General features: G+C 40.6%; 7 protein-coding genes and 1 long non-coding RNA gene across 31 annotated transcripts; 3 read left to right on the top strand and 5 right to left on the bottom strand.

Annotated features, from left to right (window-relative positions):
• Window positions 1–8,203: 8,203 nt before the first annotated feature.
• cd99 (CD99 molecule (Xg blood group)) lies at window positions 8,204–66,852 on the top strand. Of its 3 annotated transcripts, none has more exons than XM_016992358.2 (11): window positions 8,204–8,469; window positions 47,714–47,752; window positions 49,512–49,556; window positions 51,058–51,090; window positions 51,943–52,011; window positions 54,768–54,833; window positions 56,655–56,678; window positions 57,799–57,834; window positions 59,640–59,750; window positions 60,842–60,895; window positions 63,215–66,852. In XM_016992358.2, exons 1-11 carry the CDS (start codon window positions 8,409–8,411, stop codon window positions 63,241–63,243), a joined length of 567 nt encoding a protein of 188 aa, XP_016847847.1. In that variant the 5' UTR covers window positions 8,204–8,408; the 3' UTR covers window positions 63,244–66,852. The 3 variants fall into 3 exon arrangements, with proteins under 3 accessions (XP_016847847.1, XP_008105356.1, XP_008105357.1); XM_008107149.3 differs by having other exon boundaries at window positions 8,218–8,469; window positions 49,509–49,556; XM_008107150.3 differs by lacking the exon at window positions 56,655–56,678 and having other exon boundaries at window positions 8,221–8,469; window positions 49,509–49,556.
• LOC103278323 (uncharacterized) lies at window positions 65,279–70,250 on the bottom strand. Its single transcript, XR_505956.3, has 3 exons — window positions 70,048–70,250; window positions 68,869–68,924; window positions 65,279–67,224 (listed from the first exon to the last, which is right to left on the bottom strand). It is a non-coding gene; the product is annotated as an uncharacterized LOC103278323 (long non-coding RNA).
• A 1,388-nt stretch (window positions 70,251–71,638) lies between these two features.
• Window positions 71,639–97,571, top strand: LOC103278324 (CD99 antigen). The gene is made up of 10 exons (XM_008107151.3): window positions 71,639–72,150; window positions 86,761–86,802; window positions 88,616–88,657; window positions 88,861–88,926; window positions 89,037–89,099; window positions 89,591–89,713; window positions 91,629–91,679; window positions 93,072–93,110; window positions 94,025–94,147; window positions 95,786–97,571. Exons 1-10 carry the CDS (start codon window positions 72,093–72,095, stop codon window positions 95,800–95,802), a joined length of 624 nt encoding a protein of 207 aa, XP_008105358.1. The 5' UTR covers window positions 71,639–72,092; the 3' UTR covers window positions 95,803–97,571.
• Window positions 97,572–103,082: 5,511 nt separating this feature from the next.
• On the top strand, window positions 103,083–127,058 carry gyg2 (glycogenin 2). Of its 7 annotated transcripts, XM_008107158.2 has the most exons (11): window positions 103,118–103,401; window positions 105,150–105,317; window positions 108,304–108,384; window positions 114,382–114,523; window positions 116,614–116,788; window positions 117,790–117,952; window positions 119,353–119,479; window positions 121,288–121,510; window positions 122,790–122,924; window positions 124,928–125,032; window positions 125,694–127,058. In XM_008107158.2, the coding sequence occupies exons 4-11, from the start codon at window positions 114,480–114,482 to the stop codon at window positions 125,853–125,855; spliced, it is 1,134 nt and encodes a 377-aa protein (XP_008105365.2). In that variant the 5' UTR covers window positions 103,118–103,401; window positions 105,150–105,317; window positions 108,304–108,384; window positions 114,382–114,479; the 3' UTR covers window positions 125,856–127,058. The 7 variants fall into 7 exon arrangements, with proteins under 7 accessions (XP_008105362.2, XP_008105360.2, XP_008105365.2 ...); XM_008107155.2 differs by lacking the exon at window positions 108,304–108,384 and having other exon boundaries at window positions 103,083–103,215; window positions 105,153–105,317; XM_008107153.2 differs by lacking the exon at window positions 108,304–108,384 and having other exon boundaries at window positions 103,107–103,215.
• Window positions 108,483–151,269, bottom strand: LOC100557683 (arylsulfatase D). 5 transcript variants are annotated; one of them, XM_062975316.1, is made up of 10 exons: window positions 145,740–147,143; window positions 143,400–143,537; window positions 141,757–141,878; window positions 139,653–139,775; window positions 136,715–137,138; window positions 136,166–136,302; window positions 133,875–134,009; window positions 133,362–133,524; window positions 131,756–131,877; window positions 108,483–108,511 (listed from the first exon to the last, which is right to left on the bottom strand). In XM_062975316.1, the coding sequence occupies exons 1-10, from the start codon at window positions 145,769–145,771 to the stop codon at window positions 108,498–108,500; spliced, it is 1,410 nt and encodes a 469-aa protein (XP_062831386.1). In that variant the 5' UTR covers window positions 145,772–147,143; the 3' UTR covers window positions 108,483–108,497. The 5 variants fall into 5 exon arrangements, with proteins under 5 accessions (XP_062831386.1, XP_008105366.1, XP_003218872.1 ...); XM_008107159.3 differs by lacking the exons at window positions 108,483–108,511; window positions 145,740–147,143 and adding exons at window positions 129,859–130,779; window positions 151,217–151,269; XM_003218824.4 differs by lacking the exon at window positions 108,483–108,511 and adding an exon at window positions 129,859–130,779 and having other exon boundaries at window positions 145,740–147,145.
• Window positions 151,270–157,650: 6,381 nt separating this feature from the next.
• On the bottom strand, window positions 157,651–173,537 carry LOC100554740 (arylsulfatase H). Of its 2 annotated transcripts, none has more exons than XM_003218809.4 (10): window positions 173,378–173,537; window positions 169,184–169,333; window positions 167,553–167,674; window positions 164,814–164,936; window positions 162,990–163,413; window positions 162,758–162,894; window positions 160,654–160,788; window positions 159,762–159,924; window positions 158,611–158,732; window positions 157,651–158,197 (listed from the first exon to the last, which is right to left on the bottom strand). In XM_003218809.4, exons 1-10 carry the CDS (start codon window positions 173,455–173,457, stop codon window positions 157,827–157,829), a joined length of 1,827 nt encoding a protein of 608 aa, XP_003218857.1. In that variant the 5' UTR covers window positions 173,458–173,537; the 3' UTR covers window positions 157,651–157,826. The 2 variants fall into 2 exon arrangements, with proteins under 2 accessions (XP_003218857.1, XP_062831383.1); XM_062975313.1 differs by lacking the exon at window positions 173,378–173,537 and adding an exon at window positions 170,068–170,090.
• A 3,763-nt stretch (window positions 173,538–177,300) lies between these two features.
• Window positions 177,301–196,060, bottom strand: LOC100554941 (arylsulfatase H). Its single transcript, XM_008107162.3, has 10 exons — window positions 195,903–196,060; window positions 193,423–193,572; window positions 191,409–191,530; window positions 189,311–189,433; window positions 187,681–188,104; window positions 187,450–187,586; window positions 185,787–185,921; window positions 183,332–183,494; window positions 178,849–178,970; window positions 177,301–178,150 (listed from the first exon to the last, which is right to left on the bottom strand). Exons 1-10 carry the CDS (start codon window positions 195,980–195,982, stop codon window positions 177,780–177,782), a joined length of 1,827 nt encoding a protein of 608 aa, XP_008105369.2. The 5' UTR covers window positions 195,983–196,060; the 3' UTR covers window positions 177,301–177,779.
• Window positions 196,061–214,009: 17,949 nt separating this feature from the next.
• Window positions 214,010–242,862, bottom strand: LOC100557882 (arylsulfatase H). 11 transcript variants are annotated; one of them, XM_016992364.2, is made up of 13 exons: window positions 242,570–242,861; window positions 239,538–239,671; window positions 237,844–237,924; window positions 237,480–237,549; window positions 235,758–235,910; window positions 229,480–229,601; window positions 228,576–228,698; window positions 225,736–226,159; window positions 225,112–225,248; window positions 223,571–223,705; window positions 221,102–221,264; window positions 220,233–220,354; window positions 214,010–216,229 (listed from the first exon to the last, which is right to left on the bottom strand). In XM_016992364.2, the coding sequence occupies exons 4-13, from the start codon at window positions 237,527–237,529 to the stop codon at window positions 215,862–215,864; spliced, it is 1,797 nt and encodes a 598-aa protein (XP_016847853.1). In that variant the 5' UTR covers window positions 237,530–237,549; window positions 237,844–237,924; window positions 239,538–239,671; window positions 242,570–242,861; the 3' UTR covers window positions 214,010–215,861. The 11 variants fall into 11 exon arrangements, with proteins under 11 accessions (XP_016847853.1, XP_062831379.1, XP_016847851.1 ...); XM_062975309.1 differs by having other exon boundaries at window positions 237,480–237,552; window positions 237,844–237,908; XM_016992362.2 differs by having other exon boundaries at window positions 237,844–237,908.
• Window positions 242,863–272,500: the final 29,638 nt, after the last annotated feature.

Raw genomic sequence — 272,500 nt, 5'->3', positions numbered from 1 at the left:
ACGTCTGGTGGATGAATGGCATAAGCACTTTGCATTGTTTTAAACTTTGTATATTGTATTTTATGACTATTTTATGACTGTTTTATGACTGTTTTAACTGTTTTAATCATTTTAGTTTATTGTATATCAGTGTAACGGCATTAATTGCCACTTGTAAGCCGCCCTGAGTCCCCTCGGGTGAGAAGGGCGGGGTATAAATAATTGAAATAAAAAAAAAAAAGTTTTCTATCTTCACATAGAAACATATAATATGTATATTCTATTTACTATTAGTAGAGCAATCTACCCCAACCCCAGCCATGTAGAAATACAGAACTAGGGACCTCTTCACGCGGCTAAAATACTGCAATGGGGTTTTTGCACTATTGCCATGGAGTCCACCGGCTCCCATCACACATTGGAAAAGTACTTCCAGGACAGCTTCCCCCTCTGTGATGAGGTAGAGGGGAAGCCGGGATGGTGTGAGGCGCAGGGTGACAGGTCCCCACGCTCCCTAGCTGGGTGCCACCAAAATCACCTCAACCTGCAGCAATATGTACACAGAGATTCTGGTGAGTTGTGTGAAAAGGTCCAAAGGCAATTCTGGAAGATGCCTACCCAACCTCTGTGTGAAGACTGCTATCAACACCTTCCGAAGCAGTCCATTCCATTCTCAAACAGCTCTTAAGTTAAAAAAAAAGTTTCTTCCTAATGTTTAGGTGAAATATCTTTTCTTGTAACTTGAATCCATTGATTCTAGTCTCCAGAGCAAACAGAAAACAAACTGGCTCCATCCAATTCTAATAGAAACTCTGTTTCTTGAAATCAGCAAAATTTTGCATTGCTTTTTCACAAATACACTTAGGCAACCTAAAACAAACAAAATCAAACGAAACACAACCAGTTACAAGACTTAAACAGAGTTAAAAAAAAACCCTGTTGTTTTAAAAAAACAACAACATTTCCTGCTGTTCTTCTCTTTTCCAGTGAAGCAACAGTTTAAAACCAGTATTATACCCACCCCGCCCCAATGAGTTGTTGCTAAGTGAAAATTCAACAATGCTGGCAACAGACTGAGAGATCAACATGATGCAATTAATAGGGCCCGTTAGCTGGGAAGAAAGTTAATAAAAACTAAATGGGGCACTAGTGCTGGTAGCTTTTTTTTCAACTTTGTTTTATATTCTGCTCTCTCTCCCTCGTAGGATGACTCAGAGTGTATAGGCTTTTTTGCCTATTCAAGCGAAAACATGCAGTATCTGCCAATAAGCACATGCTGATTGAATTAGCAAAAAGAACTTCAGGGCTTGTTTTTGTTGTTTATCCATCACATGCTCCTGTAAAGCTATCATGGGAACCCGTGCTTGCTTCTGAAACTGCTTTCCCAATCTTGTTCTTTCTAACGTGTCTTTCAGTAAATCCTGGACTGTCACTGTCCAATGCATTATATTTTTAGACGCCAATATACTTTGGAAACAGAGCTTGAGACTACAGTTTCAAAATATTATGGCTTGGGGGATTCTGGGAACTAAGTCACTTGCCTAACAGGTTTAGAATAAGATTACTCTTGTGCTTTACAGCTTTTCTCCAAAATTACTACAGGTTTTCTAAAATGCAGAACTTTCCCAGTTTAACTGGTTTTTTTCTAGTGCTAAAAATTGTGCTGGAGCAGTTGCTCCATTGGTTTTACACGTTAATAACAGAACCAAATCAGTAAAGGTAAAGGTAAAGGTTGTCCCTTGACATTAAGTCTAGTCTTGTCTAACTCTGGGAGTTGGTGCTCATCTCCATTTCTAAGCCAAAGAGCTGGCGTTGTCCATAGATGCCTCCAAGGTCATGTGGCTGGCATGACTGCATGGAGCGCCATTACCTTCCCGCCAGAGCGGTACCTATTGATCTACTCACATTTGCATGTTTTTGAACTGCTAGGTTGACAGAACCTGAGGCTAGCAGCGGGAGCTTATCCCACTCCCCGGATTCAAACTGACAACCTTTTGGTCAGCAAGTTCAGCAGCTCAGCAGTTTAGTCTGCTGCACCATCGGGGGCTCCAACCAAATCAGTATCAACTTTAAATCAGCTGCTGACTAGTTCATAGAATTAATTGCTGTCACTGAGCATTCCTTAAGGCAATGCAAAGGTGAGGATTTTGTTCTTATCAGCCAAGGGGCCAAATTCTAGCTTGGGGAAGGTGTTAAAAGGAAGTACATTGCACAGATAGAGTAGCTACACCCAATATGACGTGGCAGGGCTGGAAAAGGAAAGAAGCATCTCAAAAGCCTGCCAAAGTTCCAAATAACAAGTTCATTAGGAAGTGATGAAGCCCCTGTATAACAGATTCTGTTGCCAATTAATGTGGTAACTGAAAATGTACTGGAACTAAAAGAAACAAGGAAGCCAGATGTGGAAAGAGTAATGATTATTGTTATTACTGTTAACTCAATCAACATTTTTCAAATTACATGCCTTCTAAGAACGGGTTAAAACCTTTTCATTCCAAAACGTTCTAAAACATGTCTTTTTCAAAACAGGCTAGAAAGTGCTAGACTGTTTTAACTGGACTGTTGTAATAGGGTTTTTAAAAATCCTTTTAGTTGCATTTTATTCTTTTATCTTGAGGTTTGAATTCTTTTAATGATGTGATTCATTTAAGTCTATTTTAATGTCCATTTTGTATGTTGTTAATTTGTATTGTTCTTTTGCATAGTGAGTAGCTTTGATTCACAATTTGTGGGGAAGCAGAATACAAATATATGTAAATAACAACAACATGGCATATTTTCTGTGTAATATTAACTGCGGAAATGCTGAAGATTATGGGAAAAAATCAGAACAATGTGATATCTAGTCAGACCAAGTGACTCATTGTAGCTGGCAGTTGCTGAGCTGGTAGTTGCGTGCTTTGGATCCTATTATGCCAAATTTCTAAAACACACGGGTTAAGCATTGGGTGAATGCACAGTTTGTCATCTCTGATACATACTTCCTTTCCATTCTGTTTCTCCCCTTTCACAAAAGCAATGTTAACTTTCTTGGATAGACAATTATGGATTGGTGCAGGTGGGTTAAGAATGGGTCTTTCTGCATTCAGAGAGCTTCTGCTGATGGAGCAGTATGTTTGCCTGGGAGACCCTATGCCTCCTACTTCAGTCAACATGACCAACATTGCTCTCTATCCATGGTTATACTGGAGAGCATTTCCCAAAAGAGCATTCTGGTGAGCTTTTATTATAGGGGAAGCCTTGGATCTAATAGTTAAAATATTCCTGTGAATATCTGCATCTTTTTTTTGATTATGGGAAGCCTCATTTTAAACCAGTATAGCGCAAAGTGGATCTCGTGTTACATGGCGCAGGCATAAACTCTGTAAAATGCTATTTCCTGGTAGGAGAGGGGTGTTTAGCAGGAGTTTCCTTCACAGGCCATAAAATAACTACAGTAGAGTCTCATTTATCCAACATAAATGGGCCAGCAGAATGTTGGATAAGCGAAAATGTTGGATAATAAGGAGGGATTAAGGAAAAGCCTATTAAACGTCAAATTACGTTAAAGGTAAAGGTAAAGGTTTCCCCTGTGTTGGAAATCATCCTGGACTACACAAGTCTCATTTATTAGATAGGTAGTGGATAGAATAGACTGAGGAAATCCTCTCTATAATCCCATGCATGCCCAAATAGGCTTTGCTGTTTTCCCTCTTCCTATCCTGTTTACATCCACTCCCTACACCTTGTTGTTTTAGCAATGTGATCTCTTCAGGGATAAGGCAACTTCCTCTACGTAGATTGGAATTTTTATTGCCCCAAAGAGAAGGCACAGACCATGCGGTCGTTGCCATTCTTCCTCCTTTTGTCTTCCTACCAAGAAGGACACATTTTGCCATTCTCTTAGGCAAAATGTAGCTATCTAGATATCTTTGTTATTTTTACCTGCCTACCTACCTTAGAAGCTAGCTTAGACAGCTAGTTAGCTCCAAAACCTTTTCTATCTACAATGGATTTCTTTTTACCTTTTGAACTTTTAAGCTGACTTTGCAATCCTTTGCCATCCTAGAGAAGAAAGGCTTCCCTTAGCTCACCTCACATAAGTTTTCTGCTGTTTGGAAGGCGTGCTTCTGCACTCTGCTATATTTTTGGGAATCTACCTCACAAAGAGGGTTATTTTTGAGCCTAACAGCTCACAGATTCTCAACACTCTGATGTTAAGTCCAGTTGTGTCCGACTCTGGGGGTTGGTGCTCATTTCCATTTCTAAGCCAAAGAGCCGGAGTTGTCCATAGACACCTCCAAGGTCATGTGGCTGGCATGACTGCATAGAATGCCATTACCTTTTTGCCAGAGCGGTACCTATTGATCTATTCACATTTGCATGTTTTTGAACTGCTAGGTTGGCAGAAGCTAGAGTTAACAGCAGGCACTCACTCCACTCCCCGGATTCAAGCCTGCAACCTTTCAGTCTGCAAGTTCAGCAGCTCAGCAAATTAAGCACCATGTTTTATAACAAAACGACATAAAAAGCAGTTCAATACATGGTAACGTTATGTAGTAATTACTGTATTTATGAATTTATCACCAAAACATTGTAATGTATTGAAAACATTGATTACAAAACATTGATTACTAACAAATTGACTACAAATAAAGATAGAATTGTATAAAATGAACTTACAGTAACAACATTGTCAAAAATTAAATCCGTAAAACATTCAGTCCTTGCTTCCTAGAGAAACAGCTGTGGATCCAAGCGGGAGGCAGACTGTGTTGGATAATCCAGAATGTTGGATAAGTGAATGTTGGATAAGTGAGACTCTACTGTACAACAGAATCCACACCTACAGGAATCAAGTTAGCAGATCAGTCCACTTAGGGCCGATCTACATGGGCCAATTGATGTGTGATGGGGCAAGTGAACTTTGTGGGGTCCACATTATGCACTAAGCCACTGCTTCTTAAACTGTGTGTCTTGACCCCAATGTTGGAGGGTCACAAAAAGTATGGCAACTGTAAAATGTTTCTGAATGCCACCTAGTGATTGTTTTAGGCATTACATAAGCCTGTTAACCACAACGTGCAGTGTTTACAGCAGACTTTGCAGAACATGCTTCAGCTGTCCTTCATAAAAAGGAAAATCTGCCTAATTAGCAAGCCTTGAAAATACCAGGCAGGAATCGGCCAGGCTTTGACATTGCAAGGCTTTCCAATGCTAATCAAGGGGATTAATTGAAACATTCACATTTGCCTCCAACAGACAAGAGTTCTTTCTCCCACCTTGACTGATTCATGACTAGCTGGCCCTGATTGTTTCATGCCTGGAATTCCCCTGTCTTCTGAGTGTTGTTCTTTATTTACTGTCCCGATTTTAGAGTTTTTAAATACTGGTAGCCAGATTTTGTTCATTTTCATGAACAACACAGAAATACTAGGCCAATCTAACAACCACCATGTCAGACTACACAGAGAAGCCATTGAAATCCACAAACATGTGGACAATTTCAACAGAAAGGAGGAAACCATGAAAATGAAAAAAAATCTGGCTATCAGTATTTAAAAACTCTAAAATTTAGATATGTGATCTCTGTGTGTGTGTGTGTGTTTGTGTGTGTAAGGCATTGAATTTTGCCATTTATTATGTTGTAAACCACTTTGAGTCCCCTCAGGGGTGAGAAAAGTGGTATAGAAATGCAATAAAGAAACAAACAAATAAACATGGCCATACAGCCCAGAAAACTCACAGCAACCCAGATATCCTAATATGTTGACAGTTATCCCTTTGCTTAGAGCAGCATTTCTCAACCTGGGGGTCAGGACCCCTGGGGGCGGGTTGCAAGGTGGATGTCAGTGGGGTTGCCAAAGACCATCAGAAAACCCTACAACTCCCAAATGTCAAGGTCTATTTTCTTCAAACTCCAGCAGTGTTCACATTTGTGCATATTGAGTATTCGTGCCAAGTTTGGTCCAGATCTATCATTGTTCGAGTCCACAGTGCTCTCTGGATGTAGGTGAACTACAACTCCAAAACTCAAGGTCAATGCCTACCAAACCTTTCCAGTATTTTCTGTTGGTCATGGGAGTTCTGTGTGCCAAGTTTGCTTCAATTCCATCATTGGTGGAGTTCAGAATTCTCTTCGATTGTAGGGGAACGATAAATCCCAGCAACTACAACTCCCAAATTACAAAATCAATCTGTCCCCCAAACCCCACCAGTATTCAAATGGGGGTGTATCCAGTATTTGTGCCAGATTTGGTCCAGTGAATGAAAATACATCCTGCAGATCAGATATTTACATTATGATTCAAAACAGAAACAAAATTACAGTGATGACATAGCAACAAAAATAGTTTTATGGTTGGGGGTCACTACATGAGGGGAGGCCCTGCTCTCGATCTCACTATCTTTGCAAGCGCGACGGGTGGGGACGAGAGACAGGGCCTTCTCAGTGGCGGCCCCCCGTCTGTGGGACACCCTCCCTAATGAGATCGGACAGGCCTCCTCGCTCCTCTCCTTTCGTAAACATCTCAAAAGTTGGCTATGGGACCAGGCCTTTGGGTAATAGAAGCAGCACGAACTATTAAATGAAATTAGGATGAATAATGGACAGACCTGGATCATGATTTGTAATGCGCCCTTGAATGTATATTTATATGGATGTTTTAACTAATGCTATCTATTTTAACTTTTTATATACAGTAGAGTCTCACTTATCCAACATTCGCTTATCCAACGTTCTGGATTATCCAACGCAGTCTGCCTCCCACCGGGATCCACAGCTGTTTCTCTAGGCAGCAAGGACTGAACTTTTTACGGATTTAATTTCCAACAATGTTGTTACTGTAAGTTCATTTTCTGCAATTCTATCTTTCTTTGTAGTCAATTTGTTCATAGCCAATGTTTTTGTAGTCAATGTTTCCAATACATTGCGATGTCTTGGTGCTAAATTCGTAAATACAGTAATTACTACATAATGTTACTGTGCATTGAACTGCTTTTTTGTCAAATTGTTGTAAAACATGATGTTTTGGTGCTTAATTTGTAAAATCATAAAGTAATTGGACGTTTCATAGGCTTTTCCTTAATCCCTCCTTATTATCCAACATTTTCGCTTATCCAACGTTCTGCCGGCCTGTTTATGTTGCATAAGGGAGACTCTACTGTATTGTTTTATATTGGTTTGTTCAGCGTTTAGTGATGCTAATTGTAAAGCCGCCCTGGGGTGGAGGGGGTGAGAAGGGCGGGATATAAATGCCTGTAGTAATAATAATAATAATAATAATAATAATAATAATAATAATAAACAGACTGTGCAAGGAAGCTGATGAAACCATTGATCATATCCTCAGCTGCTGTAAGAAAATTGCACAGACAGACTACAAACAGAGGCACAACTATGTGGCCCAAATGATTCATTGGAACTTATGCCACAAGTACCACCTCCCAGCAGTAAAAAACTGGTGGGATCACAAACCTGCAAAAGTATTGGAAAATGAGCACGCAAAGATACTGTGGGACTTCCGAATCCAGACTGACAAAGTTCTGGAACACAACACACCAGACATCACAGTTGTGGAAAGGAAAAAGGTTTGAATCATTGATGTTGCCATCCCAGGTGACAGTCGCATCGACGAAAAACAATAGGAAAAACTCAGCCGCTATCAGGACCTCAAGATTGAACTTCAAGATTGACTCTGGCAGAAACCAGTGCAGGTGGTCCCGGTGGTGATGGGCACATTGGGTGCCGTGCCAAAAGATCTGAGCTGGCATTTGGAAACAATAGACATTGACAAAATCACAATCTGCCAACTGCAAAAGGCCACCCTACTGGGATCTGCACGCATCATCCGAAAATACATCACACAGTCCTAGACACTTGGGAAGTGTTCAACTTGTGATTTTCTGATACGAAATCCAGCATGTCTATCTTGTTTGCTGTGTCATAATAAAATAATAATAATGAACAATAACTGTAGTAACCACTGGCTTAGAGAGCTGAGCAATCAGTAAAAATAAAAATGGGTTTTTATTGACTTAGAGGCAAATTCTGGTTTTGGGACTCTGCTGCCTCCTCTGCGCCTGTTCCCTGGGGCGGCGGAGCCCCACCCGAGGTAGGCAGGCAGCGGGTTCCTTCCTATGCCTTTCGGGCGGGGCGCTGCGATGACTCAGTCCCTTGTGTCTTGTCCGAATATAGAGGATCCCCCTCCGCCTCCGCCGATTGGCCCTGGTCCCCCCGCGCCCTCTCCGGATTGGGCCGAAGCCCCCAAAGAGGCGGGTCTTTCTAAAACTTGGAGCGCGTTCAGCTTGGGGAGCTGGAACTTGGCGAGTTGTTGAGCTGGGGCAGGTTTGGTTTGGGCAAGAGCAAGAGCGGAGGAAGGCGCAGGGCCGGACCCGGAGCGAGCCCACATTCCGCGCAGGAGCAGCTGGCTGGTGAGGGCGGCGGGACCATGGAGCGCCTCGCCCTCTTTGTCTCCGCAGCGCTTTTGCTGCTGGCCTCGCAGAGCAGAGGTAAGTAAGTGCGTATGGAGTGCATATGTTTGCCCCATTGGCCCTCTCCCTCCCCTTCCCCTGCCAAACTACAGCTCTCAGGGTCGATAGCATTGAGTCACATGGGGTCAGATTGCATTAGTCTTAGAGTGTACACCAGGGATGGGCCAACCTGGGCCCTCCAGGGGTTTTGGACTTCAACTCCCAGCATTCCTCACAGCCTTAGGCCCCTTCCTTTTCCCCCTCGGCCGCTTAAGCCGAGGAATGCTGGGAGTTGAAGTCCAAAACCCCTGAAGGGCCCAGGTTGGCCCATGCCTGGTGTACATGCAGCCCTGGACAAAGAAACATCAGGAGGACGGTAGATAGGATAAGCTAGCTTTGAGTTCCTTATACAGGGGTTTCGAGCAGTCACGCCCTGTGATTTAGAAGACTTAGAAGCCTTTTGTGCCGCAATACCGGCTTGGTTCCCAAAGGAAAGCGCTCTGTGCATGCTCAGAGGCATTCTCCTCCGCCTCTACTGTCATTGTTTTTTTTAAAAAAACTGTAGAGTTAATGCAGGTGCCATGACTCAAGTCTAGGCAATCACTGGAGCTGCAGTTTTACAAGGTCTTGACCCTTCTCTGCTCAAGAGGGCTGGGGCCCTCACCAGACTACAACTCCCAGCCTTCCAGCGCCTCAATTCCTGTCAAGTTGCATTCATCCTACATGTAGATACTACCCCCATTGGTTATGTTTTTGTTAAACCCCCTAAGGACAAGCACCCAATTAGGTTCAGGCTAAGGGGGAAAAAATGAACAAGCGGCTGTGGAAGGGTTCATATACTTCACAACCTCTGAGGATGCCTGCCATAGATGTGGGCGAAACGTCAGGAGAGAATGCTTCTGGAACATGGCCATACAGCCCGGAAACACACACAACAACCCTAAACAAGTGGCATTTTGTGTTGTCGAAGGCTTTCACGACCGGAATCACTGGGTTGCTGTAAATTTTCCAAGCCGTATGGCCATGTTTCAGAAGCATTCTCTCCTGACGTTTTGCCCACATCTATGTCAGGCATCCTTAGAGGTTGTGAGGTCTGTTGGAAAACTATGCAAGTGGGATTTATATATTTGTGGAAGGTCCAGGCTGGGAGAAATAATTCATGTCTGCTTGAAGTAACTCTAAATAGTGCAGTTGGCCAGCTTGATTAGCATTGAATGGCCTTGCAGCTTCAAAGTCTAGCTTCTTCCTACCTGGGGGAATCCTTTGTTGGGAGGTGTTAGCTAGCCCTGATTGTTTCATGCCTGGAATTCCCCTGTTTTTGAGTGTTGTTTTTTATTTACTGCCCTAATTTTAGAGTTTTTTAATACTGGTAGCCAGATTGTGTTCATTTTCATGCTTTCCTCCTTTCTGCTGAAAATGTCCACATGCTTGTGGATTTCAGTCACTTCTCTGCATAGTCTGCCATAGATGTGAGCGAAACGTCAGGAGAGAATGCTTCTGGAACATAGCCAGACAGTCTGGAAAACTCACAACAACCCAAATAGCATTTTGTTTGGTTTCCTTTATTATTTTTATCCTGCCTTTCTCCCAGTATAGGGACTCAATGCATGAATAGGCATCTCCATTAGTCAGAAACAACTTAAAGGCCCAATCAACAACATGTTATCTGGAAAAACAGACAGTGTTATCTTCAAACCACATTTACAGATAATGAGAAATAGTTGGAGGCTATCTTCTATGTTTCTCAGGGTACATTTGTTGTAGAATTAATGCAGTTTGATACCACTTTAACTGCCATAACAAAAAAAAGGTATAAACACTAAACTAATCTGGGAATCTGCTATTGCAACACATCCAATGAAGTGGTTTTAAAACCAGTATAAAAAGGATTAGGACTGGACATGTCCTAGTCTACTTGGAATACATGAAGCTCATTCCAAAAGCATGTTTTAGAACTGGCCCAAGAGTCCAGAAGAGCCTTGACTCCCATGGTGACTATTATCCCACTGCCAAGGCAGTGGAATCCTAGGATTTGTAGTTTGAGGAGGCACCATCACTCATGTAAAGCTACAACTTCCATGATTCCATAGCCTTGAGCCATGGAAGTTAAACTGGTGTTAAACTGCATTAATTCTTCATGTCATAAAAATTGCCTTCAGGATATGTGTATAATGGGTACATGAAACATAAATGGATTTAATGTTTAGACTTGGGGGCCTTCTTCATGATGCCTCATTTTGTACATACATGTAAATACAGGTATTCCGAAATCTGGAAAAAAAATCCAAAATACTTAAGAGTCCCAAGCATTTAGAGTATGGGAATGCTCAACCTCTTACTAACAAGGAACAGAGTGATTTCATGTAAACTTTAGTTTTCTGACTAAAAGAGAAACAAATGAGTGATTTGCATGCTGGTAATCCAGAAACCCACTTCCGTCCTATTGTAAATGGGGATCAGCACTGGCTAGGCTGGATTAAGTGGGAAATGTAGAAAGAGCTTGAAATCTGTACTCTTTTCGGCTTTTGATTGGTTTAACTGGTGATACTCCTTGTTTGCTCCTTGTCTGGCATTGTGACCTTGCAGTTGTACATCTGGGATCATTGTGTCTTTTGTTTAATTCACAGAGCATTTCAATGTGGAAACACAGATTTCCTCTTGAATGACTGGAGCCATTGTTCTCAAACTCAGGTCCTTCAGGTGTTTCTGGATCAAGAATGTATCTACACCAGATATGGGCAAACTTTAGCCCTCCAGGTGTTTTGGATTTCAACCCACAGAAGTCTCAGCCAGCTAACTGTAGAATTACTGCACTTCGAAACCACTTTGACTGCAGTGGCTCAATTCTATGGTATCCTGGGAGTTGTAGTCTAGTGAGGCACCAGCACTGTTTGACACAGAAAGTAAAGTTCTTGTAGATGCACCCCCAGTCTACAGCCATTTCCCTGATGTCACATCCTCCTAAAGGCAATAGCTTGGAAAGGAAGAGTAAGCCAAAGGCTCTTAGCAAGCATTTTGAAGGGCTGGCTGAGTCAAAATCTTGGGACTCAGTCCAGCCAGTAGCAGAAACACCACCTGAGACAGCAAATCCTGTATTAGCTACTATCACTCACAGGCCTGCAAAACTGAGCCATAAAAACATTTTTTTTTAAAAAAAATGCTGATTTTATAGGAATCTGATGTTCTAAATCCAAAACCGACCTCAGATTTGCTCCATCACATACAGTTTTTTTTCACAAGTTCCTTTGGCATTTTGATTTTGTTATATGTGACTGAGTAAGATTTCTTGGGGAGTAAGAAGTAAACAGTAAGTCTTCTAACAGATTTTCAAACATGTTAATCATTTGAGATAAAACACAGAAACGTTTAAAAGCACTCGAAGAAACTGCACTGGAACATCAGCGTCCTCACTTGATCAAAACTGACTACAACTGAATTGATAAGAATATCAAATTTGGGAAAGAACAGCATGTGATGTTTTCATTGTGTCTCTTGATTTCAGCACCTAAAATACATTAAAAACAGTCACACTATTGAACAAAGTTTTTTTCATTGCAATACCTTTTTTTATTGGCTGAAAGGGACAGGCCTTAGGAAGGAGGGGCAAGACTTTATGGCCCAGAATTTGAGCTTCTGTGGGCAGGAGGTATTAATCGCCTGTTCTAAGTTTTGCCCTCAGGCAACTTGCTCAATGGATCTAATTTACAATTTGTCAGTTTAGGAGCAGGGAGTTTGAGCAGTGATAGCTTCTGTCCATGAGATGGTAGATCCATCCTGCAATTTACTGTTAATGTCAAAGAAGCTATTAAACTATTCTTCGATAGGTCTAAAATAGAAAGGAAATTTCTGTGTGTCTCATAAACATTTTTAATGTTGATTTTTTTAAAAAAAGAAACAATGTGTTGTATTAGATAAGGAATCTAGTATGTGCTGTAGGTAAAGGTTTTCCCCTGATATTAAGTCTAGTCATGTCCAATTCTGCGGGTTGGTGCTCATCTCCATTTCTACGCTGAAGAGCCGGCATTTTTCGTAGACACCTCAAAGGTCATGTGGCCAGCATGACTGCATAGAGCACCGTTACCTTCCCGCCAGAGCGGCACCTATTGATGTACTCACATTTGCGTGTTTTCGAACTGCTAGGTTGGCAGAAGCTGGGGCTAGCAGTGGGAGCTCATCCCACTCCCTGGATTCGAACCACCGACCTTTTGGTCAGAAAGTTCAGCAGCTCAACCATTTAACCCGCTGTGCTTTTTTTTTTTTAAAAGAAAAAAGTTTTTCTTAAATATGTTTCTCATTTGGCCAATTTTCTGCTATAGACCCATTTGTCTTTATATTCTCAGCAGATCTCCAGTTCCAAAGTTGGAACACTAGAAGGACCGTAAGACAGAGATGTTATTTTGGCAGGCGTGAACATTGGAGTCTGTGTGAGCACTTGCCAGATTGAAAAAAATGGAAAGAGTAGAGTTGGAGGATTGTGGAATAATAAGGGGAGTAATAAGATGCTCTGGCGAAAAAACAGATGTAGCTTTAATTTAGTCCTAAACATATGACATATATATTATTTATGTTATTAAACTGTGCTGTCTTTATGTTTACTCTTTAAGCTAAATAGGAGTCCCATAATTGCTCACTGGTTTTGCAGACCAGTGTAATGACTTCCTTGACTGAGTCCATCCATCTAGAAGGCAGTCTTCCTCTTTTCCTATTGTCTTTGATCTTACCAAGTATTAGTGTCCTTTCTACTGAGTCATGTCTTCTCATGATGTGGCCAAGGTACAACAGTCTGAGCTGCTAGCATTGGTGTTAAGGGCTTTGCATATCAAATCAAGCTAAAAAAATGTACTAAAATGGCATCTCTAGGGGCCACATCCTAAAGAGAAACATTATTTGAACATTTTAGCATTCAGGGTTGCCTCCGAGACCCTGGAGTGTCACCCACCCTTGTCAAAGAACTGCCCAGTTGAGCTTCCAAGACGTTTCTGGAGGTGTGATAAACCATCCTTCCCCATCGTCCAGCAGACTTGTTTTAGAATCAGGGATGTTTATTTCCCTGGGTCACTTCCACTTAAAAAACAAACAAAAAACCAGGCCTAAAAAGGCCCAGACAAGTAGGGGAAAGGGCTAAAATGGTCAGTCATGGCCACTAAAGACTTCTACAGGTATGGCTGGCCAGTATACTAGACAGATGTTGTTTGGAAATTGGAGTTTTCAAGGGCTATAAAAAAACCTTTGGTGCTCCATGTGTCCTCAGTGATGCTTTCAAATTGCTGTTAGTTCTAGTTGCACTGTTACTGTGGCTCTGGATGAATGTCACTGGCAGAGCAGTGGACTCAAGTCCCTGTTTTGCTTGGTCAATTGAGTAGATACAGGGGGGCTATACAAACTAAGAAGGTTTGCTCAGGAATAAGTACTACTGAGTTCTTAGGAACGTATCACCTAGTAAATATTTACAGAGGAGTAGACATATGGTAAAAGAAAATATGTTACCTTTGAAGCTGACAAACATATTACATTGTAAAGTTTCATGGACGACAGTTCATTTTTCAGAGACAGCTTTTGGGAGTTGTACAGAGTGAGGTCAGAAAGAAAGGAATTCAGGGAGTACAGACAGCAAGGATCATGTTATTAACAGTGGCCATTCAGAAAACAGAGGCCACACAAGATAAAAATGGACCTTGTTTCTTTGTGTAACTCAGCAGTCTCCCACTTTGTAATCACTTTTTCAACATTTCATTGTTCCAAAAGCAGAAATGTTCTCCAACTGAATTTTGAATGTTACCAGATGTCCCATTTGTGTCCATTTCAGAGCCTGAAAAGATTTTTGAAGAAAAAATGTATATAATAACATGATGAAACAATCCGTTTTTGTTGTTGCTGCTTTGGGTCTCAACCCTGGAAGAAAAGTGGAATGATGATGATAGTGTACCTTCAAGTCATTTCTGACTTATGGTGATCCTAAGGTGAACCAGCTGTGTGGTGTTCTGGGGCTTTGAGTGTGTAACTCATCCAAGTCATCCAGTGGTGTAGGGAATTGAATCTTTGTCTCCAGAATAGTAGTCCAATGCTCAAATAACATAATGCTGGCTCTGGAAGCCCTTTGAACCTGAGTACACATTCATGATTTTAGACCAGGTCCACTTTTCGCTAAATAATGCTATTGTTCAAAAGTGATAAAGGGTGGAAAAATTAAAAGAGGAATTTCCATACTTGTTCATTGGTTATGGGATGGTTTATATTAATATTTCTTTTAAATGTACAGAAATTAGCTAATTATTAAATGTATACACACTGTTCAGTTTGCCTATTTGGAAGATACATCATTAGGGTTAGAAGGCGTGGTACAGCATGAACATAATGCTAGGATTTTACCATTCTGAGCCATTTGAGTACTCTTCATGCCACAATGTTTTTGCTATTTAGAATTTTTTAGGGGGAAAACATATGCACACAGGTGTTCTGTAAGATATAAATAATTTTCTAATTGTTGGTAACTGAAAATAGTTCAAGGAAAGGAGCAGGAAATATATGTATATGTATGTTTGCGTGTTTCCTTCTTCTTTCCTTGAACTATTTTCAGTTACCAACAATTTAAAAGAGTTGCTTAATGGACATAATCAGTGTATGTTCAACAGCTATTAATTAATGGGTTTTAAATATGTACCCTAGTGCTCTCCTGGCTTCTGCTTAAACATTCTCTTCCTTTGAAGAAAGGAACTTCAGGATCTAACCCATTGATTTTTGTGTGACCAATAAATGCTTTTAAAATTAATGTATGTGTCCTGCATGAGAACATGAGCTGTGACATATATCAATGGAAAGCATATGAAGTGGGCAGGTCTGTTTTATACTTGCAACAACTATGTTTTAATTTGACAAGTAAAACAGTTTTCTTGAAAGCTGTTTTGGTATCCTTGTAGAATTAAAGTCCATTTTAGGCAGCAGCAGCTAGCTGTGATTTGACTTTGTCTTTAGGACAAAAGTAACCTTTACAAACAATGTGCATTCACCTTTTTTGTTTTGAGAAGAACATGTCTGGAATTGATAGTAAAGATCTAGCTTTGCAAGATACATAGTTGTGGTTTATTTGTTATTGTAAGTTTACCTGACAGTCTAGATTTAGTATCCAAGTACAGTATCCAAGCAATGGACTAATAAACGTTGCCTTGTATATTTATTTATTTAATGCATTTATTTACCTACCTAAGTAAATAAGTAAGTAAAGTAAGCCCACAGCCAAAAAAGTTCCTGAAAATGGCTTATACGATTTATTGCTTCAAGTTGAAACTGACTGATGGTAACTGTAGCATAGAGTTTTCTTGGCAAGATTTATTCAGAGGAGGCTTACTATTGCTATCTTCTGAATATAGCTTGCAGCACCTGGAATTTTCTCCCTTCCAAAGACTAACCAAGCCCAGCTCTTCTTAGTTTCTAAGATCAGTCAGGATTTTGTGCCTACAGTGCTTTTTGGATCTTACAATATTAGTGCCATTGATTAGTACCATAGTATCAGCTGTCAGGCTTATAGTCTAAATTTAGGAAATGGTACACAGAAAATGGGAGAATAAGGCAGGAGGAGAAAAAAAAAAGACCAGGTGGCTGGAAATGATGTATTCTTCCCTTTTTCGTTTGTGCATGAATCCCAGATCATTCTATAGCAACACAATTCCCGCCCTACCCCTTTTAAAATCACTAGCATGTCTCCTAGCAAACCAATTGAAAAGTTACATCTTACATTTTTTTAAGTACTTTACACCAATTTCTGTTCCAAATTAAGTATGTTACCTTTATGGAACTAAATGACTGTCACCCACATGATGGGCATTAATCATATCTTTCCCAACCACTGGCTACAAATCCTATGGCATATAGTGTATGATCTGTTGGTTAAGAATATACACCTAATAAGATTTTTATTGCATGTATGTAAGATTTCTTGTAAAAGTATGCAAGTAGAAATTATGAACTGGTGACATCTAATGTGTGTGACTGTTTGGTATGTTATACATGCCCATTGTACATCAGTGCAAATGGTGATAAATTTCTGCAAATGTTGAACCATGGGGAAAATGGTTTTCTTCATGTTTTTTTCTTTGAAAAATAGAATGGCATTTTTACAGAATTAAAGTTACTTTGTCACTTAAGAACATAAAACGCCTAATATATAACATGGTTTGATATAATTACAAACTGTATGATTACAAGAGTGTCATTACTAATGGAACTTTTTTTAAAAAAAAGTTAATAAATTTAGATAATGTCCTGACATGTAAGGAGTATTTTCCTTTTGAGGAACAGGAAGTGCTCAGCATTGATGTGCACATCTGTTAATCCCGTGAGGTTAGAAAATGGCATGTTATATAACTCTTGGTGAATAACAGGTTCAAGATATTATAGTACTAACACTTCTTGCACCGACCTTGTTTAACATCTTCATGAACGATCAGCCACAACCACCACTCACAAAGAGTTTTATATATGCTGATGACCTTGGCCTAACAACACAAGCAAAAGATTTTGAAACAGTTGAAAGCCAACTCACTAATGCCTTGAAAGATCTCTCCAGCTACTAAAAGAGAACCACCTGAAGCCTAACCCTTCCAAGACACAAGTGTGTGCTTTCCACCTACATAACCGTGAAGCCAACAGGAAACTGAAAGTTACCTGGGAAGCCAAGAGCTCGAACACTGTTTCCATCCTAAATACCTTGGTGTCACCTTAGATCGAACACTAACATATAGGAAACACTGCATGAACACCAAGCACAAAGTAGCTGCATGCAACAACATCCTGCGTAAACTTACTGGCAGTGCATGGGGTGCAGACTCACAAGTAATAAGAACATCAGCCCTGGCCTTGTCTTTCTCAACTGCTGAATACACCTGTCCTGTCTGGCACAAGTCTGCCCATGCGAAGCCGGTGGACATAGCACTGAACGAAACATGCAGAATAATCACAGGATGCCTTAAACCTACACCTGTTGATAAACTCTACAAGTTAGCTGGCATTGCCCTTCCTGACGTGTGATGGGAAGTTGCTGCTAACTGTGAGAGAAATAAGGTCGAACATTGTGAAAGCTACCATTGCATGACTATCAGTCTCCTCCCACCAGACTCAAATCAAGGAAGGGCTTCATGAGAACCACCACTCCTCTTAATGTTTCTCCAGCAACAGCAAGAGTGTCCCTCTGGGCAGCTAAACCAGGCAATCCCAACTGGATGCCCCCCCATGAGGGTCTTCCTCCAGGGGCAAACCAAGAATGGGCAACCTGGAAGCCCCTAAGCAGACTCAGAAGTGGAGTGGGCAGATCTAAAGACAACTTGGCAAGGTGGCACTACCTGGAGGTAGCGCCCAAACAAGAGTCAAAGAACATGAAAGGCACTGCAGACTAACTCAACCAGAGAAATCAGCCACAGCAGAGCACCTGATGAAAATGAACAAAATCTGGCTACCAGTATTAAAAAACTCAAAAATCAGAACAGTAAATAAGAAGCAATACTCTGAGACATGGTAACTAGGGGCAGTTAACAAAGAATGCCCCCAGGCAGAATGTAGCTAGTAGATTGTCAGGACCCAGGCTGCAGAGCACCAATAACCATACACAGAGGCCAGAATCTATCTAATATCTTTATTGTAGGAGTATATAAAGTTAATAAAAACAGGTGTAGGAAATAGTCCAGAAGTAGACCTTTCAGGAAAGGTCAGAATTAGTCCAAAGAAACAATGTCCAATATGAAATATTAAGGTCCAAAGTTGTAATCCAGTAACCAAAACACTCACTTTGCCAAGCAAAGTGAGGGGAGATGACAAGGTCCTTTAGTACATAAACTTAAGCAAGGCTAGGAAGTAAACTTGATTCTTGGAACACTAGGCTTAATTCAAGGCAACAAGAAACGAGGAGCAAGAACAGGATCCGTGGTAAATTCGTGGCGAGGTCCGGAAGGCAAGGCAAGGTCCGTGGAGCAAGGCAAAGTCCTGGAAAGCAAGGCAAGGCTGGAAACGGGAGCAAGGACGCGGGAGTAGCGTAGTCCACACACAACCTACTCCCGAAGCTGACAAATTGACTCCGCAAGATTCCTACGTGGGCAAAACACCTAAATAGGGTCTCGTTTTCCCGCCAAAGAACAATTCTCTGGGGAACCAGAACCGAAAGCCATTCTCTGTGTCCAGATGCATGACTCCCTAAAGTTTCCCATGGGAAGCAGGCTTAATCAGCTGAATGCCTGGCAGCAATTCTAGCGCTCCTGCGAGACGCCTCTTGAGCGCCTTTCTGTTGTTTATAATAATCACGGCGAGAAAATGGGGGAGATTTTGGCTCAAGGCTTGTTTGGCAGACTTCTGGAAGGCAAATCTCCTGCAGGTGCAAGGGCTCCAATTCTGGCTGGAAAAGCTCCAATTCAGGCTGAAACGGTGGGAAACCTAAGTTTTCCTCTTCATCTGTCACAACCGTGCCAGGAGCGGGACTACATGGCCCATGAGTCATCACACTATCCCCCTCCTCAAGGCCCCCCTCAAAAATGGGCTCTCTTCCCGAGGTGCGGGGCCGCGGCTTGGCGGGGTAGGCCTGGTGGAATCGGCGGGCTAAATCGGGGGCATGGACTGTGGAAGCGTCTTCCCAAGAGCGTTCTTCGGGGCCAAAACCTACCCAGTCAATGAGATACTGAAGGCGGCGGCGATGAAAGCGAGAATCCAAAATGTCCTGAACCTCGAATTCCTCCTCCCCATCCACCAAAACAGGAGTGGGGGCCGGTCGGTTTGCATCTGGGCGCACACCATCCGCCGGAAGGAGCAGGGAGCGATGAAACACTGGATGAATGCGCATTGAACGCGGAAGTTGGAGTTTGAAAGTCACGGGGTTAAGTTGCGCCACCACTGGATAGGGACCAATGAAACGGGCATCTAGCTTCCAGCAAGGGCGGTGGGAGGGCAAAAAGCGAGTGGACAGAAGAACCCGGTCTCCTACCTTGATTTCGGGGCCCGGCTGGCGATGGTTGTCAGCGTGGCGTTTATAGTCTTCCTTGGCTTGGTCTAGTTGCTGGAGCAAAAGTTGTTGCACCGCTGTGAGTTCTTGCAGCCAGTCCTCTGCTGCGGGAACTTCTGAGGTTTCAATGACAGAAGGAAAGAAACGTGGATGGAAGCCGTAGTTTGCAAAGAACGGGGTTTCTTTAGTTGAAGCCTGGACACCATTGTTGTAGGCAAACTCCGACAGAGGTAACAGGGAAGCCCAATTGTCCTGCTGATAGTTTATATAACAGCGAAGGTATTGTTCCAAGGTGGCATTGGTGCGCTCAGTTTGCCCATCCGTTTGGGGATGGTGAGCTGAAGATAAACGAGAGTCTATGCCCAATAGTTTTTGTAGTGCTTTCCAGAAACGAGAGGTGAATTGAGACCCACGGTCTGTGACCAAACTCTTGGGCAACCCATGTAATCTGAAAACATGCTGAAGGAATAAATCTGCAGTCTCTTTGGCCGTGGGGAGGCCATCGCAGGGAATGAAATGGGCTAACTTGGTAAAAAGGTCCACCACCACTAGGATCGTGGTGAATCCAAGGGAAGGTGGTAGGTCAGTGATAAAATCCGCAGAAATTATTTCCCATGGACGAGATGGAGTAGGAAGGGGATGCAGTAGCCCTGAGGGCTTTTCCCTTCTTGTCTTGGAGCGCTGGCATACCGGGCAGGTATTGACATATTTTTCCACATCCTTGCGGATCTTGGGCCACCAGAAATCTCTTAGGATCAAATGCATGGTTTTAAATAATCCGAAATGCCCTGCTGGCTTGCAGTCATGACACAGACAAAGTGCCTTTTCCCTGCCCGGTCCTGGAGGGATGTAGACGTGATTTCTATAGCAAAGCAACCCATCCTTAAACGAGAAGGGAAAATGTAGTCCTTGGCGAAGTTGATCTTGAGCCCAGGCATCCGCCTGTTGACTGGCCCTGATTTCCTGAGCGCAAAGGGGCCCTGGAGTCGAGGAAGTAGATTCAATGGGAGTGGATTTGGTGTTCCCCACTGTGAGCGTGGCAAAGTTCTCGGGCTGCAGTAATTGGGATTCAAAGGTCTCTCTGCGCCCTGCAGCATATTCTGGTTTCCGTGATAGAGCATCTGCTTGCTTGGTCTGAGCTGGGGTTACATAATGGATCTGGAAGTCAAAACGCTCAAAGAATAAAGCCCAGCGCTGCTGCCTCTGATTTAACTTGCGGGCAGTTCTTAGATGTTCTAGATTCCGATGATCAGTATGGACCTCAATGGGAAATTTGGCCCCTTCTAACCAATGTCTCCAAGTTTCAAAGGCTGCCTTTATGGCCAAAAGTTCTTTTTCCCAAATAGTGTAATTTCTCTCTGGGGCTGTTAGTTGACGGGAGTAAAAGGCACAAGGGTGAAGATGATCTCCCACTGGTTGCAAGAGTACAGCCCCAATTGCCACATCGGAGGCGTCAGCCTGCACAACAAAAGGGGTTTTAGGATCTGGGTGCTGAAGGATTGGCTGGGACGTGAATAATTTCTTTAGTTGCTGGAACCCTTTCTCTGCTTGCTCCGTCCAGCGGAAAGGCTGTTTCCCACGGATGCAGCTGGTGATTGGATCAGACCAGCGGGCAAAGTCTGGAATGAACTTGCGGTAATAGTTCGTGAACCCCAAGAAACGCTGCACCTCTTTCTTGTTGGTTGGCGCCCGCCATTCCAGTACTGCTGAAACCTTTGCCGGGTCCATGGAGAGCCCTAGTGGCGAGACACGGTATCCCAGGAAATCTACCTCTTGTAGATCAAAAGCGCATTTTTCCAGCTTGGCATAAAGTCCATGATCCCGCAATCGTTGTAACACCATTCTGACGTGGTTCTCATGTTCTGATTGTGATCTAGAAAACACCAAAAAATCGTCCAAGTAGATGATCAAGAACCGATCTAGATAATCCTGAAAGATATCATTGACAAAATGCTGGAACGTTGCGGGAGCTCCACATAAACCGAAATTCATGACCAGGGACTCGAATAATCCGAACTTAGTCTGGAAGGCGGTTTTCCACTCGTCCCCCTCCCGGATGCGAAATAGATTATAAGCCCCCCGAAGATCCAGCTTGGTGTAAACCTTGGCCCCTTGAAGCCGATCTAATAGGTCCGAGATCAAAGGCAGGGGATAGCGGTTCCGCTTAGTGATATTGTTCAATGCTCTATAGTCCACCACCAAGCGTAGGTCCCCTGACTTCTTTTTCACAAACATCACTGGGGAAGCGGCTGGGGATTGAGAGGGTCTGATGAACCCCTTGCGGAGGTTTGACTCTATGAACTCCCTGAGAGCTTCTTGCTCTGGTTCAGTCAGGGAGTAGAGGTGTCCTCGCGGGATCGGGGCCCCCTCCACCAAGTCAATGGCACAATCATAAGGCCTATGCGGGGGCAGTTTCTCGGCTTCCTTCTCATTGAAAACATCCCAAAAGTCTGAGTATTTCTTGGGCAAGGTGATGATGAATTCAGTGTCTGTGGCATGGCAGACCTTGGCTACCAGACAATGGTTTTGGCAATACTTAGAAGCAAACTGCAGTTCTCTGTTGGTCCAAGAGATGCTGGGGTCGTGGAGTGTCAGCCATGGAATCCCTAGAATCACAGGGAAATGAGGAACCTCGGTAACAAAGAAGGAAATCTCTTCCATATGTTCCCTTATCCACATTCTGGTGGGTTCAGTCCATTGGCTTACTGGACCTGTCTTTAGGGGACGGCCATCTATGGCTTGCACCACCCGGGCGTTCTTGAAATCGTGATATTGTAATCCCAGAGAGTCGGCATACTCTCTATCAATGAAATTGTTTGTTGCTCCTGAGTCTATCATGGCATGGATCATGACGGGTCCTTTTTTCGCTGACCACAAGGTGACCACTAGGAGAAATAGGACCCCGGTTGGCGGCTCTTGAGTGGGGTTTTTGACCGGGTTGGCGAGCCTCTCTACGCCCGGTCGTTGGCTTCCCCCGCCGGCTTCGCGCCAGCCGCCCCGGCCGTCTCCGACTCCACGGAGGACGCCGCCGCCAAACGAGCGGCGGGCTTTCTTTTGGCTGGGCACTCTCTGGCAAAGTGGCCCCCGTCTCCACAGTACCAACAGAGGTTTAAACGTTGGCGGCGGGCCTTCTCGGCAACGTCTAACCTGGGGCGCACATTGCCCAATTGCATTGGCACCTCCCCGCTTTCTCTGGGGTATGGGGCTGGTGGCGGGGGTCTCCACACTGGACGTGGTTGAACGCCGGCGGGAGCGGGAGGTTTTGCCCCAGCTCTCCCACTCTGGCCTCGGAGCCATTGTTTTCTGTTGGCAAGCATGACTTCGGCTCGTAAACATTGGTCAATAAGTCTTTCAAGAGAGTTCGGAGGATCCACCTTGGAGATTTCTTCCAACATCTCGATATTGAGACCCTCCCGAAACTGTCCTCTGAGGGCTATGTCATTCCAACCGGTGCTTTGAGCCAGCACTCGAAACTCGGCTATGTACTGGGACAAGGGCCTGTCCCCTTGAGAAAGGCGCCGGAGTTTGTGGCCGGCCGCCTCTAAATTGTCCTCGATTCCCCAAGTCGCCTTAAGGTGATTTAGGAAGTTTTGCGCGGAACTTAGGTGTGGGGAGGCTTCATCGAACAGCGCCGTGGCCCAATTGGCCGCGGGGCCGTCCAGGAGACTGTAAATCCACGCCACCTTGATGTCTTCTTTGGGAAACTCGGCATCACGGGCTTCTAGGTATGCCTGACATTGACGACGGAAAACGTGAACCTTGGAAGCTTCTCCAGAGAACTTGGTTGGCAATGCCAGGGCAGGGAGACGGATTCCGCGTTCCTTCAAGACCCGTATTTCTCCCTCCTGCGCATGGATCATATCACGGATTCTGTCCACTTCATCCTTGGCGATGGTGTAGCTGAGTGGCTGGTCTCCCGGCCCGGCTCCGGTAGACATTCTGGCCTAGGTTGATTGGTGCTTAAGGCGGCGGAGTCAAACTGTCAGGACCCAGGCTGCAGAGCACCAATAACCATACACAGAGGCCAGAATCTATCTAATATCTTTATTGTAGGAGTATATAAAGTTAATAAAAACAGGTGTAGGAAATAGTCCAGAAGTAGACCTTTCAGGAAAGGTCAAAATTAGTCCAAAGAAACAATGTCCAATATGAAATATTAAGGTCCAAAGTTGTAATCCAGTAACCGAAACACTCACTTTGCCAAGCAAAGTGAGGGGAGATGACAAGGTCCTTTAGTCCATAAACTTAAGCAAGGCTAGGAAGTAAACTTGATTCTTGGAACACTAGGCTTAATTCAAGGCAACAAGAAACGAGGAGCAAGAACAGGATCCGTGGTAAATTCGTGGCGAGGTCCGGAAGGCAAGGCAAGGTCCGTGGAGCAAGGCAAAGTCCTGGAAAGCAAGGCAAGGCTGGAAACGGGAGCAAGGACGCGGGAGTAGCGTAGTCCACACACAACCTACTCCCGAAGCTGACGAATTGACTCCGCAAGATTCCTACGTGGGCAAAACACCTAAATAGGGTCTCGTTTTCCCGCCAAAGAACAATTCTCTGGGGAACCAGAACCGAAAGCCATTCTCTGTGTCCAGATGCATGACTCCCTAAAGTTTCCCATGGGAAGCAGGCTTAATCAGCTGAATGCCTGGCAGCAATTCTAGCGCTCCTGCGAGACGCCTCTTGAGCGCCTTTCTGTTGTTTATAATAATCACGGCGAGAAAATGGGGGAGATTTCGGCAAAAGGCTTGTTTGGCAGACTTCTGGAAGGCAAATCTCCTGCAGGTGCAAGGGCTCCAATTCTGGCTGGAAAAGCTCCAATTCAGGCTGAAACGGTGGGAAACCTAAGTTTTCCTCTTCATCTGTCACAACCGTGCCAGGAGCGGGACTACATGGCCCATGAGTCATCACATAGATGTAGCCATTCAATGCAAATTAGGGTGATTATCTGCAACATTTACGCTGGCCTCCAACTGACAAGAGTTCTTCCCTCACCCTGGACTTCCCACAGATATATATAAACATTCCTTGCTTAGTTTCTCCATACCTCACAACCTCTGAGGATGCCTGCCATAGATGTGGGCGAAACGTCAGGAGAGACTACTTCTAGAACATGGCCATACAGCCCGGAAAACATACAACAACCCTACCTACTACAACTTTTGGCCTTTTTTTTTTTTTTTTTGCAAATTGCCACCTTTAAAAATCTCACACACTGCAGGCAGGGTATTTGCAGCTATTGTAACTTGCTTCATTTAACAAGGACAACACGAGCTGGAACATAAAAATAACTCAAATGATGACCTGTCATCCATTTGATATAAGGGACACTATTTTAATAGCCATTGTGTATAATGGGACCTAAGCATTCAAGGATTTTAGTCGCTACAAAGAGTCTTGGAGTAAAACTCGAGCAGATGCCAAGGGTTCACTGTATGTAGAAATATACTCCCTCTGATACTGGAAGTTATATATAGCCGGCCATCCTATCTGTTAGAAGACATCACTACATCTGGCATTATATAAATATATTCTGCTGTCAATGTAATTGTATAACTTGCCTGTTACTTTGCAAAGGCCGTCATTTTTGCAACGTGGTTACATGTGCATTATATGAGGAATTATTTATACAGGGGAGTTGAGAATTAATTGAAATAGTACAGAGAATACAGCTGGTAGGTTACAGGAGGAAGTGGTAAGTTCAATTTTTTAAATGAGTGGGATGAGTCTGACAACATCTGTTCTTGTGTTCACTCGGTCAGAACTTAAAATAAAACAACTTTCAAAAATATGTATTTTATTTTATACCCTGCCTTTTCCCCATGTGGACTCAAGGTAGATAAAATACTTCTGTACATTTCTCTGTTTCCTTACATCAAAGCTAATTGGGCATTGCTTGCCTGCATATTTGTCACGACCCAGGCTACAGAGCACCAATAACCATACGCAGAGGCCAGATTCTATCTAATATCTTTATTAAGGAAATATATAAAGTTAATAAAAGCAAATGTAAAAGTTAGTCCAGAAGCAGACCTTCCAGGAAAGGTCAAAATTAGTCCAAAGAAACAATGTCCAATATGAAATATTAAGGTCCAAAGTTGTAATCCAATAACCGAAACACTCACTTTGCCAGGCAAAGTGAGGGGAGATGACAAGGTCCTTTAGTCCATGAACTTGAGCAAGGCTAGGAATTAACTTGATACTTGAAAACAAGGCTTGAATCGTGGCACAAGGTAACAAGGAACAAGAACAAGATCCGTGGAATTACTTGGTAAAATCCGTGAAACAAGGCAAGGCTTAGTCCTGAAAGGCGAGGCAAGGTCCGTAGGTAAACAAGGCTGGGAAACAGGAACGAAGGCTTGAAAACAAGAACAAGGCTTGAACAGGAACGAGGCTTGGATCGGAGCGCGCTGTCCAGACACAACTCGCTCCGGAGGCTGACGAATTGACTCCGCAAAGTTACTCCGCGGGTAAAACACCTATATAGAGTCTAACTTTCCCGCCGAGAGCAGTTCTCTGGGAACCAGAAACGAAAGCTAATCTCTGAGACCAGATGTTTGACTCCTTAAAGATTCTCATGGAAAGCAGGCTTAATTGGCTAAATTCTTAGCAATTATTCTAGCACTCCTGCGCGAGGCCGCTTCCAAACCTCTCTGTTGTTTACAAAACTCATGGTGAGAAAACACAGGAGATGTAGCCTCAGTGTTTGTTTGACATACTTCTGGAACATAACCCTCTTGCAGGTGCAAGGTTCCCAGATCTGGCTGGGAAGAATCTGTCTGGGAAGAATCCAGTTCTGACTGGGAAGGTAAAAAACCCAAGTTTTCTTCTTCATCAGGCATCACAATGTCATGAGCAGGACTACAAGGCCCATGGGTCATCACACTATCCCCCTCCTCAAGCCCCCTCCCAAACTGGGACTCTCTCCCCGAGGCGCGAGGTCGTGGCTTGGCGGGATAGGTCTGATGAAAGCGACGGGTTAGATCAGGAGCATGGACTGTGGAGGCGTCTTCCCAAGAGCGTTCCTCAGGGCCAAAACCTACCCAGTCAATGAGATATTGCAGGCGGCGGCGGTGAAAGCGAGAATCCAAAATGTCCTGAACCTCGAACTCGTCCTCCCCATCCACCAAAATATTGACGGGGGCCGGCCGGTCTACATCTGGCCGCACACCATCCGCCGGAAGGAGCAGGGAGCGGTGAAACACTGGGTGAATGCGCATTGAACGCGGAAGTTGGAGTTTGAAAGTCACGGGGTTTAATTGCGCCACCACTGGATAGGGACCAATGAAACGGGCATCTAACTTCCGGCAAGGGCGATGGGAGGGCAAAAAGCGAGTGGACAGAAAAACCCGATCTCCTACCTTGATTTCGGGGCCCGGCTGGCGATGTTTGTCCGCGTGACGTTTATAGTCCTCCTTGGCTTGTTCCAGTTGCTGGAGCAAAAGTTGTTGCACCGCTGTGAGTTCCTGCAGCCAATCTTCTGCTGCGGGAACTTCTGAAGTTTCAATGACAGGGGGAAAGAAACGTGGATGGAAGCCGTAGTTTGCAAAGAACGGCGTTTCTTTTGTAGAAGCCTGGACTCCATTGTTGTAGGCAAACTCCGACAGTGGTAACAGAGAAGCCCAATTGTCCTGTTGGTAGTTTACATAACAGCGAAGGTACTGTTCCAAAGTGGCATTGGTGCGCTCCGTTTGCCCATCCGTTTGGGGATGATGAGCTGAAGATAAACGAGAGTCTATGCCCAATAGTTTTTGTAGTGCCTTCCAGAAACGAGAGGTGAATTGGGATCCACGGTCTGTGACCAAACTCTTGGGCAATCCATGTAGTCTGAAAACATGTTGGAGGAATAAATCTGCAGTCTCTTGGGCCGTGGGAAGGCCTTCACAGGGAATGAAATGGGCTAACTTGGTGAAAAGGTCCACCACCACTAGGATCGTGGTGAATCCACAGGAAGGTGGTAAGTCAGTGATAAAATCCGCAGAAATTATTTCCCATGGGCGAGATGGGGTAGGAAGGGGGTGTAGAAGCCCTGAGGGCTTCTCCCTTCTTATCTTGGAGCGCTGGCATACTGGGCAGGTGTTGACATATTTTTCCACATCCTTGCGGATCTTGGGCCACCAGAAATCTCTTAGGATCAGATGCATGGTTTTAAATAGTCCGAAATGCCCTGCTGGTTTGCAGTCATGACACAGACGAAGTGCTTTTTCCCTGCCCGGTCCGGGTGGGATATAAACATGATTTCTATAGCAAAGCAGTCCATCTTTAAGCGAAAAGGGAAAATGCAGACCTTGACGAAGTTGGTCCTGCGCCCAGGCATCTGCTTGCTGACTAGCCCTGATTTCTTGAGCACAGATGGTGTGATGACCCATGGGCCTTGTAGTCCTGCTCAGGACATTGTAATTCCTGATGAAGATGAAAACTTGGGTTTTTTACCTTCCCAGTCTGAACTGGATTCCTCTCAGCCAGATCTTTCCCAGGCAGATCTGGGAACCTTGCACCTGCAAGAAAGTTGTCTCCCAGAAGTATGTCAAACAAGCCCAGAGCCTACTTCTCCCGTATTCTTGCGCCGGGAGTTTTGTAAACAACAGAGAAGTTTGGATTCAGCTTCGCGCAGGAGTGCGAGGATTGCAGCTAAGAATGTGGCCAATTAAGACTGCTTCTCGTGAGAATCTTTGGGGAGTCTCACATCTGGTCTCAGAGTTAGCTTTCGGTTCTGATTCCCAGAGAACTGCTTCGGCGGGAAGCTAGACTCTATTTAGGTGTTTTACCCGCGTAGTAACTTCGCGGAGTCAATTCGTCAGCCTACGGAGCGAGTTGTGTCTGGACAGCGCGCCCCGGTTCAAGCCTCGCTCCTGCTCAAGCCTTGCCTTGCTATCCAGCCTTCGCCTTGCTTCCCAGCCTTTGTTTATCTACGGACTTTGCCTTGTTTCCCAGGATTAATCCTTGCCTTGTTCCACGGATTTATCAAGTTATTCCACGGACCTTGTTCTTGTTCTTAGTTACCTTGTTCCACGTTCAAGCCTTGTTTCAAGTATCAAGTTATTTCCTAGCCTCGCTCAAGTTTCATGGACTAAAGGACCTTGTCATCTCCCCTCACTTTGCTTGGCAAAGTGAGTGTTTCGGTTATTGGATTACAACTTTGGACCTTAATATTTCTTATTGGACATTGCTTTTTTGGACTAATTCTGACCTTTCCTGAAAGGTCTAATTCTGGACTATTTTCTACACTTGTTTTTATTAACTTTATATATTCCTACAATAAAGATATTAGATAGATTCTGGCCTCTGTGTATGGTTATTGGTGCTCTGCAGCCTGGGTCGTGACAGTTTGACTCCGCCACCCTAAGCACCAATTAACCTCGGCCAGAATGTCTACCGGAGTCGTACCTGGGCCGAGCGGCCAGCCGATTACCTACACCATCGACAAGGAAGAGGTGGACCGAATCCGTGATAAGCTCAATGCACAGGATGGAGAAATAAGGGGTTTGAAGGAACGCGGAGTTCGTCTTCCGGCCATGGCGTTGCCAACCAAGTTTACTGGAGAAGCTTCTAAGGTTCATGTCTTCCGTCGCCAATGTCAAGCTTATCTGGAGGCCCGTGCTGCCGAGTTTCCCCAAGAAGACATCAAAGTGGCATGGGTTTACAGTCTTCTAGACGGGCCAGCGGCCAGCTGGGCGACGGCACTGTTCGACCAAGCCTCTCCACACCTAAGATCAGCGCAACACTTCTTGGACCACCTCAAGGAGACTTGGGGAATCGAGGACAATTTGGAGGCAGCCGGTCACAAACTCCGTCGCCTTTTCCAAGGAGACAGACCTATGTCTCAGTATATAGCCGAGTTCCGAGTGCTGGCCCACAACACCGGCTGGAACGATGTAGCCCTCAGGGGACAATTCCGGGAGGGTCTCAACATTGAAATGCTGGAAGAAATCTCCAAGGTGGATCCTCCCCAGACCCTCGAGGCACTCATTGATCAATGTTTACGGGCTGAAGTCATGATTGCCAACAGGAAACAGTGGGTTCGAGGCCAGGGCAGTAGAGCCGGGGCAAAACCCCCCGCTCCCGCCAGCGTTCAGCCACGTCCGGTGTGGAGACCCCCACCGCCAACCCCATACCCCAGAGGAGGCGAGGAGGTGCCGATGCAGTTGGGCAATGTGCGTCCCAGACTAGATGCCGCCGAGAAGGCCCGTCGTCAACGCTTAAACCTCTGCTGGTACTGCGGGAACGGGGGCCACTTCGCCAGAGAGTGCCCAGCCAAAGGGAAGCCTGCCGCCCGTCTTGCGGCGGCGTCCTCCACGGAGACGAAGGCGTCTGAGCCGACTGGCACACAGCCGGCGGGGGAAGCCAACGACCGGGTGTAGAGAGGCTCGCCAACCCGGTCAAAAAATCCATCCAAGAGCCGCCAACCGGGGTCCTGTTCCTTCTCGTGGTCACATTATGGTCAGCAAAAAGGGGACCCGTCATGATCCACGCCATGATAGACTCTGGAGCTACCAACAATTTCATCGATAGAGAGTATGCCGACTCTCTGGGATTACAATATCATGATTTCAAGAATGCCCGTGTGGTGCAAGCCATAGACGGCCGTCCCCTCAAGACGGGCCCCGTAAGTCAGTGGTCGGAACCCACCAGGATGTGGATAAGGGAACATATGGAAGAGATTTCCTTCTTTGTTACCGAGGTCCCCCATTTCCCTGTGATTTTGGGAATTCCATGGCTGACTCTCCACGACCCTAACATCTCCTGGTCCAACAGAGAACTGCAGTTTGCTTCACCGTACTGCCAAAACCATTGCCTCGTAGCCAAGGTATGCCATGCCACAGACACCGAGCCCATCATCACCTTGCCAAAGAAGTACTCCGAGTATTGGGATGTATTCAATGAGAAAGAAGCCGAAAAATTACCCCCACATAGACCTTATGACTGTGCCATTGACTTGGTGGAGGGGGCCCCGATCCCGCGAGGGCATCTCTACTCCCTGACTGAACCAGAGCAAGAAGCTCTCAGGGAATTCCTAGAGACAAACCTTCGCAAGGGATTCATCAGACCCTCTCAATCCCCAGCCGCCTCCCCAGTGATGTTTGTGAAGAAGAAGTCAGGGGAACTACGCTTGGTGGTGGACTACAGAGCATTGAACAATATCACCAAGCGGAACAGCTATCCCCTGCCTTTAATCTCGGATCTACTGGATCGGCTTCGAGGAGCCAAGGTTTACACCAAGCTGGATCTTCGGGGGGCTTACAACTTAGTTCGCATCAGGGAAGGGGACGAGTGGAAGACCGCCTTCCAGACCAAATTCGGATTATTTGAGTCCCGAGTTATGAATTTCGGTTTATGCGGAGCCCCCGCAACGTTCCAGCATTTTGTCAATGACATTTTTCAGGACTATCTAGACAGGTTCTTGATAATCTACCTGGACGATTTTTTGGTGTTTTCCAGATCACAATCAGAACATGAGAACCACGTCAAAATGGTGTTACAACGATTGCGGGATCATGGACTTTATGCCAAGCTGGAAAAATGCGCTTTTGATCTACAAGAGGTAGATTTCCTTGGTTACCGCATCTCGCCTCTAGGGCTTTCCATGGATCCAGCCAAAGTTTCAGCAGTATTGGAATGGCGGGCGCCAACTAACAAGAAAGAGGTGCAGCGTTTCTTGGGGTTCGCGAACTACTACCGCAAGTTCATTCCAGATTTTGCCCGCTGGTCCGACCCCATCACTAGCTGCATCCGTGGAAAGCAGCCTTTCCGCTGGACTGATCAAGCAGAGAAAGGGTTCCAGCAACTAAAGAAACTATTCACCTCCCAGCCAATTCTACAGCACCCAAATCCTGGAACCCCTTTTGTGGTGCAAGCGGACGCCTCTGATGTGGCAATTGGGGCTGTACTCTTGCAACCGGTGGGAGATCACCTCCACCCCTGTGCCTTTTATTCTCGTCAACTAACCACACCAGAGAGGAATTACACCATTTGGGAAAAAGAACTACTGGCCATAAAGGCAGCCTTTGAAACTTGGAGACATTGGCTAGAAGGGGCCAAATTTCCCATTGAAGTCCACACTGATCATCGTAATCTAGAACATCTAAGAACTGCCCGCAAACTAAATCAGAGGCAGCAACGTTGGGCTTTATTCTTTGAACGTTTCAACTTCCAGATCCATTATGTGACCCCAGCCCAAACCAAGCAAGCAGACGCCCTGTCACGTAAACCGGAATACGCTGCAGGACGCAAGGAGACCTTTGAATCCCAACTGCTACAACCTGAGAACTTTGCCACGCTCACGGTGGGGAACACCAAATCCATTCCCATTGGTTCAACTTCCCCTACTCCAGGACCCATCTGTGCTCAAGAAATCAGGGCTAGTCAGCAAGCAGATGCCTGGGCGCAGGACCAACTTCGCCAAGGTCTGCATTTCCCCTTTTCGCTTAAAGATGGGCTGCTCTGCTATAGAAATCATGTTTATATCCCACCCGGACCGGGCAGGGAAAAAGCGCTTCGTCTGTGTCATGACTGCAAACCAGCAGGACACTTCGGACTATTTAAAACTATGCATTTGATCCTAAGGGATTTTTGGTGGCCCAAGATCCGCAAGGATGTGGAAAAATATGTCAACACCTGCCCAGTATGCCAGCGCTCCAAGATACGAAGGGAGAAGCCCTCAGGGCTTTTACACCCCCTTCCTACCCCATCTCGCCCATGGGAAATAATTTCCGCGGATTTCATCACTGACCTACCACCTTCCTGTGGATTCACCACGATCTTAGTGGTGGTGGACCTATTCACCAAGTTAGCCCATTTCATTCCCTGCGAAGGCCTCCCCACGGCCAAGGAAACTGCGGATCTATTTCTTCAACATGTTTTCAGACTACATGGATTGCCCAAGAGTTTAGTCACAGACCGTGGATCTCAATTCACCTCTCGTTTTTGGAAGGCACTACAAAAACTATTGGGCATAGACTCTCGCTTATCTTCAGCTCATCATCCCCAAACAGATGGGCAAACGGAGCGCACCAATGCCACTTTGGAGCAGTATCTTCGCTGTTATGTAAACTATCAACAGGACAATTGGGCTTCTCTGTTACCACTGTCTGAGTTTGCCTACAACAATGGAGTTCAAGCTTCTACAAAAGAAACGCCGTTCTTTGCAAACTACGGCTTCCATCCACGTTTCTTTCCCCCTGTCATTGAAATTTCAGAGGTTCCCGCAGCAGAGGATTGGCTGCAGGAACTCACAGCGGTGCAACAACTTTTGCTCCAGCAACTGGACCAAGCCAAGGAGGACTATAAACGCCACGCTGACAAACATCGCCAGCCGGGCCCTGAAATCAAGGTAGGAGATCGGGTTTTCCTGTCCACTCGCTTTCTGCCCTCCCACCGCCCTTGCCGGAAGTTAGATGCCCGTTTCATTGGTCCCTATCCAGTGGTGGCGCAATTAAACCCCGTGACTTTCAAACTCCAACTTCCGCGTTCAATGCGCATTCACCCAGTGTTTCACCGTTCCCTGCTCCTTCCGGCGGATGGTGTGCGACCTGATACAGACCAACCGGCCCCCCCTCCTGTTTTGATGAATGGGGAGGAGGAGTTCGAGGTTGAGGACATTTTGGATTCTCGCTTTCACCGCCGCCGCCTACAATATCTCATTGACTGGGTGGGTTTTGGCCCTGAGGAACGCTCTTGGGAAGACGCCTCCACAGTCCATGCTCCTGATCTAACCCGTCGCTTTCATCAGACCTATCCCACCAAACCGCGACCTCGCGCCTCGGGGAGAGGGCCCCAGTTTGGGAGGGGCCTTGAGGAGGGGGATAGTGTGATGACCCATGGGCCTTGTAGTCCTGCTCAGGACATTGTAATTCCTGATGAAGATGAAAACTTGGGTTTTTTACCTTCCCAGTCTGAACTGGATTCCTCTCAGCCAGATCTTTCCCAGGCAGATCTGGGAACCTTGCACCTGCAAGAAAGTTGTCTCCCAGAAGTATGTCAAACAAGCCCAGAGCCTACTTCTCCCGTATTCTTGCGCCGGGAGTTTTGTAAACAACAGAGAAGTTTGGATTCAGCTTCGCGCAGGAGTGCGAGGATTGCAGCTAAGAATGTGGCCAATTAAGACTGCTTCTCGTGAGAATCTTTGGGGAGTCTCACATCTGGTCTCAGAGTTAGCTTTCGGTTCTGATTCCCAGAGAACTGCTTCGGCGGGAAGCTAGACTCTATTTAGGTGTTTTACCCGCGTAGTAACTTCGCGGAGTCAATTCGTCAGCCTACGGAGCGAGTTGTGTCTGGACAGCGCGCCCCGGTTCAAGCCTCGCTCCTGCTCAAGCCTTGCCTTGCTATCCAGCCTTCGCCTTGCTTCCCAGCCTTTGTTTATCTACGGACTTTGCCTTGTTTCCCAGGATTAATCCTTGCCTTGTTCCACGGATTTATCAAGTTATTCCACGGACCTTGTTCTTGTTCTTAGTTACCTTGTTCCACGTTCAAGCCTTGTTTCAAGTATCAAGTTATTTCCTAGCCTCGCTCAAGTTTCATGGACTAAAGGACCTTGTCATCTCCCCTCACTTTGCTTGGCAAAGTGAGTGTTTCGGTTATTGGATTACAACTTTGGACCTTAATATTTCTTATTGGACATTGCTTTTTTGGACTAATTCTGACCTTTCCTGAAAGGTCTAATTCTGGACTATTTTCTACACTTGTTTTTATTAACTTTATATATTCCTACAATAAAGATATTAGATAGATTCTGGCCTCTGTGTATGGTTATTGGTGCTCTGCAGCCTGGGTCGTGACAGATGGGTCCTGGAGTAGAGGGAGTTGAATCAATGGGAGTGGATTTGGTGTTCCCCACTGTGAGCGTGGCAAAGTTCTCGGGTTGTAGTAGTTGGGATTCAAAGGTCTCCTTGCGTCCTGCAGCGTATTCCGGTTTACGTGACAGGGCGTCTGCTTGCTTGGTTTGGGCTGGGGTCACATAATGAATCTGGAAGTTGAAACGTTCAAAGAATAAAGCCCAACGTTGCTGCCTCTGATTTAGCTTGCGGGCAGTTCTTAGATGTTCTAGATTCCGATGATCAGTGTGGACTTCAATGGGAAATTTGGCCCCTTCTAGCCAATGTCTCCAAGTTTCAAAAGCTGCCTTTATGGCTAATAGTTCTTTTTCCCAAATGGTATAGTTCCTCTCTGGTGCGGTTAGTTGACGAGAATAATAGGCACAAGGATGAAGGTGATCTCCCACCGGTTGTAGGAGCACAGCCCCAATTGCCACATCAGAGGCGTCCGCTTGCACCACAAAAAGGGTTTCAGGATCTGGATGCTGAAGGATTGGCTGGGATGTGAATAATCTTTTTAGTTGCTGGAACCCTTTCTCTGCTTGATCAGTCCAGCGGAAGGGCTGTTTCCCACGGATGCAGCTGGTGATTGGGTCAGACCAGCGGGCAAAATCTGGAATGAACTTGCGGTAATAGTTTGCGAACCCCAAGAATCGCTGCACCTCTTTCTTGTTGGTTGGCGCCCGCCATTCCAATACTGCTGAAACTTTTGCCGGGTCCATGGAGAGCCCTAGAGGCGAGATGCGGTACCCCAGGAAATCTACCTCTTGTAGATCAAAAGCGCATTTTTCCAGCTTGGCATAAAGTCCATGATCCCGCAATCCTTGTAACACCATTTTAACGTGGTTCTCATGTTCTGATTGTGATCTAGAAAACACCAAAAAATCATCCAGGTAGATGATCAAGAACCGATCTAGATAGTCCTGAAAAATGTCATTGACAAAATGCTGGAACGTTGCGGGAGCTCCGCATAAACCATAATTCATAACTCGGGACTCGAATAATCCGAATTTAGTCTGGAAGGCGGTCTTCCACTCGTCCCCTTCTCTGATGCGAACTAGATTATAAGCCCCCCGTAGGTCCAGCTTGGTGTAGACCTTGGCTCCTCGAAGTCGGTCTAGTAGATCCGAGATTAAGGGCAGGGGATAGCTGTTCCGCTTAGTGATATTGTTCAATGCTCTGTAGTCCACCACCAAGCGTAATTCCCCTGACTTCTTCTTCACAAACATCACTGGGGAGGCGGCTGGGGATTGAGAGGGTCTGATGAATCCCTTGCGAAGGTTTGTCTCTATGAATTCCCTGAGAGCTTCTTGCTCTGGTTCAGTCAGGGAGTAGAGATGCCCTCGCGGGATCGGGGCCCCCTCCACCAAGTCAATGGCACAGTCATAAGGTCTATGTGGGGGTAATTTTTCGGCTTCTTTTTCATTGAATACATCCCAATACTCGGAGTACTTCTTTGGCAAGGTGATAATGGGCTCGGTGTCTGTGGCATGGCAGACCTTGGCTACGAGGCAATGGTTTTGGCAGTACTTTGAAGCAAACTGCAGTTCTCTGTTGGACCAGGAGATGCTTGGGTCGTGAAGTGTCAGCCATGGAATCCCCAAAATCACAGGGAAATGGGGAACCTCAGTAACAAAGAAGGAAATCTCTTCCATATGTTCCCTTATCCACATCCTGGTGGGTTCCGACCACTGGCTTACGGGGCCCGTCTTGAGAGGGCGGCCATCGATGGCTTGCACCACACGGGCATTCTTGAAGTCATGATATTGTAATCCCAGAGAGTCGGCATACTCTCTATCAATGAAATTGTTGGTAGCTCCTGAGTCTATCATGGCGTGGATCATGACGGGTCCCTTTTTTGCTGACCATAAGGTGACCACTAGAAGGAACAGGACCCCGGTTGGCGGCTCTTGAATGGGTTTCTTGACCGGGTTGGCGAGCCTCTCTACGCCCGGTCGTTGGCTTCCCCCGCCGGCTGTGCGCCAGCCGCCTCAGACGCCTTCGTCTCCGTGGAGGACGCCGCCGCAAGACGGGCGGCGGGCTTCCCTTTGGCTGGGCACTCTCTGGCGAAGTGGCCCCCATTCCCGCAATACCAACAGAGATTTAGGCGTTGGCGGCGGGCCTTCTCGGCGGCATCTAATCTGGGACGCACATTGCCCAACTGCATCGGCACCTCCTCGCTCCCTCTGGGGTATGGGGATGGTGGTGGGGGTCTCCACACTGGACGCGGCTGAACGCTGGCGGGAGCGGGGGGTTTTGCCCCAGCTCTACCGCTCTGGCCTCGTACCCACTGTTTCCTGTTGGCAATCATGACTTCAGCCCGTAAACATTGATCGATGAGTGCTTCAAGCGTTTGGGGAGGATCCACCTTGGAGATTTCCTCCAGCATTTCAATGTTGAGACCCTCCCGAAATTGTCCTCTGAGGGCAACATCGTTCCAGCCGGTGTTGTGGGCCAGCACTCGGAACTCGGCTATGTACTGAGACATGGGTCTGTCTCCTTGGAAGAGGCGGCGGAGTTTGTGACCGGCTGCCTCCAAATTGTCCTCGATTCCCCAAGTCTCCTTAAGGTGGTCCAAGAAGCGTTGCGCTGATCTTAGGTGTGGAGAGGCTTGGTCGAACAGTGCCGTCGCCCAGTTGGCCGCTGGCCCGTCTAGAAGACTGTAAACCCACGCCACCTTGATGTCTTCTTGGGGAAACTCGGCAGCACGGGCCTCTAGATAAGCTTGGCATTGGCGACGGAAAACATGAACCTTAGAAGCTTCTCCAGTAAACTTGGTTGGCAACGCCATGACCGGAAGACGGATTCCGCGTTCCTTCAAACCCTTTATTTCCCCATCCTGTGCATTGAGCTTATCACGGATTCGGTCCACCTCATCCTTGTCGATGGTGTAGGTAATCGGCTGGCCGCCCGGTCCAGGTCCGGCTCCGGTAGACATTCTGGCCGAGGTTAATTGGTGCTTAGGGTGGCGGAGTCAAACTGTCACGACCCAGGCTACAGAGCACCAATAACCATACGCAGAGGCCAGATTCTATCTAATATCTTTATTAAGGAAATATATAAAGTTAATAAAAGCAAATGTAAAAGTTAGTCCAGAAGCAGACCTTCCAGGAAAGGTCAAAATTAGTCCAAAGAAACAATGTCCAATATGAAATATTAAGGTCCAAAGTTGTAATCCAATAACCGAAACACTCACTTTGCCAGGCAAAGTGAGGGGAGATGACAAGGTCCTTTAGTCCATGAACTTGAGCAAGGCTAGGAATTAACTTGATACTTGAAAACAAGGCTTGAATCGTGGCACAAGGTAACAAGGAACAAGAACAAGATCCGTGGAATTACTTGGTAAAATCCGTGAAACAAGGCAAGGCTTAGTCCTGAAAGGCGAGGCAAGGTCCGTAGGTAAACAAGGCTGGGAAACAGGAACGAAGGCTTGAAAACAAGAACAAGGCTTGAACAGGAACGAGGCTTGGATCGGAGCGCGCTGTCCAGACACAACTCGCTCCGGAGGCTGACGAATTGACTCCGCAAAGTTACTCCGCGGGTAAAACACCTATATAGAGTCTAACTTTCCCGCCGAGAGCAGTTCTCTGGGAACCAGAAACGAAAGCTAATCTCTGAGACCAGATGTTTGACTCCTTAAAGATTCTCATGGAAAGCAGGCTTAATTGGCTAAATTCTTAGCAATTATTCTAGCACTCCTGCGCGAGGCCGCTTCCAAACCTCTCTGTTGTTTACAAAACTCATGGCGAGAAAACACAGGAGATGTAGCCTCAGTGTTTGTTTGACATACTTCTGGAACATAACCCTCTTGCAGGTGCAAGGTTCCCAGATCTGGCTGGGAAGAATCTGTCTGGGAAGAATCCAGTTCTGACTGGGAAGGTAAAAAACCCAAGTTTTCTTCTTCATCAGGCATCACAATGTCATGAGCAGGACTACAAGGCCCATGGGTCATCACAATATTTGTCTTGAAGAATACAGTTACAATTTATTTTCAGTTAAAGCTACACAGTAACCAGCCTTTAGGCTGTATGTACATACTATCTTAACACTATCTTCTGTTCTTAAAACGTTGTTTGCCAAGATGATGCAAATACAGGGGTCAGATTCCTAAATCATGATATGAAGGCACATGATGCAACCACCATCCTAAAGCCGATTTGTTGTGAATCAGATTCTAGTCAATATCTGCATTTCAGAACTACTACCTTGTGAAGGATTGGTAACTTGATACACTGTGTTACTTCTTGTTGTCAGCATGTGCTCTTTCTGTGCAGCCTTTTTTGGGCAATGTGTGGATTGCCATGATCTATGGTTTATTTCTCTAAGAAAAGAGGAACTACCAATTAATCTTCCTGTCTCTTACCAATCAAGCATCTTCCCTTACACAGCATAATTCAAATGTTCTGGATTGTTGTGTGCTACAGTCTAGATATCAGGACTGAGGCTTAATTAAACACAAGCAACATAATCCAAAGACCATATTTCATTTGTAAAGAAAATTAAAGTCTTAAGTCTTTCAAGGCCCAACTAAGATAAAACAATTCCACAAACTGATAATGGATGCCAAGATTAAGAGTCAAGACAAGCCAAGGGGTACCGAGTCATGTCAGGAACAACAAACAATAGGTAAGGTCACAGTCCAGTGACCTTGCCAGGAGTTCAATTGTCAGGTTCCATAAGTCAAAGGCTGGATATCCAGGAATACAAACCACAGTCAGAATTCAGAAGTCAAGCCAGAAGGTCAGGAAAACAAACTGAAGGCCAAGTCCATAGATCAAAAGCTAGGAATTCCGTTGTCCCCGTGCAGAGGTCAAAGCCAGGAATTTAAGAAACCAAGGTCAGGGCCCAGACATCCAACCAAGAAAATCATGGAATCATAGAGTTGAAAGAGACCTCATGGGCCATCCAGTCCAACCTCATGCCAAAAAGCAGGAAAATTGCATTCAAAGCACTCCTGACAGATGGCTGTCCAGCCTCTGTTTAAAAGCCTCCAAAGAAGGAGCCTCCACCACACTCCGCAGCAGAGAGTTCAGATTCCGGGACATATAAAGCTGTCTGCTTCACCAAAGCTACTCCACCAAGGCCTCTTTATTTAGAAGTCTCATCTGAAGCTTGTCTCATCCAGTCTCCACCTTTAATCACTGGGGCCTGTGACTCTTTCCTTGTTCCAAAGGCTGATTAACCCTTCCCACGTTGGCTGGAAATTCTGGGAAGTGCCTGCTTCTGCTGGAGATCAGCCCCCAGCAGTAGCTGAGCCAGGCCAAACAGACTGTTAGCCATGGCACCGATCATGTGGAAACAGCTCTGTCATCCGAATGATACAGAAATGCACTTGAGCCTAGTTTTTTTTAAAGCCTTTTATTTATAGTTATCACAATACATAAAAAAGAAGAAAGGCTAGGAGGAAGGCAAGTAAAAGAAAAAGCAAAGGAAAAGCAAAAAAAAAAAAAGAGAGAGAGAGAGAAGGTGACACACAAAGAAATGACTTGCAATGGGTCCTTGTGGTTTGGTTGGAGGATCCCATGTATTGTTGTTGTTGTTATTATTATTATTATTATTATTATTATTATTATTATTATTATTATTATTATTATTTATACCATCATTTTTCTCTCCACAAAGAAGAGTCAAAGTGGCTTCCAATAAAAAAACATTTCAATACAATTTAAATCTACAAATATACAAACATTAAAACAGAATTAAATCAATGTTATTTTTAAAAAATCAGTAAAAATGCATAAAAACTGAGTAAAAACATATTCAAAGCTAAAACCACAGCCCTCTCCCCCCGGACTTGATCTTAAAAAACTTCTGAATAAAATGTGGACACAAGTCCTTTATATACAATGATGTAGCAAAATCGTGTTTCTTATGTAAGATGGTAAAATCAAGGATTGCTTTGGGATTTTTTTTGGTAGGATTTTGGTGGTATTTTATATTTGTGGATGGTTGATTCATGGCTACAGAATCTGTGAACATGGAGGAATGACTATATGCTCTATTAATAAAGGGAAAATATGAGGCAGTGAAGATAAATGACACAATAAAACATCTTTTGGTTTGCCTAGAATGGATGGGAAACCTTAGTTCTCCAGATGTTTTGGACTCCCATCTCCCATAAATTCTCACCATGGTTATGATGGTTGCGGCTTCTGAGAGTTGAAGTCTGAAATATTGGTGGAGTCAAATATTCTGCATCCCTTTCCTGAGCAATCTCTTGTAACAAACAGACTTGCATGGAGAATCAATAGCATTTCAATGATCTAAACAACATCTTAGGAAAATTTGGAAATGTTGGAATATAACATCAATATAGAATATTTTCTGTTGCTTAATCGAGATGTTCATTGGTGATAGCTTTTGGAATGTTCACAAGGCTGCATCATTGTCATTCCTAAAGTGGTAAGGAATATTGAAGAAAGAAGCAAATAAACTTGGATTCCCTCAAAAACGTGAGACTTGGGATACGTATTGCTGAACGTATGGATTTAAGAGAAATTCTCTAATCAGCCTCCATATGTTGCTTTTTGTTTCTGTGGTGTAAAAAGAGAGGGAGGTAAATCTACTTAAATAGAAGAGGATGCAGGAATTGATTGTAGATAACCTGATAGTCTCTCCACTGAAAATTTCATTTCCATCATGGGATAGTTAGACAATAGCTCTTCCATCCATTTAGCTCTTGGATGGGAATAATTCAGCCCTCCATTTCTTGTTGAACTTCTAGCATCCCTCCCCATTATCTATGCTGACTTTCCCAGTGTCTACATAGACTGAATAAAATGTTCTCAGCTTGAGACCATTGCAGTCAGTCAAGATGATGTATGGCCAGTCCTGAAGCAGAAGTGTTTCTCCCAGCCTTTAATATGTCACAAGATGTACCATAAGTTACTCCAGAGCTTCCAGGAAACTCTGGAGTGACTCCCAGTGTTTTTGATGTGTGGACAGCCTGATAATTCTGAACCTGGGAAATCTAGTGGCCACACATTAAAAAGGCCCATTACTCTTTTGCTCACTAAAAGCAGCTGCCTCAATGGGACATCTTATGGCTGGATGTCCCATTGAGATCTCACCAGAAGCAATGTTACCACCAAGCAACATTGGTTCCCTCCAGGGGGAACAGGGCAATGCACTGTTTGGCCATCTGTACTGCCATATAGCTTTGGGGTGGGATCCAATATTGCACCTGGGAAAACTACTCCAGGCAGTATCAGTATTATTTTGCAGTCTAAGGCTTCTGCAAGTTTCAATTCAAAACTTTTGAATGGCCACACAAGTCACTTATCATCTATTTCAGTATTGTATATGCAATAAGTGTGTGTGTGTGTGTGTGTGTGGGGGGGGGGTTCATTGTCTCAAGCAGTGCATTTTTCCAATTCCTACCTTGAATCGACTGGGAAATTCAATCTGCCATACACAAAGGTGTGCTATACCCTCCTGCCCCAAACAGTTTTCTTTGTTTTTATTCCTTTGTATGAGATAAAACCATTTGGATTCTTGACTTAATAGAAACAATGTGAAAGGAAATGGATTACAAAGACAGGAAACAAGTTTATGCAGGGTAATTTGTAAGCTATGCACAATGAGCAAATTTTATTTTACAGTTTTTAAAACTTGATAGCAAGTTGGTCAAATATATATTTGAGAGGAGACAAAGCAAAGGCAGTTAGCTGTTTGTGGCTTCTTTCTTTCTTTTACTTGTGGGCTAGCTGTTGTGGCTGTAGTCTTCTTTTTTTTTAGAACAGAATGGCAGCAACAATATTTTTATTATAGGGAAAACTACAAACAAACTAACAGTACCATGACCCTCCCCCCCCCCAAAGAAAACACCCCAAAATTGTTTCGCCCCGTAAAACAGTGGCTTTGGGGAAGTGTTACAAGCAGATTACTGACTGGTTGTATGAACCTTTAGTCTGCATTATATATATTTAGGAATGTGTTATCTTTCAGATGTTTTAGAGCACCCAGCATCCCTGATCAGCTTAGCTAATGGTGATGGATGCTGTGATCTGCATTTCAGCATTTTCTATTTGGTCATATAGGAGCCCCTCGTGGCGCAGTGGGTTAAACCCTTGTGCTGGCAGAAGTGATGACTTGAAGGTTGGGTTGCTGACCTGAAGGTTGCCGGTTCAAATCCAACCCGGGAAGATGATCTCCCTCTATCAGCTCCAGCTCCATGTGAGGACATGAGAGAAGCCTCCCACAAGGATGGTAAAACATCACATATCCGGGCCTTCCTGGGCAACGTCCTTGCAGATGGCCAATTCTCTCAGACCAGAAGCGACTTGCAGTTTCTCAAGTTGCTCCTGACACAAAAAAAGTTGGTAATATTCTGGCCTGTCCTGGGAAGTATGAGACCAAGAATTTCTAGAAGGTCCCATCAGTCTCATTATAGTGGTTTTATCATAGATATCGTACAAGGCCAAAGAAGCCATATGTGTAGCTATAGAAGTTAACACATTAATTTCTTCTACAGCGTTCTTCATAAAATTTGAAGCAGTATTCATGGTTTTTTTCCATTTTGTTTTGTTCAACAATATCTGACAAGGTACAGGATTCCCATTCCTGTTTTGAGTGGATGATATTGGTTGCCAGTTGGGTACTTGTAACTTGGAAAGGTAGCTTCAGTTCCATAAACCCCATGGGTCTCTTCCAATGAACAGATCAGTTTGGGACATAGATCTGCACTCTGCCACTAATAGATCTCCAACACCAAGGTAATCATAAACCTAAGCCTGCTAGAAATTAAAATGTCATACCATATCCATGTTGTTTGTGTTGTATAAGGGTATTTCTGGTAACATTTAGAGAATATGAAAAACACTAACATACGACAAAATGTTGTTCCTGTTAATTAAATTTCATTACATTTTGAGAAATCCGTTTCAACATTGCTCTAATTAGTTACACTTGAGATATTCAGTGGGAAAAGAAAGGGACTATAATGAAGTTGCACACCATTTAGAAGAACAGGAATTCATGTGAGGTTTGGGGAAGAAAATGAATAGTGTTAGACAATTGCCACTATTGTTCTCCTCTATTTTTTGAAAAAGGGACTGAAAGGTTGTGATTGAAGCATTGTAAGAGACAGTAGGAGGAAATAGTGAAGATTTTTTTCCCTGTGGTTACATTTAACGGGCTGAAAAGTAGACTAGCAAAAGAGAAAAAATGAATAGTAGAGGCTGTTAGTTGAATTTAGAAGCAATTGATGATTGTAGCTATTGACTCTATAGCATAGGTGGGATTCCTGTGGTCTACCCATTCCTTTCTTGCAGCTCTTGAATCTTATATTGTCCAGATGAAATGCAAATGAAAACTAGGTCACGTGTGGCTAAGCAACATCAAAGTTGGTCCAAGATAGCAAAAATTAGTAATGAGCAAGGACACAAAAGCCAAGAGAGCCTGCAGCTGTTTGCTCTTGCCTGAGCCTAAGGCAAAGTGCAAGTTTATGTCCCCTTTTCTCCTCTTCCTCTGATGAGTTGAGTGCACACCCCTTTGCACACTTTGAAGTCAGTTTGCAACAACTGAAGTACATTGAAGATGACATAGGAAGGTGGGAGGAGGAGTGACAATACTGGAACATTTAAAATCAACGCAAAATGGGATGTTAGAGGAGTAATAAGGGTAGTCTGGACAGTTGTGGGGACATAGGCTTTCCTGAACTATCCCCTTCCCCTCAAAAAAGTTAGTTTGCCAGAAATATTTCTACTCATGGAAGTTTCTCAGAGCAGCAGCTTTGACTTTAAAACAAGGTACTTTCAAACACAACTTGTTTTGCCCCCAACGTCTCTGAATAGGATTTTTTACAAGTGACTTTTAACCTGTTATCTGTGGCCTTTCCTCCACTTCTGTAGGCTTAGTGTGGCCCTCTTTAGGTCTTGCAGCCTCCGAAGTGGTCCCTGGATCCCTGAACTTTGTCCAGCATGGTTCCACATTCTTGGTCCAGTGCATTATAGAAATTGTTAAAGGATTTCCCCAAAGATAAAAGTCTGAACTACTTTCTAGCTTGAGCAGTACTCCGAAAGAGGCCCACACATCCTGGTAACTGCAGAGCAGCGCTGAGTGTTCCTAACTTCATGATATGTTGCTGCAGAGCTAATTATAAAGGGCTGCTTGGCAGCAAGGGTAAACATCCTGTCAGAGTTTTGGCCTGACCAAGAAGGACGATGCCCACAAATTTCTGCGCAGTGTAAGATGACTCATGTTATTGCAAGCTGTCTGTGCTGACATGAGTCATACTTGTATTCCCTTCGATAGAGTTGTTTCCAATGATAAGACAACAAAAGACTTTCCAGCCTATTGGATATCGAAGAAATGTGTAATTTTTCTGACTTTTCATACCCAATAGATTTTGAGTTCTTTTACAGCAGAAGTAAGATCTGTCCAGCCCTCCTGCCGTTGGTGAATTCCCAGCAGATCTTGGCAACATGGTCAGGAATGCTGAGAATTATAACACAGAAAGAACTGGAAAACTGAATGCATTGCAGATGACAAATGAATTAAAGAGAAGCTAGTTTAACATCCAACCAAGATGTGGGGGAAAATAACTTCAGTGTGAATAACCATTTTGTTTTTCTCTCTCATTAGTTTAGTCTTTTGACATGCAAAAAGGAAGATCATTCCTGATTGCCCTTTGTGGTAGTATCATTGGCATGGTCCCCATTTTTTAAAGTGTTTTGGTTTGTTAAGGAAACACTTTGACCAAGAATGGAAATGCTGCCCAAGCATTTATCAAGTAGACATCTTGCTGTTATTGTTGTATCTTTAAACACATTTACAGTCTTGTGGCAACCCAGTCATTACCAGTACACAGACAAGACTCTCTTCTGTTTCCCCTTGAATCATTATAGTATTAATCACCCAGAACTCTAAAATAATAGAGTTGGAAGAGACCACATGAGCCATCCAGACCAACCCCCTGCAATGCAGAAAAAGCACAAAGTACCCCTGACAATTGGCCATCCAGCTTCTATTTCAGAGCTTCCACCACATTCTGAGGCAGATAGTTCCACTGTTGAACAATTCTTACTGTCAGGAAATTCTTCCCAATGTTGAGGTGGAATTTGAACCCATTGCTCAAGAGTCCTAGTTTCCAGAGCAGCAGAAAACAAACCTGCTCCCTCTACCTTGTGGCATCTTTTCACATATTTATACATGGCTGTAATGCCTCCTCTCAACCTTCTCTTCTGCAGGCTAAACATACCCAGCTCTTTAAGCCACACTCCTCATAGGACAGGGTTTCCAGACCTTTGATCATTTTAGTTGCACTCCTCTGGACACTTTTGTTTTTACTCTCAATCCTTTGTTATTACTCTGAACAAATGAAAAATCACTTTACCAACCTTATCAATGTATTAATTGGGGTTTTTTTTTACAAACACTTGCATACTGATTGTTTGAATGAAGCTTTTAAAACAACATGAGATTGGAGAGTGTGTTTGTCCAACCAGTGTACAAATTCTTGTTGCTGTTCAGCTGCTGTTTTCTTCACAGCTTTTGTTTGCCACTCTCTTATCTGCCTAACTCATGGAAGAAATAAACATTGATTTTTATGGGGGGAATTAAATTCAATTTGCGGCCACATCTTGGCCATCTGTTTTACCATGGATTTGTGTTTGGTGGGGACTGAAACTTCCAGAATTAAACTAGCTCAAACTTTAGTTAGAAGCATCTTACAAGGGCTTGGCTTCTGGACAAACACTATCACTACTGATATTGCAAGTTAGAGGTATTTTAGCCTGTCCACACTTGCTTCATTTCAGTAGTATCTTCACTGCATTAATTTGCTGAGATTTGGGTGATTAGATGGTTTGCTTAAGATATTTTTTTTGAAAGTAGTGAATACTGTGTCTATGATATTCAGAGGGTATATCAAATGTCCTCCCATCCTCTGCTTATTAGAAGCTGACCACAGAGTTGTCCTGGAGGACCTAAAGGTTCCTAGAGAGATAGACTGCTGTCAGAAGTTTACCATAGAGTTGCACTGGAGGTATCGAAGTTCCTAGATAGTCCATTAACTAAATCTGTCAGTAATGAAATCTGCAAACATTAAACCTGCAAATATAGAGATTGAGAGTATTCTAAGAGCAAACTAGTTACTGCCTAGTTGAATCTTCTGATTGCTTAGAACAAGTGTAATGTTTGCAGTTGACTGAACCAAAGTTCAAATAAAAGCTTTAGAAGCTCCTTTAAGCCCTATGAGCTAAGCATGCCTTTCCGCCTTGTTTTTTCTTTTATTCTGTTTGGCAATAGACCTATAATGATGTAAATATTTTCAATTGACATTCAACTAGATCTTTAATATATTCCAAAATAGAAAAACCTAATGAAACACCAAAGATGCCTAGTTGCGGAAGGCAGGGAAATGAACAGCAAATTGCCATGGCCCTTATGTCAGAACTCAGAAGTTATGAATAATAATTTTACCTGTAAAATTATATCCAATTTTGTAAACAAATGTGTAATTAAATTACAAGACCCGGAATGCTGTGATGATTTGAGCACTGGATTACAACTAAAGACCAGGGTTCGATTTGCTGCTCAGCCAGGAAACTTGCTGGGTGACTTTGGGAGAGTCACCCAATGTTAGCCCCAGAAACCCCTGGGATAGGTTTGCCGGAGGGTCTCCATAAGTCTGGAACAGCACGAAGGCATGTCTTGAAAATATTTTTGTTTTGTGTATATTTAGCTACATCCAACCTTTGTTTCATGTGGATACATGTGATCACAAAAACAATAAGAGCCACTTGTTTTTCTTCACCTAGACCAGTGGTTCTCAACCTGTGAGTTGCCAGGTGTTTTGGCCTACAACTTCCAGGAATCCCAGCCAGTTTACCAGCTGTTAGGATTTTTGGGAGTTGAAGGTCAAAATATCTGGGGACCTACAGGTTGAGAAGCACTGGCCTAGAAGCTCCAGTCAGAAAAACCAGTATTCAGGCATCCCAGTAGAGCAGTGGTTTTCAACCTGTGGGTTCCCAGATGTTTTGGCTCCCAACTTCAAGAAATACCAGCCAGTTTACCAGCTGTTAAGATTTCTGGGAGTTGAAGGCCAACACATCTGGGGACCCACAGGTTGAGAACCACTGACCTAGACACCTACCCGGACATTAGTGTGATAGTGCATATTACCAGCCTGAAAACAAAGTTGAAATGTTTTGTGTTTCTTTTAACTATTGCCAACAAACCAACTGCAATACAGCTATGCTGAGCCTATCATACTGGAACCATAATCATGTATTGCTATGAAATTAAGTCAATTATTTCCCAATTATTTACTATTAATATTGTCAGTTGCTTTTAATATGTAATTATTTGTAATACATTGTTTTGTATTTCATTATTTTGTTATTTATTATATTATCATTATACAGTTTTGGGCAATTTGTTTGTTTTATTTTAAATCCTTCTGATGTATTATATTTTTCTAAAGCATGTATTCAAATTAGCAATATATTCACATTAATAGATATTAATATATCCAAATTAATAATAGCTATTATTTGGCTAGGACAAGACTTCGACTTGGAAGATGCACTTTCAGATATTGGTATGTAATTACACTCTTATGAAACATACGCAAGTGTCTTACTGTGGGTTGTTTAGGTAATATTTCTCAGTATGATGTGGATTTTAGTTTATAGTACATCTTAAACTTCTTTGTGTGATCAGGCAAAATTGAAAGAGCTTATTCAGTGGTGAAACTTTTTACTACTTTTTTGGAACAAAATAATTATATTAAAAAAGGGAACAACATAGCTTTGATCTGAGTTATTTATTTATATATTTATACACATAATAAAAGTGAAAAATGGGTATGTGTGTATGTAGTGGAGGTGTCCACTTACACAGACAGCCTCCCACCTCCACAAACAGCTATAGTTCCCACTGAACTGGAAACACCAATAGCCCTCCCTCCACTGACATGCAGGTTATAGTAAGCGCCATGAACATGTAGCCCTAACCCTGCCAGTGTCCTCCACAAACACCATTCTGCCCCCCACCCAAGTGAAGGCTTTCATGTGGGGACAATTTCATCCTAGATGTTCTGCTTTTCCTCCAGAATGGACATTCCAGAGTTCCGTAATTTGCATGACCCCGCCCACTGCCTCTACCTTAACCCTTAACCCTTTCCTACCCCTTCCTATGGCACACAGTTAACAGAGGAATTGATCAGCAACTGAACAAGAAGTTTGGGGAGAATTCACCATGATTTACAGGAGTTGTACTTGACCTACATCCAGAGAGCACTGTTAACCCAACCAATGATGGATTTGGACCAAACTTGCCACGGATAATGGGACTTGCAGTACTTTCACTGATGCTGTGACCCCCACCAACAATGGACTGGGACCAAACTTGGCACAGAGAAGCCCCATGACCAACTGAACATACTGCAGGGGAATTGGGAATTGCCCTTGATTTTGGGAGCTATAATTCACATGCACCCAGAAAGCACTGAACCCAGCTGACGTCAGATCTGGAGCAAACTTTACACACAGACCCATCATGGCCAACTTAGCATACGGGCCTGGTTGAGGGCTGATTGACCTCAGATCTGGGAGTTCACTCTTATCCAGAGAGCCCTGAACCAGCCGACGACAGATCTGGACCAAACTTGGCTCACAGACCCAACATGGCTAACTGCGAATACTGGCAGGGTTTAGGGGTGATTGCCCTGGTCATCTGGGAGTTGTAGTTCACCCTTATCCAGACAGCACTGAACCCAGCCAAACTTCAGTAATATTACCTAACATCCCAAAACAAACAATACCTTCTTCTAATAACCCAGGCACCGCCGGGTCCCTAAGCTAGTTTGAAATAAAAAGATGCAAGAAATGCCACAGTCTTATTTTAGAAAGAAAAAATTGACTTACATGGTCATTTCATTTCTAGATACCAATCAGGTCCACATGTGCTTAGCTTCAACCCACCTATCCAGTGGGTCCTCCGAGACTACTTGGAAACTGGCCTGCTTTGACAACCAAATGCTAGAATATAAGATATTAGTTTAAACACACTCTGGCTTGACTTTTCACCAAGGAAAGGAAAGCCACTTACCGAGGCTGGATGCTTCTCTGTGCTCCATGGTGTGTTTGTGAGAGTTCTGAAGAAGGGAAGTATATTCCTCCACCAGAGCTCTCTTGCATCATTTAAATGTGCCTTGGAGCATGGAGAAGTGTCCAGCCTTGGTAAGAAGGTTTTTCTTGCTTTTTAATGGTGAAACTGTCACAAGGGAGGGGAGAATGGCACTGGTAGCTGATTGCTGTAACATATATTAACTTCTGTGTATGTGTTTTTTGCAGCAGAGCCAACAAAAAAGCCTACTCTTCCTACCAAACACACACCACTACGTGAGTATAAGTATTGTTTTCACAGGAACCAGATTACGAGTATAATAATGCTGTATGAGATCCTTGTGCAGTTATTCTACAGTATATTTGAAGATGTGTACAATATATAGGTTTACGCGTAAGCCTGCTATCCTGCTGGGGTTGAAGTGCAGGAATCCTACATAAGTGGAAAAGGGAAAAACATTAATTTAAAGTGGGAAACCCATTAATTAAAATGCCTAATTTTACCTAAGAGAATACTTCTTATATTTATTTATTAATTTTGTTTCTATCCCACATTTCTTTCTATAGGGGCTCAAGGTGGCTAACAATAACATGACACCAATATAATTTTAAAACAAGGCCAATACAGAAATTTAAAAATAAATAAATATTTGTCCCATGGATATAAAGTTAAAGTTAAAATCCAATAAATACAATTAAAATTACATTTAAAGCTCACCATCCCCCCAAAAATCCCACCCACAACCCCCCCACCCCCCCCAGCCTGCACTTCCTTAACCCCCAAATGCCTGGCAACAGAGATATGTCTTGATTTACTTGTGAAAACCCAGAAAACTCTAGGTCTTCCAGTGCAACTCTGTTGTCAACTTCTGCTAGACTTTGACCATAGAATTGCGCTGGAAGATCCACAAATGCCTATAGATGTGTTCTGTCTAGGGATCTCTAGCTCATCCCCTGTGACTGTGATCAATCTCTGACAGATGCTGACCTTTGAGTTGCTTTGGAAAACCTAGAGATTCTTTGAGGAAACATATTAATCAGATCTGCAAAGGTTAAACCCACAGATGTGGTGGGCTGACTGTTATTTAAAAAGGCTTCGCTCTGATTTTGATAGATTTAATAGGTGTCAAATATACCTTTTTGTTTTTTGTATTTTTGTGTTTGCTAATGGTTGTGTGAAGATTTTCATATTTGTCTGTAATTCCGTGTATAGTTTATTTGTTTAGGAACTAAAATATAGTTGTTATTACACTTGGTTAAATAGTCATTTGAAGCAAATTGCATAATGCAATAGAATCCACTGTGTGAAATACTCTTTTCCTTGCTTTAGGCATCCTCTTATGATTCTTAATTTTCATGTTGACAATATTTGAGGATTCCCAATATAGTTCAGCCTATTATGTATTGCATGTATAATGTGGATACATTCACATTATTTATTTTTTCCTTGTAACTGTTTTGAAATTAAATGTAAATAATCTTTATGTATTTATAAATAAATAATGTATTTGGGATTGGTAAGCTATCAGCATAGTAGTATTACAATGCACTCTTGTAAAGGAAATAAGTAAAATTGTTCCTTCATCACCTAATTGCTGTGTATGTAAATAATTTTATCCATGCTCCCACCTCTTCTCTTATATGTGCAGATTTCTCTATGTATGACAGTAAAGCCTTTTTTTTTCGTTTAAAGGAAGAAACATTATGTATTTTTTTTTAAATTAGAGATTCCATATTTCCTATTAGATAAAGATTTATTGTTTTTTTTCCTGTTTAGTTGATGACCTTGACTTAGGAGATGCTGTGATTGGTAAGTCTTCCAAAGTATTCCCAAATGGATTCTGTAAAGTACAGAAGGATTTTTTTTTAATGCTGCTTATTGTAGACCCTGAAATGGGTCCCAATCAGTGTTTAGTGATTCTTGCTCTGAGTTTTCAAATCACCTGGAATATCAAGGAGATGAAGGATATTGGCCATGGATGTTTTGGAGCAGTGCTATAGATGGCTTCAGTTATTTCCCAATTCCAGGAATAAAACCACATTTGTGTAATAATATTCCTGGGAAATTGAGAAGACATCAGTTTCCATCCGTCTGTAAATTATTTTATTCTGTTTAATTCTTTGTCTTTCCAGAGTGGCCTAGTATAACAATGGCTTCAAACTACAGGAAAGGAGATTCCACCTGAACATTTGGAAGAACTTCCTAACTGTGAGAGCTGTTCAGCAGTGGAACTCTCTGCTTCAGAGTGTGGTGGAGGCTCCTTCTTTGGAGGCTTTTAAGCAGAGGCTGGATGGCCATCTGTCAGGGGGTGCTTTGAATGCAATTTTCCTGCGTCTTGGCAGGGGGTTGGACCGGACGGTCCACAAGGTCTCTTCCAACTCTATGATTCTATATCGAACATATTCTTTAATGTATGTGCATACATGTGCATATGACAGACAGGAGGAGAGAGGCTATGGAAACTGATGAACATAAGACTAACATAGCAACATGGGTGTGTTACACATGTTGGGTATACACAAGTCTTTACCGTGGCTTTGACTTGATTCCTTTCTTTGCCAGTGTGAATGCACTTGCCCAGTTTATTTTACTTTATAGATGGGAGTAATGTCAGACTGTTTTTCATATTTTGAGTTTATTCTGATTTTTGTCCATCTCTAGGGGAAGACCCCCACAAACCAGACCCACCAAGGCCTCAGCCAAACCCTGGAACTCATGAAGACACTGGGGGTAAGATTCTCTAGACACACTTGTTGAGGGCTGTTCAGCATATTTTATGGGTTTCTTAATTTTTGTTGGTATATCTCTGGGTAGGAAGTTACTCTTTCTCTCTCCCTATTGCTCTCTTTTCATCTATTGCTTTGAACAATCTCATGAGACCTCTCCCAGCAGTGCTAACAAATGCTGAGGCTTAAGGATTATGTTGTGGATGTTGTGATGCTGTAAAAACAGTGGTGAATTTTAAAATTTGTCATTCCTTTCCGAACAGTGGTATTCCCGCAAATGTAGCACGCAAAGTGTTGAGAACTTTGTGCCACTTTCCCTACCCACCAATACTGGAATATATTTTTATACATTTTTCTTTATATATTTGGGGAGGGGGGACAGAGGCTAGATGGCCATCTGTCGGGGATGCTTTGAATGTCATCTTTCTGCTTCTTGGCAGGGGGTTGGACTGGATGGCCCGTGAGATCTCTTCCAACTCTATGATTCTATGATTCTATCACAGCAGCAGCCTGCAGGAATATTAACACAGTGGTGGCTCAGTGTCTGAATTAGCCTCTGGTTCCATTATGTGAAAACTTTTATCTGAAAAGAGAGGTGCTTATTTGAATAATTAAAAGGTTTGAGCATGCTTCAGTTGCCTTTCATCTCAGGAAAGCTAGGGAAGCTTGGCATAATATGGAAAGAATGGGGGGCTACTAAGATTGTTACTCTGTATACAAATTTTGTTTAGAAGAGCCTGTTTAAAATTTGTATGAATTTAATGGGAAGCCAAGCCCAAAGGATCCTAAGAGATGTAGTCCAAAAAAGTTATTTTACCAAGTTCTGCTATATATAGGTAAAGGTAAAGGTTTTCCCCTGACATTAAGTCTAGTTGTGTCTGACTCTGAGGGTTAGTGCACATCTCAGTTTCTAAGCTGAAGAGCCGGTGTTGTCCGTAGATACTTCCAAGGTCATGTGGCTGGCATGACAGCATGGAGCACTGTTACCTTCCTGCGAAAGCAGTGCTTATTGATCTACTAACATTTACATGTTTGTGATCTGCTAGGTTGACAGAAGCTTGGGCTAACACCGGGAGCTCCCCCCCGCTCCCCAAACTGTTCAGCAACTCAGTGGTTTAATCTGCTGTGCCACTGGGGGCTCTTGCTGCTATATGTAGTATTTAAAATAAAACAATGTAGTCTGGTTTGAGTAAGTAATTCATTTCAGTTGCAAATATTTCCTATCTTGAAACCAACAGAAGTGTTGTCTCTGGTTTAGAAGTAGATAATCCATGGAATATCCATCAAACAGGTTTGACTGACCCAAGAAAAAACAGTAGGGTGCGACAGGAATGCCTTGAATTCCTTCTGGATAGGAATATCTGATTACAGGATCACAATCCTTGATCTTCTGGAATACCATTTGTTATACAAACAAGCAATTCCACAAGCTATACATGCTATTTGAGATTAGAAAGGCTAATAGGTTAATCTGTGCTTCATTCCTTTTAATGGCCCTATAAAATGACCCGTTTGAGGGTGGATGTTTGGAATGAGCATTCCCCCCACCTCTTTGATTTTGTGAATTTCCCCTATTCCCTTCTTTCATTGGCTTTGGAGATGGTGAAGTGATACTCTAGTCTTAACCAGGATTTGAAGTGGCTTGTGATACCAATTAAAGATAAAGCAGTATTGCTTGTGTGGCAAACATTCCCAAGGAAAGAGTAGGCCAGTTTGAAAAGAACTCCTGCAGCAGATGTGTAACAAAAGAATTAGAAAGGTGACTATTGTAATTTGAATAACATATTCAACAATCATAACTGGATTGATATCAACATTGTTGTGGAAGTCCATTGACATAACTAACTTTGTTTACCTTGATGAGTATTTGAATGTTAGTGCAATAATTAGTTGTAAACCAAACTCATGTAGCAGGAAGATCTGGCAGAAACAGGATTTTGACAGTGGTTGCAAAAGCTGGAAGGGCACCGGGCACCAAGAGTACCAATAGAATAATGACTGGCATCCTATTAGTGAGTTACACATTCCAGATTATGTCTGTGTAAGTTATTTTTGGGGTTATTGGTGAGGTTGGAAATCCCTGCTTGTCAGCTCACTACAGCCGCTCCTGAATGAACACACGAGACTCTCTGTGATATCACCAGAAACTTTACTGCAGGAAACATAAACATCAGAAAAGCCAAGAATGGGAGGCTCCGGCCAACCATCCTTTATATACCCTCCCCCTCATTTGAAAAGTCTCTTCCCGCTCAGCAAAACCCCGCGCAGATTCCCCGCCAAGTCCAGCAGCCGTTTCGTCTCTGAGTCCTGAGACGCAGGTGTCTTATCAATGTCAGTGACCCTGAAACTCAGAGCCACATCCAGGCTCTAGTAGCAGGGTTCTGACACTGCCAGCATTGAATATGACATCATCCAGCACATGCCCTTTCAACATGGCCAATATGGGGAAATGGCAGAGAGGCACATGTGTCCTCTGCGGCCACCAAATGACCACTGGGAAGTCACAGATAATACCTTGTTGTTTGTATCCTTCTATAGAAACACAAATGGACACTTCTTTTCCATCCCCCTTGTTTCTAACAGACAGTCAATGGCTGTGTTGGTTTGGGGGCCTGCACCATTAAAAGCTGGGTTTTATGAGGCCAAGGGAAGAAATATAATATACCTGTAGTTCCGTTTGAAAGAACATTTTGCCACATCTTTCTGGTCCATTTAATTTGAGATTATTTTAATTTTTTAAAACCATTTTCTGTTTTAAAGGACTAAGTGATGCAGACTTAGCTGATGGTGGGGTGCTTCCAGCTGACCCCCCAGCTGGCCCAGGAGGTAAGTTTCAAGCACATACTGTGTTCAAAAATACCAGTAGATTTTGTATTTCTGGGTTAATACTTTCTGTTTGCCTCCTTATGAGAGTGAACTGGTGAGATAAAATGTGGTGTTTTAAAAGTTTTTCTGCATATTTACACTGATTTAGTTGTGTTAGTCTCATATTTAACAAATAATACTACCACATGTGTTTTATATGCTGTAGGAAAACCTCTTTTTTCAGTAGACAAACAGCTGATGAATTGAGATTTTTAAATAGAAAATAAAGTGTACAGTACTGGTGGTTATTTTTAAACTGTTAAATTAAATTTAAATAAACATCATGTATATAAAGTGGTAGCAATGCAAATTAAATCAATTCCATATCCAGGCTTTAACACATCAAACTGTGTAAAAGTTTAAATCTGTATATGTATATGAATATGTCTGCGAGGCTCTTTGTATATTGAATTGAAGTCTTTGTTTTCATTCTCCCTAAATATAATGGAATATTCCCTATACTTTTAATGAATGTGCATGTTCAATCATTTAATCCTTTTTAATTTGGGGCTAATTTTTTAAATATATTTGCATTATAATCTGTATGGCGAGCGCTTGTAATGATCTTCTTCGGGTATGAAAGAATTGGAAATAAAGTAGCGTCTCTGTTATTTGACTTCCACTTATCTGACACTCCGTATTGTCCGACGCCCCAGGGCTGCCCTCTCTCGCTCACTCGCCCTCCCGGCTGGATCTGCATGAACAAGGAAGAGTGGGTGGCAAAGGTGGCAGCGGCGGCAGGAGCCTGGCCACTCCTTCCTGCCTCCTCCAGACCCTGGCTCTCTACCCCACTCGTCTCGGTGGTAAAGGCTGCAGCAGCGGCCATCACATTTGTCGCCCTCCTTCACTTGCTTGCTCACTCGCCCTCACTCACTCACCAGGCCGGGTCCTGGTTCCGCTGCCACTGCCTCCAGGACCCGGCCCAGTGAGCGAGTGAGCAAGGGCGGATGAGTGAATGGAAGAGGGAGGGAGGGTGGCAAAGGTGGCAGCGGCGGCAGAAGCAGGAGCCTGGAAGAGGCAGCCTGGCTTCTGCTGCTGCTGCTGCTCCTTTGCCACCCTCCCTCGCTCACCCGTCCTCCCTCCCTCGCTTGCTCACTCACCAGGCTGGGTCCTGGTTCTGCTACTACTGAAACCCGGGCTAATGATCAAGCGAGCGAGCGAGGATGGGTGAATGAGTGTGAGAGGGAGGGAGGGAGGGCGGCAAAGGTGGTAGCAGTGGCAGAAACAGGAGCCAGGATAAGGCAACCAGGCTCCTGCTTCTGTCGCTGCTGCACCTTTGCCACCCTCTCTCACCCACCCTCCCTCCCTCGCTCACTTGCTCATTTCCTGGGCCAGGTCTTAGCAGCAAAGTAGGCAATGGCAGCAGAACCAGGACCCAGCCTGGTGAGTGAGCGAGCGAGCAAGCGAGGGAGGGCGGGTGAGAGAGAGGGAGGGAGGGCAGCAAAGGCAGCAGCAGCTGCTGCTACCTTTACCACTGGGACAAGCAGGGTAGGGAACCGGGGCCTGGAAGAGGCAGAAAGGGGAGGCCAGCTAGCGAGCAATCACTCCCTATTATCAAACATTTTCACTTATCCGACATTCTGCCAGGCTGTTTATGTCGAATAACCGAGACACTACTGTACAACTAACATCAGTGTTGTCTGAACCAATCTTTGGTTTGATGCCCATATTTGCATGTACAGCTAAGTGATGCTAACAATTTGTCATTACTTTTTTCTGAGAATGGCATGAGCAGATTTTGTTTCTCATACTGCTATGCACAATTTTTGTTCCTTAACCTAGGCCGTGCTTCTAATCCCTCTAAAGGTATGTGGCCTGCGTCTGTGTTTCATATTGCAAAATAATTATCTAGATCAGTAGAATTTACAGTTTGTTGTCTTTTCTTGTTTTGACTTTGGATCGGTCCTGCAGCTTTGACGCTACTAATAGTTTTTGTGTTTTTAGGGGAGTTTCTGATACTGTTTTTCCTTTTGTTTTCAAAATCCACCCACTGAGATTGTAGGCTGATTCAGAAAACCATTGAGAGATCTAGGCTTTGGTTCATCAGATTTTAGGGATATATCTTATCATTGGTAAAGTAAAGAGAGTATCAGTTTGTGATGCCTGATCAGATTCTGCGAAATACATAAGGAGCTAGCTCTTCAATGAGAGCTAGCTCTTCAAAGTGAAACTATGGTGGGTGATGATAAGGGTTGAAATGAAATAACTTGCTATCTCTACAAGTTATTCAATAGATCTTTTTGAATAATCAAATCCTGGTTTTTTTAACCATCTTACATGTACACTCAAATGTTGCACCTTTGCTGCTGTGTTGTTCTTCCTTTCTTCAAGGCAAGTGAAGAAACTACTTAACCATTGCTTTGCATAGTTTGCAGGAGCCTGGAAGAGGCAGTCAGGCTCCTGCTTCTGCCAGAAACTACAGTTAATTTATTCCAAATGAGCCACATATAAACCATAGCTCAGTTTGAAGCTATTCATGAAACATACATATAACTGGAAGGTCTAGCCGACTGCAACATCCTGATGAGTTTTGCTGCAAAGACAATAGGCAAAGCAAAGTAGCACCACTGAATGGATGAGTTTTCAGCATACCCTGGGTTGTTAAACTAGGATTTAGTCATCTGAATAGTGCCAAGATATTTTAACACATTGTGAATGAGGACAGTTGGTGTAGGAATACCTGTGAAATAGGTTTACATTGAAAAGGGATGACTGAACTCAGTTTAAATGCTCTTGCTTGCTATGGCTGTTGCTTTAAAAGTACTGTAAGTGGTACAGATATAAAAGTTTGTAAAATTAAAAGGGACAGTTGTTGAAACATACAGGGCACTTAGGCTGCTTAAAAAGAAAATGTAAGAAAAATTATAAAAATGTGAAAACTCACAATGGGTAATAAGCACATCTAACAGAACTCGTATCTCTCTAGGTGGACATGGCTCCGGTTCCAATGAAAATGCAGAAGGTAAGCTTGCATACTCTCCCTGTTCTGCTTTTACAACTACTTCTGAAAAAGTTAAATATTTGTATCTCTATAACTAACTGTAGCAGCTGTGTCCTCTCCCATTTTTGTTGTTGTCGTCGTTCTTCTTTTTCTTCTTCATATCTTGCCTTTCTCAAGGTGACTAAATGGTAACCACACTTCATGGATATTTGTTTCTAGGTCTTCTTTTGACATGTATCTTTCCAGTACAAGACGTCTGACATTGACAGAAGTATTGCTAATATAACTCACTTCCAAGGGATAATGTGACAAAAGTGTCACATACTTTTGAGATGTTGCTATTCTGAGTTCAATGAATGAATGAATGAATCAATCAATCAATCAATCCTGTAATAAGTATTCCATTCTTTCCCCAACCCCATGGGTTGAATATATTTGCACCTGCATATTTTAAAATGGAAATTAGTCATAGGAGCCAAGGGGTAATTTTGTTTAGGCTCCTACCCCAAGAACTAGTTTTAGAGATCCTTGTCCAAAACCAGAAGTTATTTCCATTTTGAAAGAAATTGTCTGTATGCTTAAATTATGCATGGGCCATGCAAAAATCACAAGATTGGCTCCTCATGGTTTCTAGACAGTGTAAGGTGCCTCTTTCAGAAAACATTTGAAAAAGAGAATCGAGAAACATGTGGAGGGGAGTTAGGATACACCCAGATTTTGTAGGGGCTGTTTCTGGCTCCAGGACCTGGGGAAGTTGTCCAATTCTGCTCTAAATAAACTACAACGAGCAACTTCAGCTGGTCCACCAGCAGATGTCTCCTTCAAAGCCTTGCTAGATGCTGCTGAATTTTTACACTACATATTTGCTTAGAATAAAGGGGTGCAGGCAGTATTAACTATATTTGGAAGGACAGTTATATTTACTTGAATGTTATTTTTCTTTTAAATGAGACCCACGCTACCCAAACATACCATGCAGTGGGAAAGTGCTCCTACTTCCATCTCACCCTCTCCTGCTCCATAACTTACCCTGACTTTATTTTTATTACACCCACTGGGATTCAGTAACATACTATTCCTCCCACAAGGATGTTTTTAACCATATTATTTTTCCATATCTTCACCTCCTTGAGCAGTGAGTTTGTGAGCATTTCTAGGGGAAAAGAGATAATTTATGGATCTTGAACTTTCGGCATATTACTCTTGGTATCTCTGGCCACAATGTATATCTTTCTCTCCCTTTCTCTTTTTCTATCCATTACCTTGGCTGCTGTCATGAGTCAGCATATCTTGCCAATGCCAGAAAATGATGAGGATGCTGTCAAACTGGATGGGTAGTGTTTGATGTTAACATTTGCAATTGCTCACTTTTTGTGTTGCTTTCCCTACCTGCCTGAATTCATTGTAGTTTTGTTCCAAAGTGTGGGATTTTGAGCTAGATAAAATAAATATTGGTGCTAGAAATCACATTTAGCTTTCAATTTGAAAGGGAAAACACTCATTCTATTGTAGTCTTTTAAGCATAACTGAGTACATTGCTTAGACCTGTCTCTCAAAGTCCAATATTTGTTAGTGAATAATTTTCAGATGCTTCATAATCTAGTATTCACATACACTCAATTTTGCATATTGTCTATACATAGTTATGAGGGAAGAACCTTTTTTAAACACTGAGATTTCTTTTTGGGTCAGCATTGTGTTTTCTGTTTTAGTTGGCATCTTCTGTTATTGTGCTGTTGTTGTTTCAAAAGAAACCTTCCACAAATCTTTATAACCATATTTGAGACAGAAAGTTAGAATTATCTGGATGGAAAATCTTTTCACAGGTTCTCAAGGAATGCTGGCTGGTATCATTAGCTCAGTCGTAGTGGCAATAGCCGGGGCCGTATCAAGTTTTATAGCTTACCAGAAGAAAAAGCTCTGCTTCAAACAAAGTGGTAAGTATGGTGCTTGTTTCTGTGTTCAAGATGTTTGTCCACAAAGTCTCACTGAACTGTGACAGAAGTGGAAGTCAATGTGGAGGTTGAGCTAGGTAGAACTTTTTAATTTAGATCAGAGTTAGAAAAACGTTGACCATCTAGATGTTTAATGTCCAGTCTCCAACAACCGCATCCAACATGGTGAGGATTTGTGGATGCTTTCATCCGAAGAGCAGGACAACCAAATTCTTGTAACCTTACTGTCAACCAAGGATGGGAATCATGCAACTTCCAGATGTTGTTAGACTGTGACTCTCGGCAACCAGAGCCAGCATAGCCAGGATTACAGATTACAGATTACATGGCAACAACATCTGGTGGGCTACACAATTTTGGTTGTTTTTGACATGTTTTAATGATTTTTTTATACCCTGCTCTTTTAATTATTTCATTAGATTGTTATATGTATTATGTTTTTAACTGCGTCTTAGTTGATACACACTTATCCAACACTCACTTATCCAACGTTCTGGATTATCCAACGCATTTTTGTAGTCAATGTTTTCAAAACATCGTGATATTTTGGTGCTAAATTTGTAAAAACAGTAATTACTACATAGCATTAATGCTTATTGAACAACTTTTTCTGTCAAATTTGTTGTTAAACATGATGTTTTGGTGCTTAATTTGTAAAATCATAACCTAATTTGATGTTTAATAGGCTTTTCCTTAATCCTTACTTATTATCCAACATATTCATTTATCCAACATTCTGCCGGCCCATTTATAAGTGAGACTCTACTGTATTTTGTTGTATGCCTTGGGCTTGGTCTCACATGTAAGCCGCCCTGAATCCTTTCGAGAGATGGTGGCGGAATATAAAAATAAAGTTGTTGTTATTATTATTATTACTATTATTATTATTATTATTATTATTATTATTTACACAATCTTTCCTTTTCCTTTTCCATTACCCAGACATTGTACTTCTCAGTGCAGTTGGAGGCCTGCAGTTGAAATGCTTTCCATAGATTTTGATTAAATGTCTGAGCCAAATAGTCATAGGAACAAAAGTACTAGCGCCCTTATAACCATATTTGTGTTTGTAGATCAAGAGAATGTCAACATGGAAAGTCAACAAGGAGCACATGCAGAACCACCTGGTAATGACTGTCTTTTTAAACTATTATAATTCCTTTCTTATATATGTGTCCTTTCCTAAAGAGCTTAGTGTGGGCAACATGGGGGATTCCATGCCATGTCCCATCCCAGCAGTGACATACTTAATTTAGAAATAGAACTGTATCACCCCCTTTCACATAAGTGTTCTTTGAAAATCGAATCTATTGACCCTATCACCCTGATTCTTATGTTTGAAAACATTGCATTTGGATCAATCGCACCACAGAAGACTGGCTCTTCCCAATCCATTCAAATGCCTCTAATTCACCATTTTAATTTTTTTCTAATATTGCGCTGTAATGTAGCCTGGGAGTCTTCAACCACCATTCTCATGAGATTTTAGCTGACAGAATGCATGCTGATTTTACCATCACACATAAAAACAATGCCTTAGAAACATATTAATTTTTTTTAAAAAAAAACATGATTAGAATCACTTGTGCGATTACTTTGTTTCTGTGACATTGTGCAGACAGATTCCAATGGATTACTGATGGAATGGGACGTTATTGCGATGATCAGGTGTATGTGTCTAACCTAAAAGTTACAGGCTGAAGCCAGAACTAGTGTGCAGCTCAGTTCTTTGCCAGTCTATTCAGGAGTATTCAATGCATTTTAGGACTACAGTCTCAATTGTGGTGAAAAGAGCCTATATTGGCTCAACTGGCTGTTGGGCAGTGGAAGTGGAATGTGTTGGAAGTCTGACATCAGTGCCCTTAGTTTTGGATCATGGATTAGAACAATACAGCAGAGCTTAACAGGAATCGACATTGGGGAAATGTTCACAGAATTTGGACAGAGTTGAAATTGTATGAAAGCAAGCTGGAAGCAGGCAAGATTAACTATGCTGGTAAACTGTTGCGGAGAACAAAGAGGCTTCCTATAAAAGCACAAGGCAGCAAGTTTTCCTTTTGTTTGTGATCATTATGATGAGAGTTTCTTTTTCAAAGTTTACTTCATTTCCATAATGTAGGGCTACTGTAGCTGCCAAAAAAGGCTTGTGGGGCTTAAGATGGCTGAGGATTGATGTCTGTGATTGCAGGTAGCTTTGAGCTTTAGACTAGAGTGGTGACAAAATGCTCTCAATAAGAGTGATTTATCTGGTAAGCCAATCTGGATCTCTTTCTCCTCTTCCTCTTCTCCCTCCTTCTGGAATTGTGCTCCTTGAAGTTCTGGCTTAAACTTCTCTGTGGGCAATTGTACGCAGAGACCTCCTATGAACCCCAGGCTGTTCTAGTCAGTTTGATGGAATATGAAATTTGAGGATAACGTACCTTTTTCATTTAGCTCCCCATGAGTGCATTATTTGCTTGGGAGAAAAGAGATAAGGGTGAGATATATACAACTAGGTATGATGTGGTGAGAGTTTTTATGAAAAAGCTTTCCTATCTTCCTCACCTGGGATCATCAGCTGAAGCAGAATGGTGCAATATTGGATACCATTAAAAGAAAGAACTTCACACAGTTAGGTTTCACATGCTTAGACTATGGAATTCACTGACACAAGATATATTACTTCAGGGTCAGAGCCAGTATGCTTCTCAGTACCTGTTGTTGAGAAATGTAAGCGAGATGGTTGCACTCATGCCATGATTGTAGGATTCCCAGGGGCATATTTTGTGTCGCGACAGGAATACTTTGGTGTTTAGTGAGATCCAGCATGGTTCTTTCTTTGATCTCTGCAAGTACAGAACTATGGCAAGATATTGACTAGAATGCAGGATTTAAATCTAAGTTAAATTTGGAGTTAAATTCTGGGATTATGCTGTTTCCAAGCCTTAATTTACTGGGAAAAGAAAAGATGGAAGTGTCAGGTATTTTGCCTTGAAATCAGTAGAGCAATCTAATACCAGTCAGTATTCTTAAACAATTTATTTCTCAAAAGCAGTTCCAACTACAGACAACTTGCATCCTGTTATCTGATATCCTTTAAGGCAGTGATTCTCAACCTGTGGATCCCCAGATGTTCTGGCCTTCAACTCCCAGAAATCCTAACAGCTGGTAAACTGGCGGGGATTTCTGGGAGTTGTAGGCCAAAATACCTAGGGACCCACAAGATGAGAACCACTGCTTTAAGGAGATGAGAAATAAGGGTTAGAGATACTCCCTATTTGCTAAGAAAAGAGAGTTTTCAGTCCAGAGTAAGTCCCACCAAAAAAAACAAACAATTCAAATAGATATTCTTAGGCTATAGAGGGTTCTAGTATAGCATTTTTGATTTTTCACTCTATTTGAAGCATTTGTACCAGAAGAGAATGTAATGCCAGTTTTTTCCTTTCTTTTTCCCCTTCTCTTTTTAGTTCAGCGTACCCTCTTGCAGAAATCATAGTGAAATTTACGATGAAGAGAATACCAGAATCTGGATAGAGAATCTACCCGTCTCCCTGGAAAAAATAACAATATATTTCAGGCAACAAAACAATGAAACTGAAAAGTAGAATTAAAATAGTCCTGTTGATACATCCTTTGAAAGGAAGAAGACCGTTTTTAACAAATGAAACTACATGTATCTCTAGTTCATTCTTTAGAAACTCAGAAATTGCATTTGATTAATCATTGGCTTGAAAACATTCTGGTTGGAAATCATTGTCTGAAATCTTGGGTTTTTTTGCCCGATGGGAGGGAACTTTGAAAGGGGAGATACTAAAAAATATCATTTGGGAGATTAAGTGTTGAGGCAAGTCCTATTTGTTGCATTATTGCATCTTATGAGCTCACACATAAGATGCATCTATGTGTATATACTGACACTCCCAGAGTTAGCAACATTTTACTTATAAACAACTTATAGTTAAGAATGGGACTGAGACAATAGGAAGTGAGAAAAATCTACCCCTCAGAAGGGAAATTCACTCCTGAAAGAGTTATTGTGGGGAAAAGGTGTCTCAGCTGAAGTTTTATCGTCCATCTTTGTTTCCACAACAATCCACATTTTTCAAAATCCAATTATCATAGGGACAGAAAGTAAGGCAAAGTCTTCTGAACAGGGGCACAGACAGCAAAACAAACTCCACAGAGGTGTTAACCTTTCCGTATACTATTAAAAGATGATATATATGTATACACACTTTAAAATGTACCTGTTCCGACTACAAACAAATTTAACTAAAGATTGAACCTTCTTTAGGCCTGTACGCATTCATGCCAGGCCTTCCTTCAGGCCCCTGGTTTGTAATAGGCCACTTATTTGTTTGGAAAGGCAATACATGCTTGCCATTGCCTCATCATTCTCTCACTCCTAATTAGAGTATGTGGAAGCCTCCTCTTATACAGAGGAATTAGTATGCAAACTGATGTTATACACCTTTGAGATTGAGAGAAAGAAATTGTAGCATAACATTTCACAGACTTAGTCTAAGGAAAGCTTATGGTATAATTTCTTTTCCACAGTCTCAGAGGTATGCGACAAGATCCCCTTTCATACTGATATTCTCAACTAACATGTCTTTAAATTTTATATAGATTTTTATTTTTGCATTTGGGTCTATCTTTGGCAAAGAGCAGGCCAACCATAGATCCCAAAGCCAAATCTGGCCTTCCTGAAGTTCCAGTCCAACCATTTGCAGTGTTTGTTGTGGCCATGTTTTCTTTTTCATCTCACCATTTTTTGGTAACTATGATTTTTTTTCCTCTAAAAGGTTGAAATGCCTTTCCATTGTTGTAGTAAGATCTACAGCAGTCCTCTTCAACCTGGGGCCCTCCAGGTGTTTTGAACTTCAGCTCCCAGAATTCCTGATCATTGAACAAGCTGGTCAGGTCTTCTGAGAGTTGGAGACCCAAATATCTGGAGGGCCACTAGTTGAGGAGGCCTGATCTAAAGCAAGCAAATATTTTGAGTCCCAGTCTTTTGCCTCTGTCTTCCAACATTACTGGAATGTGACCTTTGAGAATGTCTCTAAACTTGGAAGTTGTGCCGGGTAACCATAACTATTAAGAACTGTCTCCGATTCTTTCTGAGCTGCTGCATCTAGTCTCTGTTCTCTGGTGTCACATTGAGAATATTTGGCAGATGTCTATAATAATGCATCTGTTGGCCTTATAAAGGAGTAATTAACTCAAATGGTTGTTTTCACTTTGAAGCCAATCTGACATTGTACTTTTGCCTTCCTATGCAGTACATTAGAAAATGAGGTTGTTGAAGTGACTGTTGCCTTATCATTTATCACTTGGAAATGATGTTCTTAAGAAACATCATGTCTTGTACATGTTGCACATGCGGCCTTTTAATGCAAAAATGAATTATTTTGTTAAAATATCTATAAAGCAATTCAAACACACTATCTTCTTCCTTGAGTGGTGTAATGGCTTGAGTGCCAGACTAGGACACTGGGAGACGGGGGTTTGAATCAGCAGTGGAAACCCAGTGAGTGGGCTTTAGCAAGTCAACCCTCTTAGCTTCAGAGTAAGGCAGTGATTCAGTTCCTCTGAACTAAGTTTTGCCAAGAATTTTTTTATAGGTTTGCCTGAGTTTTGCCTTAAGTTGGAAGCTATTTGAAGGCATGTGATAACAATAACAACCTCCTCTGTTTCCTTTTTCCCTCTTCTGATAATAAAGCCAATGAGACTGAATTGTGATGAAGTACAATACAAAAATTAATTGACATAATACAATTGCCTTTTAAAATTGTGTGAAGACATGTGCCTCTGACTAGTTGATTTACCTCTATGCTTCCTAAGTGTCCTGCCAGCTCTTTTTTTTGTATTTACAAAAAATGACATTTTTGTGACAACTTTATTCTTCAACAAATAAATAACAAAGTTCCAAAAATAAGCTTTATTACTTCAAATGCCTTAAGCAGTACATCCTGAAGTGCCATAAATTTTACCTGTAGCAAGTAATTGATCAAACCAAATATTACATGTATTATTCTATTGGCTAAGAAGAAAGACATACTAGTACTATTTTCATTAGATGAAATTATTCTCAAAAAAAAAAATCCCTGAATTCATGCTTTCACTTCCAAGGTTAGCATTTGCCAATGAAACCAGCCGTATTGTGACATGTTTGATTAAAACTGTTTTATTTTCTGATAATGCGTAATATCTAGCTAAGCACTATGTGGCTGTAAGTTAATCACATTATCATCCAGAATGCAATTTCTGTATGCATGGACTTCTGGAACAAAACAAAATTGTCTAGCAATTTCCTTTTTAAATTAGATAGAGGCTACCAAGTGACGCATGGATCCTTAAATTTGTCCTTTTTGCATTACAGTAATATGGAAAATAAAAAAATCAATTTTTCATCACCAATTTTAAACTGAGCTAGACAAATTCTGCAACAAATGTATGTCTTGATTGATACATTAAGGATATTTACATTTTAAAACAAATAAGATGATTGCGAATTGCTTTTATTAAGTAGCAATACTTTTTATATTACGCATTTTGTAACCCAGGAGGAATGCTAAACTTTAATATATAGGTGTTTCTGATGTCTCAAGATGTCCCTGTGTCATTTTTGAACCACCAAAGTTTTAACTCGGAACATAACTTATATTGTCTCGTGAAAGCTATGAGGCATATTTGAAATTTGTGCTCAATAGCCCAATCAGATGAGCATGTTTTATTTCCAGGACTGTAAATCTGTGTGTGCATCTGTTTGCTTATGTACACAAAATGGTTGTGCACATACACACAATTTGGAAATAAACTCAGTTGAAATTAGCAGTCAGCTCCATTGAAGGGATGTACATCTGTATAAACATACATATGATCAGGTTTTAATCCATGGAATGAAAATCACTATATCATAGATCATCCCAATGGTATGTTGTGTTTATCATATGGTAAACATGTATAGTGTATTTCTAGCTCTTTGGATGTGTTATGTTTTCAAATAGAATCATGGAGGTTTGGAGTGTGAAAGCCAAGAATTTGGAAATTAAAATTTAATAATTGTGATTTCTTTTTTAAAAAATAAACAAATCTAAAACCATTTCTTCTTTGTCATTGTGTTTTTAAGGAAATCATTCATCAAAATCAAAATGGAATAGTACATTTTTATAGTAGAGTTTGGAATTAAAAAATCAATGAATACAAGCATTGTTTTTGAGTTCTGTCTTATGGATGGACATTAGCACTCATATTGAAAATGTTGGACATAAATCCAACAATTGGCAGTATTTCAGTATAGCCTACCCCAATCTGTGTACATACACTGTAAAACTCATTTTTGAACCACAATTTCCGAAATCCCTCAGCCCTCAATACTGCTGAGTTGTACACAGTTCCAGCTTTCTCCATTCAAGCCATGTTGCAGATAATGCCTCAAGTTCTCTTCCACCTTTTCACTCAGGACTCCTTTTGGCTAGAGAAAATTTTATGTGACCACAGGTATAAAAGTATATAAAATGGGTATACAAACTAAACATTTACTGGTAATAAATCAGCATTTGCGAGGCCCACTAAACGATTGATTTTCCTTTTATAAAAGTACAGCTGAAACATCTTCTGCAGAGTCAACTAAGCAGCGCACAGAAGGTTAGTGGCATTGAGAAATCTTTGTTGTCAATTTTTGGGGGTCCCAACATTGATCTAAGGCAGGGGTCCCCAAACTAAGGCCCGGGGGCCGGATGCGGCCCTCCAAGGTCATTGACCTGGCCCCTGCCCTCAGTTTTATAATATGATATTTTTATATCAGTTTTAATAATATAATATATTGTATATACATATAATACTGATAATAATATTATAATGTTATACAATATAATAATAATAATACCATATAATAATATTAATTATATTTTATATGTTACATATAATATTACAGTATAGTGGTATAGTTCAAGATAGTAATATATAATGCTAATATTGTGCTATGCTAATAATATAAAATATTGTATGTACATACAGCTGCTCTGAGTGAGAAGGGCGGGATATAAATGTAGTAAATAAATGCAGTAAATAAATAATTAATGTTAGACTTAGGCTCGCTCAAAGTCTGAAATGACTTGAAGACACACAACAACAACCATCCTAATTAACTTGACTATCTCATTGGCCAGAAGCAGGCTCACACTTCCCATTGAAATCCTGATAGGCTTATGTTGGTTAAAATTGTTTTCATTTTTAAATATTGTATTGTTCTTTCATTGTTGTTGTTGTTTTGCACTACAGATAAGACATGTGCAGTGTGCATAGCAATTTGTTCGGGTTTTTTTTCCAAATGATAATTCGGCCCCTCAACAATCTGAAGGATTGTGGACCGTCCCTCTGCCTTAAAAGTTTGAGGACCCCTGATCTAAGGGAACCCCATATGGGATTGGGACCCACAGTTTAAGAAGCAGTGACTCAGAATCAGTGTTGTTCCTGCCCTGCCTTTCTTCCATCCCAAGTTTTCTTTGTGACAGCAAGAGGGATGGCTTGCCGAATAGGAAAATGTAAATGTCTGTTCCTTCGTGTTCTAAGTGTGCTACATGCTGGCATGTTTCAGATTCTACAGTCTATCATGGAAGATGGGCAGGTGTGCTATAAATATGCACAATCTGGTTGCAGCATGGACTGTGAGCCATCCAGAGTTGTGGCTACCTACTTCATGCCATCTGAGTCCAGAGCAAAGCACTCTCCCTAACAGTGGATGCTTGGTGTGTCTTCTGGTTCAGCATGTCACCACTATGCTGAAAGAGCCTCCCCACCCCAGTTGATGATACTGATCACAAGCATAGGGCAGACCATGCACCCTTGTCTTCCCCAGTGATTCTTGTCCCACCCATGTACCTTATGTACAAATTATGCTTCTGCCAAAGGTAAGGACTTGTAACCAGAAGATGAGTTGGCTGGATTTCATTTAACCCAATTCTCTTTAATTGAGTTTTTTTTTCCGTGTCAGGAGCAACTTGAGTTGCTTCTGGAGTGAGAGAATTTAATTGAGTTAAAAATAAAGAAAACCCAAAAGAATTCAGATGCTATTGAGATCTTTTATCCAATTCAATATTTAGCTCTCCCAACTCACCTTACTTGTACTGTTAGCTTCCTTGCTTTGGGGCTTTTCTGTAGGCTTCTGAAACACTAGGAAAAAAAACAGTCGGAAAAGCCATGTTATTAATGCTCATTTCTTTAGGAAAAGAAACAACAAACAACATGGTCACATAATCTATCCCTGTTTTCCAGCTATCTGATTTTGTCAACTATAAATAGACTTAAAACAGTGAAATCAATGAAATGCATCTGTGTGTGTAGTTGCACTATGATTAAACAGCATTCAGTGATATATGTGTAACAATATAAATATGTAAATAAACATGCAAATATATGTGGATCCTAGAAAAAGGTCAACATCTGAAGCACTGAAGGAGACGGAGGGAGAGCGATCTTGTTAGCAGCAGCACTTAGTCCATGGAAAGCTCTAGATCAGGGATGCTGGTCTATGATGTGGTATTTTGAGAACTATAGGAAGATGATTTTATTTTGCTAGGCATTGTACAAACTGGGTTGTTGTGAGTTTTCCGGACTGTATGGCTATGTTCCAGAAGCATTTTCTCCTGACGTTTTGCCTGCATCTATGGCAGACATCCTTAGAGGTTGTGAGGTCATTGGAAACCAGGCATGTGGGGTTTATATATCTGTGGAATGAGAGAAAGAACTCTTGTCTGTTTGAGGCAAGTGTGAATGTTGCAGTTAGCCACTTTAATTAGTATTTAATAGCCATGTAGCTTCAAAGCCTGGCTGCTTCCTACCTGGGGGAAATCCTTTGTTGAGAAGTGTTAGCTGAACCTGATTGTTTCCTGTCTGGAATTCCCGTTTTTTTAGTGTTGCTCTTTTTTTTATTGTCCCGATTCTAGAGGTTTTTTTAATCCTGGTAGCCAGATTTTGTTCATTTTCATGGTTTTCTCCTTTTTGTTGAAATTGTCCACATGCATGTATCAGTAAATAAAGAGCAACACTAAAAAAAATCAGGGGAATTCCAGACAGGAAACAATCAGGGCCAGCTAACACCTCCCAACAAAGGATTCCCCCCAGGCAGGAATGTTGTGGGTTGTAGATGATAGCTAGAAGCTTTTACGTGAGCCCAGAGTCACCCTGCAGAATTAAACACTACTCAGCTTTGCTGAACAAATAACACAGGATCTTTTACTAAATCCAAGAGATTAACAGAACAATAATATTTACAATAGTCCCTCTGATTGCTTACAGAAATCAGCCGTCTTAAGCAGTCCTTCCTTAGTCCATAAATCTGCTTAAGTGAAGATCAACAGCAAACAAGGCCTCAGAAATAGTCAGGCCTCTCTGAGTACAGAGACATCTTCTTTCCAGCCAGTACTCAGTAGACTCACACACACAGAAACCGGTTCAAACTGGTTCTCCAGCAGCAGGACAGCAACCGTTACAAACTGATTCCCCAGGTCCTTGCAAACTCAGCCAATCGGCTTCATGCATTTGATTTTTCAGTTAACACACATATATTATCATTGCAAACCATGGCAAGGAAGCAGCCAGGCTTTGAAGCTGCAAGGCTATTCAATGCTAATCAAGGTGGCCAATTTCAACATTCACACTTGCCTCAAACAGACCAGAGTTCTTTCTCCCACCCTGGACCTTCCACAGATATAAACCCCACAGACCTCACAACCTCTGAGGATGCCTGCCATAGATGTGAGTGAAATGTCAGGAGAGAATGCTTTTGGAACATGGCCATACAGCCTGGAAAATGCACAGCAATCCAGTGATTCTGGCTATGAAAGCCTTTGACAACACATTGTACAAACTGGTACTTTTGTATCTTAATATTTCCTTGCCTTTATGCTGGTTTTATTTTGATTTTATATGCTGTAACTTTTCTTACCTTATTGGTTTCATCATAACTATCTGCCATTACTCTTTCATTGTATCTTACATTTTTAAAATATACAGTAAAATCCTCGTACCTTCAGGAGATATTTTTGAATATTCCCCATTAAAACCAGAAACTATACTTAGGCCAGAAGCATACCATAAAATTTCACTGGAGAACCTATAGAGACCCACAGATACTTTTGGGCATATTTCTAATGTGGATAAGTGAAACCTGTGCTGTGAACAGACCAGAGAACTTCGGTTATAAACTGCACTACAGTGCCTTGGGCTGCAACTACACTATAGAATTAATGCATTTTGACTTCACTTTAACTGCCATGGCTCAAATCTATAGAATCCTGAGAATTGTAGTTTAGTGAGGCACCAGCACTCTGGCAGAGAAGGCTAAAGATCTTGTAAATCTACAATTCCAAGGATCACATAACATTGAGCCATGTCAGTTAAAGTGGTATCAAAGCACATTATGTTTACAGTGAAGATGCACCACAGGTCTCAACAACAACAATCATAATGCCTTTTAAAACAATGCTAATTAATTTTGTTGTTACTGTGTAAATGCCAATAGAAAGATATACGCTAGCATTCAATTTTACACCTCTCACACATTTTCAATTTCAGTAAAGAATGCCAACATCCAGACTAACTTATGCTTTCTGGTCTGCATTAGGGGGAAAAAATCAATTGAGAAGCAATTTGTTTTTGCTTTACAACAGCTGCGGATAGCAAGGCATGTTCTGGCACCTCTTTACTGGTAATGTGTGTGTGTAGTTTAGGATTTGACACTGATCTTGTTCCCCAAAATCGAACAAGAGAAGACCCCATTAACCATTGAACAATGTAGATGAGGTTAAGAGATCTCCAGGTAGAAATGTCAATATGTCAGTAGAGATCTTTAAGTAGAAAAACATAGCTTTGTTAACGATGAATATAAAGCGTAGTTACGGCACACCTTAGCTGTGTGTAATCATGTGATAATTATTGCTTTCTCGGTGGGACAGGAGGCAATTTGGGGAAAGTGTTGCTTCACGCCTTTTGACTGGCTATGAACAGTTGGCCTTCCCCATTTCTTAACCTGTCTGCCTCTTATTCATAGGTTCATGGATTTAAGAGGGTGTGTGCACCTATAAGTAAGTGTTGCATAATACAGCTGCTTCTTGTTGATCTAGGATATTTCTGAGTGAATTTTGATGCTTTCCCAGTCTTTTGCCTGTGATTTGGACACTTAGAACATCTGCAAGAGAGGAAATTGTTCGTATTTGAATGGGAAAAGGGACCTGCAAAGTGAGTTTGAAAAAGAAGAAAGAAAATCATTGAAGCTGTAGGTCTCTTTAACATCTTCAGTAGTATCTGGCGAGAAGAGACAAAGGAGAACATAACAAGGCCATGATGAAGTTGATAGCTGTCCTTTTGGGTGCTGGTTGTCTCCTGCTTTCAGTTTCAGGTAAGAAGATAACATGGCTCTTTTCAGTTTAAATAGTGGTGAGAGATGAAGTGTTCTTATTCCATGAGCTTGCTAATGTGTTAATGGTGCCGTACCTCAGGTGTTTAATTTCTGAAGTGAAACCTTTCTGAGTCTTACACAATTCTACTTCCTAATTTCATTTCTTTGTGTGCGAGAGAGAGTTAGGCACATTTTCATTCTACTAGAACTCTTTATTGTCACTAGCCATTTACAAAATTAACCAGTTACTATTAAAATTAAACACAAGTAAATAAGATATCTTAATTACTTTCTACAAGTAAATAGGATAATTTTAATAGTTACTGTTTTTAATGACATCCTTTTAATGTTTCTTGTTTATAGTTTATTTATTTATTTATTTCCCATACTTGTATCCCACTCTTCTCACCCCGAAGGGGACTCAGGCAGCACAACAGGCAGCAATTCGATGCCAAACATACACATTCCAAAAATAACAATTACAATTACAACCAAATATTAAAACACACATTATTAAAACAGCAATTAAAATCACACAAGTTCAAAATCATAGTCCAAAGTTAGCTCATTGGTCAATCATTTTAAATTATTCTCAGTTATTGCACTGCTACAGTTAGTGCTTGAATGCTTGGTCCCATAACCATGTCTTAAGTTTTTCCTGAAAGACAGGCTGGAGAGGGATGTTCTGATTTCATTGGGGAGGGAGTTCTACAGATAAGGGGCCACCACTGAGAAAGCCCTGTCTCTTGTCCCCGCCAACCACACCTGCGAAGGAGGTGGGACTGAGAGCAGGGCCTCCCCTGATGATCTTAACCTCCGAGGTGGGTCATAGAGTGAGATACGTTCAGATAGGTAAGCTGGGCCAGAACTGTTTTCAATGGATGTCATTTAGCTTTCTGTTGAAGCACTTTTATAACTGTTGGTATGTAAAGTGCTAGAGATGAGGTTGTCATAGAAAAGAAAATAATAGTGCTAGGAAAATATGGATTTTTTGGACTACATTTCCAGCATCTGCAGGCAACATGGCGACTGGCCATGCTGGCAGGAGGATTCTGGAAGCTATAATCCAAAAACATATTTCCAATAAAGTAAAGTGAGTCTGAAAAATCTCTTGCGTTTCATGTGGTACATTTACATATCTTCTTTTCTTTTCCAAATAAGGCAAAACGGGAAAAAACTGTTTGATGTTTGTAGTTCTTGCCTGTAAGAACAAGAGGCTAGTCAGTGCACCTTTGATGTTTTCAATTTTTAAAAAACTAACAAGCACAGCTGCTATATAAACTCTAATTTTATTAATCTTTGTACCATTGATCTCGGTGGCTTTCATATTTCATTCATTCAGATTCTTAATATCCTGGGCGATACAATCCAGCAAGGCACAGTTTTCCCATTGCCACTTGTGCAACATATATCTATGTATTCATGCATGTATTAAATAATAAATAAATACTTTATAGATCGCTCTCCCCCCCTTCCCCCAACGGAACGCAGGGCAGTTTGTATGTGCTATATTTATATGTATGTATAGCATTTATTTTATTTTCTCCTGAATGAGAATCAATATAGCTTACAAAATAAACTAAATCAGAACAGTTCAAACAGGACAAAGGTTTCAAAAATATGAAATAGTATTTAATTTAAACACTTTAAAAATTAAAATTAAACACAATCAAAACACTTAAAATATACCATGCATATGAAAACAACAGGTCCAGTTACTTATCATTTCAACCTGGCCAGCAAAGGCTGAAAGCCTGTTTACACAAGGTCTTTGCTTGCTCGTGAAAAAGACAACAGAGAAGGGGCAGATTGAACCTCCTTTGAGAGGGAGTTCCAAAGCCCAGGAGCAGCTACCAAGAAAGTTTTTCCCATGTTCCTGCCAACCAAGCCTCAGAGGATGGTGGGATGGAGAGAGAGGGACCTCCCACGAAGATTGTGGAACTTAAGCAGGTTTGCATGGAGAAATATAGGGGTTCCAATTGCCCAAAACTTACATCATATTAGCCTTTATAAGTCAAAATAAGCTGTTTGAACTGTGCCCAGAAGTGGACCAGAAACTGTTTTAGCAAGTGTGTTATATGCTTCCTATAAACAGCAGTTTAGCTGCAGCATTTTGAGCCTGCTGAAGTTTCCAAACTGTTTTCAAAGCCTCCTACAGGGTGCATTACAATATTCCAAACAGGATATAATCAAGGCATGTGTCACCATAGCCAGATGTGATGCTACAAGGAATGGGCATAACTGGCACACCCGTTTTAGATGTACAAATACTGCTGAAGCCTGAGCATTTAGGATTAGAGCTGAACATTTAGGATTTGTTAGGGAAGAAGACACCGTGAATGGTAATTACCCAAGTAAATAGGAGCCGCAGTGGCGCAATGGATTGAACCCTTATGCTGGCTGAACTGCTGACCTTAAAGTTGGCAGTTCAAATCCATGCGATGGGATGAGTTCCCATCTGTCAGCTCTAGCTTCCCATACAGGGACATGAGAGAAGTTCCTCAAAGGATGGTAACACATCTGGGTGTCCCCTGGGCAACATCTTTGAAGACAGCTGAGTTTCTCACACTAAAAGCAATTTGCAGTATGTTCTCAATTAGCTTCTGACATGCTAAAGAAAAAAAACAAGTAAATTGTGTTTACACAGTTAAGGAACCAGACAGAACTTTATTTTTGACTTTCACTGCAACATGGTTGGGAAAATGGGAGCTAACAAAAAATTGTAGGAAACCATACAGTGTCAATTATCTCAAAGGATATGTATCCTATAAAACCTGCTATTCCACATACAAGGTTGTCTCTGTGTGTGGGAATCAAATTCTCAGAGCTGCATAAAGAGGCTACTCCCTGTATGATATTTTCCAGAACTAGAAAGTCCACATTCCAGACTTAATGAGTGCTCTGTTTAGAGGCCCAGCATAGTCAAAAATAAGAATGTGGATGCATAAAATGACATAGATAATCAAACTTCAACAAATTCAAATTCAAATTACTCCACTGTCATATCGATTATCTTGATCCATTTAATCTGTCTTCAAGCCTAGCTATGGGACAGAGACAGCTTTGTCTACCTTGGTGGATGACCTACACAAGGAACAAGATGAAGAAATCCGTTCTGTTAGTTCTTCTCAATCTCTTATCAGCTTTCCAAAGTATCAACCATGGTAGCCTCTCTGGGGTGGTTCTTGAGAGCACTCTTTTAGAGTGACTCCATTCTTTCCTGGAGAAACAAATCTAGGAGATAGTGGTGAGAAATTTCTGTTCAGCACCCTGGCCATTGGCCTATGCTGTCCCTCAAGGCTCTTCCTTGACCTGTTTTCTGTTAACATATAAATGAAACTGCTGGGAGAGGTTGTACAGAGATTTGGGATTCATTGTCACCAATGTACACATGATACTCAATGCTATCTTTCCTTTTCATCTAACTCCGAGGAAACAATCTTGGTGTTAAACCAGTGTTTGTATCCAGTAATTGACTGGATATGGGAAACAAATCAAAGCATAATCCAGACAAGACAGAGGTGCTCCTGGTCAGTTAAAAGACTAATCAGGAAATAGGGATTCAGTTTGTGCTGGATGGATTACTTTCCCCTGAAATTTCAGATTTGTAGCTTGGTCGTGCTATTGGATTCATCCCTGAACCTGCATACCCAGTTTTTGATGGTGGCCAGAAGTGCATTTGCACAGTTAAAATAGTGTAGCAGCTGCACCAATTTCTTGAGCTACACCAACAGAAGTCTTCCTTACAGCTTGAAAGCCCTACACAGCTTGAGTTTAAACTTTTTGAAAAAACATTACCTTCCTATATTAGCCTGCCTATGTTCTAAGATTTGCAGGGGAAGACTTTCTCTTGGTCACATCACCATGTCTGATGAGGACAGGAGAGACAGGTTATGCCACAGGCTTTCCCAGGAGGTCTATTAGGCTCTCTCTTTGCTCTCTTTATGCTGGCAACTGTTTTAAAAAGCCTTTTCTTAGTGTACTGTGACAGATCTTTTAAAATGCGGATCATAGTAGTTTTATTTTATTATGCTGTGGCATCTTTCACTGGTGTTTCAATGCTGTTTCTAACTCACTTATACCTTATGTTTTAAAACAGAAATTTAGGTTGTGTGTGTTTTTTTATACTGTATAGTAGAGAAAGGCAGGATTTGAACCAAATAACTCAATGCTATGGAATCCTGGGGTTTGTAGTTTGATGAGGCACCAGAGAAGTTTGGCAAAGAGGGCTTAAGACAGTGGTTCTCAACCTGTGGGTCCCAAGGTGTTTTGGTCTACAACTCACAGAAATCACAGCCAGTTTACCAGCTGTTAGAATTTCTGGCAGTTGAAGGCCAAAACATCTAGGGACCCACAGGTTGAGAACCACTGGCTTAAGAACTCATAGAACTACAACTCCCATGATTGGATAGCATTGAGCCAGGGCAGTTAAGGTAATATCAAACTGCATTAATTTTACAGTGTAGGTGCACTTCAAGTTGTCAATGTAGGATCTCCACTTGAATTTACATATGCATACAAAACCCATCTAATTAGGTCGTGAGACAAGTTTGAGCTGTGGTATTGATTCCAACAATGCTTGGTCCATTAGCCCACAAGACAAGCTTAAGATCCTCCAAATAAACTGACCATTTCCTTATTGACCTCAGCTAGCTTGGAGCACAATATGTATTAAATCCATATCACTTGTATGATCAAGGTTTGATTTGCATGATGATGGCACCAGTCAACTGATTTAATCAACAAATGTCAACCCTAGTAGTTATTCAGATTTGCATATATAACATGGCAGCTTATAAAATTAGGGCATTCTCATTTGGGTGGATCAAAACACATTCTTCAACTTTTTTCTTCCTTTTAATGAAAGTTCAGTGACATGAATTTGATGATTCACTTGATAACTTCAGTGACTTCAGAGGCTGGGGAAAGTCTAGTAAAACTCTTATTTTGATGGACGCTTGGATACAAAGAATACATGAAAATGCATGCTGGATCACACTACAGGACTACCGTAATTCACCACATAATCGTCACACCTCACTTTTTGGCCCCCCAAAATTGGTATTTTTCCTTTCTTCATGTGCATTAAAGTTGGCTTTGTCTGGACTCTCCCTCCTCCCTCCTCAGAAGTAAGAGAGGAAAAGCCCCAGACTTAACCAGTTCCCTTTGCATTTCTTTTTAAAAACTGTCTTACATCTGAGGAGGCGGCTGGGTCTGGGGATCTCCCTTCCTCCTCCTCAGAAGTAAGAGAGGGAAAGCCCCAGACCCAACTAGCTCCCTTTGTATTTCCTTTTTGAAAACTCTTGCCTCTGAGGAGGATTCTGGATCTGGGGCTCTCCCTCTCTTACTTCTGAAGTGGCAGGAGGAAGAAGAGAAAGCTTCAGACCCAGCCTCCTTCTTAAAGGTAAGACTTTTTAAAAATACATACAAATGGGACTGGCTGGATCTTCTCCCTCCTTCCTCCTTGGAAGTAAGAGAGGGAGCATCCCAGACTCACTCTCCACCTTGGAAGTAAGCTAGTTATTAAAAAGAAATACAAAGGGAGTTGGATGTGTCTGGGGCTCTCCCTCTCTTGCTTCTGAGGAGGCAGGAAAAAGCAGGGAAAGCCCCAGACTCAGCCATCTCCATTTGTATTTCTTTTAAAAAACTGGCTTACCTGCCTTTCCATAATGGTTGCACCCCATAGTGAACGGGAATAAATTACAGTATATATTCCTGTAGTTAATTACGATATGTATTCCTGTATTCTATTCTAAGGTAAAAGTAAAGGTTTCCTCCTGATATTAAGTCTAGTTGCTTCCGACTCTGGGGGTTGGTGCTCATCTCAATTTCTAAGCCGAAGAGTCAGTGTTGTCCGTAGAGACCTCCAAGATCATGTGACTGGCATGACTGCATGGAGTGCCGTTACCTTCCTGCCAAAGCGGTACCTATTGATCTACTCACATTTGCATGTTTTCGAACTGCTATGTTGGCAGAAGCTGGGGCTAACAGCGGGAGCTCTCCCTGCTCCCTGGATTCGAACTGCCAACCTTTTGGTCAGTAGCTCAGTGGTAGAGAAGTAGGATACCTGAGCACTCTCCCATCCATTCTACCTACCTCTTGCTAACATCAGAATGCCAATTACCTGGCCAATTGCCATTGATATCCCTATCTTTTATGAAAAGGGAGAGAGGGTTGTGTATTGCTATCATGGTATGATGCACCTCTTTATGCAAAGACTTGTGCTATTTGTCAGCCAAATCTTCCTTAGCAATGATAATCTGATATGTGTAGAGATACTATGGTGTGGCATCTATGTCTATACAAACACACGATAGTCTATGTACAAAGAAAATGTGTCCACATAACATATATTATTAAAGTTCCCCGTACAAAGCTCAATTTGGCCGTACCAGACAAAATGAAAAGGAGCAACAGCTCTAACACAAAAGTTATTCAAGTCTGATATTGGTTCCAATGTATATAGGCTTCAGGGATACATAGTCAATGAAAATATCTTCCAAACAATTTAAACAGATGGTTGGTCGTGTTGCTGTATACTGGAATGAAGAAAATAATGATGGAGCACCGCTCTCAAAAAAGTCTTCAAAAATAAAGTCCAAATAAAGTCCCAAGTCTACAGGGGTCCCGGGTATTTTTGTACCCTGTTTTAGGGAGAAAATCCCCTTCTTCGGGAGTTTTCATTTTGTCTGGTACGGCCAAATTGAGCTTTGTATGGGGAACTTTAATAATATATGTTATGTGGACACATTTTCTTTGTACATAGACTATCGTGTGTTTGTATAGATACTTTACAAGTATTCTGGGATTTTGTATAGTGCCATCTATGTCTACATATGAGGAGGTAGACTTGGAGACCATCCGTACTGCACAATTATATCGGTTTGACATCACTTTAATTTCCAAAGCCCCACCCTATAGAATTTTTGGAGTTGTTGTCCAGGCAGTCATGCCAGCCACATGACCCAGGAGGCATTTACAGACAACGCCAGCTCTTTGGCTTAGAAATACAGATGAGCATCACTGCCCAAAGTCGGACTCAACTAGACCTAATGTCAAGGGGAAACCTTTACCCTTTTTAGTATGCTTGTGGCATCTGAGCTTTCTGACAGAGAGGGGTAAATTTCTCACAAAACTAAAAGTCCCAAAATCCCATAGCATTGGGCCAAGACAGTTAATGTGGCATTAAACTACAATTCTACCATGTGCTGGATTAGTAGTCTTGAGAGATCAGCAGTCCTGATCCAGAATACCATAGAATTGATGTCCACTGAATGACCTGGGATAAGTCATCCTCTCTCAGTTTTAGAGGAAGGAAATCCTGGCATATCTTTCCAGGAAAAAAAGACCTGTAATATCATTCCCAATATCAGTTTGAAAGTACATAATCAAAACAATCTGATATTGGCATGAACCCTCAACTACAGTGTTAACATTCCCAAGTAAAAAAACATACACTTTTAATGCAGATTAATGTACTTTGCAATAATATTAGGATAAGGAAAGAACCATCTTTCCCTCTGGTATATTCCAACCAATCAGGCCTGTGCCTATCTGTATAGCCCTATCCTTGAATCTGTTGCCTGGTTATCCTGAAATGTTAGGAACTGATGTTCAGTCATACAACCTACTAAATATCATTATGGTAAGAAGAGATAGGATTTGACTATCACAGATCAGTAGGGAAGTTGCACAATTTGAAGTGTAGGCACTTGTATAACAGTTCTCCAGTCACATGCTCAAGGAGGGCCATCTGGGCAACTGTATAGATCCATATCAACAAACTACTTCCGGTAGTTTTATATCAACCAGGAATTGGTCTCATGTAAAACTCATGGACTTTAATTGTACATTTGAGACTAAAAGTTACCCTGCTGACTACAAATATGGTATTTTGCACTAAATGAGTGGAATAGTTTCCAAGAATATGTTGGAAAATCCTGGTGCTTTGACCCTCAGAGCCTTGGGTCAACTATCATAAAGCTTCTGGAGATAACCTTTTATTTATTTGTTTATTTGCTTGTGTAGAACAGCTTTCAGCCAAAACAGATCCCAGAGTACCTTACACATTAATCTGACAATCCTCTGCTCTCAGGTTTATAATCATAAAGGAGGATGTTGTGGATGACAGTTCATAAAATCCTGGCTGCTCTTTTCCTCAAAAGATCCCAGTGGTCGAAATCGGTCTGAAGGTAGGGCTTATCATCAGTCCCTGGAACAAAAATACTTGGCCACATTTCTCTCCCTCAGAGGCCAGAGCAATGGGTCTCAGCACTGCTCAACAAGGGGGTTTTACAAGATATTTTTGCTTCAGTTATGACAGCTCTTCCTGCGGGCACCCTATGAATTAGGCATAAACAGCCCAGTGTCAGGCAGCAAGTTCTGCTCTCAGTGTGGCTATGTCACTGCGGCGTTCTGATTTCTTTCTCTCGCTCTCAATCTCTTCTGTCATTGAAGAAAAGCCATTCACTTATGTAAGAGAAAAGAAATGTCCAGGGATGACACTACTCCCTCTAATTATGAAGACAGGGGATGGGTGCTAAGAGACATGGATCCAAAATAAAGCAGCAGTAAGGAAGAGGCAAGGATCCTGAGGTTTGTAGAACACCACTGAAAAGAAAAGAAACCCAAAGAATACTATCAGCTCAGTGAAGGCTCAATAGGAAAGCTCCAATGGGACAACTGCTTTGTGCAATTAAAAATGGTGTTCACGTGTATGTGCAACAACACACTATCCCGAAGAAACATAGGAGCCAGATGTTAGGTGTCAGTTTCCTTGAAGAAGAGTGGATGCATAGAACTCAATCGTACCTCTAAGACTAAATGTTTTTCATAGTAGTAGTAGTAGTAGTAGTAGTAGGAACCCCATGGTGGTGCAGCAGGTTAAACTGTTGAGCTCTTGAACTTGCTGATCGAAAGGTTGGTGGTTTGAATCTGGCAAGTGGGGTGCACTCCCGCTGTTAGCCCCAGCTTTTGCCAACCTAGCAGTTTGAAAACATGCAAATGTGAGTAGATCAATAGGTAATGCTCAGGTGGGAAGGTCATGCCGCTCCATGCAGTCATGCCAGCCACATGATCTTGGAGGTGTCTATGGAAAACTCTGGCTCTCCGGTTTAAAAATGGAGATGAGCACCAACCCCCAGAGTTGGACATGACTAGACTTAATGTCAGGGGAAAACTTTTACCTTTTAAAATTATTATTACTATTATTATTATTATTATTATTATTATTATTATTATTATTATTATTATTATTATTATTATTATTTCTTACCTGCCTCCCTTAGTGGTTCGAGGTAGTTTTACTACATCGGTAAAACACATAATCATTACAAACATTCTATAAAATACACATATTAAAACACATTTCTACTAAATATATTTATTCAAACACACAGAACAAAGATTAAAACACAAGATGCAAGTTTAAAATTAATGATTACAACTGACAGGGTAGGCCTTTTTAAGGCATTAACCAACAATTAGCATTACTGGAGGGCTACTCTGGAGGGTACAGCAGAACAACTGGTGAGGCTGGCCTGGTTGAGAAGTCAACTAAAACTATTATAGAAGTTAGGAATCACCCCAAGGATTTAGCACAGTTGGGTGCCTCCCACTCGGTATTTCCTATATTACCCCAAATATACCAGATTCTTTCTGATGTTGGAAGTTATGCAGGGTCATCCTTGGTCAATTCCTGGATTGAGACCATCAATGAATTCCGGGTATTCCTTTCCTAAGAAAGCTCTATAAAATCCATAGTGTCACAATAAATTGACGGGATGATTACATTCATGCACAATGTAATTTAAATCACTCCACAATGATAGTTCCCACTTTCTTACTTCCTTAAATGTTGGTTTCTAGTGTTTTCCTGATAGAAGTTTGTGAGTATGCTTTTCAGTGCATACCAATATCTTAGCCCTTCGTCTTGAAGGCTGCTTTTCCGTCAGCTTCAGCTGTAAACCCACTTAAATAAAAAACCCACACCTTGTCATAGAATTGCCTGGGGATCACAGTGCAAAACTGGCAAGACAGCTGTGTCTAGAGGGAAATTAGCAATGAAGTATTTGAATTGGATTGCATCCCATTTCCCTCTTTAAAATGCAGACACTTCAGTGCAAAATTCAGCACAGGCCCAGAGGAATAGAATAACAACAACTTCTTTGGTTGCTCAGACTTTTCCTCTCAGCAGCCTCTCAGCTTGCTATCAGAAAACAAACTTCACCAGCTTGTCAAATTCTCAGGATAATTCCATTTTAGAAAATTAAACTGAAATACTTTTCACCCTGTCCAAATCAAACTTTTTGTCTCATTGGGACAAAGGTATGCAGTGAAATCACCTCTGTTAAAGAGAAACAGACAATTTTTTTACCCATTTGTTTATACTGCCTGCCAACAAGTCCTTAATTTTTCCTTGCTGCTTTTTGTATAGTGTGCTTCCTAGAATTTAGGTATTTCAAAGCTTTTACATGCAATTTACATCTCCTTTTTATCTCAGCATTCAGTGCAACTGTCCTTGAGGTGAATTCAGAATACTTAGAATAGGTATGGAGGTGATGTGACAGTTTATCATCCCTAGAAAGGGTTGTGTTGATTGGATGCACCACATGCTGAGAATGTAGCTCACCATTTTCTGTTGTATCTTAAGATGTCATAAAAATCTCAAAGGTATTGCTAAACACAATTTATTGGTTGCTGGTTACTGCCATCACCACTATTTCTTCACACCAGAAATACAATCAGGGATGACTTCAGTTGGTGATTCATCACAGTGAAGTGTTTTCAGCATTGGACTATGACTCTGGGTACCAGAATTTGAAGCCCGCTTGGCCATGGAAACCCACTGGGTGACCTTGGGCAAGTTAGAGAAAGCAAACCCTCTCTGAACAAATCTTGCCAAGAAAACACTATAACAGCTTTGCATTAGGATCCCCCATAAGTTTGAAATGACCTGAAGTTACACAATAGAAATTTTCCAGACACTATACAGATGCATTGAAAATTATTGCTTGTTGGGATGTGAGAAGCCCCAAATTCTATCATATGGCACCGGTTGTGGAATAGGGTTTAGATACAATATTTTCCCCCCTTTTGATCACAATATTCTGAGTTCTGCTAATCTAAAAGATATAGTTAAGTAACAATAGAGGAGAAAAATCTAATCTTATTATTTTTCTTCAATTTAAAATGAAAATAAGTACTACCCTGTTTCCCCGAAAATAAGACAGTGTCTTATATTAATTTTTGCTCCCAAAGAGGCACTAGGTCTTATTTTCAGGGGATATCTTATTTTTCCACAAAGAAGAATTCACATTTATGGTTGAATTTTTAAAAAATGAAAATTTATTATCTACTGTACAGTAGTTGTCATCACAAACCAGCATAACCAAACTCTGAATCCTTTCAAGAATTTCTGTATTATATTTTATTGCTATACTGTTTTTAAATTACTGTTTTAAATTTCTGTTCATATGTAAATTTATGTTGTTGTTGGGCTTGTCCCTGTGTCAGCTGCCCTGAGTCCCTTCTGGGAGATGGAGGTGGGATACAAGAATAAAGTTATTATAATATTATTATTATTATTTCTTGTTACTACCTTTATTTCCATGTACAACAATCTATGGAATGTACATTTACCGATCCTGCATGCTTCTAAACAAAAACTTTACTAGGTCTTACTTTCGGGGGAGGCCTTATATTTAGCAATTCAGCAAAATCTCTACTAGGTCTTATTTTCTGGGGATGTCTTATTTTCAGGGAAACAGGGTATTGGACAGTTACACACAGATGGCTCTACCATTTTGGGAGGAGAGGGAAATCAGTTCAGGGAAGATTGCAACAATGTAGCTAGAGAAAACTCTTGGCAGGATAGTTTATTTGATTTATTTATTGTGTCAGAAGCCAATTGAGAATAAAGTTATAAAAACACAAACAAAGTTAAAACTTGGCATTATACTACATTTCCTTTGATCAGAAGCTGGCCATTTTGAGTGCCTCTGGTGTGGCTGTAAGAAGGTCTTGCATTGTGCATGTGGCAGGGCTCAGGCTGCATTTTAGTAAGTGGTCTGTGGTTTGCTCTTCTCCACACTTGCATGTCATGGACTCCACTTTGTATCCCCATTTCTTAAGATTAGCTCTGCATCTCGTGGTACCAGAGCACAGCCTGTTCAGTGCCTTCCAAGTCTCCCAGTCTTTTGTGTACCCAGGAGGGAGTTTCTCACCCAGTATCAGCCACTGATTGAGATTCTGGGTTTTAATTTGCTGTTGCACTCCAAGGCTGGGATTCACCTCTGTACTTAACACACAATCCAGTCCAAAGTAAAATAGCAAAGAAGTTTATTGAAGAATATATATATATATATATATATATATATATATATATATATATGAAGCAATTCAGCAAAACAGTGTAAAAAACAAAGTCCAAAAAACAGGAATAAGCCTCAGAGCTCAGAGTACATGATATGCATCAAAAACCAGGAATACAAAAGCAGGATAAATCCGAAGCATGCACTACAGGAACAGTCTTTAGAAACTTGAAACATGAACACAAGGAAACCTGAAACTAGAAATGCCTTGGAAAACTTGACTTGGCAGGAGTTCTATTCTCTAACATCAGTGTTACCTAAACTGAGGAAATGATCTGCTGGTGTCTCGAATATAGACAGAAAATCGTGCTGTTTCTCTTGAGTGGCTGATAAGGGCTTTTTGGCTAATAAGGGACTTGATCTTTGTACTCTCTATTGAGAAGCTCTATGTTGATGGAACATAAATCTCCTGTCTAACTGCTGCTCATTAGCTCATCCACCTGGACATGTATTTTCCTCCTCTGAGCTCAGCTCTGTTTCTGACCTTGCATCTATAGGGAACTGCCTTTCTGGGATGTGGCCTCCTTGGGATAGAGAGCTCTCGTACTCATGATTCTCCTGCTGGTCTGCAGGCCCAGAATCCCCAGTGTCATCATCAGGTTGCCTAACAGGCCCAGAATCCCCAGTAAGATCAGGTACAGGCACAATCAAAGGATGGACTACAACATTTGCCACTTTTGGACTCTCTCTTCCTGAAGTGTTCCTGCGATTATCCCTGTAGATCTTAGAAAGCTATTTCTTGATTTAAGACATTGACATGCTGACTGATATCTGAACAGAGGATAAGCCAGAGATGTCAATGCCGTAGTCCTTTCATTACTGGCTGCTACTTCCCAATTCATATCAGATGGTGCAGTAATGGCTAAACAATATAATTTCTCCAGTGATGTAGGGCATAGACATCCTGTGATAATGTGGCATGTCTCACTAAGAGCCACATCCACTGTTTTAATGTGGTGAGATGTGTTCCACACTGGGCATGCATATTCAGTGGCAGAGTAGCAAAGTGCAAGGGCAGATGTCTTCACTGTATCTGGTTGTAATTCCCAGATTGTGCCAGTCAGCTTTCATATGGTATTATTTCTAACACCCACTTTTGATAATCAAACAGTGCTTCTTGTAAGTCAGAGCATGGACCAGAGTAACTCCCAGGTATTTTGGTGTGCTGCAATGTTCCAGTGGGATCCCTTCCCAGGTAATCCTCAGAGCTTGAGATGCTTGTCTGTTCTTAAGATGAAACGCACATGTCTGTGTTTTAGACAGATTAGGAATCAGCTCGTTTTCCCTGTAATAGGCAGTAAGAGCACCTAAAGCTTCAGAGAGCTTCTGTTAAACCAATTTCAAAGCTCCCTGCTTGAGCAGTGATGGCATGTGTTTATTTTTTCCATAATTCTATGCAGAATAAGTCTTTCCAGAACTTTATAAAGATGGCACAACAAGGAGATTGGTCTATAGCTTTTTGGATCATTACGGTCTTTGTCTGGTTTCAAAATGACTTTGACTCTTGCTTTCCTCCAGATTTTAGTGATCTGACACGATGCAATGCAGTTCAACAGCCAGCACTTTGCTTTTGGGGAAAGTTCTTTTTTTAAGTGTCTATCTCTTCATTGGTGAGCTGACTGCAGCATTTAGGCTACCTCACGGCCAATACAAAGAAACATTTAGCAGGCTTTCAAAAGCATTACTCCTGTTGATTCTTATAGTGGAATGATTTCATTAGCAAACCTTACACTTCAGACTATTGTGCATTTTCCCATCAAGACAGTATTACAAAGAACATCTTTCCTGTGATAGATTCTCCATGCATCACCTTGTATCATGCAATGTATGGGAGAGTTTCTGAGAGTTGCAGTACAAAGAGAAAGTAAATTTCTCAAACTTTGGTAAATACAACTTGGTACAAAGTGATGAGGATTCTGGAGGTAACATCATCATCAACAATATTTTCCAAGTTTTTGATAAGCTGTCTTATGGCATCACACATAGAATCTCCAACTCACTCTTGGACATTCTCAGTAATGGATAAATATGGAGAGAAGTTTCTCCATGTGAAACATATGCAGTGAAACATATAATAAGTTTATGCAGACATTACAGCTTGTCTGCATGGACCACATAAGGCCTGTTAGCAGCACCACCATGTGGACTGTATGATAAGTAAATCAGTTCAGTTATCACATGATGAAAGCATGCAAATTCTTTTTAAATCCTTGATTTTATGTTTGTGTTTTTTTTATAGGATATGATGATTTTGATTTATCTGATGCTCTTGGGATGACAGGTAAGTGTGTTGGTAAAAAATTAAATATAGTATTCTTTTTTATGCAAAGCTTCAGGCACAAGCTTTGTGCTGAAGTAATGAGATTAAAAGAAGAAAACAAATACTGAAATTGAAAAGAAACAAAAAGATATGATGCAACATGTTTATTTTGACTGGTTAGAGATTTTATTCTTCAGGCTGTGACCAAAAGGGACATAATAGTCATGTTTAAATATTGGAAAGTATGCCATATTGAACATGTAGCAGGCTTTAGAGACAAAGGGTGCATATACACTCCGGAATTAATGCAGTTTGACACCACTTTAACTCTACAGGTCAATAATATGGAATCATGAGCTGTATTTTGATCAAATTTTAGCCTGTCAAAGACTGCTAGTGCCTCATCAAACTACAGCTCCCATGATTCTATAACACTGAGGCACAGAAGATAAAGTATTGTCAAACTGCATTAATTCCAGAGTGTAGATGAACCCTAGGACACTGAGCAATTGATTCAAATTGCAGCAAAAGGGATTCTACATGAATATTAGGAAGGGCTTTCTGACGGATAGTGGAATATGTTGCCCCGGAGTGTGGTGGAGTCTCTTTTTCAGGAGGTTTTTAAGCAGACTTCAGCCACAGATATACTCTGACCACAAATTGTTTTTAGTCTGATATGCTGGAATATATATGCTTATGGTAGGTGTAATTCATCATATCTGGAGGGCAGAAGGATGGAGATTATTGCTTTAGAAGCTCTGAGAATACAGTTCAAGAGAAAAATGCAAGGGTGTGCACAGCTGAACCTTGGCCTAAGAACAGTGTCAGACTCAGGACAAATGAGGCCATGTGCTAGTGAAGTTATGGGGCCCCTTCCTTCCTTGGGTCCTGAAGAAGGTAAGCCCGGTAGGCCTACACTGTCTGCTTTGTGGCAAACTCCCATAGACTGTCAGCTCTATCATTATGTCTGGAATGCCTTCAAATTTAAAATTGCACCACATAAGCAAAATCCATCACACACAAAAATTGGAGACAGGAAGATGGGCCCCCCGGCCACATGGCCCTGTTCTTAAGTACCCCTAAGCACAGTGGCAAATCCGGCACTGCCTAAAAACCCTAAACATAATTTTAAATACACAGCCTTTTTTCAAATGTGCTGTCAGGATCTGTCCGTACCAGCTTGGGATGAGCTGCTCCGTCCACCCCATGTCATGGCTGTTGAGAGGGGGAGGCTGGGAGTGCATCTGAGATAAAACTCATCTGGATTGGGGGAAATAGAAACTGTAGGTTGTTGGTGGTATTGGAATGTAGCTAGTAGAATGTAGTTAGTGGGATGGATCATGGGTTACCAGAATGATATACACTGAAATTGGTGGGAATTGTTCAGAGCTGTCTTTCTATTGCCAGTAGCAAGAAGGAAAATAAAACTGTATCCAAGGATTTGCCTTTGTGAGCGTGCTTTTATTCCGAGAGCTTCCTGGTTCTGACATATGCAGAGTCATTTTTTAAAACAATTATTGATATTTTTCACAACAGAATCATGTTTTGAATGGCGCGTTTCAGCTCACAGCTACCCAACACTAATAATTACCTACCGTAATTAAAAATTACACAAAATGGAAACTGGGGAAAGCCACCTGAATTCTCCATACATGTTCTTCAGTGCATTTATATGCATACTTAAGTTCAAAAGGGCTTATTCCTTGGTAACTGTGGATCTAATTGCAAGTCAGAGATGTTAATAAAAACTTTAGTTATTTGATATTTAGTTACATTGTGGGAAGTTTTCTTTTGATAAGTTATACATAGACTGACTTTGATTTATCTGGTTTAGTTACCAAGCGGCCTAATCCAGCTACCAAAAGACCACCAGTGGGTGAGTATCAGATTATATTTGAGTATGAATGACTGAAGGCACCATGCTTATGCGTGTATGCAAGATCCAAAGTTACTAATGGAGCTATAAATGTAGCTTTCAAACTACATTTATATTTCTATATTTCATTTATATTTCTATATTTCTTTGTTAAAGAAAAAAACTTGATGACTATCATATTTGGAAATGCTTATAATCAATAGGTGGCAACCCCAGGCCCAGTCTATATCCTGACCTTCGACCGCATGGAGGTGGCCAGGGAAGTGATGGTATGATTTTTTTCCACTTAAAGATTTATAACATATGTGTTCATTTGGATTTCTATTTTTACTTCTGCTCATCAATGTACTGTATTTCTGAAAATATTTATCACAAACAGGTGGAAACTCTAGACCTAAGCTCTACCCTGATCTTAGACCGCATGGTGGTCATGGAAATGATGGTAAGAATGATTTTCATAGCTAAAATATAAAAATTAGATTTTTATTTTGTTTAATCGTGCTGTTATCAGCTATTTGGGGTAATATTTTAAGGTCCTCGTCCTCTTTTTCCAAAAGTTTGTAGGAATGTTTAGGTCATACCTTTTTTAATGAAAAAAAATCTCATTAGCATATTTTAAACTTCCACTTCTAAACTGTTGATGGGTTTTCCCCCTCTATTGTTGTTTATCTCCCTATTAAAAAGTACCTTAAACATCTGACAAGAACAGCGCAATTCCAGAATATATTACCCAGTGTTGTCATAGTATCACACGTTTTAGTATGATTAATATGAAACAGTATGGTAGGTCATTTGGGCATTAAGATATGCTGACTGTTGCAATTTAATGTTAATTTCTCATACTAATTTTAAAAATTATTTGTAGTTGATGTTGAAAACATTGGTCTCACTTCACAATAGTCATACATTTGCCACATGCTTCATATGTTCTAGATTCAGATTTTCATCTAGAGGATGCCCTTGGTGGTGGAGGGGGCAGTGCTGGAGGTGGCGGCAGCAGCGCCGGTGGCAGCAGCGGTAGCAGTAACAGTGGTGGTCATGGCAGCATTGGTGGTCGTGAGTATTTCCTTTAAAAGAAGTTTGATGTAAATTTAGAAATCAGTCGTCTTGAATTAGTTTATGCCAGGAGGGCTAATATCACTTAAATTAATATAAGCCAAATCTAAACTAATACATCTTGAGGATGCCTTATCCAAAATACCTGGGAGTTTTGGATTTTAGATTTTTCTTAGACCGTGGAATGCCTGTATATTTGTGTGTGTGTGTGTGTGTGTGTGTATGTGTGTCTATACACATATGGCTATCTTGGAAACACACTGAAGTCTAAACATGACATTTATGTTTCATATGCACCTTGTGCACAGAGCTAGAAGGTAATTTATACAATATATTTAATACTTTTGTGCATGAAACAAACTCTGTGTTTATTGAGCAATCATAATGCAAAAATGTCACTATCTCAGATTCCCTGGTAAACAATTTTGGATTTTGGAATTTCAGATAAAGAATACTCAATCTCTGGTTTAAATCTGAGTAATTGGGATTTACTTGTTTGTGTATCTGAGTTTAGATGTCTTTATGCATTTATGGTGTGATGTGGGGTGAGGCACACAGAACTGTGGATCTTTAGAGCATCTCCAACAGCATGGTCTGACAATCCTTTGTGTTCCCCACCTACCCATAATGCCCATGTGTCAGTCTCAAATTCTGTATGGTTAACCTGCAGGCATAGAGCTCTATGCATACTGACCTATTTTGTTATTGAATTATTTATATAACTATTTATATATTTTATATTTTCTGATGGATTGGGGTTTCTGTGACCTAATTTTACAAACCATGCATGGTACACAGAGGATGTGCCAAGGTGGACCATTCCTGTTGTTTTCTCTAAATGTGATCAGCTTTAGCAAGACAGCTCTATACTAGACACTATTTTGTGTGTGTGTGTGTGGGGGGGGCATCCTGCAATTTTATGTCATTCTTGTATTACCTGTGTATGTTTTTCCTTACCTCAGTAGGTGGAGCATACATTGGAAATGGTGGATGGTGACTGAAACCTTCAACCAACATGAAAAATCTCATTGCACAGTTGCATGAGTTTGAGTAGATAGGGAAATGATTGCATCCAGTCAGTGTTGTAGGTAGTGCCTGAATCCAGCAGCAGTTTGAGGATAAGGAACAGAACAGTGTGCTCAGGTGCCTAGCTTTTGCCCAATTGGCATGTCAACTCAGTGGTTCATGCAAGGAGGTTCAAGAGTGTGGGGAATCTACAAACACTCATGGAAATAGTGTTATGTCAGTCTTATGCTCCAGTAGGATACCGACTATGGTTGATTTCTTAAAAGGAAAAGCAGGTTTAGAATAGTGCTTGGCAGGGGCTGCTTAGCTCTTACTTTGTCTACTAGTTCAAGGCCTAAATTCAATTTTTCCATTGCTAGGTTTCACACTATGGACTCTTAAGTCTGATGGTAGCATGGCGGAGGAAGAAAGCCATATAGTAACATGCTGCAGATAGGGAACTATGTGTTTGCAAAAGTGTGAAGCACCCTGGCCACATAATACACATACATATAATACACAAATGCCTTATACCAAGTTAGATCTTTGGTCCATTTAGCTCAGTATTGCTGACACACCTTGAGAGAAGCAATCCAAGTTTTAAAACAATATTTTATAGATAGAAATACCGGTAGTTCAAGAGATTTTATCTGGGGAGTTCTATTTAGAAACATGGTAACTTATTCATTTTTAAAATACTGCTAAGCCCTTACAGGCTTTTTTCTAGAAAGGGAAAATGAGGATTGACTTACATTTGAACAGATGTTATCTGGTCACGTCATAGTTAGACAGATTTCATCTTTTGGAAATGAAGCAGAAAATTGTCTGCAAAAAACCCTGGCTTTTTCATGAGTGCTTAAAAGATAGTCTTTGAAACTTGGAGAGTAATGTCACATTTCCATCTTTTTAGATGCTTTTAACGACTTGGATCTCAATGATGGGAAACCTCTACCACCAGCAGGTATGGAATAGTTTTTCAGGTTCTTTCAACTAGTCTTAAGTGCCTTTCTGTGTTTTCAACATGATGTCATCTTTTAGATAGCCCTCTTTTGACCCATAACTCCTATGGTTGTTAACGTTCAAAAAAATTCCTATAGCTCAAGTTGGCCATTTCTGCCTTAGAGGATAAAGTAGTCTTTATTTTCTTTATATTCTTTATTAAATGTATTCTTTATTTTCATAGAAGATTGTTTCAACCAAGACTGCAATAAATCCAAGCAATGGAGAGGCATCTTTTCTGATTTCCTCCCCCCCCCCCCCCCTTCAATATCCCAAACTTGTTTGAGAGGTTGCTGGAGGGAGTGCAAATTAGTGTGGTAAAGAGAATTGTAAATAAAAGTAGCAGAAATGACCCTACTAATGGGTCATATTTGATTTTATTACTTTTGTACTGGCAATTCAGTCAATGAAAAAGGAATGGGTTCTGCTCCATTTAATAGCCTGCAAACATGATTAAGCAAATGTGAGGAAAAAAGGAAAAGCATGAATAAGTTTCATTCCCTATTTCTTACATCTAAAATGGGTTGATAGTCATTAACTGTAATTTGGTGAAGTAACTGCATTTTCATATTTTACTTTATTCTGTTAGACTAATGGTCTTTGGTTAATTTAAATTTTTATTTGGCAACACTCCATACCTTTGGCACCACACACTGCAGGTGGATGAAAGAGGGGCAATGATCCAGTTTGGAGCTACAAGGATGCAAGGGTCTTGATCAGGATTAGGTGTCTTCTGTTTGCTCTAGAGACCTCTTCTGCTTTGTAGCATCTTTTGCTTTGTAATCTAAAGTCTCATATAGCATGGGTGCCCAAGGTTCTTTGGGGTTTTGTTTTGTTTTGGGATGTTATCTCTTGTTGTTGGTTACGTTAGTCTGGTCCAAACATTTCAAATTAATTATATTGTTCAGTATATTGTGTCATGATAAGTTAAGTTTCTTCCCACCTCTTGAGCCAGAAGGGAGAAGCTGTACCAAACTTTGTTGTAGCTGCAATTATTTCATAGCCTATACAAAAACATAGCTATTAATCTGATAGTACTGTACGAACATCATTTTTATTTATCAATTACGTTAGAAATAAACATTTATTTTGTAAGTATTCTATTATTCTGTAATTTGAACTATTTGTCCTTTAAGCAAATAGTGTCATATATATCTCTATGTGAGGATGATGATGATAATAATACTTATAACTAGGCTTTTCTGAATCCAGTATTTAAGATAACTTTCAAATGTAAAAAAAGAGCTTTAAATTTCATATCACACACAAATAAAACATAGAATTAAACTAACAATAGCATCAAAACAGTTATACATTTTCCTGGGGGAAAATCATGTCATTGCTTCTGTTTCAGGCGAGCGACCACATGTTTCAGATCAAGGTGGAAATAATGGTAAGTCTGGTACAGAGCTTTCATTTTACATAATATTATGGACAAAACTGCACTTTGCAATATTCATACCTTTTAAAGTGTGACCTGGACCCCACCTGGAATGTGGTATTTACTCTAACCCAAAAGCCAAATGCAGGCCAGCCTCCATTGGCTTCTACAGTTGCAGTGTGTATGTAATCTACATTTCTGAGTGCAAATAGCAGCTGGAAATGGAGTAATGGGTAAGGAATATGCTGAGGCATCCTGGTTTGGATGCAGAGCATAATCTAGATTGTTGTACGTGAAACTGGTTTCACTCCATTGGACAGCTTAAAAACATTTTTCTTAAATATGGGTGTGTAATGTGATTATTTGGTTCCATCATATGGTTAAAATTAATTAATGTTAGGTCTTTACTTTTTTCTGATTATGCCAAGTGATTTCAATAGAATTCAATATAGGCAAAGAAGAGAATGACTGAACTTGACATATCTTAAGCCGTTTGCATTTAATCATGCTTGAGCAACCATCTAAATCTGGCCCCTTAAATCAGTCTCTCCTTTGCTCTTAAGAATTGCCTTTTTTTTTCATGAGATTGTCTGTCTGACCGTCTGCCTACCTAGCTATCAAAACCTCTAGGAGGAATCCAAATTTGTTCCAGTTTCAAAATGTTGACATATTTGCAATATACTCTAGTAAACAAGGGCCAAAGTGACAAAACACATCTGGAGAACCAGCTCTGTTAACTGTTGACCATAGAATCAGCTGGAGGTCTCAAAAGAACAGTTCTCTAGACGTTTTCTAGGTCCTCCAAAACAAGTCTATGGTATTCAGAGACCTTTGTGTATAAATGAAACTTCATATAACAAGCTCATAAATAAACGGGATTACTATACATATTTCTAAAAAATGTTGCTTTTTTATTCTCACCACAGTTGATGCTAGTTCAACAGCTCAGATTACATCCCCAGTTGTGGCTGTTGTGGTATTATTAGCTGTTGGGGCACTAGCTGGCTATACTTCTTACAAGCAGAAGCGATACTGTTTTAAACCAAGAGGTAAGACTCACTGTAATAAATTTTATATAACTAGTTATTATGACTTTGAAAGGAAATGAACTTTTAAAAATTGTTTTCACTGGATGAAGTGGCCTACAACAAAACTTCCAAACAGGGTACCAAGTAATTTAGGTTGCCAGGCTCTATCCATTTATCTGATAAGTACCATTGAATTCAACTGCATTTGCTTCCAGGTATACAGGTTGACAGGATTAACCAGTTTAGGTTGTACAAGGAGGAGGTGCCTAGTTACCATAAAATAAGTTCTGAAGTCTGTATGGTGATATCTTACTAAGCATGTCCCAGAAGGCTAAATATAGCAGTAGTAGTAACAACTTTAATTAAAAGCAGCATTCATGGAGAAATACTATTTTGTTTTTCTTTCAATTATTTGAAAGGAAGGCTGTTGTGGTGGTGGTGGTGGTGGTGTGCCTTCAAGTAATTTCCAACTTATCGCAAGGACCATGGGGCTTTCTTAACATGGGGAGCTTTCCCATCATGAAAGAGTGACTTGCCAATGAATTTCTCTGGTCAAGTGGAAAGTTAAACCCTTGTCTCCAGTCCTACTCCAACTCTCATACCAATATTTATTGACTATCAATTGCTCACCAGGCCATACACTTAATGGCTTTAGATCTGCTCCTAACAAAGGAGGCAATAAATAAAATAGGGCAATAAAATTTGGTTTTTTATTTGAGAATGCAAAGCACTCTCCCCTTTGAAATCTCAAATATGTTTTTATCCATTGTGATGCTAATTGCTCTCTTTGAAGGAAGAGAGAAATGAGTTCCTCAAGAAGCCTATTTTGTCAGGTTTGGGGGAAAAATAGGCCATGCTTGTGGTAAAGTTAGTAAATAGAAGCCAGTTTGAACTGCTTTACCATCTGCTTAAGGAATATTTACCCAGAAAATAAAGTATGCATTACAAATGGTATAGATTATTCCTTTTCTGTGTTGCTTAGCCTGGGACAGCAGGAAGAAAGAAAATCGAGGGTCAGGGCTTCCAGTATAATTTCATTCAAATCTACTTGGAAGCAATTCTCATTGTGTTCAGTGGAGCTCATTCTCCAAGAAAGTGATGAGAAGATACAGCTCTCCAGATGTTGTTGGATCAACTCTCATTCACTCTGGTCTGCATTGCCAATAGTGAGGAATGCTGGAAATTGCAATCTAACAACAGTTGGAGGATGGTACTTTTCCCACACTATTTAGTACAGTATAGTCTCGCTTATCCAACGTAAACGGGCCAGCAGAATGTTGGATAAGTGAATATGTTGGATAATAAGGAGGCATTAAGGAAAAGCCTATTAAACATCAAATTAGGTTATGATTTAATAAGTTAAGCACCAAAACATGATGTTATAAAACAAATTTGACAGAAAAAGTAGTTCAATACACAGTAATGCTATGTAGTAATTACTGTATTTACGAATTTAGCAACAAAATATCATGATGTATTAAAAACATTGACTACAAAAATGCGTTGGATAATCCAGAACATTGGATAAGCGAGTGTTGGATAAGTGAGACTCTACTGTATCTGTCTACACCCAAGTGAAATTTTGATAGAAGTCTAAAGTACTTTTGTTGGGTACATTTAATAATTCATTTCTGTACTTTAAAATCAATGTCATTTTAGGTGGAGCAGTTGTCTGAATCCACAGGAAACTGGGAAAAACTTCAAGAAGATTATCCAAGTTGTTGATGCACTATGTATATGATTTCTGTGTATAAATCATCTCATTGAGATTTTGTGCAATATGACCTTTTACCTTAATAAAAATAGAAAAATTATCTTTCTAGAACTAGAAGTCTATTAAGGTCTTTATGAATGTAACATAAATGGTTCTAATATACATGTTTTCTATGTAAAAACTGTTTTATACTACATTTTCTGTTTATGCACAGATGGTTGTAATTTTGGGTGTGGCACAAGAGCCCATTTGTCAACAATCAGAAAAACAACAAAAATGGCAATATGTAAATGCATATCTATCAATATACTAGTTTCATTCAGCAATTATTTCACTGAAGTTGCTGTATCATTAAAATGTCAATGAATCCCTCCTCATGCTTACAGCAAATGGGTAAACTCATGCCCAAACAGGAAAGCACAATAGTCCCATTCCATATGTATGGAGTCTCACCATGATACCATAAACCTTTTTTTTTAAAATACAGGCTTTCTAATCACATACAGTGCCTTGTGTGAAATGGAAACTTTGTTCCTCTGAGAATAATGAAACTGGAGACATTGGGGGACAGAACTGGCATGTTTACTTCATATGTTGATACAACATGCTTTCTAAACTTCTGGATAAGTAATCATAAGGCATCTGGACCTTGAGCAAATTTTTTTTGGGACTGTCTTGTCCATAAAATTTTATTTGTGTGCTAAGATCAAACACAAATGGATTGTTTTTGCGGTCCTCCTTCAGAAATTAGACAGGGTCTTTCAGTTGTGGCTCCATAAAGCGGGAATGTCCAGGCCGATTTCCCAGGTGCTCTCACTGTTATTTTTCAGGAGCTTAGCAGAGGTTGTTTTATTTCCTTCTGCTTTTAATAAAACTGAGATTTAAGATTTGTTTTTCTCTTTAATGGTGTTGGTGTTACGGATTTAATCATGTATACTCTCAACTTGCTTTGTAGTTTTGAGGTTGAATTAAATTAATGTCTCATTCATTATCCAATGTATTAATAGACTAAAGTATTAATATTGGCAACAAATTGATTTAATTAAAAGGAATGAGATTTGCTTTGAAGTAATGATCCAAAACCCATGTGGCAGGCCAGGATCCAATGGCTTGCTCAGCCATGGTGACCTTGGTAATACACACTTTCTCAGAGGAAGGCAATGGCAAGCCTCCACTGAGTAAACTGTACCAATAAAACCCTGTGACTTGAAGAAATTTACCAATAAGAAATCAACTTTAACTGTGTGCATTTACATGCAAAACCAGATGATCTGAATGTTATTTCAGTCCACTGGCAAAAAGCTCACCTCTGAGTCTGAAAGGGTGACCTGTTTTATTGTGATTGGCAGAGATATCTGTTCAATGTGAGTCATCAAATGTATTGAGGATGTTTTACATAGATAGCTGCCATGTCGAAGGATGTCTGGATTGGGGGCCATGACATTTAAAGGTTAGGTGATGGTCGATGGCTTCCACTGTATTTTATAATGATGTGGGTTTTTTCTTCAAATACGGAATGAAGAATTCATCTCAGTTTTCTATGTCTCCATTTTTAAAAACAAACCATAAATTGCCACTGTCATATTTGCTAGTATATCAGTAACAGGAAGTGGGTAGAAGTCTAGAAATCTTGGAATGAACTCATGTTCCTTTCAATTTTGAAGAAAGATTCCAAGTGTACTGGAAAATATATATTTCTATGCCACACATTGAAATAAAATGCAAAAAGCCTGTGGTGGATTTTTTTTGTCCATATTAATTCTTCTAGGAGTAGTAACTGAACGTTTGTCCTTTCCCCATCCCATGCATTTGATTTACCTCATATGTGAGCAGTTTACTTGTGTAGAGGCACCCTGATTTTCAAATGAGTCTCTGCAGGAATCCAGCACCCTGAATTTCAAACAATGAGTCTCCATGGTAAGGGAAGGCTCTCTTCCTCAGAAAGTCACCTTCCTCTTCCTCACAGATGTCATCATCATCATAGGTGATCCCTTGTGACCCAGTATGATTATCTTCTAGAACTAGAGTCTCTAGTTAACTGCAGACACCTACTCTGGATTGACATGGTCAATCAAAATGAAGACATCAATTTCCAGATGGAAGGTGCTCCTGACAAGGATTTGCTTGACACAGCTTACTCTTGGCACGTTTCTCCCTTTCCCCATCTATTCATGCCTCTTCACTGTTGGTAACATCCTACCTCTAGTTAGAACACTCAAGGGCCAGGGCTTTCCAGTTCTCTGTGTTTACGCCATATTTTTTAAGGTTGAAAATTTAATTTATCTAATAGTATAATGACCACGTATGAGCACCATGATACTGCTGTTCTAACAAAACAATATACATCTTATGTTAGTGCACACGAGTCAGCAGTGTGATATCGGAATGACAGATTGCATGGTAGCTGGCACCTGAATGATTGGGGAAAATAAATTTTGTGTGTGTGATCAAGATTTGATAGTGTGTGTGTATAGAGGGTGGGAGTTAGCCTGTAACAAGGAACACTTAACATGTTTTGTTCCACTTTTCAGATTAAAATCATACAGACATGCCAGGTAGGCCAAAACAAAACATTTTGCCTTCTTCCATGAGTAGAAGCCAGTTGAAATTACTAAAGCAATCTAGCTTAGGAGCAGACTTCATGATAAGCACAGCTTTGTTCTCCGTCACCTCATTGCCCATCTCCTGCCACTGAGGCACTGGAAAACACTGCCTCATGATAAGGCTGATCCTGCACACACATTAATTTTGTGTTGAGAAGAAACAGGAGGAAAGCACCATAGGTCCATTCATCTCAATAGGGCACCAATAATACCGTGTTTCCCCGAAAATAAGACAGTGTCTTATATTAATTTTTACTCCCAAAGATGCACTAGGTCTTATTTTCAGGGGATGTCTTTTTTCTCCATGAAGAATTCACATTTATTAGTGAACAAAAATTGAACATTTTATATATACTGTACAGTAGTTGTCATCACAAACCAGCATGACCAGACAAACTGAGAATCCTATCAAAAATTTCTTGTTACTACCAATATTTCCATGTACAACACTCTATGTTGTACATTTACCGATCCTGCATGCTTTGGTGTTCTGTTCGTTGGGCATGCTTCCAAACAAAAAGTTGGCTAGGTCTTACTTTTGGGGGAGGCCTTATATTTAGCAATTCAGCAAAACCTCTACTAGGTCTTATTTTCTGGGGATGTCTTATTTTAGGGGAAACAGGGTAGCAGCAGTTGTATAAGGGAAGGGGGAGGTTGGAGTAAAGGTGATCTTTAACATGATGTACTGAATCAAGTAAATCTGTCGGTACACATGGACTTTGGAATAGAAGACAAATGGACACAAGCCCCCAACAAACGGTGAGGAGAGAGCGGAGCACCCCTAAAATGATCTTGTGAAACTGGACCACAGTAACTTGTATATAATTGACACTCCCGAGGCATATTCATCAGGAATGTAATGTACATCAGAGCTTCTCATGCTATCTAATGGGGTACAGAGAACTATTTTTCCTACACTTGCCAGGAAGTGGAACTATATTTATGAACTTCCTTCCTGGAAAGTTTCAGGCATTTGCCATCATTTTTAAGTAAAATTGCACTTTTTTTAAACCTCTGGTAGGAATAAAAAAAGACTTCCTACAATCAATATGAAGCACATTGACTAAAGATGCATTCACACCGTACTTAGCTTGTTCTCTCAAACAGCATATCTACACTGAAGAATCAATGCCATTCAGGGCCGGTCGGAGATAAATTTAAATATTGAGCGGGGGTGCTGAAAAGCGCCCCCCGCCGGCCCCGCCTCCTGCGCCCTGGCCCCGCCTCCCACCCAGCGTGCCCTGGCCCCGCCTCCCACGCTGCGTGGGAGGCGGGGCCAGGGCACGCTGGGTGGGAGGCGGGGCCAGGGTTGGCCCCGCCTCCCATGCTATTTGCCCTGGCCCCGCCTCCCATGCAGCGTGGGAGGCGCGGCCAGGGTTGGAAAGAGGGAGGCTTCGCCGCCTGGGGAGGGGAGGAGGGGATTCCCTCCTCCCCTTCCCGGGCGGCGAAAGAAGGAGGCTTCGCCACCCGGGGAGGAGAGGAGGGGATTCCCTCCTCCCCTTCCCGGGCGGCGAAAGAAGGAGGCTTCGCCACCCGGGGAGGAGAGGAGGGGATCCCTCCTCCCCTTCCCGGGCGGCGAAAGAGGGAGCCACAAGGCCAGGGCGCACTGGTCGGGCGGCGGGGCACCGTCAGAGAGGTGCCCCGCCTCCCGCCCAGCCTGACGGCGCCCCCCGGGACCTGCGCCCGAGGCGGTGGCGTCACTGGCCTCTATGGTGGGGCCGGCCCTGATGCCATTTGACACCACTTTAACTGCCCGAGCTCAATGCTATGGAATCCTGGAAGTTGTAGTTCTACAAAGTCTTTCACTTCCTCTACCCAAGAGGACTGGTGCTTAACCAAACCACAGTTCCCACGACTCCACAGCATTGAACCAAATTGTATTGATTCTGTGTAGATGTACCTTTAGGGAGGGCTTCTTAAACTTTTTCCACTCAAGACCCCGTTTCACCTGAGAAATTTTAACATGACCCGAGATATATAAAATGGGGTATACAGACCAAAAATTTACTGGTAACACTATGCAACACATTTTTGTTCCTAAGTTATAAATGTCATTTCTTAATTGGTTCTATCATAAAAACATGCAAAAGGTTTATTAAACTGTAAAACTTTATTTTTGTGGGACAAAAATAAAATAAAGAGTCTCAACCAATTCAACAGAGTTTATGGCTGCCACAAAACAGTTTCTGGAATGTAAAAACTACTTTCAGAGTACCACACAATTAAACAGGAAATAACAATTTTAAACCAGAAACAGAATGTTTTTCAATTTTGGTTACATAATGTGTTGTCTCTTTGTCTCTGATATCCTTCCCTCCAGTGAGCAGCCAGGCATTATTTCCTGGAGGATGGACTGGTTGGATCTTCTTGCGGTCCAAGGCACTCTCAGGATTTTCCTCCAGCCCCAGAGTTCAAAAGCGTCCATCTTCCTTCAATCAGCCTTCCTTATGGTCCAGCTCTCGCATCCATAGGTTACTATGGAGAATACCATGGCTTTGACTATGCGGACCTTCATTGCCAGTGTGATGTCTCTGCTCTTCACTATTTTATCAAGATTAGTCATTGCTCTCCTCCCAAGAAGTAAGCGTCTTCTGATTTCCTGGCTGCAGTCTGCGTCTGCAGTAAATACAAAGTCCGTCACCGCCTCCACGTTTTCTCCCTCTATTTGCTAGTTATCAGTTTGGTTGCCATCATCTTGGTTTTTCTTTTGTTTAACTGCAATCCAGCTTTTGCGCTTTCTTCTTTCACCTTGGTTATAAGGCTCCTCAGCTCCTCCTTGTTTTCAGCCATCAAAGTGGTATCATCTGCATATCTAAGATTGCTAATGTTTCATAGTGTAATAGATCAGTATTCACAAGGCTTGTTAAACAGGCTGTGTTCTTACCATAGATCAGGGGAACCACTGGTTGTATAGGGAAGCTGATGAAGAAACTTAACCTAAACTATCTACAGGCCCACTAAGAAAATCCAACAAATGCTACATTCAGCAAAGGACAAGAGGGATCCTCTCACCTCTGCAGGAGTCTACCATATATCCTGCAGCTTTGGATAAGTCTACGTAGGGATCACCAAATGCAGCATTGCCCAAACATGAATCAAGGACCATGAAAGGCACTGCAGACTAATCCAACTAGAGAAGTCAGCTATCATAACAGAGCACTTGATGAACCAACCTGCACACTTCATATTACAGTAGAGTCTCACTTATCCAACACTCGCTTATCCAATGTTCTGGATTATCCAAGGCATTTTTGTAGTCAGTGTTTTCAATACATCATGATATTTTGGTGCTAAATTCATAAATACAGTAATTACTACATAGCATTACTGCATATTGAACTACTTTTCTTGTCAAATTTGTTGTATAACATGATGTTTTGGTGCTTAATTTGTAAAACCATAACCTAATTTGATGTTTAATAGGCTTTTCCTTAATGCCTCCTTATTATCCAACATATTCCCTTATGCAACATTCTGCCAGCCCATTTATGTTGGATAAGTGAGACTCTACTGTACTTGAGAACACAGAAATGCTGGACCACCATGTCAGGCTACACAGAGAAGCCACTGAAATCCATAAGCAGCCAGAAAATCTGAAGACAATTTCAACAGAAAGGAGGGAACCATGAAAATGAACAAAATCTGGCTACCAGAATTAAAAAAAACTCTAAAATCGGGACAGTAAATAAAGAACACCACTCTGAAAACTGAGGAATTCCAGACATAAATCAACCAGGGCCAGCTAATAAAGGACTTCCCCAGGCAGTAAGCAGCTAGACCTTGAAGCTGAAAAGCTATTCAATGCTAACCAAGGTGGCCAATTGCAACATTCACACCTGCCTCAAACAAATAAGAGTTTTTTTCTCCCACCCCGAACAATTCCACAGATATATTAACCTCACTTGCCTAGTTTCCAACAGACCTCACAACCTTTGAATCACAGAATCATAGAATAGCAGAGTTGGAAGAGACCTCATGGGCCATCCAGTCCAACCCCCTGCCAAGAAGCAGGAAATCGCATTCAAAGCACCCCTGACAGATGGCCATCCAGCCTCTGTTTAAAAGCCTCCAAAGGCTGCCTGAGGATGCCTGCCTCGGGTGTGGGCAGAATGTCAGGAGAGAATGCTTCTGGAACATGGCCATACAACCCTGAAAACTCACAGCAACCCAGTGATTCCGGCCATGAAAGCCTTCAACAACAGGCTGTTTTTCCTTTTCGTGGAGTACAGCTAAAGCATTTTCTGCAGAGCCCTCTGTAAACACTGCAGGTTGTTGCTAACGGATTTCTGCAAACGGGTGGCCTTCAGAAACCTTTTACTGTTGCCAATTTTTTCTGTAACTCAATGTCGGGATCACGATAAATTTGGCAGCAGCGGAAGGGGTTCGCCTTTGGGCTCGGGACCCAGAGTTTCCGAAGCAGCGTCCGGGAGGACAGCAAGGGCGTGGAGGGCGCTTTCAGGGCACCTTGTGCTTGGCCGCGCCTCCCTCTTTCCGGATGGCTGACAGGTAAGGGGACCAGAGGCGCCTGCCCTTTGGCCTGGCAAAAGGCCTGCGGCGGGACCACGGAGAGCCTCCCCTTCTCCCTTCTTTGCGGCGACGATGCGGGGCAACCGGGGGGGGGGGGGGCGGAGCCGCCTCGGCGTCCAATCAGGGCCAAGCCTCCGGCGCATGCAAGGTCGCCCTGCGCCGCTCCGGCTGAGTCCGCGCTGACAGAGGAGCCTCCGGAGAGCCAAGGGCGGCTGAGAGGACTGTGCTCGGCGCCCAGCTGCAGGGTTTGTAAGCCGCCAGGGGAACCAGGGAGGGGGGCGTCTACGCCGTGGCTCTTTGGCACCACTTTAACTCCCATTCTGGAATCCTGGGAACGGTAGCTTTGCAAGGTCTTTAGCCCGTGCGCTGTGGAAATGAGCGCTTCTGCCTTAGCCAAGGACAAAGTCCTCCATCTACAGCACAGAGCCCTGGTAGGTACAGTGGGGTCCAACTGCATTCCTGCAGCCCAGGAGGAGGATGGGGCAGAAAATAAAGGGAGAGAGGGGAACCACTCTGTCCAGATGGCAAAATCTGGCATGTCGCCTTGTTTAAACTCCAGTGGGCTTGCTAGCTGGGTTGGTCTGCCATGGGAACTCATCCAAATCCTGTCTCCTGATGCTCGACATCTGAAGGAGTAAGGAATGTCTCCACAGAAGCCTTACTGATGCAGTCAGTCCTTGGGTGCATCTACACCAGGCATGGGCAAACTTGGACCTTTTCCTCCAGATGTTTTGGACTTCAACTCCCACCATTCCTAACAGCCGCAGGCCCGCTTCAGCTGAGGGAGGAAAGGAAAGGGCCTGAGGCTGTTAGGAATGGTGGGAGTTGAAGTCCAAAACATCTTGGAGGAAGGGCCCAAGTTTGCCCATGCCTGATCTACACTGTACAAACAACATATCTTTGGCACCACATGACCTGCCATGGCTCAGTGCTATGGAATCATGTGGCTTGTGGTTTTGTAAGGTCTTTTGCCTTCTCTGCTAAAGAGAGGTGGCAGAGAAGTTACAAACCCCAGGTTTCTATTCCATTGAGCCCGTGTAGAACCACCCATCCTAAGCATGGTTCCCCAGTTGCAATTCCACTCCCACCTAAGAGCAACACAGAGCAAATGCGATTCAACTTGTTGGGTAAATGTATTTAGGGAGCACTCGTTGGCTCAGCAGGACAAACTACTGAGCTGCTGAACTTGCTGACCGAAAGGTCGGCGGTCCGAATCCGGGGAGCAGGGTGAGCTCCCGTTGTTAGCCCCAGCTTCTGCCAACCTAGCAGTTTGGAAACATGCAAATGTGGGAAGGTAATGGCGCACCATGCAGCCATGCTGGCCACATGACCTTTGAGGTGTCTGTGGACAACGCCAGCTTTTCATTTTAGAAATGGAGATGAGCACCAACCCCTAAAGTCAGATACAACTGGACTTAATGTCAGGGGGAAACCTTTATCGTTACCTTAAATCAGTGGTTCTTAACCTGGGGTCCCCAGATGTTTTTGGCCTTCAACTCCCAGAAATCCTAACAGCTGGTAAAGTGGCTGGGGTTTCTGGAAGTTGTAAGACATAAGCCAGGTTGAGAACCACTGCCTTAAATGCATTTAGGATGAAGGAGCCTGGTTGTGGTCAGATGAAGTGTGCAAAATCCACCCAGAGGAATCTGTTACAAGACTCACCCCTTGTGCTCTGCTTCCCTCCCACCCTTTCCTGCAAATAGAGAGGCCTGATAAATGGGGGTGACCATGAAATGGTTAATGTTTTGCTAGAGGAATCTGAAGCAGTGAACATGAAACCACTTGCTGGGCCTTCTTTTTGCTGGGGGATGGAAATATGTGTGTCAATGTGTATTTAAGCTCTGTATTTAAAGGGCTTGTTCTGAACGGTAAGCGCTTTTTCTTCCACTTACTTTTAAAAAGGCAGTGGATATCTAAAAGTAGCAAACAAAAAGAAAGAAAGAAAGAAAAGAACAATTCAGATTGTTGTTAATATCAAACTTTATTTAATCCCTACTCCCCTGTTCCCAAGAATTAGGACTTGGTTGCAATTGGGATCTTTGCCTTCTCCTTCCCCCTCTCAGTATTTTCACCCAAAACTGCTAAAAGCAAAAGTCTTGAATGAGGAAAACTTTAGAAAATGTGCACATGTAATGAATGAAGAGTGTATGAGTGTTTCATATAATTCACTTGTCTTCAGCAGGCAACAAAGAGGCTAATCCCATCTGGTAGTTTGTTGACTGAGGCAGATCTGCTGGGAACAAGCAAGGAGTAAGTGGAAGAGTTCCCTGCCTCCACTGTCGCCTCTTTCTCTGATACAGGCTTTACTGTGTCAGCAGCTTAGCCTGTTGGCTTTGAAGGATGCCGGGTAAGTAGATTCCTTCCTCTTGTCCCTCCTTCTGTTCTTTGTGTTCTGATTCTCTTTTTAGGGCAACGAGCTTCGTTTTTATGCACTTTCATTCATGATGCATAATATTGGGTATAATTCACCAAAAAAAAAAAAAAACAAAGAGAGAGAGAGAGAGAGAGAGAGAGGAAGAGATGCAGTCATGGAAGAGGATTATTTAAAGCATGTTTTTACCCCTTGTGCCAGGCTGCTCCAATGACAAAATAATTGGAAAACATAAACAGAAGTGGTTTAGATGTTTACATTTCTGGGCACTGTCAGAAGCTTTTGTTTTGTTTTCAGAGTTTGCGAAAGTTGTTTTACTCATTGGATATTTCTGGAGACTTCTGTGGGAATTGTGGTTTACCATTCTAGGTGATTCTGGAGTTTTGTGGGGTTTGGAAGGCTGCAAAACAGTCCCCAGAGAAGTTGTGTGCAGTCAACAGGGTGCTTTCCCTGCTAAATTTAAACAGATGACAAGTGGTTAAAATCCATTTGTCAGTCCCAACCAGAGTACACACATTATATCAATTGCTAAATAATAATGAACATGTATGTTAATCTAATCTGATTCATTGTGTCTATTAATTGGGACTAAGAATTGGATTTAAGCTTTTGCATATATAAAACACCAACAGAAGAGTTCTATGATATCTTTGAAATGAATATTATATGCTTTCAAGTAGCTTGTGGCTTATGTCAATTTATGGGTGTTTTTTTAAACAAGGGAGTTTGCTATTGCTTGAGGTTAAAAGAGTGTGGCTTGTTCACCTAGTGGATTTCTTGTGAATTTGAACCCTGATCTGAATGAATTGTAGTCCCACATGCAAACCACTAAACAATACTGGCTCAGATTCAATGATAATGCATCTATAGCTTGAACAGTTGTTAAATATAGACCAGTTTATCATATACATTCCCTAGGATTTCAGACACATATATACTGTATATGTATATTTATGCCTGTAGATAGAGAGAGAACATATAGTTAGAAATAGAATTGCTACTTGTGAGGTCCAGGGCGAATTAGATGTGTCTGTCTTCACTGACGACATGATCTAGCTATGATCTAGGTAGAGATAGGCAAACCGTGTCTCCTCAAGGCTGTTTGTGGCCCTTGATCTCGTCCCACTCTTCCTTTTTGACTAAAGGAATGAAAGAGATGAAGAGAGATAACATTGTTTTTCACATATTAAACACGTTTCAGTCCTTTCCTTCATTTTAATTTCAAAAGTATCTACATGTCCAAACTGGAAAACGACTTTGTGGTTTTGTGCTTCCTTGCTTGCTTGTTGCTTCAGGGATGAATTTTTGGAAATTTGAGTCTTGGAGCAGAAAATTGGCTACTTGATCTACCATCTGTCACAGTCTACCTCTGAACGAGATAATTCTCCATTGTTTCTGTGGATATTCCCAGTCATTCCAAGATAAGCATAATTCAAAACTGGCAGAATACAGAATTGTCTGTAATGAAGTAATTCCCCTGTTTAATTGTTAAGTGTTGTTTGATGAGCAGCACATCTGCTTTCAAAAATAAACATTCCTTTATTGCAGTGAAAAACCATTTGTCGAGGCAGAAAGAAAATTGTATGTTTTGCTTTGGTTCCTGATTTTAAGGTTTAACACCGACTTGTTTTCAAGGAGCAATTCATGCTAAACAAAATAGACTTAATGGTTCTTGATTTTTTTCCCCTTCACATTATTTACTTTTATAGCCATCACCAGATTGCAGTGTATGGGATGCTTTCCCCTTTTCAGAGCTATGCGTAGTAATTGCAATGAAGGAAATGTAGCCAGATCAGCATAAAGAAACTATATTACAAGAGTGGCATAACAAAATGATTACGCTGAAATGAAGACAAGTACAGATTACTGTTTGTGTATTATTGAATGAAGACGTCCGCTTGCTGAACTGCAATTCTTGTGACCCACAGCCAACACAGCCAATAGTAAGGATTATTGGGAATTGCAATCTGTACCATCCCCTTTTCTGCCCTGCTTTATTCATTCTTCTGCCATTTCCCTTAACCTTTCACATCTGCGTAAAGGTAAAGGTTTTCCTTGATATTAAGTCTAGTCGAGTCTGACTCTGGGTGGTGGTGGTTATCTCCATTTCTAAGTCGAAGAGCCGGTGTTATCTGTAGATGCCTTTTGGGTCATGTAGCCAGCATTAGTGCATGGAGTGCCATTACTTTCCCACAGAAGCGGTACCTATTGATCTACTCACATTTGCATGTTTTCAAACTGCTAAGTTGGCAGAAGCTAGGGCTAACCATGGGAGCTCACCCCTTCCTGTGGATTTGAACTGCCGACCTTCCGGTCAGCAAGTTCTACAGCTAAACAGTTTAACCCGCTGTACCATTGCGGCCCCATCACATCTGCATGGCAAGATGTATTTCAGCATATATTATCTCAGTGGCTTCAATCATAGTATTTAGGAGCTGGGCAAACTGGCAAGTCTCAATGGGAGGTAGATCCAGAAATGATGGGAAAGTGCCTAGCTACTGGTTTGCGGACTATAAAACCTAAATACATAATTATTTGTATTTGTCTACATTTCTGTGAAATAATATTGTTGCGCCAGTTTTGTAATAGTATTGTCACATGCTGCTCTGGCTACATATCTGTTATCACTGTACATTTCCTTTATTTACTGTTTGGTGCTTTTAAAAAAGGAGTAACTTTTCAGCTCCCAACAGATTGTGTTTGCCCAAAAAACCTTGGTGTCAAAAGAGGGAGGGACAGCAGCAGAAGAAAATGGGGCACAGGCACTGCAGTGACTCTGCCTTGCCAGATCCTAAAGAGCTGGTGAGGTAGCTTTTTCTCTCGACAGAGATAGCTTTTGCTGCTGGCACCCTCTTTTACTGCTGCTACATCTTGGTTATATTATACCAAAAGAGAACAGACTGTGGCTGATGTAAAGCCGCCAACAGGATTTCAACCACGGGCTTCATATTTTGTATCACAGTAAGCCCACCAGAATTGTCTTCAGAAATCATAAGAGGGTGTTTGGTGATCCAACCAATTGTGTGAGACACATGTTGCTGAGGTAAATATGGCAAATCTATTGCCTTGTTTTTTATAATTATTGTCAGAATTGATTACTGCTGTGTGATATTAATCATGGTATTGAGCTGGCTTCAGTATTTGAAAAACGTAGAATCATGGGTTGTAGACTGAAAGAGAAAAGAAATTGAGAAGTAAAAAAAGAGGAAAACGCAAGGAAGCTTAGCAATAAAAATGCCAGTCTCAAGAAATTTTAAACTTCATGTCCTGCCCTGCCCTGCCTTGCCTTCCTTGCCAAGATAAGAGTCTGGAAAACAAGCCCTATGAGGAGCAGCATGTTTAGCCTGCAGAACTGAAGGCTGAGAGGAGACATGATAGCCATATACAAATACGTGAGAGGAAGTCATAGGGAGGAGGGAGCAAGGTGGTTTGCTGCTGCCCTGCAGACTAGGACGTGGAACAATGACTTCAAACTACAGGAAAGGCAATTTCACTTGAACATCAGGAAGAACTTCCTCACTGTGAGGGCTGTTCGGCAGTGGAACTCTCTGCCCTGGACTGTGGTGGAGGCTCCTTCTTTGGAGGCTTTTAAGCAGAGGCTGGATGGCCACCTGTCGGGGGTGCTTTGAATGCGATTTTCCTGCTTCTTGCAGGGGGTTGGACTGGATGGCCCATGAGGTCTCTTCCAACTCTATGATTCTATAACATTGCCTCTGAATACTGCAGGTGGGCAGCTCTGTCCAGCAAGATCTGCAATTCCCTTATAGCAGTGGTTCTCAACCTGTGGATCCCAAATTTTGGCCTACAACTCCCAGAAATCCCAGCCAGTCTACCAGCTGTTAGGATTTCTGGGAGTTGAAGGCCAAAACATATGGGGACCCACAGGTTGAGAACCACTGCTTTATAGTATACTATGCCTTCTAGGCTACCAGTCTTAAGCCCTTCCCCTATTCCCAAGAAGTAATGAATTCAGAGGACCTTGGATATGAGCAGTTCTTTTTTCTTTCTTTTTTTCTGATAAGCAGAGCTTGAAAGTAATTCATCAGAAGAAGTACCACTACTAGTTATAAATTGCTTCCACTGAGGAAGGGCATAATGCTGTTCGGCTATATTTTATACACATCAGCCACAGGGCACAGTGGGTTAAACCTTTGTGCCAGCTGAACTGCTGACCTGAAGGTTGCCAGTTCGAATCCATGAGATGGGGTGAATTCCCGTCTGTCAAGTCTAGCTTGTGGGGACATTTATTTATTTATTACAAGCATTTATATCCCACCCTTCTCACCCCCGAGGGGGGACTCAGGGCGGCCTTACAACTAGCCATCATTAGATGCTAAGCAAACCAATATAAAACATTGTATATAAAAACAATTACAATTAAAATTAACAACATCCATTAAAACATCCATATAAATATACATTCAAAGGCGCATTCCGAGTCGTGATCCAGGTCTGTCCGTTATTCATATAAGTTCATTTTACAGATAATGCTGCATCTATTGCTCAAAGGCCTGGTCCCGTAACCAAGTTTTGAGTGTTCCATGGATGGGACATAAGAGAAGTCTCCCAGCTAACACATCCGGGCATTCCCTGGGCAACGTCTCTGTAGACAGCCAATTATCTCACACCATAAGCAACTTGTATGTTCTCAAGTTGCTTCTGACATGATAAAAAAGGCATTGCTTTTGAGCTCCTCGCCCAGTAATGCATTTTACATGTTACTCCAAGAAAGGGGGAAAGTTTATGTCTTTAATCTATATATATAAAAGGATAAAAAAAAATTCGGCCTAAGACAAAACAGCAAAACTACACATCCCAGAAACACTAAACTTGGCAACACAACCCCTCATCCATGCCTCTACGTTCATACAACAAAAAGAAAAGAAAAATAAAGTCCTAATTAAAGGGAGAGGAATAATAGTTTTTATCCAATTGCTGCCATTTAGAAGGCTAAACTCTGCCCACTTGGTCTCCTAGCAACCTACTCAGCCCAGGGGACAGGCAGAGTTAGGCCTCAGACCTTTTCCCCACTGCCTATAAGATACAGATTATCTGATTTGAACTGGATTATATGGCAGTGTAGACTCAAGGCCCTTCCACACAGCTATGTTACCCATTTATAATCTTATATTATCTGCTTTGAACTGGATTATCTTGAGTCCACACTGCCAGATAATTCACTTCAGTGTGCATTTTATACAGCTGTGTAGAAGGGGCCTCATATAATCCAGTTCTAAGCAGATAATATAAGATTATAAATATACAGTAGAGTCTCACTTATCCAACATAAACAGGCTGGCAGAACGTTGAATAAGTGAATAAGTGTTGATGTTTTAAAAGGTGTTTTTAAAGATGTTTTTAAGATGTTTTTTAAATTGTTGATTTTAGCTGGTTCTTGTAAGCCGCTCCGAGCCCTAGGGGAGTGGCGGCATATAAGTTTGAAAAATAAATAAATATGTTGGATAATCAGAAGGGATTCAGGAAAAGCCAATTAAACATCAAATTAGGTAATGATTATACAAATTAAGCCCCAAACATCATGTTATACAACAAATTTGAAAGAAAAAGTAGTTCAGTGCTCAGTAATGCTATGTTGTAATTACTGTATTTACAAATTTAGCACCAAAATATCACAATGAATTTAAAACATTGACTACAAAAATATTGACTACTAAAAGGCAGACTGTGTTGAATAATCCAGAACACTGGATAAGCGAATGTTGGATAAGCGAGATTCTACTGTAATATGAAATAATTACTGTGGTAATCCAGTCCAACCCAATTCTGCCATGGAGGACACAATCTAAGCACGCCTAACAGATGGCCACCCAGCCTCTCAATAATAATAATAATAATATCATACAATCATAAGGTTAGGAGACACCCCTAAGGATCATCCAGTTCAACTTCCTTCTACCATGCAGGACGACACAAACCAACACTCCTGACAGATAGCCATCCAAGATCTGCACAGTAATAATACAAATCGAATCATAGAATCAGACAGTTAGGAGAGACCCCTAAAGGCCATCCAGTCCAACCCAACTCTGCCATTGGACGATACAATCCAAGCATTCCCAACAGATGGCCACCCAGCCTCTCAATAATAAGAATAAGAATATCATACAATCCTAAGGTTAGCAGATACCCCTAAGAATCATCCAGTTCAACTTCCTTATATCATGCAGGAGGACACAATCCAACCACTCCTGACAGATGGCCATCCAATATCTGCACAATAATAATACACATCGAATCGTAGCATCAGAGAGTTAGGAGACACCCCTAAAGGCCATCCAGTCCAACCCAATTCTGCCATGCAGGACACAATCCAAGCACTCCCAACAGATGGCCACCCAGCCTCTCAATACTAATACTAATAATAATAATAACAACATCATCATACAATCCTAAGGTTTGGAGTGACCCCTAAGGATCATCCAGATCAACTTCCTTCTACCATGCAGGAGGACACAATCCAACCACTCCTGACAGATGGCCATCCACCCGCTACATAATAATGATGATGAAGATGATGATGATATAATAATAATAATAATAATAATAATAATAATAGAAGCATAGAATCCAAGAGTTTGGAGAGACCCCTAAGGGCCATCCAGCCCAACCCTTTCTACTATGCAGCAGGACACAATCCAAGCATTCACATCACGTGGACAATGTATCAATACTATACAATACTACACAGGAACATAGACCCCCTCTACCCTCACCACTTTCACAGTACACAAACAACCAAATGCATACTAAACATAAAGACAACCATACAACAGACATTTAATACCACCACTACCTCAACAATTTCTCACCAACACCACCAGACAATGCCACAGCAACGCGTGGCCGGGCACAGCTAGTATATGAAGAAATAATTGGTAAACGTTCCAGATTAGTAAGGATCCTATATCCCAGAATAGTCCCAAGACTTTGTCCCATCTCTTCTCACACAAACATAGCTCAGTTATGTTGGAGGAACTTTCTCTGATACAAGTGAGCATTGGAAGTGTTAGTGCAGTTACACTGTGACTTTTATCTTCATCCTCATATTTGAAAACAAGGCTTCTCATTGTGCTAGATGGTATACGACATTTAAACATGACAAGAGCACTACTTTGGATCTCCCTACTAAATGCGGAGACTATTGAAGTTGAGGAGGAAGAGCCTAGTTCACCAGGGGATTTGGGGAGTTGGGTTAGAGTATTCATTGTTATACCTATTTTGATCTCTGATTTCTGTTATTTGAAGAGGGCTGTTGTTCACTATCTATTCAGTGTAGATGAATGAGACTGTGAATAGTTGACATGCATATGCTGGCATGGTGACTCACATGTGCAAATTTGGCCTATAGATGTGCAAATATCCTTTTGGACAGAATGCAGGGGGATATTCTCTTGTCCTTGCATTCTGTCTCAAATTTTTCATTATTAGTTAGCTGTCCAGCCCTGTGGAGTCTTGGGGGGCATAAAGAAAAGGGGCCAAGCAGATTATTCAGACGATGACTTGGCTGTTCCTGATTCCTAGGGAAGGGAGAAGGCTGATATAATCCAATTGATAGCATACCTTTATTCCCCACCCCAAGTGAGCAGAGACTAGCTCCTTCTCCATTGTATGAACCATCCCACTGGTAAGTGACAACAGTAAGGGTCCCCTTCCAGGCCTTGATAGCTGCTGAATGGTGAAAGAACATGGAATTGTGCATGTGGAATTGTACACAGATATAGCATCTTATCCATATTAATAAAATAAAGCTCAGGTGCATTGACTTGCATATACTGTATTTACTTGAATCTAATGCTCCTCTTTTTTGACTAAATTACCTGATTTTATTTATTTATTTATTTACTTCATTTTTATCCCGCTCTTCTCACCCCGCAGGGGACTCAGAGCAGTGTACAACATATATTTAGACAAAAATGCAATGCCACATTATACAAAGCAAATAAAACATAACAAAAATCAATAGTAACAATCAACATATAAATATAATTTAAAACCAAAATACCTTCCCAAAATTAGGGTGTGTATTAGATTTGTGTAATATGGTAAATACCTTTTCTGGGTTTCAGGGTTTTGAAAATTGAGGTGCGCATTAGATTTGATGGCACATTCGATTCAAGTAAATATATTTGTCTTGACACATATACTGGCCCATTTACCCAGTATAACTGCCTTTCTTTCAATTACAATAAATTGCTTGAATGGACCAATATGCTCATTGTACATCAGGAGATAAACAGAAAGTAAAAGGTTGCTCTAGTACTGATTCACACAAGACTATGTGTGAGGATGGAACTAGATGTTTCAGAATATTCATGTTTGCTGCTAAAAACAGCACCACCTTTCCATATATTCTTCCACAAAGAAGTGTGAGACATGTTGTAATATATTAGGAGCCAACAAAATGCATCCAGCATATCCGTATATATATATATATATATATATATATATATATATATATATATGTGTGTGTGTGTGTGTGTGTGTGTGTGTGTGTGTGTGTGTGTGTGTGTGTGTGGAGTCTCACTTATCCAAGCCTCGCTTATCCAAGCTTCTGGATAATCCAAGCCATTTTTGTAGTATATGTTTTCAATATATCGTGATATTTTGGTGCTAAATTCGTAAATACAGTAATCACAACATAACATTGCTGCGTATTGAACTACTTTTTCTGTCAAATTTGTTGTATAACATGTTTGGGTGCTTAATTTGTAAAATCATAACCTAATTTGATGTTTAATAGGCTTTTCCTTAATGCCTCCTTATTATCCAACATATTCGCTTATCCAAGCTTTTGCCGGCCCGTTTAGCTTGGATAAGTGAGACTCTACTGTGTGTACGTACACACACCACACACACACACACACACACACTTTCTGAAGAGTTTGGGTAGCAAGAGAGCTTATTGTAGCTTGGTGTACTTTCATCGAAATCACAACATTTATGTTTAGTGGGATAAGACAATTGTCTCATCAGTTTTCTTGTATTTCATTAAGTGACCATTGTGAACACTTGTTTATAGTGACAGACCAGGCCTTTGTGACCCTTGCTACTAATGATGCTTATTGCCATGGTGCTTTGGTTCTTGGACAATCCTTGAGGAACCACAGAACAACTAGAATGCTGGCAATACTAATTACTCCTCAGGTCTCCAGTGCAATGAGGTAAGGCTGCATTCCCAGATGCAATTAGCATTGTAATGATAAAATTGAAATGTTGCTCAACCACCTAATTACAAAATAACAATAAGCAAACACTGTGTTGACTGTGTACCTCAGTTCCCCAGCTGGATAGTGTAATGAAAGCTACATGTAGGTTAACATGCAGACAATATGGTTGGCTTCTGTTTCAGAATTGTTTAAATGTCCTAAAAAGCACAATTCCATAGGAGGTGTTTTATTTTAATCACTTCATGTACAGAACTAAGCAGCGACTATAATGTGTATTTGTGTATAAGTCAACCTCATGTGTAAGTCAAGGGCATGTTTTGTGGCCAATTTTATGGATTTTGTTGTGACCTGTGGATAGGCCAAGGATCATTCTGCATATTGGTGAAAGTGCTAGTATTGCCTCAAAGGCCAGCTGTCCTTGGCTGCTGCCAGTTTCCTGTCCAGGCATTCAAAAAAGCCTTTTGTCACTCTGCTCAGGCTAACAAATAGTTCCTTTTTTGAAAAAAGTTAAGGTAAAGTACTTATACTGGTGCATGAATAAGCCAATCCAGTTTTTTGGGTCAATTTTTGTATTAACATTTCTAGACTTATTCACAAGTATATATATTATGAGTACAGTAGAGTCTCACTTATCCAACATAAATAGGCCAGCAGAATGTTGGATAAGTGAAAACATTGGATAATAAGGAAGGATTAAGAAAAAGCCTATTAAATGTCAAATTGTGTTATGATTTTACAAATTAAGCACCAAAATACCATGTTTTACAACAATTTCACAGGAAAAGCAGTTCAATACATGGTAATGTTATGTAGTAATTACTGTATTTACGAATTTAGCACCAAAATATTGCAGTGTATTGAAAACATTGACTACAAAAACATTGGCTACTGACAAATTGACTACAAATAAAGATAGAATTGCAAAAAATGAACTTACAGTAACAACATTGTCGGACGTTAAATCTGTAAAAAGTTCAGTCCTTGCTGCCTAGATAAACAGCCATGGATCCGGATGGGAGGCAGACTGCATTGGATAATCCAGAACATTGGATAAGCGAAGGTTGGATAAGCAAGACTCTACTGTATAATATATTTCAATAGCTGTGTGAAGAGCAGGGACTTGATTAAAGATTTTGAGGTCTTTAGGCATGCTACTTCCAAATGCATATTTTAACATATAACTATAAATAGCATTTCCCCCTCAAATATGTATAATTGGCTTCAGTGATATTTCCCCCCTGGTCCCATCCAATGTTCTTATTTAATACAGTTTATTGATCCCATACATAAGTAAAATATAAGGAAAGGCTGGAATATTTGTTCCAGTTAAGAAAAAGGCAGCCAGGGAAGCTATTTAAAATTTTGCATCATGTTGAAACAATGGATACAGAGAACTCATTTTCTCCACTCTCATAAAAGGATGGAGCTTTCTGAGTGATATAGATTGGCAGTAGGCTTTGAGCATATAAATGGAATTGTTTACTTTGCACAATTAATAATTATGACTGTGATTCCATGTACATTTATCTGGGAATATGATAGCTAACATTAGTGAGCCTCCCTTTGGAGTAGACATGTCTTATGATTGCATTGTACGTTGTCAAATTCACTAGGTATAAATAGGTCAAGAATAAATGACTATAACACTTATTAGATGATGGAGACTCAGTCTGTTGAGAGCCATTAGACATAGCAGCTTCAAACACATGAATTAAACAACTCTCTAGCATCATTTGGTTAGCTATTGAAATGTGGAATATTCAGATTGGAGGTGCTCTACAGTCTTTGATTCTGTGTGGAAGGTTTGGCTTGTTTGCCCAGCAGTTTGCTCCTAGAATTATATTATCAACAGACATTGTTTAAAATGTTTAAGATTGTATATTTGTGTTTCTGTTTTTCCATTGTGATTTTGGTCTCTTCTCTCTCCCCCCCCCCCCCCACCTCCCGCCCCAATCTTCCATCATTGGTCTGAATTTGTAATGAATACCAGTTCTCAGTTATTTTAACATCAGAACTTATCCCCTGCTTTTCTTGAAATTAGAGGTCATAAGGATTTCAATCTTGTCTTTTACTTGTTTTGTCAGGACTGCCCTCTGCACCATATTTGACTCAGTGGTTGATGTGAATGAAATTGATAGCAATGACGTGGTACACTTGGCTCTGCTGAAGAGGCTGGAACTGGGTGTAACCTTTACCAAACTACATTGCTGGACTCTTACTCAGTATAGCAAATGTGTCTTCATGGATGCAGACACTTTGGTAAGGGCCGCCATGTCCTAAATGCTTGCCATATTTCCTGAATGTATATGTGACAAACCCTTATACAGGCAGTCCCCGAGTTACAAACATCTGACTTACAAATGACTCATAGTTAAGAATGGGGGTGAGACCTTCTTTTCTCTTTTTTGGTTTTTTTAAAGCTTCTTTTCCTACTTGTCTGTTTCTAAAATGTTCTCCCACTTTTTATGTAAAGGAAATTCTTTCTTTTATTCTCAATAAAAATTATTATAAAAAAGAATGGGGGTGAGACAACAGAAAGTGAGAGAAATCTACCCCTTGGAAGAGAAATTCACTCCTGAAAGAGTTATCATGGGGGAGTGGTGTCTCAACTGGAGCTTTTTCACCAATCCTTGTTTCCACAACAAGCCAAATTTTTCAAGGAGTTACTTGCATACAAATTCAGCTTTAAGACGGACCTACAGGACCTGCCTTGTTCATAGCTTGGGGATTGCCTGTATCCTGAAATAGCTTTTAGAACTCTGTACGGCATCCTGAATACTGTGAAACACCCCTTATGAAGGGTTCGCTGGTAGAAAAAGTCATCTTTCTCCCTTTGATAAATCTCGCAATGCCATTGGTGGATATTTGTTTGTCGTTCTGGAATTTGAACAGAAGTTATTTAAGTTCAAACAACATTCTTTGATACCTACAGAAACATATGTATATGAATAGTATGGACACAGGAGGTAAAATATATCTTATTTCTAGTAGCAGGCAGTATGGTAGCTTAGAGTGCAGAATGTTCTATTGTGCATTTGAGATGGAATGCAATAGATACTCAATACTCCTCCAAGATGAATAAAAATGTATCCCATCGTTCCACATATGAAAACATATCACTCTGTTTCCACATATGAAAACATATCACTCAGGAGAATGGCGAGTGTTATGAGGCCATATAGTGAGTGACGAATAGTGGGTTTTTGAAGTTTGTATGGTAGACCATCTTTGGTAATTCAACCTTGATGTACCCTTTCTAGGTACTATGCAATATTGATGAGCTGTTTGATCGAGAAGAACTTTCAGCAGCTCCAGATTCTGGCTGGCCAGATTGTTTCAACAGTGGGGTCTTTGTTTTCCAACCTTCCATAAAAACCTTTAACCTCCTCCTGCAGTTTGCAAGTGAACATGGGAGCTTTGATGGTAAGCTAACAAGGCTTCCTGGCTTATTTAGATGGAAGTTTGTATTGATTCTTCAGAGGATGTGAACTTTTTAAACAAAAGCTTTCATGAAAAGTTTACAAGTTATGCAATACAAATATGAATTCTAAAATCAATTAACAAAAACTAACAATTGCAGTTGCACGAAAGAAGTGTATCATGTTGAGGGGTCGGAGACCCCAGTGGCACAGTGGGTTAAACCATTGAGCCAGCAGGACTGCTGACCGACAGAGCTCTCTCTGTCAGCTCCAGCTCCCCATGTGATGACATGAGAGAAGCCTCCCACAAGAATGGTAAAACATCAAAAACATCCTGGGTAACATCCTTGCAGACGGCCAATTCTCTCACACCAGAAGCGACTTGTAGTTTCTCAAGTCACTCCTGACATGAAAAAAAATGTTGAAGGGTTTTGGACAAAAGACAGTAAATAGATATTTTCCATAAATGAACCTGAATCTGAGTCATTTTAATCTGGTTTTCTCATACCTGCTATTGATCATATTACATACATCCTTGTATTTTTATTGCTTTCTTGACTGCAGTCTTCATTTCTTGTTCCTGTTTTTAGTTGAAGTTCATTTGGAACAAGTAATTGGCTGTATATGAACTGCTTTAATTATTTTCTGATATGCCAGTTTTTGCTGTGTTATTTCACCTTTTATCCTCAAAGAAAACATTTTAATGGCAACTATTCAGTATGCAATGAAAGCATCTGAATTATTTTTTAAAAAGATAAATGATATGCAATGTGCATATCTAAATAACAGGCTAGCCAAGTAACAGTGCAGTTAAGTAACAAGCTAGGGCCATAATACAGTTGTTGTTCCCATGTAGACTCATGAATCAATTTCAGAATTGAAAGTGAATACTTATTAAATTCCACTGATCTATTCCAGTTGAGACTAACATTTGGAGTTATGTAAAATAATTGGATAAAAATGTAGAGTGGCTTGCTGTGCTTTTTATAAACCACTGGATGGGGCTGTTGGTCATATTTAAATAAAAACAAAATGTATATGCGAAACTGCTAGGCCAGTGTTAAACCCTGGAAGACACCTAGTTACCACGTGTGCATCTTTTGTTTTTGCCAGCATGAAATACACAGACAGCGAAGGCCTGTTGTGAACTGAACATATCCATAAATAGTCAATTGCCAATTCTGGCTAGCTTGGATATCATAAAAGCCGCATGATATATTTTGTGACTAAAATTCACAGTATTCTACATATATGCATATATGTTCCTGAATCAGTGGAGAAACGAGCTAAAGAGCATCAGATTTCCTTTATTTAGTTCTGTGACATATTCTGTCTGCATTAGATCATGTTGGTGGATCCATTTGTTGATTCTACTTCTTTAAAATGTTCTTTTCATTTTTTCAGGAGGTGATCAGGGACTTTTAAACATGTTCTTTAGCAATTGGGCTACAAAAGACATAAGCAAACACTTGCCATTTATTTATAATCTAAGCAGCAGTGCTATCTATAGCTATGCCCCGGCTTTCCAGCAGTAAGTACTTAAAATATAACGTATTTGTATATTAGTGAACATTTGCATCAGTTCAGTGCTCTAAACTTGGTGGTCCATTCTAGTATGGGCAAATAGGTTTCTCTGAACAGCAGAAGAAAGCACCCCATATTCCATGGAATAATGTCAATCATTGCTAGTAATGTAAAATCTTGCTCAAGAGGTGTTTTTTTAAAAAAAATTGGTACAATACATTGATACTGTTTCAGAAGCAAACGTAGCACAGAATACGAATGTGGCAGTATAGTACGATCCCTGTGTTTGAGGTGGGGATTATGTTCCTGCACTTTGTGTGGATATGCAAAACCATGGATAACTGTGAGCCATCATGAAATGAAGGACCTTTTGTCCAAGAATAGCATAATTGCATTGAAAGACCTAGCCAATGCTGAGAGAAGACTTATTTTGTCTAATGTGGATGAATTAAACTGTGGATACAGGGTCCTTTTGCAATTTAATCAAAAAGAGTCAGTGAAGAAATGTGTAATATGTGTGGTGAATGTGAAGAGCCCAGTCTTCCCATAATTGCCAGAGGGTGATATGATGGGAGACTTGTTGATGGGAGAAGTGGGTAGTCAGAGAGAGAAATGAATGAGACTGAAATGTTTCTGGTGCCATTTATGATCCACTGACAGCAAATTACACTATTTTCGCCTTGGTCCTAGCTCGTGGAAAATTGTCTGTCCACCCCATTATAGCCTTCTTTGAGGAGGAGAAGAACAGGCAGGCAGAGCTCCATTTTGGGTTGGCCCCAGTGGCTGATTAAAGTCCCTTCCTCCATTACAGATACCACCAGTGTGGTCTCTTAAGGGAGAGAAGAACAGCCAAAATCTTCTGGACTTAATCCCCCTTTCCTTGTCTTTTTTAGACTAAACCTGAGAGAAGGGAACTGTCAAATTAGCAATTTGTAAGATGCTCTGTGAGATCTTTTGCCTGAAGGACAAGTTAAATTTTACATAAATAATTAAAACAAATATTCTATCTATTTCAGTGAAATAACATTCAGTGAAAGATCTTCCAGTGCTGCCTGTGGAGGCAAGGACTGGTAGTCTTCATTGCCTACCTGCATTATGCCTTTCTTCTTTTTAAAAGCTAATTCGCTCACTAGTATTTGAAGAAGGAGAAGCCGGTGTTTCTTCACTCCCTTTAAAAACATTGCTTCTCCATCCTTTTTCCCTCTTATAGACATGAGGGTGAAAGCAATTTGTCAGAAAGCAGTTAGCCAGAGGTCCATGGACCCTCTTTTCCAGGAATATCATCATGGCCAAAGGAAGACCTGGCCTCAGGCACTGGATGAATACTGAGTAATTGCAGGGGAGCTTGGTTTCACCATCCCTCCTAGTAAGAACTTTGGTGTCACTGTTGCTCAATGACAAAAAATAGAAATGAAGGGTACTTTGGTCCCTGCCATCAGCTGGAGGACCAAGGAAAAACAGTATCAAATGAAGACCAGTGAAACCTGCAACTAAATGTAGATGCTATATTTAATGCAATATAAAATTACTATTTAGAGCTAGCAGCAAATTTTCCCTTGCTTGTCTTATTTTTATTAATTTGTAAGTCTGAACACCTGATTTATTTTCACTAATGTGTAATGTCTGCAGTGGCATTCTGCTTTGAATTTTAATTGCTGTGAGACACTCATTTAATACTTTTTGAATTGAGTGAATGAATGGAAAAAAACAGGATTAGTTTCATGATGGCATTGCAGAAACATAGTGCATCAGTATTTTAAAATTGTGCATAACAGGGAACCTGTAGTTAAGACATTCTTTTATGTGATCTTGCAGTTTTGGCCAAGATGCAAAAGTAGTTCATTTCTTAGGACCAGCAAAGCCCTGGAATTACAAATACAATCCTCAGACAAGGACAGTTACGGAGGATGGTTCAGGCTCAGTATCTACAAGTCAGCTCTCATTCCTTGAACTCTGGTGGAAGATATACAGTTCTAGTATTTTACCATTGTTGAATAAAATGGAAAAGTCTTCTGAATCAAAAATCCAGAAAGAGGAGGTAAAATGATTTTTTGGAATAAGAAGGCATTGTTCTTGTTCTTGCCGTTATTATTAGCCAAGTTTCTAGGTCAGCCAATTTTCTGGCCTGGCACTGCCCTCTTACAAGCTTTTTGGGTAGAAGCTACTGCAAGTCATTGAGATTGGTTCTCCCTTTGACCAGGATGCAGAAGACTGATGTTTCCACTCCCTTCTGTGAGTGATCTCTGGTGTGACAGTCAGAAGAAGATTCTCTGTTGCATCTCTTCCTTGCATCAGAGATTGCTCATGGGAGCGTAGTAGAAATATCACTCTGCTATATCCTGATTGACAGGAGAATAGACTCCAATTGTTTTCAGTGGCTGACTTTAGCAGTCCTTACATATTCCTTTCATTATTGAATACACCTGGATCCCTATATATAAATCAGTTACAAATGTATACTTCTAGGTTAGCATTTGCAACTGTTCATGAATTCCAGCTATTATTTCCTTTCATATACTTTCAGTAACAGTGTTACAACCAAACTGTCATAATTATAACTGTTTTTCGTTTAAAAGAAGCAGTGGAAAAGGAGTGGGAAAACCTAGCGAACAGTTCTAACATGTAGTGGGAGGTCTTTGATGAAATGCCCTAGGTTGGCAAAGCCTTGATAGACCCTTGCCAGCAGCAGGAACATGAGAAAAATGCTCTTTCCACTCCTTTTTTTCTCTCCCTGGGCATATAATTTTTTTAAAAAATTACTTAATGTGTTCCCTCCCAGAGAAAGATCTAATCTAACTCCATGGTTTTCATGTACTGCTGACTGGTTTGATGGCATGTTGTGTACATGTTTGAAAGTGGGAGTGTCCACAGAGCAATCTGGATCAGCAGCTTCTCCCAGATTACCATCAGCACTTTCCAGGGTGTTTCCTTTCCCTTTTCTTATATGTTGAAGTTTTTTTAGTCAAGAGCTGCAGATGTTTCAATAGAGTCTTTAAAACAGCTACTATAAAAATAGTATCAGATTAGTGTAGTGGTTTGGGTATGGTAGTTTTGGCCTGAAATTCAAGGGGATTAAGATCTGAAGTTTTGATCAGTCATGGAAACTCAAGGGCAAGTCACACTTCCCCATCTTTCGAGAAAGCAACAGCAAGCCCCCTCTAAGTAAATCCTGCTAAGAAAACTCCATGACAGGTTCAACATAAGTCAGAATTATTTTAAGTCACTCAATAACAACAGCAACAATAAACATATGAGATTTCACTGATGTAAGATGTCAGTATTTCATTTCTTTTGTTTTAATTTGTTATCTATCATAGGCTGATATCATTGAGGATGAAGATAAACATGAAAGCGAAAATCCCAGCTTTAGCAATTCTTTGCCAGTTTCAGCACAGAAAGAACAGGTGTCAGAAATGCTTGGAAGTTTACTAGATGAATTATCTGCCAAAGATGTAAGTACTTTTGGGGATGTTTCTGCTAGTTATTCATTGTAATCTTGACTTTTAAAATGGTTTCAAAATGTTATGTTTACATATATTTCAACCATTGGATCTAAAATATTTTGAGATTTTATTTTTAACCATAGAAATCTTTTCCAATTAGTCTTTCAGCTGCAAATATATAAAAGCTAAAATGTGTTGTTTTGAATGAGACAGGTGGCAGAAATAATAATTACTTGTGTTGCCTTCATCAGATTTTTGCATTTGGGTCGTAGCTCAAGATGGCAAAACTTGAGAAGACCCTAAGAAGCACCACACTTTACAAAAGGCCAACCTCTTGTTCCAGCCAAATATCCATGGTCCACTAGCAGGGAATTAGTACAATAGTAGTTTTCTTCCTACTTGTGTTCCCATGACATTATAGTCTGTAGACAAGAGTCTTCTGTGAGGATGAATGACTCAAGTGTGGAGGTTTTATTTGGTGTTGTGTTTTCCATGTATTCAGGAGCCCTTCACACTTTACAAATATAGTCAGTGCTCCACATTTGCTGGGGTTAGAGGCAGAGAGCTCTTGTGAAAGTAACAAAAAACTATTTTTCTTTTGCTTGAGAGAACACCTCTCTGGAAATGTGTAGGTCTTCCCACACGGTTCTGTAGTCACCTTCTACTGGAAGGTGATTATAGAATCCCACTGGAGGTCCTAGAGCAGTGGTTCTTTCAGTCATGCTGGAGGTTCTAGAGATTTCTAGAGAAAATCTCTTTAGAATCTCTAGGACAGTGATTCTCAACCTGTGGGTCCTCAGCTATTTAGCCTACAACTCCCAGAAATCTCAGTCAGTTTACCAGCTGTTAGGATTCCTGGGAGTTGAAGGCCAAAACATCTGGGGACCCACAGGCTGAGAATCACTGTCCTAGAGATTCCTAAAGAGATTTTCTCTAGAAATCTCTAAAACCTCTCCAGCATGACTGAAAGAAATTGACCATAGAGTCCCACTGGAGGATCTGGAGATTCCAGAGAGATTTTAATCAAATCTGTGAATAAGTAATCTCCAAAAGCTTAAACTGCAAATGTTTATTGCACAGTTATTATACGGTATAAGGTAAAAGGATGTCAGCTACTTTCACACTGCACAATTTTAGTGCACTTTAGATTAACCTTTAACTGCCACAGCTTCATAGTTTCATTCTGTGAAATTATGGGATTTGCAGTTTAGGGAGAGGCATTTAGATTTCTCAACCAAAGTGCCTCTCCAAAATAGAAACTCTAGTATGCAGTTGTGGCAGTCCTAAAATGGAATCTCAATGCCAGAACTGAATGCATGGATAGAGTTAGTGTGCCATTTTTCTTCTATTCTCTATCTCATCCCTATATCTTTAATTATAGTTTCCAACTTCTGGAAGATGGGTAGGTTTTCAAATTATGGAGTCTCCTTCTAAACTGCCCTATATCCCAGGATCTGATTCCAGATTATCTTCTTATCTCAGATTATCTGGCAGTGTAGGCTCATATAATCCAATTCAAAGCAGATAATCTGGAATCAGATCCTGGGATATTCGTATAGAAGTAGCTAATATCAGTGGATCTGAATTCCATGTTCAAATTGCATTTCTTTTAAGAAAGGCAGCCTTATGCCATTCTTTCTAGAAGCCTAATTATACATATTTTGAATGATGTTCCTTGTATTTAAATACTTATCATTTATGAAATCATCTCTTATTATTTGCACACCATAGTAGTGAGGTAGTTGTTCTACGTCATATGATGTAAAAAAAATGAATGCATGCAATTCAACAGCATAAGCTGGCTGCTGTTCTTTTCTTAACATTAACAGAATTATTTTGAAGCCTTGGTTTATTTCAGCTTGGAAAATTATTTACATGGAAAAATAAGCATTGAGGATTATTAGGCATAATGAAGGTTGGCCTTGCCAAAATAATGTTCTTTTCTTCATAGTGTGTAACAAGGAAAAAATAGTAATAAGACAAAAACAAAAAAAAACCTTTTTCTTTTCCAGTGTTTACAGAAGGCTGAGTGCAATTTTGATGTCAACATTGCTGAGCAAAGCAAATCATCTGCTGCATCTTCTCCTCAATCTATTTTTCAGCCATCTGCAGAAATAGTAAATATTTTCTATGCTTTACTTTCACAATCAACCAATTGTGATTTTCAGGGGAAACTAATTTTACAAGACAATATATTTTCCAGCATTCTTCAACCTCAGGACCCTCCAATTGTGTTGGGTTATAATTCCTACCTCCTTAACCACTCACCATACTCTTGGGGGAATAATGAGAGTTATAATTTAACATGTCTGGAGAACACCAATTTGGAGAAAGCTGATACATTGCTTGTAAAATAAGGTTATACAGCTAATTAGCAACAAGACTTTATACATTTGTCCCATATTTTAATGTGAGTGGAGATGATTTACCCCAGATGCTTGAAATGACTTCCAGCAATTGAAATGGTGTAGGAGGAGTACACAATGCATTTGCAAATTACTAGAGATGTGGATGGAATATATTTCCTATAGAGTGTTATAGTGATTAAAGGTGTCTGATGTAATCTTATGTACATGTTCTTAGGAGTAAGCATCCTTTTGCACTTCCTTCAGGGCTGTCACCCAACTCATACATACTTCAGAGTTCACATTCAGTGTTTTGGGTTTTGACAGTCATCAGCACCCAAAGTTATGGTTAGCTGACTTTGTACTTAAGAGATTCAGAGCAAATAATGTCCATATCCTTATTCCGGCCTTCCTTCTTTTTGTTTTATCACAGGATATTGTTACTTGCTCTGCTTCTGAGCTATCTATTCAGCCAAAACCAGAAGAGCCAAGTGCAGAAGATGAACGAAGAAAATGGGAGGAAGGCCACATTGACTATCTGGGGAAGGATGCTTTTGAAAACATTCAAAAGAAGTTAGATTCTTTCCTGTTATAAGTCTTGCTTTTGCATTCATACGTAACCTGATCATTGTTTACATTTAAAAGCTCCAAGAACAGACCCTTGTGGCATTTTCAAAATGGCTGCATTTCCTAAACGGACCAGAGTAATGTACTGTGGCAAAGCTTAGTCTTGGAGAATGAAATGCATTTAATTTGTAAAACTGCCTTATCTGAGTGAGAGTATTGTTTCATCTCATTCATACGGATTATTCTGCTTGTCAGCAAGCTACATATTTTTCCCGGCCTTGCTGCCTGAGAACTATTTAACTGAAATACCAGTTTTAATGGGGATCTTTTTTCCCCAATGTATTGGACCAGTATCGAATTATTCGGGATTTATTTGCTTTCCCTTTTGGGGAGATCAGTGACTCATAGATTTTAATAGACCTCTTGTTCATTCATGAAGAGTGGCAATCCATTCTCAGCTAAATACAAAACCCTGTTTTTAAATGTCACAGTAAATACTGAGGAACCATGCAAGCACTGTATAATATTGATTTACAGCAAGAAGAAATTATTTTACCCCTACCAAAAATACATATTTTGTTTGTATTAAACTAGTTTAAATTAGTGTTGGTCTCCCTCCTGTATTTTTATCTTCAATTTTAATTTGGTTGCCATCCTGCTCATCAGTTAAGTTGCAATAAATTCAATGGTGCTTGCTTTGGTGTCGAAATTTACCCCTATATCATCCTGAATACACTAATTTCAACTGGGTTAGAGACTAAGCCACATCAGGTTTTGTTACTACTTTGGTGGGAGACCAAGATATAGTGCTAGGATTCACCAGATGAGTTTAGAAGACAATCCTGCCTGAAACTTCTGGAGGGCTGTTGGTAGAGTTGACAGTACTGGCTTACATAACCCAAGCATCTGAGGCAGTTTCCCATGTTCCTATGATGATGCTGGCATATTTGGAAAGGTCAGATTAAGAATGGGCACTTTGTTTTCTTCCTAATCAGGGTTTTCTTTAATAGTTGTTGGTGCTAATTTTACTTTTGTAAGCCAAAGGAAGAAAACACTCTTCTTACAAGCATCTGTGTTTTCCCATTAACACTAACTGTCCGGCAATTATGCTATGACATTGTTTGGTTTGATGAATATATGGCAAAGGTGGAAATTCTAGTTTTTTCCCTCGCTCTAGCGCTACCCATTTTATAACACTGTTTAGTATTGAATAAACATTTTATATTCTTAATTTCTTCACTGGCCTAATTTCATTTAACTAATCAGCTTGGGAATTGTATTCACCATTTAGAGATAGTATAATTAAACAGTGCATTCAGGCTATATTTTAATAAATTTACAGGGTTAGCTTTTTCAAGTAGGAATGACATTATGAAGACCATTATAACCTATGGGATTTATCTAGTTGCTGTAGGACTTTTCACCATAAAACGTGTTTGTGGATATTTCTATTATATTCAGCTTGTTGGATTCACTACTGTAGGTAGGAGGATGGGAAGAAAGTGGACAGGAAAAGAATCAGTCCATTTGAGATTTGGTGCTCAAGAAGAGTTCAACAGATATCATGATCTGCTTCAAAGACAAATAAATGTGTCCTAGAGCAAATCGTCTGAACTCTCCCTAGAAGCCATGATGATTAAACTGAGGTGGTTGTACTTCAGGCATACCATGAGAAGAAATGTATCAATAGAAAAGACAATGATGTTTTGTAAGGTAGAAGGCAAGAAAAAGAGGGAGACTACATTCCAGATGGATAGGCAATCAAGGAAGCCACAGCACTGAATCTACAGTTGATTATGGAATAACATTGGGTTGTTGCAAGTCAAAGTTGACTTGATAGCCATTAACAACAAACAGTGTTGAATAGAAGAAAGATATACACATCTTCAGATCTGAAATGCCTGATTTGGGGGAGCACATTGGTCTCTAAAATTAATGCCTTTTTGGAAGGGAAATTGTAGCATTAAATGTGAATGTGGTTTTTCTTGCTTTTCTCTTGTAGTTCTACTACATGAGAAAAGCAGGAAAGATGCAGTAATTACGGTGTTCCATTTCCTAGGATGATTGTGTAGAATATGGAACTTAATGAAGAGTTAACCAAAAATATTTAAGGAACCAATTTTCCTGAAATATTTTTATATGTAGCAAATGTCTACTAAAACACAATATTGAATAATGAACTATTGTATGAAGTGAATTCTCTTATCCAAATCAAGCATGCATATAATTGAATGGCCTTTATTTCATACTTAAATCAGATACATCACAGATCAAATAAGATTGTAAATTATGTCTGGATTATCTGAGTCATCACTTAGGTCAGGGGTCCCCAAACTAAGGCCCGGGGGCCGGATGCGGCCCATCAAAGCCATTTATCCGGCCCCCACAGCACAAGGGCAGAAGGGGGTTGGGCTAAATGACCCAAGGGGGTCTCTTCTTCTCTTACAACCACTATTATTATTATTATTATTATTATTATTAATAATAATAATAATAATATTGAGGCTGGGTGGCCATCTGTCAGGGATGCTTTGCTTGTGCTTTTGGTGTACAGAGGCAGAAGGGGATTGGATTCAATGGCCCAAGGGGTCTCTTCCAACCCTCTTTATTATTATTATTATTATTATTATTAATTATTATTATTAACATTGAGGCTGGGTGGCCATCTGTCAGGGGTGTTTTGCTTGTGCTTTCAGTGCACAAAGGCAGAAGAGGGTTGGACTCAATGGCCCAAGGGGTCTCTTCCAACCCTATTATTACTATTATTATTATTATTATTATTATTATTATTATTATTATTATTATTATTATTGACATTGAGGCTGGGTGGCCATCTGTCAGGGGTGCTTTGCTTGTGCTTTCGGTGCACAAAGGCAGAAGGGGGTTGGACTCAATGACCCAAAGGGTCTCTTCCAACCCTCTTTTTATTATTATTGTTGTTGTTATTATTAATACTATTATTAATTATTGCTCGGTGGCCAACTATAGTCTGGCCCTCCTATGGTCCGAAGGATCGTGAACTGGCCCCCTGTTTAAAAAGTTTGGGGACCCCTGACTTAGGTTGATTGATGTCAGAGAGAAGTTGTGTAAGCGTGGAGCAGTATCCAATGCACAAACTCTTCAAAGCTCAGCACAGTGGGGTTCCATTTAATCACTTCATCCTGGGAAGCCAGCCATTTATTTTAGGTGCCTAGCAACTCAGTGTAGATACCAGCTAAGCTGATATGAATAGAATGAAGCTCCTTTAGTTTCATCATCCTCAATGAAAATTAATAAGCTTACAACCAAGTACTTAGATTCAGCAGTGTTAAGGGCAGAAATGTTAAGTTGAAAGACAAAGCTTCTAGATGCAACGTTGTATACATTATATGCACTTGAAATGAATGGGGAAACGCCTGGCTGGTATTCCTCCACTTTATTTTGCAGAGCAATGAGTAAATTAGACAAAGCTGTTAAAAAAAGAAAATGTTTTTATGTTGGCTTACGTGTGATTTGGTCTTGGTCCATGGAATATTATTCCATGTGAAATTTTTGTGTGATTATGTGTAGTCAGGAACATGAAAAGAGTTTTGAGCAGAGGAAGTTACTTTTGTTCTATATCTGTTCTATGGCTGCAGTGGAAACTATTTCCACTGTTGGCCTCAAACCAGGGTAACTTCACAACTGGGTCCAACATTAGTGGAGGTAGAAATACTACTCAATCATCTACTAGAGAGATTGTGAGCAACTCCTCATTTATAAAATATGTGTGTATGTGTACATGTAAACACTTCCAACGGGTCTATTTTCTCAGACAGCTCAGCAGTATGTCTTCTGAAAGTAATCTGTATATATATTCCCTTAACAAGAAGAGCTCAGAAGTATTCAACACTACGCAGCTTGAGACTTTCACACTAGCTGTTCAAAATAGCTGGAGACTTTGGCAACTACCTGACCTGAATTTGTTAATTCTAAACAATATACAAAACATGATTATTTGATTTGTAAGAATTATTTGTTACATCCGCCTTTCCTCCCAAGAAACTCAAGTGTTCATGGTCTTCCTTCAACATTTTATTATTACAACAAGGATAGTAATGTAAGATAGGAAAATAGGGAATTACCCAAGGCCAGCCATGGAGCATTTTAACCTAGTTTTCTTCAGAGCTAGCCCTAAACAATGTCAGCTTTCACCTGTTAAAAGCATCACTTTTACAATACATTTTCAACACAAACAGATTTTTTTATTTAGGTTTTCCCATTCATATATCAAGGAGCTGTGTATGCACCTCAATTCATTGTCAGAAGAATGAAAGGAGAGAGCCAGAGTTGTGCAGTTGTTTGAACATTGGACTGCAACTTTTGAGATCATGGTTCAAATCTCTAGAGTGAGGAAAACCCACTGGATGATCTTGGCCAAGTCACACTCGGCCTCAGAAGATGCAAACACAAATCTACTGTTATCATATCTTACCAAAAAAACTCCATGATATGTTTGCCTTAGGATTGGCATAAGTCAGAAATTGCTTGAAGGCATGCAGCAAACATAACAGCATGAATGTTTGACATAGGAGATAAAACAGTTGCACTGGCAATCTATATCTGAATATTTATGGCATTGCTATCTGTTTCATCATCACACCAACAGAAAGGGAATGCTCCACAACATGGCTGGAGCCATGGCTTCCATATAATATTATATATATCAAGCTGTTCTGGGACAGGAGTGAGTGTTTTTTTATGTTCTCTTATAGCTCTTTCAGTGTGACTGAGAATCGTGTTAAACAGTGGCTCAGTTGTCGGTGACAAGGGATTGGCTTCAGAAGGGTCACGTGAGAGGTCAAAAAGCAAGGGAGGGTTGTGATGGGTAACACCATCTCCAAAACATGGGCAGATTTTTCTGTTATAACAGGCACTGGCCCCCTCCGGATGAAATTTGGGAGTCACATAATGAACTTTCCAGAGAGCACCACCTTAAGAGAGAACAAACAAGAGATGTAAGATTTCCTACTAAATACACAGCAGGTCCTTCTTAATTCCATTCCCAGTTGAAAGAGTTTTAAAAAGCTTGAACAGCGCATGCAGCTTGGCTATAGCTGAAAAATCACTAGCTCCTGCAGAAGGAATGGTTTTCTATGAGATGGGTCTGAGATTACAGTTCTAGAAATAATCTGGCAGTAAAATCTGTGAGGTGTTCAATTGACATATTAGAATAATATGGCAGTGGAGTCTATCTTGTTGAAGAAATGCTAGTCAAAATGAGAAAAAGGAAATTTGAAAAAAATAGTTGGAAGTCTGAGAAATTATCAGCTGGAATTCTGATGTTGGCAGTTTGAATATCCACAAGTCTGTGAATATCCACAATCACAGACTGTGATTGGCTGTGTAGTGCACTGAGGCATTGCCAGCAATTCTGTCCTGGATTTAGTGGTCCATGCAGACATGTCCTTAATGAAAACTTATGATACCAGCTTTGTTCTCTCAGTCTCTAAGGTGCTCCAAGATCCCTTTTCATATTAGTGAATTGTATGTTTATGCATGGAAATTTTAGCCTCTATTTTAGCCTCTATATATTCTGTCTTGCCATCCACAGGGCGGATTTTGTTGTTTCTTAGTTTTATGGCCAACACAGTTACCTCTATAATGTTGTTTTTAAAATTTTTAGCTGCAAACAGAGCTACTATACACAAGGAAGAGAGTTTGGCGCCATATGCCAGGAACACTTTCTGAGGAATAACCTCTTTAACTCCAAGTAAAGCAACTGATTTGGATTCAATGGATGGATTTTCTCTCCTCCTGTATTCGTACAGACTATAGACTATTGTATTTGTATAGACGATCTGCCTTCTTTCACCAGAGTAACCATACAAACCAATTGACCATGTTCAGGCTAAGTGAAATGTTTTATTCACCGATATACATGAATGAGCTACAACATTTTGTACTCACTCTCTTTCTGGTACCAGCGCACTGCATGCAAGTATGCTCCACAATAATGAAACAAGAATTCATGCTCTGAGTGTTTCACTTCTCCCTGAAGTAGAGCTATCTGGTTTTTGCCATCAATTACTCTAAGATGAAAGGGAAAATAAATTTAATCAAATGCTTTATTGATGATTGCTAATACTTAAAATACGGTTAAGGGGAAAAAAATTAAAATGGGATCTTTTTCAGTTGCAAAAACTCCAGTGTGCTGAGAAATTTCCCACACATGGAATAGGAATTGAACTATTGAATCAAACTATTGAAGACAATAGTTTTGTACAAATAAAAGCACACATTGATTGAAATCAGCATAACTTCCTAACAGGATTACTTTTCTGTAAAAAAGGGAAGATGATTTTGTAAATACAGTAGAGTCTCACTTATCCAAGCTAAACAGGCCGGCAGAAGCTTGGATAAGCGAATATCTTGGCTAATAAGGAGGGATTAAGGAAAAGCCTATTAAACATCAAATTAGGTTATGATTTTACAAATTAAGCACCAAAACATCATGTTTTACAACAAATTTGACAGAAAAAGCAGTTCAATACGCAGTAATGTTATGTTGTAATTACTGTATTTATGAATTTAGCACCAAAATATCACAATATATTGAAAACATTGACTACAAAAATGGCTTGGATAATCCAGAGGCTTGGATAAGTAAGACTCTACTGTATTTGTTTTTATCTGGAGAAACACATTACAATTTAACTGGAATATACATAGTTTTTGTGGCTGTGGGTCTTCTAATAATTTATGCATTATACATATGAGTAACTCAAATACTTTAGACAGGGCGAAGGGTTGCCATTGCCTTTCTTTTGAAGCTGAGAGACTCTAACTTGTCCAAGGTCATCCAGTATATTTCACAGTCAACTGGGGCTATGAACCTTGGTTTCCTAGTTATCTAGTCTAACACTAAAATGATTACCCCATATTTTCACAATTATATCTATTCTGCAGGGACTAAAATATTTCATTAACTTAAAGTCAATCATTGAAAAAGGGCAGCATTAGAGATGAAAAGTCACAAAGAGCTCCATCAACAGACATAGCTGCAATGATAAAGTCTGTCATTGTAGTTACTTCTGCTGATGCCGCTCCACCCCATATCTATCTCTTGCACCAGGCACTGCCCCAACTGAGGGGTTTTGAGGGACTGAAAATCATGGTGCTGGGAAATGATGACCCGAGCACTCTTCCAGTCACAAGGTGCATTGAGATAAGCAGACATTTGTCTCAACAACAATAGAAGAGTACAGCAGTCTTCTTTTCCCAGCATACTGATGTGCAGTGCCGCAAAACACCTTCAAGTTGAGGCCAAGATTAAGAGATAGTTGTGGGCTTTTTGTGTGGTGGGGTCATAGTTGGACATTGGTGGTCATACATGTGAATTCAAAGTTATGAGATCATAAGTGTAGTTTACAATCTTGTTAAACTTTAACAGGATACTAGCCAAAGATGCTGAAAAATTAGACTATGCTGGAAAGCCCATATAATGGATTAGATGAGATGGACTGTGTTTTTATTGTTGAAATCAAATATTTACTTTTAAATCAATATTCTGTACCTGTCCTGTGGTACTGATGCCCCGGCTAGGTGCACCACTGTGGGATAAATATCCATCAGACTTATGGGTTCATCAATGGAAATATTGACAGGGATCATTCCTGGCCATCTAACTATTCCAGGTACATGGATTCCTCCTTCCCAGCCTCCCATGCCTTTCCCACCTGCATGGAGAAAGCAAAATATGACAGATATATCAGTCAGATTAATCCTACAGTTCAGAATTTATGCTAGTTAGCTGCTTAAGGCATACGAAAGACCTCCTGCTGACTCAGAGAGCCACAGAACCTAAAGACTACTTCCACATGCTTAATCCCTTGCTACATTAAAGGCCTTCAACATGGGATTCCAGATATGTAGTTGGGTCATTACAGTCAGCTGTATTCTATATTTGCTTTTATCGTATAAATGTTCTGCTATCACTGGCCACATGTTCATGTTATCATTGTCACTAGCTATCATGTTTGTTATGTAACAGAGATTTTTGAGATCATAATGAAGCAAATTATTGTACCTTTGTATATACTGTTCCAGCCACCACACTGAGTGCTCCCTTCTCTGAGCTCCAAAGATCCTCCGTTGTCAGAAGTAAAGTAAACAAAAGTGTTGTCCCGTAAGCCCTCTTTGTCAATGGCAGTAAGTATTTTTCCTACATAGATAAGGATGGAAACATGGTTAGTTACAGCCAAGCAGAGCCTGTTTTTGTAGAATTGAGTTTCACAGTACAGGTAGTCCTCAACTTACAAACAAGATAGGTTCTGGAATGTTGTGTGGTTTCCGGGCTGCATGGCCATGTTCTAGTAGCATTTTCTCCTGCATCTGTGGCTGGCATCTTCAGGGGATCGTGAGTCATCTTTCCTTCTTCCATGTTGCATGAATCAAGAAGGAGGATGAAGAGGGATGGAAAGTCTCCTCTTCCATTCACATCCTCCTTTGTGAATCATAAGACATAGAAGGAGGAAGGATGACCCCACAGGATAAGGTGGCTGGCTGGCTGTCTTGCTGCTGTAGTGACACAAAGAGAGGAGGCGCGAGGGGGCAGCCATCCTGTATCTCTGGGCTGCCTAAGCACAAAAGAGCACAGGATGGCTGTCACTTGGAACCAGCAGCAGCTATCTGGACAGACTAACTTGAGGAAGAATCTGACTTCTGCTTCAGGAACTGTGCTCCCTCTGAACTAACTTAACCTAACTCAGGGGTGAAAGCCATGTTAAGTGGCCTTCTCTGGATTAAGCCTGATCAGTTTTGTAGTTGTCCACAGGCTGATCCACTTTCATACTTGTTGGAAGTCAACCGCACATTGCTTAAGTCTGCAGTCCTCTATAAGGAACAATTAGTATTAGCCTCCCACAAGGATGGTAAAAACATCAAAACATCTGGGCGTCCCCTGAGCAATATCCTTGTAGGCAGCCAATTCTCTCACATCAGAAGTGACTTGCAGTGAGAGGCGGTCCAACAAATTAGGCAGCCGCCTGTGGCGCAAAACATACGGGGGCGCAGTCGAGACTGCTTTTTCTGTTGATTTGTTGTAAAACACGATGTTTTGGTGCTTAGTTTGTAAAATCTTAATGTAATTTGATGTTTAATAGACTTTCCCTTAATCCCTCCTTATTATCCAACATTTTCGCTTATCCAACGCTTTTATTTTTCAGTGATTGGTTGGGGGGGGGGCACCAAAATTCTTTTCGCCTACACTTGAAAAATACCTAGGTCCGGCTCTGCTTGCAGTCTCAAGTCATTCCTGACACAGAAAAAAAAGGCTAGGCTGAGGGAATCCCTCCCGCTCTCAGACTCCTGAATGTCTGTTAATGTATCTATTTGTTCTCTTTCTGTCTTTTTTTTACAGCCAAAACACTTCACCTTCTGCGTGCTGTGAGCTGACTGCTCAATTAAAGATTCTGTTTGTATTTTGGGTGCTCTGCATAGATGAGGGCAAAAGTGAAGTGTCTCGTATATGATTAAAAGTGTTTATAGTGGAATTCTTTCAGAGCGATAGGACATTTTTGATATTTATGAATCTTTGTTTCCAAATGTTTGCAGATCAGGTGCTATAGTAAATATTAGGCTTCCATAGACAAGAAAAATATATCAGGAGATTGCTGTATGTGGTATCTCTTTGTTTTAAAAAATATTCAAGTAATATTTTATTGTCCCAGACATTTTTCTGACAATTATCAGTATTTGCTATGACATTCTATTCCCACTTCAATGCCTTTTTATTTGAAGACATATAAAAACAATATGTTCCTTTCTGTTGACTTTCTTCCTTCCCCCTTCCTATCTTTCTCTCTGTCATACACATGCCATTTTGCACTGAAACTTACAATTCTTTCATAAATACACACATTAGAGCGGAGGGTATTTTCCCTTCAAACATAGGACAACTTCAGCAAAAAACGTCCAATTTTAAAACAAAGGACAAAAACTTTAAAAGTTGAAATGCAAATAACTACAAAGAGCCCTTCCTCTGAGAATGGAATGAATGGACACAGAAGCAAAAACAATAAGCAAAACTTGGTAAAACCCAAGGAACTATATTATGAGAAATCATGCTTCTTTAATCAATCATAGAAAATCCCATCAAAAGTGAGAAAAGTACAACTTCAGGGGAAAAAAATGGACTCCAAGAAAGGTTTTACTTTGGTCTAAACAAGTCGCTAATCACAATCACTGTAGATTCATTGAATCAATGGGATGACTTTCTGGACAGCAATTGATTTAATCCACCTACAGCAGTTGAGACTAAAATTTGGATATTGGCATTATTTCCTGGATAAATATAATTAATTTTAAAAGGCTACTCACCCACCATCCAATCCATTTCCTCCACATTGTCTCCATATAAACCATGCCTACTTTTTCCATTAAATAGCTCTGTAGTGTAGCATGGAGTGTGGACATGTAAGAAAGAAACGAAGAGGAGGAATAGTCCTTGTTTGTTTCTGAAAATAAAAAGAATGCCTTCAACTCATTAAAAATACAGATTGAGGGATGCAAGTGATCTATGAGGAGTGGCCCTTTCACATTATAATTACAGCAATATAATTCCATTTTAGCAGCCATCGTTCAATCCCATGGAATCCCAGGATTTGTAGGGATGGTATTATTACTTCCAGGTATGGGAAGAAAAGTACAGAATAAGCTAGTACAAATATGTACTAAAGATCCTAAAGATACAAGTCAATATTAATTAGTGCCTGGAAAGCATACTCATGGTAATTTAAAATCTGATTCATACAGAAGTAGGCTTGGACTCACCTTAAGCACTAACTTGATAAATTTTTCTAAATCTGACCACTTCTATTAAATGCACAAAGCATATTTACATGTGAAATATAAAATTTAATTAATTACCTTTCAATAAACGAGATAGCCTCCTTCAGTATCTTGAAGGTTACATTCTCTGCTTTTATTGGTTGTTCAGTAACGATGTGTTCTTTCATCAAGATACAGTCCCAGTATCTTGAAAATCCATAACAGGAAAACCAGGTGATAAAAAACAAAATGCCACACACAGCAACAAAGGCAATTGCTTTCCATTTCAGAGAGGTCATGCCAGAAATGTTCCCCAGCAAAAGAGTGAACACCAAGAGGGAAATCAGATGTGTATAAGACCAACACGCAGCTCGTAATTGTTGACTTATCTCAGAATCCTTGCCAGACTGACATTCATTCAGAAATGATAAAGGGGTGCCATAGAAGTAATCAAAGCCATGATTCAAAGGATGGTGGCAATGATCATTGCGGGATTTGCAGCTCACACCCTGGTGCCACTTTCCTGGAAAAATATACTTTGATATAATTAAAGCTGTCATCACTTCAAAAGTGATGTAAATTGGAAACTGGGAATCAAAATAAATTTTTTAAAAAGATATTTTTGACTTCTGGTTTGTAATAGATATGCATGATTCGAGGTTGATAGAACAACTTTTGCTCCCTTATCACACTGGGACTTTAGCGAGGGCAAAATTTCTGATGTGAGCAGAATTCTGTGAAATGTAGTTTAAGGTGGGGCCTTTTGAATGCTGTGCTACATTTCCCAGAATTCTGCTCATGCCAAAAGAACGGGGCTGCCCGTGTTAAAGCCCTGGTGTGATAAGGCTGTTGGAATGAAGTACCATATGTCTGCCTCTAGTGGTTCAGATAGTTGAATACAAGAATGCCAAGGCCAAAAACATGCTGATATCCACCTTGAACCTTAATGAATTTATTTGTAAAATGTGACAGAATGATTGAAAGAGGTGCACAAAAGGCAAGCTTTATGGTTGCTCTGCCTTATTAGATGGGGTGGGAGAGAAAATCAGCAGGTAGAACCTCAGCATTTTTGGTACATAAGGCTGTTTTACTGCATAACAAATATTCAGGGATTGGTCTGTTGGGAGCATGACTGGTAAGAACTCTCAATAAATCAAGATGTGCTGGATTTGGGAATGTACCATATGGTTCTAATGTAGAACTAGACTCCAATGCCCCAAATGTGGTATAAACCACAGAAAACAGGACACCTCAGAACCCTCAGAAGTCTAATTGTTAGTCCCAACTAAACTAGATACACTAAATAGAATAGAATAGTTTTATTTGTCATTGCGTGATTGCACAGTGAAATTACATGCTCCCCCCCCCACACACCACAATCAACACACCCATCCCTCCACACCCCCACTACCCCACACAGCCCCCAATGCCACATCAGTGCAAAACCACAGAGTTCAACATAGCCACAGCTGTAGGATAAAAATTATCCTTCAGTCTGTTTGTCTTTGTCTTTGTCACCCTGTACCATCTGCCAGATGGCATTATTTCAAAAAAAAGAATATGCCGGGTGAGATGGATTCTCCAGAATGCTCTGAACTTTCTTAAAGCAGCAGGAATTATAAAGTTCTTTCAAAGTGGGGAGAGGGCAACCAATGATTCACTGTGCAAAAGTGGTAACCCTATCTGCCACTGTGCAACTACCAAACCATGCGCAAGTGCAGACGGTTAGGACATTCTCTATGGCACAGCAGTAGAAAATCAGCAGTTTTTCATTCAGGTAGTACTGTGTCTGCTGGGCCCTCTTAACCAATGCTGCTGTATGGGTGCCTCAGGTCAGTTCCTCCCTACAATGACACTCAGGAACTTAAAACTGGCCACCTGCTCCACTTGGTCTCCATTTATGATCAAGGGCTGGATTTCTGATCTGTTCTTCCTATAAGTTGTAATATTGCAATTTATGAATACTTATATTGTTATGTCATTTTAATTGTTCTAAGTAATTAATTGTTTTGTTATTATATTGCCTATTGCAAATTGGTTTCTGTATTGTGTTGTCGAAGGCTTTCATGGCCGGGATCACAGGGTTGTTGTATGTCTTTCGGGCTGTGTGCCCATGTTCCAGAAACATGGCCACACAGCCCGAAAGACATACAACAACCCCGGTTTCTGTATTATTTGATTGCTATAAGCTGCCTTGAGTCCCTATGGGAAGAGGGGGCGGAGTATAAATAAAAGTTATTATTTATTATAATCCACTATGAGCTCCTTAGTCTTGTTGATGTTAAGAAACAGATTATTGTTCCTGTACTATGAGAGCAGCCAATCCACCTCACCTCATCCCAATAGGCAGTCTCATCCCCTTCAGAGATAAGCCCCACCACGGTCATTGGAAATTGAACACTAACATATATTCCATTAATTCAGTCTTCTCTAAATCGTACTAGTATGGTAATTGGATTTAAGTCACAAGACTTACTTCTGGTTACACATGTAGTAGAGAGCAAGGGTGGTATAGTGGTTTGAGTTGTTGTAGTATGATATTTTCAACTTGCGGTGATGCTAAGGTGAACCTATTACAAGTTGTTGGTTTTGTTATTGTTGTTGCATGATCTGTTTAGCGAACTTTTGTCTTTGTGATTCTCTGAAGCTGACAAAGTATGATGACCAAGGTCACCCAGTGAGTTTACATAGCTGATCAAGGAGTCGAACAATTAATCCACTTCTCAACACTGGTTCTCTGAAAGATGGGCTAGTACTCTGGAAAACTAAAGTTCAAATCCCTGCTTGGCCATGGGACACAGTGGGTGACCCCCTGGACAAGTCACACTTTCTCTACCTTCATCTGAGCAAACTTCATCTGAGTAATTTTTTTCAGGACAACGCTATGATATGTTCATGTCAGTGTTACTCAGTCAGAAATCACTTACCTTTTGATGAATCATTTCTGTAGAAGACCATTTTGTAAAATAGGTGGATCTGAAACTTCAACTCTAGTTTTGCAATGTCTATGATGAATAGTGACATCCACATACTGTACCTATAAGACCAGTTGTATAGCCTTGCTGCTGTAGTAACTTAGCAAATGTTGTTTCATTTGGAGGGAGACCACCTGAACTCCCAGTTCGGATGAAGACTCGGGGCTCAGTTCTGGCTGACATGCCTGAAATTCAACAGGGGTAGAAAAATTAAATTTGTCTCAGTCTAATCCGGTTTTAGGACTTCATCCCATGCCATCTTCTCTTTGTCTTCTCACTGTTTCTCTTTGCTGCTGAAATGAGGTTCCACAGAGGCCATCACATGACACAAGGCCACTTTTAATGGTTGCCATGGGAGTCCTTTAGGGTGGTGCAGAGAAACAGAGAGAAAACTATGTTTTCAGGAGTCAGGTGATATCCAACTCCCAACTACAGAAGATGGAGAGAACATGGAAAGAAGCAGGGAAAGGCAGGGAAAGGACATGGGATGGCTGCCATCCCTAAAGATGGAAAGGCACGAGTCCTCAACAATAGGGAATGAAAGAAGATGGTTCCCTCTGCTTTCTGAAGTTTTCCACACTTTCATGTGATGAGGTCCACATCCTTCTTGATGGGAACAGTGAGTGAGGGAGATATTTTGATCTTATGAAGTTATCAAGTAAGTTGCATGAGTATTGGTTTACCTCTGTGGATGGGCAAACTGGAAGATCTGTGCTGTACTTGTTGGCTGAGTTCACAAAGAGAGGGAGAGCTGAAGCTCAACAGAACCCCAAGCAGAGATACAATAGCTGTATGAAGTATCTCTTTGAAAGCCATATAGGCACCAACATCTGTTGTTTGTTTGTGGGCACTATGGACCCATTCTCCACAATCTATCACCTCACAGACTTTGGGATGCACAAAAGACTTACCACACTTCCCTTGTTGTTTAGTGATGTGCACTGCCATCATAGGCCTTTGCTTTGTGTATAAGATGGCCTTCACTGTTTTCTCTTGAATGTCATCAGAACTGTAACATGGATTAATTCACCCAGGAACTACATCAGGGTGACAACATAATCATAGACCAAATGTATTTACCCACACTCTAAGTTAGCTCCCATTTTCTTCATTGGCCAACATCAGCAAATTATGCTGGTGAAATCTGGCACAATCACCAACCCAAATAAAACCAAAAAACTGTTCTGATCTCTCCTGTACCAAAGAAGACTTTAGTATGCAGTTGGTTTTCTAGTGGGTTTCAAGAAGGTGCCAACACAGCTCTCCCAATCCCCAAAGTTGCCTAGCTCAATGTACTTCAAAATGGGTCGTGTTTGTGACTAAGCTGTGCCCTCAGTGCAGGTTTCCCTCTTTATGCATTAGGGTATAATTCTGCAGTCCCCCAAGCCACATGCCCATGTATATTGGTGTCACTAGCGGGGTGTGGACTGCCCTGAGTGACGGCTTCAGAGTTCTCCACCACAGAGAAAAGGACAAAACATAGCAAGGAGGCCGTCAAAGCTTCATGGATGGCAGGACCCAGCTGGCCTCCCAGCTCTCTCATAGGCTGGCTATGCTCCACTGTTCCTGTTACCAGTCCGGCTACAGTCCTTGGACAACATCAGAAGAGAGCCAGAGTGGGATGAACTGGGTGCTGAAGCAAGGACAAGCATGTGTATGTGTGTGTGTGTGTTTGTGTCTGTCCATGCATGTGTTCACAATCTCAGAATGTAGGAGGGATGGGGGTACAGATATCTCAAGACTGAACTCCTTTCCCTAAGTATACCTGTCTAGGAACTGAGATCTGTAAATGGGCAGGACACATCTGTGTGTGGTCTGGTACACAAGGAAATCCGTGAGGCTGACTTACAGCCATGGATGACACCAACCCTAGTATTGCCACTCTCCATGCAATGATTTTGTAAATGAAGATTTTCACCCAAGAAAGTATTTGAGGGATGGAATACTTGTTTTAAACAAGATCCATTCTCATTTTTTATAAACTCCCAAATACCACAAAATGAAACTAGGAGTGAGCAGGCCTGTTGGATTTTGTTAGAAACCAGAAAAATGTTTCATGAGGAACCCAGAATTGATGGGCAGTAGGGTGAAGTTGACCATCCAGAACCCCCTAGTACTGTCCATCCTTGGTGTGCATGTAGATAAATCATTGAAGATGCTGCCAACCTGATCTGATGGGATATCTGCCAGTCAGAAAAGCTGCTCTGCTTGGAGTACAAAGTGGAGCTGCTGCAATGTGCTGAGTAAGTTTCACTCCTTCCTTTGCAAGCTGGTCGATATTCGGGGTCCTAAAAAAAGGGAATTGGTAACTTCTGATGTGGTAGTATATTCTTCTCTTCAAGATAATAGCAATGAAAGAACAATGAAAGCAATGGGAAACTATATAAAATAGATTCATATAAAAAAGTTAATAATGCTGTACAAAAATGCAAGTTTCTTAATAAACAAAAGGCTTCAATCTCCTCCCAGAATACTGTGATAATACTGTGGGACATGATTGATTCGCCGATAAACAACCTTGCTGTGAGGAAGACATAAGTCCACAATGAACAAGCCCTTAGAAATGTGAGTAAAACTTTCCCAAGTCATCCTTAGTAGTAACTACAGGGAGCCTTGCAGCTATAGCATGAGGAAATTACTGAGAGGTGACACAACAGTAAGTACAGTAGTGTCTCATTTATCCAACACTCGCATATCTAACGTTCTGGATTATCCAATGCATTTTTGTAGTCAATGTTTTCAATACATCATGATATTTTGGTGCTAAATTCGTAAATACAGTAATTACTTCCTAGCATTACCATGCATTGAACTACTTTTTCTGTCAAATTTGTTGTATAAGATGATGTTTTGGTGCTTAATTTGTAAAATCATAATCTAATTTGATGTTCAATAGGCTTTTCCTTAATGCCTCCTTATTATCCAACATATTCGCTTATCCAACGTTCTGCCGGCCCGTTTATGTTGGATAAGTGAGACTCTACTGTATGTGAAGGAATGTCATATAGAAGAAGGAGCAAGTTTATGTTCTGCTGCTCCAGAGATTGGAGCATGAAACCATGGATTTAAGAAAAGAGATTTCACTTAAATATCAGGAAGAACCTTGTGGGCCTTTCCAATGATTCTATGATCATCTGGCAGCTATCTTGTAACCATAGAAAGATGAAATAAATGTCAAGTGAGGGAAAAAAGGTAGGGAAGTTAGTGATGACATTAAGAAAGCTTGGGTAAGGACCGCAACTCATAACACAGGTTCAGATCAAAGGGGAAAACATTTCTCATCAGGCCCAGCCTTGAATTCCTTCTAGAATATCAACCAATCTGGTTAATATTTCAAAAAATGTTCTGAGTAACAACACAGCCCTATGCCACTACAGCAATAGTCCCATACAATATTCCCAATGCCCACTTTCCTCTAAACCAGTGGTTCTCAACCTGTGGGTCCCCAGGTGTTTTTGGCCTACAACTTTCAGAAATTCCAGCCAGTTTACCAGTTGTTAGGGTTTCTGGGAGTTGAAGACCAAAACATCTGGGGACCCCAGGTTGAGAACCACTGCTCTAAACCTATAATCACCTGTTGACCATGTTTGATTGCTAATTACTATTACTAATAGTAATTACTAATTGCTTTATTTCAGCGGTGTCTTTCAAAGTATAATGACTGTGTGTATGTCTATTTTATTTTTGAATTTCTGTGCCATCTTGCTTCCTTTAGTAACCTTTGCAAATTTTCTTATGTGGATGCATTTCCTTACTTCCTTCTTTGGAACTACAGGACAGCCTCGGCTTCTATTTAAGATGAGACTTACCTGATGGTATCATTTCCAAAGCATCCTAAATCACCATACCCAAGATCATCTGCCATTATCAATAAAATATTGGGTCTTGAGACACTCAATCCATATGATTGAAGAAAGAAGGAAACTAGCACAGTAGCTAGGCTGCATCTAGAGAAACAGCATTAAACCATTTAGATAATAGCTTCCTAAAACAAGTTTATCTAAAAATTAGGCCTTATTTGCATAAGGTCCCAAGATCAGTAGAAGTAACAAAATTCATCAGGAACTATGGAGACTATTTGTCTATAATACTACAAGAGATTACATTAGATTAACTAATACATTCATTTAGTATAACTTCTTATGGAAGTTATCCTCTCTCCTTGTCCTAGTATTCCCTTTCATTATAAATACTAATGTTTCATTTGGACAGTCTATTAAATTTGGCTATGAAATACCCATTCAGGATACTCTTATTTTCACTCACAAATAAATCAGTCAATTGCCATCAATAAACATGATACACCAATTTTGTTTATAAATTAACCTATAAATTAAGATTAGCAAAAGGAGAACTGAAAGGAGATCTATTTGATAAAACTTGGAAACCATTTATTAGTTTCATGTGTAAAAGCAATGGTGAATTTAAACCACCAAATGTCCAAGAAAGATTGTGGTTCAGTAATTTATGAATAGGTAAAGGTTTTCCCCTGACATTAAATCTAGTCATGTCTAACTCTGGGGGTTGGTACTCATCTCCATTTCTAAGCCAAAGAGCTGGTGTTTTCCGTAGATGTCTCCAGGGTCATGTGGCCAGCATGACTGCATGGAGTGCCATTACCTTCCCACCAGAATGGTACCTATTGATTTACTCACATTTGCATGTTTTCAAACTGCTAGGTTGGCAGAAGCTGGGGCTAACAGTGGGAGCTCACCCCGCTCCCTGGATTCGAAACACTGACCTTTTGGTCAGCAAGTTCAGCAGCTCAGCAGTTTAACCTGCTGTGTCACTGGGGGCTCCAATTTTTTAAAATACATTACAATAATTATATGTAACAGATAAAATTAGAATTATGTAGAAATTTTTAAATTGACAGTGTTGTTTTTTTTGTAATGCTATATAAATAATGGGAGGGTTGGGGAGGTATTGATCTGGGAACTAAAGGTGAGATGAGACATTCATTCGTATTATGTTTCAAATGTTTAAAGTATGTATTTAATAAAATAAAATAAATAAAAATAAAGAAATAAAAATAATGGTAATTAACCAGCAAGGATAGTATGTTCCCTTAAAGATGTTAAATTATTGTTTGAATACTACCATCGCCATTATTTTATTTATTTATTTGCCCCATTTATACCCTGCCTTTCTCACCCCAGAGGGGACTCAGAATTTTCTCAGAAAAGGAAATCGGTATTTGCATGCTACCAGAAAACCCAAACAAAGCCATAGTTTCACTGTAAATTATTCTGCAGTTGCGTAGTCACTCATTTCAACCCTAAAAATGGGTAAGGATAGAGACGTGCATAAGATAGTCAGTCACATTGGCTATAATTAACCCTCTTTTAGCATCAGTTCCCTTTCAAGTGAGCCAGAACTTGATGAATTATCACAGAAACCATAATCGTATGTGTAAAAATAATCCTCATTAGACTTTGGCTTTTCATGCTAAAGCCAAGATGAGAAAGGTATAGTCTATGGGTTGCAGATAGCATGTGTACCACATGAGCCTGCTAAGAATCCTGACATTTCTAGAACTCCATTAATCATTTGGACAGCTGAATGTCTCCATGTCACCACACAAAAAAGTCACCAAAAATTGATGGTGTGTATTCCCTGCCCAACACAAAACCTAGATTCTGAAAAAAATACTGTTTAAAAAGATGTCCTTTTTGACAAGTTCTAGAACCAGAAGTAGCATGATGTCATTGGTAGCTATGTCAGAGGTGATGTCAGAGAGGAGAAATAGTTTTCCCCTTCATCACAAGAACTCAGATATAAATCCTTGATCATTTATAAGGATAGTACTCAAATGCTCCTTCAGAAAAAGCCCAGTGCCTTTGATGCAGGACTGGGATCCTTTCTTTGTATGCTGAAAAAAAATTAGCTCACTTTTACTTAAAAAGGCTGTATATCATCAGTTTCCATATTTATCACCGAAAGATGGGAGACTAAGGGTAAAAGAGAGAGCATTTTTATACTTTTGGGATTTACCTGCATAGCACATTAATTCATGAGCCAGGAACAACTCCTAAAAATACAAGAAATCTCTGACAGCATAACTGAGAAGACCTAACATTGGTTACCACTTAAAAGAACTGCAAATATTTGCCTTTAAAAATAAGCATAAGAAATAAACCCTTTCTTACCTGAGAGCCCCACACTTCAACCTATTAAGCATAATTGGTAATTGGTTGTTTAAAAGTAACAGCTTTAAAGTTTTCCCTACATTTTTGAATGCTTTCTGTTTTCCACATAAGTTGAGTGACAATATTCTGGTTAAAAATTGACAGGAAATCCTAAACCGTGTCGTACAAAGTCCTTCCTTTGAATGCTCACTATGCTGTACTAATCATGTTATTTCACCTATTCAATCAACTTTCCCTGGTTTCTCATGCTCTTTTATTCAATCACTTTAAGAACTGTTTCACTTCAAACCCATGTTATGTATTGTGCAATGTAAGCATTTTGTACTCAAGATGCAGACTCATCCATTTCTGAATCAGTAACCCTTCCACTGATCTGTTTTCTACTTTACATACTTTACTGCAACTAATGGAATATTTTCTCATTACTTTAAAATTCCAATGTGTGGCATCCCTAAATTTTAAATAAAAACTAGGTGGGGAAGGGTTTGGGGTTTTATCCTACTGCTAGCAATCCAAATTGAGGCTGCATTCCTATTGCAAAGATAAACAAAAAACATGTGACTTGTCTTGTGCTGCACACTGAGCATTTAGCATAGGTTATAGCGAATAGGCTACTTGTTCTCGAGGCTAATTGAATTATATCTGCTGCAATTATTTATCATTGTTGTTGTAACTTTTACACTTTCAACAGTGATAAAAAGTGGTTGGTGGTAATAGAGGGAATATATTGTTTCAGTATATTAGAGGCAAAGATGAAGTACTTTGGCCACATAATGAGAAGACAGGAAAGCTTAGAGGAAGATAATGATGCTGGGGAAAAGGAAAAGGAAAAGGAAGAGGAGCTGACCAAGAGCAAGATGGATGGATAGTATCCTTGAAATGACTGGCTTGTCCTTGAAGGAGCTGGGGGTGGCCACTGCCGACGGGGAGCTCTGGCATGGGCTGGTCCATGAGGTCATGAAGAATTGGAAGCAACTAAATGACAAAATATGTTTATACGATCTGAAAAGAAACCAGAATTAAAAAGAAATCCACAGAGAGATTAATAAAATGTTGCCAGAAAATTGGCTGGCATAATAATTAAAAAAAAAAAAAAACTTCCGGAGAATCACAGCAATGAATACTGAACCCTCCCCAATACACTTACCCTTTCCAAAGGAAACCATATATATATTTCCGTGCTCTCTTTCAAAATTGTTTTCAAGGTTGATACACACACACACACACACACACCCTAATGGTTTTATTCTCAGAGCATCCAGACTGCCACCCCCAAGATCATCTATCATGTTCATTAAAATGTTAGGTCTTGACATGTTTAGTTGATAAGCTTGAAGAAATAAGAAAGAATCTGTGTTGTCAAAGGCTTTCATGGCTGGAATCACAGGTTTGTTGTGTGTTTTCTAGGCTGTATGGCCATGTTCCAGAAGTATTCTCTCCTGACGTTTCGCCCACATCTATTGACAAGTCTACATAGGGACCACCAAACGCAGTGCCCAAACACGAATCAAGGAACATAAAAGGCACTGCAGACTAACTCAACAAGAGAAGTCACCCACAGCAGAGCACTTGATGAACCAACCTGGACACATATTATTTGACAACACAGAAATGCTGGACGACTCTAACAACTATCATGTCAGACTACACAGAGAAGCCATTGAAATCCACAAGCATGTGAACAATTTCAACAGAAAGGAGGAAACCATGAAAATGAACACTATCTGGCTACCAGTATTAAAATATTCTAAAATCAGAACAGTAAATAAGGAACAACACTCTAAAAACAGAGGAATTCCAGACATGAATCAATCAGGGGCAGCTAACAATTCTGAACAAAGGATTTCCCTCAGGCAGGAAGAAGCCAGGAGATGAAGCTCTTCAATGCTAATTAAGGTGATTAATTACAATATTCACACTGGCCTCCAACTGACAAGAGTTCTTCTCCCACCTTAGACTTTCCATAGATATATAAATATTCTTTTCTTAGTTTTCCCATATACCTCATAACCTCTGAGGATGCCTGCCATAGATGTGGGCAAAACATCAGGAGAGAATACTTCTGGAACATAGCCATACAGCCCAGAAAACACACAATGAACCCAAAGAAAGAATCTAGTTAAATAGCTAGACTACATCTAGATGAACACAAGAAAATCTATCTGGATTATAGCATACTTCGTGTGCAAAGGTATGAGTTTCAATCATTAACATTTATAGTTAGTGTCTTGAAATAATCTGACAATGCTCTGCAAGACTGGACAGTCCTAAACTGATGTAAAGGTAGTTACCTTTTAAATCTTTCCCCTAATATTTTCCTATGTTGAAGATTTTGTAGGATTGTTAACTTCTTTCCCAACAAACATTCATATCCCGCTTGGGCATCACCAGGTTGAATGACAATTAGGAATACTAATAAGTCAGCAAGAATTTTGCATAATTTTCTCCTAGTACAATAGAGTCCCACTTATCCAAACCTTGCTTATCCAAGCCTCTGGATTATCCAAGCCATTTTTGTAGTCAATGTTTTCAATATATCGTGATATTTTGGTGCTAAATTCATAAATACAGTAATTATAACATAACATTACTGCGTATTGAACTACTTTTTCTGTCAAATTTGTTGTAAAACATGATGTTTTGGTGCTTAATTTGTAAAATCATAACCTAATTTGATGTTTAATAGGCTTTTCCTTAATCCCTCCTCATTATCCAAGATATTCGCTTATCCAAGCTTCTGCCGGCCCATTTAGCTTGGATAAGTGAGACTCTACTGTATTTGAAAATCCTAAAATGTAGCAGAAAAATAAATGTGCAGTGAATAAATTTTGGGTGTAGAAAAACTATTTTTCTCTACAGAACAATTTCTTTCCAACATTTTGGGATGCTACAATATGGGAAGAATACTGCAGAGGATTTGCTTGCTCTCACAGGGCAGAAGGAACTACCATAATTATTCACTCCAATATTATCCATATTCATGAAGCAAAAGCTTCTTTAGTGAGACCATAATTGGGAAAGTCTCATATAAGTTGCTACCTAAAAAGAAATAGCAGTGATTGTCTTCATAAATATTTTCAGGAGATTTTCTTTTTGTGTCAGTGACTTGAGATACTTCAGTTTGCTTCTGGTTTGAGAGAATTGGCCGTCTGCAAGGACGTTGTCCAGGGGATGTCTGGATGTTTGATGTTTAACCATTCTTGTGGGAGGCTTCTCTCAGGTACCCACATGGAGAGCTGGAGCTGACAGAGGGAGCTCACCCACTCTCCCCAGATTCAAACTGCTGACCTGTTAGTTAACAGTCCTGCATGCACAAGGGTTTAACCCATTGTGCCACTGGGGGATTTTCAGGAGAACTCTTGTGGAAGGTTTTTCTGTTACCTGGAGACCCCATTGTTCCACTTGTTAAGCATCACTAATCCTTTAAATCAGGGGTCCCCAAACTTTTTAAACAGGGGGCCAGTTCACAATCCTTCGGACCGTTGGAGGGCCAGACTATAGTTGGTCACCGAGCAATAATAATTAATAACAACAACAACAACAACAATAACAAGTGGGTTGAAAGAGACCCTTTGTGCCATTGAGTCCAACCCCCTTCTGTCTTTGTGCACCAAAAGCACAAGCAAAGCACCCTTGACAGATGGCCACCCAGTCTCAATGTTAATAATAATAATAATAATAATAATAATAATAATAATAATAATAATAATATCTGCCTAGAAGATCAGGGGGCAGAGGACTCTTACAAGTAAAACAAGCAGTCAAAGAAGAAGAACATGCCCTGGCAGAATATGTCAAGCAAAGTGAAGAACCTGCTTTGATTGAAGTCAAAAATCAGAAACTCCTCAAAACACAGCAGACAAAAAACCAGTACAAGAAAACCGCACTACAAACTAGAGCTGACAGCTGGCACAACAAAACACTGCATGGAAAGTTCCTTGACAAAATTGAAGGAAAAGCTGATAAGGAGAAGACCTGGCTCTGGCTCACGAATGGGACCCTGAAGAAGGAGACAGAAGGCCTGATCCTTGCAGCCCAGGAGCAAGCCATCAGAACAAATGCTATTCAGGCCAAGATCGAAAAATCAACTGATGACCCAAAATGCAGACTGTGCAAGGAAACCGACGAAACCATTGATCATATCCTCAGCTGCTGTAAGAAAATCGCACAGACAGACTACAAACAGAGGCACAACTGTGTGGCCCAAATGATTCATTGGAACTTATGCCTCAAGTACCACCTCCCAGCAGAAAAGAACTGGTGGGATCACAAACCTGCAAAAGTATTGGAAAATGAGCACGCAAAGATACTGTGGGACTTCCGAATCCAGACTGACAAAGTTCTGGAACACAACACACCAGACATCACAGTTGTGGATCATTGATGTTGCCATCCCAGGTGACAGTCGCATAGATGAAAAACAACAGGAAAAACTCAGCCGCTATCAGGACCTCAAGATTGAACTTCAAAGACTCTGGCAGAAACCAGTCCAGGTGGTCCCGGTGGTGATGGGCACACTGGGTGCCGTGCCAAAAGATCTCAGCTGGCATTTGGAAACAATAGACATTGACAAAATCACCATCTGCCAACTGCAAAAGGCCACCCTACTGGGATCTGCACGCATCATCAGAAAATACATCACACAGTCCTAGACACTTGGGAAGTGTTCGACTTGTGGTTTTGCAAAACGAAATCCAGCATATCTATCTTGTTTGCTGTGCCATACAACGTCGTTGTGTTGATAATAATAATAATAATAATAATAATAATAATAATAATAATAATAATAATAATAATAATAAAGAGAGTTGGAAGAGACCCCTTGGGTCATTTTGTCCAACCCCCTTCTGCCTTTGTGCACCGAAAGCACAAGCAAAGCATCCCTGACAGATGGCCACCCAGCCTCAATGTTAATAATAATAATAATAATAATAATAATAATAATAATAATAATAATAATAATAATAATAGGTTATAAGAGAAGAAGAGACCCCTTGGGTCATTTAGCCCAACCTCCTTCTGCCTTTGTGCCGTGGGAGGCGGATAAATAGCTTCGATGGGCCGCATCCGGCCCCCGGGCCTTAGTTTGGGGACCCCTGCTTTAAATGATAGGAAATAAAAGGAGTGGAGCAACCTTTTCCCTTCACCTTCTGATTGCGTAATATCTTGAGAAGTGCATAATTGTACTTAGTATTAATCCTGCTGCAGAACATTGCAACATTAAACCTAGAATAGAATAATATAAATTCCATTCTCTGAAATCTTACAAATCTCTAGTGATTTTATTTATTGACTATATTTATACCCACCCTCTCTCACCCCGAAGGGGACTCAGAGCAGCTTACAAATAGGCAACAATTCAATGCTGCATAAACAGACATAAAATAAAATAGACATATACATTAAAAACCAAAAAGTTAAAGAACATCTAGCAGTAAAATCAATTATGATTTCTTTTGTTCATAGTATATACTCACCTAGCCTCTAATAATTTTACTGACTTTGATACCTAACAACCCTAGGAAATTATTTCAGTGTTGCAAAGGTTGGTGAGCTATTGATTCTTGAAGTATCTAAAGTTCTTGGTTATGCTTCTTAATGATTAACTTGCTGTTTTTACTTAACAGCTCCATCGCCTTTTCACACTGTTCTTTAAGACAGGGAAAGCCCTTTTCTTGGTTTTGAATATATTGTGAAGGTATAATCTATAAGGAGAAAAAACAAGCTAAGACCAATTTTCTCTCCTCTCTCCAAACATAGGACTAGCACTATATACTTAGTCCCTGTAACCTGTGAAAGCTAATGTGATTTTTGTTATTTCTCAAAGTGCCAAAGGATTTATTTCTAGGGTTGTTGTATGTTTTCCGGGCTGTATGACCATGCTCTAGAAGTATTCTCTCCTGACGTTTTGCCCACATCTATGGCAGGCATCCTCAGAGGTTGTGAGGTATAGAGAAACTAAGCAAGGAAGGTTTATATATATATGTGGGAAGTCCAGGGTGAGGGAAGAACTCTTGTCAGTTGGAGGCCAGCATAAATGTTGCAGATAACCACCCTAGTTTGCATTGAATGGCTACATCTACTACCTACTTTCTGCCTGGGGGCATTCTTTGTTAACTGCCCCTAGTTCCCATGTCTCAGAGTGTTGCTTCTTATTTACTGTTATGATTTTAGAGTTTTTTAATACTGGTAGCCAGATTTTGTTCATTTTCATGGTTTCCTCCTTTCTGTTGAAGTTGTCCACATGTTTGTGAATTTCAATGGCTTCTCTGTGTAGTCTGACATGATAGTTGTTGGAGTGGTTCAGCATTTCTGTGTTCTCAAATAATATACTGTGTCCAGGTTGGTTCATCAGGTGCTGTGCTATGGCTGATTTCTCTGGTTAAGTTAGTCTGCAGTGCCTTTCATGTTCTTTGACTCGTGTTTGGGCGCTGCGTTTGGTGGTCCCTATGTAGACTTGTCCACAGCTGCATGGTATACGGTAGACTACTGCAGAGGTGAGAGGATCCCTCTTGTCCTTCGCTGACTGTAGCATTTGTTGGATTTTCTTTGTGGGTCTGTAGATGGTTTGTAGGTTGTGCTTCTTCATCAGTTTGCCTATGCGGTCAGTGGTTCCCTTGATATATGGTAAGGACACCTTTCCTCTGGGTGGATCTTTGTCTTGACTCTCATGGCCTGTTCTTGGTCTTGCAGCTCTTCTGATGTCTGTGGTGGAGTATCCATTGGCCTGTAGAGCCCAGTTTAGGTGGTTTAGTTCACCTTGGAGGAGGTGAGGTTCGCAGATTCTTTGTACACGGTCTGTCAGGGCTTTGATTGTGCTTCTTTTTTTGACTTGGGTGATAGTTGGAGTTTTTATAAAGGTATCTATCTGTGTGTGTAGGTTTTCTGTAAACTGTGTGGTCCAATTGTTGATTGGGTTTGCGGATGACCAGAACATCTAGAAATGGCAGTTTTCCTTCCTTTTCCATGGTGAATTGTATGTTTGGGTGGATGCTGTTAAGGTGGTCCAGGAACTCACTGAGCTCTTCCTCTCCATGGCTCCAAATGGTAAAGGTGTCATCAACGTATCTGAGCCATACAGTTGGCTTTTTTGGCACTGTTTCTAGGGCTTGTTTTTCAAAGTGTTCCATATAGAAATTTGCTACTACTGGCCTGAGAGGGCTCCCCATGGCCACTCCATCTTTCTGTTCATAGAATCCATTGTCCCATTGAAAGTAGCTAGTGGTGAGACAATGGTGAAATAGGGCTGTGATGTCTTCTGGGAAGTTTTGTTTGATTAGTGTGAGGATTTATTTCTAGTTATGCTATAGTAGGGAGCCTCCAGTGGTGCAGTGTGTTAAAGCACTGAGTTGCTGAACTTGCAAACCAAAAGGTCGCAGGTTCGAATCCGGGGAGCAGAGTAAGCGCACACTATTAGCTCCAGCTTCTGACAACCTAGCAGTTCAAAAACATGCAAATGTGAATAGATCAATAGGTATTGCTTTGGCGGGAAGGTAACGGTGCTCCATGCAGTCATACTGGCCACATGACCTTGGAGGTGTCTATGGACAATGCCAACTCTTTGGCTTAGAAATGGAGATGAGCACCAACCCCCAGAGTCAGACACGACTGGACTTAACGTCAGGGGAAACCTTTACCTTTACCTTTTTATGCTATAGCAAGTATTCTCATTTCTGCTTTTAAATTTGATGAAATATGTCATAAGAATAGCCTGCCTGGTGTCTAACTTTGACTATTGAAATAAGACTGTGGGAGACCAGTGTCTGAATCCCCACTGAATCATAAAAATCAACTGGGTGGACTTAGAGAAGTCAGTCTTGCAGCTTTAGAGGAAGGAAATGTCAAACCTCCTACGAATTCATTTTGCTAATAAAACTTAGGACAGGCTTAATATAACTGGAATTGACTTGAAGGCACACCAGAACAACAACAGCAACAGCAACAACAGCAATGTGCAATTTTTTAATCCAAGAAATTTAAAATGTCACTTGAACAGCAAAAAAGTTCAGCAGGAGAAGCTTTTAGCAAAATCTATCATACTTCACAGTCAGGAAAAAAATCATCCCTTTCATTCCTACATCATGGAATGTTCTGTGTGCTATTATAGGCAAAAGAGCAGTAAACAACTAGGCAACTTTATTTCTGATAAAGGGGAAGAGAAAATACAAATATGCACCTCAAGTACTTATAAAAAGCATTACATAAAGTGATGGTTATGAAAGTCAGCTGTCACACAAAACACTGCTTAGATAATTTCCTATGAGTTCAACCTATAAGTCTGCAGAATTACTTAGATAAAGATGGGAAGTGAAGGGAATCTGATTCTCATCTCAAATATGTAAGGGCACTATTCTTCCTATGCAGGCCCGTAGCCAGGATTTTGATTTGGGAGGGACTGGGATTTTTGGTTCGGGGGGGGGGGGCTGATTCTGGGTGAGAGGGGATCTACCCTAGCAAACCTTTTGTATCCTTATCCCAATACCCCCATGCATATGGGATATATTGAGCATGGTGATCAGATCATGATATGAATAAACATAACAGTTTAAAAAATAAATGTAAGGTTTTTTCGTGAGTCTGCTCTGATGTCAGAATGAGGTGTCCAACCATGAGATCAATGATGAGGGACTTGATCACTGTTCTGTCTCCCAGGGGTTTGATTTGCATTCTCCCATGGTTGTAGGGAATAGCACCCTTTTTTTGTATTTTTTCCAGGGTTGCTGCAGACTCAGCAGCACTCTGACAGTTAGCCATTAGCAGAGATTTGTAACTATTCTGCAAGGCCTTTGCTGCTGAAAGCTTGCAAAGTATCGTTTTGTTCTTGAGACTGCTCCTTTTCCTGGGGATGAAATCTCCATTTTGAAAAGCCTTTTTGATTTTTACAGAAGAGAAAAGAACTCAGATGTGCTTGTGTGGCCAAGCCAGGCCAGCTCAGACAAGCCATCGTAAGTACTGACCTCTTGCCTATAAAACTGGTGCTGAGTTCAGATAGGGGAAGACCTGCTCTTTCCAAGATAGCAACTCAGCACTGGGGCAAAGAATATCCCAGGATTTCTTTGCTATTGGAAGAAGCTCTAATTACTTCGTCTCCAAGCTAGCTTTGAGCTTAGATAGTGAAAGACCTGCTGTTTTTGATATAGAAGCTCAGGGTTAGGGTAGAGGGGATCTCAGGATCTCTTCGCCTTTGGAAGAAGTTAACCCAGCAACTAAGGGGAAAAGCAAGAAAAGAACGTCCGCAAGGTTTGATAAGTTGACTATTTGTATTTGTAGCCTCAACAATTTGTGCCAAGTCTGCCAAGGACTTTGAGAAAATAAAATCTTGTTTGATTGTTCAACTTGAAGTGACTTTGGTTACTGGGATTCCTGAGCTTCAAAGTAAGGCCCCCGCAGTTCACCCAGGCAAAGAAAGAAGCACATCTTAAAGCTCTAAAAGGTGCCTGGGTGTGACGGCTGGGCTCAACTGGGGATTGTATGGTGGCCCTGAAGAGATGGGAAGGAAAAAAGCAGTTCCGATCTGAATTTGGGCAGGATAAATGTGTGGCAATCGATACAATTTCAGTGTGGTGTATTATCAGTAGGTGTGGAATTAAAGGATGAATCCAGGGCAGCTCTGGGGCAGAATACTCTGAATTGCAGCTGTGCTATTTTGGCAGTGTAGACTACTGCTTTTTAAACTAGGTCCCAACCCCAAATGAATTCCATTTAACTCAATGTTTGGGTCGTGAAAAATTAAACAACATTAAAAGGTTTCTAAATGCCACCCATTTATATGAATCTGTTTGCAACAATGTACAATGTTTAGAATGGACTCTGCAGAAAATGCTGCAGCTATACTCCCCAAAAAGAGAAACCAGCCTGTTCAGCAAGCCCTGCAAATATTGGTTTATTATCAGTAAATGTTTAACTTTTATACCTATTTTATATATCTATATACTTGCAGTCATGTAAAAATTGAGGAGTGGCAAGTGGAAAAGGTTTAAGAAGCACTGGTGTAGACAGGGCCGGCCCTAGGTAATTTTCAAGTGTAAGCGAACAGAATCCCCCCCCCAAACCAATCACTGAAAAATAAAAGCGTTGGATAAGCGAAAATGTTGGTTAATAAGGAGGGATTAAGGAAGAGCTTATTAAATATCAAATTACATTATGATTTTACAAATTAAGCACCAAAACATCATGTTTTACAACAAATCAACAGAAAAAGCAGTTCAATACATGATAATGTTATGTAGGAATTACTATATTTGCGAATTTAGCACCAAACATTGAACTGGGATATAGGGCAGTGTGGACTCAGATAACCCAGTTCAAAACAGATTTTGTAGGTTATTTTGCTTTGATATTCTGGGTTATATGGCTGTGTGGAAGAGCCCCGAGGGTCCTTCCACACAGCCATATAACCCAGAATATCAAGGTAGATAATCCACATTATCTGCTCTGAACTGGATTATATGGCAGTGTGGACTCAGATAACCCAGTTTAAAGCAGATATTATGGGTTATTCTGCTTTGATATTGTGGGTTATATGGCTGTGTAGAAGAGCCCTGAGGGCCCTTCCACACAGCCATATAACCCAGAATATCAAGGCAGATAATCCATAAGTATGTTTCAGTCTACTTGGAATACACGAAGCGTGTTTAAGAACTGGTCGAAAAGTCCAGAAGAGCCTTGACTGCCCATATGAACATCATCCCACTTTCTTTGCTAGTTAACTTGAACCCAGTATGCTTTATTATGCCAATTGTTTGCCTTAGATCAGGCATGAGGCAAACCTCGGCCCTCCAGGTGTTTTGGACTCCAAATCTCACAATTCCTAACAGCCTACTGGCTGTTAGGAATTGTGGAAGTTGGAGTCCAAACACCCGGAGGGCCGAAGTTTGCCCCATGCCTGCCATAGATAGTTGATAGAAACTTCAACCCAGAAATGAACTAATAACTCAGAAAGTATGTATTTCTATGCAGTCGAATCTTTTGAAACTGGCATGGTTCCCTTACTCTTATCTCTTAGTTGAAAGGTTTTGCCAATCTGATGTTCCAAGGTTCTAAACATCAGTATTATCTAGGAGACAGAGAGACATCAACATCCCCTTAAGAATATTGCAATTTCTGAATTTCCAGGAAATGTGTATAATATGAAATAATCACAAGGCTTTATCTCGTTCATATATTTGAGAAAACGATTCACTTTTGCAGTTATACCCCCCCCCCCCTTTTCAGGAGGTTCATCATATCATGCAGACATCTCAGTCTAGGCCAGGGTCCTTAAACTAAGGCCTGTGGGCCAGATGCAGCCCTCCAATGTCATTTATTTGGCCCCCACCCTCAGTTTTAGACTTAGGCTCGCCCTAAGTCTGAAATGACTTGAAGGCACACAACAACAACAACAATCCTAATTAACTTGACTATCTCATCAGGAAGAAGCAGGCCCACACTTCCCATTAAAATCCTGTTAAGTTTATGTTAGTTAAAATTGTTCTTATTTTTAAATATTTTTTTGTTCTTTCATTGTTTTTTTTTACTACAAATAAGACATGTACAGTGTGCATAGGCTTTTGTTCATTTTTTCCCAAACTATAGTCTGGCCCCCCAACACTCTGAGGGAAAGTATACCGGCACTCTGCTTTAAAAGTTTGAGAACCCCTGGTCTAGGCGAGGTAGATTTCCTATCATAGACATTACATAGCCAAGGCACATTATCTGCAGATGACCTTCCATATCAATGTATTCAATCATCCACAGCTCAAAAATATTGGAAATTAGGAAATCATTGTAGAGTTTATATATGCATCCTGAAGAAGGAAGAGCAATGCGGTTTTAGATGCTCAAACAGGCTTTAGTAAAGTAAAGGGAGAAAAAGAGGGCTAGAAAGCAAACGTTAAGTTTTGGGACACAGTCACATGTCATGAAACATACATACTGGCTCAGTTTTATTGAAGAACAGAGCAATGCAAGAACAGAACATCCATTTTAATCTCATAGATACATCTTTTATATTATTTCCTCCCATTTGAGAATCTTCAGTGAGTGTTTTCACTATACTGGTTGGCATTCCCTGTTCTAAATCATTTTTATTGCAGCAGGATGGCGTGACTAGCCCATAGGAACTGAAGATGTGCTTTCCTTGTCACACCAGCACAATGGGAATGTCCCACAACAAGGTTGTAGCCATGGTTTCCATATAATGTTGAAGAAAGACATCTGCTGTGGGACAGGAGTGAGGGTCCTCCGGTGCTCCTCCACAGCTTTCTCCATTTGTTTTATGACAGCGTGAAACATTGGCTCAGTTTGTGCTGACAGAGGCACCGCCTCTGAAGGGTCTCTTGACAAATCAAAGAGCAAGGGAGGGTCGTGATGAGTTACTCCTTCTCCATAACATGGACAAAGTCCTTTCCCATAACAGGCTCCTGCATCTTTTGGATGGAATATGGGTGTCACATAATGAGCTTTCCATAAAGCACCAGCTGGTAGGAAAAACAAAAACAAAACAATAATCCCTGATACAGTAATTATGAAGCTGATGGGATATGTCAGTTTTCCCCAAAATTGGATTTCATTAAAAATCCAGATAAAATTCCTTGCCAAAACTACAACATGCATACAAAAATTACCTAAAGGCCCTTTGTATTTGCCATATGGCCTAATTTTCCAAACTCAGAAAGTTGCCTTATGTGAAGTGAGACCACTGATCCATGCAGATCAGTATTGTCAGTTTAACTGGGAGCAATGGTTCTCCAAGGTTTAAGGCAGAGTTTGCTACCAATCTGATCTAGAGATCATTGGTGCTCCATGGTGGTCTTCCACCCAAGAATTAACCAGGTTTGGCTCTAGTTATCAAAGAAGAGACATTTACCCACTGAGGAGAGATTGTACTCACTGTCTTTCTGATGCCAGCGAACTGCATGCAAGTATGATCCACAGTAATGAAACATGAAATCGTGTTCTGAATGCTTGATCTTTTGTTGTAGCAAAGGGAAGAGATTCTTTCCATCAATTATTCTGTAATGATATAGAAAAGACTAATCATCAAGTAGAATATCGAGAAAACAAAGGAAGAGGATAAGAAGGAAGGAGAAGGGAAAGGAGAAGGAGATGGAATGTAAAAAAGTGATACATTCTTGGGAATGTCGTTCACTCATATCAATGCTTAGCTGTACACTGTAAAAGGTACTACAAAACCCTAAGAAAACTCCAATATGTGGTTAAATATAAAACCATGGTAGCTACAGTCACAAAAAGTAAAACATGTTAAAATAGTATTTTAAAAAAGAATAAGTCAAGCAGAACATTTCCAGAAACTCAGATACAACATATAGCTTTCCTAGGGTGCTTCCAGAAGGATAGTGTCAGTCCTGTCAATCACAATTAGCATATTTCTGTGGGATTTTAAGAATAGTGGTGGGAAATTACAGCAGAGTTATAAACATAATACAATGTTATCTGGAACATATAGCTGCTAAAGTTTGGAGTCTTTAGCAGAATGACTGCATAATGAAAGCTGTGACCAGAAGCAAAGTATTTTTTTTTAAAAAAGAAATATTTTAAAAGTATGTGAACATACTTGCATTTCAGTTCTGTATGAGGAGGGAAAGTTGTCTCCCATACCACCACAAGAAATATTTCCAGTGTTCACAAAACAGGACAGACAAGAAGGAACAACCAACAAAATCACAGATATAGTGTAAAAGGTGCTTATGACTTTAATGCAGCAATATTCCACAAAACACTAACAAACACAGTGAGAATGTAACATTGGCTGGGAATGTTGGTTTTTTCTGTTCAAAAAACTGTTAAAATTCACAATTTTCCTATAATAGGAATTGTAACACAAGAAAAGATGTTTGGGCCTTGTGCAGTAACACTAGTGCATAGATAAACAAACAAAAACAAGTGAGTAGGAAAAGTCATCCCAGAATAAAGATACTTGAATGGGAAAACATGGTTTGGCGAGGATTTTGGTTACACAAGGAATTCTGTTTACCTCAAGGTGCATTTTCCATAGTTTTAGTGAGAACACAAGCTCTATACCTGTCCTGAGGCAAAATTCCTCCAGCTAAATGAGTGATTGTTGGATAAATATCCATAAGGCTTGTTGGCTCATCCAGCACAGTGTTAGCAGGGAGCATTCCAGGCCATCTAAATATGCCTGGCACACGGATTCCTCCTTCCCAGCCTCCCATGCCTTTGCCACCTAGATTGAGATACAAGACAAATATGACCATTATGGAAACAGACAAGTTGATTTAAATTGACTTGAAGTTCCACATAGAATTACAGATGGCTGGGAATCTCACATTGCTTTCCCCCTTAGGCTCAGCTCTATGAGTACATTTTAGAGAACAAACATTGTTAGAGATGCAGCTGCAAATAACAAATGGTTTTATAATTGGAAAACTCAAATCTCACATTTTTGACAGATGTGCATAACAAACAGTTAGGGATACTGGCGAGAGATCTAAACATTCAAACTATCTGATAAGGATAAAATGTCTTATTTATACATTGACATCATTAATATGAATTTCCCCAAGGCATATTCATATTTTAAAAAATCCAGCAATATGGAGATGAACTCTGTGAGAACCTAGTGAGGAGTCTGTCAGAGATGTAACCTATCTTTGGAGGCTTTTAAATAAAGGCCGGGTGGCCATCTGTTGGATTTGATGGCCCGTGTAGTCTTTCCTGATCCATGATTCTATGAAACAGAAAATGAGAATTTCATAAAAGCAATTCATTCTGAAAGGGTCTATAGTTGTACTTTCGTGTTATTTGTTGCAAAGTTTACTTGAACTCATGGATCAAAGACCTTCATGAGCCAAGTGTAAGGAATGCTGGGAATAAGAGTCAGAAACATTTAGAGGCCACATTGTTTCCATCTGTGTTCCAGATGGACTAGAAGCTGTATTTGCATGCAGGTTACCTTTATATATGCCGTTCCAGCCACCTAGCTGGATTGAACCTTCTTGAGCTTCTAGCTGTCCTCCGTGGTCTGAAGCAAAATAGGCAAGTGTGTTGTTTCTCAATCCTTCCTTGTCAATCGCATCTAGAATCTGGCCTACACATTAAAGACATACTCATCAACAGGTTTACAATGGAAGCAAGATTTCAAATTGAACAGTTCATGTTAATCAATGTAAGGATGTTAGTGTTCTCTTTATTATACCCTTTCTTCAGAAATGTAAAAGTAATAAACTGCAGCACTGAGACAGGATAGAATCATGCACTAGCTATCATCCTGTGTTCTGAGCATACCGTAAAAACCACTAGCCAACACACATTTTGGTGCCTCAAATGTTAGTCCTGTTTCTGGGTATATTTGACCTGCTGATTCCAAAAATTGTTCCACTTCCCTTGAACAGCTCTAGTTTTTGAGATACAGAATTTATACCATCTACTAGTCACAATCTGCTCGCCCACAGAAAATCATGATAATGATATCTAAAAAACTAGAGCTACGTGGTCTACCAAATGCAATATTTTGAATCAGCAATCCTAGGAACAGGCCTAGAAACAAATGCACCAAGAATTATTTTTGTTGGGCTGTGTAATCAGCCTTGAATTTATAGGATCATGGAAGTTGTTAATAAATAACAACAACAACAACAATAAACGACTTTATTTTTAACCTGCCCTCTCTCCCCAAAGGGACTCAGGGGGGCTTCCAAAAACAAAAATGGTAAACATTCAATGTCATGTGCAATCATAAAATCAAAACATTTACACGTACAATTAAAACAACTTAAATGACTTACTAAAAAGATATAAATTGATCAGTCTGGCAACATGTACCTCTGTACTTGTCTGGATTTAACTTCAACTTGCTGGCCCTCATTCAGTCCATTACTGATGACAGGCAATTGTTCAGGACCAGGAGAGCATCCTTGGCTTTTGGTGGAAAGGAATAATAAAGTTGGGTGTCATCTGCATAAATTTGACACCGAACTCCTAAACTCCGGATGATCTCTCCCAGTGGTTTCATGTAGAAGTTGAACAGCACAGGGGACAGAATTGAACCCTGAGGGACCCCATAGGCTACCTGCCAGGGAGTCAAACAGGAGTCCCCGAGCACCATCATCTGGGACCAGCCCTCCAGGAAGGACCGGAGCCACCGTAAAATGGTGCCCCCAAGCTTCATCCTGGAGAGATGTCCCAGAAGGATACCATGGTCAATTGTATCGAACTCTGCTGAGAGGTCCAGGAGAACTAGCAGGGACACACTCCATCTATCTAGTTTCTTTGGCGCAGGCTGTTGAGCAGCTGCAATAAATCACTCTGACCATGAGGTCATGAGTTCGAGGCCAGCCCGTGGCGGGGTGAGCAGCCGTCAATTAAAAATAAAAAATAGCCCCTGCTCGTTGCTGACCTAGCAACCCCAAAGATAGTTGCATCTATCAAGTAGGAGATAAGGTACCACTTATAAATAAAAGTGGGGAGGCAAGTTTAACTAATTTATGACCTGGAATGAGGAAGTGCTGTCACAGTGGATGATGAAGCAGCTGCTCCCCCCTGTGGCCAGAATCAAACTTCCCCTCAGGAGAAGGTTAACTTGCCTCTGCGTCTGTTTGTCTCGGTCTCTGTTTGATGTGTTTATGGGCATTGAATGTTTGTCCTATGTGTGTATAATGTGATCCGCCCTGAGTCCCCTTTGGGGTGAGAAGGGCGGAATATAAATACTGTAAATAAATAAATAAATAAATAAATAAATAAATAAATAAATCATCCACCAAGGCGACCGATGCCATCTCAGTTCTGAAACCAGGCCTGAAACCAGACTGAAATAGTTCCAGATAATCAGTTTCATCCAAGAAACATACAAGAAACTTGCTGTTCTTTTCTATTAGAAAGTATAGCTTCCTTGTTAGCCAGTCTGTGAATTATTAGTGTCAAGAACTGAGTTCAAGACGGACACATCATGGAAAACGAAGCATTTTAACATTGCCCAAGCCGATGTTTTGTCTTCTGGAAATGATCAAGGTCTGTCCAGGGTTTTATTTTACTTTATTTATTTAAGAAATCCGACTCACCTACCAACCAGTCCATTTCTTCTACATTGTCTCCATATATACCATGCTGGCTTTTCCCAATAAATCTTTCAGTGGTAAACAAAGGTGTATGGACATGAAGAAAAGAAACAAAAAGGAGGAATGGCCTGTGTTTGTTGCTTCAAATAAAAAGAAGAAGAAAAAGAATGGCTGAGTAAAATTTAATACGCATTGCTAGTTTTAAAGTTGTGTTATCTCTGGAAACAGAAATTACCTCCGAATAAATGAAACTGCTTCCCTTAGGATTAGAGATGTTGTTCTTTCCAGTTTCATTGGTTGCTCCGTTATGTCATGGTTGCGCATCAAGATACAATTCCAGTATCTCACAAAACCATAGCTGGAATACCAGGAAGCAAAAAACAGGAATCCAAGCAATGCCAAGAAGAGGGGTGTCTTCCAAGTTATAGAGAACAGCCCTATAAGTTTTCCTATGGTAACTGTGAGGATGGCTAAGGCAACGAGTTGAGTGTAAAACCACAGTTTAGTCAGGAAGGCTACATAGGGCTCTGAACCTTTGTTTTCCTGGCAGCTATTTAGAAGCGAGAAAGGTATGCCATAAAAATAATCAAAGCCATGATTTAGAGGGTGATGACAATGATCCTTGGCAGAGTCACAGTTTACACCTTGATGCCACTTCCCTGGAAATCAAGGAAAGCAGACTGTCATTATTAGATGACACTTTTCTTTCCCATTAACAAAAAGAAACATACACAATCTGGCAGAAACAGTGGTCTCAAAATCTGAAGCATCATAAAAGTCACTGGGTGTCTGTGAAAGCAAAAGGTCTCATATTCAACCCTATTCACTGCAGTGCTCCCTCCCTACTTTGCGATTCACTTTTCTCTCCCTCCCTCCTTCATAGCTTTTTTCTGAGAGGTGTGCATGCGCAGAATGTGCCAGTTTCCCTTTTGTGCATGCGCCTTCCCTCTTGTCGGTGTCTAGCCGAGCCACTTTGGATGCCGACGAGAGGGAGGCACATACACAAAAGGGAAACTGGAGAGGAAGAAGCGCAGGAAGAAGGCTTGCAAAGGGGAGAAAGGCCACCTAACTACTAATATAATGTTTAAATATTGAAATAAATATAGTGCTCCTACTTTGCTGAATTTCACTTATTGCAGGTGGTCCTGGAACATAACCCCCACGATAAGTGAGGGAACACTGTAGTTCCTGGCATTCCAACAGGTAGCATAAAGCTGTTGAAGACCACTGTTTATTGCCTTAAAGTACCACTGTCAGCTTGACTATGGATACATCTACACTGTACAATTAATACAGTTTAATGCCCCTCTAACTGCAATGGCTCGATTCGGTGGAATCATAGGAGCTGAAGTTTGGAGAAGCATCAGTACTTTTTGGCAGAAAATGTATAAAAACCTTGTAAAACTATAATTCCCATGATTCTATATCATTTAGCCGTGGCAGGACTGCTGACTTGAAGGTTGGGTTGTTGACCTGAAGGTTGCTGGTTCGAATCCAAGCCGGGAAGAGCGCGAATGAACTCCCTTTATCAGCTCCAGCTCCATGCGTGGTCACGAGAAAAGCCTCCCACAAGGATGGTAAAACAGCAAAACATCCAGGCATCCCCTGGGCAACGTCTTTGCAGACGGCCAATTCTCTCACACCAGAAGCGACTTGCACTTTCTTGTCGCTCCTGGCACGAAAAAAAGTTCTACAGTGTATATGTACATTCCAGAGTACGTTCATTCTTCTCTCCTTTCTATCTTTCTTTTGCATCCGTTTTGCTATAGATAGAAATCTAAGAAACTCACGTTACTGATTAACCCCTCCTTTCTACTTCTGCTTCTAAAAGCCATTAGTGCAACCTAGTGAGTATGCGGTTCAGAGAAAAGTGTCACAGTTGCTAAGCTTTATGGCTGACTTAAATGGTTACTATATTGCAGGCTGGCTACAGTAACATCACTCAAAACTGCATTAGTCCATTGCTCATGTTAATTCTCAGACATTGTCATACTTTGAAGTACAAGTGCCAAGTTTGTTTTGCCACAATTACCACATCATTGCATAAATATCGACATACCTACAAGTCCTGTGGTATAACCTTGCTGATGCAATACCTTTGCGAAAGTGGTTTCGTTGACAGGGAGTCCTCCTGAGCCAGCATTCCAGTACATTGTCCGAAACACATTGCTTGATGCCATACCTGCATTGACCAAGGAAACACCCTATCAAGACATCACACAAACCATTTTTCATGTTGCCATCCCCTACTTAGTCTCCCACTGTGGAGGAAAGGCCCACATAGGAATAGCCTACATTGCAAGTACCCCCAGCGGTCTCTCTGAAGCATACAAGGAACTTGCATATCAGTAAGGGGGAAGTCTATGTAAGTTACAAGGATCAGAGCACATTAATGGAAATGTGTGCTCGAGGTGGGAGGAAATCTATATCATGATGAGTTGCCTGCATGTGGATGATCTTCCATAGATTTTAGTACCAGTTCGGTATCCCCTATCTCAGGTATGGGCAAACCCAAGTCTGGGGGGGGGGGGTCTTCATTCAGGTCCTCCTCTCTCTCACTGTCCTATCAGTCCTTTCCTGGCCTGTACCTTAGCCTCCATTGCCACAGAAGAATATGCTCCCTGTCAGCTACTCCCCTTCTTCTGGGCCTCCATTCCCGATAATGAGAAGGGTGGCTCTGCCTCATCCACCACCACTGCCATTGCCTTCCTCAAGGACAAGTTCCCTTCAGAAAGAAGAAGAGCAGGAGCAGGAGAGAAGAGAAGGAGCGCCCTGGGCAGGTGCATGTATCTGCGGGTGTGTCAAATCCTCATCTTGGCACACGGCTGCCTAGGACTCTCCTTCCCAAGGTTGGTGCTGAGGCTGCCTGGGTGCAGCTCGGGTGTGGATGCGGCCTTCGACCAGGCAACCAACCATATGTGAAACCCCCCTCCCCATGCACCAACCATCATGACTTCATGGCAACGCCCCTCCCCCCCCGCCTCCCAACCCCATGGCAACTGCTCTCAGCCTCCTCCCTGCCCCCTCCCTCTCTCCAGGCTCGACTCGCCAACCCCACTCCAGCCCGCCATGCGGCCCACAAGCTAAAATGTTTGCCCATGCCTGCCCTATTTAAAATGTTGGGAACCAAAGAGTTGTAGATTTCTCTTTTTGATTTTGGAATACTGGTATTTGTATATATTTACATGAGATATTCTGGAAATGGAACCCAAGTCTAAACATGAACATTATTAATATTTCATATATACCTTATATACATAGCCTGAAGGTAAGGGATTTTTTTACAACATTTAATTAATTTTGAGCATGAAAGAAAGTTTGTGTGCATTGAACCAACACAAAAACAAAAGTGTCACTATCAAAGCATCCACAAGATGTTTCTGGAGTATTTCAGGTTTTGGAATTCCAGATAAAGGATGAACTTGGATCTGTTCATTATATTGCTTTCAATAGCATTTATGTGAGCTATCTTTTAACAAGGTTCCAGTCAGTAACAACATGTGCAAGGTTATACATATGTTTTTCATGTTCACTATATATAAATATTCATGAGGGGGAAGCAAGCTGTGCAAGAACTTCTATAAAAATAAGTCTCCTTGGATGCTATTTTGGGAGAAAGACAGGATAAAAACTAAACATCAGTGATTAAATGCTAAGAAGTACGTGGGTAAAGCAGTTTTTTTCCTTCCCAGAAAAAAATGAATATGTGTCTCAGGTTGGACCGACAAAGTAAAAATAAAATAAAATTTAAGCTCCAAGTCAGAACAGAGCTATTACCAAAGGGACTGATCCTGAAGTCAGGATCTAACATGTCTTGCTGTGAACAACACATTCCACACTCTGAGTGAAGGTCTGTTATAACATCAACAGCTCAGACCAATCCCTCCTTACCTCAGCTAGGGAAACGTAACTTGACACAAAATGGTCTCACATATTACCAACAACAACAGTTGTATGTTGTATTAATTTGATATCACTTTAACTGTCATGGTGCCACCTTATAGTTCAGAAGTTTCTGTGAAAAAGGTCTACTGTGCTCTTCTGAACTAATAGCAATTTAATCCTCAGTCCTGCTTATCAAAGCATTTTAGGAGCAATAGCTCAAGTGGATTAAAGCAAAGAGTTTTAAATATCTGCAAAGAACAACAAGATGACTGCTTTGAAAGGAAATAACCTCTCCTGATTTAATCCATGATTTTCAACTGCTCCTCTTTGGTGTTCTTGCATCCTACACAATAAGAAAAAGGAATCTAAGCTAATTATGAGGATATTAAATAAATATTGTTTATAAAAATATATGAGAGTATCCACCTACTGTGTCCTGAACACTGTGTGTGTACGTACATCTTTTCATGAAGAACTAAATGCATTATTTGAAGTTTCTCAAGTCGTTCCTGACACAAAAAACAAAACAAAAACTGGGGTATGTGGCAATGTGAACTCAGCCCTGTTAAAAGCAGATATTGTGGGATTTTATTCAGCTGTGTGGATGGGGCTTAAGTGATCATGAGCAAGTCTCACTGTTTCTGTTTCAGAGGAAGGCAACCCCCTTTTGAACAAATCCTGCCAAGCAAAGCCAGTGATAAGTTTGCCTTGGAGTTGCCACAAGTTAGGCCCCTTCTACGTTGCCTTATAAAATTGAGATCTGTTTTGAACTGAATTATATGGCAGTGTACAAGGGGCCTTAGAAACAATAACAACTTGAAGGAACACAACGACAGCAAAGGAATACTTATATTGTTCTACTCTTCACACTGCTTTAGCTGTATATGTACCCACACGTTTCAAGAATACTCACCTGATCTGATGGGATATCTGCCAGTCAGAAAAGCTGTTCTGCTTGGGGTACAAATTGAAGCTGTTGCAATGTGCTGAGTAAGTTTCACTCCTTCCTTTGCTAGCTGGTCGATGTTAGGTGTCCTAAGAAGAACATATGATATATTACTATAATTAGATAGCAAAATATTAAATACAAGAGAACAAAGATGAGGTAGCACTCTATCACATGCAAGAAAGATACCAAACTCTGCTCCTAATAACTTGCTGAGTAAGAAATGTGTAAGTGGTTCCAAAAGAAAACAACATTTCTGAGGACAACAGCTATCTTCTACTATGCACATAGATCCTGTCTGTGAAATAAGTAAGTCTGTGTGGTGATCATTTGATTGAAAAGTGGATCTGTAAGGCAGCAATCCTTTAGTTGCTCAAATGATTTCATTAGATGTAAAGGAAATCTTTCACTTGAAGTACTGGAAAGTATATGTGGACACATCTTGAAAGCCTATTCCACATAGCAGTAAGAAGATGCTGTTGTTGCTGCATTAAGAAAAGTTACTTTTGGGACAGTCATTACCAGAATCCCTGGCTAGGGTATTTGGGGCATTATAATCCAGAACCATAAATATTCCAAGTGTTCATTTGCTGGCATTCTGGTGCCAGAATAGGTTAAAAAAAAGGAGACAACCTGCAAGTGGTTTGGATGACTACCTCCCAATGTGTATCAGTGACATCTAAAGAGGCTGGAGTTGTATGAACAAGACAGAATAAAAGAGAAGAAAGGAAATCTGTGTGGTTATAGTTGCAGTGTCTGGGATCTCAGATAAGAACATTATTTCTGAGGACTGCTCAGAAGGGGCCTAACTGATAAGTGGCAAATGTAAATACTGGTAAAATGAGATTCCTTATTTGTAAAATCTTAAATCCCTCTGTTGAAGTCCAGATCTGGTTAACATATTTTAAGATAACCAGTATCGCAGGGAAGGGGGAGAAACAAGTATGCAAAACAACTGGAGGTAATATATGACAATTGGTTTGAGATAGGGCCTCTGATTTGTAGTTAGGAGAGCATTGGAGTTCACATAATAGATACAAGCCATACAGATGTGAAATAGAACAAAAAGTCAGATGGATCTAAGCCTCTTTTTTTTTGACCAGGGACCACTTGACCAGGACTCACTTGAATAGGGACCACTTTGACCAGGGACCACTCTTCAAAATTAGTACCAAAAGGGTTACGAATCAGTTTTTGATCAACTTTAGATTTGGTTTGGTTGTTTGGGGTGCTGATTCAGAAAAATGCATTTGGACAGATCACATCAGCTCTAGTTTCTGATACAGAACATATGCCACCCAGTAGTTGCCATCTACTCGCCCACAGAAAACCATATTTAATAATCTAGAGCTGATGTGATCTATCTAATGCAAAGGTAAACTCTGGAAAAAGGAGCAGAAATAAAATAAATAAATAAATAAATAAATAAAGAGGAAGGAGGTTTGCGGACCAGATTCTTATTCTTGCAGCCACTGCTGGGCGGTGGTCCACAGGTTGAAAACCACTGATCTAAACGGTTAGAAATCTTTTCCTTACATAAATGGTTGGAGGACATAATTAGCTTAAACCGGTAGGAAAGTAAGATGAGAACACTTTACCTGATAGTGTTGTTACCGTAGCAGCCTATATCTCCAATCCCAAGATCATCAGCTAACATGAGAACAATGTTCGGTTTAATGTCAGGAATGGCAAACACTCCACAAGCATTTGGCAATCCAGATAAGGCCAGGCAAGTTACTGTAAAGAGTCTGTAATCAAAAATAATAAAACACAGATTTATGTTTGAATGAAATTGACAAGCCAGACGAAAGACCAAGAAAATACGTAGGTTGCTGTTGTTGTGTGCTCTCAAGTCATTTCTGACCTCAAGTCAAACCAATCATGGGCCTTTCTTGGCAGAATTTATTCAGAGGATATTTGCCCTCCTTGCCTTCCTCTGAGGGCCCTTCCACACAGCCAAATAACCCAGAATATCAAGGCAGAAAATCCCACAATATCTGCTTTAAACTGAGTCCACACTGCCATATATCCCAGTTCAATGCAGAAATTGTGGGGTTTTATTCAGATGTGTGGAAGGGGTCTGAGATTGAAATATTGTAGATTTATTTGCAGCATAGGCTGGAGCTACACTACCATATAATCCAGATTATCAAAACAGATAATCCAGATTATGTCATTTGAACTGGATTACAAGAGTCTACACTGTCATATAGTCCAGTTCAAAGCAGATAACCTGGGTTTTATATGGCAGTGTAGACGGGGCCTCAGGGTGCATTTAAACCAGAGCTTTTAGACATGAAATCATTTCACAATGCAGTAATTCAGTTTTATTAGTGTCACGGAGGTTGTAAGAGGTACAGACATACATAAATTGTAATAACAAAATGTATGACATATCTCATAAAAACCTTCCTTTCATTTATATTGTCTAAAATACATGATTTATTATTTATTTCACAAAGGCCCAAATCTTTCTTCTTACATTGGCATGACACACCTGCAGTCTTTAGCCGGCACACTGATGTGTCACTACATAGTTTGTAGAGCTTTTATCTACACTATAGAAGTAATACAATTTAACACCAGTTTAACTGCCATCTCAACTGAGCTGTTCTCCAAAGTTTTTGGAGACAATGAGCCCCATCCTTGGTGATGAAATTTGCAAGAGTGGGATTGATTGAAGAAATTGTTAATGTTTAATGTGGCTCATGCCTCCTTTCAGCAAGGTGTGGAACTGCTAGAGAACAAGGAGATAGTAGTATTGTCTTCTCTCATTGCACAATCTTTGCTAATAGGCAATAAATGAGCAATAGATATTCAGTTGTTTGATATTACAGTAGAATTCCAGTTATCTGACCTACAGTATTATTCGACGTGCCAGGCCAGGCCGTGTGGCCCAGGGTGATTGCTGGAGGGACAAGACGCAGGTGGTGCAGACTTTCCCTCCTAGCAAGCACCCAGTGCTGGAGAGAGGGTAGGCAGCAACATACAGCGGGCTTTTCCAAAGTGCTGGACCCTTGCCCGGAGGGAAAAGTCTCGTCCCTTCGGCAAACACTCGGCACTTTGGAGAAGCCCGGTGCGTGTTACTAGGCAGCAAAATGCCCCGGGCTTCTCTACACCGGTTGCTTGCTGGAGGGAGGAGGCTCTTCTCTTCTGCAAGCATCCAGCAATTTGGAGAAGCCCAACCAGTTTCCAGGCAGTCACACGGCCTGGGCTTCTCTAAACCAGGTGCTTGCCGAAGGGAGGAGGCTCTTCCCTTCTGCAAGTACTGGTACTTTGGAGAAGCCTGGGCGGTGTTGCTAGCCAGCAACACAGCCTGGTCTTCTCTTACCCAGGTGCTTGCCGAAGGGAGAAGGCTCTTTTCTTCTGAAAGCACCCAGCTTGCTGGGAGGGATAATAGTGCCTCCCTATTAACCAACAGTTCTGGTTATCTGACATTCGGCCCGCCCGTTTATCTGGGATAACCAGAACTCTACTGTATTGTCTTAGGAACACGGAAATGATTCAATTGGTTCTGTAACACATTATACACACACTTATTCACACTCAATACGTGAGTAGCCAGAATGAGAGGGAGGGGAAAAAAAGGAATATTTTAGGTAAAGGTTTTTCCCTGACATTAAGTCCTGTCGTGTCCGACTCTGTGGATTGGTGCTCATCTCCATTTCTAAGCTGAAGAGCCAGCCTTGTCTGTAGACACCTCCTAGGTCATGTGGCCAGCATGACTGCATGGAGCGCTGTTACCTTCCCGCAGAAGCGGTACCTATTGATCTACTCTCATTTGCAAGTTTTTGAACTGCTAGGTTGTCAGAAGCTGGGGCTAATAGCAGGAGCTCATTCTGCTCCCCCGATTCGAACCTTCAACCTTTCGGTCAGCAAGTTCAGCAGCTCAATGTGTTGTTGAAGGCTTTCATGGTCAGAATCACAAGGCTGTTGTGTATTTTCTGGGCTGTATGGCCATGTTCCAGAAGTATTCTCTCCTGACATCTATGGCAGCCATCCTCAGAGGTTGTGAGGTATATTGGAAAAAACTAATCAAGAAAGGTTTATATATCTTTGGAAAGTCCAGGGTGGGAGAAGAATGTCTTGTCTGTTGGAGGCCAGTGTGAATGTTGTAATTAATCACCTTGATTAGCATTGATAGCCTTGCCAGAATCATTTCCTGGCTTCTTCCTGCCTGGGGGAATCTTTTGTTCAGAGGTGTTAGCTGCCCCTGATTGATTCATGTCTGGAATTTTTCTGTTTTAGAGTGTTGTTCCATATTTACTGTTCTGATTTTATAGTTTAGAATGTTTTAATACTGGTAGCCAGATAGTGTTCATTTCCATGGTTTCCTCCTTCTGTTGAAATTGTCCAAATGTTTGTGGATTTCAATAGCTTCTCTGTGTAGTCTGACCTGGTATTTGTTAGAGTGGCCCAGCATTTCTCAAATAGTATGCTGTGTCCAAGTTGGTTCCTCAAGTGGTCTGCTATGGCTGACTTCTCTGGTTGTGTGAGTCTGCAGTGCCTTTCATGTTCCTTGATTTGTGTGTGAGCAATGCTGCGTTTGATGGTCCCTATGTAGACTTGTCCACAGCTGCATGGTATACGGTAGACTCCTGTAGAGGTGAGAGGATTTCTTGTCCTTCGCTGAATGTAGCATTTGCTGGATTTTCTTGGTGGGTCTGTAGATAGTTTGTAGGTAGTGTTTCTTCATCAGTTTGCTTATGCGGTCAGTGGTTCTTTTGATATATGGTAAGAACATTTTCCCTCTGGGTGGATCTTTGTCTTTACTCTCCTCCATTCTGTCCTACTAACTAGATTCTGAAAGCAGATAGATTTGTTCTTGTATTTGCAGCTCCTCTGATATCTGTGATGGGAGTATCCAGTGGCCTGTAGAGCCCAGTTTAGGTGGTTTAGTTCACCTTGGAGGTGATGAGGTTCGCAGATTCTTTGTGCACGGTCTGCCAGTGCTTTGATTGTGCTTCTTCTTTGACTTGGGTGATGGTTGTAGGCTTTCTGTAAACTGTGTGGCCCAATTGTGGGTTTGTGGATTACTAGAACATCTAGAAATGGCAGTTTTCCTCCGTTTTCTTTTTCCATGGTGAATTGGATGTTTGGGTGGATGCTGTTGAGGTGGTCCAGGAACTTGCCGAGTTCTTCTTCTCCATGGCTCCAAATGGTGAAGGTGTCGTCCACGTATCTGAACCATATAGTAGGCTTTTTTTGGTGCTGTTTCTAGTGCCTGTTTTTCAAAGTGCTCCATGTAGAAATTTGCTATGACCAGGCTGAGAGGGCTTCAGCAGCTCAGTTCAGGAAGTTCAGCAGCAGCTGCGCCACCCGGGGCACCCAAAGAATATGTTATCAAAGTCTAATTTAAGTTGATACATATATGCATGTACCTCAGTCTACACTATAGAGGTAATAAAACTGAATACAAGTTTAACTGCCCTGGCTCAATGCTATGGAATCAGGGGATTTGTAGTTTGGGGAGGCACCAGCACTTTTTGGCAGAGGTGGCTAAAAATCTTTGTCAACACCCTCCTCCCTGGGTTCTATAGCATTGAACCATGGCAGTTGGAGTGATGTCAAACTGCATTGACTCTCCAGCACAGATGAATCATCAGAAGCACTTTTTCTAAACGATAGACGTAAGGCAGGGGAAGAAAAAAAAAAAGCACTTCAATCAGGAAATCTTTCCTCCATTCTGTCCTACTAACTAGATTCTGAAAGCAGATAGATTTCTTGGGTAAGGAAGAGAGCAAATGGACCAGGGACCTACAAAGCCAATTAAAACTGGGGCAAGGACTCACCTTGGAAAGGGCAGGCAAATGCCCCTCCAGCGCCCCTCTTTCCCCCATCTGAAGGTGGACAAAGACTCCGAGGTCTCCATGCTGAAAGGAAGGGGCTCTGGTCTTGTCAAACAAGCAGCAGAGGCAGAGGCATGAAACGCCTTCTTCGAAAAGCTTGAACTTTCGCAAGAGGAGGAGGGGAAATTCCAGACTTCTGAAAAAAGTGTAGGGAAGGGTCTCTCTCCTCCTCCTTTTGCACACTCTTGCAAACACTATCTCCAAAAACATTCGTTTGTTGAAATTTCCTTTTTTAGAAATAGAAACAGGAAACACCTATTTTGAGGAATTCTCTATTCCAAAGTTTCCTGTAACTCTATCATGTTATAGCGCTATCATGCCACTTTAACTGCCATGGCAACATGCTGTGGGATTCTGGGGCTTGTAGTTTAAGGAGGAACAAGCTCTCTCTGGCTGAGAATTCGAGATGCCTTTCCCTAAACTGCAAATCCCAGGATGTTGCCAATAGTCAAATGGACTAATAGGACTATAGCAGTGTAGCTTGATGGGAACTGGGCAGCCCTGGCCCTTGAGCGCTCTAGATGGAGGTCAGCTGTGACCAGCAGTGCTGTGGAATCTGGAGAGGCACAAATGGAGGACGAAAGGGAGAAATGTGCCAGGAGGAAGGTGCGTCAAGCGAACCCTGATTGGGACCGCCTTCCACCTGGAATCCAATGTCCTCACTGGAAGAACATGCGGGTCAAGAATAGGACTCCACAGGCACCTACGTACCCACCGCCAAGTCACTACTCTTGGAGGACCATCATACTCAGATAACAAGGGATCGCCTAAGTAAGTAGCTAAAGTGTGATGGGGTCTTGTGTCTTGTGCTGGAGTGTGTGTTAGGGAAAGCATTTAATTTCGTTGTACAATGTACAATGACATTAATGTTATTGGGTTGCTGTGAGTTTTCCTGGCTGTATGGCCATGTTCCAAAAGCATTCCTCCTGACATCTCCCAATAAAGGATTCCCCCAGGCAGGAAGTAGCCAGGCTTTGAATCTGCAAGGCCATTAAATGCTAATCAAGGTGATCAATAGCAACATTCACACTTGCCTCAAGCAGACAAGAATTCTTTCTCCCAACCTGGATTTTCCACAAATATATAAACCCCCACTTGCCAAGTTTCCAACAAACCTCATCACCTTTAAGCATGCCTGCCATAGATGTGGGTGAAAAGTCTGGAGAAAATGCTTCTGGAACATGTCCATATGGCCCGAAAACTCACAGCAACCCAGTGATTCCGGCCATGAAAGCCTTCAACAACACAATAAAGTTATTCAGTTTAGTCTCCAGGAATGTTTTATGTCACCCCCCAGGTTTACTTCTGGGGTTTAGCTAAACAACTGAGCTGTTCTCCAAAATTCTTGGAGATAATGAAGCCCATTCTTTGTGATGAAATCGGCAAGAGTGGGATTGACTGAACAAATGGTTAATGCTTAATGTGGCTCATGCTCCTTTCAGCCAGGTGTGAGATCGCTGGAGCACAAGGAGATGTACTATCTTCCCTTATTGCACCGATTACAAATGGACAATAAATTAGCAATAGATAATCAGTTTTTTGATGTTATTGCCTTAGGAAAACGGAATTGATTTAATGGGTTCTGTAACACATTATACACACACTTATTCACATTCAACCCCTCCATTGGCAATAAGTGAGTAGCCGGAATAAGATGGAGGAGGAAAAAGAATATGTTATCAAAGTACTAATTTAAGTTGATACATACATGCGCATATGTGTGTCTATAAATAACTACGAGAGCCAGCATGGTATAGTTTTTGGAATTGTATGTTGCCGGCATCAAACTGCTGCCTGTTGTGAGGCCCCCTCAATAGTGTTTGAGTGTTGGGCTATGACTCTGGAAACCAAGGTTCAATTCCCTGCTTGGCTATGGAGACCCACTCAGTGACCTATTCGGTGAGCTATACACTCTTAGCTCTAGGTTCACCTTGTGGGGGGATGTGTAAAGAGTGGGTTGACTGGAAAAGAATGTCGGCAGCTGATTGGCTGAGCCAGTCAGGAGACAACATTCCGATTGGCTGCTGTCTCTAGCTTGGTGCTAAGACAAATGGTTTTAACTGCCACTTTCACCTTGGAGGGTGAAGAGAGCAATGACTGGAATTAGCTAGGGAAGGAAACGGATGCGAATTCTTCGAAGCCTGATTATTTATAAGCAGATGAGGCATATTTAATGACTGTATAAAATGACTGTTTATTCCTGTTTTCTGTGTGAATTCAGAGACTGCTGTATATATTGTTGCCCTGTTTGACCTTTTGAACTGAGGTAGAGTTACTGTTACTTATTGCACAAGCCTGAGTGATACTTTATTATAGTGCAGGGTATATCTTGGTTCTGTAACTGTGGTAATGCTTTTATTTATTTATATATACAAACTCTAATACACCTTAGGGTTGCCACACTGGTTTTTTGAATGAACGGAGACTGTTGTGCCTTGGACATATCACGAGAAGGCATAATTCACCCAAAAAAGCAACCATGTTTAGTAAGGATGTGTAATGAAAGCAAGGTGTGCTTTAACAGTAGTAGATTTATACGATCTGAAGAGAAACCATCATATAAGTATAAGGCAGTAAGAAAAGAGGAAGACCACATTTCAGATGGATAGACTCCATCAAGGAAACCGCAGTCCTGCGTCTGTAAGATCTGAGCAGGGATGTTGAGGATGGGGGTGACTTGGAGGTCTCTCATTCATAGAGTCACTATAAGTTGAAGTTGGTGGCAGCAGTTGACAACAACAAAATCATCAATATGCTATTGGTGTAGTCGGCGGTGACCCCGCCCCGCAATAGAAGATAGTTTATAATCAGGGAACTTATAGTTTTGCCAAGGACACCAGGATGGAATGACATAAGAGACAATTTTCAAAAGGGACCAACGACCACAATAAGGAACGCTTCCCATGTTAAAAATGAGTACATTTGACCAAGGTTTTATAGTCTACATTTTACATTTCATATATTTATAGCAGAAGGTCACAAGGGAAACCATGTCACAAAAGGTATTCTGACTTTTGCCAAGCTTGAGCCACAACAGAGCTAAGAATTTAACGACTGTTAATTGTTTCCTACTCGTCAATGGCTCTCATACAAAGGAACTGCCAGGTCTTTGTGGAAGGCTGGGCTGTGGAAAATTTACATTTCTAGGCTTTAGGCTAATATATTTCATAATCCTGCCCTTATTTCTCAAATTAGAAATGTATCCTTCTGTCTCTCTGTATCACCTTTGACACACATTTTTCTGTTTCCTTGATGCTTCATTCCCCCCTCTCTATCTCTAACTACCTAACCCATAATCCCCTCCCTTGTGCCAGATTCCCTATCCCATCACCTGTATGTTTTCCCTTGTCCCTGGGTGCGTCGCCCTAGAATGGTGCCTGGATGGTGCCTGCTGACCCCAGGGACCCCTCCTCACTATCCTTTTCTATAATTTCACATTTCTTCCACAGGAGGACTAAGGGAGATAGGAGCCTCTTAGAGAACCTCGTGCATCCTGATCTGTTTGCAACCCCAATACTCCATAGTGGGAAGCCTCTGCTCGTACAGGTATCCCTACCTTCTATGGATTCCTTATGTGTGATCCCATATTTGTATGATGTTATGATTATATGTATTAATATATAAAAATTAAGCACAATGACCCAGTTGTGAACTCTGACCAGCAATTCTAAGGTATGCAGTTTTCGATGCTAAAACAAGCTTTAGTAAAGGGAGGAAAAGAGGGACACAGACACATGTCATGAAACATACATACTACCGTGCTTCCCTGAAAATAAGATAGTGTCTTATATTAATTTTTGCTCCCAAAGATGCTCTAGGTCTTATTTTCAGGGGATGTCTTATTTTTCCATGAAAAAGAATTCACATTTATTGTTGAACAAAAAAATGAACATTTATTATATATTGTACAGTAGTTGTCATCACAAACCAGCATAACCAAACTGTGAATACTATCAAAAATTCCTTGTTACTACCATTATTTCCATGTACAACACTCTATGGGTAGGTACATTTACTGATCCTGCATGCTCTGGTGTTCTGTTTCGCAGGCATGCTTCCAAACAAAAACTCTGCAAGGTCTTACTTTCAGGGGAGGCCTTATATTTAGCAATTCAGCAAAACCTCTACTAGGTCTTATTTTCTGGGGATGTCTTATTTTGGGGGAAACAGGGTAGCTCAGTTTGGTTGAAGAACAGAGCAATGCAAGAACAGAACATCCATTTTGATCTCATAGATACATCTTTTATCTTATTTCCTCCCATTTGAGAATCTTCAGTGAGTGTTTTCACTATACTGGTTGGCATTCCCTGTTCTAAATCATTTTTATTGCAGCAGGATGGCGTGACTAGCCCATAGGAACTGAAGATGTGCTTTCCTTGTCACACCAGCACAATGGGAATGTCCCACAACAAGGTTGTAGCCATGGTTTCCATATAATGTTGAAGAAAGACATCTGCTGTGGGACAGGAGTGAGGGTCCTCCGGTGCTCCTCCACAGCTTTCTCTATTTGTTTGATGACAGCGTGAAACATTGGCTCAGTTTGTGCTGACAGAGACACTGCCTCTGAAGGGTCTCTTGACAAATCAAAGAGCAAGGGAGGGTCGTGATGAGTTACTCCTTCTCCATAACATGGACAAAGTCCTTTCCCATAACAGGCTCCTGCATCTTTTGGATGGAATATGGGTGTCACATAATGAGCTTTCCATAAAGCACCAGCTGGTAGGAAAAAAATAAAAACAAAACAACAATCCCTGATACAGTAATTATGAAGTTGATGGGATATGTCAGTTTCCCCCAAAATTGGATTTCATTAAAAATGCAGATAAAATTTCTTGCCAAAATGACAACATGCATACAAAAATTATCCAAAGGCCCTTTGTATTCTGGCCTAATTTTCCGAACTCAGAAAGTTGTCTTATGTGAAGTGAGACCACTGATCCATGCAGATCAGTATTGTCAGTTTAATTGGGAGCAATGGTTCTCCAAGGTTTAAGGTAGAGTTTGCTACCAATCTGATCTAGAGATTATTGGTGCTCTATGGCGGACTTCCACCCAAGAATTAACCAGGTTTGGCTCTAGTTATAAAAGAAGGGACATTTACCCACTGACAGGCCTGTAGCCGTGTGTGTGTGTGTGTGTTAGGGGTTCAAACCCCCTCCCAAAATTTTTCTTTCTTTTAAAAAAAAACCTGGTTTACTCATGAATTTTAACTGGTTAACCAAATAAGCATCCTAAGTCTATGAAACGTAAAAAATTAAGAGTCCCTCCAGGCACTATCTCAAGCCGATATTGACAGGTCTGTAGCTGGGGGTGGGGGTTGGGGTTCAACCCCCCCCCCCCCCCCCCGAAAATTTCTAAACCCTCCCCAAAATTTTTTTCTGGCTACGGCCTTGCTGAGGAGAGATTGTACTCACTGTCTTTCTGATGCCAGCGAACTGCATGCAAGTATGATCCACAGTAATGAAACATGAAATCGTGTTCTGAATGCTTGACCTTTTGTTGTAGCAAAGGGAAGAGATTCTTTCCATCAATTATTCTGTAATGATACAGAAAAGACTAATCATCAAGCAGAATATCAAGAAAACAAAGGAAGAGGATGAGGAGGAAAGAGAAGGGAAAGGAGAAGGAGATGGAAGGTAAAAAGTGATACATTTTTGGGAATGTCATTCACTCATATCAATGCTTAGCTGTACACTGTAAAAGGTTAATTTAAAACAATACAAATTCCTAAATAAAACGCTAATATGTGGTTAAATATAAAATCACGGGAGGTACAGTCACAAAAAGTATTAAAATAGTATTTTTTGCATTATTGAAGAACCCAGATTACAGATAACTAAATGGCTTGATAGCATTGAAGAATTTGGACAAGTTGCGGGTTTTGAATTGAATAGGAAAAAACAACAATATTGACTAAAAATATATCTAAAAAGGATCAGGAAAAACTGGAAGAAATCACAGGCATAAAAATTCTAACGAATATTAAATATCTGGGGATATGGATTACAGCTAAGAATAATCAACTACTTCAAAATAATTATCTACAAAAATGGAAAGAAATTAAAAAAGAATTAGAAAGCTGGAAGAACTTAAATCTGTCATTATTAGGTCGAATTGGCATTATAAAAATGAATATTCTACCTAAAATGTTATATTTGTTTCAAAATCTTCCCATAATTTGAAATTGAAAATATTTAAAGAATGGAATAAGGACTTGATGAAGTTTGTTTGGAAGGGGAAAACACCAAGAATAAAATATACTACAATGATAGATTCTAAAAAACGAGGAGGATTTGGTGTCCCGGATTTTAAACTATATTTCGAGGCGTGTACCCTGGTATGGATAAGAGACTGGATTAAACTAACAAAATCAAAGGTATTGACAATAGAAGGATTTGATTTAAGGAGAGGCTGGCACTCGTATGTTTGATACGGAAAAGCTAGTGCAAGAAAAATTTTGGCAACCACTTCATTAGGTTAGCCCTAAGGAGGGTTGGGAAAGATATAAAAGAAACTTTTACACCAAAACACCCAAATGGGTATCACCGTTGGAGGCCAATCAAAGAAGACTACTCAAATGGACAAAATGGCCATCCTATACAGAACTGCTTACAGGGAAACCCCCAGCATTGGAATTGAAAACACAACGAGAAATTCAGGAATGGTTCGAGGAAATTACTTGGTTACAATATCTACAGATTAAAGAGCACTTTAATTCTGATAAGAAAATAGGCTTCTCTGAGGACAATTTTTGGAATGGTTAAGAAAATTAAGGTATACATATGCCTCAGACCTAAAAGAAAATTGGCTTAAAATGCTACATCGTTGGTATATGACACCGGAAAAACTTGGAAGGATGTACAAAAATATGGACAATAAATGCTCGAAGTGTAAGGTAAATGAAGGTACATTTTTTCATATATGGTGGTCTTGTAAAGAATCAATGGCTTATTGGAAAAATATTCATGCAGAAGTATTATCTTTTGGGAATGTTTGACTCAGATCTATTTGCAGACCAAAATAAGGAAAAATTATTTACGTATTTTACAACTGCGACGAGGATGGTCTTTGTAAAAAGGTGGAAAATGGATACTATCCCAGAAACGAAGGACTGGATTATTAAAACAATGGAAATAAAAGATATGGATGAACTAACATTTTTGCTAAAACAAAATAATGGTAGAGGATTAAAGAACTTTTGAAAATTATATGTTGAAATACTGACGACTTGAGAGGGAAAGAAACTTTTTTTTGGTTGGGTTTATTCTATGAAGAAAGCTTATAATTAACAGAGGGATGAAGAACGAAAGTAATTAACTCTCTCCCCCCCTTTTTTTTCTTCTCCTTTTTTTCTTTTCAATTCTTGTTTCCTACTTTCCTTTATTGATATTGTTCTCCCACTTTTATGTATATATATAATCTCTCTCAATACAAATATTTTTTTAAAAAGTGATACATTATTGGGAATGTTATTCACTCAAATCAATGCTTAGATGTACACTGTAAAAGGTTAATTTAAAACACTACAAATCCCTATGAAAACACCAACATGTAGTTAAATATAAAATCATGGGAGGTACAGTCACAAAAAGTATTAAAATAGTATTTTTAAAAAAAGTCAAACTGGAGATTTCCAGAAGCTCAGTTACAACAGATAGCTTTCCTAGGGTGCTTCCAGAGGGATAATGTCAATCCTGCCAATCACAATTAAGAAGTGTTATGTGAACACACTTGCATTTCAGTTCTGCATGGGGGAGGGGGGTAAATCACTTCTGATACAAAAAAGTCTCCCATACCACCACAAGAAAAATTTCTAGTGTTCACAAAACAGGACAAAGAAGAAGGAACAACCAACAAAGCCACAGGTACGGCGTAAGAGGCCTATGACTCTAAAATAGCCGTATTCCAAAAAACACTAGCAAACACTGTGAGAATATAACATTGGCTGGGAATTTTGTTATTTTCTATTCAAAAAACTGTTAAAAGTCACAATTTTCCTATAACAGGAATTGTAACACAAGAAAAGATGTTTGGGCCTTGTGCAGTAACACTAGTGCATAGATAAACAAACAAAAACAAGTGAGGAAAAAAAGTTATCCCAAAATAAAGATACTTGAATGGGAAAACATGGTTTGGTTATCCACTAGGCTTGCTCAAAGAATTCGATTTCCCCGTTTGTCGTTACTAATTCGTTAGTTTTGTAACTTGTGAAGCAATATTCGACCTAGATTGTCCAGTCGTGTGGATCCCGCGGTTTCGAACCGCGATAGGCCCTTTTTCTAATGTCGTCGGTTTTTTTCGTTAGGAAAACAAGCTTTTGCAAATCACCCAAACTTGTTTCAGTGCACTGGGGCAACCTAGCGTGTTGTTTCCACTTTGTGGCCAATCAGAGAGCACGTTTAACTCAGGGGAGGGGCTTGTACGTCCTGAATGAAAAGAGCCAGCAGGGAGCCTCGTGGCTCATTTGCACCGGGGATCTGGAGTGGAGAGGGTGGGAGTGAGATTCCAGGCAGGCAGGCAGGCAGGCAAGATTTTATTGCTGCGTCACAGCTTCCTTGGCTGAGCTAAAGATTAGAAGACCAGGAGAAAAGGGTGGGTGGGTGAGGAGGAAAATGGGTGGGTGTTTGCGGAGGGTGTTTTTCCAAAGGGCCTGTGGGCTTTTTTCCCCACCAGCTTGGCGTTTGCCATTTGCCCAGCAGCCCTGCAACTTTTCTGCTGCGCCATATTGCCTGGTGCGGGGTGGGCTTTTTTCTTTCGGACAAAGAGGAGTTCAGCAGCTTTTTGGGCGTTTGATTAGGAAACTTTTCTTTGCATAGGCATTAAAGTGAGTTGCAAATAGAAGAAATCAAATTTACCAATTTTCATTTTGCAAAGTCTGGCAAAACTCCCCATAATCCACCGAAAAACAACTTGGGGAAAAGGGAGGGTGTATTGTTTTTCCCTCTTTCCTTTCTCTGAGCTGCTCAATTTGGGCTTGCAGCAAATCTTTCTCCTATCAACCCTAGCAAAGTCTGGCAAAAGGTAGCAAGTCCCATCATCCTCCGCAATACCACTTGGTTTGGGGAAAAGGCAGGGTGTATTTGTTTTTCCGTCTTTCCTTTCTCTGAGCTGCTCATAGGGCTGGCAGCAGTGACTCTCTTTCCCTATCAACCCTAGCAAAGTCTGGCAAAATGTAGCAAGTCCCATAATCCTCTGCAATACAACTTGGTTTGGGGAAAAGGGAGGGTGTATTTGTTTTTCCCTCTTTCCTTTCTCTGAGCTGCTCATAGGGCTGGCAGCAGTGACTCTCTTTCTCCTATCAACGCTAGCAAAGTCTGGCAAAAGGTAGCAAGTCCCATAATCCTCCGCAATACAACTTGGTTTGGGGAAAAGGGAGGGTGTATTTCACAGTGAAGGAACAGGAAATAACAATTCAAAAGCAGGAACAGATTTTTGCAATTGTTAAATAAAGTTTTTTAATATAAACTATGAAATTGCACAATAAATCTTAGGAAAGAGCAAATGCTCTGCAATTTGGCGAGCAAGCAGGGTGGATTGTGTTCTCCCACTGTACCAAATTTGACCAGTATACCTGAAAAAATGAGTGCAGGAGAGCCCCATAAAAGCCCCCCCCCATGGGCTGTTTTGGGCCACTGCGCATGTGCGTCCGCCATTAACAAATTACTTTTGAAACTAATGAATTTTTGTTAATTTTGAAAAATTTTGAGGGCAAAATTCGGAAATGACATCAGAAACGAAACGCTACCCCCCCTACTTTTGAAACGAGTTTAGAATCAATTTTTTTGTGGATCGCTCAAGCCTATTATCCACACAATGTGAGGATTTTGGTTACACAAGGAATTCTATTTACCTCAAGGTGCATTTTCCATAGTTTTAGTGAGAACACAAGCTCTATACCTGTCCTGAGGCAAAATTCCTCCAGCTAAATGAGTGATTGTTGGATAAACATCCATAAGGCTTGTTGGCTCATCCACCACAGTGTTAGCAGGGAGCATTCCAGGCCATCTAAATATGCCTGGCACACGGATTCCTCCTTCCCAGCCTCCCATGCCTTTGCCACCTAGATTGAGATACAAGACAAATATGACCATTATGGAAACAGACAAGTTGATTTAAATTGACTTGAAGTTCCATAGAATTACAGATGGCTGGGAATCTCACATTGCTTTCCCCCTTAGGCTCAGCTCTATGAGTACATTTTAGAGAACAAACATTGTAAGAGTTGCAGCTGCAAAGAATATAGAATCATAGAGTTGGAAGAGACCACATAGGCCATCCAATCCAACCCCCTCCCAAGAAGCAGGAAATCGCATTCAAAGCACCCCTAACAGATGGCCATCCAGCCTCTGCTTAAAAGCCTCCAAAGAAGGAGCCTCCACCACACTTCAGGGCAGAGTTCCACTGCCAAACAGCTCTCACAGTGAGGAAGTTCTTCCTAATGTTCAGGTGGAATCTCCTTTACTGTAGTTTGAAGCCATTGTTTTGCGTCCTAGTCTCCAGAGCAGCAGAAAACAAGCTTTCTCCCTCCTCCCTATGACTTCCCCTCACATATTTATACATGGCTATCATGTCTCCTCTCAACCTTCTCTTCTGCAGGCTAAACATGTCCAGCTTTTTAAGTCGCTCCTCATAGGCCTTGTTCTCCAGACCCTTGATCATTTTAGTCACCCTCCTCTGGACACTTTCCAGCTTGTCAACATCTCCCTTCAACTGCAGTGCCCAGAATTGGACACAATATTCCAGGTGTGGTCTGACCAAGGCAGAATAGAGGGGTAGCATGACTTTCCTGGATCTAGACACTATAGTCCTATAAAGGCCAAAATTCCATTGGCTTTTTTTGCCGCTGCATCACATTGTAGGCTCATGTTTAACTTGTTGTCCACAAGGACTCCAAGATCTTTTTCACACATACTGTTGTCGGGCCAGGCATCCCCCAAACTGTATCTGTGCATTTCATTTTTTCTGCCTAAGTGGAGTATCTTGCATTTGTCCGCTGAACTTCAGTTTGTTAGTTTCGGTCCATCTCTTTAATCTGTTAAGATCATTTTGAATTCTGCTCCTGTCTTCTGGAGTATTAGTTATCCCTCCCAATTTGGTGTCATCTGCAAACTTAATGATTGTGCCTTCTAACCCTTCATCTAAGTCATTAATAAAGATGTTAAACAGAACTGGGCCCAGGACGGAACCCTGCAGAACTCCACTTGTTACGTCTTTCCAGGATGAAGAGGAAGCATTGGTGAGCACCCTTTGGGTTCATTCGGTTAACCAATTACAGATCCACCTAACCATAGTTTTGCCTCACCCACATTTGACTAGCTTGTTTGCCAGAAGGTCATAGGGGACTTCATCAAAGGCCTTACTGGAATCCAGATACGCTACATCCACAGCGTTCCCCGCATCTACCCAGCTTGTAACTCTATTGAAAAAAGAGATCAGATTAGTCTAGCATGATTTGTTTTTGATAAATCTGTGTTGACTATTAGCTTTTCCAGAATCTTGCCTTGTATCAACATGAGGCTGACCGGACGGTAACTGTTTGGGTCGTCCTTTTTTCCCTTCTTGAAGATAGGGACCACATTCGCCCTCCTCCAATCTGCTGGGACTTATCCCATTCTCCAAGAACTCTCAAAGATGATTGCCAGTGGTTCTGAAATAACTTCGACTAGTTCCTTCAATACTCTTGGATGTAGTTGATCTGGCCCTGGGGACTTGAATTCATTTAAAGCGGCCAAGTGTTCCTGTACAACTTATTTCCCTATTTGGGGTTAGATTTCCCCTAATCCTTCATCCACTCCATGTTGCTGAGTTGAGGCTGGCTTTTGTGAGAAAACTGAGGCAAGGAAGGCATTAAGTAGTTCTGCCTTTTCCCTATCTGTCAGCATTACCCCATCTTCTCTCACGGAGGGATAAACCTTTTCCCTACAGGAGTTGGTTGTTTGTTTGAATTCTTCTTTGGTGATTTCTTCCCTTTCCCACTTCCAGCAATATGGAGATGAACTCTGTGAGAACCTAGTGAGGTGTGTGTCAGACAGGTAACTTATCTTTGAAGGCTTTTAAATAAAGGGTGGATGGCCATTTGTTGGGGCTACTTTGTTTGTGCCTTGCCTGCATAGTAGAGGGTTGGATCAGAGGGCCCATAAAATGAGAATTTCATAAAAGCGACTCATTCTGAAAGGGTCTATAGTTGTACTTTCGTGTTATTTGTTGTAAAGTTTACTTGAACTCATGGATGAAAGACCTCCATGAGCCAAGTGTAAGGAATGCTGGGAATAAGAGTCAGAAACATTTAGAGGCCACATTGTTTTCATCTGCGTTTCAGATGGACTAGAAGCTGTATTTGCATGCAGGTTACCTTTATATATGCCATTCCAGCCACCTAGCTGGATTGAACCTTCTTGAGCTTCTAGCTGTCCTCCGTGGTCTGAAGCAAAGTATGCAAGGGTGTTGTTTCTCAATCCTTCCTTGTCAATCGCATCTAGAATCTGGCCTACACATTAAAGACATACTCATCAACAGGTTTACAATGGAAGCAAGATTTCAAATTGAACAGTTCATGTTAGTCAATGTAAGGATGTTAATATCCTCTTTATTATACCCTTTCTTCAGAAATGTAAAAGTAATAAACTGCAGCACTGAGACAGGATAGAATCATGCACTAGCTATCATCCTGTGTTCTGAGCATGCCGTCAAAACCACTAGCCAACACACATTTTGGTGCCTCAAATGTTAGTCCTGTTTCTGGGTATATTTGACCTGCTGATTCCAAAAATGGCACCAGTTTCCCTTGAACAGCTCTAGTTTTTGAGATACAGAACATATGCCATCTACCAGCCATAATCTGCTCGCCCACAGAAAATCATGATAACCATTTCTAAGAAACTAGATATGCAGTCTACCCAATGCAATATTTTGAATCAGCTCATCAAATACAGTAATCCTAGGAAAAAAACTAGAAACTGAGGCACCAATAATATTTTTTTTGGGCTGTGTAATCAGCCATGAATATATAGGATTATGGAAGTTGATGTAATAATAATAATAATAATAATAATAATAATAATAATAATTATTATTATTATTAACCTGCCCTCTCTCCCCAAAGGGACTCACGGGGGCTTCCAAAAACAAAAATGGTAAACATTCAATGTCATGTGCAATCATAAAATCAAAACATTTACACGTACAATTAAAACAACTTAAATGACTGACTACAAAGATATAAATTGATCAGTCTGGCAACATGTACCTCTGTACTTGTCTGTATTTAACTTCAACTTGCTGGCCCTCATTCAGTCCATTACTGATAACAGGCAATGGTTCAGGACCAGGAGAGCATCCTTGGCTTTTGGTGGAAAGGAATAATAGAGTTGGGTATCATCTGCATAAATTTGACACCGAACTCCTAAACTCTGGATGATCTCTCCCAGTGGTTTCATGTAGAAGTTGAACAGCACAGGGGACAGAATTGAACCCTGAGGGACCCCACAGGCTACCTGCCAGGGAGTCGAACAGGAGTCCCCCAGCACCATCATCTGGGACCAGCCCTCCAGGAAGGACCGGAGCCACCGTAAAATGGTGCCCCCAAACTTCATCCTAGAGAGATGTCCCAGAAGGATACCATGGTCAATTGTATCGAACGCTGCTGAGAGGTCCAGGAGAACTAGCAGGGACACACTCCGTCTATCTAGTTCTCTTTGTAGATCATCCACCAAGGCGACCAATGCCATCTCAGTTCTGAAACCAGGCCTGAAACCAGACTGAAATAGTTCCAGATAATCAGTTTCATCCAAGAAACATACAAGAAACCTGCTGTTCTTTTCTACTGGAAAGTATAGCTTCCTTGTTAGCCCGTCTGTGAATTATTAGTGTCAAGAACTGAGTTCAAGACGGACACATCATGGAAAACGAAGTTGAAGCATTTTAACATTGCCCAAGCCCATGTCTTGCCTTCTGGGAATGAGCAAAGTCTGTCCTGAGTTTTATTTTACTTTATTTATTTAAGAAAGCTAACTCACCTACCACCCAGTCCATTTCTTCTACATTGTCTCCATATATACCATGCTGGCTTTTCCCAATAAATCTTTTGGTGGTAAACAAAGGTGTATGGACATGAAGAAAAGAAACAAAGAGGAGGAATGGCCTGTGTTTGTTGCTTCAAATAAGAAGAAAAGAATGATTGAGTAAAATTTAAAAAACGGTTTTAAAGTTAGTTTTAAAGTTGTGTTACCTCAGGAAATAGAAATTACCTCCGAATAAATGAAACGGCTTCCCTTAAGATTAGAGATGTTGTTCTTTCCAGTTTCATTGGTTGCTCCGTTATGTCATGGTTGCGCATCAAGATACAATTCCAGTATCTCACAAAACCATAGCTGGAATACCAGGAAAGAAAAAACAGAAATCCAAGCAATGCCAAAAAGAGGGGTGTCTTCCAAGTTATAGAGAACAGCCCTATAAGTTTCCCTGTGGTAACTGTGAGGATGGCTAAGGCAATGAGTTGAGTGTAAAACCACAGTTTAGTTTGTAAGGCTGCATATGGCTCTGAATCTTTGTTGTCCTGGCAGTTATTTAGAAGTGTGAGAGGCATGCCATAAAAATAATCAAAGCCATGATTTAGAGGGTGATGACAATGATCCTTGGCAGAGTCACAGTTTACACCTTGATGCCACTTCCCTGGAAATCAAGGAAAGCAGGCTGTCATTATTAGATGATACTTTTCTTTCCCATTAACAAAAAGAAACACACACAATCTGGCAGAAACAGTGGTCTCAAAATCTGAAGCATCATAAAAGTGACTAGGCCTTTGTGAAAGCAAAAGATCTCATATTCAACCTTTTCCATTAATTCCTAGCATGCCCACAGGTAGAATAAAGCTGTTGAAGACCTCTGTTTATGACCTTAAAGTACCACTGTCAGCTTGACTATGGATACATCTACACTGTACAATTAATACAGCTTAATGTCCCTCTAACTGCAATGGCTCAATTTGGTGGAATCATAGGAGCTGAAGTTTGAGGAAGCACCATTAGGAGAAAATGTCTAAAAACCTTGTAAAACTCCAGAGGCACTCCAAGTGGCCAGCTACTGGTCAAAGAACATTTAGTATAATGCCAGTTTTTTTTTTTTTTAAATTGCTTGTTTTTTTCAAATATATTACAATTTGTACAGTTTGCTTCTGAGATGATAAATAAATAAATACCTTGTAAAACTATAATGCACATGATTCTATAGCATTGAGCCATAGCATGACTGTTGACTTGTAGGTTGGGTTGCTGACCTAAAGGCTGCTGGTTCAAATCCAAGCCGGGGAGAGCTCGGATGAGCTCCCTCTATCAGCTTCAGCTCCAGGCGGAGACATGAGAGAGCCCTCTCACAAGGATGGTAAAACATCAAAACATCCAGGCATCCTTTGGGTAATGTCCTTGCAGACGGCCAATTCTCTCACACCAGAAATGACTTGCAGTTTCTCAAGTCACTCTTGACACACACAGAAAGGTTCTACAGCGTATATGTACATTCCAGTATACGTTCATTCTTCTCTCCCTTCTCCTATCCTTATTTTTCATCCATTTTGTTATAGATAGAAATCTAAGAAACTCACATTACTGATTAAGCCCCCCCCCCCACGCTTTATACTTCTGCTTCTAAAAGCCGTTAGTGCAACATAGTGAGTATGCGGTCCAGAGAAAAGTGTCACAGTTGCTAAGCTTTATGGCTGACTGAAATGGTTACTGCATTAGAAGCTGGTTACAGTAACATCACTCAAAACTGCATTATTCCATTGCTCATGTAAATTCTTAGACATTGTCATACTTTGAAGTACAAGTGCCAAGTTTGTTTTACCACAATTACCATATCATTGCATGAATATTGACATACCTACAAGTCCTGTGGCATAACCTTGCTGATGTAATACTTTTGCAAAAGTGGTTTCGTTGACAGGGAGTCCTCCTGAGCCAGCATTCCAGTTCAATGCCCGATGCGCATTGCTTGATGCCATACCTGCATTGACCAAGGAAACACTATATTCACTTTTCATGTTGCCATCCCCTTCTTAGCCTCCCACTGTGGGGAAAAACCCACATAGGAATAGCCTACATTGCAAATTTCTCCAGTGGTCTCTTTGAAGCACCCAAGGAACTTGCATATCAGCAAGGGGGAAGTCTATGTAAGTTACAAGGATCAGAGCACAGTATTGGAAAAGTGCACTTGAGGTGGGAGGAAATCTATATCATGATGAGTTGTCCGTACGTGGATGATCTTCCATAGATTTTAGTACCGGTTAAGTAAGAGAGGCCCTCCTCTCTCTCACTGTCCTATCAGCACGAAGTCATGGTGGCCCACCACATCCTCATACTGAGAGGAGGGCCAGGGCAGTCACACGTGGCCTCAGCACCAGCCATGCGCAGAGCCTCTTCCTGGCCTGAATCTTGGCCTCCATTGCCATGGAACTCAAGATGCTCCCTGCCAGCATGCTCCCCTTCCTCTGGGCCTCCACCCCCAACGACAAGAAGGGTGGCTCCGCCTCTTCCACTACCACCACCGCCATTGCCTTCTTCAAGGGCAAGTTCCCCCTCAGAAAGAGGAAGAGCAGGAACAGGAGAGATGTCAAGGACAGAACGCCACAAGGTTCAAGATAACAGAGTTTATTGGATTACAGAACTCAAAAATGCCCGTAAAATACAAGGGCCAGGCAGTATTAGCCTTTAGGAGCAAAAAGGGGCAAGGAAAAACGTTCAAAAGATAAACCGGATTAAACCGGAGTTTAATCCGGGTAAAAACAAACTGCTTGCTTCAGCCTGGGGATAAACAAAACAAAAGCCGAGGAACAAAAGATACAAAAGAATGCAACTAATTGGCAGCAGATTCCTCTCTGCTGCCAACACTGTGCTTAGAGTAACTTGCGTCGCTCCCACACACACAGCAGACAGGATTCCCAACACGAACAGATCAGCCAAGGATTGTAGCAGTAGAGTAGACCCAGTTCCTTTCCGTAGTTCAAAGCCTACGGAACTGATATCACTTTAACTGTCATGGTGCCACCCTAGGGATTCTTATAGTTCAGAAGTCTCTACAAAAAGGGTCTACTGTGCTCTTCTGAACTAATAGCAATTTGATCCTCAATTCTGCTTCCCAGGGCATTTTAGGAGCAATAGTTCAAGTGGATTAAAGCAAAGCGTTTTAAATATCTGCAAAGAACAACAAGATTACTGCTTTGAAAAGAAATAACCTCTCCTGAATTAATCCATGATTTTCAACTGCTCCTCTTTGGTTTTCTTGAACCCTACACAATACGAAAAAGAAATCTAAGCTAATGGTGAGGTGATTAAATAAATATTGTATATAAAATATATAAGAGTATTCACCTACTGTGCCCTGAATACTGTACATAGATAGAAATATACATACATACATCTTTTCATGAAAAACTAAAGACATTATTTTAAAGAGATAACAATAGGGGTTGGCGAGAGCCAGCATGGTGTCATGGGCCCCTTCTAAAATGTTTTATAACCCAAATGATCAAAGGAGATAATTCACATTATCTACTTTGAACTGAATTATATGAGTCTACATTTTGATATAGTCCAAGTTCAATGCAGATAATCTGGATTTTATATGACAGTGAAGAAGGGGCCATGTAATGAGTGTTGGACTACGACTATGGAGACTAGTTTGCATTCCTGCTCAGATGTGGAAACCCACGGAGTGACCTTAAGAAAATCTCATTTTTTCTGTTTCAGGGGAAGTCAACCCCCCTCTGAATAAATCGTGTCAAGAAAACCCAGTGAGAGGTTTGCCTTAGAATTGCCACAAGCTAGGCCCCCTCTACGCTGCTTTATAAAATTCAGATCTGCTTTGAACTGGATTATATGGCAGTGTAGAAGGGACCTCTGAAACAGCAAGAATTTGAGGGAACAGAACAACAGCAAAGGAATATTGTTCCATTCTTCACGTGTGTTCCAAGAATACTCACCTGATCTGATGGGATATCTGCCAGTTAAGAAAGCTGCTCTGCTTGGGGTACAAAGTGAAGCTGTTGCAATGTGCTGAGTAAGTTTCACTCCTTCCTTTGCTAGCTGGTCGATGTTAGGTGTCCTAAGATGAATATATGATATATTACTATAATTAGATAGCAAAATATGAAATACAAGAGAACAAAGATGAGGTAGCACTCTATTACATGCATATGAAATACCAAACTCTGCTCCTAATAACTTGCTTAGTAAGAAATGTTTTCAAACGACATCTCATGTGTAAGTGATTCCAAAAGAAAGCAACAATTTTGAGAACAACTACTGTCTTTCACTGTGCACACAGATCCAGTCCTTGAAAAATTAAGTCTCTGTGGTGATCACTGGATTGAAAAGTGGATCTGTAACGGAGCAATCATTTAGTTGCTCAAATGATTTCACTAGTTGTAAAGGAAATCTTTCACCTGCAGTAGTGGAAAGTATATGTGGACACACCTTGAAAGCCTATTCCATATAGCAGTAAGAAGGTACTGTTGTTGCTGCAGCTGTACAAAGGTAAGAAAAGTTACTTTTGGGACAGTCATTACCAGAATCCCTGGCTAGGGTATTTGGGGCATTATAATCCAGAACCATAAGTATTCCAAGTGTTCATTTGCTGGCACTCTGGTGACAAAATAGGTTAAAAAAAAGAAAAGGAGACAACCTGCAGGTGGTTTGGATGACTACCTCCCAATGTGTATCAGTGACATCTAAAGAGGCTGGAGTTGTATGAACAAGACAGAATAAAAGAGAAGACAGGAAATCTATGTGGGTTTAGTTGCAGTGCCTGGGATCTCAGATAAGAACATTCTTCCTGAGGACTCCTCAGAAGGGGCCTAAATGATAAGGTGGCCATGCATTCATATGACAAATGTAAATACAGTAGAGTCTCACTTATCCAAGCCTCGCTTATCCAAGCTTCTGGATTATCCAAGCCATTTTTGTAATCAATGTTTTCAATATATCATGATATTTTGGTGCTAAATTCGTTAATACAGTAATTACAACATAACATTACTGTGTATTGAACTACTTTTTCTGTCAAATTTGTTGTATAACATGATGTTTTTGTGCTTAATTTGTAAAATCATAAGCTAATTTGATGTTTAATAGGCTTTTCCTTAATCCCTCCTGATTATCCAAGATATTTGCTTATCCAAGCTTCTGCCGGCCTGTTTAGCTTGGATAAGTGAGACTCTACTGTATTGGTAAAATGAGATTCCTTATTTGTAAAATCGTAAATCCCTCTCTTGAAGTCCAGATCTGGTTAGTATGTTTTAAGATGACAACTATAGCAGGGAAGGAGGAGAAACAAGTATGCAAAACAACTAGAGGCAATATATGACAATTGGTTTGAGATAGGGCCTCTGATTTGTAGTTAGGAGAGCATTGGAGTTAACATAATAGGTACAAGTCATACAGATGTGAAATAGAACGAAAAAGTCAGATGGATCTAAACCAGTAGTTCCCAGCCTTTTTTGACCAGGGACCACTTGACCAGGACTCATTTGAATAGGGACCACTTTGACCAGGGACCACTCTTCAAAATTAGTACCAAAAGGGTTACGAATCAGTTTTTGATCAACTTTAGATTTGGTTTGGTTGTTTGGGGTGCTGAATCAGAAAAGTGCATTGGACAGATCACATCAGATCTAGTTTCTGATACAGAACATACGCCACCCAGTAGTCGCCATCTATTCGCCCACAGAAAACCATATTTAATAATCTAGAGCTGATGTGATCTATCCAATGCAAAGGTCAGCTCTGGGGAAAGGAGCAGAAATAAAATAAATAAAATAAATAAATAAAGAGGAAGGAGGTTTGCGGACCAGATTCTTATTCTTGCAGCCACTGCTGGGCTGTGGCCCACAGGTTGAAAACCACTGATCTAAACGGTTAGAAATCTTTTCCTTACATAAATGGTTGGAGGACATAATTAGCTTAAACCGGTAGGAAAGTAAGATGAGAACACTTTACCTGATAGTGCTGTTACCATAGCAGCCTATATCTCCAATCCCAAGATCATCAGCTAACATGAGAACAATGTTCGGTTTAATGTCTGGAATGGCAAACATTCCACAAGCATTTGGCAATCCAAATAAGGCCAGGTAAGTTACTGTAAAGAGTCTATAATCAAAAATAATAAAACACAGATTTATGTTTGAATGAAAGTGACAAGCCAGACGAAAGACCAAGAAAATACGTAGGTTGCTGTTGTTGTGTGCTCTCAAGTCATTTCTGACCTCAAGTCAAACCAATCATGGGCTTTTCTTGGCAGAATTTATTCAGAGGATATTTGCCCTCCTTGCCTTCCTCTGGGGGCCCTTCCACACAGCCATATAACCCAGAATATCAAGGCAGAAAATCCCACAATATCTGCTTTGAACTTGGATATCTGAGTCCACACTGCCATATATCCCAGTTCAACACAGAGATTTTATTCAGATGTGTGGAAGGGGTCTGAGATTGAACACTGCAGATCTATCTGCGGCATAGGCTGGAGCTATACTGCCATATAATCCAGATTATCAAAACAGATCATTCAGATTATATTCTTTGAACTGGATTCCATGAGTCTACACTGTTTTATAATCCAGTTCAAAGCAGGTAACCTGGGTTTTATATAGCAGTGTAGATGGGACCTCAGGGTGCATCTAAACCAGAACTTTTAGACATGCATCATTTCACAACACAGTAATTTAGTTTTATTAGTATCACAAAGGTTAAACCAATGCTTTGTAAGAGATACAAACATACATAAATTGTAATAACAAAATGTATGGGGACTTGACATATCTTATAAAAAAACCTTTCATTTATATTGCTTAAAATACATGATTTATTGTTTATTTCACAAAGGCCCAAAGCTTTTTCCTTACATTTGCATGACACACCTACAGTCTTTAGCTAGCACACTAATGTGTCACTATGTTTGAAGATCTCTTATCTACACAATAAAGGTAATACATAACACCAGTTTAACTACCATCTCAACCAAGCTCTCCTCCAAAGTTCTTGGAGACAATGAGACCCATTCTTGGTGATGAAGTCTGCAAGAATGGGACTGACTGAAGAAATGGTTAATGTTTAATGTGGCTCATGCCTCCTTTCAGCAAGGTGTGGAACTGCTAGAACACAAGGAGATAGTTGTACTGTCTTCCCTCATTGCACCATCCTTGTTGGGTCCAACTGATACTAATGGGCAATAAATGAGCAATAGGTATTCAGTTGTTTGATATTATTGTCTTAGGAACACGGAATTGATTTAATTGGTCCTGTAACCCATTATACATGCACTAATTTATACTCAACCCCTCCATAGGTGTAGAGGCGTGTACCTCTACATTGGTGGTTCTCTACCTTCCTAATGCCGCGACCCCTTAATACAGTTCCTCATGTTGTGGTGACCCCCAAACATAACATTATTTTTGTTAGTACTTCATAACTGTAATTTTGTTACTGTTATGAATCGTAATGTAAATTTCTGATATGCAGAATGTATTTTCATTCATTGGACCAAATTTGGCATAAATATCCGATACACCCAAATTTTAATATTGGTGAGAGGTGTGTGTGTGTGTGTGTGATGATTTTGTCATATGGGAGTTGTAGTTGCTGGGATTTATAGTTCACCTATGCTGAAAGAGCATTCCGAACTCCACCAACAATGGAATTTGGCACACTGAACAAACTTGGCACACAGAACTCACATGACCAACAGGAAATACTGGAAGGGTTTGGTGGCATTGACCTTGAATTTTGGAGTTGTAGTTCAGCTACATCCAGAGAGCACTGGACAATGATGGATCTGGGCCAAGCTTGGCACAGATACTGAATATGCCTAAATTTGGAACTGGTGGAGTTTGGGGAAAATAGACCTTGACATTTGGGAGTTGTAGTTGCTGGGATTTATAGTTCACCTACAATCAAAGAACCCCTTGAACCCCACCAGCGATAGAATTGGGCCAAACTTCACACACAGAACCCCCATGACCAACAGAAAATACTGGTCTTTGGTGATCACTCTGAACCCCTCCCCCGCCACCCACCCAGGGGTCCCGACCCCCCAGGTTGGGAAACGCTGCTCTACATTATAGTTAACACCAGTTTAACTGCCTTGGTTCGATGCTATGGAATCCTGGGATTTCTAGTTCGGCGAGGCACCAGCACTTTTGACAGAGGAGGCTAAAACCCTTTGCATAATTCCTCCCAGGATTCTGTAGCATTGAGCCATGGCAGTTGGTGTGATGTCGAACTGCATTAACTCTCCAAAGTACAGCAGATGCATCCCCAGAAGCACTGTTGCTAAACGATACGACATAAGGGGTGGGAAGAAAAACATGCACTTCGACCAGGAAGTCTTTCCTCTATTCTGATCTAGTAACTAAACTCTGCAAGGCAAACGGACTAGGGCTCTCCAAAGCCATCGGTCAAGAAAAACTGGGGCAAGGACTCACCTTGGAAAGGGCGGGCAAATGCCCCTCCAGCGCCCCTCTTTCCGCGCTCCGAAGGCGGGCGTAGACCCCGAGGTCTCCATGCTGAAAGGAAGGGGCTTTGGTCTTGTCAAAGAAGCAGCAGAGGCACTCGGACAGTGTTTGCAGAGGCATGACACGCCCTCTTCGACAAGCTTGAACTTTCGCAAGGGAAGGAGGGGAAATTCCAGACTTCTGAAAAAGTGTAGGGAAGAGTCTCTCTCCTCCTCCTTCTGCACACTTGCCTAGCTTTTCCAAACACCATCTCCAAAAACATTCGGTTGTTGAAATTTCCTTTTTTTAGAAATAGTAACACGAAACGCTGAATTAGTGCCTGCAATAACTATTTTGGGGAACTCTCCGTTCCAAAGTTTCCTGTAACTCTATCATGTTATAGCGCTATCATGCCACTTGAGCCTCCGATGGCCTAGGGCAGGGGTCCCCAAACTTTTTAAACAGGGGGGCAGTTCATGATCTTTCGGACCGTTGGAGGGCCGGACTATAGTTGGCCACCGAGCAATAATAATTAATAATAATAATAATAACAACAACAACAGCAACAACAACAACAATAATAATAAAAAAGAGGGTTGGAAGAGACCCTTTGGGCCATTGAGTCCAATCCCCTTCTGCCTTTGTGCACAGAAAGCACAAGCAAAGCATCCCTGACAGATGGCCACCCAGCCTCAATGATAATAATAATAATAATAATAATAATAATAATAATAATAATAATAATAAAGAGGGTTGGAAGAGACCCCTTGGGCCATTGAGTCCAATCGCTTTCTGCCTTTGTGCACCAAAAGCACAAGCAAAACATCCCTGACAGATGGCCACCCAGCCTCAATGTTAATAATAATAATAATAATAATAATAATAATAATAATAATAATAAAGAGGGTTGGAAGAGACCCCTTGGGCCATTTAGTTCTATCCCCTTCTGCCTTTGTGCACCAAAAGCCATTAGTATTGCCCCTGACAGATGTCCACTCAGCCTCAATGTTAATAATAATAATAATAATAATAATAATAATAATAATAATAATAATAATAAGGGTTGTAAGAGAAGAAGAGACCCTTTGGGTCATTTAGCCCAACCCCCTTCTGCCCTTGTGCCGTGGGGGCCGGATAAATGGCTTCGATGGGCCGCATCCGGCCCCCGGGCCTTAGTTTGGGGACCCCTGGCCTAGGGGATAAAAGCCTTGTGACTTGAAGGTTGGGTTGCTGACCCGAAGGCTGCCAGGTTCGAATCCCACCCGGGGAGGGCGCGGATGAGCTCCCTCTATCAGCACCAGCTCCATGCGGGGACATGAGAGAAGCCTCCCACAAGGATGGTAAAACATCAAAACATCCGGGCGTCCCCTGGGGAACGTCCTTGCAGACGGCCAATTCTCTCACTCCAGAAGCAACTCCTGGTGCTCCTGACACGAAAAAAAAATCATGCCACTTTAACTGCCATGGCAACATGCTGTGGGATTCTGGGGCTTGTAGTTTAAGAAGGGACAAGCTCTCTCTGGCTGAGAATTCAAGATGCCTTTCCCTAAACTGCAAATCCCAGGATGTTGCCAATAGTCAAATGGACTAATAGGACTATAGCAGTGTAGCTTGATGGGAACTGGGCAGCCCTGGCCCTTGAGCGCTCTAGATGGAGGTCAGCTGTGACCAGCAGTGCTGTGGAATTTGGAGAGGCACAAATGGAAGACGAAAGGAAGAAATGTGCCAGGAGGAAGGTGCGTCAAGCGAACCCTGATCGGGACCGCCTTCCACCTGGAATCCAATGTCCTCACTGGAAGAACATGCGGGTCAAGAATAGGACTCCACAGGCACCTACGTACCCACCGCCAAGTCTCTACTCTTGGAGGACCATCATACTCAGATAACAAGGAATCGCCTAAGTAAGTAAGTAAAGTGTGATGGGGTGTCATGTGCTGGGGTGTCTGTTTGGGAAAGCATTTAATTTCTTTGTACAATGATATTAAAGTTGCTGGGTTGCTGTGAGTTTTCCTGGCTGTATGGCCATGTTCCAAAAGCATTCTCTCCTGACATCTCCCAACAAAGGATTCCCCCAGGCAGGAAGCAGCCAGGCTTTGAATCTGCAAGGCCATTAACTGCTAATCAAGGTGATCAGTTTGCAACATTCACACTTGCCTTAAGCAGACAAGAGTTCTTTCTCCCAACCTGGACCTTCCACAAATATATTAACCCCACTTGCCATGTTTCCAACAAACCTCATCACCTTAAAGGATGCCTGCCATTGATGTGGGTGAAGCGTCAGGAGAGAATGCTCCTGGAACATTGCCATACAGCCCGGAAAACTCACAGCAACCCAGTGATTCCGGCCATAAAAGCCTTTGACAACACAATAAAGTTATTCTATTCAGTCTCCAGGAATGCCTTATGTCACCCCTCAGGTTTACTTCTGGGGTTTAGCTAAACAACTGAGCTGTTCTCCAAAATTCTTGGAGATAATGAAGCCCATCCTTTGTGACGAAATCTGCAAGAGTGGGATTGACTGAACAAATGGTTAATGTTTAATGTGGCTTATGCTCCTTTCAGCCAGGTGTGAGATCGCTGGAGCACAAGGAGATGTACTATCTTCACTTATTGCACCAACTGATTACAAATGGGCAAGAAATGAGCAACAGATAATCAGTTTTTTGATGTTATTGCCTTAGGAAAACGGAATTGATTTAATGGTTTCTGTAACACATTATACACACACTTATTCACATTCAACCCCTCAATTGGCAATAAGTGAGTAGCCGGAATGAGATGGAAGGGAAAAAATGTTATCTAAGTATTAATTTAAATTGATACATACATGCGTGTATGTGTGTCTATAACTATGAGAGCCAGCATGGTGTAGTGTTTGAGTGTTAGACTATGACTCTGGAAACCAAGATTCAATTCACTGCTCAGCTATGGAGAGCCACTCAGTAACCTATTTGCTGAGCTAGACACTCTTAGCTCCAGAAAAACCTGTGATAGATTCACCATAGGGTTGTCATAAATTGGAAACAAATTGAAACCAAATTGGTTTTTAAATAGACGGAGACTGTTGTACCTTGGACACATCACAAGAAGGTATAATTCCTCAAAAAAGGCAACTGTGTTTGGTAAGGTCATGAAATGAAAGCAAGGTGTGCTTCAACAGTAGAAAGCAATAAGAAAAGAGGAAGACCACATGCCAGAAGGACACACTCAAAAGGAAACCGTAGTCCTGAGTCTAAGATCTGAGCAGGGCTGTTGAGGATGGGGTGACTTGAGATCTCTTATTCAAAGAATCACTGAGTTGAAGTTGGCAACAACAGTTGACAACAACAAAATCATCAATATGCTATTGGCACCCAGTTCCAATGATCCCAGGCAGTTGCAGATGTATGAAACTAGTACTTCATATTACTCATGAGCTGGATTAGGATTAAGTGACTGTGGCTTTTGTGTGTGTGTGTCAGAAGCGACTTGAGAATCTGCAAGTTGCTTTTGGTGTGAGAATATTGGCCGTCTGCAAGGATGTTGCCGAGGGGATGCCTGGATGTGTGATGTTTTACTATCCTGTGGGAGGCTTCTCTCATGTCCCCACATGGGAAGCTGGAGTTGACAGATGGGAGCTCACCCTGCTCCCCAGATTCGAACTGCCAGCATGTCGGTCAGCAGTTCTGCCAGCACTCATTGCACCATCAGAGGCTCCACTGACTCTGGCTAAGACAGAGGTATTTCTACCAATCAGTTGGAAGGGGTTTAGTTTGGCTGTTCAACTATTGTTTTATATATTTTATGGTTTTAATATATGCTGGGAGTAAGAGTGTACTATAATAAATGTAGTAACTTTCATTTCTGGAATCTTCAGCCTGGCAGATTTGAGTGAATTTTGTCTTGTGGTTTTGTTCAAAAGATGCCTTAGGACAAAATCAAATTCCTGATTAAATGTGCCACTTGAAAATCGTAGTTGGAAGGGACTATAATGGCCATCTATTCCAATCACCTGCCATGCAGGAGTATATAACTACTGCACTTCTAAAAGAGGCCCATCCAACCTCTGCTTAAAGACCTCTAAATGACGAGAATCCCCTACCTTTAAAGGCAATCTGTTCCACTGCTAAACAGCTCTTATAGTTTAAAAAAATGTTCCTACTGGTTAGGTAATTTCTCCGCTTGTTATTGGAATGCTTTCTCAGATTTGGTGCTGCTGCATTTAAGACAAATAATGGATTCTCACTTGAGACAAACACTTACATAAATTTTAATTTTCAGATTCCCTCTCTCAGGGAACCTTTTAAGGACCACACTCCGTTTGTTATCAGTGGCATCATTACAATGTATAACAGTTCAGAATGATTTATTATAAACAAAACAATTCCTCCAACAACCTATTTGTGTAAATAACTGTTTTCATTTGGATTTGGATTACAGCAATGTTAAAAGTGACTCTGAGGTTGGGTTCAGAAGGGTCAAATGAATGGCCAAACAGTAAGGGAAGACTGTAGTAGGATACATCATCCTGAATAGCTAGCTTGGTAATGATTTGAACTATGGACTATGACTTTGGAGACCAGGATGCAATTCCCCGCTCAGTCATGGGAGCCCATTGGATTTTTGTGTGTGTCAGGAGCGACTTGAGAAACTGCACGTTGCTTCTGGTGTGAGAGAATTGGCCGTCTGCAAGGACGTTGCCCAGGGAACCCCCGATGTTTTTATGTTTTTACCATCCTTGTGGGAGGCTTCTCTCATGTCCCTGCATGGAGCTGGAGCTGATAGAGGGAGCTCATCTGCGCTCTCCCCAGGTTAGATTTGAACCTGGCAGCCCTTAGGTCAGCAACCCAACCTTCAAGTCACAAGGCTTTAACCCACTACGCCACTGGGGGCTCTAGCCCACTGGGTGTCCTTGGGCAAATCAGACTCTCTCAAGTCCCAGAAAACCCCATTACACTAGGGTTGCCATTTGTCAGAAATTACTTGAAGGCACACAACAACAGCAACATGGGCACATGGTTGTTATATAGTAAGCACCAGACTCCTGTGATTGAAATTTTGTAGTTATGTAATGGGTCTTTCAGAGCATCACCTTAGAGAAAAGAAACTAAAAATATAAAATTCAGTGTCTAGTAGTGAATGCTAGAGATGATAAATTGCTGGCTGCCTTGGAAGAATGCTTCTCAAAAATGTATTTTCAGTGTTCTTTCTCTCTCATACAATTGGCCTTAGAAATAGTCTTGGAGAGGCATGATTTATATTTAATAGAGTCTACCTTGTAGAGATTATTTGAAGGAAAATGTTACAGATTGTAGTCTAAAATAACTGTAGGTGTCAAACCTATTTTCACTGGGAGCCAAATCATCCTTATGACTGCCTTCAAAGGACCATTTGTAAGTGCCAGGCGGTATAACTGTGACTATCTTGCCCTGGCATTGAAAGCCTTGTGAGCCACATAAAATGATGTAGTGGCCAGATTCGGCCCATGGGTCTTGTGTTTAACACATGTGTTGTTGATTCTTTAAATCAACTAAACTTACTAGGAGCCCCCAGATGGCGTAGTGGACTAAGTGACTTGAAGGTTTGATTGCTGACCTGAAAGCTGCCAGGTTCGAATCCCACCTGGGCAGAGTGTGGATGCACTCCCTCTATCAGCTCCAGCTCCATGCGGGGACATGAGAGAAGCCACCCACAAGGATGGTAAAAACATCAAAATATCTGGGCGTCCCCTGGGCAACATCCTTGCAGACGGCCAATTCTCTCACTCCAGAAGCAACTCCGGTTGCTCCTGACACGGGGAAAAAAAACAAAAACTAAACTTACTTAGGTATTCCTGTTGTTTCAATATTTATTTGAACAAAGTCATTTAAGAATTTCTCACATCAAATCCTTATGAAGTTTTGCAGATGAAGTAAGCAGAGAAATCCTGTTATAGCCTGGAAATTCAGTGTTTTTCCTCATCACTTTCATAAACATATCAAACATTTTTCCCTTTGAGAAATCAATGGTATGGCCTTTGTTTATATTGCATTTCTTTAATGCTCTTTCCCCAATTACATTGAGTAAACAACTGGTATATAATTTTATCATATCAGGGTAGATCCCAGCTATAAGTACTACACATAATCTTAGGATCTGGTTGGCCAACTGCTCATTGTGTAAATGCACAAGCTTGAATCAGTGTTACACACAAAACAACAATTGAAGAATTATCACATTTTTAAATATCCAGTTCTGATGGAAATCTGTTTATTCAGTATTTATCAGGCCATGTTTATATGTAGCTTACATTTTATGTTTCTTGATGCTGAACAGATTTTGAAATCATAGCCAGATTCTCGACTGCATATTTGCTTATAAAAAGCTTGGCTATCTTTGCCCTCTAGTGGACTGTCCCATAATACCCACACAGTTTTTCAATTACAGTAGAGTCTCACTTATCCAACATAAACAGGCCGGCAGAATGTTGGATAAGCGAATATGTTGGATAATAAGGAGGGTTTAAGGACAAGCCTATTAAACATCAAATCAGGTTATGATTTTACAAATTAAGCACCAAAACATCATGTTATACAACAAATTTGATAGAAAAAGTAGTTCAATACGCAATAATGCTATGCAGCAATTACTGCATTTACGAATTTAGCACCAAAATATCATGATATATTGAAAACATTGACTACAGAAATGTGTTGGATAATCCAGAATGTTGGATAAGCGAGTGTTGGATAAGTGAAACTCTACTGTACAAGCTAAGCAACAAGAACAGGGCAACTCACTAGGCCAGGCATGTCCAAAAGTCCAGTTTGAGGGCCAATTGTGGCGCCTGTTTAAATTATCTATATATATAAAAGAGTGATGGAATTCCGGTGATGAACAAAACAACAAAACTATATACCCCACAACCTCAAAATTTAGCAGCGCAACCTCTCCTCCATGCCTCTAGGTTCATACAACAAAAATAGACAACAGGAACCACCACGGGGCCTAAAAAATCCAAAAAACAAAAACGCTCCATGTGTGCCTACATCAAAATGAACCCCAGGCACGGACAGAACAACCCCACCCCTCCCCTCAATGGGCGCTCCCGCGCGCTCCCCTTTTCCTGCCCCGAGGCACCGCCCGCCAAAAAAACCTCACCCACTGGCCCTCAACGTGGCACCAGGGAGGAGGGAACAGTGACGCCTGCACAGAGCCCCCATCTGCCGTCCTCCGGAAAGGCTTGGCCGGAACCGGGGCTGGGGGACACAGCGAGGAGAGGGCCCGGTGGACAGACCTCCTCCCCAGCCACCCTCCTCCGAGGCCTCCTCCTCCTCATTGTCATGAGGGAAACAAAGCCAGGAGGGAGGAAGGGAGGGCCTGGCCCACGTCGCCCCGTCGAACAGGCACACCGACGCCACCGAGGTATGGAGGGGCGATGGCCAGAAGGAGGAGGAGGGGGACGTAGGAAGAGTTCTCCCTCAATTACTTTCAGTTTCTCCTCCTCTACCCCTCAATTATAACAAAAACAATCACAACCACAAAAATAATAATCAACGCCTTCACAGGCAAGAAGCACCCAGGCACTGAAGCTGCAAGGCCATTCAGTGGTAATCAAACTCACCAATGGCAACGTTCACACTTCCCCTCCAAACACACAATACAGTACACTCTCACTCAGCCAAGCTTCACTTATCCAAGGCAGTCTGCCATTTAGTACTCAATGTTTTTGAACTAAATGTTGCAATGTTTGGGTGCTACATTCGTAAAAACAGTAATTAATACATAACATTATTGTATATCTTATGTAATAATTACTATGATCTAATAAGAAAACAGAACAATAGAATCTCCAAAATCAGGACACAAAATACAAAACAACACTCAGAAGACTGGGAAATTCCAGACGGGAATTCCAGACAGGAAACAATCAGGCCCAGCTAACACCTCCCAACAAAGGATTCCCTCAACCACGAAACAGCCAGGCCTCGATCCTCCAAGGCCATTCAATACAAATCAAGGTAACTAATTGCAACATTCATACTTCCTGCACTCAGACTATTCATTCCTATTCGACCTGGCCAACCAACAATTCCACAAGGTAGAAAGCAGCCAGGCTTCAAACCACCAAGACTACTCACTCCTCTTCAACCTGTCAAACCAATATTTCCCCTACATAAAAAAACCTCACGTTTGGAAGCTATCAGGCCACTCCGTTCCATTCAACCAGCCCAAGCAAGGAGGCCCCTATATAGAAAGCACCCAGGCTTAGAAGCAGCGATGCTATTCACTGCAATTCCAATTGGCCACAGCAGGGCAGGGCACAGCTAGTTTATTTATATATTTATTTATTTAGGGAATTTCTATGCTGCCTTTCTCCCAGTGGACTCAAAGCAGCTTACAACAACTTTAAAATATACAATGTAACATAAAACCATGAATTAAAACAACCTAAAGAGTTACATAAACGCTCCATAGCATCATCTGTCTTATAGTTCTCAACTTGTGGGTCCTCAGATGTTTTGGCCTTCAATTCCTAGAAATCCTAACAGCTAGTAAACTGGCTGGTATTTCTGGGAGTTGTAGGCCAAAAACATCTGGGGACTGCAGATAGACAATTTAAATTAAATTAAATTGAAATCCGGCTAAAATTCCCATATGACAATAAAGTGCTAGGCTTAGGTTAAGATTCAATCAAAAACTTTTTCAAACAGGAAGGTTTTCACTACTTTTCTAAATGACATGAGGGTGGGAGCTTATCTGATTTCTTTCGGCAGCGCATTCCAAATCTTTGGTGCCGACCCCCCAAAAAGTGCCTTCTCTTGTGATTTTTAACTGTAGGTTGTCCCTCTACTGAGTGGAGACGAGAGTCTCTTTATGCTAGACCTTTAAGCTCTGCCCGGTCTGCATGATAGGACATGGTGTCTCGAGTAGCCTGGACCAAAGCCATGTAGGGCTCTATAGATTTAACACCAGCACCTTAAATTGGGCCTGGAAACAGATTGGCAGCCAGTGGAGCTGTTTCAACAGGGATGGTGGTGTGCTCCTTGAAGTGGTGTGCTCCTTGAAGTTTCCAGATACTTTTTAAGGGCATTCCTACATGGAGTGCATTGCAGTAGTCCAAACGAGATGTAACCAGTGTGTGTACCACTCTGGCCAAGTCAGATTTCTCCAGGAACTGGCGCAATGGGCACAAATTTCCATTGGCCCTTTCTTTCCAGTCCTACCTCTCTTCCTTGACTCCCTTCCTTTTTTTTATTAATTTTTTTATTATTTTCAAATACAGTGCACATTTAAAAACGGGGATAAGTGCAGAAACATAAGAACATAAACTAAGAACGTATATACATATACATATACACACACACAACAAACTAAAGGGAAGGGAGAGTGAGGGTTGACAATCTACAAACAAAACCAACAAAACAAAAAAAAAAGAAAAAAAGGAGGGGGAGGGTTAGGAACAAGGGATAGGGAATTAACAAGAAAAAAAAACTCAGGGAACATTAATCCAAAGGGAAGTATATACTTCCATTCTACAAAAAACTATTATTTAACACTGTATTTAAAACTATCATTTTCCAAATTAAACAAGGTTATTAAGCATAGATTTAGTCAATTCTTAATGTATTCTTCCAGTTTGGTCCAATTTGTCCTTCTAACAGGCTTTCCTCTTGTTTCTTTCAAAAGAAATGTAAGTGTGTCCATGTTTTTTATTTCTTCTAATTTATAAATCCAAGATTCTTTTTTCGGGGTTTCCTCCAGTTTCTATGTTTTCGCAAAAGTCATTCTCGCGGCTGTAGCACAATAAGTAAATAAGATATCATCATTTTTATCAAGTTTGAACTCACTGTCTACAATACCTAATAGATAATATTCTGGTTTTAATGGGAACTTCAATTGTAATATTGACTGTGTTTCTTGATGGATCATTTTCCAATAACTTTTTGATTTTTTACATAGCCACCATAAGTGATAGAACAATCCTTCCTGTGATTTACCGATGAAAATTTTTTAGCCAATTTTCTTTCAAATCTGATGCATATGTGTACCTTAATTTTTTATTCCAAATCTCTTCCCATTCTACTAATTTAATAGGTCGTCCAATATTTTGTGCCCACTTTATCATACAATTTTTAATCTCCTCTGTTTCAGTTGCCCAATCCAGTAATATAAGATAGATTCTCGATATTGTTTTCTTCTTACTTGTCATGATTTTTCCCCAATGATTGTCTATCTCACCGAATCCAATTCTTTTATCCTTATTGAATTGTTCGTTAAGTTGGGCATATTGAAACCATGAGGTACCTGGAAATTTCTTTTTTATTTCTTCTTGTGATTTTAACATATATCCCTCTTTCTTTTTTATCAAAATATCCTAATATTTTGGCCAGGTTGACCACCCTAGAATGTTTCTTTGTACAGCTTCCAGGGGTGAAATCCACATTGGGATCTTATTGTTGTAAAATCGTAATTTGTATTTTTCCCAAATCTTTATTAGTGCCGATCTAATGAAGTGGTTACCAATTTTTTTTCAATTTTCCTTTTTTCATAGCCAATATATGCATGCCAGCCTCGTCGTAAATCCATTCCCTCTAGTGTTAGTATGCTTTCGTTTTCTAACGTTGCCCAATCTTTAATCCACTGCAACGCGCATGCTTCAAAATATAGTTGTAAGTTTGGTAGACCAAAGCCTCCTCTTTTCGCCGAATCTGTCAAGGTACTGTATTTAATTCTGGGTTTCTTATTTTTCCAGATAAATTTCATTAATTCTTTATTCCATTCTTTGAATATGCTATTATTTCTAATTATCGGTAAGTTTTGGAACAAATACAGTAATTTGGGAAGCACATTCATTTTAATAATTGCGATACGACCTAACAAAGAAATGTTTAAAAATTGCCATTGTTGTAAGTCTTTCTTTATCTCTATCCATTTTGTCCTATAATTATTCTCCAGTAATTTGGCATTTTTGAAGTGATCCAGATACCTAAATATTTCAATTTCGTCACAAATTTTATTTCCGTCATCTCTTGTATTTTTTCCTGATTTTTCTTACTAATATTTTTTGCAAGCATTTTTGTTTTTTCCTTATTAATGTAAAAACCCGCTAATTGACCGAATGTCTCAATTTTCTGGATCCATTTTTGTATTTGACTTTTAGGATCTTCAATTATACATAATATGTCGTCCGCAAAAGCTCGAGTTTTAAAGTTATGGTTTCTAATTCTCAGTCCTCTTAATTGCTCATCGTGCCTAATATCTCTAATTAATATTTCTATTGCAAAAATAAAAATTAAAGGCGAAAGAGGACAGCCTTGTCTCGTACCCTTGCCAATTTTAAAATCTTTTGATTGTTGTCCATTTATCAATATTCTCGCTTTTTGTTTATTATAGATTGACTCTAAGGCATTCAAAAAATAATATCCTAGATCTAGTTCTTTCCCTAATAATTTAAAAAAGTTCCAGTTCAACTTGTCAAAAGCCTTTTCGGCGTCCAGAGACATCTAGATTACTTCCTTTTGGTGATGTAATTCATAATATTCGATAGCATCAATTACACATCTAAGGTTGTCCTTTATGTTTCTTTCTGGTAAAAAACCATTTTGTTCTTTTCCAATCCACTCATTCAAAATTTTTTTAAATCTGTTAGCCAACACTGTTGTAAAAATTTTATAATCCGTGTTAAGCAGGGAGATAGGCCTAAATTTACATGTTTCCAATTCATCTCCTTTATCTTTAGGTATAGTTATTATATCCGCCTGCGACCATGATTCAGGTATTTTTTTCTCTCTCATAGCTGCATTCATTATTTTCACTAGCCAGGTCATCAGTTCATCTTCCAATACTCTATAAAAATAGATTGGAAATCCATCCGGCTCCGGTGCTTTGTTCGGTTTCATTGAGTTCATTGCTTTTCTAATTTCTTCTTTTATTATCTCCTTATTTAAAAGTTCTCTTTGATCATCTGTAATTTTCTGAAGTCTTTGGGCGCCGAGGTATTCCTCGATTCTTCCCTGATTTATGTTTTCTTCTTTATATAAATTCGTGTAATACTCCTCAAATTCATGAATAATATCCTTGTCTGTGGTAAGAATCACATTACCTTTCTTTATTTTTGTAATTGGTTGTTGTTGTTTTTTCTTTCTTATTTTACATGCTAGCCATGCTCCTGGCTTATTAGCGTTTTCAAAATTATATTGTTTTATAAATTTTAATTGGTTTGCAGTTTGTTCCAATTCTAAATTTCTTTTATTGTTTTGCAGAGATCTAATTTGTTTTACTAAGTTGGTATTTAACGGATTTTCCTTTAACTTTTTCTCGGTATCGTTTAAGTCTTTATTAATTTTGTTTAATGTTTGAAATTTTGCTTTATTTTTTCTCTGCTTTTTGCTGAATAAGATATCCTCTAATTACTGCCTTATAAGCATCCCAAATTATCTGGTCGCTAGTTTCCGGTGAGGTGTTGGCCTCAAAATATTCGCTTGTCAATTTTTTATTTCTAATAATATCTTCCTCTTTTTTAAGTAAGTTATTATCCAGTCTCCATCTTTGATTTTTTTTCTTATGATTAATTCTCATTATTATTGGATTATGGTCTGATTTATCTCTAGGTAATATGTTAATTTCCTCTTCTTTTGTACATAATGTTTTTGAGAGCCAGATCATGTCTATTCTCGACCAGGTTTTATGTCTATGTGAATAGAAGGTATAGTCTCTTATTTCTCTGTTGTTCATGCGCCAAATGTCTTTTAAGTTGAATTCTTCTTTTAATTTCTTAAAGTTTTGCGGAATTAATCTTGATCTCTCTTCTTTATTGTTTTTAGTCACCCTACTTGTATCCATCTTCAGTTCCATTATTCCGTTAAAGTCTCCTAAAATAATTAAATGGTCAAATTCGGTCTCTGTAATCTTTCTTCTCAATTCCTTTACAAATTTAGTCTGTGGCCCATTAGGAGCATAAATATTGCAAATAAGTATTTTTTGCTGATCAATTATAATTTGGACTGCAATTATTCTATCTTCTTGATCTTTAAATTGTAATGTCGCCGGAATATCATCCTTTATGTATAGTACCACCCCTCTCTTTTTTCTAGTATCTGATGAGAAAAATTCTTTACCGAGTAATTTATTTATCAGATGTGAACCATGTCTTTCAGAAATATGGGTTTCTTGCAATGCAATTACATCAAATTTTCCCTTTTTTAATTGTATCATTATTTCTTTCCTCTTGCTTGGTGTATTTAAACCATTAACATTGTTAGAGTAAAATTTTAATTGTCTGATAAGGTTACCTCTATCCATCTGTCGATTCGCCTATTTCTTTTGCCTCCTGTGGTTTCCTTTCCTTTTCCATTTTTTCTTCATCATCCGTAATTAAATCCACATCATCTACTCTCTCACTCTCTTCTTCCGCATCTTCGTCTCCTACATCTGATAGATCTGAGGTGGTAGTAGGAGCTGCCCCTTTGTTTCCTTTCACTTCTTTTGGAGATTGATGTCTCGCTCTCTTTGGTTTTTTTCTTTTAACTGATGAGGGAGGAGACTTTTCCGGCGATTCATATTTTTTCTCTTTCATTAACTTCTGGTAGAATTCTTTGGCTTTTTCCTCCGAGGTCAGCCAAAGTTTCTCTCCATACCACGTCACCATTATACCTTCGTTCCTCTCCCATCTGAATCTTATTTTTAGTCTCTTAAGTTCGTCCGTTAGGAAAAAATATTTTCTTCTTTTATTCAAGATCGTTTGGGGGAATTCTTTTAGTACAATTATTTTCTTTTCTTTGTAGTGCATTGGATTTCTATTATTATTTATCAGAACTTCATCTCTGACTTTTTTCTTCACAAAGTGTATAATAGTATCCTTTGTGGCCCTATTTCTTCTCGAAAAGTTTGTTTGGATTCTGTACACTTTGTCTATCTCATTTTCAACATATTCTTCTCTTTGTAGAACATCTGCAATCAGTTTTATTACAATTCTCCTGATATTTTCACCTGATTCTTCTTGAATATTTCGGAATCTTAATTGAAATTCTTTCTCATTTAATTCTATTTTTTCCTGTAACTTTTCCATTTTAGCATTTTTGTCTTCTAGTCCATCTACTTTCTTTTGTAATTTAAAATGTGATTTGGAAAGTTTCAAATTTTCAGATTTCAAATCATTGATATCCTGATGTGTTTTTGTCATTTCCCTTTTCAAAAATCCAATTTCTTCTTTAATCTCTTTCTTCATTTCTAGCAGTTCCTGACACATTTCTCTCTGTTGTAGGGCTTGTTTATCCAATTTCAATTGTGATTCTTTCTGATGTTCAATTTGCTGTTCAGCTAGTTTCTGAATTTCACACAAAATATCCTTAAGATTCACCTCTTCTGCTTGTGAGGGTCTTCTTCCAATTCCCAGTCCTTTGGCGTCTCTAATATCTTTTTCAGATTTTTGTCTGGCTCCCGCCATCTTTTAAATTTATTTCTCCTCTTATATCTAAGTACTGAACCACTTGTAATATACACTATTTTTAATTTAATTTTAAATTTCAATTGATTGTTTCACTCCAATCGTTATGAATTAGTATTTGGATTGGTATGAGATCTTTGTGTATTTATGTGAATATGTATTTAGTTTTAATGAGTTAATAAATTGAGCTACCTTTTGTCTAAATTGATTTCTATAGTAATCTCAAGATCTAATATAATATAAATTCAGACTTATTATTCAGCTATCTTACCTACTTAATTAATTTAAGTTTAAATTTAATCAGAAGTCTAATCAAAGTCTGTAACCACAATCTATCTCACACTTTTGGTTCAGTACTTCAATTTAATCAATTTGTCCTTTCCCAAAGTCCACTCTTCTATTATTCTTTAGGGCGCCACTCCTTTCTTAACATTCACCGCTTTCCGTTAATACACTCACCCACAGTTAGTCTTTATAGCCGATCCTTCGTTGTTCTGTCTTCTGCTGACAGTCGTCCATCAGGCTGAGCCTCTTTGCTTTTCTTTCCTTCCCGAACTTTATTATTATTTTTATTACAATTTATTTTGTAAACCCACCAAACTCTTGCAGACGGAGTATTAACTCTGTAGCACAGGTTTCTTTGGATCTGACCTCCCAGGTATATCAATGACTCGCTTCCGGAACGCTGGAGCCACGGGCTTCTTTGGTTGATACACCATTAAGGGCGCTGCGCTTCACTAAGCTACTTCCGCCCTTCTTTTGCCTTCCCCGATCTTCTTGGGCTCTTTAGTGTACCGTAGTTTTCCAGACAAAGGATTATCTACACTGTGAGGTCTTAGTCATAACAAGCCTCCATCCAAGGTTAGTGGGTTAGCTCAATCTTTTCCCATTTCAAATCCACTTCTAATTAATAATCGAATTTGCACATTAATTATTGCAATCAAGGTAATCTGGAGGACTCTTCTTCCGTTAGCGTTCCGTCGAGCCTTAGCTGGTACCCCACCGGTTTTTTACTCTCTTAATTTCTTTTATCCTCCAAGTACATCCAAAGTTTTTAATTAGATCTTTCTTTCCTTTATTTTCTTGGTAAGTCAAGTTAATTCATAATATTCACACCGTCCGGGAGCCCCGTCAGCCGGACCCGTTCCCCTCGGAATTTCTCCTGAGGGTCTCCCTTTTTCCTTTTCTCAATCTCTCACTGTTCACTCACTAAATTAAAGATTTTCAATTATTCGTTACTCACAGTTCCCTTCACAGCTGTTAGAGTTTTATTCCTTGATGATTAAAAAAAATGAGCTTGGCTTGCAGTAATTGCGGGCGCCATGTCTGCTGCTGTTATCACGATCCGCGCTCCCTCGGCTACCGGACCCGTTCACCCCACTTGAGTTTCAGGGTTCGGATCAACGGTGCTTTCCGGGCCTTGCGTCCCTTCTCATATCAATCCATGAGAAGAGGGGAGCCCAGGCTCTACCCGATCGTCAGATAACGGAGGCTTGCTGAGAGCTCTCAGCAAGTCCGTCCTGCCACCATAAAGCTCCACCGGAAGTCCCTTGACTCCCTTCCTTGTCCCCTCCCTCACTTCATAGAATCATAGGATAGTAGAGTTGGAAGAGACCACATGGGCCATCTAGTCCAACCCCCTGCTAAGAAGCAGGAAATCGCATTCAAAGCACCCCCGACAGATGGCCATCCAGCCTCTGCTTAAAAGCCTCCAAGGAAGGAGCCTCCACCACGGCCCCGGGGAGAGAGTTCCACTGTCGAACAGCTCTCACAGTGAGGAAGTTCTTCCTGATGTTCAGGTGGAATCTCCTTTCCTGTAGTTTGAAGCCATTGTTCCGTGTCCTAGTCTGCAGGGCAGCAGAAAACAAGCTTGCTCCCTCCTTGACTTCTTTCTTTGTTTCTTCATTCGTTCCTTCTTGGGAATCAGGGTCCCAGAAAAAGCAGGCTCCTTGAGAGGAGGAAAAGAGAGATGGCAGCCTTTTGCATCCCTTCACCCTAAGTGTCCTCTGGTAGCTCCGGCCTTGGGCATCTCATCCTAGTTGCCCCTTTCCCCCCATCACTCCCTACACAACATTTTCTTTATTTCTTTGCAAAGGAAGGCTCCCCAATTGTGCTGGCATTTGGTGCTGCTGCTGCATAGCCAGGAAGGGTGGGCTCTGGAGGCCAAGTGCCTGCCTGGGATCTCTTCCTCCCTGCCCCACCTTCTTCCTGCGTTGCTGCCCTGCATTTTCCAAAAAGGTTGCCCTTCACTACAGTTCCTTCCTTGGGAAGAAAAGGGGAGAGACAGGCGGGAACTGTAAGGCCTCCCCACCACAATCAAAGCCCTCCTGACAGATGGCCATGGCGCCTCTGTGGGAAAACCTCCAGAGAAGGAGACTCCCCTCAACTCTGAAGCAGCATATGCCACTGTCTGAAACGACTTGAAGGCACACAACAACAATCCTGATTAACTTGACTCTCTCATCAGCCAAAAGCAGGCCCACACTTCCCATTGAAAGATGGGTATGTTTATGTTGGTTAAAATTGTTCTTTGTTTCATATATTGCATTGTTCTTTGATTTTTTTTGTACTACTGCCTTCTGTCTAATGAGTCTTGTCTTCCTGTGACATGACCAGGTATGACAGCCTCAGTTTAATCAGCATGGCTTCTAGGGAGAGTTCAGGCCTGATTTGTTCTATGCCTGAACCATTCACCTTTATCAAATGTCATATCATTTCAGTTTGTATCCAGTTTTTGATCTATAACATATTGGACACAAACAAGATAGATGCAATTTTTATATTAGAAGGCAAAGAAAAGTGATTATATACAATTGGGTGGTATCCAGTCACTTGAAATATGGTTAATAGTGGACAAAATGATATATCAGTCATCAAAATGTTAATTTCCATCTTTGCTAATATTTCCATTCAAAGACTCTTGCTTCACCCCCATCTATCAGTTCTGATTATGATTACTAGCCTTCATTTTTTTCCCTATTAGGCTCAACATATCTCTACGTTAAGGCCAGGAACATTATTAGAGTATACCGTAATTCCCCTGCATTACACTTGAATGATTATAAGACAAGAAAAACATTGATTAATGTGCTTTTCTCTTGATAAACAGGATTCAATCTTTTTGCAAGCTTCAATGCATTTGGGAGATTTATATGATTCCCTAGAAAATTTCCTTGGTTTGATTTCCTCTTGACAGTAAGGAAAATGTTCTCTATTTTGCACGGAGCAGGACAATGCATTTAATTTTAGATTCCAAATTATGATAAAAATCTAGATTCTACTCTTAGTTTCCAAATAATGCATCTTGAATCTATGATATTCCATATCCATATAGTGTCGATGTTCATTTTGTTTGATGTTGTTGGAACTGTTATTGGAAATGGCACCAGTACATGCCAACCAGCTACTACATAGGCATGTTAAATTGCTATCACTATTGAGTAAATAGGGTAGATCTGCAATCATCCAAAATTGTGGGTTCAGAATTCATGGATTTGATTATTCTCAGATGACAGTATTTTCCACTTTTTTTATACATGATAAAAAAGTTCTCCCAATGCATTTGTAGGTCCACCAGTACAATTCCATGGTGAAATTCCAGTAGTTCCATTATGATTCCCATACTCTGTTTTTACAAAAGGTTATGTATATTGAACCATCACAAAAAAAAGTTGTTACTATTTCAGCCATCTATGGGGACAATTTCTAATTTTATTTCATATTTTGAAATAATGATACATAATAAAACTTTATTTGTATTCCGCCTTATCTCTCCAAGATAAGGGCGGATTCCAACATACAACGGGAAACATTAAATGCCTCCATAAAACAAACAAATAGTGACATAAAATCCCAGGAAAACCCCATATATGAAAACAGCAATTAAAACCTAACATCAAATTAAAGCTAAGATCAATGAATTGAACCTAACAGCAATAAATTAAACCAACATAGTCAGACAAAAATTATATAATGAACAAACGTCCAAACACTGGGTGGGGAATGTTGTATCTTGTACTACTCTGCAATTTTGAAGTCATGTTATTATAAGTTAAACTGAAATGTATTGTGTAATTGTCACCTCCCCCTCACACACTTTTGTTTTTTTTTAGAAAAAGATCAAAACATGTTTTCTGTGCATCCTTGTTGATACTGTTGTTAATTACAGACTCCGGGCAGTCTCCACCCTGGAAATGATAGCTGAGTGACTTGAGAACAGGGCAGAACCTATCCAGGGTCTGTCATCAACAACTATTTTGAAAGGACTGCACCAATATTTTGCATTTTCATAAACATTATAATGAGTGCCAAACAGCAGTGAAAATTCTTTCTTTTATATATTTTCATTGATGTTTTTCTTATCCAGATGTAATTTTCAAGTGGAACTTTCTGTAGATTTGGCAGTCCTTGTATTTACTTTTTTTTTTAGACCCAGAGGCTGTTTCAAAAATTCATATGAGTCAATGATACAGGCCTCAGGACTTGGCTGGAAGAAGTCATGAGCCAGGTGGTATGAGGGATAGGTATTAAAGGATACCCATCAAGGCTTGCACTACATCTGAGGCCTCACCGTCAACCCTGAAACCCCAAGCTTGGTACCGGTGTTCCTTGCTGTTGCTATCTGCTTACTTGCTTGATTCAAAGCTGGTGAAAAACTAAAATAAAAAACCAAAATAAAACCCAAGAATGTGGAGTAAAACCTGCAAGTGCCCCATGTTTTCCTTTGGGGAAATTGTTTGGATTATTTACAATGACATTGGACAAATGGCCATTAGGCAAATAATCAAGAAATGAGCCATTTAGAGGCCCTTCCACACAGCCATATACCCCAGAATATCAAGGCAGAAAATCCCACCATATCTGCTTTGAACTGAGATATCTGAGTCCACACTGCCATATATTCCAAAGCAGATAATGTGGGATTTTCTTCAGCTGTGTGGAAGGGGCCTAAGTGTTCTTGTTCGCAATGCATGGTATTTTCAAAGGTAATTTTTCTCTTTTTAACTCTATAAGGAATGGTTGATGGTTACCAGTAGAATTTTATTTTATAAATAGATGTGTCATAAAAGCTATTTTTAATTGTGTCAATAAACTAGAACAAATAGTTTTCACAATGAATTGTACCAGTATTCACCATCTCCAATAAAGTAGATGGGAAGTGAAATGTGTTTACTATTTACTGGTCTTACTTTGTTTGTCTTTCATATAACTCTGCTATGAATTCCCCGGACTCTGCTGCTTATATCAGATACGAGCAAATGACAGAGTCTTTAGCATTGCAAATACTGCATCAATACATTAACTTACTTGAATAATGTTACAGCTTTGCTGTCAGGCCTACTAATATGTAACACAAATACAAAGCATCATGATTCTTGGTCATTCCCTTTTTATTACCTTTTCTATTAACCATTGTCCCCGCTCCCAGCAGGTGGATTATGGGGCAGTGGGAAAGGGCAAGCATATTATTTGTTCTGAAATACTTCCTGTTTTAGTAGGCATTTTAATGGTCAAAAACACCTACTATTTCAACATGTTTAACTTTAAAAGTGTTCCCTCTTTTCCTTTTCTTTGTCACAGCCACAGAAGGGGAATGTCCCACAGCAAGGCTGCAACCACGGATTCCACAAAGAGTTATAGAAAGACAGCTGCTGTGGGACAGGAGTGAGGGTCGTCCGGTGCTCCTCCACTACTTTCTCTATTTTTTTTAAAACCATGTGGAACAGTGGCTCAGTCTCAGGCGACAAAGGGACTTCCTCTGATGGGTCTCTTGAAAGATCAAAAAGCAAAGCAGGATTGTGATGTTCTACACGTTCTCCAGAACAAGGACAAAATCTAATATCATAGCAACCACCAGATCCTTTGGGTTGAAAAATTGGTGTCACATAATGGGCCTTCCACACATTTCCACCTGGTTGGAAAGAAACGACATAGTTAAGAGTGGCCAACTATGCAAAATGGGATGGGTTTCTACCCAATAAGCCATTTGTATAGCTCTGGTATAGCTAACAAATACATAAAATCATATAAACATAGAGTTGGAAGAGATTACAATCCCCTCATATTGCAGAAGTAGACAAAGTACTCCATTTTGGTTTCCATCAACACAGCTTCTATATTCTTTGCTTTAAAACACATAGTTCTTTGTTGACTTTCATTTGCAATCTTATTTTATTTCTTTAAAAATAATTTTGTACGTCTATTTTGTGTAGGGAGGTAAACCACAATTACACAATTCCCACACAGGAATGAAAAGTTTCAAAAGTTTTCTCTCTGCTTTGTGAGACTACAAGAGGTGTTCAATGTATTGTCAAAGGCTTTCATGGCTGGAATCACTGGGTATACCTCACAACCTCAGAGGATCCCTGCCATAGATGTAGGTGAAACGTCAGGAGAGAATGCTTCTGGAACATGGCCATATAGCTCAAAAAAGTCACAGCAATCCAGACTACAAGAGGGTTTTGCACATTTCCAACAGCCAATTGTGTTTTGGTAAAAAAATATTTTGGTAATTACTTTTGAAAAATTTCTGAAGGTTTGCATGTGAGTATGCAAATCTCTGTGTGTAAAATTCAATCATTTTAGGTAAAAAAAACCCACTGTTTTTGAACAAAACAAAACATCACATAATAGGAAAAAACCAAAGGCAAAGAAAAATCTCACAGTGACCGATTCCCCCCCCCCCAATATTTTTCATAAGAGGAGATTTTATGAATGCCTTACATTCCCAATTCTGTATCTTTATCATGCTGTAGTCTATTTAGTTGGAACCAGGGAATGTAACACACCCACCTGTTCACAGCAGAGCTTCCAATTTCCCTCTTGTGCCTTTTGTCTTGGACCATGCTTAGACTTCATTTAATCCATCATCCTCTTTTCTTACATTATACTTGCTTTTTTTTATAATGTAAGTAGAACTTCATCTTAATGCATGAAAGTCTCAAAACCAGACACAGGAAATGAGATAAAAAAGTGTGGAGCTATCTCAAATACAAACCAAAGAGAAATGGAGAAACTACTGTTACCAAAGCTGAGGCATTCTTAAAACTAAATAAGAGATTATGGAATAATGACCCATTTACCAATCATGGGCAGGGTAGTCTACCCTTCCTCTGAAGAGCATACTGGGATTATTATGTAAACTGAAGAGAGACTTTAGAATCATTTCTGTCTGGGAAGATGTGGTTCCTTTAATTTTTTTTGAGGGATGTGGAGAGCACTTAGAATAACAATAACAATAATAATAATAATAATAATAATAATAATAATAATAATAATAATAATAATAGCTTTATTTTTGTACTCTGCCTCCATCTCCCCGAAGGGATTCAGGGCAGCTTACATATAGCACAAGGTGCCTAAAACAACACATTAAAATAAACACACAGTACAATATAAAATTAGAACCAGACATCCTGAGGAGGGAGGGTGAATGGGCCTTAAGAAACATTGTTAATAACAAGGCAGCAGCAGAGTTATTTAAAATCTTGAAAGATGATGCTGTCAAGGTGAATCATGCTAATTATTCCCCCACTTTTAATGTATTTTGAAAAGCATAAATAAAAATTAAAAAAGGTGAATCATGCTATATGCTAGCAAATATGGAAAACACAAGAATGGCCATCAGATTGGAAAAAATCAATTTATATCCCCATACCAAAAAAGGGAAATGCTAAAGAATGCTCTAACTTTTGTACAGTGGCACTTATTTCACATGCCAGTAAAGTAATGCTCAAGATCCTGCAAGGCAGACTCCAGCAATACATGGAGCGAGAGTTGCCAGATGTCCAAGCTCGGGTTTAGAAAAGGCAAAGGAACGAGAGACCAAATTGCTAATATCCACTGGATAATGGAGGAAGCTAGGGAGTTTCAGAAAAACATATCTTTCTGTTTTATTGATTATTCTAAAGCCTTTGATTGTGTGGATCATAATAAATTGGTGGTACAGTAGAGTCTCACTTATCCAAGGTTCTGCATTATCCAAGGCATTTTTGTAGTTAATGTTTTCAATATATCATGATATTTTGGTGCTAAATTCGTAAATACAGTAATTACAACATAACATTACTGCATATTGAACTACTTTTTCTGTCAAATTTGTTGAATAACATGATGTTTTGGTGCTTAATTTGTAAAATCATAACCTAATTTGATGTTTCATAGGCTTTTCCTTATTCCCTCCTTATTATCCAAGATATTCGCTTATTCAAGGTTCTGCCGGCCCATTTAGCTTCGATAAGTGAGACTCTACTGTATGAGGATACCAAGTCACCTTGTCTGTCTCCTGAGAAATCTGTATAAAGACCAAGTAGCAACAGTGAGAACAGACCACGGAACAACAGACTGGTTCAAGATTGGGAAAGGAGTATGGCAGGGCTGCATATTTTCACCCTCCTTATTCAACTTGTACACAGAACACATCATGCGACGTGCAGGGCTTGATGAATCCAAGGCTGGAGTTAAAATTGCTGGAAGAAACATTAACAACCTTAGATATGCAAATGATACCACTCTGATGGCTGAAACTGAGGAGGAGCTGAGGAGCCTTATCACCAAGGTGAAAGAAGAAAGTGCAAAAGCTGGGTTGCAGTTAAACATCAAGAAAACCAAGATTATGGCAACCAGACTGATTGATAACTGGCAAACAAGGAGAAAATATGGAGGCAGGGATAGACTTTATATTTCTAGGCACGAAGATCACTGCAGATGCAGACTGCAGCCAGGAAATCAGAAGATGTTTACTTCTTGGGAGGAGAGCAATGGCCAACCTTGATAAAATAGTGAAGAGCAGAGACATCACACTGGCAATGAAGCTCCACATAGTTAAAGCAATGGTATACCCCGCAGTAATCTATGGATGCAACAAGGAAGGCTGAGTGAAGGAAGATAGATGCTTTTGAACTGTGTTGCTGGAGGAAAATTCTGAGAGTCTCTTGGACTGCAAGAAGATCCAACCAGTCCATAGTCCAGGAAATAATGCTCGGCTGCTCACTGGAGGGAAGGATATTAGAGGCAAAGATGAAGTATTTTGGCCACATCATGAGGAGACAGGAAAGCTTGGAAAAGATCATGATGTTGGGGAAAATGGAAGGAAAAAAGAAGAGAGGCCAACCAAGGGCAAGATGGATGGATGGTATCCTTGAAGTGACTGGCTTGACCTTGAAGGAACAGGGGGTGGTGACGGCCAACAGGAAGCTCTGGCGTGGGCTGGTCCATAAGGTCATGAAGAGTCGGAAGCGATTGAACGAATAAACAACAACAACACAATATAAAATAAAACCACTAGTATATAAAACAACAATTTGAACTCAGAACAGCACCAATAACTTATAGTGTCATCTGTCATAAAACATGGCCAACTATAAACAAGAAGAAAAGAAAGGGATAGTGCAAGTTGTAGCCAAGGAACAACGGAATGGGATAGAAGTGCTGTGTTGTATCATAATTGCAGACCATTGGGCTAGATATTCTCAAAGGCTTGTCTAAACATCCAAATCTTCAATTCCCTCTGGAAGGAGGATAGGGTGGGGGTCTGCCTAATCTCCCTAGGGAGAGTGTTCCAAAGCCAGGGAGCAACCACTGAGAAGGCCCTCTCCCTCGTCCCCACCAACCATATTTGTGATGGTGGCTGAACCACGAGAGGGGCCTCCCTGGCAGATCTTAACACGTGTGTAGGTACATGGGGGGGGGGGGGATGCAATAGCAAAGATAGGCAAGGCCTGAACTGTTTAGGGCTTTGTAGGTGGTTACCTGCACATTGAATTGGGACCGGAAACTTATTGGCAGCCAGTGGAGCTGCCTTAATAGGGGCCTTGTCTGCTCCTTATAATTATAGAGTTGAAAGAGACCACATGGGCCATTTGGTACATCCCCCTGCCATGCAGGAAAAGCACAACCAAAAAACTTATACTTACTGTCCTTCTGGTGCCACCGCACGGCATGTAAAAGTATTCCACAGTAGTGAAACATGAATTCATGCTCTGAGTGCTGAACTAATCCCTGCAGTAAAGGCATCAAATCCCGACCATCAATTATCCTGAAAGCCAGAGAGATAGACGGATCATTTAAATTATTTAGCATTGAGTATTTGTTACATATTGAATGGTCATTTTTTTTTTAAAAAAAAATGTCTAAAATAAAATTGTTTGACTTTTTATAATGTGATGATAGTCCTTGGGGATTGAGAATCTGCAGATCCAAACTAATCTATATAGATTCTAAGTGATCTATCTATCTCTGTGTATGTGTGTACACACACACACACACACACACAAATTATTTTCAAAGATATAACTGCCAGTATATATCTCTTATTCCAAATCCTTGCATGTGTAGAAAGTTCTGGTGTGCACACATTTTTGACAGAAACATTTACAAGAGCGCGAAACAAATATTTCACTGAGAAAAGATTTACATAAATTGTCTTCAGGTTACCAATTTACAGAGCAATCCTACAGGAGAGGGGTGGAATCTTTTTCAAAGGATCCTCTTCTCCCCTAGGTCTGCTAGGTTGTACTGGCTAATGCAGAAAGCATAATATTTTAGTTTATCATTTTCCTTGTTCTCCTTCCTCTCCAAATTTCCCTTTCATTTGGAGAAGAAAATCACAATACCAGTCCCAGTGCTTTGGAAAAGTATTAGACTTTAGGTTCAAAGAAGTCTAGATACCAAATCTTGCTTAAACTTTCTGGAAATATTACCCATGTTAATGAAACAGTATCTAAAAATTGTCAATTGTTGCGCAATACTGTCAATTTGGAATTAACCTCAACAGTATTCTTACCTGTCCTGAGGTACTGTTCCACCAGCCAGGTTTACTAATGTGGGGAAAACATCCATTAAACTTGTAGGTTCATCAATAACCTTGTGCTCAGGCAGCACTCCCATCCATCTGAATAATCCAGGGACACGAATTCCCCCTTCCCAGCCTGCTATGGCCTTTCCACCTAGAGTTATCATACAACATTAGTCTATGTCCACGTCCAGATTGTCATATGATTCTAGTTTTCCAGAAGATGATATGTAGATCCTTTTTCGTATTTTATATAAAACATAATTGATTTTGCATGTCATTAGTATACATTTTCTACAACACAATGATACATCAACATACATTATATAAGTGTTCTGTACATTATCCTGAGTGTTAACTGAACACAGAAGTGATTTAGATAGATAGATAGATAGATAGATAGATAATGCTGAGATTAAAAGAGAGAGAGAGAGCGAGACAGAGAGCAAAAGAGAGGACTCTATCAATTCATCATTCAGAATTTGAATGTTCTATTTTTAAATTTAATGTTTCATTTAATACGATCATCTCACTCATTGTCCTTCATGAGAAAAAATAAATCTTCTGAAGTGACTCACAAAGTAATACAATAATCGGAATGATAAAATCACCAAATATTACTACCAAGAAATACTGCAAAAAATAAATAGGAACTGTTCTTGCTGTTTCAGTATAAGTTAGAAAGTAGTACGATGCATCTCAGATAGTGGGAGCATTGGGAAAGCTATACCAGCATGTTCATGTTGCATCCATGTTGGCATAAATGGTGCTGAAGGCACCCATCTCCAGAGCTAGGAAGAAATTCCCAAGATGAGCATGTTGATTTATACCTGGAAAAGGCCAGGGAGCAGTGCAGATATTTTATGTACCTATGACAGATGTTTCCATTGCTCAGTCCCAACTAGGAGCCTCCGGTGGCTTAGGTGATAAAAGCCTTGTGACTTGAAGGTTGGGTTGCTGACCTGAAGGCTACCAGGTTTGAATCCCACCCGGGGAGAGTGCGGATGAGCTCCCTCTATCAGCTCCAGCTCTATGCGGGGACATGAGAGAAGCCTCCCACAAGGATGGTAAAAAGATCAAAACATCTGGGCGTCCCCTGGGCAACGTCCTTGCAGGCGGCCAATTCTCTCACTCCAGAAGCAACTCCGGTTGCTCCTGACACACACACAAAAAAGTCCCAACTAACAGTTTAGTAGATATGCTTGGTACTAACTGTAAAATGCAGTACTTTTGTCACCAAGTCTTTTGATGATTTTCATTACAAAACCAGTACATGGTCCCAGTCTGGATCATGAGCATGTTCCAGATCAGAATCCTGTGCTTTTTCACCAAAATCGCAGTAACAGTGCTCCTTGGAATGGTGCTCCTAATCCACACAGCCTATTCAGGAGGAATTGCAAGCAATGGGGTATTAGCAATTTCATAAAAGTGGTAAGTAGAAGGAGCAATGAAGAGCAAACAATCCCCGGAGTTTTCCCCTCTGCAATCATTCCATAATACTTAGGGCTTTTGCCTCCTCTGACTTATTGCTTTCATTTTCCTTTTCTTTGAAAAGTGTGCATTCCTTTTTAGTCTCAGAAGGGAGCAACCATGGTTTTTAGCTTGCTCCAACATATGAGAACCAGATTTAAGACTTTTTGTCTTACTAGAACATTCTGAGTCTCAACATAAGCATCCTGGTTTTACCATAAGGTCAACTGCACTGGTCCATCACATTCTTGTGCACTCTCAGGTAGTTTCTGACTTATAGTAACCGCCAAAGAAAATCTATCCTATGATGTTCTTAGCAAGATGTATTCAGAGGGGGGTTGCGATCTTCCTCTTCTGAGGCTGAGAGTATGTGTCTTGCCCAAGGTCAATCAGTGTATTTCTATGGCTGAGCAGGGATTTTATTTCTGTTATCTAGGGTTGTAGTCCAGTGCTCAGACAACTCTTCCATGCTTTAAATCAGTGGTTCTCAACCTACAGGTCCTCAGGTGTTTTGACCTACAACTCCCAGAAATCCTAGCCAGTTTACCAGCTGTTAGGATTTCTGGGAGTTGAAGGGCAAAAATATCTGGGGACCCACAAGTTGAGAACCACTGCTATAAATAATATAAATAATGAATATGCGTAAAACGGGCAGTTGATGATATCAAAGTTTATCAAGAGATTTATCAAAATAAATGACACTCATTTTCTTCTTTTCTTTTTTCTCTTCTCTTCTCACTTAATATGCACCAGCTTTATATCTTACTTTCATATTGGCCATTTAAACATATTTTATATGAGGATTCCTTACAATCAAATAATTTGGTTACTTTCTCCATATTTATTCCTTCCATGCCTCAATGTTGTATGAACAGCTGGTGCCTCTTTGTGCTCAGATTTATTTTTGTTATTTCAGTATTTCAAAAGGTTTTTGATAACTTGAGGCATCCAATTTTTAGAAAGCAAAATGGAAGAATTTAAGAATATTACCTTTGTAAATGCCATTCCAACCACCCCATCGGGCATTTCTTTCTTGAGCCTCTAAGTGTCCACCATTATCAGAGGTAAAATATACCAGTGTGCTGTTTGTCAAGTTGTTGTTGTCCAGTACATCCAGAATTCTTCCTGAAACCAACAGTGATAGATTTGTATTGCCAAAGCATAAGAGCTGGAACATCCCCTTACACCAGACTTCTTGTTATAGCCTGAGCTGTTTTTATATATAAGCAATCAACCACTACACATACTCATATATTTCAAATTTAGATCAGATAATCTTTTAAAAACTTTTCACTCTATGAATCCCCTGGGAATGTAAAGTTGTGGAATAAGGCAAGAATAAGAAAATGCAAATGAGTCAAAGGTTCAATTTTGTGCTCTAGGAACTCACTGGAGGAGTTTCCTGACCGTAAGAGCTGTTTGGCAGTGGAATGTGTTGCCTCAAAGTGTGGTGGAGTCTCCTTCTCCTAAGGTTTGTAAGCAGAGGCTCAATGGCTATCTGTTAGGGGAGCTTTGGTTGCACTTTTCCTGCATGGCAGGGGGTTGGACTGGATGGCCCTTTGGTCTCTTCCAACTTTATGATTCTATGGCATCCAGGACTACTCTCTGAATATCACATTAAAATAATTTGGGCTGCTTGTTATTTTATGCTTATAGACGAGCCATTATGCAATGTAAAATCACTGTTCTTTTCAACTGTTGATTATTTGGAAGATAAACTAAAATGGCTTTCTATGCGCCAACCTCAAAAGATGTGTGGATCTTGCCATTGTGAATGATTGTTTACCTTATAGGAGGCTATACATAACTAATTAGCACCTATAATTTTTGAATTCTAATGCCTTTATAATCTTAAATTAACTTTGCAGCAGTGATTTAGCAAGAAGGTGAGAGCCCAGGGCTCCCATTCTCTGCAGATTCTGCTAGGGTAAAAGACGGAAATGCATTTCTTTCTCTAAATAAAGTTGGACCATTAATTCACTAGTCTGGTCCTCTAATTTCTCTACGGTTATAGGAGGAAATGTCCCCTTCACCTTCAAGATAGGCAGCTATATATGTTCAACAGCTTTATGTAAACTTCCAATCAATTTAAGTCTCCATATATAACTTGCATTGTATATAGGCTTGCTTAGTTGTGTGGTACATAATCCGTTAATAACACAATCCTGAAAACATTTGCTCGCAATTGAATTCCTTGACTTCCTCATCAGACTGTAAATCCAGTTACACTTGCCCATGTGCTCCCTTAAAATGAATGAAGACAGCACATGGAGCAGGGAGAGAGGAACTTTTCATTTTTTATCTAGAGCTAAAGATCTAACAAATTGTTTGCATAAAGAGAAGTGACAGGAAAGAACCACATGTCACTAACATTAAGATCCCTTCATCACTAGAATATGTGAGTGAAAAGTAACAGCTAGAAGGAAAACCATGATTGGGAACCTGTCTATATGTTTTAGATTTCAATAATCAGGACACTGATCATTAATATGCTAATAGTGATCTCATGTACAGTATTAAGATCGACTTACCTATCATAAAATCCATTTCTTCTACATTATCACCATACAGACCATGTTTGCTCTTGCCAGTGAATTTTTCTGTGGTAACCAATGATGTGTGAACATGCAAGAATGAAACAAATAAGAGGAATGGCCCTTCTTTGTTCCTAAAAACAACCATCATATGTTGCAATTAATAAGTGACCAAGGGTTAAAACAAATGTATACATCATTTTCTAATATTTTTGGCAATGCTTTTTAAAGTATTACACCAATAGTCACTGGGTCATCATAGCATTCCACTATAAGCTCTGTCTCATACTACCCTAAATTTTAAAAATATTTTTCCAGATAAGACAAATTAATCTCAAACATTCCTGATGAAAATGGTTATTTCAAATAAAATACCATACTGTCTGGTTATTCATTTCAGCAAGTAGCTTTTATCTCTGGAACCTAAAGTTCTGAGATTTTTATATACATCCGTGTTCCTTTTGTTTAAGGTAGTCATTCAGCAGATTAAAAACAGAGACCACTTGCTCCCATCTCTGTGGTGTACTACAACAGTCTGTGCATTTTAAAAATAATCAAGATGGCTACTTCCTTTCCTCTCACCCATTTTTAGATAATGCTCATGCAATTTTTTTTTCTTACCTTTCAACAAAAGACATGGCTTCCTTTAGCATGAGGGGAGCTGTTCTCTCTACCTTCATTGGCTGTTCTGTAATTTCATAATTTCTCATCATGATACAGTTCCAGTATCTTATGAATCCATAACTTGAGAACCAGGAAATAAAGAATAAAGAACCAAACAAAGTGAGAAGGAAGATAAATTTCCAGCTGATGAACACCAGGTGAGCCAGTTTTGCTGCTATAAGAGTGAAGACAGCAAGAGCAATTATCTGTGTGTAACACCAGAGCTTTATCCGCAGAGGCATATTCATCTCTGGAGGATCGGTTACGCGACAGTCACCCATTAGTGAAAATGGCATTCCATAATAATAATCAAACCCATGATTTAAAGGGTGATGGCAGTGGTCGTTACGATATTTGCAATTCACACCTTGATGCCACTTTCCTGAAAGACAAGAGTTGAAACTTGTTTTCAAAGGGGCATATTTTAATGTGTTCCAGTAGAATAACATAAAGTCTTCTAACATATTCAAGATTAGAACAAATATTTATTTAGTATGTGCTTTTGTGAAATGCAATTCACATATTCATGTATATATAATACAATATTAGGGTTTCAGGTATATATGTAGATAATAATGGTGTCTCAAGCATACATACACATAACATACAAAAGTGGTTGGGGTCAGAGCAAAACTGAATACAGAAAATGACAATTATTTATTGGCATAAGTAAAGTAACTGAACTGGAAGGAATGATGTCAATGTTGGATTTATTACAAGAACTGTTGGATTTTTAATATTGTCAATGTGGGATTTTTTCAAAAAACCTGTTTCTAAGCTTCTGAACTCATTTCGAACATAAAATATTCCCTTCTACACAATCTTTCAGAAACTTTCTTTATTATACATCTTTTTCTTGTTCCTAACTATGTTTGCTTTTGGATAATTTTAAGGTTGTCTTTCACAAACTCTTAGTACTTCTAAATAAAAGTTTATTATACAAAAAGTTATACATTTAGCATAAAAGTAGAACCAAGCCTGCCCCCAAAATCATTACATGGATATGAAAATCAAATCAAAATGTGATGGTTGAAAATTGAAAGGAAATGGTGTAGGTTAATTTTACAAAAGAGAGTTCCAAATGGGAGATACCAAAATAAAGACCCTTCCTCAAATAGGAACTGAACATGGTACAGAAATGGTGGTGTGAGAGGACAACCACGGCATACTGTAATGGGAAAGAGCATAATACTAGCATAAGGATTCTTTTTGGTACTGTTAGTGGGAGTAGCTGAGAGATAGTAAGGCGGTCGATTTGTTTTGGGTTTCAACCCAAATTTTAATGGAGCTATTCAAGATGCTGACACTGTTTGGGGAGTGGGTTCAGCCACTTGTGTAACTTTAGGTTCAGACTTAAACCTAGAGGGTTTGGACACTTCTTGCATTTGGAATACCAATTTTCAACACACTGAGGAGATCAAAGGGGGGAGGAGCGATTCCTCCTCTCCCCCTCTGCTTTTCCTGTCTCCTGGGCATGTTGGATATCATCATTCTGGGCAACTAGAGGTGTCTGATGCCATTTTGGTGTTTGGTGGGGAACCCCCAAGTTATGTCAGTGAGGGTAAGGTAAAGTTGGCAGGTAAGCGATAGAGAACCCGTTTTGGCATTGCACCCCCGATCAGCTGCCATGCAGCATGCCATACAGCTCCTCAGCTGACTCTGGGGTTGGCATTCTAGCTACTTGCCACTGATGCTGATCTGGAGTAGCTCAAGGTAATTGGTTTGTGGAGATGCATTCTCAATTGGAAACACATACATTGGGGAAACAAACTGAATTTGATGGGGTTTTACTAAAGGAACAAAATGGGTTAAAGAGAGGAGAGGAGGGAGTAAAAGAGTTGGAAAAAGATAGCTCTTGCTAGCACAGTGGGAGATGAAAAATGTGTGAAAGGTTCAGAGATTAGAATGACCTGGAAGAGACAAAGGAGGGGGAGTGCAGGAAAGGGAAAAATAATTGTTTTGCAAAGCAGAGACACCAGTGAAGGACACCAGTGAAGAAGGAAAGGGGGAAAGTTTGGTGTGTGTGTGTGCATGTTTATTCTACTCTGGTCAACTATAAAACACATGATGCAGATCAGTCTAGGGTGGCGCTCTTTCTATTGCACACCTCTTAGTGCTACTCTGCAGATTAAAGCTATTGTATTTTAAAATCTCCTTGTCTTTCGTGTCTGATTGGAAGAGATACTGAGGATTTAGGGACACAGAGCCTCAACAAAACAATGGAACCTTTGGCTCTAAATAGGAAATCTTGGTAGCAATATTTTGCACTAGCTATATTTTCTAGGTACACCAATCAATGTGGTGTAGTGCTTGGGGTGTTGAAATGGGCCTTTGAAAGACTAGAATCCAAATCCCCATTCAGCCATAGGATCTCAGTGTCTGATCTCGAACAAGTAATATTATCCCAGCTTTAGGAGAAGACAATGCAAAATTTCCTCTAAATAAATATTGTCAAGAAAACCCTGTGATAAGCACGAGTTGACTTAAGGGTACACAGCCACTACCACCATGACATTTTTCAAAGTCTTTCCAAAGACAATAGCTTTGTTTTTGTTTAGAACAGTGGTTCTCAACCTGGGGTCCCCGGGCCTTCAGCTCCTAGAAATCTTAACAGCTGGTAAACTGGCTGGGATTTCTGGGAATTGTAGACCAAAAACATCTGGGGACCCCAGGTTGAGAACTACTGTTTTAAAAGCTGCTGCCAAAGCTGGATTCAATATTGGTTTGAAAATAGAAATGAAGCCATTATAATGAAACACAAATCTTTGGCTAGAGTTAGTTTAACGGAAGAATCCTACCTATTAAACCGGTGGTATAGCCTTGCTTCTGTAATATTTTGGCAAAAGTTGTTTCATTTGCAGGAAGACCACCTGAACTACCAAGCCATTGAAGAACACGAAACACATCTGTTTGATCTGTACCTGAAATTTAAAGTATAGACATGAAAAGAACTAGGACCTTGAACATATGTTAGTGATCCAATTAAAGTTCTAACAGCAAGGCTTAAACTACGGTATTTCCTCCGCTCCTGTTTTAAGCAGCATAAATTGAATATGTGATGCAGGCTCAGACCAACCATTATACAAGGTGAGACAATTGCCTCAGGCAGTAGATGTTGGGAGGTCACAGCAAGGCATTAGTAGAAATAGCTGTGTGTTGTATGCCCTTCTATCCAAGTGACTTTGCTTCCTTTGGGTGTTGTGGGGAACACCATCACACAGTGTTGCAGAAAATATTAATTTACTAGTCAGTTGGCTTGCTCATTTTTAGTCTGAGGCAGCAGCATGACTTGGATTATCCCTGATGCTAGGCTATACTTTGTGAAACCTGAATAGGGCCAACTTTCTTAATAGGAAGGCAGAAACATTGATACATTATTCCAAAATAGTCTCAATAAATTTAAATAAACTTCTACTTAGCCAATCCAGCCTGTATCCTAATCAAGCATATCTTTTAAAAAGTCTAAGGTTGGTTTAGATTAGTAGAAGTTGTAGCCAACTGTGATATTCCTATATTGATATCAATTTCCTTTGTAACTGAAGACTGTGGTCTTAAATCCAGTTGTTAATTCTAACTAGAGAAGATTTACTAAAGCAATGGAAGATACATACATGTTTATATATCAGGGTCGTGTCGATTGAGGTCTACTCTTGTTGGAACAAAATAATTAGATTTAGCCAAGATTATATTGTCAAAACAAACCTGATCTGATGGGATATCTGCCAGTCAAAAAAGCAGCTCTGCTTGGCGAACAGAGAGGAGCCGCAGAAATATGCTGAGTAAGTTTGACTCCTTCCTTTGCTAGCCGGTCAATATTAGGAGTCCTGTGAAAAACAGCAACAGCACAATAGTTGGAAATCAAATAGAGGATGTTTTGTTACGTTTGGAAGCTAATTGGGAACAGGGGGATTCAGTCTGTGCTAGATGGGATCACATTTCCCCTGAAAATGCAGGTTTGCAGTTTGGGTGCGCTCCTGGATTCAGCTCTGAACCGAAAGGCCCAGATATTAGCAATGGCCAGGAGTGCTTTTGCACAGTTAAAGCTAGAGTGTCAACTGTGCTTGTTCCCGGAGAAGCTGGATTTGGCCATGGTGGTACATATCCTTGTTACATTCCTCTTGGACTAATGCAATGCACTCTACATGGGGCTGCCTTTGTAAAGTTCTCAGAAGCTTCAGTTGATTTCCTTCAGTTGCCTCTTTGCACAATGGTATTCAAAATACACATATTGGCAAACTGAGTTCAAAATGCCAAAATAGTTTACACTTAATTAACCCAACAGTGGGGAAAGTAGAGATGGGGCTGAATCTTGCCAGTCTCTGTAGGTTTAGTAAAAAACAAACTGCTGCAGCTTTTGCTATTTTAGGCCCGTCCTAAACTGCCATATAATCCAGATGATCAAAGTAGATAATCTGGATGTTTATGGCAGTTTAGAAGGGGCAAAGGCTAGGGCTTGATTATCAATGATTTGCCCTACTGGCCTATAGATGTTTACATGCTTTTCTCTGACCACAGTCGTGAGATGAAGACAGTCTGGAGTTCCATCAAACACCAGGCTGATCCATGACAGTAGTGATGGCTACCAATGGGGGCAGGTACAAAGTGAGACATCTTTGGAGAACATAATTAAATGGTGGCAGTTGTAAAGTGGGATTACACACATTCATGCAAGATGGGGCCATAAATAGCTTTATGTAAAAATGGATACACAGTTTCCTAAGTAGAAGTAGCAGCAAATCTCTATCAGTTGCTCTTCTAGAGAAGAGTTTCTTAAACCTGGGGTCCCTTAACTAGGCCCCAAAACCAGGACCTGTCTCAGTTTTACAGGAAGTGTCTAAATGACACCTCCAGTAAAATGTAATTAAACAACTGGTAAGATCTGGGTCTTACCAGGTGTGGGTCCTATGTGGATTGAGCCCAGGGACCGCGTCACACAATCTCCGACCCAATCCACAACCCAGTGTTGTATGTCAGCCTGTTCAATCTGTGTCTTTTCCCACTGTACAGCCTGAGCCTGAGGTTCATGAAGGGAATGATACTTCAGTTGAGGGGCTTGGGCCGGAATTAAGTGTTAATGAGAGGCCTGAACAGCCAGAATTAAATTTAGATGAGCAAGGGTCAGACGAGAGGTTTGAGCCAGGGGAGTTGTCGGGGGAAGACCTTTCACTGAGTTCTGCTGAGTTAGTCTGGTAGTAACTCGGAGGCTGTTTCTCCAGGTGGCGGTGAGAAGATAACCTTGAACTGAAGGCAGTTTTACAGTAAAGATAGGGAAGTCTCTCAGAAACTCAGACAATCTGCTCGTTTACAACAGAAAAGAGATACTAATCAGTCAGCTACCTTAAAAGGGAAAAAGAATGTATTTCTCACAGTCTAGGATTTTGGGGAAGGCTTTTATTGATTTATGTAGCTTTCATTTAACAGTCGCGGCAACTTTGCTTTACACCTCCAAGGTTTCTGTTTCCAAGGTGTTTCCAAGGATATTTTCTAATTCCAGTTGGCCTTTAGGATTTAATGTTTGTTTTTTTTAAAATTATTTTATCCAAGTTTTGCCTATGGTCTTGTTTTGCTATGTTTCCTGTTTTCACCTGCCTTGCTCTATGGAATTTCTACAGTTTGATAGTTTGGTTTTAAACTGAAGCTTTAAAGACATTCTTTGATGACTACTTTTTGGATTGTACTTTTTACTATTTTTTACTGCTTTGCTTATATATATATATATATATATATATATATATATATATATATATACTGCTTGCTGTTTAATCAGCTGGTGTGTTACTTACAGTCAAAGGGATTTTTGCCTTGGAGTGCCACACCTATCTTGATTTTTCAGTTTCCAGGTCTGAGAGGACACCAACCCCCACCCCCAACCCCCAAAAGAACCCCCCAAAAGTAAAGAAAACTTACCTGGCTGCCATTAGGTTCCTCCCCCACACCCTCCTGGCATGAGTAAATGATGCGTCAGAAGGCCTGGTGGTGGTGGTTGGGGGGGGGGGACATGGCACCCAGGTAAGTTTTTTTTTTTACTTTTTAGGGGTTCTTTTGGAGTTTTTGGTGGGCTGGCTACATGCTATCCCGGTTGTTATTGAGATGGCATGTAGCCACCCTCCTGGGAAAGCCCAGGTATTGGGGGGCTTGTTGGGACTCAAACCTGCACCAAAGCTGATTTTTAAAATTCTATAAAAAAAGACTAGAGTAGGTATAGAGTGTGCATAGAACTTTAAAGCCTGTGGCTGCCTCCTGCAGAATTTGGGGACTTGTAGTTTAGTGAGGCGTAGGACTTCTCTGACTGAGCAGTTTAACATCTAATCCTTAAACCCCAAACCCCAGTGCTGCAGGAGGTGGCACAAGATTGAAAGTGGGATGCACACCAGAGGCAGGTGAGCAAAGTGATGGGAAGTCAAGTAGTGGCTGGACAGGCAGCTGGCTTGCCAGGCAAGCAGGCAACCAGAAAATAGAGGTTCCTAGGATCCAACTCAATAAAAAGGAGAGGGAGCAGGAGAACTGGGAAGACAAGAAGTCAGTTGGAGGTGGGAATGGATGGGAGGGGGGAGGGAAGGGATCCAGCAAAAATATTGTTTCCTGCTGCTCCAGAGACTAGTATACAATGGAGCCATGGGTTCAAATTGCAGGAAAAGAGATGCCACCTAAACATTAGGAAGAATTGTCTGGGTTGTTAGAGTTGTTCGGGAGTGGAATATGTGTCCTCAAGTGTCTCCTTCTCAGGAGCTTTTTATGTAGAGAATGGGTGGCCACCTGTTGGAAGAGCTTTGAGTGGGTTTTCCTGCATGACAAATATGGGATTGGATTGGATGGCTTTTAAGGTTTCTTCCAACTATAGGATTCTATGAGACTTGGATGAGAACAAGAGAGAAGTGGATATGGGCCCATTTTAGGCTGATGGCCCTCTTTGTAAGTTGGGACCTTTTAAGTTGGTGGTATAGACCAAGTTGGAGGAGCCCCTGATGGTGAGGCGAGTTAAACCACTGAGCTGCTGAACTTGCTGACCGAAAGGTCGTTGGTTCAAATCCAGAGAGTCAGGTGAGCTCCCGCTGTTAGCCCCAGCTTCTGCAAACCTAGCTGTTTGAAAACATGCAAATGTGAGTAGATCAATAGGTACCACTCTGGTGGGAAAGTAATGGCACTCCATGCAGTCATGCTGGCCACATGACCTTGGAGGCGTCTACGGACAACGCTGGCTCTTCAGCTTAGAAATGGAGATGAGCACCAACCCCCGGAGTCAGACACAATTGGACTTAATGTCAGGGGAAGACATTTACCTATAGACCATAAAACCCTGTATTGTGGCCCCCCAATTCAGAAGAAAAAAAGGAGAATCAACAGAATATATTCTGTGATTGAGCCTGCAAACCAAGCATGCTAGCATGACATGAAAAACATGACTTGCAGTGTCAAATATTCAGCCAAGATTTAATTCTTTATGTAAAAATAAACAAGCTCATCCATCTCACCAGTATGTAAACTGGTTTTCATCTCTAATAAATAGTAAAATTATATATGTAGCAAAGAACTGTTTTAAAATAAATTTATTAACAGTAAATGCTTGATTTGTACACATATTTTTATACCGTGTTTCCCCTAAAATAAGACCTCCCCAAAGAATAAGATCTAGTAGGGGTTTGGGGGGATTGCCAAATATAAGGCCTCCCCTGAAAGTAAGACCTAGCAACTAAGGCTGCAGGAGAGTTCCATTGGGAAGCATGACTGCAGGACTAAAGCAGCACTCATACACTGGAGGGAGGGAGGGAGGGAGAGAAAGTGTTTGCTTTCTGTGCCTCCCTGCCCTGCCTTGCCTTGCCTGTCCTCCAGCCGTGGCTTGAAAAACCTTCCATGGCTGCTGCTACGCTGCCGTTTCTTCCTTCGGAGACAAGGCTCCGTCCTGGCCATGCTCCCTTCGCCCCCAAGGCTTCTGATTGGCTCCTGGAGCCAGGGCAAGGGATGGTGGGAGGGAAGGAAGAGGGCTTTCCACTCGTCCTGCTCCTTCAGCTTCTTAAAGGTACAGGACGTATTGGGATTCTCCTCTCATCCTATTCCTATCCTATGCCATGAAACTTATTATTTTATACTATTATTCTATTACCATATTATTATCATCATATTCTGTTACTATTATTATATCCCATTATTATATTATCCTATTAATATATTTTATATCATTATATTTTTCTATTATTATTATTATTATTATTATATCATTATATTATTATTCTATTATATTTTAATATTATTATATTATTATTCTGTTATTATTATATTCCATTTTATATTATCCTATTAATATATTTTATATCATTCTATACTAATATTCTATTATATTATTTATTTATTTTCTTTATTTATTTTTCAAACTTATATGCCGCCACTCCCCTAGGGCTCGGAGCGGCTTACAAGAACCGGCTAAAATCAACAATTTAAAAAACATCTTAATAACCTCTTTAAAAAACATCTTTAAAAACATCTTAAAAACATCCTAAAAGCACCTTTTAAAACATCAACAACAGAACTCAAAAGCCTGTCGAAACAGGTGTGTCTTACATGCCCTATGGAAGGCCAACAAGTCCCGCAAGGCACGAACTTCAGGTGGCAAGGTGTTCCAGAGAGATGGCGCCACTACTGAAAAGGCTCTGCGTCTAGTTGCAGTTAGATGCAAAGTCTTAAAACTGGAGACTTCCAACAGGTCTTGGTCCTCAGAACAGAGGGATCTCAGGGGTTTGTAGGGAGTGAGGCAGTCCCTCAGGTACATCGGTCCTAGACCATGTAAGGCCTTGAAGGTAAGCACCATCACTTTGAAAGTGATCCGGTGCTCAATTGGTAACCAGTGCAGCTGCCGTAAGATTGGTGTTATGTGGCATCTTATCGGGACTCCCGCAAGGAGCCGGGCAGCTGCATTTTGCACCAATTTGAGCTTCCGGATCACCGACACAGGAAGGCCAATGTAAAGGGCGTTACAGTAATCCAGTCTCGAGATGACTGTAGCCTGGATCACCGTAGCCAGGTTGTCCCTAGACAGATAGGGGGCTAGCCGTCTAGCCTGCCGAAGATGAAAAAAGGCAGTTTTGGTAACGGCGGAGACCTGGGCCTCCATCGTCAATGAAGGGTCCAAGAGGACTCCCAGACTCTTTACCAGTAAAGTCGGGCATAGCGCTTCACCATCCAGGGTTGGCAACTGGATATCCCCACTGCCCGGTCGTCCCAGCCATAGGATCTCCGTCTTTGCTGGATTCACCCTCAACCTACTGGAACGCAACCATCCAATAATAGCCTCGAGGCACTGATGAAAACTGTCGGGTACAGAATCCGGTCGGCCCTCCATCTTTAACACAAGCTGAGTGTCGTCAGCGTATTGATAACACTCGAGCCCGAAATCTTGGACCAGCTGAGCAAGTGGTCGCATATAGATGTTAAACAACAGAGGGGAGAAAATGGCCCCCTGATTGTTGTACATGTAAATAATGGTAGTAACAAGAAATTCTTGATAGGATTCATAGTTTGTCTGGTTATGCTGGTTTGTGATGACAACTACTTTACAGTATATAATAAATGTTCATTTTGTTGTTCAACAATAAATGTGAGCTCTTCTTCATGGAAAAATAAGACATCCCCTGAAAATAAGACCTAGTGCATCTTTGGGAGCAAAAATTAATATAAGACCCTGTCTTATTTTCGGGGAAACAGGGTATGCATGTAAAAATTTCCCAATCAAAGTGAGGTCACAAGAGGAAAATGTTTAAGAAGCCCTGTTGTAAAGAAGCCCTTGAGCTGAAGGCATTGAGCCATCTTATTTAACATGACTGACCTTATGTTCTTAAATGCCTTAGTTTGTACCTTTAATTTAATACAGTGTGAATATATGGAGCTTGTGTGCACTGATGCACATGAATAAAGGCCCTACTGATATTCCAGATTATATTGTGCAATGAGTTATGGTAGAATACAACACCTTTACTGAAGCTCTTTACCTGATTGTATCATTTCCATAGCTGCCAACATCTCCAATGCCAAGGTCATCAGCCAGGAAAATGACAATGTTGGGCTTGTAGCTGACTAAAGTGGCTTTAGCAATAGCAGGCATTAGCAGTAGGTGCCAGATTAGAAGTAAACCTGAACAAGTCCTAGTGGAAAAATAATGGCCTTAATTGTTAGTACCTAATTAATCACATTCACATTTTCATAGTTTTACCTCTTAACAAATAAAAATAGTAGCCATGTGGTCCTGACATCAATATAAAGATCAGAATTCAGTATCACTTATTATAGGGATTGCTAAAATGGCACAATTTTATGGAGGTTTTCCAGAACTTTTAATCAATCATCAATCATGAGACTATAAAAATTAGGTAAGAAAGGGAACATTTAAAAAATCTGAGCCAGTGGTTTGGCTGTTGTGTCTCTGCACTAGCAAAACAGAGATTACAGCCACAGAAACAACGGAAGTGTTATGGTTTCAATTCAAATTTAGTAAAATGAAGGTTTTGTGGTTTCTGTCATCACTGACTAAAGAGCTAATGCTGCAATCCAGAAAATTTTTCTTTCCCTTACAAAACTCTTAGAGCTGAGCCATGGAATGAAATGGCAAAATAAAACTCTCTGCTCTGTTTAGGCAAGGGAAATTTCTCAAGCTGTCTGTGCAGAAAATCCTCTTTTCAATCATTTGTAGTTTAATTTAGACGGAGTTCCAGTAACAGAGCTGGAACGATGCTGGAGTATATTACTAGTACTTGAAGCAGATAGCATTGCACAAGGTAAAACAAAGAGACGATTCAGCATGAGGCTGCTTCATAGGTTTCCTGTCTGCAGAAATAATTTTTTTACACCCCTTCCCCTTTTAATGTAAAACTAAAGTGAATGAAATGGATTATGTCTGAATATATATATCAGCTCCTCCTCAAGATTTTCTAGAGCTATTTGCAACAGTTTGTAATTTCTAAGGATAAGTTTACCTTCTGGAAAAAAAAGTGTTTGACAGTGATTCCTAGTGAGCTCCTTATATGCCTCTTTCATATATTCAAATTTATTTTTCTGGCTAGTTCTGAACACATATGTGGAGTTTTTATAACAGTTTGGAGGTTTAGTGTCTGTACTTCAATATATTCTTATTAGACTTTCACAAAACATAGTTGTTTTTTTTAAAATAGTTACTTTCACTATTTTGTAATGGTGTAGCTACACTATAGACTCAATAAGTTTGATAGCATTAACTATGATGACTCAATGTTATAGAACCTTAGGATTTTTAGTTATTAAGGTGCCAGCAATCCTTGGTAGAGAAACCTAAGGACCTTATAAAACTTTCATGATTCTATAGAATTGAGCAAAATGCATTAATTCTACAGTGTTGATGCATCCTAAGTCACACTGATATTTCAGGACTTCCTTGCCCTTGTTCAGACATAGATAAAATTGTTTTCTGAATATCAATAATGAACACATCATTGTTGCACTCTTTACCTTTAAACATAATTAAACATTTAGTGCCTTAATTGAATTTATTTCAATTCTTTACATATTAGTTAATAGTGAGAATATTACGAATTAAATATTATTTAACCTACTTATAATAATGTCTAAAATATAACAAATGCAGAAGTACATTATTACTTTACTATAAGTATGCATTAGCACTTAGAAATATATATTTTTAAAATATAAGAAAACAGCACATTATTCTAGTTAACACTTACCAAGAATGTGCTAGACAAGCCATGACTACTTTCAAGAGCTGCCAAGTCATAAATCCAGCCAGCAAAGAACCTGCTACCAAACACAATATTAGAGATGTGGATAGCCATAAGTAGGAATGTTATGCCAAAGATGTTAAATATCTAACAAGAAATGTTTGCAGTTTGGAATTTATTCTGTGCAAAAATTGCACCCAGTTATTTCTGTGCAAGAAACAACACTTTCTGTATAGAAAAGAATATCACATAATACATTCAGAATGATGAATAGTCTTAGAATACTGTGCATTTTCTTGAAGATTTTCTTTAACCAAGTAGAAAATTGCTAATATATAATCTTCTTAGAGAAGAAAAGAAATTTCCCTACCCTATTACTGTATATTTGCTTGAAGGTTGATTCTTCTACTTTCTTTCTTCTCCTCCTTCTTTCTTCTGCAAGAAGAATGACCTTCTTGTGATGTTATTACTCTGCTTATCAGCTACCCATAAAAATATTGTGTAGTTCTACTTAAATCTAGTTGTAGCAATACTACATTTTTCCTCAGGTTTAATGACATGTTGTACTTTTGGCTCAATATTGTGCTGCAAAAGAATGTCCTTTTCTTAATAGAATGTCGTCAAGGCCCAGAGGCTGTCTAACTTGTGGACGCCAAAGCGTTTCTCATTCTTTCCTTGTACCACACCCCTTGAATTTTTGTTCATGTTTTCATACATGTTTATGGCAATATCCAATGTTTCGATTTTCCTAATTTTTCCTGTTTGTTTTCTGTACTGCAAAAATTGTTTCCAACTGCACATTTTGTGTAAGGCTGTACTTAAAATATCCTGAAGATATTTCCTGAAGAAAATGACCAGTTCAACTTCATATTTTGCAACTGCTAAATTGCCCCTCTCTCTGTGGTTTTGTTTATGCATGGTCACTCAGTCTAAACGAAGCCCCACTGATTTCCATGAGACGTACTATCAAGCATGTGCAAAGAGATTTAAAACATGAAACCTTTCTCCAATTCACTGAAGGCTCTTCTGCTACAAACGCCAGCATTTGGGTAATGATATTCAGGCTACTGCTGAATAGGGCAGTGTATTTATTCATTTGTAAAGTGCAAGATTTGGATGAGATATTAAACCTTTACTGTGCTACCAACCATTTATAACTTAATGACCATATGACAAGTGATATATTTTTGTTAATACAATTGATGGGTCCTATAACTTTAATCTCATGTGTCATTAGTACAATGAATCTCTTCTGGAGCTGAGCTTGAATTTTTTTAAAAAAACTATCAAAAGTGCAGAATCATTTCTTCAAATTATGTTCAGCACCATGGATTGCTCACATAAAGTTCAAATCAAAACAGAGTAGATGTATCATTCTAGATTCATAGAATCACAGAGTTGGAAGAGACCTCATGGGCCATCCAGTCCAACCCCCTGCCAAGAAGCAGGAAAATCACATTCAAAGCACCCCCAACAGATGGCCACCTAGGCTCTGCTTAAAAGCCTCCAAGAAGGTGCCTCCACCACAGTCTGGGGCAGAGAGTTCCACTGCTGAACAGCTCTCACAGTGAGGAAGTTCTTCCTAATGTTCAGGTGGAATCTCCTTTACTGTAGTTTAAAGCCATTATTCCATATCCTAGTCTCCAGGCCAGCAGAACACAAGCTTTCTCCCTCCTCCTTAGGACTTCCCCTCACATGGCTATCATGTCTCCTCTCAACCTTCTCTTCTGCAGGGTAAACATGCCCAGTTCTTTAAGACACTCCTCATAGGGCTTGTTCTCCAGACCCTATCCTGTATGTGATTAAAATCTAGAGTAGGTTAAGAACCACAATTTCTTTACTTTATTTTCATCTAATCTTTCTCCCAATATAGGAACTCAAGACAGCTAACAATAAATATAAAACAATGCAAATTAAAACAGTGTAAATGCATTAAAATATAAGTATTACATTTTTTAAAAATTAAACCCTTGTGTCATTAAACCATCAAACATAAAATATTAAAGTGCATTAAAAACTATACAGCCACCCCAAAATCCCAGTCATACCAACCCTAATGCCCACCTCTCATGAGTCCATAAGTGCCTGATGGCAAAGGAATGTTTTCTTCTGCCTGAAAAAGGCAAGTCAAGATGAGGCCATCAAGGTCTCTCTAGGAAGCAAATTCCAGAGTCTGGGAGGAACCACCATGCCCAAGCCTCAACAACAAATAAATAAATAAATAAATCACAAAGTAGATTTAAATCAGTTGCATGAAAGGTTAAACCATATGATATAGACATAGTATATAGCTGACACAGTATGAATTGCTCATATGCCATTGTCCAATTGAGACTCTCACTGCATAATGGTGAACAGCACTGTCCTAGATTACCAGGGCCCAATAGCTTCTCTCTTTTTTGACTATACGTGAACCAGTAGCATATTGTAACTTCCTCCCCCCAAACCCCTTTAAAAAGTAAAAAAACAACAAAAACAAAACCTTACCGTGCCTCCATTACAGTGTTCCTGAAGCTCTCCTGGCATAATTCATTCTCTCTCTCTCTCTCTCTCTCTCTCTCTCTCTCTCTCTCTCCCCCCCCCCCCCCCCCCCCCAGCAAGTCCAGACAGCAGAAGTAGTAGGTTTATCCCACACCTTCCTGGAACAAATTAATTCACCACAAACCAGGGATTTCCTGGTTTGTGGTGAATTAATTCGTGTTTTCCAAAAACGTCATCCAGACAGCCCCCCTTTTTGTTGTGGGAGGTCCCGCATTAAAGGTGCTGTCTGGATGGGCCCCTAGAGAAGCTCACAAACATTTCTGGAGGAGGAAGGGATATTTATGAAGCATGGATAAGTAAAACTATGGATATCAAATCTATGGATAAGTGCAATCATACTGTATTTCACATTCTGTTCATTGTACAATGACCTTTCTACTCACTGTGTTTATGCAATAATTCCAGTGGCACAGGTTTGCTAATGATCCGATGCTGGAAATATACTGCTGTTGTGAACTGCAGAATTGTAAATTGCTTTACAACATTTAAAATCCCCAACAGAATCCCCAGTCTCCAGTCTCCAAACATACTTGCTCAGAAACAAGCGGATGGATTGAATAGGGTTTGCATTCTACACTCCCAGGCCTCCTCTCTTTTCCAAGTCTCTGTATGGGTCAGGTAGATATCTTGCAGTTTGAGGTAAAATTCATGGGTACTTTTTAGTTCACCATGCATTACTTAGCAGGGCAGCTCATTATTGCATTACTCAGAGAAAAGAAACAAATGTTCTCAATCTATATATATATAATAGTAATGGTGTCCATTCCTCCCGCTAAACAACAAAAGTACATGCCCCAAAACCTAGAAATTTGGCAGCACAATCCACCATCCTTGCCCCTAGTTTCTGACAACAAAAAGAAAAGAAAAATAAAGTCCTAATTAGACGGAGAGGAATAATGGTTTTTATCCAATTGCTGCCAGTTAGAAAGCTAAGCTCCACCCACTTGGTCTCCTAGCAACCCACTCAGCCCAGGAGACAGGCAGAGTTAGGCCTCACTTAGGCCAGATTATCACATTTTAACTGGATTATAGGGCAGTGTAGACTCAAGGTCCTTCCACACAGCTATATTACCCATTTATAATCTTATATTATCTGCTTTGAACTGGATTATCTTGACTCCACACTGCCATATAATCCACTTCAGTGTGCATTTTATATAGCTGTGTAGAAGGGGCCTCATATAATCCAGTTCTAAGCAGATAATATAAGATTATCAATATACAGTAGAGTCTCACTTATCCAACATAAACAGGCCAGCAGAATGTTGGATAAGTGAATATGTTGGATAATAAGGGATTCCAGAAAAGCCACTTAAACATCAAATTAGGTAATGATTATACAAATTAAGCACCAAAACATCATGTTATACAACAAATTTGACAAAAAAAGTAGTTCAATGTGTGGTAATTCTATGCAATAATTACTATATTTACAAATTTAGCAACAAAACATCACAGTCAGTTTAAAACACTGACTACAAAAACATTGACTACTAAAAGGCAGACTGCGTTGCATAATCCAGAACATTGGATAAGCGAATGTTGGATAAGTGAGATTCTACTGTAATATGAAATAATTACTGTGGTAGAATAATACAGAACAATATAATATCTAAAACCAGGACAGTAAATAAAGAGCTACACTCTGAAACCAGGAAAATTGGGAATTCCACAAAGGAAACAATCAGGGCCAGCTAACACCTCCCAAGAAAGGATTCTTCCAGAAAGGAAGCTGAGAAGGGAGTGAAACAGTGTGTATTACCAAAGTCATTTTGCCTAATTACACCATTCATACTTGCCTAAAACAGACAAAGAAAACTCAGAAATATTGTATATTCAGAAGCTTTAGGAAATAATATCCCCTGATGGCACAGTGGGTTAAATCACTGAGCTCCTGAACTTCTGGACTGAAACATCGCAGGTTTGAATTGGGGGAGTGGACAGAGCCCCCACTGTTACCCCAGCTTCCCCCAACCCTAAAGTTCAAAAACATACAAATGAGAGTAGATGAATAGGTACTCCTCCGGCGGGAAGGTAACGGCGCTCCATGCAGTCATGCCACATGACGTTGGAGGACTCTATGGACAACGCCGGCTCTTCAGCTTAGAAATGGAGATAAGCACCAACCCCCAAAGTCACACATGACTAGACTTAATGTCAGGGGAAAACCTTTACCCTTTACCTTAACTACCACGAATTCCTCAATACTTTATTTCCCATACCACCAGACTTCGCCACAGCAATGCGTGGCTGGGCTCAGCTAGTGTCAAATATAAAGACACAAGTCAAATGTATTTATGCATTAGCTAGGTAATGTAAAAATAGCTCATAAGTCTCTGAAGCTATTACATTTAATTGGCTTGTATTTTTTATCTAAAGTTAAATATATGCACAAGCTGTTTGGTCAGGAAAGAAGTCCGTATCCTGAGAGATATTATCAAAAACCGCTGCCTGGAACTCAGTAAACCCATGCTCTTTTATATGCCAGCAGTTACGTCTGTATACTTTTCTAGCAACATGGTTTCTGCATTTCCTTAGAGCAAAAGAAACAGTACCTGGTGGTGTTTTCCTGAGGCCCAGGAGTCTAGACCAGTGGCAACAGGGAATGCAGGGTCAGGCTAGTCTTCATTGTTAGCTTTTCTGGTAGAGCTTAACCCCTGCCATGAGGACATCTTTCATCAGTCTCTGTTGGAGGCTAGTGAGGAAGTCACCATATCTCTTGCATCTGTTCATGTGCATACTGCAGCTGCCAAGTCATTTCCGTGGAGCAAAGCCCATTTGCTCTGTAGCACAACTACGTTGTGGCGCTCTCTTGCCTGCTGCTCCCTATACTTTGCCTTTTTTGATATCAACAGTGAGTTAACATTCAGCTGCACACATGGCACTGATCAGAGAACAGTAAGGCCTTTCATTAGTGGCCAGGCTCAGATGATTTAATGGTTACTTCTTGGCTCTGTGTGTGTGTGTCAAGGTTGCGGAGTCCTCTTACTCAAGACTTAAACTTTGCTTTGCCCATTTAGAGAAGTTTTAAAAGATATTCAGCTTTTAAATACAGTGATATAATCTGGAAGGAACTGGGAAATTAATCGTAACTCTTTAAAAATCAGTAATTTACATCCAGGTTGGGAGGGTTTTTTTAAAAAAAATACCCTTTTGCAGTTCAAAATGTGGATCAGTAAAGGCAATATAGGTATCGTATCACACCCATGTTTTATAATATCCTTAATAATACATAAACAGCTTATACTACTGTATACTGCATTTCTCCACATATTAGAAAAAATAATCATATACCCCTCTATATAAAAAAGATAAATACTAGTAAAAACAAAAATAAAAGGCAAATAACAATGAAAAGTATTGCCGTATACCCTCAACCCAAATATAAGCTGAAACACCTAATTTTACCACAAAAAATGGGAAAACGTATTGCCTCGAGTATTAGCTGAAGGTGAGATATGTAGCAGCTACTGGTAAATTTCAAAAATAAAAATAGAGACCAATAAAATTACATTACTTGAGCATCAGGAGGTAAAATGTTTTTTGAATATTTACATAAAACTGTAATTTAAGATAAGACTGCCCAACTCTGATTAAATCATCAGTAAGGCATGGTGTCACATCAAGATTAAATCAAACCATGCAAAACCATTATTATTATTATTATTAAATTTTCAAGGCCAGGCAGTCTTTGTAATGGAAAGAGGGGAGGGCATTTTTCACGTGACACACCTAGGGAGTACAGGTGATACACTAATATGTCATGACATAGAGTTTCGTAAGCCCTGGATTAGATGGATGAAACAAAAGATTAGGAGGACGGATAGATCAGGACAATTAGCAGGGGTCTTTTATGTAGAAAACCTGAAAAGCAAAAGAGAAGAAATCCATCCAGAAGAGAATGAGCTCCTTCCAGATGTGAATATCCAGAAGTGTCTATTATTATGACATATCTTAAGATTTATGTGATTTAGAGCAGGGCTGTAGCCAGAAAAAAAATTCGGGAGGGGTGTTGAAAATTTCGGGGGGGGGGGGGTTGAACCCCCCCCCCCCCCCCGCTACAAACTTGTCAATATTTGCTTGAGATAGTGCCTGGAGGAACTCTTAATGTTTTGCATCTCATAGACTTAGCATGGGGATTTGGTTAACCAGTTAAAATTCATGAGTAAACCAGGTTTTTTTAATAACCTGAAAAATTTCAGGGGGGGGGGGGTTGAAACCCCCCCCCCCCCCCCTTGCTACAGGCCTGATTGTTACAGGTTAATTGTAAGGGTTGGTTCAACAGAAAATTGAAAAACTGATCTAAAATTTTAGTGCTGCATGATATTTCTTCTTTTTAATCTCCACTGCCTTCCTACAGTCGATTTGTTCCACACAATGTAAAGAGTTATAGCGACAGTTGCTGGCACTAAGTCATTAATTGCCACGAATGAAACAATGCTAGATGCAAGAATGCTTGGAGAACAACAAAGTTGTGTCATAAGGCTGAGGCAAGAGCAAGACTAAAGCCCCTTCTACACAGCTGTATAAAATGCACATTATCTGCTTTGACACTGAAGCATAGCTGGCCGGAAGGTAAACAAGTACTTCCATGGGAGTGAAAGCATTTCATCCCGATATCATTTTTGTTTTCAACCTCCTTGTTCTCATTTCTTGTGTGTGCCAGAAACCAGCACTGAGCCCAAATGGACATGGATTTGTGCATCAGTGCATCTCAGTGGACTGGTGAAGCAGGAAACAACCCTGCATTTTCTGACTTAGAATACTGTGATTCTTGGTTTTGGTTCACAATCAGCAGATATTGTGGCTACATTCCCAGTCGCAAACCAGTTCCTAGGATGTTTGTGTTGGTGCTGTATAACTGGTTCAGTTTGAGCCAAACTGTCTGTGTAGAAGCATCTTCTGACTTTCCTGGATCCTCCAGCCACTTTCATTCTTATCAGTTATGTCTTTCTGTACTGGCTTTCTGAGTTGACTGTGGTTGGCATAATCTCTCACTTGTGGTCCTGTCCTTAAGTGAATGGAGCCTGCTAGGAAGTGTAGTGGGTACTAATATTCTGTTGCACTTGTCTTGCCTAGCATTTTATAGTTGACCTTGTCCACTCTGAAGCCCTGGTTATTATATCTGGCCCTGCTGATGGAGCATTTTGTAACTGTTTTTTAAATTTTTGTGGTTGTTTTGAATTGTATGTTCTTGTTTCATGTTTAATATTCTTTATTATGTTTAATTTGTTGTATGATCATGTGTTCTTTTGAGGCAGCATAGATCAGCCTAAACTGCAGACATGGATTAAAGCCGTTATCAATAATTAATAACGTATCTATTTTTATCTTCAGTGCAAACTAACCATGATTAATTTGCCCACTTTAGGTTTTAATACAATAGAATTTATTTACAACATTTATACCCCGCCCTTCTCACCCGAGGGGATTCTCGCTTATCTAATCTTTGCTTATCCAACATTCTGTATTAGCTTATGCAGTCTGCCTCTTAGTATTTAATGTTTTTGTAGTCAATGTTTTCAATACATTGCTATTTTGGTGCTGAATTCATAAATACAGTAATTAATACATAATGTTACCATGTATTGAACTGCTTTTTCTGTCAATTTGTTGTAAAACATGATGTTTTGGTGCTTAATTTGTAAAAACATAATGTAATTTGATGTTTAACAGACTATTCCTTAATCCCTCCTTATTATCCAACATTTTCACTCATCCAATGTTCTGCCGGCCCATTTATGTTGGATAAGCAAGACTCTACTGTAATTGTAAATTATGTCTTTTCACACCTAGTCTATGATTTGTATCTTCTAGGGCAGTGCTTCTTAAACCTTTTCCATTCATGACCCCTTTTCACTTGAGATATTATTTTTACAAGACCCCATGTATGCAGGTATATAAAAAATCAAACATTTACTAAAAATAAACCAGCATTTGAAAGGCTTGCTAAACAAGCTGGTTTTCTTTTTTGTGGAGTACAGCTGAAGCATTTTCTGCTGTAATCAATGTATGATGTTGCTAACAGATTTGTATGAATGGGTAACATTCAGAAACCCTTTACTATTGCCAAAGTTATCTTGACCCCAACATTCAGCTCAGGGGTCAGGACTCGGATCTTCAGATGCAGCATTCTAGGACAAGCTCAAGGTCTCTTTATCCTGGGCATATGTTATATTAACCTTTGCCTACTTCATTCATCCATAAGGGCCTTCCTTTTCCACATTCACTATTTTCCCCTTCAAAAGATCACACACTAAAAATGTGCATTTTAAGCTGCATTTCTACAGCTTCTATTTAAAAAGCTAGTGGATTGGTAAGTTCCAATCTGGTCATTTTATTCCAGAATTTGTAAAGATGGAATTCTCCAAGCACCTCTCATTCTTATCAATTTGCATGCACAGTGTGTACACGAACATTTGTGAAATGCACACCTGCAACCTTCCATCCTTTCCCACATCTAGTACATTTCCACCTTTGTTATATAATTTTTTCTTTATGAGTCTGATGGGTAGACACATACTCCCCAAATGTATCTGTTTTTGAGCACCTGTTTTAAAATTGTACACCTAGTTTGTTTACATTAACTCATCTATTAAATTGTATTTATGTAGTATTTTTGCCTACTTGGAAGTTTTCTATGCACACATTCATTTTGCTCAGATGAATTCAAACCCAGTTGCAAATGTTTGGCTTCTGGAGTGCCAACTGTCTGCAGCCTGTCCAGGACACATGGATTCTTCACACCTCCTTTAACATTATACACAGTTCGATATATTTTTTTAAAGGAACAGACACTATCGCCCTCTGGTGGCTATGTATCTTGCAACACGTGGAAAGTTTTAATCGCTTCTAGCAGTTCTTTGCATCCAACCTCAGTTTATCCATCAAACACGAACTGAAAAAGGATAGAGAAATCCTGGTTACCACTGTCATAAATCAAGGGCACAAACATTCAAGCTGATGGGGGAGAGGGGTCTTTAGTCCAGAATTTCCACACATCTTTGGCTATGTTGGGTCGGGACAATGAAAATTGACAACCATCATGGCCGTATTGCTTGTATAATCATAATTACATCAGTAATAAATTCATGATCTGGTTTTGTTTATCATGGGAGGGCTTATGGATATTTGTATTTCTGCCAACAAAGTTTTTATCTATGAATAAAGCTCAGAAGGATCACAAGAGTTCCCACTGACATTTGTGATTGAGAATAGCACTTAGCAAACGTTCTTCTCTGTCTACCATTATGACTAGAGTCTTGACAAGCAGTTGGCTCCTGTTTTTGTTCAGTGAAGATGTCAAGATGGTGCTTATTTGTTTGAGACTTCACTACTGAATATTGCTATGAATATTACTATATCTTACTGTCTCTCTTTTTTACAGCTTCTTCCTATTTTCATAAAGGGACTTTGGAAGATAAGAATATGTAGTTCAGTGGTCCTCAACCTGGGGTCCCCAGATGTTTTGGCCTCCATCTTCCAGAAATCCCAGCCAGTTTACCAGCTGTTAGGATTTCTGGGAGATGAAGGCCAAAAACATCTGGGGAACCCAGGTTGAGAACCACTGATGTAGTTCTAGCCAGTCAAATGTCTGCTGCTTTTGGCAGCTTATTGGGAAAAAAACCCTTTTTATTGCTGTATCTGAAGAAAAGGTTAACATTCAGAGTGCTTCTGAAATTTTCCCTCAGCTATATATCATGTTGAACTATGTAATACCCTGAACTGTATAGTCTCGTAAATATCCAACATAATATTTCCAATACTTTTGAACATTTTCTCCTATGTCTGTTAGCTAACCCTCATGGCCAAATGTCTGTCAATTCTCTAAGGCCACTTCTACATTGCCCTATATCCCAGGATCTAATCCCAGATTATCTGTTTTGAACTGGATTATATGAGTCTCCACTGCCAGATAATCTGGGATCAGATGCTGGGATACAGGGCAGTGTAGAAGGGGGCCTTAGTTACAGATTTAACTGTTCAACATATGTTTCCCCCCTTTCTCTTTGTTTTTTTTATAGTGTACGTTATTTCCTTATACATTGCCTTATAATCCAGATTATCAAAGCAGATAATCCACATTACCTGATTTGGACTGGATCATATGAGTCTACACTGCCATATAATTTAGTTCAGAGCAGATAATCTAGATTTTCTACAGCAGTGTAGAAGGGGCCTTAGATGGAGTAGAGTTGCTTTCTTTAAAGCAACACAGAGTACTCAGAAACTCACAACTCATTTCAACACAGATAATGATTGCTATGTAATGGTAAAGTAATTTGTTTCCCTTGCTTTATAAGTCAATTCAAATAAATATTTAATATGCTGCAAGACTCCTTGATGGTTCTGTTGTGTGATTTCAGCTCCCCTGAATTGTGAGGTTTGTGATCTTAGAGTGCTAAGTAGCCAGAAGGTTGCAAGAAGCACAGACAGTCGTGAAGTCAAAAGCAGAGTTCTCAATGGCCAAAGAGGATATCAGCAAAGCTAGTGCTCAAAGTACTGACATACCCAACTGGGAAGACATGCATTATTTACAGCCATACATAACAATTTAAAATCACCGTGCTGGCTTCCCATTGGTCTTGGGAGTTGTAGGCTAGGATCCGTAGCCGTATTGGAGGAGGTGTGAGTCTGCTTCCGCCTCTGGGCCCATCAGAGGCAAGGTGGGATTGTCATTGCTCAGTTTGAAGTTTTCTGGCTGTGGCTGGTTCCACCTCTCATGAAGTTTGGGAAGGAAATAATGTGGGTGGGTTTGAGGTAATAGATGCTAATTATGGTAGTTTCCCCGGCATGTGTGAGGACAATGGTCCATACTTGTGAAACAATGCATAGAAATGAGTGTTAGTCAACCTGAATGGGTTCCCAGGAAGAGGACAAAAGAGGACATTGGGCATCTTCTGTCACTTCTGGTTTGGTCCATTTTTAAGTCTGTGAAGGCATTACTAGCTGATTATGGTGATTCTGGGGCATTGTTCCTTGTAGTCCAAAGTGTGGTGGTCCTTTTCTGCTGTGGCCCCCTGATTGTGGAATTCTCTGCCCGCTGAGATTAGGCAAGCCCCCACACTAGCAGCCTTCAAGAAAGACTTGAAAACATGGCTCTTTCGCTGTGCTTTTGGAGAGTAACCATTTTATATTTCTTTTCCGTTGCTCCCTCTAATATCTATCCTCCAGAATACCCCACTCCCTTATGACCCTGTTCGCTGTGGTTTTTATTTTTATGTCTTTCTCACCCCGAGTTTTAACTTAATGTTCATGTGGTCTGCCCTTGTTTTCATTGTCTCCTTGTTTTATTTTGTAATGGATATTATTTACTGTATTGCTTATTGTTTTGTGCTGTGCTTTTTTTTTATATGCTGTTTACATTGTATTGTTTTGGGCATGGCCCCATGTAAGCCGCCCCGAGTCCCCGTTGGGGAGATGGTGGCGGGATATAAATAAATTTTTATTATTATTATTATTATTATGAAGTTTATGAAAGGTTGGTTTGCAGACAAGGAAGAAAATCCATGTGCTAATATCCACATATAATAATTAATACATTTTATATAATTCATATTGTTGGAGGGGTGTCTGATTTCCTGAAAACAGTTCTGTGTATTGCACATAATTTAATCACTATCTTTGTACTAAATATGGCAGAGAATGGAACACAAGCAAGCTCAAAATTAAGTCACCTTTACTGCAAATCTAAATATTTTATAGGGGCCCTTGAGCAAGATTTATAAAGAGATACAGCTTCTTGGTTCCCACTACATTCTGCCCAGATCTTTATAGTGCTCTTATTACCACAATTGCTTGTTGCAAAGCAAAAAACACATAGGGGCAGTGATGCAATCTGAGTTGTGGTTATGACCTTAAAAGGCCTATATGGCTCAGCTCCAGGCAACCTGGCCGAGCCTTGAGATCTTCAGAAGATCTCGGTCCCACCTCCATCTCAGGCACAGTTGGTGGGAACAGGAGAGCAGGCCTTCCTTCTCAGTGGCTGCCCCTCGTTTCTGAAACTCCTTTCTTCCCAGGGAAGCCGGAATGACCCCCTCTCTGCTGTCCTTCCGGCAGCAGGCTAAAACCTTTTTATTCAGGCAGGCTTTTAAAGATGAAAGTGTTTAAGATCTAGTCAGGGAGTACTGTGGTTTTCGTTCTGAATCAGTTTTAAGGATTTTAACTGTTTATTCTTATTAATTTTATTTTAATGTTTGTATATCTTTGAGGTTTAAATTAAATTGAATTGGTTGTAAGCCACTTTGAGTCTTATTTGTAGAGAGAAATAGTGGGGTATAAAAACATCATCATCATAATCAAAAGCAGTACACTATTTAGTCAATTGTGAAGTTTATTACATAGAAGAGGTAAAACAGCCTGGAAGTAGAACCATCCTCTTTGGTGATAGTTCCGGATACATGACACCACTTGCATTGCATTTTGTTGCTGGTCTACCTCCTCCCCACAATTAAACTACTCCCACCCCCACAATCTTCCTGTCACTTATCTTGTAGACTTGTACAGTTCGGCTGGAGGGCAATCTGCTTTTGGTATCCAACTTTCATTGGGTACCCAGATTCATTTTTGGGAGCCTCCCAAAAATTGGCTAACAAAAAAAATCTGGTTTTGGCTAGGCAGAAGATAGATCTGGGAACATCTGGCTGATTGATGGCAATGAGGAACTTACAAGGCTTCTCTTTCTGTTCCTGGGATCCTTTCCTTTCTTCCTTTCAAAAGAAACCTGGGTTTGAGGAATGCGGTTAAGGAAGCATGCACCGTGTACTCCTGAATAGAAGGGAAGGAGCTACGCCTAGTAGCCACGTGGACTGATTCAGGTGAAAAAAACATGGTAGCTGAGCCCTTGCCATTATGGCCATCTGGAGAACCCAAACAAGCTGAAGAAGCCGAATGAAAACGGCTAAAACGTATTGGTGCACAACTCTACAACCTTGTATGATGGGACTATTCTGTCTGTGCCAGCAGACTGTCCAGTTGGACCAAACTTGGTTTGACCTTGTTGGATGATCACCCTTACTGGGGCCATTTGTTGTTGCTACAGTAGCCAGCCACAGAGTTCTGGAGATCTCCTGTCCATTGCTGGGTGCTTTTGCTGATATCAGCAAAAGTATCCACACAATCTGGGGAAAAGGAGAGGGGTTGCGTGGGCAGGCGCTAATGTTTATACACAATATTTTAAATAATTTTGTGCATGAAACAAAAAGAGACTCAAATATCTTGCCTTAATGAATGAGGACTAAATTCATACCGTTGTTGTTGTTTTCCTTCAAGTTGTGTCCAGCTTATTGTGACCCTAAGGTGAAACTATCATAGGGTTTTCTTGGAAAATGTATTGACCATAACCTTCTTCTGAGGCTGAGAGACTTCCCAAGAGAACCTAATGGGTTGTCATGGCTGAAGGGGCATTCAAACTCTGGTCTCTTGGAGTTGTAGACCAACATTTAAACCACAAGATGACACTGGATCTCCAGTAGTCCACATTCATATAGGTGCATAGCAAAACAAATACTTGTCATGACCTAGGATTATTTTGCCTCAGATACTTGTAAAACTGTATACAGTTCCTCTTTTTGTTTTTTGAACAACTCCACTTCTTCTTTTTAGCACAACTGAATAGTTTATTTTAGAATTGGCATAACAACTCTTAAATTCCCCCACCAGTATGGCCACTAGCTGTGTTGGTTCAAGGATTCTAGGAGTTATAACCAAAATGTAACTTTTCTCATCTGGTGCATTGCCCAGATATACTTCATGATTACAGATCACATGAAATATAAATCAGGAATAAATTATATTTTAGATACTGATTTTGTACTTGAAATTAATTAGATCAATAGATTGATCAATATATCAATTAGCAAAAACATTCAGTAATATATTTTCTGTAGTTTTCCATTCCCGCTAGATGTCTAGCACTTTGACTATTACAACTTCTTTTCAATGACAGAACATATATCGATAAATATATCTTATATCCACCACCAGAGGGTAGGAGAAACCACACTGTGCGTTATGGAGACATATAAAGAACCCCCCCCCCCCTCCTCCTCTGTTTATTCAGTTTGCTTTTATTTGTAAAACTGTTTAACAAAATCAAGCTTTCAAGTTGTAGCTAATAATGCTTATTATTTGCAATGTCATATTTAAAATTGTTGGACTGACACCAATTCATCAAAGGAAAAGGGAAAAAACATAGCTTTTGAGGATAATTAACATAATCTTGCTTACATTGTTCATTTCTATAATTTCATTTCCCAGTCCTAAATTGGAAATCCCATAGGGCCTGAAAATAAGTATTCTTCAAATTTGCTAGACAAATTCACTTACATATTTGTAAGTAAGCAATACACACAAGGTCTTTGGCAGAAAAAGCCAAAGACCTTGTAAAACTGCAACTCCCATGATTCCATAGAATTGAGCCACGTTAGTTAAAGTTGCATTAATTCTGCAGTCTAGATGCATTCCTAGCCCTTGGTTTGACAAAAATTATTCATTTACCTTTCATGTTGCCATTAATAAAAAGATATTGATAAAGTCTTGCTGAATAATACCCTCAGGGCCTGAATAAGATGATTCTTGGTAAGTGAAACAAGTTGATTCCAATGGGGATCCCAGCCTGCCGGGCACTACAGTCCCTAATAGGACATCTCTATAACTCCCCCTCATCTTTGAAAAAGGTGGAAGATGGAGGAGGAAACAGAAGAAATAAATGTGGTAGCACCTATCAGAGTAACTTTTTTATTATTTGCCTGAGTTTTCATGGATATAAATCCACTTGGTCTTTCATCTTTAAGGTACTTTCATTATTGGAGCTCATCACACCCCTACTTACAATGCCTACTTACAATGCCTGTCAACGGTGATCACCCTAAATCTTATTTAAACTCTTTGCTCAATTTGTTTGACTTTTTTTGTTTTTAAAACCTCTACATAGACTTTGCCCTAGAGCAAAGCAGAACACTGAACACCACAAAACTGAAAAAAGACACAGCCTCGGATTGAGCAGGTTATGCACATCCCTAAAGCCTGGTTTAAGCTGGTAGCAATTCAACTTATAGCTGCCTTGTCTCCTAAGAAGCAATGTAAAAGCTGCTCCTGTGTCTAGTTTTCTGAAGCAGGACTTCTTTTATCCTGTTGTAAGATCACCAAAAAGAGGCAGGAATCAGAGCCCCCAAAAGTCTCGTTAGCAAACATTTAGGAAATTTCTACTTGAAATGTTATAGTTTTAAAAATACAGTACTGCATCCATATCTGCAGAATCAATATCTGTGGTTTCATTCATCCATATTCCTCTCTAGAACCTCCAGTGCAACTCTATGGCATACTTGGGCCAGAAGTCCTTCATTTCAGTAGGGTTCACTGTTATCTGTGGCTTTGCGTATCTATACAAGGTCCAATAACATATCTCTTGTAGATATGGGTGTTGAGCTATACTGAATTCAAAAATCAATTAAAGAAGCTGTTATGATATTATATTCATGGAATTGAGGCATTCCTCAATAAGTACTTCCATAAAATGGAAAGAGAATTCAACTTAAAAAATGTGTTTAAAAATAACATTTCTTGAAAGATAGTCAACAGAGGCCGATAAACATCTGAACACTTCATGGGTGTATCTACACTGTAGAATAAAGGAGTTTGGTGCTGCTTAAGTGCTATGGCTCAATTATATGGAATCATGGTAGTTGTAGTTTGGTGAGGCACAAGCACACTTTGACAAAGAAGTCTAAATATTTTGTAAAATGGATACTCCAATTATTCCATAGCATTGAGCCATGGCACTTAATTTTACAGTGTAGCTGCTATACCCCAGGAGATAATGCAATGTAATCACATACTTTTCATTGACTGTCTTTTACAATACAGATTATTCTTTAAAAATGGTACCCACTGATTCAGTAGGGGGGAGGGCACTGCAAACTGGTGCAAACTGGTGAGGTTGAAGGCTCAGCCCATTGGCCCCCATGGAGGAACAAGAAGCCTTGGGACTAGTAGAACCATATCCCTCCAATCTCTTTCTGAAGAACACCGTTTTATGGTTTGTCAGTAACACAGTTATTTTTATGGAGCTTTCTGCAGATATAACCAGGCCGGCATTTGTGGGGGAAAGTCATGGACCCTCCACTGGTAGAACTTCCTTCTGCTAACAGAGGGGCACCTCCAAACTATCTGAACTTCTGCTAGGATGCCAGCTAAAGTTTACAGTTTCCCTGTAACTATATTTCCCTAGACTCTTTTTAATTTTTTTAAATGATGGCTAAGTTCAGTATTGTTTCATTTTCTGACTGGAGCGAGACAATGTTTGTATTCGGAAACCTGAAGTTGCTGTGACAGAGTTAACTCACCCTATTATCACTGCAATTGATTTTAGAAGGTGTTGCATTGTTTCAAAAGTCTATATAAGTGATGTCATCAGGAAACATAAAATGAGCGTGTACACTCTGGGAACCAATGAGTTAGAGTTGCCAGCTTCCCAGGAAAAAAGAAAAGGAGCTTAACTTTTGGCTTTGACTTTTAAAGAGGGTTGATATGCAGGCCTCTGGCTTGGAGTAAGGCATTATCACCTTCTCTAATGGCTAGAGATCAAAACTGCTGTTCAGAGGTTAGTTTCAAGGTTTTGGTTCAACAGCAAATGGAAAAACTGATCTCAAACTCTAGTACCCCATTATAATTTCCTCCTTTTAATCTCCATTGCCTTCCCACAGTTGGTTTGTTCCACCCAGATGTCCTGAGTTATAGCTACAGTTATTGGCACACTGTAATCAATTGCTGTGAATGACAGACTGTGAGGACAATTAAGGGGAAATGATTTAGGTAAGGCCAATTAATTCAATAGGATGTAGGACTAGATCCCACGTTTTTCCACTCAGTAAATGTATGTTTGTGTTTGCATGTGAAATGGTATTGTCACCCCCTTTAAAATTTATAGTTTGCCAAGGGCTCAGAAATAAATATATGATTTTCCTTTCTTTTAACATCTGGATTTTTGCAAGTTTGAGGGATTAAGAGATCGAGAGCAAACCAGTGGCAGCTTCAACCCCCTAAAGACTCTATCACATCCAACCCTTCAATAAACTGTATCTATTTTTCATGAATTTCTGGGTAACTTATATCCTTTGTATCTATTTCTTATATAAAATGCATAAATTGCTTTATAAGATATATCAAGATGTAGTCCAGAGACAGTCAACTCTCTGTGACCCTGCTGAGATAATCCCCTGGGAACAGGAAGGTTAGGCAAACCCTCATGGCCATTTCCTAAGCTAGGTAATCATCGAGTCCATTGTTTATATAAGTGCAAAGATAGGTGAGTATCATACCAGCTAAAACCAGCCCAAGATTCTTTGTATAGTTATATGTTTCATCCGAGGCTGAGAGATAGCTGCCTGTTGAAACAGAGATGTGGAAACAGAGCATATATATGTACTAATCCTTTTATTTACCTATTGGGCCCCTGATGACCCGGGATCATCACCTTTGTTCTAGGAGTCTCGCACCTTTCCCCCCCTCAAAACTCATATTTTTGTTTGATACGGAACTGGACAGTTGAGCTAAACAAAGCTCATTAACCTTTCTTTGACTTTGTCTTTTCTGGATTGTGCCTCCTCCCAGGGGGGCATCACATCAACTGATTGGTCCCTTGCCTGGCCAATCCTCAGCTGTCATTTCTCCCACCAAGGGAATCTCCATCTGGAGGTGGCAACGTGGGAGTAGGAGGTTTGAATAGCTGTCAGACTGTATAAGAAATCTTGACTTTCTACTGTAGGCTTATGCTTTTACTTTTGAAGCATCTTGCTTGTACTTGCATCCCTTTTGGCCCAATTGTATTAAACCTCTGTGGCTTGGCTTCAACCTGGTGAGTTGTTTTTCTGTCCTAGCCCTTATGATTTAGCACTCGGGGAGAGCACAGATCCTCTTATCCATGGTCCTAGCTAGCCACCACAATGACACCCCCTCTCTCTAAGACTGATTCTATAATGCCATATAATGCAATTTCAAAATGCAGATTAACTGCATTGAACTGGATTATATGAGTCTATACTGCCATATAATCCAGTTCAGTGCAGTTAATTTGCATTCAGAAACTGCATTATATGACAGTGTAGATCAGTGGTCCCCAACCTTTGGGCCTCCAGGTGTTTTGCACTTGAACTCCCAAAAATCCCAGCCAGCTTACTAACTGTTAGGAACTGTGGGAGCTGGTCCAAAATACCTGGAGACCCAAAGGTTGGGAACCACTGGCGTAGATCCAATCTGGTGTTCCAAAGGTAAGTTAATAAAACCAGCATACTCTATGATAAGAGTAAGACCAACTGATCATAGTATTGTGTGTGTCTTTTTAATTTTAATAAATCAAATCTGTCGTACAGTTGTAATCTCTTTATTTCCAACAACTTTTTTCTTTGATCTCCAAACACTTTATTTATGGTGGACAAACACCAAGTTCCTTTCTTTCCCAGTGGGAACAAAAGTTTCATTTATGGCAACCCCCACACACACATCCCTCTCCCTAAGCCTTTTTTAAAAATTGGAATTTTTCATACTAACATGCAGGTAATTACCAAAACAAATATTTAATACAGTAAAGTGTAGGTGGGTGCACAGGCACACAAGAGAAGCAGCGTGAGCACACGACAGCCTCCTTGCCTGCCCCAAGTCGCCTTTGCCTTTGCCTCTTTTTCCTCCACTCCCAGGGCCCTCACCCTTTGAACCACCTCTCTAGGGGCCACCACTCTCTACTGTTCATGAACAAAAGAGCAGCTTTGCTATTTTTCAAAATAAACAGAGCCAGTGTGTTCCACTGAGGTAGCTGTGAGGTCATGTGCCTCACTTTTGTAGCGGGAAGAGTTCAAGCAGGAGACTTCACACTCCCTCCTCGGCTAATCAGCTACTGAAAGAAGAACTCCATGCCTCTCTCCTCTCTCCTCCTCTTCTCTGGCAAAGTGGTGTGAAGGGGGCAGGCCCCAGGAGCAGAGGAGGGGTAGGCAGCAGCAGTGGCATCTTGGAGCATCTCTTTCCTATCCTCTTTCCATTCCTCCTTCCTTCCTATTATTTCTTCCCTTACTGCCTTTTTTCCTTCTCATCCTCCTTTTTTCTTTTCCTCTCTCATCCTTTTCTTTCTTCCCCTTTTCTTCCTTCCTTTTTTTCCTTCCTTCCCTCTTTCCCTCTTCCTTTTTTCTTCCCATCTTTTCCATTCTATTTTAAGACATCTTAATGAAAGACATGCTGGTTTTATTAACTTTAATGGAAGGAGCTCTCAGTCATAAATAGCTATTTAATTAATATATAATTCTGTTATCACAACAACACTTACATACACACTCATCCACATGCAATTAAGAAAGGAGCAATTCTTCATTAAAAATGTATAGAGCAAAAATATTATAACATGAAAGGAAATATCTTCATGGCAAAAGATGACTGTATTAATTTTAATATTTTTTAAAAAGCGAACAGATTTTTTTTAAAAAAATAAATGAGTAAAGCTCTGACTGTCCCATGGATATTTTCTCCCTGAGAACATCTCTATTTTATGTTGTGGTATTGTGGACGTAGCTGTATATAGGGTATGGAAATATCCAACATGTTTTTACTTAAAGTTGAGAAGCAGGTTAGATCTCTGGAAAATATTTTGCTTGTAAGTGCAGTTAATGTAATATGTGTGTTCTCAGGGTCTATGTTTTGCTCCATTTTCCCAGCTGCATCATAAAGAATTGCTCTGAGGCCAAACATATTGATTTAGATTTACTTTGGAAAAAGCCATCTTAGATGCCTGGGAGCTACCAATATGGTTTTTGAAACTTTTCTCTTAAAAACTTTCACATAAAATCTTGGAATGAAAATGTTTAATCTCCCCACAATGCATGTTTTAATATTCTGTAAAATCTTCCATTATTGAGGATAGATCAAGAGAATTTTGACACCTGAGACAAAGCTACCATTATCTTCCCAAGTGGATGTACATTGTACCCCAGGTCAACCATGCTTTTACGGTGTCTTCAGGATCTCTATCCTGGAGATCCTGCTGTTTCTTCCCTGGAAAGAGCAGCAGTAACTATAGCAAAAAACTACTTTCTTGTTCTTTTTGGACAGCCAAAATTTTTTGACTGAGATTACCATCTTCCTCGTGTTAGGACTGGCCTCACTAGTACATAAAAGAGCAGGTCTTGGAGTGTTATCTTTAAAAAGGAATCTCTTACCATTTAAAAGCTATGCCTGGTATTCAGTATTGTAATTATGGGTTTCTCACCTAGACTTATAGATCTCTGATTAGTCTGTATAAAGTAGGACTGGAAATTTCTATAACACTACCCCAGTGCACTTATGACCAATTGCTGCATAGAATTAAGGCATTCCATTTAACTCCCAATTGAGGCACAAGGAAATAACATTTACACACACACACACCAGCTAGTGAGCCATTGACAATCAGAAAGAGCAGAACTGTCACATATCCCAGTTCTAACTTCAGCCATCGGAAACATAAGAGTAGAAACATTTTCCTCCTTGTATCCTGATTAGAATATGAAAGAATCCCCTTTCCTTGGCCCTGGTGTGGTTTTTAAGCTGGTGAAGGGTTGCCCTAGTAGACATTACTTATTTTCACAGATATAATTAGCAGTACATCTACATTCCATTTGACACCACTTTAATTGTCATGACACAATGCTATGGAATCATGAGAGTTTTAATTTTACAAGATTTTTAGCCTTTTCTGCCAAAGAGATCTGGGACCTCACTGAACTAAAACTCGCACTTGTTATTTGTTTTGACATTATAATATGCTACATTATTGTGAAAGAGGTGATACCATGAGTCTCATTAGGCATGAGCAAAAAAATCAGAAAAGTCATTAATCGTAATAAATTCATTAATTGTAATAGATCTGAATGGGGTTCCAAGGTGGTTTGGCGCTTCGAATTTAACCTTCCAATTCGAAGTGTTGGCGCCCATGCCTCGGAATACCCTCAGATAACCTTCGGATATATGAGAAATCTCCCTTCCAAAGGGCTCTTAAAGCTGTTGCTGGAGAGAAATCCCCCTTCCCTTCCTGGTTCCCGAAATGAGGTTTGCAAACGACACTTAAAGCGGTTGCTGGAGAGAAATCCCCCTTCCCTGCCTGGTTGCAGAAGCAGAGGTTTTCAAAATATATATACAGTAGAATTCTGGGTATCCGAGTTAAATGGACAGGCTGCGTCTCGGATAACCGGATCTCTTGGATATTAGGGAGGCCTGGTCTAAGGAAACCTGGGGCGCGTTGCTGTTTAGCAACTCGCTCCTCGTTTCCCCAAGGTCTCTGTCAGGCCTTTACCGAAGGTAGAAAACTCTTCCCTTCGGTAAAGGGCTGAGATTGGGGAAATGCGGAACAATGCTCCCGCGTTTGCCCAGACAAGCGCCTTTACCGAAGGGAAGTGTTTTCCCTCCGGTTAAGGCTCTCTCCTGGGCAAATGCGGGGAAGATCGCCCTCGTGTTTTCCCAGGCAAGCACCTTTAGCAAAGGGAAGTGTTTTCCCTCTGGTTAAGGCTCTCACCTGGACAAACGCGGGGAGGATCACCCTCGTGTTTTCCAAGGCAAGCACCTTTAGCAAAGGGAAGTGTTTCCCCTCCGGTTAAGGCTCTAGCCTGGGCAAATGCGGGGAAGATCTTCCCTGCATTTGCCCAGGCAAGCACCTTTAGTGAAGGGAAGCGTTTTCTCTCTGGTTAAGGCTCTCGACTGGGAAAACGCGGGAGCGATCTTTCCTCCGCCCAGTGCCCTGTTCAGGGAGGCCCCAGTGTGTGCTTGCTGCCTAGCAACACGCACCGGGGCCTCCCTGAATGGCCACCGGGCACTGGGTGAAGGGAAGAGGCACTCTTTCCTCTGCCCAGCGCCCCATTCAGGGAGGCCCTGGGGCCTGGTTAAGGAGTGAGAGAGCGAGTGAGTGAGGGAAGGCCTTTGCTGGTCTCCTTTACTCGCTCTCCCTATGTCCCTCGGCTTCTTCGCCAAACCAGGTCCAGGCAGCCCCAGGGCCCAGCCTGGCGAAGGAGCGAGAGAGCGAGTGAGCAAGGGCCTTTGTCGCCCTCCTTCACTCGCCCACCCTCCATCCCTCGCTCACTCACCTGGCTGGGTTCCGGCAGCACCAGGACCCGGCAGGGTAAGTTAGTGAGAGAGCGAGGGGGGGAAGGGGGGGAAAGGACATTTGTCTCGGATAATCCAGACGATTGAATTAGCGGGGTTCGAATTAGCAGGGTTCTACTGTTTTTGATAGTATCATTCTGGGAAGGGAAAAGGTTGCATTTTAAATCTATGTTTTAGTAGTATTCCTTTTAAAATTCTCTCTATATTTGTGTGTATGTGTAAGAACCATAGGAAGAAACACCTTCTGGTTAGAAGTGGGCTAAGCCCCATCGGAAGAAACTGACTCCAAGATTATCTTCTTATCCTAGATTATCTGGCAGTGTGAATTCATATAATCCAGTTCAAAGCAGATAATCTGGGATCAGATCCTGGGATAGAGGAGCAGTATGGAAGTGGAATCAGGCTGGATCTACACTTCCCTATATCCCAGGATCTTATCCCAGATTATCTGATTTAAACTGGATTATTATTAGATCCCAGTCACCTTTGGCCCCGGTACCTGACCCCGGGTTCGCCTCTGACCAGGAGGAAAAATATGTGGATATTTCTCCGTGTCAGCCTGACTCCACGAATCTGCAGTTGCCGATTGTTGACTGTTCACAACCAGCTCTAATTGAAAGGGAAAATGCGGAGGATAACTCTACTCCCTTGCCAGATGTCCTAAGCTCTCCAGAATCAGTGTCCTTCAACAGAAGATGCTATCTAAAAGATCTCAGAAACAATTGCTGAGGAGGAGCGCCCGCTTGGCTGAGCGTGGAGACTCTTGCTAGAAGCCTTTCCCTTGGGAACTTAGGAGGGGAAGGCCCCTTCTGGGGAAGACTCTGCACCTCAATAAAAGCCTTGCTCACAGTAGTTTCTCTGCGGTGTCAATGTTACCCAACGTTAGGAAGCTTCATCACCTCCAGTTCCCAGCCTCTTGGCTCGAGCAGTCAGCAGTTGCCGTTACTTGCGAGTAGACTGGGATTGAGTCTACTTCTCTCTTGTTTCATGTGCCAAGTTTTGTTTCTACACTCTCAAGTTCCTGCCTTGCTTTTAAGAACTTTCATGAACGTTTAAACCCTGTTTGTGATTCTTGCTTGCCGGATTGACTCCCACTCAAACCCTGTTTCGGTTTAGTGTGTTTCGGTACCTGGACTTTAGACTCTAATACTGGACATATTCCTTGACATTTCTGGACTAACTTATACCTTTTCTTAAAAGGACTATTGCTTGCTCAGCTTTTCCACCAATTCATTTTTGGACTATTATTTGCCTTAATAAAGATATTAGAAGATTATTGGCCTCAGTGTTGGTTTTCGGGGCTCTCGCTGCCTGGATTGTAGCAATTATATGAGTCCCCACTGCCATATAATCTGGGATAAGAAGAAAAGTGATGGACCTGGACCAAGCTTGGCACACAGACCCAACATGGCCAACTATGAATACTGGCAGGCTTTGTGGGTGATTTATTTATATTTATTTATTTATTTAATTTATATACCGCTCTTCTCCCCCAGGGGGACCCAGAGTGGTCTTACATAATGGCAAGATTAATGCCACATATAATACAAAATATAGTAAAACAAATGACCGTAAAAACACACTTAAAAACCAATATCATACCCCATTTAAAACAGTAAAACACTGTGTGACCATTACAACATTGGGCCAAAAGTCAGAGCCAGTCTGATTGACCTTGGCATCAGAGAGTTGTAGTTCTCTTGTATTTGAGAACACTGAACCCAGCAAGTGATGGATCTGGACCATGCTTTGCACACAGACCCAACATGGCCAGCTGTGAATCCTGGGGAAGTTTTGGGAGGTTGACCCAAGACTTTTGGGAATTGTATTTCACCCACATCCTTATAAATTTTCTCATGGGAGCATCCATAAAAACAAAAGACTGGGGCTTTTTCCTAAGACATAGTGTAACATTGCAAGAAAGCCACCCGTGAGTAGAAGAGGGCTAAACCTCATAGGAAGAAACAGCGGGCCCCTTTTTGGGACAGCATTGTGTAGCGTAGTGGTTTGAGAGTTGGACTACGATTGTGGCTTCATTCCCCACTCAGCCATGGAAACCCACTGGGTGATCTTGGGCAAGTCACACACTCTCAGCCCTAGAAAATCAAATGAAACAGGAAATAACACTTTCAAACCAGGAGCAGATTTCCTTATTCAGAGGCCGATGGCCATCTGTCAGGAGTGATTTGATGGTGTGCTAGGATTTCTGTTCCTGGTTGATAAATGTCATTTCCTAATTGGTTCTGTCATAAAAACAGCAAGGGACATCGTTCTATAAAAATAGCACATTATGGTTTGTTGAGTCTCTCTCCACCAATTTAGAAAAGTGTCAGCCACAAAAATAAAGTTTCTGAAGTAGAACAATGGCTTTCAAAGTAAAGACAACCCAATGAAACAGGAAATAACACTTTCAAACCAGGAACAGATTTCTGCAGTTATTAAAAATTGTTTATTATAAATTTTTTTGTTATTATTAAAAAAAAATTTTTTTATAAAAACTCTGAAAATTTGCCAAAAATCTGAGGACAAGTCAAACGTTCTTAGATTTGGTAAGCTAACAGTGGTAAATGTGTTTTACCACTGTAGCAAATTTCATTAAGATAGCCCAAAAATGAGGGAGAGAGAAGCCCCTCAATTTTCCCCATTGACAATAATGTTTTCCTTTATGCGCATGCACATCTGCCATTAACGAGGTACATACAAAGAATCGGAAGTTTTGGAAAGTTTTGAATTTTTTGCTTCAAAATTCAGAAATGACTTTAGAAACGAAGCACCAGCACCCCCTACTTTCAAAGTGAGTATTGAACTATTTTTTTCATGGATCACACATGCGTAATTCTCATATTATGACCTTGTTGTCTTTGACTTACCTACAACTCCTAGTTACAAATGGAGGTGAAACAACAGGAAGTGTTGTTTCTGGTTCCTCAGCGAGCGACCCAATGGTTGTCGCCGCTACCGCTGCTGCTGCCACCGCCGCTGCTTCGGGTGCACCCAGGAAGGGCTGCGCCTGAAGCCACGGCTTCAGTGGCGTCAATGAAAAACTGGGCCTGATTCCTGTAAGAGTTAACCTGGGGAAAACATGTCTTCACTGAAGCTTTATCAACAATCCTTGTTCCATGACAATCCCATTTTTTTCAAAATACAATTGTTACAGGGATAGAAAGAGAGGTGTAATTTTCTGAACTAGGGCACAGAAACAAAATAAACATTACAGGTGTGTAACCTGTTCCCTATGCTACCCAAAACTTTTTCAAAAATTGGAGTTACACTTACAAAATGTACCTGTTCCAATTGACATACAAGTTCAGCTTAGGAATAAACCTACAGAACCTACCTTGTTCATACTACAAAGACTGCCTGTATATACAAAATAACATAGTTGCATGTAACACATTAATTCCAAGCTCTATGAGGGACTGTTGAATTTGGCAGAAGTCTTGCTCAATTGGTGAAATAACATTGAAGGCATAGAAGATATAAATACAACATCTATATGCTTGCAAATCAGAGCATCACCCTTAACAATGGAAGAATTTTACACCAGCCCCAGATGAGGGGAGGAATTCCTTTTTTATTCACTTCAGTGTGAAGGCATTTAACAAAAAGAAAGAATTGCTTTGTTGTGCTTACATAAGGATGAGCACATAAGGTGGGCTATGGTTATAGGACTCAAGAAAAAAAATACAATCTTGTTCTTAACAGTAGAACAAGCTTGGTCACTATGGTATATATGGCATTTATCACACTTTGCAATCACAAGGATGACAAAGTTGTTAAGATTCCTTGGTGTATTTTTGGCAGTGTCAAATGGAAATGTTCATTAAGTGATAGAAATTTGAATGCTCTGCTAAGACTTCCCTGCTTAGGATTCCCACAGGTGCCTTGCCTTGGAATTCTAGAGCCTGTCAACCAAATTGAACTGGAGTAATTTCAATAACTGGGAGTGCCAGGGCAGAGCTTTCCATTCAGTTAAACAAGGGGAGTGAAAAGGACATGGTGTGAAGCGCGATTGTTGTATATGTCTTCCTTACCAACTTAGCCACATGTAAATATTGTGATATGTTGCATGTGTTGCTCTGATATTCTTAGGAATACAAGGAACAGGCTTTGAGAAGGTTGGGTGGGATTGTAGGGGAGGGGGCTATGAGTTTTAAAGACCATTTTAAGTGTATTTATTGTAATTTAATTCTTTTTTTTACCACACTGTTACTATTTAAACTTGTCTAGTGTGGAATTGTTAGTCATCTTGAGTCCCCATGGAAAGAAATGTGGGGTATAACAAAGTTAATAATAATAATAACCACAACATATAAAGTTGTCTTTTATTGAATTGTGGCTCTTTTGGGACTTCGGATTCTCTCCTAGCACTACCTGGAGACCACGAATATCTTGTGGTGGTCTGCCATCCAACCCGCCCCCCTTCAGATCATCCTCCTTCACTATCCTTAAGTTAAAGCTGATGATTCATTTCAATCCTTGTTCTGCTAGCTCAGGACACTTCCAGAAAGGTCCCAAAATGAGGGCCCTATCGGGCTTTTACCTGAGGCATCCAAATGACGCCTCAGGTAAAAGCAAATTAATTTGGGACAAAGCAGGTAAACCCTGCTTTGTCCTGAATTAATTAGATGCTCCATTAAACCCAGGTCTTCCTGAAAGGCCTGGGTCTAATGGGGTATGAGCCCTGTGGGGACTGACCCACAGGACTGACCTGCAGTCCCAGGATCAATCCCCATAGCCCATCTCAGTTCTTCAGGCTTGCAAAAGCCCAGAGAACCGAGGAGGACACCCCCTCCCCAATCCCCGCAAGTCCTTAAAATAATATAAAAACTTACTGAGCCACCTCTCTGACAGCCTCCTGGAGTGTAGAAATGATGTGCCAGGAGGTGGTGCAAATTGCTCCTGTTCTCCCCCTTGTGCCTCCTGGCACGTCCTTTCTATGCACCAGGAGCCCTGTCGGAGAGGAGGCATGTGTGATGTCTCATGGGCCTTGTAGTCCCGTTCCTAGTGCTATTGTGGCAGATGAGGAGGAAAACATGGGATTTCCACCGGTTCAGCTTGAATCGGAGCCTCGCCACCTGGAAGATGTTTGTCCTCAGGAAGTTAACCAAACAAGCCTTGGGCAGAATTCTCCCCCGTTTTCCCGAAAGGACAATTATAATAGAGATAGAGGAATCAGGGAGGCTAATCGCCGGAGTCTCAGAATCGCAGGCAGACAACTAGCTGATTAGGCCTGCTTCCCTTGGGAAATTCTAAGGAGTCATGCATCTGGACAGAGTTGGGTTTCGCTTCTTGTTCTCCAGGGAAAGTGTTCTGTTGGCGGGAAAACAAGAACTTATATAGGAGTTTTGCCGCAAGGGGAACCTTGCGGAGTCAATTGTTCAGCTTGAGGAGAGAGATCGTGTGTGGACTTCGTACCCCAGTTCCTTGTTTCCCGGATCAAGTTTCAAGCCTTGCCTTGTTTCACGGACCAAGTTTCCAGCCTTGCCTTGGTTCATGGACTTCTATGGACTCAGTTCTTGTTTCATGTTTGCCTCGTTTCAAGCTTTGATCTAGCCAAGAATCAAGTCTATCTTCCAGCCTTGTTGTCAAGCTACTTTGGACTTTAAAGACCCTGTCATTCCCCACACTATTGCTTGGCAAAGTGTGTGTTTCGGTTAATGGATTATAACTTTGAACTCTAATATCTTATATTGGACATTATTTTCCTGGACTATATTTGGCCTTTCCTGAAAGGTCTGCTTCTGAACTATATTCTTCACTTGTTTTTATTGACTTTATATAATTCTTTAATAAAGATATTAGATAGAATCTGGTCTCTGCGCATGGTTATTGGTGCTCTGCAGCCTGGGTCCTGACAGCATGGCAGCCTGATAGGTTTTTTTTAATTTTAAGGCTGGGGGGGGGCATTTTTTGAGGGGCAGTTACCAGGAGGGCATGGGGACACCAAACTGGGAAGCAGGTTTTTAAAATCCTCTTCGGTGTGGGTTTTCCCATGTCTGGAAGCACCCTCGATACTTATAAGCAAGGTGGTCTTGCAGGGTAATAGTCTGATGGCCTGGAGAAAAATATCTGTCACCATGCACAGAGATTTCCATTACAGTCTCCAAGGATGGAAGGCACTCACAGCAATTGATATCACCTCATCTCCTCACTGCAAGGCACTGAGACATGGATGCCTAAACACTCAGAAGCAAAACTTCATCTCTCATTCCCCTTTATGCATCTACTTCAAAGACGATGTGGTCCAGATGCTAACTATTCTCCCCACCCACCCCACTCACCCCATCTCTCAGGCCCCTTTCACACAGCTGTATAAAATCCACATTGAACTGGATTATATGGCAGTGTGGACTCAAATAACCCCGTTATATGGCTGTGTGGAAGGCCCTCCAGAGAATTGCTCCAAACCCAAATATCCTGACATTTTGCTGACACATATGCAGATAACAGTTGCATTGTACATGTGGTATATTTTTCTCGGACAGTGTGCAATAGTTGTCTCCAGCTGATGGGGGGGGGGGGAAATAGAGTTCTGCATGACAAAAACATTATACACACAGTCATGCAATGATATTCAGAGAATAGTGTGCATATATGCATTGTGCTACACAGCAAAAGTACATTGTCTTCCAAGTCATAATCATTGTGCTTCATTGCTCTCCAGAATAGGCAGAATACAACTGTTCTAGCAGCAATTTATGCTACACAACACTGGTATGGGGCCTTTGAAGGAATGCATGAGAGTTAAGCCACATAGACTAGCCTTAGCCCATAAATGTGTTACACAAGGGCATGCTTCTGAGTATGTGAGAGTGTGTACCCATTGCATGTATCATTGTTAGAGGAAAGGAACAGGCCTGTGAGCCTTCTCCTGTCATCAATTCTTTGGCTCTTTCTGTCTGGGTGGCTTATGAATGTCATTGCTGATATAACCTCTGACTGATCTTTCATGGTGCTTCCAAGGATGTGGGTGTTTCTGCCATATTTTAAGCAAATGTAGGACTTTTTGGGGTTGTGCACCATTTTTTCAGAACTGCATATAAATCTGTTGAAATAGTTGTCTCACTGGTGGAATTAAGATGTATTTTCCCACCATTCCATGGCATGATTAGCATCCAGAATTGCTTTGCCTGGCATCAAAAAGTTATATAGTATTAGCACGCAGCAGTTGGTGTTGCAACTGTTTTTGGCCCAGAGTGCTGTACCCAGCTCTATTTAGACGTAGATGGAATTAATCATGACCCTAGCTAATGCACTTACCATACTTTGTAACTGTAAGGATGAGGAAGTCTTGATGTATTTTTCTGGTAATGTTAAATGGAAAAGTTCATTAAGGGATAGAAAATTCCCAGCTCAGCTAAGCTATGTGCCAAATGGCTCTGCTTACTTCCTGCAGAAGGTGGGATGAAGCTGAGCTATCCAGCACTAGGTCACCTTTTCTGGGACCAAACATATTATTCACTTGATAATTCATTTACTGTTAACACGGGAGTGCGGGTGCAGACCCACACAAGTGTTGAAACAGGCAATTTAAAAAAAAATATCAGAGTAGTTCAAGGGCATTTCCAAATGACCATATTTTGCATGCAACATATGATTGGCTATTTTAATTCTTTCTTGTGTGGGATGAGGATGTTTAAAGCTGTTGAGGAGCAACAAAGGACACCAGACATGAAATAAATAACCCACAGAAGCCAAAGTATGCAATTTAATCAAGACTTAGCTGTGCAAAGAAATATAGTACAGCAGTCTATTACATACATAAACATCTAAACATCCAACCTAATTTCATAAATCCTTCAAAATCTCTCCTTAATTCATAAATGTATGCCCATGTATGAAGCTGATAATAAAAACAGATAATGAATATACCATCATGGATCCATATGCAGTTGTCCCAAAAGAATAATATTTGCACTGGGAGAGGGGGATGAAAAAGCTCTAATGAATTTTAATGTGAATCTGGCATACTTAAGAGATGGCTATAGCCCTCTTCAGGTAGTCTCAATGTTATTTAACAATAATGTAAAAAAGGGGGGAGGTTGAGAATAAACAAGCACTCAACTACCTGTGTCTCTTCTTGTTGTACTTATGATGTTCAAATTGGGAGTTTTCTATACATGGTTTTTATGTGATACTAGCATGGGAACCCAGCGGTGCCCGGGTTATTAGAAGAAGGCATTGTTTGTTTTGGGATGTTAGGTAATATCAGTGAAGTTTGCTCCAGATCTGTTGTGGGCTGGGTTCAGTGCTGTCTGTATAAAGCTGAACTACAACTCCCAGAGTCCCAGGGCAATCACTCCCAAACCAGGCCTGTATGCATAGTTGGCAATGTTGGGTCTGTGTGCCAAGTTTGGTCCAGATCTGACGTCAGCTGGATCCAGTGCTTTCTGGATGCAGATGAACTACAACTCCCAAAATCAAGGTCCATTCCCCAAAATCACTGCAGTATGTTCAGTTGGTCGCAGGTCTTCTCTGTGCCAAGTTTGGTCACAGTTCATTGTTGGTGGGGGTCACAGTATCGCTGGATGCAGGTGAAGTATAATTCCCAAAATCAAGGTCCATTCCCACTAATCCATGTAGTATGTTCTCTGTGCTTCTCTGTGCCAAGTTCGATCCCAGTCCATTGTCGGTGGGGGTCACGGTATCAATAAAGGTACTGCAAGTCCCATTATCCATGGCAAGTTTGGTCCAGATCTATCATTGGTTGGGTGAACAGTGCTCTCTGGATGTAGGTCAAGTACAACACTAGTAAATCATGATGAATTCCCCCCAAACCTCTTGTTCAGCAGCTGATCAATTTCTCTGTTAATTGTGTGCCATAGGAAATGGTAGGAAAGGGTTAATGTAGAAGCAGTGGGCAGGGTCATGCAAATTAAGGAACCCTGGGATGTCCATTTTGGAGGAAAAACAGAACATCTAGGATGAAATTGTCTCTGCATGAAAGTCTTCACTTGGGTGGGGGGCAGAATGGTGTTTGTGGATGACCCTGGCAGGGTTTGGGCTACATGTTCATGGTGCTCACTATAACCTGCACATCAGTGGAGGGAGGGCCACTGGCGTCTTCTGCTCAGTGGAAACTATAGCAGTTTGTGGAGGTGGGAGGCTGTCTGTGTAAGTGAACACCTCCTCCACATACAAACATACACATTTTTCACTTTTATTATGTGTATAGATGGAATGCTGAAATCATAGAATCACAGAGATGGAAGAGACTACAAGGGCTACCAGTTCAAACCCCTGCTATGCGGGAATACACAATGAAAGCACTCCCAACAAATAATCCTCATTCTTCTTTGAGAAGATTTCTTGTTGTTTGTATAAGCAAAAAATACCAGTGAAATGCTTACATTATCATTTAATACTGTGTCTCCTTTTAGTTTTATTAATTTTTTTAATTTATCTGCTCCCTACCTAGTGTCTTATAATCCCTTGTGATATCCTGAAGGCTATGCCTTGCAGTGTTACTGGTTTCCAGATGAACCAAATCAAAAGCGAAATGGTCAGTGGACTTCATAAATCTTTTTAGCCTCTCTGTTATATCATAGATTCCCCCCTCCCCCCCAGGGAGACAGCAAATTCCTTAAATCATCTGGTCATAACCACTAGGCATGAGCAAATCATCGGAAAAAGTCATTTATCGTAATAAATTTGTTATTCAAAATAGATCCGAAGGGGTTTCCGAGGTAGTTTGGCGCTTTGGAATTAACCTTCCAATTCGAAGCGTTGGTGCCCATGCCTCTAAATATCTTTGGATAACCTTCGTATATATGGGAAAGTGTTTTAATTCAACCAACCTTTGCCCTTCCCATTTTGGAGTGGTTGCTTTCTATGGGTCTCTTAAATCGGCTTCAAAAGTGGAAGGAGCCTGGAACTTGTCTTCCCACGCTTAAACGCGGGCTTGCAAAAGTGGAGGGAGGATCTCCCTTGCAAATCACTTCATCTTCCCGTGCTTAAACCGAGGCTTGCAGAAGGGAGAGAGCCTGATAATTGTAGGGCTTTAATTCTGCATGATCTCCCTTGCAAAACCCCATATCACAAAATCACAAGGCAAACACTTTCAGATGATGCGCGCAGATCCCAGTAGGGTGGCCGTTTGCAGTTGGCAGATCATAATTTTGTCAATGTCTATTGTTTCCAAATGCTGGCTGAGATCTTTTGGCACGGCACCCAATGGATTATTGCAATGCGCTTACGTGGGGCTGCCTTTGAAGACGGCCCGGAAATTACAATTAGTACAACGCTCGGCAGTCAGACTTCTAACTGGAGCAAATTACAGGGCGCGTTCAACGCCTCTGTTTAAGGAGCTCCACTGGCTGCCGTTTATTTTCCGGGCCCAATTCAAGGTGCAGGTTATCACCTACAAAGCCCTAAACGTTTTGGGACCCACCTACCTTAGAGACCGCATCTCCCCCTATGAACCTGCACGTTCTCTTCGCTCGTTGGGGGAGGCCCTCCTCTCGCTTCCACCACCTTCACAGTCGCGGTTGGTGGGGACGAGAGAGAGGGCCTTCTCCATCGTGGCCCCCCGGCTTTGGAACTCGCTCCCTAGGGAGATCAGGCAGGCCCCTACCCTACTCTCCTTCCGGAAGAGCCTAAAAACCTGGCTCTTCCAAAAGGCCTTTGAGGATTAATCACTGTAGGTTTGATCTATCTGCCCACTCAACAATAGGATGCCTGGCCATTATTACTTTGCACTTTATTGACTATTTTAGCTGTGAAACTACCTCTCCCATGTTGAAGTTTTCTGCACTTTGGCCCAGGTCCGTGTTTTAGTCTCCTGTTTTTAACATTTTATGCTGTATGCTGACTTTTATGACTGTTTTACTGATGTTGATGTTTTATTGATGCAATATTTGTTTTATTGTTTTATTGCTGTTATTGTATTGTTGTGTCGGGCATGGCCCCATGTAAGCCGCTCCGAGTCCCTCCGGGGAGATGGGGCGGGGTATAAAAATGAAGTAGTTATTATTATTATTATTATTATTATTATTATTATTATCAACACAATGACGTTGTATGGCACAGCAAACAAGATAGATATGCTGGATTTCGTTTCACAAAACCACAAGTCGAACACTTCCCAAGTGTCTAGGACTGTGTGATGTATTTTCTGATGATGTGTGCAGATCCCAGTAGGGTGGCCTTTTGCAGTTGGCAGATGGTGATTTTGTCAATGTCTATTGTTTCCAAATGCCGGCTGAGATCTTTTGGCACGGCACCCAGTGTGCCCATCACCACCGGGACCACCTGTACTGGTTTCTGCCAGAGTCTTTGAAGTTCAATCTTGAGGTCCTGATAGCGGCTGAGTTTTTCCTGTTGTTTTTCATCTATGCAACTGTCACCTGGGATGGCAACATCAATGATCCAAACCTTGATCTTTTCCACAACTGTGATGTCTGGTGTGTTGTGTTCCAGAACTTTGTCAGTCTAGATTCAGAAGTCCCACAGTATCTTTGCGTGCTCATTTTCCAATACTTTTGCAGGTTTGTGATCCCACCAGTTCTTTACTGCTGGGAGGTGGTACTTGAGGCATAAGTTCCAATGAATCATTTGGGCCACATAGTTGTGCCTCTGTTTGTAGTCTGTCTGTGCGATTTTCTTACAGCAGCTGAGGATATGATCAATGGTTTCGTCGGTTTCCTTGCACAGTCTGCATTTTGGGTCATCAGCTGATTTTTCAATCTTGGCCTTAATAGCATTTGTTCTGATGGCTTGCTCCTGGGCTGCAAGGATCAGGCCTTCTGTCTCCTTCTTCAGGGTCCCATTCGTGAGCCAGAGCCAGGTCTTCTCCTTATCAGCTTTTCCTTCAATTTTGTCAAGGAACTTTCCATGCAGTGTTTTGTTGTGCCAGCTGTCAGCTCTAGTTTGTAGTGTAGTTTTCTTGTACTGGTTTTTCGTCTGCTGTGCTTTGAGGAGTTTCTGATTTTTGACTTCAATCAAAGCAGGTTCTTCACTTTGCTTTACATATTCTGCCAGGGCATGTTCTTCTTCTTTGACTGCTTGTTTTACTTGTAAGAGTCCTCTGCCCCCCTGATCTTCTAGGCAGATATAGCCGGTCAACATCACTGCGAGGGTGCAGGGAATGATGAATGGTCATGAGTTTTCTTGTTTTTCTGTCCAAATTGTCCAGTTCCGCCTGTGTCCAATTTATAATGCCAGCAGTATATCTTATGACAGGTATGGCCCAGGTGTTTATGGCCTTGATGGTGTTGCCTCCATTGAGCTTGCTTTTGAGAATTTTTCTGACCCTTTATGTGTATTCTTTGCTGACCACAGTTTTCACATGTTCATGTTTGATGTTGTCCAGCTGTAGTATGCCCAGATATTTATAGGCCTCTGGCTGGTGACACTTTATTGTTTGGCCA

Source organism: Anolis carolinensis, chromosome 3 (genome assembly GCF_035594765.1).
Source record: "Anolis carolinensis isolate JA03-04 chromosome 3, rAnoCar3.1.pri, whole genome shotgun sequence".
NCBI classification, from domain to species: domain Eukaryota; kingdom Metazoa; phylum Chordata; class Lepidosauria; order Squamata; family Dactyloidae; genus Anolis; species Anolis carolinensis.
Note: the sequence above shows the minus strand (reverse complement) of the source record. Positions and strands in the feature narration are given on the sequence as shown.

What these genes read in the sequence shown, in the direction of transcription:
- cd99 (XM_008107149.3), top strand. Translation starts at nt 8,409, where the DNA reads ATGGAGCGCCTCGCCCTCTTTGTCTCCGCAGCGCTTTTGCTGCTGGCC. An exon ending in AGATGCACTTTCAGATATTG is followed by an intron (nt 47,753 to 49,508) that starts GTATGTAATTAC and finishes TGTTTTTTGCAG; the next exon opens with CAGAGCCAACAAAAAAGCCT. An exon ending in TGCTTCTAATCCCTCTAAAG is followed by an intron (nt 56,679 to 57,798) that starts GTATGTGGCCTG and finishes GTATCTCTCTAG; the next exon opens with GTGGACATGGCTCCGGTTCC.
- LOC103278324 (XM_008107151.3), top strand. Translation starts at nt 72,093, where the DNA reads ATGATGAAGTTGATAGCTGTCCTTTTGGGTGCTGGTTGTCTCCTGCTT. An exon ending in TGATGCTCTTGGGATGACAG is followed by an intron (nt 86,803 to 88,615) that starts GTAAGTGTGTTG and finishes TATCTGGTTTAG; the next exon opens with TTACCAAGCGGCCTAATCCA. An exon ending in TACCAAAAGACCACCAGTGG is followed by an intron (nt 88,658 to 88,860) that starts GTGAGTATCAGA and finishes TATAATCAATAG; the next exon opens with GTGGCAACCCCAGGCCCAGT.
- gyg2 (XM_008107155.2), top strand. An exon ending in TGAACATGGGAGCTTTGATG is followed by an intron (nt 117,953 to 119,352) that starts GTAAGCTAACAA and finishes TCATTTTTTCAG; the next exon opens with GAGGTGATCAGGGACTTTTA. An exon ending in TTCAGCCATCTGCAGAAATA is followed by an intron (nt 125,033 to 125,693) that starts GTAAATATTTTC and finishes GTTTTATCACAG; the next exon opens with GATATTGTTACTTGCTCTGC.
- LOC100557683 (XM_003218824.4), bottom strand. Translation starts at nt 145,771, where the DNA reads ATGCTTAATAGGTTGAAGTGTGGGGCTCTCAG. An exon ending in GCTATCTCGTTTATTGAAAG is followed by an intron (nt 136,303 to 136,714) that starts GTAATTAATTAA and finishes TTTTATTTTCAG; the next exon opens with AAACAAACAAGGACTATTCC. An exon ending in GCGCTGGTACCAGAAAGAGA is followed by an intron (nt 130,780 to 131,755) that starts GTGAGTACAAAA and finishes TTCTCTCTTAAG; the next exon opens with GTGGTGCTCTCTGGAAAGTT.
- LOC100554740 (XM_003218809.4), bottom strand. Translation starts at nt 173,457, where the DNA reads ATGGAGACCTCGGAGTCTTTGTCCACCTTCAGATGGGGGAAAGAGGGG. An exon ending in GCAGTTTCATTTATTCGGAG is followed by an intron (nt 162,895 to 162,989) that starts GTAATTTCTGTT and finishes TTTTATTTGAAG; the next exon opens with CAACAAACACAGGCCATTCC. An exon ending in CTGGAACGGCATATATAAAG is followed by an intron (nt 159,925 to 160,653) that starts GTAACCTGCATG and finishes ATCTCAATCTAG; the next exon opens with GTGGCAAAGGCATGGGAGGC.
- LOC100554941 (XM_008107162.3), bottom strand. Translation starts at nt 195,982, where the DNA reads ATGGAGACCTCGGGGTCTACGCCCGCCTTCGGAGCGCGGAAAGAGGGG. An exon ending in CAGATATCCCATCAGATCAG is followed by an intron (nt 189,434 to 191,408) that starts GTGAGTATTCTT and finishes TGGTCAATGCAG; the next exon opens with GTATGGCATCAAGCAATGCG. An exon ending in CTGGAATGGCATATATAAAG is followed by an intron (nt 183,495 to 185,786) that starts GTAACCTGCATG and finishes ATCTCAATCTAG; the next exon opens with GTGGCAAAGGCATGGGAGGC.
- LOC100557882 (XM_062975306.1), bottom strand. An exon ending in CAGATATCCCATCAGATCAG is followed by an intron (nt 228,699 to 229,479) that starts GTTTGTTTTGAC and finishes TTTAAATTTCAG; the next exon opens with GTACAGATCAAACAGATGTG. An exon ending in CTATACCACCGGTTTAATAG is followed by an intron (nt 226,160 to 228,575) that starts GTAGGATTCTTC and finishes CTTGTCTTTCAG; the next exon opens with GAAAGTGGCATCAAGGTGTG.